This window comes from Schistocerca piceifrons, chromosome 5 (assembly GCF_021461385.2).
Source record: "Schistocerca piceifrons isolate TAMUIC-IGC-003096 chromosome 5, iqSchPice1.1, whole genome shotgun sequence".
Classification (NCBI taxonomy): Eukaryota; Metazoa; Arthropoda; class Insecta; order Orthoptera; family Acrididae; genus Schistocerca; species Schistocerca piceifrons.
In genome coordinates, this window is record NC_060142.1 from 163465355 (window position 1) to 163668524 (window position 203170).

The window sequence follows — 203170 nt, forward strand, 5'->3', positions numbered from 1 at the left end:
GGCGTATAGTAAGCAAGCGGGAGGCCGGGTGGACGTACCGCCGAATTGCTCAACACGTGGGGCGTGCGGTCTCCACAGTACATCGATGTTGTCGCCAGTGAGCGGCGGAAGGTGCACGTGCCCGTCGACCTGGGACCGGACCGCAGCGACGCACGGATGCACGCCAAGACCGTAGGATCCTACGCAGTGCCGTAGGGGACCGCACCACCACTTCCCAGCAAATTAGGGACACTGTTGTTCCTGGGATATCGGCGAGGACCATTCGCAACCGTCTCCATGAAGCTGGGCTACGGTCCCGCACACCGTTAGGCCGTCTTCCGCTCACGCCCCAACATCGTGCAGCCCGCCTCCAGTGATGTCGCGACAGGCGTGAATGGAGGGACGAATGGAGACGTGTCGTCTTCAGCGATGAGAGTCGCTTCTGCCTTGGTGCCAATGATGGTCGTATGCGTGTTTGGCGCCGTGCAGGTGAGCGCCACAATCAGGACTGCATACGACCGAGGCACACAGGGCCAACACCCGGCATCATGGTGTGGGGAGCGATCTCCTACACTGGCCGTACACCACTGGTGATCGTCGAGGGGACACTGAATAGTGCACGGTACATCCAAACCGTCATCGAACCCATCGTTCTACCATTCCTAGACCGGCAAGGGAACTTGCTGTTCCAACAGGACAATGCACGTCCGCATGTATCCCGTGTCACCCAACATGCTCTAGAAGGTGTAAGTCAACTACCCTGGCCAGCCAGATCTCCGGATCTGTCCCCCATTGAGCATGTTTGGGACTGGATGAAGCGTCGTCTCACGCGGTCTGCACGTCCAGCACGAACGCCGGTCCAACTGAGGCGCCAGGTGGAAATGGCATGGCAAGCCGTTCCACAGGACTACATCCAGCATCTCTACGATCGTCTCCATGGGAGAATAGCAGCCTGCATTGCTGCGAAAGGTGGATATACACTGTACTAGTGCCGACATTGTGCATGCTCTGTTACCTGTGTCTATGTGCCTATGGTTCTGTCAGTGTGATCATGTGATGTATCTGACCCCAGGAATGTGTCAATAAAGTTTCCCCTTCCTGGGACAATGAATTCACGGTGTTCTTATTTCAATTTCCAGGAGTGTATATATAAAAAACAAAGATGATGTGACTTACCAAATGAAAGTGCTGGCAGGTCGACAGACACACAAACAAACACAAACATACACACAAAATTCAAGCTTTCGCAACAAACTGTTGCCTCATCAGGAAAGAGGGAAGGAGAGGGAAAGACGAAAGGATGTGGGTTTTAAGGGAGAGGGTAAGGAGTCATTCCAATCCCGGGAGCGGAAAGACTTACCTTAGGGGGACAGCATTACATTACAGGCTTCCACAGAACCATAGCCTACAGTGCCCTGACAGCTGCAGACTATGTGAACCTTATTGGGGACCACCTGCATCCCTTCACACAGGATGTCTTCCCTGACAAAAATGCTATCTTCCTGCAGGATAACTATTCATATCATAAGGCCACAATCACAGTGTAGTTTGAGGAGCATTACAGAACTCACATTGAGGCCTTGGTGAGCAATTTTACCTGATCTGAACATGGAACACACATGCGACACTATAAGGCTTTCCGCTCCCGGGACTGGAATGACTCCTTACCCTCTCCCTTAAAACCCACATCCTTTCGTCTTTCCCTCTTTCCTGATGAGGCAACAGTTTGTTGCGAAAGCTTGAATTTTGTGTGTATGTTTGTGTGTCTGTCGACCTGCCAGCGCTTTCATTTGGTAAGTCACATCATCTTTGTTTTTAGATATATTTTTCCTACGTGAAATGTTTCCCTCTATTATAACCATATCATTAATTTGAACCCAACAATTACGTTTGTTATTGTCGCTGTTACATTTCGAAATCTTTCCTGTCGTCTTATTTTCTCTTTCTGTTTTTACCAGTAGTCTCACTTTGTATTCACCTTCCCCTTTTTACCGTAATACAATTTTATCCCGCCTATATATACTCAATAATACGTAACCCACTTCCAAACCATAACCAAAAAAATTGTTATTTTCCGCTTTCAACACTACCGCTGCTATAAAATCCACCGTTTCTAGTTCAATAACAGCTGCTTTCACGGATTAAACAACCATTTCGGCTAGTTCTAATAACTTTCACTTTATTTCCACTTCCGTTTTTCGCACATCACTGATCATTTTTAGCCGCTCCCCACAGGTTTTAACGTCATTATTTCTTTGTCAGACAACTGTTAGCCCCATTTTCGTAATCTTTCACCACAACACCACTCCTTTTAATACATTTACACGTTTTTTCGAAATTTTCCCGAATTTCTCCGTCCTTTAACGTGTTTTAGCGGCAACACAACCACCTAACCTTCATGCACATAGCTGTCTACCAACCCAAGTTCACCACAGGATCAACTTAACCAACACTTTTTCGCCTTTTTTCATACCAGATCTCCAGTTACTTTCTAGTTCACCCTTATCTCTCCCCATATATTTTTATCTTTCATTTTCATTTCAACTGGTCTTTAAATATGTCTGCTTGTGTCTGTATATGTGTGGATGGATATGTGTGAGCGCGCGCGAGTGTGTACCCGTCCTTTTTTCCCCCTAACGTAAGTCTTTCCGCTCCCAGGATTGGAATGATTCCTTACCCTCTCCCTTAAAACCCACATCCTTTCGTCTTTCCCTCTCCTTCCCTCTTTCCTGATGAGGCAACAGTTTGTTGCGAAAGCTTGAATTTCATGTGTATGTTTGTGTTTGTTTGTGTGTCTGTCGACCTGCCAGCACCTTCAATTGGTAAGTCACATCATCTTTGTTTTTAGATATATTTTTCCTACGTGGAATGTTTCCCTCTATTATAACCATATATATATATATATATATATATATATATATAAAAACAAAGATGATGTGACTTACCGAACGAAAGCGCTGGCAGGTCGAAAGACACACAAACAAACACACACACAAAATTCAAGCTTTTGCAACAAACTGTTGCCTCATCAGGAAAGAGGGAAGGAGAGGGAAAGACGAAAGGATGTGGGTTTTAAGGGAGAGGATAAGGAGTCATTCCAATCCCGGGAGCGGAAAGACTTACCTTAGGGGGAAAAAAGGACGGGTATACACTCGGACACACACACATATCCATCCACACATATACAGACACAAGCAGACATCTCACAAGCAGACATATTTAAAGACAAAGAGTTTGGGCAGAGATGTCAGTTGAGGCGGAAGTGAAGAGGCAAAGATGATGTTGAATGACAGGTGAGGTATGAGTGGCGGCAACTTGAAATTAGCGGAGATTGAGGCCTGGTGGGTAACGGGAAGAGAGGATATATTGAAGAGCAAGTTCCCATCTCCGGAGATCGGATAGGTTGGTGTTGGTGGGAAGTATCCAGATAACCCGGACGGTGTAACACTGTGCCAAGATGTGCTGGCCGTGCACCAAGGCATGTTTAGCCACAGGGTGATCCTCATTACCAACAAACACTGTCTGCCTGTGTCCATTCATGCGAATGGACAGTTTGTTGCTGGTCATTCCCACATAGAATGCATCACAGTGTAGGCAGGTCAGTTGGTAAATCACGTGGGTGCTTTCACATGTGGCTCTGCCTTTGATCGTGTACACCCTCCGGGTTACAGGACTGGAGTAGCTGGTGGTGGGAGGGTGCATGGGACAGGTTTTACACCGGGGGCGGTTACAAGGATAGGAGCCAGAGGGTAGGGAAGGTGGTTTGGGGATTTCATAGGGATATGTGATATGTGTGAATGGAGATGTGTGTGTGTGTGTGTGTGTGCGTGTGTGTGTGTGTGTGTGTGTGTGTGTGTGTGCGCGAGTGTATACCCATCCTTTTTTCCCCCTAAGGTAAGTCTTTCCGCTCCCGGGATTGGAATGACTCCTTACCCTCTCCCTTAAAACCCACATCCTTTCGTCTTTCCCTCTCCTTCCCTCTTTCCTGATGAGGCAACAGTTTGTTGCGAAAGCTTGAATTTTGTGTGTTTGTTTGTGTGTCTATCGACCTGCCAGCGCTTCGTTTGGTAAGTCACATCATCTTTGTTTTCAGATTTATATATATATATATAATGGAAGGAAACATTCCACGTGGGAAAAATTATATACAAAAACAAAGATGAGGTGACTTACCGAACAAAAGCGCTGGCAGGTCGATACACACACAAACAAACACAAACATACACACAAAATTCAAGCTTTCGCAACAAACTGTTGCCTCATCAGGAAAGAGGGAAGGAGAGGGGAAGACGAAAGGAAGTGGGTTTTAAGGGAGAGGGTAAGGAGTCATTCCAATCCCGGGAGCGGAAAGACTTACCTTAGGGGGAAAAAAGGACAGGTATACACTCGCACACACGCACATATCCATCCACACATACAGACACAAGCAGACATATTTAAAGGTCTTTAAATATGTCTGCTTGTGTCTGTATGTGTGCGTGTGTATACCTGTCCTTTTTTCCCCCTAAGGTAAGTCTTTCCGCTCCCGGGATTGGAATGACTCCTTACCCTCTCCCTTAAAACCCACTTCCTTTCGTCTTCCCCTCTCCTTCCCTCTTTCCTGATGAGGCAACAGTTTGTTGCGAAAGCTTGAATTTTGTGTGTATGTTTGTGTTTGTTTGTGTGTCTATCGACCTGCCAGCACTTTTGTTCGGTAAGTCACCTCATCTTTGTTTTTTTATATATATATATATATATATATATATATATATATATATACTGCATGAACAATTATAAGGATATTTGATGAGCTACTGTTTGCAGTGACACCCATAATAGTTTTGCTCTGACAGATTTACGAAACGTAGGTCGATATTACTGTCCACTCAATATTCCTCCAAATAAACAATGTTTCTGTCCTGGGAATGGAAAGTTTTGGCACTCCTCATGTGTTCCACTCACCAAGTAACAACATTTGGGCATTCAATCAAAATCTTTATCCCTCTAGCATGTATAACCCATGGCATGCAACTATCTCCTTACTGTATTGATAGAACATGGAAATTTGATTCTTTTCACGACTGCTCTGAGAAGTACCGGTGCTGTTAGAAAATCTTTTCTCGACTATCAAGGAGAACATGGCAAGTCTCATAACCCAATTTCTGAGAAACTTCCCTCAATGGAAGAGGAGTTAAAATAAACAAACATGTGTCTCGGTTTATCCATAGATAATCGACCATTTCTAAGAAAATAACCATCAAAGTTCGCAATGTAATTTAGATGCCTTTTAGTGCAGGATATGCTTAGCCCAAGTGGTGGCCTAGTGGCTAGCATAGCAGCTTCTCACTTTTATGCGCAATGTTGAAAACGTGATTATTGTTTTTATTTACACAAACTTTTCTTATCAAGTTAGGTGATTCATGGATGGTACATTAATTGTAAAATTACAACTGGGTTTCATAATAAGTGTCATACATTTATTATATAATATATGAGTGTATGTTATTTTCAGGGTTAAAAATCTTTTTAAATTCTCATGAGCTTATATTTCATTCTAATATCAAGTCGTAATTTTTATATTTTATTCATATGTTTATTCGTCACGATGATCTGGTACAGTCTCTTGGATGGTACCAGTAATAACCAAGTAATACATGAAACTGATCCAAGTGACACAAATATGGTCTCACTCATAAACTTCTGAGCAATAACAGACCTAAGCCTCTTGTGACAAGCAACAAGACAAAACAAAAACACACAGAAGGTGCTACATAAGCGATACACAGAACAACTGATGTGAGCAGTACAAACTAAAAGAGCATAGCGAGTGCAAGTCAGCATTGCTCCGCATGCGTACAGGCGTGAGTCGCCGGTAGACAGCGGGGCAGAGATCATGCCATGTACGCACTTCCTACCAATGGCTCTCTAGTGGCTGGCCCACACTGAAACAGATAGTGGTTCATTTAAGAACACATGCATAATGACACGACACTCGGTGCACTCACATGCGCCAGTAGTACGATACAGCTATAGCGACTGTAGAAACTTTTGAAAAATGGAAATTCTGAACACCACAAGCATCATGCAAAGGCAGGCACATACATTGCCATGACATTTCTTCATATAAAACTCACCAGGGAGAGAAACGTCATCAATACCGCTGAAGATTTCACATGTTGGCTATAATTTCGCAGCAAATCACCAATAATGGACCATTTTTCTGAGAACTGGCACTTGCTGTTGTTATGACTCAAGATACTCTACAGGAATATCATCCAAATCAATTTCAAATATTTTTTCCATTTGTTTATTTATTTCTTTTTAAAATTCATTCACCGGACATACAGTCAGTAGACGAATAAGGACAGTGTCATTTTAATATACATTGGAAAACATTCATCTAGTAATTTTCTATGGACATGGGTAGGTAACTGTAAATGAAAAACAAAAATAAAAATAATAACTGGGTTTCAAAAAGGGGCATTAAAGTGTGAAGCTGCGACACTAGACACTGTGCTATCATTTCAGTTGGACTGTTTGCTCACTAAAAGGCACACAAATTACCTACAAAACTTTGACTTCATTTCCTCAGAATTGGTGAAATATTTACGGGTAAGCGGAAATATGTGTTTGCTTATTTTGATTCCTCTTCAACTGAGTGAAGTTTCTTGGAAATTGGGTCGTGGCACTTGCTCTGTGCTCCTCATAAGTGTAAATGTCTTATAGTGTCTTTTACCACATCACTGTCACAATTATCATAGTGAAACTTGTATTACTCATCTTGGATGTTTTTTTATGCACAGTACAAAGACAGGATTCAGTAACAGATACACCCTATTTTCAAATGTTTATAATAGTTCTTATAGATACATCAGTATAGATGACAGCTCACAGACTATTTTTTCCATCAGGTATTAAGAATTTCCTGCCCTAGCTTCTTGATCATATGATTTTATAAAATCCATTATTATTTCCAACCATCACAATGAATCAACTGTTACTTCTTGTGCTCTGAAGGTATTGTAGAGGCAAAACAAAGACTCCTAAATTCCTTCTCATCCCATCCGGTAAGTCTCCCCTGATTCGGTGTTCTGGGTGACTTTTCTGAACTCAATCAGTTTTCCTAAACCTCACCAGTCCTTTTCCTTCGCCCTCTTCCTTCCCTATCAACCATTCTGCCCCAGGAGGTGGAATCACTGGTTCCGAAAGCTCGCATATATAATATCTTTTACATGTGTGTTCTGCTGCCGCATGGTGAGTAGACTTTTTCAATAGATTGTCATTTAAATTTACTGATTATTGCTGGCATTACAGATCTATTGCAATCCCTGCAGCCCGTCTCTGAATTCTTTCGGCATCTGTTGACACACGTGTTTGACAAGGAATCCAAGTGCTGGAGCTGTGCTCTGTAATTTGTTTGCACTAACATCTTGTATGCACATTACTTTACAAATGCACTTCAATCTCAGAACACAGGGAACAATCTTTCATTCGTTTTCACTGCTGCTTATTTCAAACGTTTGTCTCATTTCATTTTGCTTCTGAGAATTATTCCCACATATTCGACCAATGTGATGGGCTTAAGAATTTTACAACTACACTAGTAATCAGACACTGTACCTTCTGTTTCTTCCTTTCTGTTACGGTCATTATCTTACATTTATCCACATTTAATGAGAGTTTTTATCCAACACAAAACTCAAAAATATTCCAAATATTGCTGCATTTACTCACAATTATTGAACAATGATTTTCTCCCATAATCAGCAGCAGCATCAGTGAACCTGTTTCTGTGAGAGAAGTTTATTTTCCTTGAGGAACATCATAATTATAATGCTTAAAGTATGCTCTATGATCCAACAACAGATGGGTGTTACCAAAATTAGTTTGTAATTAAATGCATCCTTTTTAGCCTTTTTGTAAACGGGGGTGAGCTGCAGTGTTTTTAAAATTCAGCATACACATGATTTAATCTTACTGCCTTTCTCACTTTCAGTGAGTTTATAGCCTCGCTCATTTCTTCATTAGTAAAAGGTGTGGATAAATTAGGGTTTTCACTGAGTGTACCTTCTACTCCTTTCCATTACTCTTATCTTCTCCTGCTTGAATGAGTGAAATCTTGCTGCTCTATAGTGGTTTTCAATTGTTCTTTTATCACTATGTTAATTAACTGCAGTAATTTGTTAAAAGGGGGCTGTAAATCAGAGAACATAAAATGAAATGAGCAATGCATTAAAAAGGGCTGTTTGTATACAGATAAGCAACAGACTTTTTTTCTTTGTTTTTTAGAAAATTTTGTAACCCTTTTAAGTGACATGCAAATTCAATCAAAATTCACAACAGTGCTTGGTGATTCCAATGTACATTTCAAACTGGATGTACTGAAAGAGATCTATAGCACTGGTTGCCTTATTAATATCTTACAATTTAGCACAAAACAACACCAGACATGATCAGGAGAGTGAAGCAAGAAGTATGTAGTTATGATATTGAGGCGACAGATACTGGTTTCTTAGATTACAAGGCAACTTGCGCTTAAAAATTATTTGATAATTTCTACAAGATAAATGACAACTATGACACAAGAGATTCCTTAATACACTCAACAATAGAATTTTTAATTTCATGTTGGGAAAGTGTCCCAAGTTGATGTCCAAAAAGCATTCTGTAGTTATAAATACGGCTTTGATGTTGCAGTCCCACTTAATACAATAAACATTATGGTAAAGTTGAATACACGGATAACACAGAACATGAGGAATTAACCAACTCGCGGAAAGCTTAATAAAGCGGCTTTGAAACCAAATGTTAGAAGTACAGAAAGGGATACAGGAAAGATACAGCATCAGCCAAAACGTTAGCAAATGAATAAATTATTCAGCAAGGAAAAAATTCCAAAATTAGTCCGAAAAGTTATAAATACCAATATGGGCTGAAAGAAAGTAAGACACAATAAATTCATAATAAAAAGTGCTGGCAGAACTGTTGAAGATCTCACATATATTGTTAACACTTCAACGGCTGGCCACCCAACCTTGCTGTTCTTTAGAAAGCCAGCCATTTTTTTGGCTCTGAGGTAGCGTGTACCATGAATATCAGGAATCAGGTAAAATATCAAATTCTGACATCGGTGTGGCAAGCTCGGGAACAATGACGACTGAAGAGAATCGTTCAACATCATAGAAGTGCAACCCTTCCACAAATTGCTGCAGATTTCACTGCTGGGTCATCAACAAATGTCAGCGTCTGAACCATTCAACGAAACATTATCGACATGGGCTTTTGGAGCCGAAGGCCCATTCGTGTACCCTTGATGGCTGCAACTGGGCCCATCAACACTGACATCAGACTGTTGATGAATGGAAACACAGTGTCTGGTCGGACGAGTCTCATTTTAAATTGTATTGAGCAGATGGAAGTTGAATACACGGATAACACAGAACATGAGGAATTAACCAACTCACAGAAAGCTTAATAAAGCGGCTTTGAAACCAAATGTTAGAAGTACAGAAAGGGATACAGGAAAGATACAGCATCAGCCAAAACGTTAGCAAATGAATAAATTATTCAGCAAGGAAAAAATTCCAAAATTAGTCCGAAAAGTTATAAATACCAATATGGGCTGAAAGAAAGTAAGACACAATAAATTCATAATAAAAAGTGCTGGCAGAACTGTTGAAGATCTCACATATATTGTTAACACTTCAATGGCTGGCCACCCAACCTTGCTGTTCTTTAGAAAGCCAGCCATTTTTTTGGCTTTTCAATATTTATTCAGAAAACTAACCAACAATGATGATGATGATACCACAATTCTCACTGACAAATTGTAAGAAAATAGTATTGAATAAACTGCGAACAAAGTTTTCACTGAAATATTAAACTGCATTTCTTCAAAGAGTCTCGCACTCAAAGCATTATATACTGAAGTGCGACAGAAACTGGTATAGGCATCTCAAATATAGAGATACGTAAAGAGGCAGAATATGGCACTGTGATTGGCAACGCCTATATGTGTCTGGTACAGTTGTTTGATTGGTTACTGCTGGTACAATGGCAGGTATCAAGATTTAAATGAGTTTGAATGTGGTGTTATAGTCGGCACACGAGCGATGGGACACAGCATCTCTGAGGTAGCGTGTACCATGAATATCAGGAATCAGGTAAAATATCAAATTCTGACATCGGTGTGGCAAGCTCGGGAACAATGACGACTGAAGAGAATCGTTCAACATCATAGAAGTGCAACCCTTCCACAAATTGCTGCAGATTTCAATGCTGGGTCATCAACAAATGTCAGCGTCTGAACCATTCAACGAAACATTATCGACATGGGCTTTTGGAGCCGAAGGCCCATTCGTGTACCCTTGATGGCTGCAACTGGGCCCATCAACACTGACATCAGACTGTTGATGAATGGAAACACAGTGTCTGGTCGGACAAGTATCATTTTAAATTGTATTGAGCAGATGGATGTATATGGGTATGGAGACAACCTCATGAATCCATGGACCATGCATGTCAGGAGGGGACTGGTGGAGGCTCTGTAATGGTGTGGGGTGTGTGCAGTTGGAGTGATATAGAACTCCTGATATGTCTAGATATGACTCGGACAGGTGACAGGTACATAAGCATCCTGTCTGATCAATCTGCATCCTTTCATGTCCACTGTGCATTCTGACAGACTTTGGCAATTCCAGCGGGACAATGCGACACACCAGATGTCCAAAATTGCTACAGATTGGCCCCAGGAACACTCTTCTGAGTTTAAATGCTTCCACTGGCCAGCAGACTCCCCAGAAATGAACATTACTGAATATATCTGGGATGCCTTGCAACATGCTGTTCAGAAGAGATCTCCATCCCTTCGTGCTCTTATGGATTTATGGGCGACCCTGCAGGATTCATGGTGTCAATACCATCCAGCACTACTTCAGACATTAGTCGAGTCCATGCCACATCATGTTGTGGCACTTCTGCATGCTCATGGGGGCTCTACATGATATTATGCAGGTGTACCGGTTTCTTTGGATTTTCAGTGTATAAGGTTCCATAAACCACAAAGATACCTTGATGAAATTGACCCGAAGTGTAGGAATCAACAATACAGTCGTTTAATGAACAAAGTAAGAGCATATGGACTATCAGACCAATTGTGTGATTGGATTGATGAGTTCCTAGATAACAGAATGCAGCATGTCATTCTCAATGGAGAGAAGTCTTCCGAAGTAAGAGTGATTTCAGGTGTGCCGCAGGGGAGTGTCATAGGACCGTTGCTATTCACAATATACATAAATGACCTTGTGGATAACATCGGAAGTTCACTGAGGCTTTTTGCAGATGATACTGTGGTGTATCGAGAGATTGTAACAATGGAAAATTGTACTGAAATGCAGAAGGATCTGCAGCGAATTGACGCATGGTGCAGTGAAAGGCAATTGAACCTCAATGTAGACAAGTGTAATGTGCTGCGAATACATAGAAAGATAGATCCCTTATCATTTAGCTACAAAATAGCAGGTCAGCAACTGGAAGCAGTTAATTCCATAAATTATCTGGGAGTACGCATTAGGAGTGATTTAAAATGGAATGACCATATAAAGTTGATCGTCGGTAAAGCAGATGCCAGACTGAGGTTCATTGGAAGAATCCTAAGGAAATGCAATCCCAAAACAAAGGAAGTAGGTTACAGTACGCTTGTTCGCCCACTGCTTGAATACTGCTCAGCAGTGTGGGATCTGTACCAGATAGGGTTGATAGAAGAGATAGAGAAGATCCAACGGAGAGCAGCGCGCTTCCTTACAGGATCATTTAGTAATCGCGAAAGCGTTAAGGAGATGATAGATAAACTCCAGTGGAAAACTCTGCAGGAGAGACGCTCAGTAACTTGGTACGTACTTTTGTTAAATTTTCGAGAACATACCTTCACCGAACAGTCAAGCAGTATATTGCTCCCTCCTATGAATATCTCGCAAAGAGACTATGGGGATAAAATCAGAGAGATTAGAGCCCACACAGAGGCATACCGACAATCCTTCTTCCCACGAACAGTACGAGACTGGAATAGAAGGGAGAACCGATAGAGGTACTCAGGGTACCCTCCGCCACACACCGTCAGGTGGCTTGCGGAGTATGGATGTAGATGTAGATGTACAGAAAGCTGAGGTCACAAAATTCCTGGGTGCTTATATATACAGCAAATGTAACTGGTTAGCCCAAATTCTTCATCTTTTAAGGCTTAGCTCAACAACGATTGTTCTACGGATGAATGGATTATCGCTTCAGTGGCTGCAGTAGATACCATTAAGGCTTCCTACTTTTTCTACTTTCATTCATTAATGTCACGTGCGATTATATTATGGGGGAGCCAGCCTTGTCAGGGGGAAGGATATTGCACTTCAGAAAAAAAGCAATAATAATAATAATTCAGTATAATGTATGGTGTACACCATGCGCATTCTTGCAGATACCTGTTTTGAAGGATGGGGATCCTTACCAGCACCTCACAACACATTTTTTTTTTCCTCGCTGACTATTCTGTGTAATAACTTTTCTCTTGACAAAGACAACAGCAAATGTCACATCCACAATACAAGAACCAAAAACAGTCTCCATATTGAACTGAAAGGTCTTGATCTAGCTCAAAAAGGAGTTTATTACTCCAGCATTAAATGTTTAATGCTCTCCCATCATATATTGGCTGTCTTCATAAACAATTGCCCAAATCTAAATAAACTCTTACAGAGTAGCTAATACAGAAATCTTTTTATATGGTTGAAGAATTTTTGAGACAAAATGAACATCAGTGTGAAACTTACAAACATTTTAGAACTAGATCTGATTAATTTTGTGTCAGGATATCAAATCTAAACATGATTGTGATACAAACTACAATGTCTTTGTCATGTTTTTCCATCTTTTCAGTCACTTCTAACATTAATATAGTTTTGAAACTAGTTTTGATTAATTTTATGTCAGAAATTCTATTTTAAACACAACTGTGCTGTTGCACTCAAGAAAATTATAAAATATTTTGATAATTTTTTTCGTCTTTATTGTCTTCTTAAGTGTATGTTAAGTTTGAACTATTACCACTCTATTATTATTTTGGGCTGTATCATAGACAAGTGAAAATTTGGTTTTTGTATGGATATATTTATTTATTGTAATATTTAGCATAACTTTCCTCCTTGTAAATATTAATCATCCTTAATGTGCTAAAATGATTCTTGGACGAATAAACAAATCACAATTTTCCATTAATTCAGTATATGCTCTGTAACTGACATTTTATTTCCATTGTATTGCGATTGTCATGAATGTTATATCAGAACTCTGTACAGTTTGGCACTTTCCATATCCTGGTGATTCCACTCACTACCTGGGTCTATGGGACATGAATAAATAAATAAAAAATACAAATAAATAAATAAATGAAAGACAAATGAGCCTGTTAATATACATGATTTCATATTCAAAGGCAGGAAAAAATAACACATCAAATGACAGGATCGGCAGTCTAAATGTTAACATATTTAATGATTATACAAATGTAGCACAAAATGTAACTGAAAAATATAATGCCCAGTCAATAATGTGAAAGTTGCCCAAAATGAAAAATGTTTTTTTGCATCAACTGGCTATAACTGAAGTGAGAGTTGCAGCCAGTAAATTACAAAATAAATCATCATATTGTCCTGATGGTGACCCATACAAGGACATTAAATAAAATTCAAGCAAAATTGATACAATTAATGTATCATTTAGTGCAGGAATATTCGCACAAACTTGAAACAGTCAAAGTGAAGCCACTTCACAAAAAGGATGATATACATTACCTACAGAACTACAGAGCAGTCTCACTATTAGCAGCTTTTCAAAAATAACTGAAACAAGGTCATGCACGTTGATGCGAATCCTGAATGCTACAGACAAAGATGAATTAAGCTGAGGGCTATGTCCAGAACTACCTAAAGCATTTAAACTAATCGCTAATCACTGTGTAGGAAATTACAGAAATTTGGTATCCGCATGGTTATGTAAAAGAGATTAAAAGTGCTATCTTTTGTTGAAGGTAACAGATGGTACAAATATGTCCCGAAATAAATGTTATTTATCAGGATATGATAAAAAATTGCTTAACGCCTGTTTCAAGGCTCTGTGTTACACTCTGTGTTAGTATTGATTTTATAAATAAATAATTTAACCTATCACTTATCAGCAGCATACTAAGTGGGACTCTTCAGTTGTTCCCATGATGTAGCAGATAACAAAATTTTGTCAGCAGAGAGGGTGTTGTTTATGGATGATACTAGCCGTTTTGTCAAAGGAAAGAATGAAACTGATTTAAAGCATGTCTCCATGACAACAGAAGAGGCATAAAGATGGTTTAGAGATGTTTTCATGGTGGTAAATGAGAAAAAATAGCATGGTTGTGCTTTAGAGAAATAAGGTCAAAAGCCAGAAACTGCACTCTGTTAGGATTAGGGGGCTGAAGTGCTGAACAAATAACTTACACTAATTTTGTAGGTATTTGGTTTGATGACCATTCAAGGGAGGAAAACATGTTCAACTAGTTAATAAAAGGTTGATTTAATACAGTTATGTCTTGAAAATGCTTAAGGAGTGCTTAGCATTGAAACAGTACTGTGTGCTTAGAATTTAAAAGTTTACAGCCTGTTGTGGTATGGTGTTATTTTCTGGGAAATGCAAGTTTTACAAAAGAATCACTTAGAACTAACAAATGAACAATAAGGTTAATGAAAGTAGATATCAATGCTGAAATAAATGACATGGGGCATTGTTCAGGAATGTGTGGTTGGTTTGCTATGTCTTTCATATACAGAATAGTTCTGCTGCTGCTCGTTTTCATTGTTTCAACATAGTTGGGTACCCTGAAAGCTATTTAAGTGAGAAGGAATGCTCAGAACCTTAGGCCCCCTACAAAACCTTTCACCTGACTCCATCAACCTCCTGACCCCACCGACATCCCGCACCTCTACCTTCTACCTACTTCCTAAAATTCACAAACCCCTTCTACCTACTTCCTAAAATTCACAAACCCAATCATCCTGGCCGCTATGTAGATCAACACATTCAACCCATTACATGCAGTCTCCCATCCTTCATCAAAGACACCAACCACTTTCTCGAACGCCTGGAATCCTTACCCAATCTGTTACCCCCGGAAACCATTGATGCCACTTCCTTATACACAAATATTCCACACGTCCAGGGCCTCAATGCGATGGAGCACTTCCTTTCACACCGATCACCTGCCACCCTACAAAACCTCTTTCCTCATTACCTTAGCCAGCTTCATCCTGACTCACAACTTCTTCACTTTCGAAGGCCAGACATACCAACAATTAAAAGGAACAGCCATGGGTACCAGGATGGCCCCCTCGTACGCCAACCTATTTATGAGTCACTTAGAGGAAGCCTTCTTGGTTATCCAAGCCTGCCAACCCAAAGTTTGGTACAGATTTATTGATGACATCTTCATGATCTGAACTCACAATGAAGAAGAACTCCAGAATTTCCTCTCCAACCTCAACTCCTTTGGTTCCATCAGATTCACCTGGTCCTACTCCAAATCCCATGCCACTTTTCTTGACGTTGACCTCCATCTGTCCAATGGCCAGCTTCACACATCCGTCCACATCAAACCCACCAACAAGCAAGCAACAGTATCTCCATTATGACAGCTGCCATCCATTCCACATCAAACGGTCCCTTCCCTACAGCCTAGGCCTTCGTGGCAAACGAATCTGGTCCAGTCCAGAATCCCTGAACCATTACACCAACAACCTGAAAACAGCTTTCGCATCCCGCAACTACCCTCCCGACCTGGTACAGAAGCAAATAACCAGAGCCACTTCCTCATCCCCTCAAACCCAGAACCTCCCACAGAAGAACCACAAAAGTGCCCCACTTGTGACAGGATACTTTCCGGGACTGGATCAGACTCTGAATGTGGCTCTCCAGCAGGGATACGACTTCCTCAAATCCTGCCCTGAAATGAGATCCATCCTTCATGAATCCTCCCCACTCCACCAAGAGAGTCTTTCCGCCGTCCACCTAACCTTCGTAACCTCTTGGTTCATCCCTATGAAATCCCCAAACCACCTTCCCTACCCTCTGGCTCCTACCCTTGTAACCACCCCCGGTGTAAAGCCTGTCCCATGCACCCTCCCACCACCACCTACTCCAGTCCTGTAATCCGGAAGGTGTACACAATCAAAGACAGAGCCACATGTGAAAGCCACCCATGTGATTTACCAACTGACCTGCCTACACTGTGAAGCTTTCTATGTGGGAATGACCAGCAACAAACTGTCCATTCGCATGAATGGACACAGGCAGACAGTGTTTGTTGGTAATGAGGATCACACTGTGGCTAAACATGCCTTGGTGCACGGCCAGCACATCTTGGCACAGTGTTACACCGTCCGGGTTATCTGGATACTTCCCACTAACACCAACCTGTCAGAACTCCAGAGATGGGAACTTGCCCTTCAGTATATCCTCTCTTCCCGTTACCCACCAGGCCTCAACCTCCGCTAATTTCAAGTTGCCGCTGCTCATACCTCACCTGTCATTCAACAACATCTTTGCCTTTGTACTTCTGCCTCGACTGACATCTCTACCCAAATTCTTTGCCTTTACAAATGTCTGCTTGTGTGTGTGTGGGGGGGGGGGGGGGGGGGCGCGCGAGAGCGAGTGTATGCCTATCCTTTTTCCCCCCCTAAGGTAAGTCTTTCCACTCCCGCGATTGGAATGACTCCTTACCCTCTCCCTTAAAACCCACATCCTTTCGTCTTTCCCTCTCCTTCCCTCTTTCCTGGTGAAGCAACCGTTGGTTGCGAAAGCTTGAATTTTGTGTGTGTGTTTGTGTGTCTATCAACATGCCAACGCTTTCGTTTGGTAAGTTACATCATCTTTGTTTTTAGATATATCTAAATTATTTATATCGTATATCTCTTCAGATATGTCTTGTTTATGCCAGTGTATGGAATGATCAGAGGATGAATAGACGTTATTATTATTATTATTATTATTATTATTACTATTACTACTACTATTACCGAATTGTTTATTTTTACATTACCTTAACTCTTACACTTCCAGTATTAAGGTATAATTTCTAGTTTTTAATATAAGCATTACTCTTCATGTGCAGTTTATCACTACGGATAATTAAAATGTACTAAATTGTTGAATAAAATCATCTTGTCTTTCTACTTTATCTGGTATTCACCCAATACCCAGAATTCACTTTATACATGGCAGACTCTAAACAGGCCAAGGTGTACTGATATATTTTAAAATAAAGCAAATGGGAGTATGTACAGTAGAAACCACAAACTGTGCATCTAGATTCACTCAAGATATTGTTTCACTTCACTGTTAGTGAACGCTCACAGAAAATACTTACAGTTCTTCTATTAAGTTGATCGTAGTGGTGGTGGTGGTGGTGGTGGTGGTGGCGGCGGTTGTTGTTGTTGTAGCTGAATGTATGTATCAATATCATGAAAAGGATAGTTGTTACTCACCATACAGCAGATATGCTGAGTAGCAGATAGGCACAACAAAAAGACTGTCACAAAATACGCTTTTGGTCAACAAGGCCTTTGTCAAAAATAGACCACACACACACACACACACACACACACACACACACACAAAAAAGACATTGCTTATAAGTATGTATGTCAATAATGATGTTACCTATTTAATGAGGAGGATAGCCTGAGGACTGAGTGTTGCTTCATGCTCAGTAAATCCTAGCATATAATTAACTAACTTTACCAGATTAGTAAACATTTATAGGCGTGCATTTTGTGCTGACACGTGTGCTTACTTGGAGTTGAAAGCCCTCCAACCAAGGGTTCACAGCACATTTCTTTTGGTGCTACAGAATGGAAAAGAACACACAGTACAGCATGGGCAGTTACTAAAAAAGTAATATTTAATACCCTAGAGAAGCATATAAATCACAAATAAAAAGTAATAGGCTGCTTTCCAGTGCAAGTTACAATGCAAAACTGGGATGCAGAGTAAAATTGTTCATCCTGCTCTATGGTGGACTAGATTCAGTGACACACACTATGTGATCAAAAGTATCCGGACACCTGGCTGAAAATTACTTACAAGTTCATGGTGGCCTCCATTGGTAATGCTGCAGTTCAGTATGGTGCTGGCCTACCCTTAGCCTTGATGACAGCCTCTACTCTCGCAGGCATATGTTCAATAAGGTGTTGGAAGGTTTCTTGGGGAACGGTAGCCAATTCTTAATGGAATGCTGCACTGAGGAGACATATCGATGTCGGTCTGTGAGACCTGGCACGAAGTCAGCATTCCAAAACATCCCAAAGGTGTTCTGTAGAATTCAGGTCAGGACTCTGTGCACGCCAGTCCATTACAGGGATGTTATTGTCATGTAACCACTCCGCTACAGGCCGTGCGTTATGAACAGGTGCTTGATAATGTTGAAAGATGCAAACGCCATCCCGAATTGCTCATCAACAGTGGGAAGCAGAAAGGTGCTTAAAACATCAATGTAGGCCTGCGCTGTCATAGTACCATGCAAAACAACAAGGGGTGCAAACCCTCTCCATGAAAAACATGACCACACTATACCACCACCGCCTCAGAATTGTATTGTTGGCACTACACACGTTAGCAGATGACATCCACTGGGCATTCGCCACAACCACACCCTGCCATTGGATCGTCACATTGTGTACCATGAATCGTCACTCCACACAACATTTTTTCACTGTTCAATTGTCCAATGCTTACGCTCCTCACACCAAGTTAGGCGTTGTTGGGCATTTACTGAGATGATGTGTGGCAGCCACTCGACCATGAAATCCAAGTTTTCTCACCTCCCACTTTACTGTCATAGTACTTGCAGCGGATCCTGATGCAGTTTGGAATTACTGTGTGATGACCTGGATAGAAGTCTGCCTATTACACATTATGATCTTCTTCAATTGTCTGCGGTCTGTTTCAGTCAACAGACGAGGTCGGCCTGTACACTTTTGTGCTGTATGTGTCCCTTCACATTTCCACTTCACTATCACATCAGAAACAGTGGACCCAGGGTTGTTTAGGAGTGTGGAAACTCGTATACAGACATTATGAGACAAGTGACACCCAATCACCTGACCACGTTCAAAGTCCGTGAGTTCCAAGGAGTGCCCCATTCTGCTCTCTCACAATGTCTAATGACTACTGAGGTTGCTGATATAAAGTACCTGGCAGTAGGTGGTAGCACAATGCACCTAATATGAAAAATGTATGTTTCTGGGGGTGTCTGGATACTTTTGTTCACATAGTGTATGAAAGGTCCTGAAATCTTTTTGAACAAAACATCATTCTTATTATGGTGGTGTTACATTTTAAGATGAATATTCCTGACCTAAAAGTTTAAAAAAAAAAATGGGAACTCCAGGTCGGAATATCAACAACATTGTTGATCTAAAAATTTGTATTTGAATGCTGAATGTTTGTGTGTGTTTTCATCAAATAAGGTATAAAACTTAAGTCATGAAATTATTAAGTAAGACATTAAAATGCTGCAATGACAAACTATCATGTAAAATAACATGGTTCTCCACCAAGACATTTATTATTATAATCGTGTTGTTAATTGGTGCAAGTAGATATCCTTATCTTCTCCATTAACATTTCCTTTACAGTTCCTGCACTGATAAGAGGGGTAAAGAGCTGAAGAATAAACTTAAATTTGCAGCAGGAAACTAACGTCTGCTCCAACATCCAGTTCTTTAGGCTGCTTTGCACTGAAACAGTTCAAGAGTAAAAGAGAATTATTGGACGCAATGAACAATTGATCTGAGGTACAAAACCATGGCTACAAAGAATAAGAAAACTATAAGCACTAAGATAAAAGTCACACAAAAGCAGAAATGTAGATACATGTCTCTTTAATCAAATATTTTCCTCTGGAGTGAAGAGAGAGAAAACAGCAATAAAAATACTAGCGAAAACTGAAGAAGGGGAAAACAAACACACATATATCTGAGAGGAAATCATACTTGTTCTTCACCCCTGTGAACAGGAAGCAACAGATCGTTGTGAGGAGACCAATAGTAAGTCACTGACAAAAATATTACAGTTTGTAATACGGAAGACAATGAAAGAGGAAATCCTACTGAGGCTAGCAAAATTTTCTTTCTCCAGAGAGAGCCAAATATACCACCACTGAGGAAACAGAAAAAGATAGTAACAATGAATGACTATATGCAATGCCTGAGTATTTTCCACCCTTCTTTTTTCAAATTCCATTTTCTTCATCCATCTATGAGCATTTATCTTCTGCTGCTGTTCCTGCCATCTTAGGTTGAAGGTAAAATTAATACTCTTTTTTAAAAATGGCAATACAATCTGCATAAAAATAAAACTCTGTGGTACATAAAAACATACCTTTGAACATGCCATGAATTTGTTACTTGCATTCAATACCTTTAGATCTAGTGCACCACAAGACACACTGCACGCAAGAACAGGATGGTGACACTCACCATTCATTCATACATTCAATAAGACACTGAAGGATCCACACTTTTTAATTCGTTTCCATTAATAATGTGGAAACAGCAATTACAGGAGCAGCATCAACTACAAGCACAACAGCAAGAAAAGTAAATACAGTCTTAGTAGTGGCAGCAACAACTGAAGTACTTACTTGCTCAGAACTTGAAATATGTACACACAACTATATTGGCCATGTGACTGCCATTTCCTCAGCCCCGTGTATCCAAGGAAGACTGGGACATGTAGGCCAAACCCATTCATTTCAACTACATTTTTAAATATATTCAGTACATGCTACATTTTTGATGACACAAAAGATCTGTTTCAACTTCTCAGTCACCACGGATAGAACCTCATGTATGCAGATGGAATCATCGTCGATTAATCTAAGTTACAGGTGGCCATCAGAGCACATTCATTCACTAACTTTTAATAAGGACTTTTAATAAGTTACTGACTTGACAAGTTGTAGTCTTCGTACTGACAGGGATGTATTGGTGTCAAGTGATAATTCTATTTATTTATTTATCTATTATCATCCCAATGATCACATTTGTGATATAGGATTTGTCAGAATACATTTCAACAAACATATAGTATCTTAACAAAAAAATTTTTCTATGCTGAATTCATTCTGATCAATTTATGAAGAACAACTGTGAAACCATTTGCCTATTATTTGATAAAGCCACTAACCTGTTGAAATTTCCATCAGCCTTATAATACATGTATGCGAAATGCACTTCCTGTACCAAATGTCATGTAATTTCTAAACAAGAGTCCCCATCATGGCTTACATTAAAATCACATTGGCAATGTATGCTTGTCAGCTGTGGGTCACTGCCTGTAAATTCTGTGTTTCAGAGGGTCCAGTTGCCTCCCCAACTTCCCTTGTATCAATAATATGCCTTTCAACTCTATGGAATGCCTAGCTCTGACAAACCAGCAGTTGCAGAAAAGGTTATGTTTGTTCATGCTGGGTTCTGCAGCTGCTGTACATCGTGAAAATAATCAACACAGATATGTTAGTATGTTGTTATCTGAATATCAGATACAAACTGGGAAGTACACCTTAAATATGAAAGGAAGGAAGATTAGAATTCAACATGCTGTCTATAGTGCAGTCAGATGGAGCACAAGCTCAGATTACAAAAGGTTGGGGAATGAAATTGGGAATGTCATTTTCAAAGGAACCATACTGGCATTTGCATGGAGTGATTAAGGGAAATCATGGGAAATATAAGCCTACATGGCTGAACAGAGACTTGAACTGTTGTACTCTTGAATGCAAGGCTTACATATTGTCGATCAAGTGGTTTCCTGGACTCGTCTGCTGCTACATGCAACAGAGGCGCTTTCAAACTATTTTCAGGTCATGACATAATAATAATAATGATAATAATAATAATAAAGATTTTATTGTCTTTAGGCCATTACAGCAATTGACAACGTCAAATGAAGTTACAATTTATAATACAGTGTGATAAGGTACTGACTACTGAAATATTTTAGCTTATATTACAATAAATGTACAGTGGGTCATCTGTTGGATTACTGCATTTTACAGTTGAAGAATTCATTGATATCATAGAACAGGTGGGCAATAAACCATTCATGCAGTCTTTCTTTGAATGTATGTTCAGGAAGATCCTGTATGGCATGTGGCGGCTTATTAAATAGTTTGTGCCCTGTGACTTCATAGCTATATATTGATTTTGATAGTCTGTGGTAAGGCGTGTATATGTGTTTGATGCTTCTTGTGTTGTAACAATGTACATTTTCTCTATGTTTCACATCTTTTAGGTTCTTCTTTGAAAAGATTAAGACATTGTATATATAGAGGTTTATTACAGTCATAATTCTTTGTTTAGTAAATAAGGGTTTGCAGTGAGCCTTATGTGAAGAATTTGTAATTATCCCTAGGCTTTCTTCTGCAATAATAGGATGTCATGTATATGACTACAGTTACCCCACAAGATAATGCCATAGGATATTATACTTTGGAAAAATGCAAAATAAGATGATCTGATGTATGTTTCAGGTACACAATTTCTGAGTTGTCTTAATAAATAAATTACTCTAGATAGCCTACTACTAATATAGTTTACAGATTGGCCCCAGGATAACTTTTCGTCTAAATAAACTCCCAGGAATTTAACAGAACTAGGGTCATCAGATAGTGGCTTGTCTCTTAGAGTGAAGATTATCTGCTGAGTTTTATTTTCATTTAGCGGGAAACCATTTGCTCTGAACCAATATGCTGCATGAGTGAGTGTATTTTCAGCACAGGTTTTAAGATCATTAAGATTGTTACTGCTATGAAGAAAAGTCGTATCATCTGCATACAATACAGTGGTGGATCTAATAAACGAGGGGAGGTCATTGATCATTATCAGAAACAGGAAGGGCCCCAGTACAGATCCCTGAGGCACACCTACTTTAACATTTTCTATGTTTGACATTTCCTTACCAACACAAACTACCTGTTTACGGTTGTTGAGATAAGTTTCTAATAGTCTGAGACTGTTTCCTTTGATGCCGTAGAATTCTAGTTTCTCTAATGGTGGCGTGTGCTCAACACAGTCGAAGGCCTTGCTTAGGTCACAGAATGAGACCTGAGCGAAGCCTTTGTTCTCAAAAACTTTGAGGATGTAACTGACTACTGTGTTGATTGCATCAATGGTCGACAGATTCATCCTAAACCCGTATTGTGTAGCATTAATTATTCCTAGATTCTCAGAGTGAGATGATAATTGTTGGTACGTGATGCATTCTATTACCTTTGAGAATGCGGGTACTATTGAAATAGGCCTGTGACATCACACTATTCACACTTTTGTAATATCTGCCAATTTTACATACACCACTTAAGAATGGCCAAAGGCTAAAACATGAAAATTGTGACATAATGTGATAATGGAGGATAATTGGTTTCCATTTTTTTTTGTGCTACATTATTCTTTTATCTTTTCATTAAAAATCCCTGAGAGATTCATGCTGCAGAAGAGAACTTTCAATTCCTCTTAACAAAAACCACTGCTTCTCTACAGAAACATGAATGTTCAGGTTTTTGTTGGTGTATATTATACAGGAAAAGTTCTAAGGCTTATGGCCAGATCATCATGTCACACCCACACAATATTTCCACAACAGAATGAACTGTCATTAGGAATGCTGATGGACTGATTTCAGAAAGCTGGAATGGGTATCATTTATACCTACTGTCTCATTGGCAGGTCACCCCATTGGTCTGTCCATAGCACTTTCCAACAAAGATAGAAAATAGGTGGAAGCAAGGCCACGTCTGAATAGCTCAGTTTCGTACTTGAAAGTGTATCAAATAGAAAGACATGCACCAGACGGCCGAACAACTCCAGATGGGATCTGCCAGCCAATAATACTACATGATCATTTCATTTCAACAGTTCACTCATTTCATCAATGTATTTCTCACAGTTCACTCTAGATACTTTTCAATAGAGGACCAGGTAGGTTTGTCACCACCCTAACAAACATGGAACTACACGAGAATGCCTGAACAATCCTAGAGAAGGGCCTCAACTTTGCTTCAGAACTATGGTACACCAATACACTGTCTAGTAGATGCAGTGAAGCATGTCACTTCTAGACTTCCTACTGAAGCAGCCTAGGTGGTCAGATGGAGATGTCTCAAGAAAAGAGGGGGCACTGTTGCCTAGTTTGGGAGTTTATATGGACACTGTAATACTCTCTGAAGACAAAGGCAACACTACAATATTGCTACCAAAAGATCACTATGTGGAGAAGATGAAGCACCAGCTAAATGACCCTGCGAAGAGAAGACTATGGAAAGATATGATGACAAAGGTCCATGAGAGTGCTGAGATTTCTCCAAGAATTGGCATTCCTAAAGATGTCACTTAGAAATCACATAGGCAAGGACTGGTGCAGCCAAGGTTATATGGACATCTTAGAATTAATAAGAACGCTATACCTCTTTCCCCCATTTTCAGCAACATTGGAGGCCCAACATTCAGGACTTTGTACAATGGCTCACTCGTTTCAGTATTCATGACACTGATATTCTTACCAGCTGTCCATTATAATTATCCGGGCTGTTATGCCGTGGTCAGTTGATGAATTCTGTGGTGATTCCCAACGTTTCGTCTCCGACTGCGGGAGACATCTTCAAGAGGGTCCGTAGCTCGATGGAAGGTCCAACACACACACTGGCTCGCTACTGTGTGTGTTGGACCTTCCATCGAGCTAGGGACCCCCTTGAAGATGTCTCCCGCAGTCGGAGACGAAACGTTGGGAATCACCACAGAATTCATCAACCGACCACGGCATAACAGCCCGGATAATTATAATGGACAAGATATTTCCGGCCGTGAAAGTCTACATTTTAGTATCATTCTTACCAGCTTTGACATTGTATACTTTGCATGGGAGCTTCTAGAAGAGTCCCTGAAGCTGCTTGATAAGAAATTGGATGATGGACCTATTAGGCATGGCCTTACCTTGAATTGAATTGAATTGAATTTTTATTTGATCCTGTAAGATTACATTGTGTACAGTAAATGTACGTGTAATATAGGACATGTCAAAGTATTAACATTCTTTATCACTTATTTTTCTGCACCTTTAGCTTACATTTTTACATCACTGATAATGAATAACAATATATACAAATTTAATGGCATAAGTATTCTGCAACACTGTAAAACTCTTTTTCAATGAGATAGTCTTTAAGTTTCATTGGAAAGTCATTGTGAAGTACACTATCTTGCAGGTTTTTGGTCAGACTTCTTAGCAGTCTGATACCAGAGTACTGGGATCCTTTTTCTAGCGTTGCCAGTCGGTGGGGTATGCTCCGTACTTCATTCTTCCTTCTTGTATTGGGGGTGTGTACACTAGCATTTGTAATCCAGTCCTCACTCCCTTTTTTGATGTACATTATTGTTTTGTATATATACAACGATGAAAAAGTTAAGATACCTAAATTCTTGAAACAGTTTCTGCACGTTTCAGAGGTCTTTCTTCTTAAAATGGTCCCAATTGTTTTTTTTGTAATGTGAACACTCGTTTTGTCTCTTGTTTGTTTGAGTTTCCCCACACAGTCACTCCATACTGTAAGTATGGTTCGAAAAGTCCATGATACACTGTACACAGAAGGTTCTTGTCTGAATACTGTGATAGCTGCATCATTAAGAATATGACAGAGCTCAGTTTCTTACAGACATTATTAATATGTTTTTTCCATTTCAGTTCATTATCCACAAGAATACCTAAGAATCTAGCAGATTCTACTTCTTCCAGCCTTGTTCCATCAACCTCTCAATTCATGTCTACAGCCTTTTCCTTGTTTTTAAACACTGCATACATAGTCTTTTTTAGATTTATAACCAGTTCATTTTCCAACAGCCATTGAGCTGTGACATTTGCAGATATGTATACTCTTCTCTCAAGCTGTTCCATATTTTGGTCACTATTTAGTATTGTCATGTCATTAGCATACAATATTTTCTTTTCTTCCTCCTCAACACCTATATCATTAACAAACACATTGAATAACAATGGCCCCATTACCGAACCCTGCGGCACTCCATATTTGATGGGTTTGGTTTCTGATTTGTATGAGTTTCCTAATGATAGATACTGCTTGTGGTTGCACAAGTATGATTTTATCCATTCACCCGGTTGCCCCCGAATGCCATAGTTGCTTAATTTTTGTATCAGCATTTCATGGTCAATGGTGTCAAATGCCTTTGAAAGATCCAAAAACATTGCAGAGACAACCTTTTTCTCATCTAAGGACTGTAAAATGTATTCTGTTAGACTGGCAATTGCTGATTCTGTAGATTTACCCTTTCTGAAACCATGTTGTGAGGGTATGAGAATGTTATGTTTGTCCAAATAGTTAACTAATCTGGTATACATAAGTATTTCTAGGATTTTTGAGAAACCTAATATCAGTGAAACTGGTCTGTAGTTGTTGGGATCATCCTTATACCCTTTCTTGTACACTGGCACTACCTTCGTTATCTTCAGTTTTTCTGGAAAAATTGCATATCTGAAAGAACAGTTTGCTATGTTCAGCAGTGGTGTTGTTATCTCCTCACATACCAGCTTTATTACATGATTTGATATTTCATCATCACCAGCCGATTTCTTGGACTTCAGTTTCTGTATAGTTTTCTGCAATTCATCTTCCGTGACTGGTCTTAAGAACATAGTACTGCATGATCTTTTTGGTACCATAATACCCTTCTGTTTTTGACTATTTCTTTCCAATTTTAAGTTTTCTACTACACTGATATAGTTATTATTCAGTATGTTTGCTATTTCCATACCATCTGTGACCACTGTGTTGTCTATTTTAATTGACCTAATACCTTCTTCTTTGTTTGACCCATCTTTTTCCTTTCTTTCAGCATTGATTGCATTCCAAGCTGCCTTTGCCTTGTTTTTTGAGTTCGCTTTAGTGGTGTCAATTGCTCTTGCTTTGGCTTCTCTTATTGTTTTTCTATACTTCTTTTTTAACATTTTATAGTTTTCAGCTTCGCCCATCCGTCTCACATCCTGAAGCTTCCTTCGCTGTTCTAGTATTTTACTGGTAATCCACTGTGTTTGATCTTGATGCCTTTCTTGTCTCTTTACTTTGGGAAATGCTACATTAAAATGGTACTTAATTGTTGAAATAAATGTCCAGAAAGATGGCGCCGATAGGAAAGTGTAGTGACGCTTCTCTCTCGCTAAAAAGGCAAAAAATGAACAGTTCTTCGTGTAGAGACTACTGTGAAGAGGCCAATGGGAAGCCACTGGCAGCCCGGTTCTCGCCATTGTTGTGGAACTACATAGCTTTGAAGAAGCAGATCAAGAATTTGCAAATTGGAAGTCAACTTGCTTCTTTCCATACTTAGGTGACACATTTGTTATTTGGCCACATGAGAAAGACAAACTAGAAGATTTCCTACACCTAAATTCAATACAACCCAAAATTGCTTTCTTAATGGAAATGGAAGGGAAACTACCATTTCTGGATATGTTGGTTAGAAGGAAAGCGGATAGCACACTGTGACATAGTGTATACCACAAACCCACTCATACAGATACATAGATGGTCCAACAACATTAATGTGACTAACACCTATGTTCAACATCAACATACAATAATCACTCACAGATGGCAGGTGGAAGCACTAGCAGTGGAGGGTATATAAAGCAAGTCGATGGATATGGAAAACAGTGTGGTCATTGTATTGTGGAAATGGAGAGGTTTATTTGGTGTCCAAAGGCGTATGAGCATTGGCCTTTGGACCAAGTGTGGAAGCATTTACAAAACAGTTAAGTTTGTAAACTGTTCATGTGCCACTGTGGTTAAAGTATACCGTGCATGGCAAAATGGTGCTATAAAAAACTGGTACCGGGCAACTATAATGCACTATGGGCCACAGAAGACAGGGGTGTAGAGATGTGTACGGGCGAATAGACATGTAACTCTTGAGCAAATGACCATCCAGATGAATAAAGGAGATATCAGCAGTCTCTCCTCAATGACCGTTCGCAAACATTGCTACATATGGGGCTCGTACAGCATGTGCATGGTTCAGGGGCCCGTGCTGATTGTTGTTAATTGAAGGCAACGGACGGTTGGAATTCGCACACCAGTACTGCAACTGAACATTAAATGAGTGGTGACTGGTGGTCTTTCCAGATGAACCATATTTTATGCTCCACTGGACTGAAAGCAAACACCCTGCAATGATTGCTGGAAGGATCCGGGCCAAAGGAGGAAGTTTTATGATCCGGGGAATGTTTTCATGGCATTCTCTGGTTGATATCAACATTCTAGAAGACACAATGGACCAACAAAAGTATGAATCTATCCTCGGCGACCATTCCACCCCTCCATGCAGTCCATCTTTCCTTCTCATCCTGTGTGGTAAGTCTCCGACTCGCAGTTCTGGGTGACTTTCCTGAAATCCACCCCTTTTCCTAGACCTTTCCAGTCCATTTCCTACCCCTCTTCCTTCCCCTTCAACCCCTCTGCGTAAAGAAGGAACCACTGGCTCCGAAAGCTTGCCTAATTACAACTGCCTTTTGTGTGTATGTGTGTATTCTGCCGCCGCTTGGTTAGTAGATTTTTTATAGATCCAATTAAATTATTTTGTCAAAAATTGATTGTTTTCATTGTTATATTAACCTACATGAAGTTTGTTTTTGCTGAGCATGTCATCTACCAGCAGGACAATGCAACGTGTCACACAGCTCACAGTGTGTGTGTGTGTGTGCATGGTACGAAAAACACCAGGATCAGTTTACGATACTCCCCTAGCTGCCAAACTCCCAGTTTTAAAGCCAGTTAACAATCTGAGGGACCACCTCAATCAGACTTTTCGTATCATGGGCAACCAAGAAATCTATTGCAGCTCGCCACAGCATTGGAATCGGCATGGCTCCGTAACCCTTTCAGTACCTTCCAGAACCCCACTGGCTCTCTTCCTGCACTTCTTGCAGTGGTCTGCACTGCAAAAATGGTTATTCAGGCTTTTGACAGGTGGCCACATCAGTATAATTGGGCAGTGTATCTACATGCTGAGAGTCACTACTATCCAGCATATAGAAGCAGTGTTCTCAAGACATAGGTACATAAATCTCATACAAAGGCAGACAGTAACAATTTAGCAGCTGAAATAGAACATCTAAAAATGATTTCTGCAGTAATCATACATGAGTAACAAATTTGTGACAGCCTCTGACCTATACTCATGGACAGTGGGGATAACAGAAGCCATTAGTGACCATTTCCCTTCCACATTCTTGCACTGAGTCCAGCAGAATAGGTTGTATTACGGAAAAGCATAATACCTGTATTATAAAAAGGATAGATTGCTACTCACCGTAAAGATAAGACACTGAGTTGCAGACAGGCATAACAAAGTGCCTGTCAGCAACTCAATATGTCACCTTTAAAGCGACTATCAATCTATCCTCTTCATAATATTGTCGATACTCCAACCTCAACTTTCCATTGTTTGGAAGAGCATAAATGCTATGCATACTACACCTGCCAGCCTAGATTAAATACCTTCAAGGTAGCATAAAAGACAATTGCATTCTCTGTGAGTTGATAGTGTACCAAATTCCTTGCCAGTGTTATTCATCATACATAAGCTGAACAGTCAGAACCTTGAAAGAACACAGCACTGAACACCAATGGCACACACACTTAGGACAACTGGGCAAGTCAACAGTTGTGGGACTCCACCAATTTCAACTGGATCGTACTGACACAAATCTCCAACTTCTAGGGTCCCTTATAACAGAACTAACTGAAATTAAAATAAAGGCAAACCCTTTTAACCTTGGCTCATGGTACCACCTCAGTAAATCCTGAGATCCTGACTCCAATCTGCATAAGTAACAGTGGGAAACTACACAACAAAACAAGAATAGAAAAACAAATGGTCAAACAATGAGAGGGGCAAATTACATTGGCAATGTTGGACATAACAGCAAACAAAGCATAGCACTGAGATGCAGAGAAAGTATGAAATGCTTGACTGATGATGGAATCTATACGTATAAAGAGCACCTGCTTGAGCTACTGACATCAGTCCATCAGTACCCTTGATGGCGACAACTCATTCTGTACTTGAAATATTGTGCATGCCTGAAATAATGATCTGATCACCTCTCCGAGAACTTCTCCTTCTTACTGATACAAGAGTTGTATAATGGCCACGAAGATGACTATGTAATATTAAAGATTTTGCTAACTAATAACATATACTAATGGGCTTCCTATGCATTGCATTGGGCTCAGAAATGATCCTCTTCGAAGTTTTTTTTTTTTTTTTTTAAAGGCATTTACATATTGCATCAAATGGAAAGGCAAAAGGTGTTGTGTCTCACAAAAGATAAAATGTCCCCATGGAATGTTAGGTCACTAAACAAAATAGAACACAAATATAACACTATGAAGAAACAGAGGAAGACGCAAGACCACATGGATGGATTTAGATTAACCTCTATAAGTAAGCATACCAGGAAAAGCAGAAGAAGCTGGTAATTAAGATTGTGACACATTGCATCACAACCACCACATCACAAGGTAATTGACATATGAAGTAGATGATAGAAAATATGAAGGAGTTGAGCTTGTATCAAATAATGTGTCCCACATACAAAAGTGCATGCTTGAACTGAATGCTGGGCAATTCTATCCCTTTGTTCCAAAGGCGTGGCTGCCTCAACTGACTGTCATCTGCTGACCAGTGTACTTTGAGCTTTCTTATTGCTATCTCCATTTTAAATTGTCACCATCACAGTTAGTAACATCGTCTGCTCTGCTACAGTTTTATCCCTTTTTGGTATTATAAGACTTCCTTCAGGCAGTATATGGTCAGATATCTGTTGCTTTGGTTGATCCTATGTTTGTGCAGATATTCATTTTTTGGTACTCTAGTGAGAAAATTTTGATTTTGAAAGCTAATCTTTGTCAGTTTTTATATTTTTCTATCATAACCGGTTAGTACAATTGTTGGCAGACTCACTAGCTGTAGCTTACAAGTTATTTAAGCTTTGGCTGTATTTCCCGTACCACACACTCGCCATTCGCAATGGAGCATCCACCACTACAGCTGTCCCACCCCCCACAACACTATCTGCACAGGTACAGGTCAAATTATCTTGTGTGCATTCTAAATGCAGAGAAAATTCATTTACTCTGTAGGTACAACCAAGAGCAAGGTACAACCATGAGCCACATCGTGTGTGATATGCATTTTGGTACATAGTCTTGAATGATGCCACACACACACACACACACACACACACACACACACGTTACAATGTGCCCTAATGATAATACTTACGGACTAAATAATTTTGCTCCACATAATCCCTTAAGAACAGCTTTATTGCCTTCCACATGCAAAATACACCCCTCTCTCATTCCTAGGACAGGTGGCATTCCAGAAATTTCATGATACTGTCTGATTCGCTCCTCACGTGTCTCCTAAAGAACAGCCAACCACAATGGAAATTAGAAACATCAAAGAAAACTAGCTGTTTCATGGCTAATTTTAAGAGTAAAATACAGTACTTAAACATATGGAAATGACAATTTAACATTAACACAGTTAAAAGACAAGTGCTGAATGTAAATATATGGTCAGAAAGACATTAGTGATAGACCAACACTTTAGTTCTGCCAGCATCATTTCTAGGTATGCTTACTGAAATGCACAAGATGTGTGAAGCATATAATTACTATTATGACCTAAAGCACAAACACAAAACTTGGGGGGGGGGGGGGGGATGAAGAGCAAAAAAGGAGAGGAGTGAAGAAGGGGAAACACAGGTGTGGATGTTGGCAGAGAGTGTACACAGAGAGGGTGGGAGATGGAAATAGGTAGGACGTTGCAAGGGTTCAGTTAGTTTATAAATTACTTTGTCACTGGTATTCAGCTCCAAGAAGTCTGTGAACCCCCGAATCATTAATAAACTGTTCTTACATCTGTAGAAGAAATCTATTTATATCAAAACCAGAACTCATCAACTCTGATTTGCTTGAAGGCTTTTGTTATGCCAAACTTCCAAAGCAAAAAACAGGAGTATCCATACATCAGTATTTACATTTTTAATGTTCTAGTCATTGGTATTCCTTGACATCATGGTTTGTGCAGAAGATTCTTCACTGTCTCCAATCACTTTGCATGCCATGATGCCAATTACCACTTTAATGCTCTTGGGATGGCAATATCTATATCTCAGACAAAAATAATAAACCATTCAAAGCAAGACTTGCTCCTTACTAAGTCTTCTTACAAAATAATTAAACTTTTAACTTCTGTATGACTTTTTCCAGATAAACAAAGGTATAGATCTTCTGCTAATAAAGCTTCTTCTTTTATATTCAAAATTGGTACAAGATTTCACCTTCAATCAATGAAATGATTTATTTTCAAAAACTTTGGACATAGAACATCTGGGAAATCTCATACCCTCACAATGTGATTAGGACAGAGGGTGTGGAAAATGTTGGGTGAAAGGTGTGGGGACTGTAGGTTATCGTAGGTTGAGGTCGGAATAATTCAGTGAGTGGAAAATGTGCTGAAAGGCATCCCATCCATGCAGTTAAGAAAAGCTGGTGGTGGAGGGGAGGATCCACTTGGCTAAGGTAGTGAAGCAGCCATTAAAATCGAGCAGGTTATGTTCAGCTGCATGTTGTGCCACAGGGTGCTCACTTTGCTCTTGGCCACAGTGTGATGGTGAGATTCAAAAAGTTGGGCAATTGTTGCAGCAGAACTGGTGTATAATACAGCAGCTGTCACAAGTGGCCCAGCCTCCGATGGTGTAGGGTAAGCTTACAACAGGACTGGAATAGGAAGTGGGGGGAAGGGGAGGAGATGGATTGGACACGTCTTACACCTGGGTTTTCCACAGGAATATGATCCCTGTGGCAAGGGGTTGGAATTGGGAGTAGCATAGGGATAGACTAATATGTTGTGGGGGTTGGGTGGGCAATGGAACACCACTTGAGGATGGGTGGAAAGGATCTCGTGTAGGATGTCCCTCATTTCAGGACATGATGCTAGGTAATCAAAACCCTGACAAAGGATGAGGTGCAGCTGCGGGAGATGGTAGTCAGTCGTGTGTGTGTGTGTGTGTGTGTGTGTGTGTGTGTGTGTGTGTGTGTGTGTGTGTGTGTGAGAGAGAGAGAGAGAGAGAGAGAGAGGTGCTGCTTGCTTGTGTGAAATAAATGAGTGTGGTATTTCTTTTCTGATGAAGGCTTTGGCTGCAAGTTAATGTGTTTTTGTTGTGCCTGTCTGCAACTCAACTTGTCATCTTTGTGGTGAGTAGCAACCTATCTTTTCCTTACATTGGCGATATTCCAGCCTAAAGTTTCCATTATTTGATTTTGAAAAGTTGATTAGACAAGTGAGCCATGAGAAACCTATCAGATCTGCTGGTAACGATATGCCAGAATTCTCTGATTAAATGAACACAGAGATAAGTGAATCTAGAGATAACCTTAAGGGTAGTATTGTAAAGTATTGTGTAGCATGAACAGTCAAGAAAGGCAGGAAGATATTTCTGCTTAGCACAAGTGGTAAGGAAATTATTACAAATTAGCTGAGCAGTCAACAACCAACATTCAGAGTAGGTGAGGAGAGATGCATGATACATGATCTATGACAGATATTAACAAATGTTGTAGGCCACATGCTAGATACTTTTGTGACTGGAAGATGGTGATGGTGGGAAGGACCTGTCATGCTTCAACAGCACTATTATAAAATTACTACTATAGCAGAGAGAATGGCATAGCTGATCCTAATGACACCAAATCCTTGCTGACAAACAAAAGCATTTGGATAGTTATGCATGAAGCATTTAATAAAATTGAAAGCAAGGTCATATCTTCAGATTTAAAACAAATTCCTGTAAAGTTTTGGTACTACATAAAATCAGCCAATACATATAAAGTCACCTGTCCAGATACTAAATGATAACGGTGGCACCAAAGCAGAATCTTTTGTCTAAAATATTTTTTTGCTTTGACTGCTACCGAGCCTCTGAATGGCATGGGCAGAGTGGATCACTTCACTGGAGGCACTGTATGCGAAGCTCAGGGTGCACTTGATTTACATCACCTAAAATACCATGTGGCTACCTCAGGATTAAAAACAAGGTGACAGAATGGGCCCAGACTATAAATGAATCATAAAGTCACAGCAAAATCCAACTCACACACTGGTGGGTGGATACTTGGTAGAAGCAATTCACGAAGTTTATTCCTTCAACGTAAATTACCCAGAAAGGTTCAGAATACACCATGTTAATCCCAGTTTGGGGAGGGGGGGAGTGAATTTCTTGACAAGATGTGGCTCTTCTTACTCTTTGTATCTAAAGAGAATGCACCTCATTCACAGAGGTACCTGGACATCAGTCAAGGTGCATCTCTTATTAGCAATGCAAATAATGGGATGCCCATTAATTTTCCATATTATTTAGTATATTTATGAAGGCGCTGTACATTTGTCATCTACTACCACAACAGAGAAATGGTTCTGTTCTGTTTTGTTTCGTTTTAGGGCGCAAAAACAAATAGGGTCATACGCGACCATGTCAGAACTGTAGAACACGAAGACAAAGAGAGGAGTTAAAAATGACTACATATTAATCCCAATCGACAGAAGAGGAGACAGCTAAAAACAGGGACGTGAAGAAATGAGTATAAAATATGCTATAGAGAAATGGAGGTCCTGAACTAAAAATTAAATGGACTTTACCACACTGCTAAGATGAATAAAAGTAATACACGGCCAACAGCCCATGTGTCATTCATTAAAACGGCCGATAACTCAGACAGAAAACATAAACGAGAACGTAAATGGTTAAAAACTGGTCATTCCATCAGGAAATGGCGGACCATCAAAGGTTGAGTGCAATGAGTACAATGTGGTGAGGGAGCACCACTTAAATGGTGATGGCTAAAAAGACAGTGTCCAATACGCAAACCTAACTAAAATAATGATCTCACAGTGAGAGGACTGAGAGGAGGTTGTCCAAGCCGCTGGGAGAGGCTTAATAATCGGACTTGTTCCCATGAAGGGAGGACCAGTGGTGATGCAAAAGTGACGCCACTTGCTGACAGACAGCAACATAAAGATCATCAGGGGGAATGTTAGAACTAGTGGATTGAGGTACAAGGACTGCAGCCTTGGCAGCAGTGTTAGCGGCCTCATTTTCTCTCAGACCGACCAGGAACCCACGTAAACATCACAGTGGCTCCATCAATAGAGAAAAAGTGACAGTTTCCCTGGACCCATCGCACTGAGGGATGGATGGTGTACAGCACACAAAGGCTTTGAAGGGAACCAAGAGAATCTTAGCAGATGACGCAATTGAAAAGCCTGTGTCACCGGATGTACTGCATAGACTGACACAGGGCAAAGAACTCTGCTGTAAATACTGAGCAGTGCTACAGAAGCCCAATGACAAAGGCACACCCGACACCATGGTCAGTCCAAAAGCCATCAGTGTACACGTAGGTACCAGTGCAAAATTCCGTGCGAAGGTCATGATACTGAAGGCGATAGAGTGAGGTTGGAGTAGTGTCCTTAGGAATCGAATGGTGGCGAAGGTGATTATGAGCTGCCATATGAAGTCAAGGTGGTGAAGGGTTCACACCCACTGGGAAAGTTGCAGACAGCATGAAGTTAAGCAGCCAGAGCAAGAGCCGAATGCAAAACTCCAGGATGTAACTCTGAAGAGGGATGCGCCCCATATTGGTGTCAAAGGAGTCACTGAAGAAGGAGGCATAGGACAGGTGGCCACACACGGCAGGCAAATGGCGTGCATATCCGCTGAGAAGAAAGTCATGGCGATAGGACAGCTGTAGTCTGGCAGTGTCTGCATACAGACTCTCAGGTGTGGTGATGTAAACGGTGCCAACGGCCAAACAGGTGCCTCGATGGTGGATAGTATTGAGACAGCATAAGAGGGATGGAACTGCAGAGTACAAACGAAACATCCACAGTCTAGTTTCAAATGGACAAGGGACCGGTGCAAATGGAGGAGGGTGGTTTGATCTGTTCCCCAGGAAGTATGACTGAGGACATGTAGGACACTGAGGGACCACATACAGTGGGCTACCAGATAAGACACATGGGAGGACCACGAAAGGTTCCTAACAAGCATTAACTCCAGGAATTTCGAAGTTTCAATGAACAGAGGAGCAACAGGCCCAAGATGTAAAGATGGTGGAAGAAAGCAATTGCACCACCAGAAATTCATACAAAAGGTTTTGTCAGTGGAAAAATGAAAGCCATTGTCGATGCTCCATGAGGAAAGACAATCAAGACATCGCTGAAGTTGCCTCTCAAAGAGACAAGTCCTTGGAGAATTGCAATAGATGGCAAAATCATCAACAAAAAGGCAGTCGGAGATGCCCGGCAGGAGACAGGCCACTATAGGGTTAACAGCGATAGCAAAGAGGATGACATCCAGGACGGAACCCTGGGGCACACCGTTTTCTTGGATAAAGGTGTCAGACAAGGCAGAACCCACACGTACCTTGAAAACTCGGTCTTTTAAAAATTCCTGAAGGAAATGGGACATACAGCCACGGAAGCCCAACATGTATAGAGTATGGAGGATACCAATCCTCCTGCAGGTGTCGTAGGTTTTCTCCAAATAAAAAACACGATCACAGTCTGGGGTTTCTACAGAAAACCATTCACGACATGGGTAGACAAAGTGATGAGATGGTCAACTGCAGAACAGCGCGCTTGAAATCTACACTGTGCAGTGGTTAGTAAATTTGCTAGACTCAAGCCACCATACCAGCCAGGTGTGAATCATACTTTCCATCGTATTGCAAATACAGCTGGTGAGAGAAATTGGGCGGCAGCTAGAAGGAGGCTGTTTGTCCTTACCGGGCTTAGGTACGGGTATGACAGTGGGTTCACGGCAATGTCTGGGAATCGTGCCCTCGGCCCAGATGTGGTTGTATGTCTGAATCAGAAAGTGCTTGCCCACAACAGAAAGGTGTTGCAAGTTCTGAATGTGAACATCGTCTAGGCTTGGGGCAGAGGATCAGGATGAAGTGAGAACTTGATCTAGCTTCCTCATAGCGAAGGAGCACTGCAGCACTCATGATTCTGAGAGGAGAAGGGTATGGCCTGAGCCTCCTCTGCTTGTTTCCAATGGAGGAAGGCACGGTGATGCTGCACACACTCTCAGCTGGGCTGGTGTAAAAGCCAAAGAGATGCCTCGAGGTTGGATAGCATTGAGACGGCGTAAGAGGGATGGAACTACAGATGCATAAATAAAACATCCATGGTCTACTTTTGAATGGACAAGGGTCCAGTGCAAATGGAGGAGGGTGGTTCAATCTGCTCCCCAGGAAGTATCACTGAGGACATTGAGGGACTACATACAATGGGCTGCCAGGTAAGACATGTGGGAGGGACCAATAGTTTCCTATTGAGCATGAGCCCCATGAATTTCATAGTTTCAATGAACGGAAGAGCAACAAGCCTAAGATGTAAAGATGGTGAAAGACACCAACTGTGCCATCAGATATCATACAACTGGTTTTGTCAGTGGAGAAATGAAAGCCAGGGTTCCGAAATCTCTGCAAAATGGTGGCCCAAGGTGTCGGAGATAGCAATAGGGTCCCCTATGACATGATGTGCTACTGTCAGGCCAGAAATTGGGGAAAGAACCATTGGTCCCAAAGCTCCTGGTTCCAAAGAGCCATTGGAGGATGGCCCACATGACGGAAGGGGGAGTGGAACTGATTAAAGAATTACTGAATGAAATTCAGCTAGCTTTTCTGCTAGCCTGGAGAACACGAAAACAATGTGCACACAGCTGCTAATAATGAATGCAGTTTGCCATCATATGTGATGAGGGTTAAAAATGCAGAGAACATGTCTCCACGTGTGAATTGCTTTGCAGCATGCCTCCGTCGACTGAGGTACCGGGACATGTCATGGTAAAGAGGAAGTACGAGGAATGTAATGTTCTGCAGAGGTGAGGATAACGTTTGTAAGATATTCTACCTAGTCATCACAACTGGGGAAATGTTCACTGAAGATGGCCAGGGAGGAGTAAAGCCTCCAGTCAGCCTTAGTAAGCTCCCATTTGGGTGTGAACAGAGGTGGGGTAAAAGTCAGCATACGGATAGCACATGGGAAATGTACACTCGAGTATGTGTCGGAGAGAACAGACCACTAGAGACGATGAGCAAGTTGGGCAGTGAAGGAGGATAGGTCCAAATCGCAATAAGTGTGTGTGGAGTCGGAAAGGAATGTGCGTGCTCCCTTGTTTAGGCAGAGGAGGTTAAGTTGATTGAGAAGGTCAGCCATAAGGGCATCTCTCCGACAGGTTCTGGGAGAACCGCAAATGGGAAGGTGCACATTAAAGTCACTGAGCAGCAGAAAGGGGTGAGGTAGCTGCCCAATATGCTGGAGGAAATCTGCCCTGGTGACAGTGAATGATGGAGGGATGTAAACGTTGCAAAGGGAAATTGTCAAGTGAGAAAGGAGTAGGCAAACTGCAACAGCTTGAAGGTGGGTAGTCACGGAGATGGGTTGACTATGACTGTCATCCCGTATGAGCACCACGACTCCCCTATGAGATGGAAAGCCGTCCTTGAGGGAAAAGTCAAAACAGAGTGGGAATAAATGTGAGAGCTCAAAACGGTCATGAGGACACAATTTTGCTTCCTGTAGGCAGAGAACAAGTAGACACTGCGATTCTGAGAGTAGCCGTAAATTCTCTTTGTTTGATCGAAGGCGTTGAACGTTCCAATGAAGGAGAGTCATGACGAAGAAAGGGGAGGAGGAAAAAAAATGAAGGGGTGTCACCTCAGTTTCTGCCAAGTGCCAGCATTCAAAGATTCACTGCTACAGGGGCAATGGCTGGAGGATACTGCTCCATGAGATCTACAGAGGTGTCGGCTTTCTCTCTTTGTTGAGCTGCGGAGTCCAGGACAGAAAAATGGATGGCTGTGCACACTGGTGACATGGAGGTTGACCAGGCGACACCATTGAAGAGGATCTCCGAGTCGGCGAAGGGGAGACCGTTTGCCTTTGTTTCACTTCTTGGCGCCTTTTTGGTTGGCAGACGAAGACTCAGATGTTTGTTGGCTACAGGGACATAAGAAGTCTTTGTGGGAGTATTCCTTCCATCCTCTCTGGCCTGCCGGTGGTGTAGCAGTTGACTTCACCTTGGGAGGTGAATGGTTGGTGGCTCGTTGCATAACTGGACAAAGAGACGGTGATGCTACCATGACACTGGGCGATTGCACAACCACAGTGCTGAATTTGAGGTCACAGGTCTGCATGGCCATGTCCTTCATGCAGTGAGATGTAGCAAGAACAGTACTGTAAGTGCCAGATGGTAGAATGCAGGGTTTGCAACTAGCCAATAACTTGCGAGCAACTGGGTAAGGCACATTTTCCTTTACTCAGATCTCCTGGACAGCCCACTCATTGACATACATGGGACAATATTGAGAGGAGGTGGCATGGTCACCATTACAGTTGATACAGCGGGGAGAAGGAGGACACTTGCCCTCATGCGCACCCCTATCACAGGTTACACATTTGGCCGGGCGTTGACAAGTCGTTTGAGTGTGGGTGTAACAATGACAGCAGTGCATTGGGTTCAGAATGTACAGTCGGACTATGATAACTTCATAGCCTCCTTTGATCTTGGACAGAAGCTTCACTCAATCAAAGGTGAGAAAAAGAGTGCGTGTGGGCACTATGGATGCATCTACCTTTTTCATCACCCATCATGGTTGGCAATGACATCCTGATCAGAGAGGTACGATAAGTGAAAATGACACCACAGGAAGAATTCAAAGTTCTATGGGCCTCAACAAGAATAGGATACCCATGGAGAAGTGACATCGCAAGCAGTCATTGTGCTTGAGAATCAGCAGTAGTCTCCAAAAGCAAAGTGCCATTGCGTAAATTAGAGAAGGATTTCACAGGGCTGGCAACTGCATCAACACCTTTCTGAACGACAAACAAATTTACTGTTGCAAGAGGTTGACCGTCTTCAGCATGTGAAACCATGTGGAACTGTGGTGCAGCTGGGAGGTTCTTTGAATTGGGAGCTTCATTTGGTTTACCTCTGCTAGATGTTGACTGCAAAGATGATGATTGGCTCATTGTGAGAAAATCCCCTGTGATTACTAGCATCTCTGATGGTGCGCTCCTTCCAACTGGTGGCCCCCCATCAGACGGGGGCTCACATATCTCCCGAACACCTCACAGAGGGACCAATTGGCAATTTGGGAAGGTAGCAGCTCAGGCAATCACCCCTACACGGGCCTGGCCTGTACCAGGGGTACATGGGAACCCTACCTGTTGACCCAGGGCTGGGAATTACGCATTATCCAGTCACCTATTACACGTTGGCCCTCAGGAGCACACAGGGAGGAGGAAGGAAAAAGCCTCAAATGCCAAAGTGGAGGAAGGACAGGAGAAGATGAATGAAGAAAGGAAAAAAAGAAGTGAAAAATAGTGGTGAGACTGTTCTTATGTCAGTCACTGAAAATGTGGAACACATTCCCAAACATGCCCCAGACATGTTCCCCAAGGGAGGGGGAAAAGGAATAGCAAGAGGATAGACATGCAGCACAGAAGGGAAAAGAGACTGCAAAGGCTGGGGACCCTGGTAGCTAAGCACGAACCCGCTGAAAAGTGGTGAGCTGCCTAGGAGGCAGAAATGGTTCTGATGAACCTTGAGACATGTGTCTACACTTTTCTGTTACTTATCAAAACTCCTCACAAGCTGTTTACATGGAATTATCATGTGAATATTGAAATTTTTCTATCATACTGAATACTCAATGATGATTGAGAAATTGAGCCATTTATCATTTACTGCGACATGCAATATTCCATCTGGGCACATGACATACATCTTGAGGTGAGCCGTAAAAGACACATCAGCTACCGATGTCACACAATTTATTAGCACATGTGTGTCACAATTGTAATTGCAAGTCCAACTACACTGCCAGCAAGGAGCATCCTTGATGGTGGAAGTGCAAAACTCTGATGTTCAGTGGGTTGCCACTCACCATGGCCCTTGGCATGGTCTGTTGTCTTCACTGGGAGTAAGTCGTGGAAATAATGGGATTCCTTGCGTTATCCAGATGACAGTCAGTCTTCCATTTAATAAGGTTTCTGCCATGCATATCTCCTTAGATGCTAATGAAGGAAATCAAACTGAATTAGCAGTGTTCAAAATTGTTTTATTACAGCATTTTGTTGAACGACTGGTGGATAAACAACGTGCAGTGACGAAAGACTTGGTGAACTGCAAAAGGCAAGTGCAGCGTTAATGTTTTACACAGTGTTCTTCCATGGAGTGTGTGGTCTTATCTACATCAGCCGTGTCACACTGGCAGGGTATTTTACATACTTCAACCTTCTCCAATAATAAAGCATCTTTCAGTGATACAAGAAGGTCTGGTGTCTTAGAAGGGGAGGGAGTGGGTTCATGATCCCTATGTGAGTATATTCCAGGAACTGCCATTTACAGCCGGTTCCTGAAACTTTGTCTGTAGGCTTTCTTGGGATAGTTTATATCTATCTTCCAGAATCTGCTACTTCAGTTTCTTCAGCATCTCTGTGACACTGTCCCATGGGTCAAATAAACCTGTGACCATATGTGATGCCCTTCTCCATATATGTACAGTATCACCTGTTAGTCCTATTTGCTACGGGCCCCACACACATCAGCAATATTCCAGTTGTGTCAAACGAGTGATTTGTATGCAATCTTCTTTGTAGACTGATGGCATTTTCGCAATGTGCTATCAATAAACTGATGCCTACCATCTGCTTTATCCATGACCAAACCTATGTGATCATTCCATTTCACCTCCCTATGAAGTGTTACACCCAAGTATTTGTAGGAGTTGGCCAATACCAGCTGTGAGTCACTGACATTAGAATCATAGGATTCTACATTATTAGTTTTCTGAAGTGAATAATTTTACATTTCTGAACATTATAGCAGGTTGCCAATCTTTGCACCACTTTGAAATCTTATCAAGATCTGACCTAATATTTATGCAGTTTCTTTCAGACAGTACTTCACTATAGAAAACTGTCATCTGCAAAAACTCTGAGGTTACTGTTAATATTGTCCTCAAGGTCATTAATGTACAACACGAGCAGCAAGGTTCCCAACTTCCGTGGGCCATATCCAAAGTTATTTCTACATCTGACAATGACTCGCCATACAAGATGATATGCTGCACCCTCTCTAAGAAAAAAATTCTTAATCCAGTCAAAAATTTCATTTGACACAATCTTGTCTGATTGCAGTTTTTTTTATTCACATTCCATGAAGGCTGCTCTTCGATGAGCAAGCTCCTTATGCAAATCCTCAGAATTGGAAACTGTATGTGCCTAAGTGCAAGAGTCTTAAGTATACACTCACACTGTGACAGATAATGACAATTCCACCACGAGAGCAATCATTATTCTGTCTAAATAGAACATCCGAGAACAGAATAAAACCATACCTTCCTGTTTTCATGGTAAACTGGCTGTTATTACAAATGAAGTGGAGATATCCAAAAAATCCATTATTTTTTCCTATCCTTGGGGCCACAGTCTGAAAGAATCAAAATACCTCCAAAAACATTTGGTTTAAAGGCTGCTGATTCCAGAACTCTTTCCTCAAAATCCTCCACAAAACAATTGGCCACCTAAGAAGAGAGAGGGCTTCCAACAGAGGTCCTGTCAGTCTGTTCAAAACAATTCTTGTTAAACATAAAATAGTTCGAGATAAGAGCACACTGGAATAAAGTTGTGATGTTTTCCTAAATTTTACTACCAATCAGTGTCATGCAGTCTGCTAGTGGAATAAGTTGAATTCAATGGGAATTGTCTTGAAAAAGATATAACAAGATAAAATCAACAAAACTAAAACAAGAATTATGGAATGTAATCTAATCATATCAGGTGATGCCGAGGGAATTAGATTAGGAAATGAGAGACGAATAGTAGTCGACGAGTTTTGCTATTTGGCAGTGAAGCCAATCGACAATGGCTGAAGTAGAGAAGATATAAAATGTAGACTGGAAAAAAGAAGAAATGTGCTTCTGAAAAAGAGAAATATTTTAACTCTGAATATAAATTTAAGTGTTAGCAAGTCTTCTCCAAAAGTATTTGCCTTGAGTGTAACCTTATGTGGCAGAGAAGTATGGATGATAAACAGTAGGCCTACATACAAGAGAATAGTAGCTTTTGAAATGTTATGCTACAAGAGAATGCTGAAGATTACAAGGGTAGAATGAACAACTAATGAATGATACTGAATTGAATTGTGGAGAAAAGAGTTTTATGGCACAACTCAATCAAAAGAAAGGATTGGTTGATAGAACAAATGAGACATTAACTAGATGTTAATTTGGTGATGAAGAGTAGTGTGGGGGAGTGGGAGTAAAAATTTTATATGGAGACCAAGGCTTGACTAGAGCAAGCAGGTTCATGTGAATTTAGATTGAAATAGTTATGCATAGATGAAGAAAATTGCACAAGATGACTAGCATGGAGAAATGCAGCTTACCAGTCCTCAGGCTGAAAACAACAACAACAACAGCAGCAGCAGCAATAACAATAACTTAATGGAATACAGAAACTCATTTCAGAATATTTGAAAAGTGCAGAGAAAACAATGAGAACTATCTAATACATGATGGACTGTAGTTTATGTCTCATCGTTAAGACTTACAGATGCAATACATGTTGCTGCAAACAGTACTGCACGCAGTGCAGCATAGCGGTTGTGCCGCTGGCTGGCATTCTGCAGGTCTCTACCAATCTGTAAGAGACTATGTGAGCCACCATGAGATTTATCAGTGATGGAAGCATGTGCCGCAATAGCCACTGGGATGGTACTGATCCTACTAGCAGCAGCATCAATTCACTGAAATGGAATCCACCTCTTGGGAAGGTACCCAAAGTTGACAAACAGGAATCAATGGATAATAGTCTGCACCAACTTCCTCACCTCTGTGCTGTCTCCAGAGCTATGCCAACTGCTGAATCTCCACAAACTGCAAGGTTTCTGGTAGAAGGCATCATTTGGAAGCACAGATCACCCTGTGTAATGATCTCTGGATGTGAGAAAGTTTTCCAGTATGAACCTGTATCAAAGATAATTTCATGTTGCAATATCAAGCATCGAATGATAAGTGCCTACCATACACAAACAAATGGTCTCACAGAACATTTTAATAAGACTTTGACAGATATGCTCTCGATGAATGTTGATGTTGAACAGAGAGATTGGGGTAAAATACTGCCTGTCATGATGTTCACAAATAACAAAGGAAAGTAAGACACAATAGGCTTTGCATCATTCTTTCTGCTTAACAGTCACAAAGCTGAAATGACAAAGGATACAGACCCTTGATGCCCAGGAGAAAGACCAAAAGCACCGGATTCTTATACCTGTGCGGAAAGTGGCATTAATGGAAAAGTTACTAAAGATGTACTTTGGGCCATACTGAATCCTTTGTCAGATGTCAAATAAGAAGTTGAGGATTATGACCCTTCATCAAGAAGATGAAAGTGTAGAGGTCTTGTCCATGTTCTCCATATGAAGCCTTCCTGCAGTCCTGACACGCACTTTCACGAAGGGAAACTGAAGACTCACTCAACAACTGTGAATCTTCAATGGGTGGGGGCTACTTTCAACACTTATCATAGTGCAGGGGATATGACAATGCGATCAAAATACAAAGATCTACCAGTGCTCCCATAACAGGACCATTGACAGTATACAGATCAGGATGCTGCAGCTGATTCCAATAACAGCTTCTGAAACAGTGATGCTGTTTCTCCAAGAATGGAAACAATTGTGTGAGCTGTGCCGCATGCAGTGTGACTTGAGAACTAGCATTGCTTGCTGATGTGCTGCCATGTTGCCAATCAAACCAAACCACCTGAAATTATTGGTTATTTAGTAATTATCATTTCTGGAAAGTTCTTGAAATTTTTTATGTTTGTATATTCTGGAATACTTGATTTTGCTCGAATTGCAGCATGCTCTGCCCAGGACATCAGTTCTGGTTGCATATTCATGTTCGTAATAATCATGCTCACAATGCCAAGTGTTGGACTTCACTGATAACCCTGCTTTCAGATTTGTATTTGATTCTAATTATGCCATAATAATATCATCTATATATTGATCAAGTAGTAAAGGAAACAAAAGGAAAACTATGGAGTAGGAATTAAATCCATGGAGAAGAAATAAAAACTATGAGGTTTGCCGATGACATTGTAATTCTGTCAGAGACACCAAAGGACATGAAAGCACAGTTGAACGGAAAGGACTGTGTCTTGAAAGGAGGATATAAGATGAACATCAACTTAAGCAAAATGAGGATAATGGAGTGTAGTCGAATTGGATCAGGTGATGCTGAGAGAATTAGATTAGGAATGAGACACTTAAAGTAGTAAATGAGTTTTGCTATTTGGGGAGCAAAATAACTGATGATGGTTGAAGTAGAGATGATATAAAATGTAGACTGGCAATGGCAAGGAAAGCGTTTCTGAAGAAAAGAAGTTTGTTAACATCTTGTATAGATGTAAGTGTCAGGAAATCTTTTCTGAAAGTATTAGTATGGAGTGTAGCCATGTATGAAAGTGAAACATGGATGATAAATAGTTTAGACAAGAAGAGAATAGAAGCTTTCGAAATGTCGTGCTACAGAAGAATACTGAAGATTAAATGGGTAGATCACATAACTAATGAGGAGGTACTGAATAGAATTGGGGAGAAGAGGAATTTGTGGCACAACTTGACTAGAAGAAGGGATCGGTTGGTAGGACATGTTCGGAGGCATCATCAAGGGATCACCTATTTAGTATTGGAGGGCAGTGTGGAGGGTAAAAATCATAGAGTGAGACCAAGAGAGGAATATACTAAGCAGATTCAGAAGGATGTCGGTTGCAGTAGGTACTTGGAGATGAAGAAGCTTGCACAGGATAGAGTAGCATGGAGAGCTGCATCAAACCAGTCTCTGGACTGAAGACCACCACCACCACCACCACCACCACCACCACCACAACAACAACATCCTTCACATAGTCTTCCGTCTTCAAGTTAGGTTTAAAGAGTTTCCTCTCCTTATTCTTCCCTGGAAAATTTTCCCATCAAAGTTCTCTCTGTCTAGTACTTTAAGTTTGTTGCTAATACCTGATTGTGAAATACAGACTAAGTAAGGTGGCATATTTCCACTTCTGTTGTATTACTTTATTGGTACACAGCTAGCTTCTGCCTTTTAGGGTATTTTCAAGTGATTTTCTGCAGTAGAAAAATGTTCTAAATGCATTAAAATATCATTAGCTTCAAATTTACATGTTCTAGTCAGTTTGGTTCACACATACGCTGTCTTGTCAGTTTGACATTTGAATAAGGTGCCTTACACTGGAGTAATATTTTGTGTCAGTTGTTTTCATGATTGCCCAGAACAACTTCATTGGGTCATTAAGCTAAGAGGTACTTTTCACTAAAAGGAATACAGTCTCTATCTCCGAAATCAAAATGGCAAAGCAATAAATTATTTTTCAAAGTGATACACTTCTAAGAATTATCAAACACTTACCCCCATGTGCTTGGAAGAAGGGTCAGGGTCCAAATAATGTGGATTGATATTAAAAGGTACAAGTGAAAGTGCCTGGAAAGTTGGTGGATACACTATAGGCATATCATTTGTTGTGCAAATGCTGACAGTAGCAACATTTGTTCCAGCACTACTTCCTATGTAAGGCATCCCATCCTGGAAATTAAACAAATAAGAATAACTGCATTTCGTAGTGAGAAGTAAACTTTCAAAAGGTTTCATATTATTTAAATTGTGAGTACCTTTAACACTCTTTGTTGAATAGGTTCCACAATTTTGTTGTCATATAGGCTCTTTAGTAGCTGAAAGGTATTTCCTCCTCCTATAAACACAGCCTCTGCCTTGGCTACTGCTGATACAGGATTGTCCATTTCATGAATACCTTTAACTTTGAAGCCTATTTCAAAAAATTAAATTAAGTAACAACAGTATATGGCAAAATGAAAGCCTAACCATACACCTATAGTGAACACCAAACTCACAAATGAAATTTAAAATGTATGTGGCTGGTTAGATGCAATTGAAAACTAACATTTGAACTCCAGAGCACAGATTTATTTCTTGCAAATCAAAAATGAACAGGAAGGCAGCCACTTGGAGGGGAGCTGGAAGAAAGGAAGGACAGGAGTGGCTAGTAACCCAAACATTCTATGGTTCATGGTTTGATCACAGAAACTATTTCAATTTTGAATAAAAATCATCATCAATGGCAGCTGAAAACCTCTGTTATACAGAAATATCCTCATTCTGTCAACAGACTTGCAAAGAGGAAAAAGAGCAGATAGAGGCTTGATGTACACTTTTGCCCTTGGAGTGGAAACTGCTCCTAGCGGGGAGAAAAATGAACAACATGAAGCTGCAGAAGGCAATCCCTGCATTAAAGCCACATAATGTGTATCCGCAGGGCATATAGCCTACAACTGGAAAAAGTGTCATGATGATCTCTACAATGTCAAAAAAAAATTAGTGCCCAGCCACTCACAACTCCAGTAGGGGACTGCCATGGGGGAGATTAACACAGAGAAAAGATTGGGTAACCAACATATAGGAGTTGGAGTATGGAATTTCAGAAGTCTGAATCTGATAGGGAGGCTGGAAAATCTGAAAAGGGAAATGCAAACATTCAGTCCATATGTAGGAATAATAAGTGAAGTAAAACGCAAACAAGATGAGGATTATTTTCATCAGAATTGACAGCAAACTGATGACAGAAATGGCAATAGCTTAGGTACACACACAAACAGTAGATGAAGAGACAGAAAAATCGCACAACAATATAAGTGTACCCATTCAACAGGACAAGGGGGGCCATGTCCCCTCCCCAACCCCCTCCCCCTAACTCTTAGGGAAAGGAAAAAATATAGTATTGCCAAGCGTCTTTCTATGAAGATAATGATTTAAAAGTTGGTATTATGCTTGTTTTTAGCAAGCTCAGAATTGGAACTTTTTTGTGGCTACTTACAAGTCGCCATTTGTCTTCCAAAATATTAAAAGTAATCCATACTTTCACGTCTAAGCCCCCTCCCTCCCCTACATCCATTGCATGGGTGCCATTGTGATGATATGAAAAGCATAATTCAGTATGTGAAAGGAGGTGAAAAACTAATAATCATGGGTGTTTGGAACAGTGTGGAATGGGAATGAAGAGAGCACAGAATTACGGGGGAGAATATGAGCTCAGAGCTAAAAAAGAGAGAATAGAAAGACTGGGTTCTGCTGTCAATTTCATTTATTGATAGCAAAGACATTTCTCAAAAATCAGAAAAGGAGAATGTACACCTGGAAAAGGCCTGGAGACACTAGAAGATACCAAGCTGTGTTACATCATGGTCAGATAGAGATTTCAAATCAGATATTGGATTCCAGGCGCAGCCAGGAGCAGATATAGACTAGTCATAATTTAGTAATAATGAAGTGTAGACTGAAGTTTAAGAGAATCATCCAGAAGAATCAACCAGGAAAAAAGTGGGAAACTGAAATACTGAGTAATGAAGAGGCTTGTCTGAAATGTTCTAAGGCTACAGACACAGCAATAATGAATGCCACAATATACTATTATTCTCAATGAAGTGGAATCGGAATCTCTACAACGGGCTATCACAGAAGTTGGAAAGACAAGTACAGGTACACGGAAGGTAAATGAAAAGCTATCTTGGGTAACAGAAGATATACTTCAGTTGATTGATAAAAGAAGGGCATATAATGTTGAGCAAAACAATGGAACACAGTAATATAAGTCACTTAGGGATGAAATAAGGAAGTAGTGTAGGGAAGCTATGGCAAAATGATGCAGGAGAAATAATCTGAAAAAAGGAAGAGTTGTCTGAAGAACTGATACAATACATAGAAAAGTCAAAACAATCTTTGGTGAAATTAAAAGCAAAGATATCACTATTAAGAGTGTAACAACCATTCCACTGCTAAGAAGCAAGCAGACAGGTGGAAAGAGTACACTGAAGGCTTCTACAAGTGGGAGAAACTCTCTGATGACAAAATAGAAGAAGAAATGGGAGTTGATCTGAAAAATGTAAGTGATGCAGTATTAGTCAGATTCTGACAAAGCTTTAGACAACTTCTGATCAAATAAGGTGGAAGACATAAATAAAAATGATTTGTAAAATCACTACAGGAAGTGGCAACTGAATGACATTCGATTTGTTTTACAAGATCATTTACTCTGGAAACACTGTCAGACTCCTGGAAAAATATCATCCACACAGTCTCAAAAATAGCAAGGGCAGATAAATACAATAACTATCACACAATTAGCTTAACAATTCATGCGTCCAAGTTATTGACAAAAACAATAAATAGAAGAATGAAAAAGAAAACTGAAATTCTGTTAGATCACTACTAGTTTTGTTTTAGGAAACATAAAGGCACCAAAGAGGCATTTCTGATTAAAAAAACCTTCATAGGGTTTGTTGACCTAGAAAAACCGTATGACAGTATAAAATTGTGCAAGATGTTTGAAATTCTCAAGAGAATAGGTGTAAGCTATATGGAAAGTTGTAAAGATAAAAATGGAAGACCAAGAACAAATGACCGGATTAGAAACAGTATAAGAGAGAGATTTAATCTTTCACCCCTACTGTTCAGCTTATACATCGAAGAAGCAATGATGGAAATAAAAAGAAAGACTGAAGAGTGGTATTAAAATTCAGGGTGACACAATGTCACTGAAAATATTTGCCGGTGACATTTCTATCATTAGCAAAAGTGAGGAAGAACTGCAGGACTTGTTAAATTGATGAACTGTAATCATCACACACTGCAGATTGAGAGTAAACCAAAGAAAGATGAAAGTAATGGGTAGTAGAGAAATGAGATTAGCGACACACTTAGCATAACAACATCAACATGAAGTAGAACAACTGAAGGAATTCTGCTATCATGGAAGGAAAACAACACATTACGGGTGATGTATGGACACGAGAAGATGATTAGCACAACCAAAGAGAGCATTCCTGGGCCAAAGAAGTCTACTTGTATCAAACACAGGCATGTATGTTTGCAGTATTGTATTGGATGGAACTTAATCACAGACTGTACAACAACAGTAAACGTGCATTTGAAATGTTGAAAATGGGGTGGACTGATAATAAATGAAGCGGTTCTCTGCAGTTATCGGTGAGAGAGGAGCATGTCAAAAACATTGACAAGAAGGAGGGACTGAATTACAGGTCACGTGTTAAGACTTTAAGGAATAACTTCTGCGATATTTGAGGGAGCTGCAAATGATAAAAACCGAAACGGAAAACAGAGACTGGAGTATATCCCGCAAATAACTGATAATGATGGATGCGAGTGCTACTTTGAGATGAACAGGTTGGGACTGAAGAGGAATTTGTGGTGGGCCACATCAAACCAGTTACAAGATAGATATTTTAGAAAAAGTGACTTGGGTCAATTCATATGAGGTAGATTACTCTGTTAAATATGTGACACAGATAAAAACATTGCAAATAATGTTTATATTATTGCACACATTAGGGAAAATCGAGCAATGGAAAATCCAGGATAGGATGGAATAATGATGATTTTATGAAAAGGACAGAGTGCTATTCACGATGTAGCAGGGACACTGAGTCGTAGGCAGGCAGCACTAAAAAAGACAACAAAATATGTGAGCTTTCAGCCAAAAGGCCTTCTTCTAAAGTATACAACCTACACACATTCAAGCAAGAACAACTGACACACACACACACACACACACACACACACACACACACACACACACACACACACACACACACACACATGAAACCACTCTCTGGGCAAAGTGTCTGGCCTCTGTGGCCAGAGACAGTGGTCATGTGGGTATTAGTTCTTGCATGAACGTATGTTGCCTTCTTTAGAAGAAGGCTTTTTGGCTGAAAGCTCAGACATTTAGCAGTCTTTTTAGTGTGCCTGTCTGCAACTCAACATCTCCTCAATATAGTGAGTAGAAACACGTTCTATTCATAATATTGTCATACATTAGGGAAGGAATTTATGGTTCTTTATGCCAAGTGCTCTTGAATGACACAGTTAACTTCTCAGTACAATGTAACTGGATAGATAAAAAATCTACTCACCAAGCAGCAGCAGGAGAACACATATAAAAAAAAAGGTTTTACTTAGGCAAGCTTTCAGGGCCAGTGGCTCCTCCCAGCAGAAGGGTTGAAGTCATAGGAAGAGATGTGAAGGAACAGGTGCAGAGAGGTTTAGGAAAAGCGGTAAAGTTTGGAAAAGTCATCCAGTCACCCAGAACACGGGTCAGGGGAGAAGTCTCCCCTGACCCGTGTTCTGGGTGACTTTCCTGAACCCTACCCCTTTTGCTAAATTTCTCTAGTTATTTTCCTTCACCTGTCTTCCTACCCCTTCAAACCTTATGCTGGGAGAAGGAGCCACTGGCACCAAAAACTTGCACACCTAAAACCTTTTTTATACGTATGTTCTCCAGTCGCCGGTTGGTGAGTAGATTTTTTATCTAGTGAATTACGTTAATTGTCAAAAATTGATTATTTTTCACAGTTAACATCTCAGATTTCTGAGACAACTTTTTTTTAAAAAAAAAAAAAAGTCTTGGTTTACTTTATGGTATACTGGAATATAAAGGGCCTTTGTTTCTGTGTTGCAGATATTAGTTTTAAAAAGTATGGAGCAATACTGACATCTTATTTATTTTGCTCACCATTTCATCATTTATATCTTTTCACAAAAGAATTTTCAGCAAAACACACTTAGCAACAAGTGTTTTACATGAACCACATGAGAGACTTGTATCTACAAAGTATAATGTTGCTCTGTATCATCATTAAAACAAGCTTCTCAGCCCTATAATGGCAGCAGTTCCAAGATCTGGTATTAAGTATATGATCCAGAAACATATTGCAGCTGCCTATTTATTGTTCCCAGAAAGACAGGATTAGACTGATTAATGCGTGCAAAGAGGTGTTTAAATAGCTTTCTCCATGTGTTCCATTTGCGGATGGAATGGGAAGAAACCATAATATATAGTAGAGTGGTGTGTACCCTCTGCAATGCTCTTCAGAGTGGTTTTCATGCTACCATGCAGAGATAAGAATGGTACCAGACAATGAAAATCTTATAACAGATCATTTAGAAATTCTTGCTAGGAAGTAATACATAATGCCAAAGAAATAATTTTCAGTAATATTTCTGATGATAATATTATACTAACTGCTGGAAAACTGTCACTGGTACACACCCTTTTTTTATTTTTTTGTAAATAATACTACTATTGCAAGAGAATATATTAACCAAATAAAGTAAATAATACTCACCAAAAGTTTCTAATGCTTTCCTTGCTTTGTTAGTGTAGGCATCATAATCTTTTAATGCATAGGGAATGAATAGTATGTTTGACACATTCCACCTGAAAATATTGAATTAAGCTTTTGAGGAAACCAAAATGTGTTTAGGATAGTTTCAGTTCAAGATCTTTTCAGTGAATTCCTCTTCTGACAGGCAGCACAAAATGTTTACATTCTTGTTCACCATTATTACTATTATCGTACATTGTACAGGTAAAGTCAGTGGCACACAGCCCGCAACTGAGCTACTGGCCTGACTGTAGGTAGAGAACAGCCTCTCTTCCCAAAGTCAGTAGGAGGGGAAGGGTGATGGACTCATCGCCCCCCCTCCCCCCCCCCCCCCCAAAAGGAAAGATCCCAGGTACTGCATTCATTTATCATCAGGCTGAGTGGGCCTGAGGCTGGAGCAATGAAAAAGCCCTGCCCCTATCCGGGATTGAACCCTGGATCTCCAGGGCTCGAGTCCTGTGGTCTATCTGCTAGGCCAAGATGGCCAGCATTACTACTAAACCATTAAATGACAGTATCTACATTTGCAACTGTTTATTCTTCTCTGCCTACTGTAACATCATAAGCTTCAAATGTCTATATCCTAAGAATTTGAGAAAGTGTTCTGGCTCCAGTGTCTAACAACAACGGGGTATATGCAAGACAGGTTGCTAGTTCATATTCTCTATGTGGTTTTGATTTCTTTCACTTTCTGAAGACTTAGTGTTAGAATTTCTTAGAGAGGTGCTCATATAGGTTGTGTAGCCCTTACCCAAGGTACCTTCTCTAGAGCTTATTTCAACTATCTTCTAAGCTTCAGTACTCTAGCAGCATTGCCCCCTCCCCCCGCAATCCATCATAATTGTGAATTATGAGTTTAGTTTACTAACAGTGGTACCTACTAATTTTATTTTAGTATATTTTGCACTTTTGGTGGTATTTGTATAGGTTTAGCATGGACATGGTTCTTGAAGTTCTGTAGCTTGTGGGCTGTAATTATAGCTCAGTTGATTTTGAGAAAGTTTTTGAACAATAAGTATTAGCAAACTATACACTTTGGTCTAAAATATTTAAAATAATCAGGCTCAAACTTTCTGTCAATACGACACCTCTGTCACAGTTTCAGAATGAAACTCGTCTGGGATCTTAACAGAAGCTGTGCTGTAGTTCTCAGTGTCTTGAATAGAAGTGTTATTTATGTGCAAGGGAGCCCATTCAGATTTGTACTTGCATTTATTTGGCCCAGTAAATCTTACATTTAATGAATACTTTTTTTCCATTCTGATGCACCACTAAACCATTTTAGCTAGCAAATTTCGATTAAAGATATGAATAAAATAATATTAACACTTACAGACTTTACATGCTACAAGTAGACAGTCATATTTACACAATATTTTTTTTAACTGATAAAGAATGTGGCTCACACTCTCAATGTCTACCTGCTCACAAAATATTCAAACCTAAATTAGGTGAAATACACAAACCTATTCACCATTGCCATTCTATTGCTGCTGTCCCCTTCACCTCAAAGTGATCTTCTACAAACACATTTTCTAACTGGTAAAGAGTTATGTCACTGCTTCAGTATATGTTTTTGTATCATTATTTGCCTCTTTAATCTACCTTATTATTTGTTTCTTTTTCTCCTGCCATTGTTTTATTTGAATCTTGCTATATATTCAGCTTATCACATTTTGCATTACGTTGGGCCTTTGTCCTCAATTTTGGACCTAATTTTCTATTCTGGAAAGTAATAATGATTTTCACATAAATAAAAAATATTGAGTTTCATGGTGATTTCATTTACATGTCATAAATTGGCTGGATAAGTCTATTCATGGTCAGAGTATGAGAAATGCCTACCGCCCTCAAACAGGATGAAGTCCATTACAACAATGTTATTCAAATGAACTGTGTTCATTATTGCTCTACTTTTAATTAATATTAATCATGCACAAGAAATGTATTAAAAGAACAGCACTTTTGATTTAAAATGCATAACTTCTAACATGTACATACTTTGATAAGAAGATCTTTATATGTTCAGAAGCATACTGCAGGTATTCTGTTCCATGAACAGTTGATGTTGACAAAAGCAGTAAGTTTTTTGTACAAGCAGCCATTTCATCAGCAATTCTGAAAAACAGAAAAAAAGAAATAAAGTAAGTAAATAAATAAATAAGGCAAATTCCCTCAGAATTCTTACTTCATACAGAACATTAATTATCAACATCTTGAAATTACTGATACAGAGGACATTGATTTCTACTTATGATTGTAATCTGTTGTTTCTTTCTCAAAGTAAATGAACCTTACAATAACCAGGTCACTGCAGGAAGAAAGTAAGGATTTAATGTTCCATTGATGACAAAGTCAGCAGAGACTGAGCGCTAGCTCAGATTTGGATAAGGATAGGGCATGAAATTGGTTACATCCTTTATATGAAACCATCCCAGTATTTGCTTTAAACAATCTAGGGAAACCACAGACTTTGCACATTTTGCGATTAGGTGAGAATGTGGGTCTTCAACCATAGTGCAACTACAACAATAACTAACACAAATGCTTGGGTTTATCAAGAGCTAATGGCAGCAACATTAAAGGCAGTAGAAGATTAGGGAATATAACAGGTACTACTTCTGTGCCACACATGTTTGTATTTTTTCCAACCTTTAACAAACAAAGTGAAGAGTGGGACACGTACCACCAACAATTGCAGTAACATTTTACGGCTGGCCAGTTTCCAGCATAGGAAGACAAAAAGCCATATTCTTGTCAGGAAATCCCGAACTGCATCGCCAAATACAAAAACCTAGAGCCACCAATGAACCCAATGACACGTTAGTTGCCTATAATATTTTCTTTACTATAAGAACATTTTTTGATGAAGAAACATGTTATTGCAGCCATAATAGAAACTGACAGTGAAAGATGCCCCCCTCCCCCCCCCCCCCCCCCAAAAAACCGTCTTATGTAGAGTAGCCCACTGACCTACATGGATTAACTAGGTATTACAATTTTGACTGTATACGCAAACCTATTCTGACAATCTAATTGGGGATGTTATAGTGCATCTTACCACCAGCTGCACTGAGGAGGACTCTGATGGAAATAAAATGAATAGCTCAAACTTGTGAAACTGCCTGCACAGTCCAAAGTTTATTTACAATGGAAGATGATGTCACTGCAGTCAGCTCTCTGGTGCCAGTCAGGCAGGACTTTATGCAATTTCCAGTGGGGCTCTCGTCTCCTCCATGGACCATACTTGCAACAGCTGTGACAAGTAACATCAGCAGCAGTGCCACTGCGTGGCTGTAAACATTGCTTCCTTCACACAGCACATGCCACCATCAGAGTGAGGCATGTAAAAAGTGTGACAAAAAGGGTCATTTGAAAGTCACATTTTAGCAGCTCTGCTGCAAATGCATCCCAACCGGTGGAAGTTCGTGGATTGAGTGAAAAGCCTAAAGAAGCGCAGACTCCTTAGAATGCAGCCCAGCCATTGTACTTGATGCTCTGTAACAATATAATGAGAGGGAAAGTTGCTACTCATCATATAGTGGAGATGCTGACTCGCAGACAGGCACAACAAAAATGTAATATTGCTACATTCCATCCAGGATTTTCCAGTGCTTGGTGCTTTCATAGGCAAGTGCTAAGTGAAGTTACTCCTTGAAAATGGTGCTTCTGGGTCCTTGCTCAATCAACCCACTTGCTTAAGTTTAGGGTCGCTGCCTTACAAGCAATATAAACAAACTTTTGGGCCTATGGGCTCCATTACACCCCTTTACTAGGAAAAGTTCCAGTTTTACTCACTCACAACCCAGTCACACATCCAGCAAATTTCCTTGTGGTGGCTGACCCCAAAATGGGTACTTTTGGGTTTGTAGTTCATGAAACAATACACGCCATGGAATCTGAAGGACCTTGCACCAGTATAAAGACACTCTTCTCACTTGGGTTAGGGAAGGCAACTAATTTTGAAGTTCACACCACTCTTAAGGGGATGACTAGCACATGCTTCTTCAAATTTTGTCCGGTGGCCTCGGTTCTAAAGGATGCCATGAAAACAGAAATGGACATATTCACTTATGAATAGGTGTTGATGTCTATTCCTCATAGTCAACAGGCCTCTCCACTGATGACAGTAAGCAAATCCAATGCCACTTTGAGGCTTTGTGGTGGCTTTAAAATGATGATAAATGCAAAAGCCGAAGTGGGAACTTATCCCCTACTGACCCTGAACAGACTGTTTTCAGAATTATGCCACAGCATCTTATTCAGTAAAATCAGTTTTGCAGAGGTTTATTTTTAAATTTCCTTGGATGCAGCATCAAAAGTTTATCTAATGCTCGATACGTCATACAGCATTTACCATTAAAATCGGTTACTTTTCAAAATATCGTCGCCCCCCCTGCCATAACCAGACTGACTGGGACATGTTCCAAAGATGAGTTTAGTGTGACAATATTGACTCCAATATTGTGGATTTTGTCTGCTAATGTAGATGACCCCAAAGTGGATGCTTTGGGTTTACAGTTCATGAAACAGTACACAAGTCCAAAGAGTAATCACTAGTAAACCAAATCCTTAGCAAGAACCAAACCAACAGACCAATAAGAGTGCACTTCCACTGCATTAGCACTGTAATAGTGTTACAACTGACTCAGACCGGCCACAAGATGCCTTATATTCAGAATTCAGGTAGGTGTGGCCTTGTCAGAGAGTGAGAAGGCCTATGGTGTAGTGGCATTTCACCAGTTGACAGTAATGTTGCATCAGCTACATAGTTTCCCTAGTGAAGACACACGACCCAACTACATGCCCTCCTCCACGCTATCCCAAGCAGTAACCATCAGGAGAGAAGAAGCAGGTGTGTATAGGCTGACAGAGTCACCACTGGGCAGTGGTGAATCCTGCCTAGTCATCGAAGATGGGGTGTCTGGGAAACCTGCTTTCTTGGATCGCTAGACAACATTCAAATGAAGGCAGACTGGCTTTAGCTACCTGAGACTGTGGTCATGTGTGTGTGAGTTGTGTTTGCATGAGAGAGAGAGAGAGAGAGAGAGAGAGAGAGAGAGAGAGAGAGAGAGAGAGAGAGAGAGAGAGAGAGTGTGTGTGTGTGTGTGTGTGTGTGTGTGTGTGTGTGTGTGTGTATGTGTGTGTGGTCTATTTTCAGTCTTTTTGGTGTGCCTATCTGCGACTAAGCATCTGCGTTATATGGTGCATAGCAACTATCCTTTTCATAATATTGGATCTAATCTCTATTAGTTTTGAGTGTAGATCACCTTTCCTTGAGGCCATGAAACACATCAGTGAAATAAAAATACATACAACACATTTATGAAATAAATGATATTCTAAAGTTCAGTCCAAAGTGGTTCTCGAGGCTGTGGAAAAAGTAAAAAAGAAATATTTTTTCATTTAAAATTTCACTAAAAAGTTTACAATAAAAATTTACAAGTATACATATTAATTACAAATGAAAAGCACAAGCCATCAATTATACATGCTTAAGTGCGTATGAAAGATCTTAGTCTACTGTCACCGAACACTGTCAAAACAAAAATCGTTTTTATCTCTTTATTACACACATCACATTACTGCATTGAAGCTGTGTCACAGTCAAGTATAACATAGCATTCATGTAATATGATACATTTAATAATATTTGCATGGAACAGTTCTGGTATGACATTTTTCTAGGAAATTACTGCGGACTTACCACAACTCCTATAGTTCCTAGAAACAAAAACGACTGCGTGTTACAGTTCGTCAGTTTCCTACTCCTGTGTTAATACATGTAACAGATGATAATGATTCATCCCCGTGAACAAGGTCCGAAACATTATCGGATGGACAGAGAACATTGAAAGAAAATATTAGCTGTCCCTATCTTATGATGTATTCGGTTCCGTAAGTTTTGTTTTCACATTGTGTGTGGAGTCAATCTAGACTTATTATTAAATATAATTGTTGCATTTAGAACAAATAACTATTGTATATCACTGTTACCTATGAATAGAGAGAGTACGAAACTTACCTAAATTATTTACCACACGTGAAAATTTTGAGTTATGTAAATACACGCCCCCTACAGGTGACATTAGACATTAAATATTATCTAATCCGAACTCTCGCACTCCCATAATGCAACAGTTTGTTTGGAAGCGATCAGCTGCGGAACAACGAGACAGCTGTTAACGTTAGCGAAATCGCAAAACAAATTAGTAATGAGTATCTGACAGCGTAGAGACAGGTAGTGTAGTATCGCCTGTCGAGGAAAAGTGAGAATCTTCAAGCGGCTACGTTAATACTGAATACTGTATGCCGTCTAGCAATTAATTTTCGCAATGCTGAATGTCGTGCGCTCTTTTAAGTGAGAGTAATCAAAATTATATTACAGCCTTTTTAGTTGAAAAGTAGAGATGTCAGACACAACTGATGAAACAATTGACGCGAATGAAAGCCAAGAAAGTGATGATGAAAAGTGGAATTACATTCCAGATACAATTCTGCTTCATATCTTTCAATACCTTACAGCAAGAGAATTGCTTAATGTAGGCTTGACATGCAAGAGGTGGTTGAGTGTATCCTACGATGAACTTTTGTGGAAAAATTTGCTTTACTCTACCTTTAAAATCGATCGTTCGGTTGGGATAGCGCCAGGTATGTGCGAATTTATTATTTGATTTTCTAACAGGCTAACAGTGTACAAAGGTGCTTCTTTTCATTTAAATAAACCCTCCCAACAAATAACACTATATATTCCCATATTCTTTCTTTTTAGATTATTCTTTTCACTACTACTGCTATTACTATAACTAGTAGTTCTGAAAGCCCATTTTTGTGTGTTACTTTTTGTTGATAATAGAGTTTGCACAGAAAGTATTGTGATCCCTAATCAGTAATTACGAGATAGAAGGATTAGCATCTTATTTCTGCTTCCATCCAGATATATTTGAATTGTCATTAGCCTTAAATGTAATTTAAATAAATAACTGATAACACAAACTTTCAAATCTGGAATGAAAACTTCTCACAGAGCCTAACACAATTATTTATGTGCAGGCCCTATCCCTGAGCAGGTTAGATCTTTGAATGCAATCCATTTTTAGTTGTGTATTCTTTAATAACCCATTCATTTGCACATTGTTCCACAAGTGGAGCAGCCACTGCAAAGAAACAACCAATTTAGTAGAGCTAATCTATTCACACATATAATCTTGGGAATTAGATCTCCTACTTCTAGATACTTTATTCTATGTTGTTGCAGAAAAAGAAGTACTTTATAAAAAGAACCTACTGCTGTTCCTCTTAAATTATACAGCTCTTTGAATGCAAACTATGTATCTATGTAACTTTACACAGAACACACATCAGCTATGCATGTACTGGGAAATTTAAAGCCTGGATAATATGATCATCAGTGTTATGTAGAAATTTCATCCCTAAGTCTAAATACTCTGATGAACTACAGGAGTATCAGCGTGCAAGGCACTGTCTTCATTTGCAGTATTTGAGGCTTTCAAATTTCTTTCCTACAGTTTGATGGCAACCTATCACAGACTTTCATACCATAATATATTTCTTTGTGAATCCTAGATGGAGATGAAGAGTCTATAAGAAAATTATACTTATTTCTACTGTTGTGGTTGTGTGTTTCACAGCTCACCTCAAATTCAGTTTTATTATCAGCCATAAATACCCTTATGAAGTAAGTGTATAGGCATGTAGGTGTAAGTATCCCAAGAACCTTGGAAAAGCAAGATGTGTATTTACATAATATTGTTAATATATGCTCCTGTAGATTAAGTATTTCCTTGACCTTAGCTGCAGTGCTACAGATGATTGTGCCATAGGACAGTAGTGAGTTAAAGCATGTAAATTATGCTAGCAGGCCCATATGCAGATCAATACAGTGCAAAAGATTTCTAAGAGCAAAGTAACCAGAGCTGAGCTTTTTTGTTTTGAACTTAACCATTTGCTGGTGGCACCTGTGTTTATTGCACATCAGTTTGCTTAAAAACTCCATAATTGGCATTTCATCCAGTGTATCCCCATCGATCACTACTTCTGGTGGCTGTAAGTCATTTTTATATTCTTGGAGTTGCATAATATAAGTTTTTGCGGGAATATGACCCTGGTGTTCAACTACAATGGCAGAAGAAGAAAAACCCCTTCAAATTCTGAAAACCAGGACAGTGTGATAACTGGACCATAACATGCCAAAAACAAGGGAGACCACAATGCACCAACGGAAGAAGCTGCGTATGCAGCATTAACTGTAGTATTTGAATCATCACATTTTAAAATAAAAGAAGGAAGATCACAGTGTGTAGCAGAAGAACCAGCTGTAGCAGCATTAAATGTAACAAATGAAGCATCATACACAACACCACAAAAAGAATATGAAAGACATCAAAGTACAAAAAAGCAATAACCAGCAATGACAAAAATTGCACAAATAGAAAGGAAACCAACATGGGCTTCACAGAGAGTACGAGCAGTTCCCCGGTACTTAGCAAAATATTTTTTATTTCACAGCCAATGAAAAAGAAGAAAGAGAAGAGGGACAAGATAAATAACAATGAACACACTGTTGGTCACATGTGGGCCTCCAACCACAAGAGATTTTCAGCAACTCGGGCATCATTAAAAGGAAAATAATATTACAGTTCTGTACCAAAACCTTCAGTACCTAGGCCATAAAAAATTAGTAGTGCTCCAGAGTGAAACACAAGCAGATATATTATGCCTTAGTGAGCATGGGCTAAACAAAGTTGAAGTTTGCAGTCTAATAATAAGATTCTGTGATCTGATGTATTACTTCTGTAGATCAAAATGTAAAGATGGAAGTGTTGCTATGTACAAGAAAAAATTGGTACTCTACAAAATACTGAATACTGTAAATGTATAAACTTTCCAGCATACGTTGAAAAATGTTTTGAAGTTACTAACATAATATTGAAGAACTAAGAGTTTTCTATGTATACAGGTCTCAAAGTGGTAATATTGCAACATTTCTGACAAAAGCCTATCAGAATTATTACTGAAGTTTAAAGGGAATGACAACACAGTATGTGGAGACTACAACATAGATGCGGAAAAAGAATCAAAACAAAAACAGAAATCAAAAGAAACATTACTACAGTGCAATGTGAAAATAATAATAAACATACATACAAGAGTGACTGATAAAGAGTGCTACCTTGTTGATAACATTATCAATAATACTGAATGAATGTGGAGAAAAAGTTTTGCAAACAGCAATCTCTGATCATCATGGGTTAATGTTTTGTATCTAGAAAACTAGGAGTTCGAAAACAGAAATAAAGCAAGATGAGAGAACAGTCAGGATTAGAAATCTACGAAACATGAACTTTTTAAAATAACACTGAGGAAAGAAGATTGGACAAACAATGTAAGCACAAAGCACTAATTAGAAGTATGGTGCCTTTATCTTAGTACTGGTACAGGCTAACAATAAGAGAAGCAAAAGCCAGTTCAATAAATACTCACAGGAAATTCAAATCATAAAACAGCATGGAACATAATCTATGCTGAAAGGTGTAGTCAAAAGAGTGTGAATAACAGAAATTTGATTGCCATTGAGAGCTGATAACATTATAGTTACAGATGGCACCAAAATTGCGAATCTACTCAACAACAATTTTATCAATGCTTTGCATAATTTGAAGTGGGAAAGAAATCGTGCGGAGTCAAATGATTCTCGAACACTTGGGCAACCATCCTACTGAATGTTTTTGGAATAAACAGAACTCATAAAAATAATTTAGAAATTAAAATCCAAGAAATCTGCTGGAGATGAAATATCATATTATTTAATAAATCATATGAATGAAGAAATAATTGAACCACCCTTTGGATACAGTGAATTGCTCATTTGGAGGAGGAGTATTTCCACAAAAATTAAAAATAAGCAAAGTAGTGCCAATGTATAAGAAAAGTGATGAAGATGACTGGAATCACTACAGACCAGTATCTTTAATCTCTGGTTTCTCAAAAATACTAGAGATGCTCATGTGTGGCAGTATGACCACATTCCTAGAGAAATGTAGGGTTCTGATTCCGGCACGGCATGGCCACATTCCTAGAGAAATGTAGGGTTCTGATTCTGGCATGGCATGGTTTCCAAAAATGGAAATCTACAGTAACCACCATCTCAGCCCTGCATTACACAAGACACTTTGTATCTGCCATGTGTCTTCATTTTTCTAAGGCTTTTGGTACAATCACGAATACAACACTAAATGAAAAACTTGAAGACATGGCATATGTGGAGAAGCAGTTCATAGATAAAATCCTGTGTCAGTAACAGAAAGCTGTATGGGACAATAGAATCTGAATGCTGAATGGAGTCTGAAATCAAGGATATCAAGTACAGTGTAAACCCAGGATATGTATTTGACCCACTTCTGTTCAGCTTGTTTGTAGACAATATCCAAGTCAGTGAGAAGGATAAAAAAAATACTGTATGCAAAGGACATGGCATTAGAATGTAAAAGAAAAAGTGGAAGCACTCAAAAGAAGTGCTTTTATGTCGACCAATAATACATTACAGTGGCTCATACAGAATGACTTAGTGATAAATCTAAAAAAGATAATGTTCATGGTGTTCACAAATAGAGAAAAGGAAGATCACATGGATATATTCGTAGATGGAACAAACTAATTACAGTTGTCAATGAGCTCCAATAAAGACAACATTATGTAACAGCTTCCACATTGTGCTAACAAAAAATTCTGTGTACAGTGTACCATGATCTATTTGAACCATGTTTACAGTAATGGAATTACTGTTTGGGGAAACTCCAGCAGCAATGACACAAAAAGAACTTCCGTGTTGCAAAAAAGACCTTTAGGACCATTTTGAGTAAAAAAATTGACAGACTTGTGCAGAACTGCTTTCCATGATCTAAAAATATTGACTTTTCCATCTATGAACATATACAAAACAATAATTTCATTAAAAAAAATCAACACATTACTAGAAAAAATAAAGCAAGAAATAAATAAAAATAAATAATAAATAAATAAATAAAATAAAAATAAATAAAAATAAAACAAGAAATAAAGGCCAGCTGGGAGGTGTACCGTACAGACAGACTGAGAGCTTCTGGAAAAGGTCCTCAATACTTAGGTGTACAGTTGGTAAAATATCTTCCAAAGAGTCTACAGGACAGTATGAGTGAAAGAACATTCCAGAAACTTCTAAAGTATTATGGAAAAAGAATTTTATAATGTAGAGGAGTATAAGTGTAAAGAATGAGGAATGCTGTTATTACTTGTATGTGTGTACTGTAATCTATTGAAACTAGTGTAGTATGATGAATGTAAATAACCTGTAGTGTGTTATTTTATATTGTAATAAGTAGGATAAATATTTCAAGATATTAAGTTATGTTGACCTGTCCTATTTTACACAAGTGAGGTACTGCAATGGTAGCAGATTGGACTCTCATATGGGAGGACGATGGTTCAAACCTGTGTCCGGCAGTCCTGATTTAGGTTTTCTGTGATTTCCATAAATTGCTTCAGGCAAATTCTGGGACGGTTCCTTTGAAAGTGGATGGCAGACTTCCTTCCCCAACCCAATGAGACTGATGACCTAGTTGTTTGGTCCCCTCTCCAAATCAACTAACCAGTCCTGCACATAATGTAATCAAATGGGACCAAATAAAAATCTATAAATCAATCAATTGAGACACACTTCTGACAGCATTTGAAAAGTCCCCCAGCGTCTTTGGTAAATCACTTTTGTAGACCACGAGCAAGAGCAGGCCATGTACCTAACTGTGTGTGACTTTATATTTAATTTTTGCCCACTCTGAATTAAGTTTTATTCTTTTAATATTATTTATTAGTGTCATACTCCATTTTCTGTTGTTGAACTTGAAGAAAGAAAACTTCTCATCCAAGTTCGCATTTGTAAAATCTTTATTTACAGTGAACGGTTTTGGTAAACAGCATTACCATAATCTGATCTGTGAATAGTGTACATAAAGCATTATGAAAACTATTGTTCATGTAATTAATTTAATACACGGCGTATACTATTATTACACGTACCTCTGTACAAGTTAATAAGAGTGACCAATTTGTACTATAAATGTACTCTAATTAGCTGGACAGTTTACATTAAGATGCCTTGGCATAACATTTATCAAATATTTTGCCAAGTGCATCCTCCCATATTGTTAAGCAGGTAGAAGCTAAAATATTTTCTTAACTTCTGTTATTGAGATATGGCACTGACCATACTACCATACAAGGGAGATACTTTTAACACGTTAATTTTGATTTTCTGTGTAAAATTTTACCTGATGCCATGCATTGTCACAGAAAATGTCAACAGACAATTTTTTTTGTTTAGTTTTATTATAACTGTGTTCATGTGATCATATATTCCTTTCTCTGTAGAGAAGCTCCTCCAGGAGCCAGTCTGAGCAGTTCTCAAAGGATAATGTCAGAAGAATGATACAACATTCTGTAATGAGCTAACTTCTCAAAAAAACTGACAAGGGAACCTCCCCATCACACCCCCCTCAGATTTAGTTATAATTTGGCCCAGTGGATAGGCCTTGAAAAACTGAACACAGATCAATCGAGAAAACAGGAAGAAGTTATGTGGAACTATGAAAAAATAAGCAAAATATACAAACTGAGTAGTCCATGGGTAACATAGGCAACATCAAGGATGTTGTGTGCTCAGGAACGCCGTGGTCCCATGGTTAGCGTGATCAGCTGCGGAACAAGAGGTCCTTGGTTCAAATCTTCCCTCCTGTAAAATTTTAAATTTTTATTTTCAGACAATTATCAGAGTTCAGGCACTCACACATAATCAATTTAGCTCTCCAAAATTCCAGGACATGTTCAGATTTGTTTGGACATATGCAGGATTTGACGGTCTACACACGTAAAAATTTGAAAACGTTAAAAACATATGTTTTGACAGAGCACAGAGAAAACTGTGCGACTGTGAAACTGTTGCAATCATTTGTTGCAGTTTATGTGACACACACTTATGTTTTCATCACTTTTTTGCGAGTGATTATCACATCCACAAGAAAACCTAAATCGGGCAAGGTAGAAGAATCTTTTTACCCATTCGCCAAGTGTGCAAGTTAGGTGGGTCGACAACATATTCCTGTCATGTGACGCACATGCCGTCACCAGTGTCGTATAGAATATATCAGACGTGTTTTCCTGGATCAAATGTTTTCGGTTCCCACTGGAGAGGCACGTCCTTTCGTCTACTAATCGCACGGTTTTGCGGTGCGGTCGCAAAACACAGACACTAAACTTATTATAGTGAACAGAAACGTCAATGAACGAACGGACAGATCATAAATTTGCAAAATTAAAGAAAGTAAACTTTTCGCGCGATTGTAGACTTGAACCAAGGACCTCTCGCTCCACAGCTACTCACGCTAACCACATGACCACGGCGATCCTGTATGTATACGATCCTTGATGTTGCCTATGTTACCCATGGACTACTCAGTTTGTATATATTGCTTATTTTTTCATAGTTCCACACAACATCTTCCTGTTTTCTCGACTGATCTGTGTTCAGTTTTTCAAGGCCTATCTACTGTGCCAAATTATAACTAAATCTGAGGGGGGTGCGATGGGGAGGTTCCCTTGTGAGAAGTCTGGAAGGATATTATGGAACAATAGTTAGGTTACTTGCTTATGCATACCTCCACATTTATGAAAGGATGCTACTATCACACACTTTACTTGGTTACCTCTACTCTTATGAATCAATATTGTTACTGCAGACTTCATTTTTGTGTGAAATACAGCTTGACTCAGTGGCTGATTACAAAAATAACATGAGGGTAAGGCACTGCAAAGACATCATAAGATTTTCCATACTTTGGTTCAAATACAGTCACAACCAGAAGAGTAGCTGCTCTTCATCTACATCTGCATGTATATATATACTCTGCAAATCACCATGCGGTGGCAGGAAGTTTCATATCAGTGCACACTCCCTGCAGAGTGAAAATTTCATTCTGGGAACATACCCCAGGCTGTATCAAAGCCATGTTCTCCACAGTATCCTTTCTCCCAGGAGTGGTTGTTCTGCAAGTTTCACAGGAGAGCTTCTGTGAGGTTTAGAAGGTAGGAGATGAGTTACTGGTGGAATTACAGCTGTGGGGGCAGGTCATGTGTCATGCTTGGGTAGCTCAGTGAGTAGAGCGCTTGCCGTGAAAGCGAAGGTCCCGAGTTTGAGTCTCGGTGTGGCACACAGTTTTGATCTGCTAGGAAATTTCAAGTGATGTATTGTCAGACCATGACTGTTACTGTGAGTCCACACCTATGGGTCTATATTTGGGTGTTCTTCAACTGATAGTGCACTAGGTTTATTATGAATGAAACACACACAACACTTGGGTAATATTCTACAATATTATACCAGTGTTGTGTGTTTTTCATTCATAATGTTTAAAATATTCTACCAAACACTGACAAAACAGTCAATCACTGCACTAGGCATATGTTGTGCCTGATAGAGAAAGTGTGATGAGGTACAAGAATGAAGGATAATGAGCTGTTAAATAATCTTTTGGTCACCTATAAAGCCCTGTGCTCTTCTTAGCTTGATTTGTGTTTGTGGAAAACTGGAGTTTACAGAATACCATACGAAAAGTACATGAAAGGTGCATGCATCATGATAGCTACTCTCACCATTCACACCCTAGTATGTCGTCCATAGCCGAGCGCACAGTGCATTCCATGGATCATTCTGGTGTGAAACTGTTGACCTCAAGATCATTATTGTGAAATTTGATTATTAAGGAATGTGTAGAATAATGTTTGGTGAAGAACTTAATAACTGAAATGGTAGAATCCAAGTGTTTCTTTAACTGCTGCTCGAAGATGAATTTGTGCATCTAGTGCCACTTGTAGGGGGCACTTAATTTTATCATTTCGGGTATAAATGCTGTGCTGTTTGACAGAGGTCATGCATATAATAATACAGTTATGCATGTGCCTGCATGTCTCAAATGCAGCACAATTCCAAGATAAGGCAGCCACATAGCCAAGACCTATGCACATGCGACACCCCAACTAAAAAAAAAAAAAAGTAGCTAAGTGCATTAGTAATTGTGTCATAAAATTTACCTGATGATGGCTGCTTGATTGTCAACTTAATTAATGAGGCAAAAAGTGAATATCATCTGGCTGCAATCCAAAAATTTCGTGTGATACTATATTGGACCCATGTAGGCATTTCTGTTCAATACCTGTGTCTTCCAAATGATGATCTGTTACATGTAATACATTTGTAGAAACGATCACTTGCTTTTGTGTAGTGGTACGTGAAACTGAAGTTGGTTATTTGGCTTCTTATGTTTGATGAAGCAGTTCAAATGTGCACACATAAAAAAAAGTTTTGCATCAACTCAGCTCCGAGAGTTCCGGAACTCGTGCAGAAAACTGGAATAGAGATCAACATAAACATAATTTCCGCCCTTTTTATTGGTCATAAAAACTACACATTGCATGTTGTACCATCATACAGCAAGACCTTCAGAGGTGGTGGTCCAGATTGCTGTACACACCAGTACCTCTAATACCCAGTAGCATGTCCTCTTGGATTGATGCATGCGTGTATTCGTTGTGGCATACTATCCACAATTTCATCAAGGCACTGTTGGTCCAGATTGTCCCACTCCTAAACGGTGATTCGGCGTAGATCCCTCAGAGTGGTTGGTGGGTCACATCGTCCATAAACAGCCCTTTTCAGTCTATCTCGGGCATGTTTGATAGGGTTCACGTCTGGAGAACATGCTGACCACTCTAGTCGAGCGATGTCATTATCTTGAAGGAAGTCATTCACAAGATGCGCATGATGGGGGTGCGAATTGTCGTCCATGGAGACTATGCTGCCAATATGGTTGCACTGTCAGTCGGAGGATGGCATTCACGTATTGTGCAGCTGTTATGGCGTCTTCCTTGACCAACGGCAGTGTACGTCGGCCCCACATACAGCCACCTCAAAAAAAAAAGCAGGAAACCTCGACCTTACTGCACCTGCTGGACAGTGTGTCTAAGGCATTCAGCCTGACCGGGTTGCCACCAAGCACGTCTCCGACAATTGTCTGGTTGAAGGCATATGCGACACTCATTGGTGAAGAGAACATGATGCCAATCCTGAACAGTCCATTCGGCATGTTGTTGGGCCGATCTGTACCATGCTGCATGATGTCGTGGTTGCAAGGATGGTCCTCGCCGTGGACATCGGGAGTGAAGTTGTGCATTGCACACAGGTTGAGCCTTAACACAACGTCCTGCAGCTGCATGAGAAGCATTATTCAACATGGTGGCATTGCTGTCAGGGTTCCTCCGAGCCATAATCTGTAGGTAGCAGTCATCCACTGCAGTAGTAGCCCTTGGGCGGCATGAGTAAGGCATGTCATTGACAGTTCCTGTCTCTCTGTATCTCCTCCATGTCTGAACAACTCCTCCATGTCTGAACAACATTGCTTTGGTTCACTCCCTTGTTGAGAGTTTCTCCTGGCACAAAGTAACAATGCGGACATGATCAAACCGTAATCCATCTAATAGGCACTGCTCATGCATGGTTGTTTACATCTTTGGGCGGGTTTAGTGACATCTCTGAACAGTCAAAGGGACACTGTCGGTGATACAGTATCCACAGTCAATGTCTATTTTGAGGAGTTCTGGGAACTGGGGTGATGCAAAACTTTTTTTGATGTGTGTTTTATGGTTGGTAACCTTTATACTGCCTAGGCTGCCATTTTTTATTTCTCCATCGATCATTGCAACTGTATCCATAGTTATTTGGCAACTCTGTCTTTCGGAAATGTTTACCCTAAATAAGGCTAAGTTAAAGGGATTCAACACATAGTGTTCTATGGGTACAAATTCTTTTGTGATGTAATCTTTAGATAAAAAGCTCTCGGTAAACTTGTTGCACCAAATGTGGATGAAATCCCAAGCTTTCAATGATTACCTCCATCATCAGCATCAGAGCCTATGTCTGACTGTCATGAAACTGGTGAGGCTCCTATTTTATGCCCAAAGGACAGTGTCTGATTGGGGGAGTTGCGTCATGAAGACATTAGGGAAAGCATGGCCTCTGTGCTTATAGATCATGTTTGCACACTCCATTCGGTGTCACTTGAAGTGCTGTCACTCACATCAGACATTGAACTATGAGAAGTGGTGACTAAGCAAAGCCTGTTGAATAGATATTACCTTATGTTCAAACATACGAGAACTGTGGCCCACACTTCAAATTATTGGGACTCTGTGAGTGAGTGGAGAAGCAGTGGAAATTAGACTCTGTGATAGAAACTTCAATAGAGACACTTAGGAATGCCGGGAAGTGTGCACTTTATGAAGGAAGAGCACTTAGGAAAACTTCTCGTAGTTTACTGTCTGAGGTGAGTGATGCCACGGCAAGCGACACTGGATAAAATGCGCAAACATAAAATATGGACATAGAGGGTGCCACCTCAGTACGTGGAGTTGTCGTGTTATCATGATGTAATCCAGCCAATCAGATGTCATCTGAGAGCTTCACCAGTTTCATGACAGTCAGACATAACCCTCAATGATGATGACGAAGGTAGTCATTAGGAGCTTGGGATATTATCTGAACTTCACGGATTGTGTTGCTGAGAAATTTTTATCCAGTACTCTAGCTTGAAAGCTTCTAGTGATTTGTTGTAAAAGTACAATCTTACTGAAACATTCAGGTGTAGACGCTGACACATGGGGTGCAAACATGTGAGAGGTTAAGAATCAGTCATACTTATGTGACTGTAACATCCTGTAGAGCAAGACTGGAAACTGCATTTACACATTCAACATAATGCTTCACGTAGGGCTTGTCAGATCAGTTGACAAGTGAAATAATCTTCATATTAGAGAGAGAGAGGAACTTTTTCAGCAATGTGTTTGGTGTCATCCTCAGTTGTGAAGTTCAAGTTAAGGTACAAACTGTAATCCTCCCCCCAATAATCAATACATGATCTTCTTTGCCAAGATCTTTCCTCAGAGAGCCTCTATAGGTAACTGAGTTTCACTATCGAGGAAATTATGTACCATCTGGCTATAATTAAACTAGTGGTGTTTCGAGTACTACAGTGTAGGCTCTATGCATTGCAGGACTCTGAAACATCTTAGGGATGTTCATTAGTTGGTGTGCTTGTGGGGTCTGCAGAGCAATAATCAAAAACATGATAATGGTGAATCTGGCATGTTTATTATGATATGGTCACAAGTTACAACACGTGTTCGATATGGTCTTTCAACTCGGAAACACGCTGCACCTGCAACACAGAATAGTCGATATTTGCTCCCAGCACGTCTGATGTAATCAGAGTGATGTATCTTTTTATGCTATTCTGCATATAAGGAGTAGTCTCGATTCATCCCTGATAGATGATCTTTCAAATAGTCCCACAACCAGAATCTCATGGATTTAGTTTGGGTATCTGGAAGGCCACACATTTGAAATAGCCTAGAGGTGATGCAGTGATTATCAATGGTTTCTGGAAGCAAATCTTTCACCTGGCAAGCGACATGTGGTGTTACTCCATCTTGCAGGAAACAGTAGTGTGGACACAGTTGCGTTCTTGCAAAGCTGGCTTCACATGTTGCACAAGGAGGTTCAATAAATGTGCAGATGTCACTGTACACCTAACAGAACTGCCAGGTGTCACTCCTCAAAGAAAAATTGACCAAAAATGATGGAGCTTTTGAAAACACACATAGGTGCACAAACTGAGTACAATGGATGTTCCTGCACAACATGTGCTGGAGTAGAACACCACAGGAATATGGATATATGCCTTCAGACAGTCCATAACACTGAATATAGTGGCTCCATGCAGCGCTTGATTGTAATCTCTTAATGGTGGAACTGTGTAGTGATCAGGCATGGTTCGTGAGTTGAGTGCTCTGTAACCACCACACGGATGCCAGGCTCCTCACTTTTTGGGTACTAAATGCAGTGCAGACATGTGTGGACTGCTGGGAGATCAAATGATGCCTTCTTGCAACATTGTGTTGAATTTCACTTCAGCAATGGCATGGTATTGTGGAACTTATCATCTCATCCAGCATGACAGGGGTGGCCCATCCGCAGTTTTTATGTGATGAACTGAATCGTGCAAAACTTGCTGTGGGGCACCTGGAGGTCTAGTCAAGGTTGAGAACTCGTGCAGCAGTGAGTAGTAGTCTTAGTCCGCAACATTTATGTCCTTGATGTTGTATGTTCTGGCATCCTGATGGAACCCACTGACAGGAATATTAGATTGAGTGGGGCTACCCGTACTAAATAAGTACTCAGTCACATTCTGAGAACAGGCTTGAACACTTTTATTGACACAGAACAACAGAAAGGAAAGCATCAGTTGCTATAGGTGACTTGTCAATATACAGCAACCAAGGAATAGAGTAAACATCAAGTAAATGAGCTACAGCTCCAAGGAATAAGTAAAAAACATTAACACAGTGCTCACAGTGGTGGACACATTTTTCACTGCACAGTCACTCAGCTCACATCACAGCTGCATCTCTGGATGATGGGAGTGGAGCTAACACCACAGCAGTCAACATGTGTAGCAGTCACTACAAGTTCTTACAGAATATATGAAATATTTCAATGTAAGATATATCCAAAAATTTGTGAAGTATATGTGTCATGCACTTCATTTATGAAATACAATCACAACAAACTCTCACAACTTTGATAATGTCATAATTTAAGCAGAGGGCCAATTCCAATTGTAACTCATCGGTATTATAGTCCTAGGATGTTATGTTTTCTTCATTTTGTGGAGTGTACAATTTTAAATTTCTAAACATTTAAAGCAAGTTGCCAATCTTTGCACTGCTTTGAAATCTTATAAACATCTGACTGAATATTTATGCAGCTTCTTTCAGACAGTACTTCATCATAGATAACATCACCTGCAAAAAGTCTGTGGTTACTTTTAATATTGTCCGCAAGGTCTTTAATATACAATGTGAACAGTGAGGGTCTCAACACACTTTGCTTGAGCACACTCAAAGCTACTTCTGCACGTGTGGATGTCTCTCCATCAAAGATAACTTTCTGTGTCCTACCTACCAAAAAATCCTCAGTCCAGTCACAAATTTTGATTGATACCCCATATGATTGTACTTTTGAAAATAAGCTTAGACATGGTACCGACTCAAATGGTTTTCAGAAACGAAGATCTGCATCTATCTGACTTGTTTCAGAATGTCATGTGAGAAAAGTGCAAGTTGGGTTTCACTTTATCAGTGTTTTGGAGTCCATGCTGACTGTCATGGAGGAGGTCATTCTGTTAGAAATAACTCATTATGTTTGCACTCAGAATATATTCTAAGATTCTAAAACAAATCTGTGTCAAGGATATTCTACAGTAATTTATTCTTGTAAATGTGTGTGACCTGAGCTTTCTTCCAATTACTGGCACGGTTTTTTGTATAAGGGCTCTGGGATAAATTACAGTTAGAAGAGGGGCTAACTAAGCAGCCAATTAAGTATAGAATCTGATCGGGATTCCACCAAGTCCAGGAGTTTTGTTCAACTTTAACTATTTCAGCTGTTTTTCAGTACTTAACACCAACACTTATGTCAGTCATATTTTCAGTGATATGAGGATTAAATTGGGCTAATTCTCCTGGGTTTCCCTTTGTTTAAGGACATCTTAAAACAGAGGTAAGCATTTCAGTGTTTGTTTTCGTGCCATTAATTTCAGTTCCTGCCTCATTCAAGAGTGATTGGACAATAACTTTGGTGCCACTAAGAGCATTTACATAAGAGCAGAATTTATTTAGGTTTTGTGGAAGATCATTTGACAGCATTCTGCTATGGTAGTCATTGAATGCTTCTAGGTAGTTTTCAGAGAAGGCATTTAGTAATGTTTCACAGAATGTTGTAGCACACCCACCAAAACAACACTATAATTTTCCCACCTGGATGACTAAAGCCTCCACCGATGATTACAGTAGGATTGTGGAACTTACATACAATCAAATTGAGGTTTTCTTTAAAGTTTTTGTGTACTTCAGGAGAAGAATCTGGTGGCAAATAGAAGGATTGAATTAACATTTCATGCCAATCCCTTATACTGAGACTTGCCCAAACAATTTTGTACGCAGCTTCAATTTCTGTCTCAGTGGGTTTTAGTTTCTTGTCTGCTGTGACAAATACACCACCTCCATCTCCCAGCAGTCTATCCTTTCAAGGAACACTTATATTTTCTCCAAAAATATCACTGCTATCAGGTTCAGGTTTCAACCAGCTTTCTGTGCCAATTACATAGAAGCTTCCAATCATAAACTGATCTTGACAATTGATACTAAGTTTTGCTACACAGTCTTGGATGCAGCATCAATTTCTGTGTTGGTGGATTTGAGTTCCTTGTCTAAGGCAACAACTACACCTACACTTCCCATTAGCTTATCCTTTCAATATAAAGTTATATTGTTCCCAAACATCTCTTTGCTGTCAATTTCACATTTTATCAACCTTTCTGTATCTAGTGTTTGTGACATGACGTATCGTATATGAGTATGGGTGATTGAGTTTTGATTGAAAGTGGTATTTGATTTGCGTGCACAGTAGTGTGGACTCCGATCATGAATGCCTCTGGCTGGAGCTAGTGGATGACCTGGCACACAATGGCAGCATGGCTCAGGAGAGCAGTGATGGGGTGCTCATATGCGCTTATGTCAAAATTCAAACATGGTGGACATCAGTTCTGCCATCACTGTGCGCAGAGAGTAGATTTATTTTGTCTACATTTGCACACCTGCAGTGCAAGCTATTATAGGTACAGAGAAGCATGATATGTCATTTTAAAGGGGAATCGAAGATGATTCTGCTGATATGCGGAGATGCTCTGTAACTGATAAATTATGGAATTTACAGTGTCAACTGAAATTCAGTAAAGAATTAATAACGTTTACAAATTTTGTGCTACCAATGAGATCGATGTATCAAATTGTAGCACTAAATAATGCACATCAGCTGAACTATGCCCATGTATTGTATATTATAATTAATTAACCTGCAACACTTTTAACTGAACTTTTAATTAAATTCACCATTTCCTTTAATCCAAGAAACCTCACATGATTAGCAAGGCAATATGTTTTAGTTTGTAAGACTTATATTTTAATGTCTTTTAGTTACTTGTTAATTAATTCATTTAGTTTTGCCCATAATTCATAAACTATTATAGCTAAATCAGTTCCGATTGTGGCAGTGGAAAGAGCAGGAAAATTCCTGTGAGAAAATGGTGGAGTATTCGTGTGCATTGTAATAATTGATGACACAGAGATCATATACTTTTTCTGTACTACCACAGTGATGCTGCCACTAAAATTTGCTATTGATTAATATTAATTTTTGGGTGAACTGCTGCTCGTAGAATTAAGTAAGACATATCAGTTTCGCCGGCCGTGGTGGCCGAGCTGTTCTAGGCACTACAGTTTGGAACCGTGCAACCGCGACCACTACGGTCGCAGGTTCGAATCCTGCCTCGGGCATGGATGTGTGTGATGTGCTTAGGTTAGTTAGGTTTAAGTAGTTCTAAGTTCTAGGGGACTGATGACCTCAGAAGTTAAGTCCCATAGTGCTCAGAGCCATTTTGAACATATCAGTTTCGATTAGAATTTTAGCATGCATCTAATGGTGCATTCAGATCTTTAATAACATTTATATGTAAAGAGCTGCAATTGAGGCTACTGATGGCATGAGGTTATCAAGTGAAGTATACATGGTTGGAGGGGAGAGACAAGGGCTTAAAATGTTGCAGCTGTCTTGCTTGTTTGCACTGCTCAGGTGGGACTTGAAGAGGTTAGGACTTGCTTGTCTGGTTGGTGATCAGCTCTCACGTTATTCTGTGATACAAATTTTCATGTTCTCTGTCGCAACAGTCTGAAATAATTCATGTCAGTTCAGTGGGGACTTAGAGATTTTCTGCAGTTGTTCAGCAGGAGTTGTATTTTAGTGTGTGAAGCTGATTTGGACTTTGAATGAGTTGCACTGATTCCCTCCCTCCCCGCCCCTCACCTCTCCCTTACCCCCACTCTTCCCTCCCCTCCCCGTCCCTCTCCCCTCCCCACCCTCTTAAAAAAAATAAACCACACATACTGCAACAGCTTTCAGTGACAAAGAAAAGGCTGTAAAATATTGGTTTAACGAAGGAGGGGAAAATTGCTTGAAGCTACACAGTGTGCAAAGGCGTTTTAGTTTCGTAAAATTGGAGCATGAACTATACAAATGGAAGAATGAATTAGATGAAGTAAGAAATATGCAACATCCAGAAACCCGAAACCATCTGAATGAAAAACTGTTTGAAAGATTTATAACTGCTCATGAGAGGCTATGCACTGTTTCCAAGGGAAATCTATGAGACTGGGCCTTCAGAATTGCCAGGCTTTGTCAACCTGACTACACACATTCAAGAAATCATACAGAATAAGAAGTTGCTAAATTACCAAGTTTACGTCACAAAACGCCGATGATAGACCAGTGCTGTAGAGAAAGTCATAGCTGACGTAAAGACGAAACTTGCTGTTACCCCGCAACTGCTGTTTATGATGCTGATCAGTCAGGTTCCGTGAAAGAACTGCATGCACACCGCACTTTATCATTGTGTGGTGAAAAAAAAGATAGTTGGTTGCCCAATCAATGAATCCAATGACACATTCATGTACGATAAAGCCAGTGATAAGTATGAGTGGCTTACTGTTTCCGCAGCTGTATATCTGTCTTCAAGAACAACAGGGAAAATTAGGACCAAAAATAAAAAATGGACTGTTTTGTTGAAAAATCTTGTTATCAACATATCAAAACCTGGAAAAATGGGAAAGAATAATTTTCAACATTTCATTCAAAACACATTCCTACCAGCTACATTAACTAATTCATTGCTTTTGTTGGGTTCCTGGTCTGGACATAAAGATGCCTCTGTTTTTGTGGAGTGCGACAAAAAATCTATAGATGTAATGTGTATTCCACCTGGAACTACTAGTGCTATTCAACCTCTTGATAAAGAATTTTTTCAGCTGTGGAAAGCATTTTTCAGGACATTATCAGACAACTTAATTTCTGATACCCCTCTGTCATTTCAGGTTCATCAGCAGAACAGTATTCTTAAGCTCCAGTCATTTGTGCTTTACCAGTTTTTATCGTCATGCTTTACGAATTTGATCAAGTGTGCCTGGTAAGCAGTTCAATATGCTGAACAATGATCAGGACTGTTTCTGACTCCATCCCTATTCTATTTAAATAAAATAAGTGGGTACTGCAAAGTGCCTGACTGCATCAATTTTTCCTTTTTTCCGGTGTGCCTGGTGCAAGAAAAATGTTTGTTTATGTCATTCAATAGATGCTTTGCATTTTTGTGACAACTACAGGGCATAAACAAAGGACTGTGTCACTGATAGTCAAATGTACAACATTCAAATATTATTATAAGGGATGGCCGAAAGGAATCGCTATAAAATGTAGTACTGCAAGACACATTTCATTTCAACAAATTACAAGTCCTCATTGATGGAAGTCGTCTGTGACATCAGACACTGCCAAGATTTTATTTTCTCTGCTAGCCACTTTTATCAGAATTGCATGTGCAAGAATTGAACTGTCGAAATGAAGTTATTCAAAAAAATGTTTGTATAGTTTAAGCGAGGTTTTCACCAGAGCAAACAAGCTAACAAGCGCGAGCAGAAGAGAATTCTTTCTGATGTACCCGGTAGACCTCTTGCAGGTCTTTCAACTGGACTGCACTGCAGCTACTTGTGTGTCCCTAACCATCCTCAGTTACCTAATTGGAAATTGGAGACCTCCAGTTTAATGTGAAATCCGAACAACATGTGTTTCATGGCCACTCCATCTGTGAGAAGTGAATGCTTGGTTAAAAATCATAGTGAAAAAGTCGTGATCTGAACAGGATTTGATCCCACACTCTCTGGATCATGAAGCGCATGTTTTATCACAAGACCATTTTTGTTTTAATGGGAAAAAAGAGAAAAGGGGGGGAGGGAGGGAGGGAGGAGAGAGAGAGAGAGAGAGAGAATATGACCATTCGACTTTACACACCATAGAGGAAACACTAACTGTGTCACCTCTTGAGATGATGCGCAACGTCGGTAATTAGTGTTCTGTTTATATATTTCCCCTCATTGGTAATGAGAAGCCAGGGAAAAATGGCAGCTGACACACAAGGAAAATTTTGGACCAGTGCTAAGGAGAGATGGAGATGCAATTCTGTGTAAAGTACACAATCTCCTCCCATGTCACACTTCCATACAAATTGAGACACTTAAATTCTTCCTTTCCTGTGCCATTCTGCGTACTCCTTCAAGAACAGTGCACTCGGCATGCAAAATAATCCTCTCTGAATAGCAAAGTTTCACATTGGGGCACTAACAAGATAGAGTTTATCCTGTATGCCAAATATTACCTCCAAAAACTAAAAACTAATAAAACAGCATTCGTAGGCAATGTTTGTTACCTCATCTTCTCTTCCGTTCTATCTAGTATAAATGATTCTACCCAAGCACAAGTGAGTGGTGGTGAATTTTCTGCAAGTGCTCATTCACACACGTTTGCTTCCATTCGCTCTATTGTAAATCAAACTTTAGGTGTTTAAAATTGGTGTCTGTGAACTCCGGATAATTCTGCTATGCGATGCTGTGTGACTGAGTCACTGAGTCGCACGCTAGGCGGGCAAGGCTGTTCATATTGCTGTTATAAGCTGTTCTTCGCATGGCAAAAATGTGACTTCAGCATTTTTTACAAAATACTTGCAGTGCCTCTTAGCAGCTAAAATTTTGACAATGTCTTCTTCTTGTGTAAAAAATTTCAGGATAGGTTTCGATATGTCTTGTTAGACCATTCCCTTATAACTGTAGTGTGCTGGTGGCTGGTGCAGTATTACGTATGGGGCTATAGGAGTCTTCGGTCTGAAGCCTGGTTTGCTGAAGCTCTCATTGCTAGCCTGCCTTTTAAAAGCCTTTTTCAAGAAGAATTGTCAAAACAGTTGCACAAAATTATAGGCCTGTATCTCTGACATCAGTCCGTTGTAGAATTTTGGAATGTGTTTTCCACTCACGCATTATGACATTTCTGGAGACTATAAATTTCCATTGTAGGAATCAATGTGGGTTCTGAAAATAATGATCATGTGATACCAAGATCACTCTTTTAGTTAATGTGACCCAGAAAATAGTAGTTCAGGTGCCCAGGTAGATGCCATGTTTCTTGACTTTGAAGCCATACAATACACTTCTGCACTGCTGCCTAGTGAACAAAATATAAACATATGGAATATGAGACCAACTGTTTGATTAGATTCAAGAGTTTCTAGCAAACAGAATGCAGCATGTCATTCTCAACGGAGAGAGGTGTCGAGACATAAAAGTAACTTTGGGCATATGCCAAGGGAATGCTATAGGACCATTATTTTTAACAGTGTTTGTAAATGATGTAGCAGATGACATCAAAGTTCCATGAAGCTTTTTGCGGATAATGCTATTGTATACAGAGAAGTGGCAATGCCAGAAAATTGTAGTAACATGCAGGAAAACCTGCAGAGGATTGATGTTTATAACATGAAGTGGCAATTGACCTTCAACATAAAAATGTAACCTGTTGCAAATACATAGTTAGAAAGACCCTTTATTGTATGATTACAGAATTGCAGAACAGTCACCAGAAGCAGTTCCCATAGGATATCTAGGAGTATGCTTATGGAGCAGTTTAAAGTGGAACAACCACATAATATTAATACCACGTAAGGCAGATGCCAGATTGAGATTAATTGGAAGAATCCTCAAGAAATTTAGTCCATCAGCAAAGGAGGTAGTGTATAAAACCCTCACTTGACCAGTACCTGAATGTTGCTGGGCAGTCTGGGATACGTGCAAGATAGCCTTGATAGAGGAAATAGAGAAGATCTAAAGAAGAGCAGAACATTTCATTACAGATTCATTTTGTAAGCACTAAAGTGTCATGGACATGCTCAGCCATCTCCAGTGGCAGACACTGAAAGAGATGCATTCTGCATAACGTGTGGTTTACTGTCAAAATTTTGAAAGCATACATTCCTAGAAGAGTCAAGCAATGTATTGCTTCCTCCCATGTACATCTCGTGAAAAGGCCATGGACATTGATAGAGATATGTGAGCCCACACAGAGGCTTACCGGCAGTCGTTCTTCCCGTGAACCATTCAAGAGTGCAAAAGGAAGAGGGAAAAAGACAGTGGTACACAAAGTGCCCTCTGTCGCACACCGTAAGTTGGCTGATGATGAATATATGTAGATGTTTCCATATCTGCATAAGTAATGCATCCTACAGCCATTTGAACCTGCTCACTGTATTCAATCCTTGGGCTCTTTCAGTTATCTCCTGTCCCTTCCGCCCCCCCCACCCCCCCCCCCCCACCCGTCCCCCCACTCATACTCACTTTTCTCCATTACCAATTACATATTCCTTGATGTCTCATTATGTATCCAATCAACATATCCATATAATTTTTTTTATTTTATTTTGTCTGTCCTATTTCATCACAGCAAACTAACTCTGTTCAAGTTAGCCTTTTAGAGTTCAGTATGGATTCTTGTAAAGACCACAGTTCTCTCTCTCTCTCTCTCTCTCTCTCTCTCTCTCTCTCTCTCTCTCTCTTTTCTTGCCTTTGTCTCGTTGGAGTATAATTCTATAGAGTTGTGATGGTAAAGGGCTCTCGTAGTCTGTTTTTTTCCCTTTTTTATTTATTTAATTATTTTAAGAAAGATGTAGGCGTGTGCCCTTCACTAAGGCCTTGTGATTACTTTCCGGTTTATTTACAGGAGAATTATTATTATTATTATTATTATTATTATTAATACTATTATTACTTTATCTTCATATTGATGATTTAGGATCACACAACTACTTCAATTCCTCCGATTTCCTTGTTGTTGTTTCCTGTTTTTACAATACTCCTTCATCTTCTCCCCATGTTCCCTTTTCCTTTCTTCTGTCAATGTCGTTACTGATTTCTTATTTATTCTAACTTGAAATTCTTCTAAACTTAGTGTTTTATTCTTCCAAATTCTGTTATTTCTGATTCTGTAATGTTGTTTCTTTTAGTTCCTTTCTTATTTTTGTAATCCATGCTAGTTTTGATGTCTTTTTCCAGAAATAAAGGCATATTTATTTCATTAGCCTGTTCTTATTCAGTCAGCAGAGGTTTCCAAAGAAGATTAATTTTCACTTTATCATTACTTCTGATATTTTCTGTATATTTCCATAGATCTCCTCTTTACTTCTCATTTTCCAATTTTCTGCAGTTTGCATATTGCACCCATTATTTTTCTAATAATATGTCTTTCAAGTACCTCTATTGTGTCCACCCTTTTAGTTTATAGTTACATGTTCACCTGGATATAAACATTCTGGTATACTGCTGCTGCTACTACTACTACTACTACTACTACTACTACTACTACTTGCTTGAAGGGAGTTAGAGATAACAGGAAAAAGTCTTTCATTTGAAGAAGATGGATGCTTCTATGCCAGTCTTTGGTAAGCACAAGGTAATGTAGGATATTATTACCCCTGTTAATGGTCTTTAATTTTCTCAGGATCTGTTCCTTTATTACTCTGTCAATCTGGTGTACACACTTGGATACTGCACTTCCATTGATGGCATATACCTAAGACTGCACTTCCATTCATGGCATACGCCTAATGGTGACTGGAGATGTTGAAACAGTATTAGTGTATGAGGTAAATTTGGCATTGAAGAGTTCAAGAAAGGCTCATGAGAAATCAAAATTGTTCTCAGTGCTGATGATTTGCAGTTTATTATTCTCTCACTTTATTTTTTGTGGGGAAGATGGAGCAAATGTTAAGGCTTTCGGACTTCAGATAGTATTTGTACAAGTATGGAAACTTTTAGCATTAACATAAATTTAGTTATTATACACACAGTTCTAAAAAAATTTTAGTTTTAAAATATGGAGATCACATAATGTAGCTATCTCTTTCTGCTGGTGACTTTTTCTCAGAATTGTTAAAGTGAAAGGTTGCAGATAGTTCTGAGTAACTCCCACTATATATCTGCATTGCAGGGCATATTTGTTGATGTATGTACTTAGTGTGATACGTTACCACTTCATTAACAGTGAAATTACTTTACCTTTTGGCAATCAATGTATTTTTAATCAGGGCATACTTCAAATCATTTTAAAAAACGGTCAATCGTTCAAAGAATTACAGCCGTTTAAACTCAAAATTGGTGGTGGTGGTGGTGGTGGTGGTGGTAACTGTGAAATGGATTCAAAAGCTCATGTGTCAAGATAGTGCAGTTAACAATCACAAAGTAAGAATTAGGTTTAATAATAAGGCCAAATGTTAAATTATGTGTGGAGAGGAATTCAAAATTATTTGAAACACAGTGGCATGCTATCTTAGATATTTACCATCAACTGCAAACTTCAATTTACTAAAATTACACTGATGTATTAATCAGACTAGATATGAACATGGTAATGTATTAATTAAAACACAAATTGAAAAGAAGTCACCTTCCTGCAAAAGTGACAGATGTTTTCATTGTACGATAACTAAATTTGTTACTATATTCCCTGATTAAAGCTGCTTTATTGTAAACAGATATCATAGTGAATGAAGTGCTAGGCCAAGGATGTACAGACTCACTGAAAATCACTCGCTTTGACCATGTGTATCATTACAACAATATAGTCTCAAAAGAACTAAGTTATACAAAGGTCTGACCTCTTCTCTGCAGGAGAGAATGAAAGACGAAATAAAAAATAATATTACACAGATGAATGGTGAGGGGTGGGCTGCAAATGGATCAATGGTGAGCTGCTTCTCGTCTGCAGGCTGCAGTGTGTGCATCCCTGCAGTAGACTCTCATTTCACATTTGAAAGAAGCAGGTTTCAGATCCTCATCCAGTTATTCAGATTTAGGTGTACTGAGGTTTCTGTGAGGAAAAGAACATGGCAGACATGATTCTCTACCTTAAAGCTACCAGTGCATCTGCTGTGTTCTTAATTACCTCATCATATATAAAAAATAACAAAGATGAGGTGACTTACCGAACAAAAGCGCTGGCAGGTCGATACACACAAACAAACACAAACATACACACAAAATTCAAGCTGTGTCTGTATGTGTGGATGGATATGTGCGTGTGTGCGAGTGTATACCTGTCCTTTTTTCTCCCTAAGGTAAGTCTTTCCGCTCCCGGAAATGGAATGACTCCTTACCCTCTCCCTTAAAACCCACTTCCTTTCGTCTTCCCCTCTCCTTCCCTCTTTCCTGATGAGGCAACAGTTTGTTGCGAAAGCTTGAATTTTGTGTGTATGTTTGTGTTTGTTTGTGTGTCTATCGACCTGCCAGCACTTTTGATCGGTAAGTCACCTCATCTTTGTTTTTTTATATATAATTTTTCCCACGTGGAATGTTTCCTTCCATTATATTAATTACCTCATCATTTACATAACACTAAACTATAAAACCTTTTCAGTTGACCATCTTCTTTGGAGTACATTACCATAAGCTTAAGATTACTGTTTCAGCTAGTGCACAGGTGAATATACTCTGTATGGTGTGTTCTCCTCTGTATGGTGTGTTCTCCTCTGTTAAATGTGAATCTTAGAAGCCATTAACTGTAAAAAAGGGCTCTGAAATAGAGAAGATCAAATCTTTTCTGCCGCAAGATTGTTAACAACAATATTATGAAAAAGATAGATCACTACTCATTGCATTGAAGCGGTGTGGAGTCACAGACAAGCACAATGAACAGACTGCTGAACATTTAAGCACTTCTCTCTCTCTCTGGTGTGTGTGTGTGTGTGTGTGTGTGTGTGTGTGTGTGTGTGTGTGTGTGTGTGTGAGAGAGAGAGAGAGAGAGAGAGAGAGAGAGAGAGCGCAGCTGGGCAGGGGGGGGGGGGAGAGGGGGGGGGCTGTGCTTGTGAGTTTGTGTGTGGTTTCCTATTTCTGAAGAATCCCTTTTGGCCAAAAGCTTACATGCTCAGCAGTGTTTTCATTGTGCCCGTCCGTGGCTCAGCACCGCCTCTTGAGTAGCAATCTACCCTTGTCATAAAATTGTTGTTATTCCATCCTGGACTTTCCACAAAACTGTTACTTATTTGATTGGATTGTGTTATGCTGTAGCATATGGACTGATTCATAATGGAATTAGTGTTTGAACTTGCCATTTGTATTTAGGTTTTCTACAGTTTCTACAATACAGTACTGAAAACTGTGGGTACGTTAGTTATTTATACAGTTGTAGGAACTGTCTTCTCCATCAATTACCATATCTCTGGCTGACTCCAAAGCTGAGATTGCAAATAGACAGTAATGGATTAGCACTGGATCCTGAGGTGACCAGTTCATGAACAAAGAAAGATGGTAGCAGACAGTTCATCAAAATATTTGCAAATATTGGTGTTAATTCTCAAACCTTCACATAATCCCACAGGTTGTGAAGGCATGTGGCATGTTGTGGGTGCTCTGTGAAAAATCTTACCTTTGGGTACTAATTGAGGAAAGCCCTGGTAGATGTTACAAACAGTTTCCTTATGAGCTTGCAAAAAACTGTTTACAATAGGTCTAACTAGAAACTAACTCCTGGGAGCTGGAACTAAAATGGGAAAATCTAGTACTCAGAGAATTGTTTGCCTGTTATGAAACCTAACCTCATGGCATGATGCAGCATTCTCCGATGGCACACCTACAAGAGCTCAAGTGATGGAATGTAAGCTGTTGACTTGGCTGGTTCCCAACCGAAGGGAGCTGTTTGCTGTGGTCACTGTTGGTGCGGTTACTGGATTGGCTTAAATAGTCGCTCTCAGGAAGAGAAGTGCTGCCCCCTAGAGTCACTCATTTTTGGATTGAGGTGTTGTTTTGTGTTGTGGCCAGCAACTTCTTGCTGATGCATTGCTAGGTACCTGATGGTCCTTAGCTCTCAGTGTGCCTCTTGGTGGGTTGGGTTTATCCTTGGTGGTGGTTTTTGAAAGAAACAGATTATTCACCAGCTTGAGTACCTACCTTTGACATATTATTGAAAAGTAGCAAAACAAAAATGTAAATCAATCCGTCTTCACAATAATTATCATTTAGTCACACAGTCTTTTAAATGATGGAACTGTTGCTTAGGAAAGAGGGAAGAGATGCTTCATATAAGAATAATGGTGGGGTACAACACATCTTTCTTCCATATATTCCCACCACTCACCTCTGCCATGTTTTTTATCAGTTCTGAGTGTGATATAAGTTTGATGATGTGGCATTTGGCCTTTAGTATATGTTGTTTGTACTAGAAATTTATTTGTTCTATTAATTTCTTCATGGGATATGATAGTGCATAGTGCTCATTGATGCATTTATTTTCATTTCATTGACATGTGAAACTCTGCAATAAATGTTTGCTTTGTATGGCTTTTCAGGTATAGGGCTCCAGTTAACTGTATAAACTTCTTGGTAAACTTATATTTTTGATTCTTCAGTTTCTCCCGGTGTATTCCTTGCTCGAACTGTCCACAGGTGTACTGCTGGTCCATAGTGTCCAGCGGGCACAATATTTAGGTGATCAGACATGTCGCAATCATCAGGTGTGCTGACGAACTGAGTTCCTGAGGGCGGGTGGCCATCTTAAATCCCCTCCCCGTGTGAGGCGTTCTCTCCGCAGTCTGCGCCCGTGGCCGCCCATCAGTGGTCGCTGAGACGCTGGCATCGGCGTCTGTGGTGGTGTCGGTGTAAGTGCCTCGTCCGCCCTGGTCGTCTGTTGGTTTTCTTTGCCAAGCGACTTTTTAATTAGACTCAGTGCTGGTCCCCATGCCTTGCTGAGGTTATAGCTGCAATCTCGGTTGATGAGTCCATCCCTGGTACGAATTTCGGTAGCCTCTCTACCGACACTGTCCCAGTATTTATATGTCTGTGCCAAGACCCTAATATGTTGGTAGTCCATTTCATGATTTTTTGAACAAACAGTGCTCTGTGACCGCCAACTTGTTGGGGTACCTAAGTTGAGTATGCCTCTGATATTCTCGGCAACGATCTTCGATGGTGCGCACTATCTGTCCAATATAAGTCTTCCCACACTGATAAGGAATCTGGTATATGCCAGCCTTCCTCAAACCGAGATCATCTTTGACACTTCCAAATAATGCTTGTGTTTTATTGGGTGGACAAAAGACAGTTTCTACTCGGCCGCCCGCCCTCAGGAGCTCAGTTCGTTAGCGCGCCTGACAGTGCCAACTTGTCTGATTGCTGAAATATTGTTCCTGTTGAACACTATGGACCGGCGTTACACCCGTGGACTGTTCAAGCAAGAAATACGCAGGGAGAAACTAAAGAATCACATCATGTACCTCTACGGAGAGGAGATGTATTGCAGCATGAAGAAATTCGACAAGTTGCATCACCGAAGGAGCCGTTTGCTGAGTGCTCTTGCTTTTCTGAAGAGATGTCATGCTGATCAGGTAGTACCAAACTTTGCTAAGGTTCTGCAGCAGCTAAGAGAATTAAGAAGCACGCTAGCCTTGTCTTGGTTCGTGAGAGGGTGCACTTTACCAGCTGCTGCCTTGAGTGCAACTCCCAGGAACTACTTAAACTACATCTTCAACTATCCAATCATTTTAATTCCGGAACCTGGGGCTGGATTGATGGTGTTTCCTGGGTGACCACAGGTTCTACACATAAGAAGGCCTCAGGATGTCAGATATCTAAATTCTCTCGTCTTTCTGACAAACCATCGCTGGAGGCCCCATAGAAGATGGTCATCAATCTCACCGACATTGAGCTGACTGGGAATGCAGTTTCTGTTCTGGAGAAGGGATTTAATTTTGCCCCCACACCTAGGTTCACTTCTGTAGTGGGTGTTGTCAGTGAAGTTGAACTGGTTGCTACGCAACTACCACCTGAAGCAGCTGAAGAAGTATGCCGGGAAACCTGCTGTGGTCTGACAAGAACTAAACCAATCGAGCTGAATATTACCAGCAGGGAGAGAGCAGCTATTCGAGACCTGAGACAGAGCCCTGAGATTGTTGTCTTACTGGCTGACTAAGGCAATGCTATGGTTGTTCTTTCCCATAAGCACCACATTGAGAAGATGAAGAGCCTGCTGAATGACGAATCTTACAGGAAGATCAATGCTGATGCCACAAAGAAGGTGGAGAACAAGACTAGGGCTCTTTTCAAGAATGAGGATATACCAGACGGTGTCACCAAAAAATTGACTCCTCAAGGAATTGTACAACCATGACTTTATGGACTCCCTGAAGTCCACAAAGAAGGGGTGCCATTACGCCCAATTGTCAGCATATTAGGGCACCTACATGTTTGCTGGCCGAACACCTGGCAGAGTTACTAAGCCTTTATGTGGATAAATGCCCTCATCATGTTTGTAATTCTGTGGATTTCATGAAATGTCTCGACATCTTCAAGCTGAAAGACTCAGATATCCTGGTGAGTTTTCATGTTATTTCATTATTCACCAGGGTGCCTCTTCAAGAGTCAGTTGAACTTATTGCATAGAAATTTGATGAGAAGATGACCAACCTTGTCAGGCATGTTTTGACATCCACATATTTTCTCTTTGATGGAGAATACTATGAACAAACAGAAGGAGTCGCAATGGGGAGCAACTCTCGCCTGCGGTCGCTAATTTATATATGGAGTACTTTGAGGAGGAAGCTTTGGCGTCATCCAAATGGAAACCTACTTGTTTTCTACATTACGTGGATGACACATTTGTGATCATGGAAGGGACAAGCTCATAGACGTCCTTACACACCTGAACTCCATATGTCCAAACATCAAATTCACTATGGAGACTGAAGCAAAAGGAAGATTACCATTCCTGGACATCATGGTCAAAAGAAGAGTGGATGGCACCCTAGTCCATGGGGTGTACAGGAAGAAAATGCTCACCGAGCTGTATTTGCTTGCAGATAGCTGCTACCATCCTTTGCAGAGGAATGGGGTGCTAAAAACACTCTGATGCAAAGAGTCTGCCTCATGAGCTGGAACACATCAAAATTGTATTCCAGAAAAACGGGTACTTGGAATGGCAGATCAGACGCACTCTCCGCCCCACCTCTACAGTACAGCGTTTGGAGACAGAAGAAGTCGTGGAGGAAAAGATAGCTGTTGCCTATATACCATATACTGGCGCACTATTGGGAAAATAGGATGAATATTGAGGAAACACCAAGTGGGAACTGTCTTTCGCCCACCCAATAAAACACAAGCATTATTTGGAAGTGTCAAAGATGATCTCAGTTTGCGGAAGGCCGGCATGTACCAGATTCTGTATCAGTGTGGGAAGACTTTTATTGGACAGATAGTGTGCACCCTCGAAGATCATTGCCGAGAACATCAGAGGCACACTCGACTTAGGTACCCCAACAAGTTGGCGGTCGCAGAGCACTGTTTGTCCGAAAATCATGAAATGGACTACCAACATACCAGGGTCTTGGCACAGACATATAAATACTGGGACAGCATCGTTAGAGAGGCTATCAAAATTCGTACCAGGGATGGATTTATCAACCGAGATTGTGGCTATAACCTTAACAAGGCATGGGAACCAGCATTGAGTCTAATTAAAAAGACGCTCAGCAAAGAAAACCAACAGGCGACCAGGGCGGATGAGGCAATTACACCGACGCCACCACAGATGCCGATGCCATGCACCTGATGATTGCGACATGTCTGATCGCTGAAATATTGTGCCGGTTGGACACTGTGGCCCGGCAGTACACCCATGGACTGTTCGAGCAATATAGTTTTCTGATTGTGTCCCTGGTTGATTTTGTCTTATTTTATAAAATGTGCCATTGTTTAGTTTTCAGTCGAGTAGTTCTAGTAATATGTACCAGTACATCCAAAGGCTAACAATAGTTAACAATAAATAACCATTTAGATTTGTTTCTCTTTGTAGAGGTTAAAAAGAATTTTAACTCATTTTGTGTATGTATTTTGTGTTGTGGGTGAGACACGAGTTCACCATTCTTACCAGAAATGAAACAGCAACCAAAGAAGTGTGTGTCAACTAATGGCCATCACAAAAAAGACAAACATAATCTCATCAACTGGGAAAGCTATGACCAGTTATTTATATGGATGCAAAATGAATTCTTTTCTTTTGAAAATCTTTTTATGATTGTCGTGAAATGGGAAAAACTACAAAAGTCTTCTTGGTCAACCAGATGCAAAACTGTATGAAGAAGGCCTGTGTTGAATGCACATTCTTACAAAGCTGTTTTGAACATTAGAAATCTGAGGAATTTGAGTTACAAACTGTTGAAACATCCATTGTATTCACCAGATGTGGTGGCTTCTGACTTACACCTATTCCCATATCTAAATAATTTGTTAAGAAACTTTGGCAACATATTGGAACTTCAGTGATTTTTACTTTATATGATAACAAATAGTAACAGTTTAAGTCACAATTTCTTTCCATTATTTTGGTGATGACTGGCAGCTCCTATTTTAAAATGCAGCAGTAAATACCAATTATCAACTGTGGATATTGGTATTCTATTTAAATCACTTTTTCACTGTTCTTTAAACTGTGTATTAATTGTAATTTAAAATGTGTTCTTTCCACATCCCACTTTGATTTTTTGACACTATTGACCAATTTTACTAAACAATCAAAAATTTTATTTTGAATTATTTTGGTACATGTAAATCTTGTCTTGTTCTTCTTTGGATCAATTTGTTTCACTGTTACTAGTTCAGGATGCTGTTCAAAGGTGATATCTGCTTTGTGATGACTGTTATTGTGTGTTTTCATGATGTTTCTGTTGTTGCTGCTGCAACTATGCTTTTTGGGACATGTTTTTTTCCTTCAAAAATGAAATTTGGAGCGGAGAACATCTCTCTACTACTGATACTTTGAGAGCCTTTATGTAAAACAGAAGCGTGTAATATTTCATTCTGACTATTTTGCTTGTAATTAAAGGTTGGGTGGAGGAGGGCACGATTTGGTTATAATTCTGGCATTCAGTGCACGGTGATAAGACTATAGTTATGAGATTCTGAAAGATCAGGAGTCTGTTAGGATTCCAAATAAGAAAATTGTGATCCTGGGCACTCAGCCATCCCAGTCATGATGTTGACGAACCAGTTGTTACAATCTGCCATAACAAATGGCATGGGATGCATGGCACACAAGGAGTTGACTTATGATTAGTTTATACACAATAGCCACCTTGCTGAATTAGAAAAAAAGGTTACACCATGCAGAGTATATTATATCTTGTTTTGTGACCAACTAATAGTTACTCATTGGGAAAAGGGAAACAGGGAAACTGTTGTATTCTCTTTAGCCACTTTTATGTCATCTTGTCTCTGTAGAGGATGTTGGTTGGTGACTGGTATCCTTGTTCTATTACACAAACAGTACACAATTAATAACTGGGTTCTTTATTAATAAAGAAAGAGCTACTTAACTTAAGTTTTCATGTGTTGTGATACAAGCTCTCTTCTGTGTAGTCTACGTAGCCTCAATGCTGTTGAAGTAGAAGTCCAGTACATTCACTATAAGGTTGCTATGTGCTGCCTGTCTCTGTGCTAGAGGCAAGTTTGCGGCTCTGTCTCGGTGACATGCTGGAACTCCACAGTGTACAGACTGAAACTAACAGGCTTGAACTAACTGGCTAAACCGGCCCTCCGGTCTGCGGCAGTGATCCTAAATACTGGCAGCTTAGAGGGCATTGGTGGCATGTTTCCAGCAAGTCATGTCATTAGCCTCTATCGATACTCTCATAAACTCTGTGCCACATGGTGTGCTTGTGCCAACGTACACCAACACAGAAACATAAACAAAACTTACAAGTAACCTTTCTCGATACATGAGGACATCACAAATTCCAAGAGGAAAGTCTCAGTGATGTTGAGTAAAGGGGATAAATTTAAAAATGTTAAATTGGTGTAATAACAGATGGCATGAGCATACGCCATGACGCATTTTTGTGAGGGATGAAGGCACTTTGACGAAGCCTCCCAAGTGTTTAATTGTAGCCTCTACATAAAAATTAGTCATTACTGCAGTAACAACTTTTTACTACAAACTGGATAAATATAATTAAAAACCACCTGTTTGCTTATAAAGTCTTGTAAGTAAATGAAACAAAACAAAAGTTCACTTTGTAGCACAAACAAGATGTGTAACACTGAAAAGTAAAGTCTATGTCATACAGCAGTTGATACTGGCTGCAATACCTTAGCCTAACATGATTTAATTGGAGATGATGAATAAAAAACTAAATCTATAGTAGATAATGAATGTGGTAGGGAATGTGATATAGTAAACTGTCAAACAATGGAATGTCCAGGATGGAATAACAACAATATTAACAAGTGTCCAGTGACAGTGGTCATGTGTAAGAGAGTTGTGCTTTTGTGAAAGTGTGTGTGTGTGTGTGTGTTGAAAGCTAAAATGTATAGCCTTCTTTTCTCTATGCCTGTCTGTGTCTCAATGTCTCCTCTGTTGTTATTCAGTAAAACTGTGGTGTATAAAGAACTGACTAGTTATTCCTTCAGCACTGCTACATGGCTGCATCAATCGTTACCAGCAGCAATCATCATGCTGCGACATGCATTCATGTAGAAAGCAACGTGAATAAGAAAAAATTTTCAAGCTAACAGCAACAACCAGGCTGAACATCATCCTCTTATGAGATGCAGGTTGAACAAATTGGCTGTATCAGTAAAAATTACATCAGTCATTAACTCATAATTTTATGAAATGCTGAACTTAATGATATTGACGTATGCAATTCGATAGTAAAGCCCCTGTGTTTCACTTTAGCATGAGGCTGAGAGTGATCTGTCCACAGAAGTATGTAAGATTCTTATATATTTTATACTGTCAGGTGCTCTGATCCATCTTCACCACTGTTATAATTGACATCCTCTGTGTCATCATGTAATGTGTCAGCTGCCCTGGCAGTACCTCCCATGCTGGTACGTAATTATCTAGACAGTAATTACAATTATGAGCAACTTAAATTGGAAAGACCACATAGATAATATTGTGGGGAAGGCGAAACAAAGACTGCACTTTGTTGGCAGAATACTTAGTAGATGCGACAAACCCACTTAATAGACAGCCTACATTACACGTGTCCATCCTTTGCTGGAATTTTGCTGCATGGTACGAGATCCTTACCGGGTGGGATTGATGGAGGACATCGAAAAAGTGCAAAGAAGGGAAGCTCGTTTCATATTATGGCCCAATAGGGGTGATTGTGTCACTGATATGATCAGCGAGTTGGGTTAGCAGTCACTGAAACCATAATAAAATAAGAGAAATCGGAGCTTGAATGGAAAGATTTAGGTGTTCCATTTTCCCACACCCCATTCGAGAGTAGAATGGTAGAGAAGTAGTATGAAAATGGTTCAGTGAACCCTCTGCCAGGCACTTAAGTGTGAATTGCAAAGTAACCATGTAGATGTAGATATAGATGCAGATGCTGATTTGAATGCAGATGTGACCTTTTAGAAAGTGTGATGACTGGAAAGTAAGAATGTATACTTCGCACATTTCTGTCTAACCCTTTAGTTCATGTAAGATGTACATCAATGAAGCTATCTGAGAATTAAAATGTACCTGGTAACTAACTTAACCATGGAAGGACAGTGACTTCTTCACCTTAGGACATCATGGTAGTGTTTGAGTTGCCTCTAAATGCTACTGAGGTGGTGTAATACCATCTTTTTGTAAATAAGTTCTTGGTCCACCACCAGACAGCTTTGCCAAGTCACAGGTTGGAAAGATCACAAATACCATTAGATGGCTAAATAGTACTAACTCTTCTGGCAATGAAGGTATCTCAGTCAAAGTACTAAACTCCAGTGCTGACTTGGTAGTGCCACCATCGAGTTGCCTTTGTAACGAGTTGATGAGTAAAGATTGTAGTTCCTGGAAAACTGAAACATGCACAGTAATAGTGATATATGAAGTTGGATCTAAAAGTAATGCCGTCTGTGTCATAAAAAATTTAATATTCAACTTATACCAGAAGAATTATACAAATCATAGCCTGAACTGTCCCCTGTGCAACAGTACGATTTAACATAGTCATCATGCATTTTTACACAGTTAGGCTGTCATTGAATCCAGGCATCAAAACCAATTTGAAAAAATTCAGAGTTTTGATTCGTGACCACTGATTTTAATGCTGTTTCAATCACTTACAAGGAAAAAGTGTTTAGGGATGTTGTAATAGAGATCAGCAATGTGCAAAGAAGTTTGGAAACAGAGAAGTGGATATTGCAGATAAACTGTGCAACACCTGGCCACAACATCTGTCACAGGCATCATTCAAGGACTTCCTGATGAAGTAATGCAATGACACAGATGCATCAGAGATCACAAACAACAACAAAACAAACATAACCACACTTAGAAAACTTAAGGAGGCAATAATGCATACCCACCTATGTCATTTTTCGCAATGCAAGTGATTGGAAAAATGGGCTGGTCAGTGCTGCCTCATGCATCCTACAGCCCTGATTTGGCCCTGTTTGACTTATTTTTGTTTGAACATACGAAAGACAACCTACGTAGCTACAGATTCAATGACTTGTATGAGGTTAAAACAGCTTTAAAATCCTGGCTCATACCCTAAATATTTCCATACAGATTTCAATGCTTGGACTCAGCGATGGCTGAAATGTGTACCAATGCTTGGTGATTATGTTGAATGGTAATGTTGTGTACATAACAAATCAGACTATGATCTGCACTAATTGTGCTGTTATATTATGTTCATTATTAATTTTTTGTGACACAGGAGTCATTAGTTTTTGATCTACCCTTATACAAAAGTGCAGATAAGGAACTGACATGTAACTGTGAACCAATAATCCTCTTCCTTTTGTTAAATGGAGGTAAGCAAGTGACCCATAATTATAGACTCATTTCCCTCATCCATATTGTAAAATTATTTTGAGAAATTGGTGTGTAACAAAGTATTGCATGCCTTCCTGTCTTCCTTTTAAAAGCTTTTGTAAAGGCTTCTTTACTCAGAAAGCAATATATGATCTCAAATATTCAATTCAACAACAGATAAACAATAAAAAGTAACCGTTTTGCATTTTCTGTGATTTTTGCCAATGCCTTGGATATTGTGGTTATCAAATTGTACTAAGGAAGCAGTCTTATGACCTTAAAGGCATTCTTCCTGTGTGAGTTGCCTCTCATCTTAACAATAAAAAACTGTGGCTCAAAAAAGGAAAACTACTGTATAATTAAAACTTCATTTTCAGTTGAGAAACATTAAATACAGCACCTCAAAAGGTTCAGTAACTTGTCTGCTCCTGTTCTTGAATTACATTAATGACTTACTGTGAGCTGCTTTGCGGGAAACTTTCTTAACACATAATCTTAAAGACTCATATGACTACAGGAACTAGAATTAGATCAATAGACACACGTTAGATGAAAATCCATGTGTGAAGCTTCTAAACTGAATTTACACTAGCACATGAATAAATTAACACAAATTATCTGTTCTTCTTGCTTTGTGAATAGAAATCTCTCATTTTGTTGAATTGAAGGTGGGATTGCTAATATACGTTGCATACTTTCACTCCATGCTGTACTAAGTCATTATTTCTGTTGTAATGGAGGAAAAACCAAAAGAACTATTTAGTCTACAGAAGCATGTGACTAATAATTAAACATCTTGCAGAAGGCTGTTCAGGGACCTACCAATCCCAATACCTACACGCCAGTACATTTACTCCACAACCACATTACTAAAAATAAAATAATTTTTGTCTGTCACAGTATTAGGTTCAGAGTAGTTGTATATTGTGATGCACAAATCTGTAACAGGTTGCTAGTAGACAGATATCAAGTAGAAAATTTGAAATTATCATATGTACAAAAATAAAGTAAAATAGTGCCTTATTAGACACTTCTATAATTTATCAAAATATTTGGACTCAGAACTGTGAGTTCATTTTACACAAATGATCATGTCGAACACATGAGAGAACTGAGGCCTTCCTCTTTGTCTCTGTCTCCCATCATCCTTACAAGTAGGTTCCACTCAGTATGGTCTGTGAGCAAGCTACCTCTCCTTTACAACCTTATTGAACATATCAGTTTTCCTCCCAGGAAAGAATCTTAGTACCAAAAGCCAGATGTAAGTTTTTCCTTTAAAAATGCCTGTTGGCAGTACTACTGTACAATAATGTACTCATTGAGAGAGGGAGGGCTTCTGGCAACAAAATTAAAATAATAAAAAAAAAATTGTAAAATCATTGTTACTGACATTTAATGGAGATAACTGAAAAACAGGTTGTGAATCACTTTGATAACACACACACACACACACACACACACACACACACACACACACACACACACACACAGAAAAAGTAATATGCTATTGAGATGTTTTAATTATACCAATCTTACATTAAACAGGAAAATCATCATGGTTGTCGGAGTACAAACGTCTTACATATCATACACCTTTAATTCAGACGGAAGTTCTGACAGAACATTCAAATCAAGTTCTTCACGTAAGCTTCTCTCATGATGGGTCTTTGTTTGCAACTTGTTCAAAAGATGGATATGTTCTGGTAAGTACTTATCTTTCATTTACTTACTAGTAAAGTATGTAGTGCAGAAAACATTTCAGTTTTATCAGCGTAGTGCTTACTTTGAACACATAGAGGTTCTTATAGGATGCTTGTTTAAAGTGCTTTTTGTGGAACACATTTAAGATATTTTCTGTCTCTTTCATTGTTGTTTTTCCGTTGCCCTGTATGTAACTATTATCTGCCCCCTTAACTGAGAGGTCAGCATGGCTGACTGCCATCTGAAGGACCTGGTTCGATTCCCAGTATTGTCAGGGATTTTTCCTTGATGGGAGGACTGGCACAGTGAGCTTTCAGCCTCATGAGGCTATTTGGAGAGCTACATGACCGATTAGTTGGGGTGACAAACTCAAGAAACATGACAATGACTGGGAGAGCAGTGTCCTGACAACATCCCCTTGAAACCATATCCAGTGATGCCATTGGCAAAGGAAGACACTATGGTTGGTGGGGCCTGACTTGCCTGTTTAGGACCAGAATACAGAACTTTATGTACCTTACCCTTTTACTTAATTATTGTTTTACGTGCTATGATGAAATAAGTTAATTCAAAAACCATTTTATTTCAAATTTACTGCTTAACATTTGGAGGAATGTCCTTTTCCTTAATGCCAGGACTAGAAATCTGCAATATATTACAAAGGCTGTGGTCTAAAGACTAAGTAAGCAAAATATATGAAACAATGTTTACAATCTCCTCCTGTCGTTTTTCTATGGAATCCAAGGAGCTAAGAATGTTATTTCAGCATGAAGACGTAAAAAAAAAAATTTGTCAACCCTGTAAATGTGCTCTACTTAACACCTGCCCCCCCAGTCCCACCACTTATTTCTTTTCCACTCCTCTTCTAATTCTAGTGGAAACGATGTAGTGCATACTGTTTTAATTATGAATTTAACGCAACATTATTTGCAAGATTGAGTTGATGGAGAAATTTTGTTCTTGAATTAATAATATATGAACCACTACAGTACATATCATTTTTATTTATTGTATATTATGTAAGGGAACTGAAGTGCAGATGTATTTTGGCATCAATTCTGGATCAAATGTTTTTCACTTCGACAGCTGGCGTTGCTCCCACACCAGCACCCAATTAGCATTCTGGCAGGTGACTCAGTGTGTCTATTCATATCCACCAGCAACTATTTGTACCCAGCCAGGATTCCCCGGGTTGGCAGAGCTAATGCGCTGTCAATGAGAAGTGCCAGTGAATATTTGAAACTGCTGATTTTGAAGATAGCCACTTAAGTGACTGAATCAGTGACTATTACCACCATACAGAGGTGATCATCTCCAGCAAACCATACCATAAGTCATTAGCAAAATTACACAAGGAAGAAATCAAAACTGTATGGTGGAAAGACACTAATTCTTTTTATTTATTTATTTGTTTATTTTTTATTTCAGCTCAGTCTGTTGGGAGAACCTAGAACCGAACAGTAGGAGAAATAACAGCATTCGAACGGTCCACAAAAGATGTCAGAAGGTCTTTTTCAATAGATTACTCATGCTAATAATTAATTTGATTTTTCTGTAGCTTATTGGAATCAGCAATACAAACTTCAAAAATATGGATAAAATCGTATTTAAAGTTAGTCTATCAGTTTTCACAGAAATCTTGTATTCCTGCATAGTTTAGTTTCCTGGAGACAGTCACATACAGTCATTGTCTTTCATGCTGAACTGTTACTAAATAATGCCCCATCTTTAGCATCAACATGAAAATACTCCTAGACACTACTAACCAGTCTGAAATGGCATCAGCGGCAATTTTATTCTGCTTGCAAATCAAACTCTTGAACTGTCCAACAATAATTAAATGACAAAGCTGTGGGTATAATCCTTTAGAGTCAGTAATTATGAATTACTTTAATGAAGATGCCTCATATCTGAATCAAATTTTCTTCTTAAAATTTGGTCAGTCTTGACATAAAATATTGCCACCAGCCGGCCAAGTCACAAACTAAATCAGTTATTAACTGAAGATGGTCATAAACTTGGTTGCCCCTCAGAACAAACATACACTGTATGTTGTGGAAGTTACTTTTCTGGTGACATATTTGCTTGTCATCTAGTGTGAACACAAGTCCAGATTAAGAGCTCACTCCTTCCCTTTTTTACTTTGTTTTGGTTTTCTAATCATTTTTTGTCTGTATGTTAAAGGTTTCTATCTATTGGAAGTCTAAAGTTAATTCATTTTACTCTCTTACTGGCCAGTAATAGCAAAATCATTCCTGAAAAGCACTTTCGGTTGTCTTGTCTCATGTAGAGTTTTCCGTCAATGAGCAGAGCTGGCCACTGGCTAACTGATTGTGGTGGGTGTAAATAAAATCAAAATAATAAGTGTTATGATGGATAACGTCCCAACTAAGCTTTTGGATTACTGCTATTATTGTATCAGCAGGCTCTATCCTGCAATAGCAGCTCTTGATGCAGTCATCTCGGTGCTTTTCTTAGATTGTAACAAAAATGCATCTCAGTTACTGGCAAAAAGTGCTATCTGTGATGGACTTACTCTTGCAAACCAGTTCATACTACTCATACTCCTCTTTGTTCCACTAGATGCATAACATTATCTTCCATGAACTCAAACTCTTTTGCTTCAGAGTTGCATAAAGGCACCATATCATGGCACCAGTAACAATATTGGATAGGAATGCTGAATGAGCCAACAGACAATGTTCAAGCAAAAACAGAGATATGGCCATTCTCTGATATTTAGGTACATGGTAGCAGCTCATCACATTGCCTATTATTTTTACACTGACATGGATTATCATGGAATAAATGATTTAAATGCTCTTCATCAAAGTCCATAGTTCTTCCTGAATGTAGAGAATCATTCATGTCAAAGAGATCCATAAAACCATTTTCTGACTCAATTTCACTGTTGACACACAACCCATACACTGCAAAAAGGTTTTGAGGTGCCTTCACCCCTCCATTAAACACTAAAAAACTATATTCTGCAGATATGGTAATGAAACATTATGCTAGAATGTAAATAATTTAAGAGTAAAGCTAACATTCACGAAATAATTGAGGCATTGGCCATTGACAGGCACATAAACACAACAAATCTTTACAAATTTTCAGACAAATCATTTATTACATTGGAGCAAACATGTGCCTCCCCCCCCCCCTTACACACACACACACACACACACACACACACACACACACACACACACACACACACACACACCTCTGTATGGCTACAGCCTGAATATACTGTGTCAGGGTGCAACTCTGCATCTTGCCTCATATGGGTGACTGTGCCATGTGGAGTGAGTGAAGAGAGAAAGGAGACAGGGAGTGGGAGAGGGGATTGGGGAAGGGTGCATGGCAGCTTTGTTGTCTGGGAGAAAGAGGTAGCAGGTGCACAGGATAGGAATGAAACATGGGCACTGTCACCAGTGAGTTTAAGCAGTGCATGATGGCAATGACATAAGTATGACCTAGAGGAGTGGTTTATGGGGGGGGGGGGGGGGGGGTATCTGAACAGAAGAAGGGGACACTGCAGGGAATAGGGTGTGGATGTAAGATTAGTGAAGCTAGGATCCTGCAGCAGGATGAAGGTGGGTGTGGGGTGGAGAGATACTAGAGATGGAGTCCAGGAGGATCATATGAACAAAGGCTGTTATTGCAAGGACAACTGTCATCTATGTTGTTCAGAGAAGCTAGTATTTGGGGGAAGGCCCAGATGGCACGGGTTGTGAAGCAACTATTGAAATCAAGTAAGTCATGTTCAGTAGTGTGTCCTGCCTCCAGGTGATCAGTTTTGTTTGTGGCCACTGTATGGCAGTGGTCATTCATTCAGGTTGACAGCTGTTTGGTGGTCATGCCCACATAAAATGCTACACAGAAATTGCAGTACAGCTGCTGTGTGACATGACTAGTTTCACAAGTGGCCCTCCCTCTTATGGAATATAATAAGACTAGAGTAGGATGGGTTGGATGGCTGTATTGAACAGTTTAACAGCCGGATCTTCCTCAGAGATATAACCCATATGGCAAGGGACTGATATTAGGTGTGTGATAGGGATGGACCAAGATATTGCATATGTTGGATAGGCAGAGTAATACCAGTTTAGATGGGGTGGAAAGGATTGTGATTAGTATGATCCTCATTTCTAGAAATTATGATAGAGCTCTAGAAAAGGATATAGTTCAGTTTTTTTCAGTGTAGGATGATGTGGCATGATGAGTAGTAGTTCCTGCTTTACAGCTGGATTTAGGGATTGGTGGTTAAAGTAGGGCTGTGTGAGGATGTGTATTAGGAAATCTGTCTGTAGACTAGGCTTGGAAGATTGTACCTGTCTGAGAAGGCATTAATGAGACCTTCAACACACTGGGCAAGGGAAGTCTTGTCTCTAGAGATTCACTGTCTGTTGGTAGCCAGACTATGTGGAAGTGATTTTTTGGTGTGGAAGGGGTGGCAGCTATCAAAATGCAGTTGATGATTAGTGGGCTTAATATGGATAGGGGTATGAACTGAGCCACCGGAAAGATTGAGTTCAACATCCAGGAAGGTGGCATGTTGGGCTGAGAGGGCTCAGGTGAAGCAAATGGGTGGAAGGTGCTATAGCTGTGAAGGAATGAGGATAAGATGTCTTGACTGTGGGTCCAGAACATAAAAATATCATCAGTGAACCTGAAACGGACAACAGCTATGGTGTTTTGGAAAGCTCAAAAGGTTTACTCTAGATGATACATACGCAGGTTGGCATAGGAAGGTGCTGTATGGGTGTCCATTGCCATGCTGTGGATTTGTTTATATATCTTCCTCTCGAAGGAGTAGTAGTTCTGTGTGAGGATGTTGTTAGTTATGTGTATAAGGAATGAGGTGGTAGGTTCAGAGTCAGACGGATGTTGTGAGGAGTAGCGTTCAACAGCGACAAGGCTATGGGCAAGAGGGATGTTGGTGTATAGTGATGTACTGTCGATAGTGTTGAGTAGGGTTGCAGGTGGTTGAGAGATGGTAAAGGAAGTATTTGTATATTTGATATGGGAGTCTAGGCTACAGACAGTTGGAGATCATGATCTACATAGGTGGATGTATTTGTGATTGGAGTCTAGCATCCACCTACATTGGGGTGTCCAGGATTGGTGGGTTTATGAATTTTGGGAAGCATTTGTAAGGTGGGTGTGCAGGGAGGATTAGCAGCAAAAAAGTGTCTCCACTGTAGGTATCAAAAGCAGGTCTTTCATAAGTCAAACTTGAGTGAATGTAGGTGTGGGCCTTAGATAAGGCTGAAACTTCTGTAAGATTGAGGTCTTCGGTGAAATGGTTGACAAGAGTTTTGGGGTTTGTTTAGGTTGTATGTTTTGTGGAATATTGGGAAAGAGTTCTGGGATATGGGGTAGATGGAGGTCAGCATGTTCTGGGTGCTTTGAGGGGCTGAAGATGGAGTTCACTGGGGATGGGATAGCTGTTGATGATGGGCAGTGGTGCTCTGAGTAGATAATAGGATGTCAATAAATTCGGTAACCTATGGAGGTGGCGTTTGAGGTGATCTTCCAGTTGTTTTGGTTTGGGGGATACAGTGGAAACGGGATTTGCACATTAACAATATCTTGCAGAGGGAGCAGACGTGGATCAAGAATGCCTGTACCACGGAGATTTCTTTCTCTAGTTTCAGCTTACTTAGGACTAGGGTTTGGTGGAATCTGAAATTTTGAATGTCATTGTCATAGGAGGGGTGGCATCCAGATAGGGGAATTTTTGTGGTTAGCCAATAGGTGGGATTCCATGATTTAGGTAGAATTTAAAGAACAGGATATGGGACTGGGTCTTGGCTAGATATAGGAATACATTTCTGAACTGATACGGGTAGACTGAGCGAGTACCCATTTGGGATGGGATGTCGCTAGGGAGGAGGAGGAGAATGTAAATGTTGTCAGTGAGTGATGGGCAAATTCTCTGAAAATATTGCGTGTAAAACTGAGTGGTATTTGATGAGAAGGAAAAACGAATGAAATTAAGTAAAAATGTGAAATAGACATGGGAAATGGACAAATCAAACCATTAGATGGCTGTAAAGGGAACTAGGGAGGACAATTTGAATGGTTTGTGAGATAAAAATGGCAAAGGAAATTGTATTGTGGGCCGTTGGACGATTCTGTGAAGTAGGGATATTCGTTCGCATATAAGCGATTATTGTGTGTTGCAAAATAAATGACTGATGTGAAATGATGATGGAGTAATGTATAGAGGAGGGATGGATCAATTTTAAAAGTAAGCTGCAGTAATTTGCTGCTTCGATAATTTTTAACTCTGATATGGCAGTCGGATGCATAGGTGGATAGCATATGCTGCAGTCAAAGCAGTTGCAAGCAGTGCTACAGAGTGCCCCAAGAGTTCCACTTGACAGTGCTAGCCAGGTCTAGTAATGAGAGTGCATACATAACAAAGGTGAGAAGGAACATGTAGGGAAATGTGTGGACATACAATAAGAGAGGGAAAAAGCAGATATGAAATATGATTCAGTAATAAAGGACAGATGACATTTTAGGATAGAAGGGAGTCATGTGGCAACATAAATATAATGATGGAAAGTTCTGGTAGAATAAAATAGTTTAGGAGTTGTGGTGACAACTCAGTGAGTAGTAGAGGAATTGAGTAATAGTTCATCAGCGTATGCTGCAATTGTGTGTGTGTGTGTGTGTGTGTGTGTGTGTGTGTGTGTGTGTGTGTGTAGGCATCCATTTGTAATTCTCTTGATCCACCTGCCATTCAACTACTCTATTACTATGATAGTCTAGTAGACTGTTGTAAAGAGTTACTGGTACTTGCAGTCCCCGTAGTCTTGTGAACGCTGTGGGCATTGACTTATTTTCACAGAACCCATATTGGCCACCTGTTGCCCTGTTGTCTGTTACACAGAAGCTGCTCATGGACCTTTGATCAGGCAAATTGGCCTATATGATCTTGGATTGGCCAGGTCATTGTCTTCTAATTTTTTGATGATAACATCCAAGCTGCAAGTACTCTTACCAGTCTTAGGGTGTCACTTATTACCTCAGCTAAAAATTGGTTATCTGTGGTGCTACTGTTTTAAGGGTTTCAGAGTGAATGCCATATTGGCCAGGAGCTGCTTTATCTTTTAATTTTGCTATGGGTAGTGCCATCTCTTCCAATGTGATGGAGCAGGTGACAGTCTCCTGTGTGTATTTTGTCTGTGTTAGAACTCCTAAACTGGTGTGATATGGGTGGTCTGTACTAGATCCTGCAACTACATCTACCTGCACTGCAGATGCAACTAGTGGGTTGCCCCTGCCAGCCTTACAACATTGGACATATTATATACCAGCACAGTGGTTGATCAAAACTTGCTAGTCTCTTTATAAGTTAGCTTCCAGCATACTCCATAGGAACAAGTGGCACCCACATCACCACCATGGCAGTTGGGTCACCACAGGTGGTGCTATTTTTGTGGTTTTACTTTAAATCCCCCAATCACTTACCTGCAGCATGCCAAGCAAGTATCAGTCTGCCAAACCTATACACAAGTGGCCATCCAGCCACTGATCCAGCATTTGTAACTGCAGCATCAACCACAGAGGGTCCACAGTAGTACCACAACGAGCAATCGGCAGTCACTACTGACAGCTTCGAGGGACACTGTGCTCCAGGGACAGTGCATGCTGGTTGAACTTTGACTTTGTGCTTCTGTCAAGCAATTGTCTTCAGAGACAAAAGTCCTACTAGATTAATTCAAGCATTGTTCATCACAGTGAACAAACTAGTAACCTTAGTAACTTTACTTTTCTTGTGGCTCCATATTCTGGAAGATTGGATTGTGTGTGTGTCCACCAGAATTATATGTATCTGCATCCCGTGGCACCTTATACTGGAATCTTCTATTGCTTGTCCATCAGAAATATATGGCTCAGCATCACTATGGCTATTTTATTTTAAATTACTTTCATTACTTTTTGAGTTAGAAATAGTGTTTTGTTATTGAACTACCGGGAAATATTATTGGCTCATCTGTGGTCGCACTACAGTCAATGTTGTGGTTGTTGTTGTGAAGTAACTTTCAAAGCAAAAATTCCACTGTACTTATCCATCCTTGTGTGAAGACTCAGTCATTTCACCTAAGTGTGGCTAGCACAAATTTTGTATTACCTTCCCAGTCATCAGTTCATACATGCGCACCATAAGTTGTCGCTCAATTGTGTTTGAACACACTTGCCCCAATAGTCACTCGTTGTCTGCAGTAGCAGTTCCTTGCACTGTCACTTCACCTCTCTAAACTGTTCATCATATTTGTGCCTCTCTAGCAGTTACTGTCCTCTGGTAGTATCTGTATGTAAGTCTTGAATCCTTTTTGAGGTTGCTAAGTTCATTCAAACAGACTATTTCGCTTTTACTCGTATCTCTTGCTATTAGGATTGTTTTGTGGCTATTGTAAGATCTCCATTAATAAAATTATCTTATAGTCAATGCTGATTTCAATATGTGAAAGGATGTGCGTTGCTGCAAAGTCCTGTAATTCCTTCAAGTCTGCTTTACTAGATAAAAAGTGCTTGTTGCATTTTCTTCTCGTGTGCATGTGGCAATGATTACGACATTATGTTCACTGTTTGTAGCCCCATTGTGTACCTCCCATGATAAGATGACACCAATAGATTTTATATTCATTATTGTAATGTTAGTGTTTGATTTTGCTTATGCCCTTGCTAAATGTGTAGGGTTGGCCCTCCCTTTTCCCTTTTAACTATGTATCAGTTATTTGTGTGTATCTTGTCATTGATGTCACATCCTATGGCTGTGTTCACGATGACTGCCATAGTGTTGAATGTGCATTGGTATACCTAGTGATGATGAACTTTTTATGAAGTGGGTGTTGTGCAGTTCTATCCGTTCTACAGTTGAAGTGTGTAAAGAGAATAATGTGTAATTTTGTCAGTTTATGTGTAGTTCTCTGACAAGATCCGTCCATATGGAGAATGGGTAGACAGAACTGCACAACACTCACAACATAAAAAGTTAGTCATCGCTAGATCTATCAACACATATTCAACTGTGTGACACTCATTGTGAACAGATCCATGGGATGTGACATTAATGACGAGATAGACACGAATAACTGATACACAGTTAAAAGGGAAATGGGAGAGCCAACCCTATACATTTTAGCAACAGGGCAGAAGTAAAATCAAATACTAACGTTATAGTAGTGAATATAAAATCTATTGGTCTCATGTTATCAGGGGAGATACACAATGGGGCTACACACTGTGAACATAATGTCATAATCATAAACATTGCCACACGCATGTGACAAGAAACGTACAAGCACTTTCTTACGTGGTCAGTGCATAGTTGTGATGTCTTCACTACAGTCCACTGCCTGTTGACTAATATGATCACAGCATTTGGATTGGTGCCCCCCCCCCCCCCCCCCCTGTGTTCACTGTTGCATTGATTGTGATACCAAACAGCTGTCCGTTCTGTGTGAATGGCTCCTACAACCATATCTCATCCACACACTCTTCCTTCACGACCTTTTTCCAGATCCGCTTTCATGGAAATAAACACACAGTGTTTAGTTAGAACAGCTTCATGGATGCTTGTTGAAAACAAAGGGTTTCATACTTATCCTGGTATTGTCAAAAACTACATGGCCATGTGCCCTCTTAAGCTTTCTGTACACTTGGTCCAGGTTGTACCCTTCCAGTCTCTGTGAAAACTCTCCCTGTTAGTTCAAGCAGTATGCAGGGATCAGTGGGGAGACTTTCAACCTTTAAGATAGTTTGGTCTGATGTTTGCTAGAAGGAAAGCATGTTGTGCTTCCTTTCAGGTGCATTTTGGATGTTGTGAAATGCTGTGTGGTTTGAGAAATATCTCACTGTCCTAGTCTCTCAATGTACATGTTCTCTTCTAGGATCCCATAACCACAGAAGTAGTTTTGCTGGATGTTATGAATCTTTCCTTCTGTTTCAGCATTTCATGGTTTTTGATCAGCTTATTCTTTCTTTGTGTTTGATAGATGTTTTGTTGGATGTGTTGTGTCATTTGTGGTCACTGCATATCGCTCGATGCATCTGTTTGCGTGTTGCTGTCATTGTCAGGTCATAGCTTACCACGTGAACCTACTCCCTGTCTTTGGAAATGCAGTCACTGTTCTCTTATGGATAGTCATGTCCTGCGTATGATGATGGCATCTGTGTAACCCCCTGAAACAAAGCACACAGCCTTGGAGTATCACATACTTTTTGTCAGGTCATCTATGTTGTTGTCTTAACATCAGTCTGCCCATAGAAAAATATTTCTGTAGCCTCGCTTCTAGTAGTCTCCAACCAATGGTCCTGTATGACAGAGAGAGTGGGGGAGAAGGGGGGGGGGGGGGCTTTCAAGTTCTTTAATTCTGCTAAAAAGGCAGGTGCAGATGTGAAAGGGTTGCAATACTTTTGACACTCAATATGGTAAGACTTAATGGTGTGATTAGACTTAGTTGATCAGGATGTACAGCTCACTCAATTGATCACGTGTAGGCCTTGAATGACAGCGTTGTGTGAAGTACAATAGTCAAATTCCTGAATGATAGCAATCTGTACAGTTTGGGCATGGATAGGAATTGCATTGATGTTGGTTCCAAGCAACAGTTACAGTACATGCATACTGCTGAATGCTCGTTGGCTGTTGGAGAATGCATGATATAAGTGTGCAAACAAGCCTAAACTCGACCACCATTTTTCATGAGTCCAACTACATTAATGTTGTCTCTTGTCTCTTGCAAGCATGCAGCATTTTCTGTGACCCTCTACAGTGCTTGCTAATCATTTGATGCAGAACACGTAGTAGATGTAATTTCAGGCCTGACAACAAGATAACAAGATGGGAAACCATTGCATTATGACACCCATTCTAGACATCAAGAATAAACCCAACTCTAATAATTTATATATGTGAGGATAGTATGATGTGAAGAAAATTCATCTACCCTAGACTGTTACTTTCAAGAACTTAACTTCTTTTTGTCAGTGATAGTATTTTCCAACATTTAATGTGGCAGCAACAGGTACATAGTGAAGCTACTCTCCTAACTAGCATGACTCTAGATTCTATGTGACAATATCTGTTAACATTAAGTGATAACACTTAAGGGAATATCAGGGATGAAATGAAAGTAATAGATTTGTCTCAGTTGTGTTGTCTTCAGTTACTTTTCTTTTTTCTGTCCTCCTTCAACAATAATACATTTATAATTGATACGTAAAGAGAGAGATGAGGTTTGCAGCACCCTTGACAGAAAAATGCATATTACAACATAAACTGTATGATTCTGTACCATTATTTTTAAAAACGAACAAAAAGAATACAGTATGTAAATAACAAGGTTGTACAATCTTCGTTGTAAACGTAGCTGTCACAGAAACTAGGTCTAAGACTGCCGTGTATGACAGCAATAAGTTGGCTACCCCTCAAATTACTAGTTTTGACAACTTGTGTAACGTGTCAATGTGTAGGTTGTGGCAATTATTGGAGACCTGTTCTCATGTTGTGTTTTCTGCCAAGATGGCCGCCGATTGGGTTGTGGCTTGATATCAGCTTTGTGTTGAGCCTATGTTTTCACATGGTGAGAGTAGTAGTTAAAAGCTGGTGTTCACTCTTACAAGTGCAGGCAGTCACATTTGTTCTGGTGCGTGGTATCTTAAAGAGGTATAAGATGCGAAGGGGGCAGTTCAAGTGATCTCCCTCTAAAATTAGGAAAATAATAAACTTGCTTAGAAGCAAAAACTCGCATGGAATCGATGGCATTTCCAGCAAAATACTAAAAGCTTGTTCTCAACAGATAAGTAAGATTCTCAGCCACCTGTGTAATAGCTCTCTGGAACAGGGCATTTTCCCTGATAGACTGAAATATGCTATTGTTATACCTTTGCATAAAAAGGGGATAGAGCTGATGTCAACAATTACCGTCCAATCTCCCTTCTAACAGCTTTATCCAAAATTTTTGAGAAAGTAATGTGTTCAAGAGTAGCTTCGCGTATCTGTAAAAATGAAGTACTAACAAAATGTCAGTTTGGTTTCCAGAAAGGTTTTTCAACAGAAAATGCGATATATGCTTTCACCAATCAAATTTTGAATGATCTGGATAACCGAACACCACCCATTGGGATTTTTTGTGATCTCTCAAAGGCTTTTGATTGTGTAAATCATGAAATTATGCTAGACAAGCTCAAGTATTGTGGCGTGAGTGGGCCAGTGTACAAATGGTTTAATTCGTACCTGACTGGAAGAGTGCAGAAAGTTGAAATAAGCAGTTCTCGTAATATGCAAAGATCAGCACATTCCTCAATCTGGGGAACTATCAAGAATGGGGTTCCACAAGGGTCGGTCTTGGGTCCTTTGTTGTTCTTAATATATATTAATGACTTGCCATTTTATTTTCATGAAGAGGCAAAGTTAGTTCTCTTTGCTGATGATAGAAGTATAGTAATCACACCTGACAAACAAGAATTAACTGATGAAATTGTCAATACTGTCTTTCAGAAAATTACTAAGTGGTTCCTTGTAAACGGACTCTCACTGAATGCTGATAAGACACAGTACATACAGTTCCGTACAGTAAATGTTATGACGCCATTAATAAATATAGACCTTAATCAGAAGCATATAGCTACGGTAGAATATTCAAAAATTTTAGGTGTGTCCATTGATGAGAGATTAAACTGGAAGAAACACGTTGATGATCTGCTGAAATGTTTGAGTTCAGCTACTTATGCAATAAGGGTCATTGCAAATTTTGGTGATAAACATCTTAGTAAATTAGCTTACTACGCCTATTTTCACTCATTGCTTGCATATGGCATCATATTTTGGGGTAATTCATCACTGAGGAATAAAGTATTTATTGCACAAAAGCGTGTAATCAGAATAATAGCTGGAGTCCACCCAAGATCATCCTGCAGACATTTATTTAAGGATCTAGGGATATTCACAGTAGCTTCTCAGTATATGTACTCTCTTATGAAATTTGTTATTAACAACCAAACCCAATTCAAAAGTAATCGCAGTGTGCATAACTACAATACTAGGAGAAAGGATGATCTTCACTATTCAAGATTAAATCTAACTTTGGCACAGAAAGGGGTGAATTATACTGCCACTAAAGTCTTTGGTCACTTACCAAATAGTATCAAAAGTCTGACAGATAACCAACAAGTGTTTAAAAAGAAATTAAAAGAATTTCTGAATGACAACTCCTTCTACTCCATAGAGGAATTTTTAGATACAAATTAAGGAAAAAAAAAATAAAATAAAAAAGTTGTTATATTAACTTAATTATGTTGTTAAATTAACTTAATTATGGCATGTATTTGAAAATTTGACTCATTCCACATCATTACGAAATATCGTATTCATGATCCATGGAACTAGTATTAATCTAATCTAATCTAATCAATGTTTTGAAGTACAGTTGAATACTACTAGTCTGGAAGGATCACCGCCCTGCCATAGTGTTCAGCGTGAGCCAGTTTTCAATGCTTGAACTCCATTGTCGCAAAATGTCATGTTCCTTGATCATGACAGTTTTGAGTCCAAACAAATTTAAGCGGTCTTCTATGAGGATGAACAAGATTGTCACCACAAAAGGAGGCATCAACATGAATTCTGTGGGAGGTGATCTCAATGGTGATATAAAAATTAAGCCAGAGCCATTATCAAAGTATGAACCATTATACACCTTTGAAACGGACGGGCTTCCAGTTACTGCAGGCCAAGAATTCTATCTTGAGGATAACTTATCATGTGATGAAGACAATAATTCAAGTTACATCTACTCAACAGTCAGGTATAGATTCATCACCGTGATGCTAACTTAATTTCAAATGCAACAGTGATCAGTGTCAATGTTGCATTACATGATCCAGATCATTAAGAGTGGTTTGAGAAAATTGGTATCCTGGAACATGGCAGAAAGGCCAACAAATGAAAGGGTAATTGACTGTTGGACTGTTTGGAAGAATAACTACAGAGGTGAATGATCTTTGCTGAGGAAAAAAGCAAGAATAGTTGCAAGAGGATTCAGCCAACAGTCTGAAGTTGACTTTTTGGAAACATTCTTCTCCAATTGCAAGAACTGAATCATTTAGATTACTTATGGCTCTGTCAGTCAGATTTGACTTTCATGTCTCACAGTTGGATGTCGCCATTGCATTTCTCAGTGGTGAAATTGTTACAGAAATATTCATGGAACGATTGAACTCACTTTTCAAATTTTTACAAAAGATGAAAGACATGGAGGAAATCATATAGTCAAGAGGGCAAGTGACATGTTCCATACATCGAAATCCACTAATAAAGTATTTACATTTAGAAAAGCCATTTATGGACTGCTCCAAGTTGGTCAACAGTGATATGCCAATTTGAATGCAACCTTAACATCAACTGGATTGCCACCCACAAGTTCAGATCCATGGGTCTTTGTAGCCAGAGTAAAAAACATCCAGTCTTTCTACTCATTTATGTAAACAACATTATAATCACTTCAGCAGACACAAAAAGGGCAAAATAAATAAAGGATGAGTTATCAACCAGCTTTGATGTTAAGTAACTTGATGCGATAAGGTACTGTCTGGGCATAGAAGTAAATCAGTCTGTTGACAAAATTATATTATGTCAAAGTGGCTGTATCCAAAAAGTTTTACACCAAATGGATAACTGCAAGACATTAAGGACTCCATTGGCAACTGCTAGAAAGTTGGATGCAAGAGCTACGAATACAGAAGATGGTACTTACTATCCATTCAGAGAACTGGTTGGGGCATTGAAACACATCACTACCAATACTCGACCTTATTTATGATATGCAGTCAGTAATCTGAGCCAGTACAACAACGGCCATGATTTTATTCACTGGCAAGCATCTAAGCAAATCCTTGGATATCTTAAAAGAAATATAGACAAGAAACTGATCTACATCAAGGATAAAGGAGGAATCTTCTGTTTTGCAGAGACTGACTGGGGAAGTTCCAGTGCTGATAGGAAGTCATATACAGGCTACAGCTTCACCTTATCTGGATCAGCACTCTCAGGATGTTTATGCAAGCAGAAAATTGTTGATATTTCATAAACTGAAGCTGAACACATGAGCCTCAAGGAAGCAGCAAAGAAAATGCTTCATCTGTCAACATTCATGATAAAGCCAGGTACAGGAAAATAATCAAACATCACTTGGTTCAGTGACAGTCAGCTGCAAACTTAACACACAACCCAGTTTTTTCACTCAAAGATGAAGCATTTTCATATAAAATATCACTTCTTATGTCAAGCTCTTTAAGAGTATCTACTGAAACTGGAATATCAGCCAACTGAAGTTATGATGGCAGACGTGCTGATGAAGGCTCTTCCTGCAGAAAAGCACGAGAATTTGTTGAAGGACTTGGACTTCAGTACTAGAACCACAAACTTAAGACTCAGTTCTTAATTTATAACTGCCTGTAAAAATTGAGGGGCATGGTGAGATTCATCATGCAGTGAGTTGGAAATAAAGTTGTTTGATAATTATGTGTCATGCCTGCATTGTCAAACCACATCACAACAAACGGTAACTTCAGATATTTCTCCGATGATGCAGCTATCTGTAATGAAATACTGTCTCAGAAAAGGTGTACAGATATCCAAGTAGATTGTGATAAGATTTCGAAGTAGTGCAAGGAGTAGCAACTTGTTTTAAATGTTCAGAATGTAAAATTGTGGAATTAACAAAATACAGAAAAGTAATGTTGTATGATTACAATATCAGTGAGTCACAATTGGAATTGGTTAACTCATATAAATAATTGGGAGTAATAATTTGGAGGGCTATTAAGTGGAATGCTCATATAGGCCCAGTCGTAGGTAAACCAGGTAGCAAACTCTGTGTCATTGGGAGAACACTGGGAAAATGCAATCAGTCTGCACAGCAGATTGCTTACTAAATAATTGTGTGAGCCATCCTGGAATATTGATAAAGTGTGTGGGACACTTACAATTTAGTATTAACAGTATGTTGTGCACATCTCCCACACTTGTTTAAATGGTGTATAGTTACAGAAGCAGACTTACTTTTTCCCTGTTTTAATAGTTCTACATATTTTCTACAGATGTTTTTGCTGCAGCATTTTAAGTGTTTTGTTGCTTTTAGGTTTGGACCTCATCTTGCCCTGCCAAAATAAAGTACTACCATGACATGAAATTATTTTGTTGGAAATATACACAATATTCCCAATTTAATGCCTCTGACACACTCCTCTTGGTGTCTGGTGTTCATTTTGGTTCTCCTCATAGCACATCTGGTGAAATTGCTGTTTTCAGCCTTCAAGGTAAGAAATGTTATGTTATTCATTTTAGTGTCTTAAGTATGTAGTATGGCCACAGGAAATCTACAAACCTACCAACACATGCTACTATTATTGGCTAACGTGAATGGTGCTTATCAATTCAGCAATTGTTAAATAAGGAACTGAGTATAAAGTTGATAAATGCACTCCATTTAGTACTGTGAACTTCACTGTGAAAGAGAGCCTTGCAGAATGTGGACTGAGTCACACTACACAGTAACAGAAAAAACAGCTCTCAGAAACACTTGAGGAAGGAATATTAAATACAAGCTGAAAATAAACATCATACAGATTTTATAGGAAAAACGGTTTCACAGAAAAAGGCAGTGGCTTTCCAGTTTGATTCTGATGCAACAAAACACACACACACACACACACACACACACACACACACACACACACACACACACACACACACACAGAGAGAGAGAGAGAGAGAGAGAGAGAGAGAGAGAGAGAGAGAGAGAGCTGAACATTGGGAAAATCAAGGATGAAGACAATGTTGATCATGTTTTTCAATGTTAGTGACATCATTCACAAAGAATATGTGCCTCCAGGTAGAACAGTAAATAAAGAACAATAACAGGAATTGTTGAAATATTTGGTAGTTCACATCCAGTGAATTTGCCTAGGCCTCTGCTGTCCCCCCATGCTCTGCCTCCCCCCTCCCAATGCCACTGCACAACATCCCAGCTCATTGTCAGGGTAATGACTTGCAAGCATCAGTGTTGCATGTGTAATTTAAAACTCTACCAGCATGCAGATTGTTCCATAAAATTTCAGGTAAACTGCCAGATGCCTGCAACTTACTGCCATAATATTTTGGTGCAGAGTCTTCTGGCTATCTGTAGGTGCATATTGTTCAAAATGCACAGAGCTTATGTATCCAGTTGGCAATGCACATGCGTCGCATGAGGCATGCACTGCTTAAACAGATGCACTTTAGCTGCAAGTGTGTGCTCTGCACCACCAAACTGATTGCATTGTATGTTAAAAATACCATGATTCCAGCTGTGCAGCATACAAAATTATTCTGTGGCAGGATTGACTGCAGAATTTAACTGAAAGCCACTGCCTCAATTAATAAGGAACTCATAGTTGTATTTCCACTGACTCATTGTTGGTGAACTCCAAAAGATCGATGTATGGGACACAGTTTTTGTTTCATTGTATTTTATCAAATGACCAGTCAAAATACAAAGTTCAGCAGCAGTGGACTTATTGGCTTGGAGGAGGCAAATATGCTGCTGGTGTTTTACAATGCAATCGGGCATAGTGAGCTTCAAGTGCCGTATGTAATATTTGCCGCATTCACACTTAATTCTGTAAACAACTGCCTTGTGCAACCCTGAGTCATCTTTAACAGATCCCAATAGCTTCAAGATTTTGGAAGGAAAACGAAATATTACTTTAATTTTGTGTCCTCTTAATATTCTACCTATTTTCACTGAAACATTTGCAATATGTACGCAGTAGATACACAGCAGTTTTGAAGGCCCCATCCTCTTCCTTGTTCTGTCATTTGTATGTCTGTCTTGCTGTCTGTATTTATCAGAATGGTATGAGCTCAGTGGCTTAAGATTTTTAGAATGCCTATCATTTATGTCAGATGTTAGCGAGTAGTAGCTTGTAAGTGTCTGCGTGTATCACCAAAAGACTTTAGTTGAGGTGAGTGCTCAATCCTCAAAATCTTTAAAAAAAAATTGACCACCAGAGGAGACAAAGGACACAATGGTGACACCACCAGATTGTTGAAACACTGATTATTAAATAAAAAGTACATTGGAGGGAGGGGAGAGGGGGGGGGGGGGGTTGGGGCGTGTGAACAATGCTGTAATGTCAGTCCCAAATGTAGTGCCAATGAGATGCAGTGAGTCCACTAGAGGCACATTTGTAAAAAGCAAAACATCATCAGAGCTGACCAAGTCATTGCTTTTCAGCTTAAGTGATTGATGTCTGCTAATAAAATTGCTAGAACTGTTTGTGATGGGCACATTTGTGTACAATGGGTTTGAGTAAAGTCATTATGTCATAGGTGGCCACTCCAATATTGCTCATTAAAGGATATGAAGGCATCATGCCTTCTTTGCGGATATTGAGCTTTCCGTACAGCCTAGTTCGAACTGAACTATTTGACCTCAGGCTCTTAATGACCTTCTGTGGTAGAGAAGTGTTAGATAGAAGTTCTGCTCCCATCACTTGGTTAATAGGACCATTATTTTTCTTATGATATGGTGAGCCACTCAATAAAAACACATTGATGTTATTACTATAATCCTTCTGTGGCAAAAGCACGGTAGCGTTACCTTCATCCAACCCGAGTACGTCACCTTGTAAATCAGGAGAGGGTGACCCGCCCTTAGGCTAGATGTTGCTCTTCAGTTGTATGCTTCTCGTCAACACATGGCAAGACTTCTGACAAATTTCCTCTGCTAAAATGGAATGCCGTGTGGCTAGGGCCCGTCGGTTAGACCGTTCGCCAGGTGCAAGTCTTTCGAGTTGACGCCACTTCGGCGACTCGCATGTCGATGGGGATGAAATGATGATGGTAAGGATAACACAACACCCAGTCCCTGAGCAGAGAAAATCTCCGATCCAGCCAGGAATCGAACCTGGGCCACTAGGTATGACATTCTGTCACGCAGACCACTCAGCTACCAGGGGTGGACATTTCCTCTTGCTGCAACTTTCAAGGCAGCACACAGCCTGTCTGGTGGGACTGACAAGTCCACTAGTGTCAGTAAAACAGATGTAGGAGCAAAATTAAAACCTCTTGCCAACAAGGATGCAGTCTTGTCATCTATAGATTTCCCCATCAAGTTGATAATATGTTGTCGAACAGGAACTTCTTGTGGCATCTGTGTCCAAATTCAGCCAGTCTCTGCAGTCTGCCTTGTTATAGCCTTGTTGTGAATCCAGTTCACTTTGGCCCACATCACAGCATCCGGCCTATCCCAAGACGACAACTTCTAAATGCAGATGCCACTGTCCAGTAGAAATGATGGACATTCTAAAGATCATTATGCACTGAACCTATACAGTCTCAGATGCCGATAAAGTGCAAAAGGACCTGGTAGATCTGCAAACCGTGTTTCTGAACAATGGATATTCATCTCAGCAAGTACAGAGAATGCTACAGATGTACAAATGACAGAACAAGGAAGAGAATGATGCCTTCAGAATAATGCTTATCTACCATACATTGGAAATGTTTTAGCAAAAATAGGCAGAATATTGGGAAGACATAAAATTAAAGTATTATTCCATCATCCTTCCAAAACCTCAACACTATTGGGATCTGTTAAAGACAACTTACATTTGTGTGAGGCAGATGTTTGTAGGATTCCGTGCAAATTCAGCAGATCTTATATAAGGCAAACAGTGCACGTCATGCAGGGTTGCATTGTAGAACATCAGCGGCCTCCAAGCCAATAGGTCCACTATTGCCGAACACTGTATTTCGACTGGTCATTTTATAAAACACAATGAAACAAAAATAGTGGCCCACACATCAAACCAGTTGAGTTCCATCATCAATAAATAAGTGGAAATATGACTATTTGAGTCCTTATTAATCAAGACAACGACTTTCAGTTAAATTCTGCATACAGTCCTTTCATAGGAAACTTTGTGATTTGCATAGCTGGCCATGTTCTGCAATTGTACTGTTCAAAGTAAATTAATTTGATATTGATGAAGCAATCTTTTACTATGGAAGGCCCATGCTGCAGCCCACAGACTCGTAGCAGAAGTGCATGTGCTTCATCAACTGGATACACCATGCATGTTTTGGTGGGGGTCTTGAAATATGTCAGCTCAGTGCATTTTCATCAGTATTCATCTGAAGACAGCCTAAAGATCATGGCAGCAAGTTGCAGGTGTCTGGCAGGTCACCTGAAATGTTATGAAACATCTCATGTTGCATATTCTGATTACTCATCAGATTTGTCCCCCTTCAGACTATTTCCTCTTCCCAGAGTTAAAAATGTACCTCAAAGGCTCAAGGTTTGATCCAGTTGATTGTATCCAGAAGATTATGACCAACAAACTGAAGAAAATTCCAAAAGAAGACTTCTCAGGGTCTGTGAAGAGGCTGTAAACTTCTGCTAAGCACTGTGTCACAGAAAAAGGATCATATCTTGATCAAAGAAAACAACTGTAATGCCTTTGGTTTTGAACTTGTGGACCACAAATTGCATCTAAACCGTAGGCTCTTTCAGATGATGTAGGGTAGGAAACAGTTATGTAACTTACCTGATATGGTTATTCGTCTTAGGTGGTCTCATAATCTGTTGTCTTGAATGACACTCTTGCTATTAATTGGTTGGATCAACATTTATTAAAGATTGTATACTGTGCTGCAGTACATAGTTTTCAATTCCATTTCTTTTTTTAAAATTGCAGAATTTGATCAATTCTAGATTTAAAAATTTTTCAGGGCACAAACTACTTTTCCCAAAACCCTCTTAGTACACATCAGTTCCGTCTGCTCTTCCATCATTCAATAGTGCCTTGGAAACAGTTGTGTAGATGACTGGAAGTAAATGTATGCCTTAGTAATTGTTGATGTATGTCCTGTCTCCCTTCTTATATAGTGGATGGGGTATGGCTTGTTCCCAATCATCTGGTATTCTTCTATTCTCTCAACTATCTTTAATGAGCTCACAAACAGTTTCAGCTGCCTGCATCCCTCCCAGTTTCCTCATCTTGGCTAACATCCTGTATTGTTTTGGCACTGACGTTTTTTAGGTGGCCAATGTATTGTCCAACTTGATACAGTGTCAGTGGTTCTGAATATGTATTTTCCTTTTGGAAGTGTCTGAAAATTAATTGTTGTGTTGGTTCCTCACAATTTAAAGACACTTGAACTATTTTTGTTGTAGCTCACAATTGCTTTTGTTGTTGGTAATCAGTTTGATTGTTGATCTTTGAAGGAAAGGCTCATTGGGTTGTACCCTGTTATTTTTCTTCAAAAATTTTGTATAAGTCCCTAGTGTTCTGTCTGAAATTTGTATCTTTCTTCTAATAGTTCTTTGTCATATTTCCACTTCTCTGTTGTAATAATTTTTGATATTTGTTTTCTTCTCTCAGTGAATGTGTTCAAGTCACACTCTTGTTTGCAGGAGTTCCATTTTTTTCCATGTTGTCTACTCTGCCGCTTCATCACGTATTTTGCCCTGCTGTCTGTTTTTTCTTCTTCTTGGAGGGTGTTCTACTCTTTCACTGCTTCTATCATTGCTTCCCTGATCTCATCCCAATTTCCCATCTTGTTTGTGTGAAGGTTTTTAGCAAATTTGCTCATGTCATCTGACACAAAAGTTTTGTTAATTGTGTAAACTTTTTTAAATTTTGTGGTTTGATCTTTCAGATTGAAATTTTGCTTTTATTTCTGTTAAAAAGTGGACCTAGTCTGTGCCTAGTCCCTCTACATTCATGATTTCTCTCTGTTTTGTTTTGTCATTGCCACATGATCCAGCTGATAAGAGTCTAAATGTGTATTATGAGGAGACCAGGTCTTTCTCCTTGGTAATTTTCTGAAAACAATCACACAATGAAGGCTTCTATAACCGGATATGTTAGCTATTGGTGAGTCTTCCAGGTTGTGTGGTTGTGGTCCACAAAAATTTCCATTCTTCATCTTTTGTCCAGAGCTGCAATAGAGCTCTCAAAGGTGCTCCTGCTTATGGTGAGTTTTGCCAAATGGAAAAGATTGACAGATTTAAGTCAAATCGTCTGCAGAAGATGATGAGCCTTTCTCTTTTGTTTTTGGTGCATTTGTGTATGGTAAAATTTTCTCCTATTTCCTAGTATTTCTGTTCTCTACCATGCTGAGTGGTTGTCTCCTACATGTAGTTTTGTGTGACACTTTTAGTATTTTTTGATGTCTCATTTTCTAATGGCTCCCAAAATTGTTTGACTTTTTCTAGTTTTTTTCTGTTGTCATAGTTTGAAGCTGCATGTGCATTTACACTGAAGAGCCAAAGAAACTAGTACAGCTGCTTATATTGTGTAGGGCCCCTGCGAGCACACAGAAGTGTCACAACACGATATGGCATGGACTTGACTAATGTCTGAAGTAGTGCTGGAAAGAACTGACTCCACAAATCCTGCAGAGCTGTCCATAAATCCATAAGAGTATGAGGGGGGCAGAGATCTCTTCTGAATAGCATGTTGCAAGGCATCCCAGGTATGTTCAATAATGTTCATGTCTGGGGAGTCTGGTGGACAGCGGAAGTGTTTAAACTCAGAAGAGTGTTCCTGAGGCCACTCTATAGCAATTATGGACAAGAGTGGGTGTTGAACTGTCCTGCTGGAATTGCCCAAGTCCGTTGGAACACAATGGAGATGAATGGATGCAGGTGATCAGACAGGATGCCTACGTACATGTCACGTGTCAGAGTTGTAACTAGATGTATCATGAGTCCCATATAACTCCAACTACATTATCCCCACACCATTACAGAACCTCCACCAGCTTGAACAGTCCCCTGCTGACATGCAGGGTCCATGGGTTCATGAGGTTGTCTCCATACCCATACATGTCCATCCGCTTGGTACAATTTGAAATGAGACTCGTCCAATCAGGCAACATGTTTCCACTCAGCAGTCATCAAGAGTACATGAGGGGGCCTATGGCTCCAAAAGCCCATATCAATGATGTTTCATTGAATGGTTCATACGCTGATACTTGTTGATGATGACCAAGCATTGAAATCTGCAGCAATTTGTGGAAGGATTGCACTATTGTCTGTTGAATTATTCTCTTCAGTTGTCGTTGGTCCCCATCTTGCAGGACCTTTTTATGGCCACAGCAGTGTCGGAGATTTGAAGTTTTACCAGATTCCTGACATTCACGATACACTTGTGAAGCAGCCGTAGAGGAAAATCCCCATTTCATTGCTGCCTCAGAGATGCTGTGTCCCATCACTTGTGCACTGACTATAATAGCATGTTCAAACTCGCTTAATTGTTGATAACCTGCCATTGTAGCAGCAGTAACTGATCTAACAACTGTGCCACACACTTATCTTATATAGGCAATGCCGACTGCAGCGCCGTATTCTGCCTGTTTACATATCTCTGTATTTGAATAATCATGCCTGTTCCAGTTTCTTTGGTGCTTTCGTGTGTGATGGTTTGTGTTCAGTTCCGTTTGACTATGAAAGCTGTTCCAAGCATGACTCTCGGTTTATTCTGTATGGACATTTTCACTTTTCAAATCCTGTAGACCAATGTTTCAAATTAGTTCTCATCTCTGTATTTGGGTTGCAGAAGTACTAGTATGAATATATTGTGTATGATTAATACATTTGTCAATTGTTTCCCAGTGTTCAGTAAAGTGGTGATGTTTGGTATACCTGACAGTTTAGATTATTTTTTACGTGATGTTCTAATCCCTCCAGAATTCAATGACCTAGTTGCATCACTGTTCCCAGTGATGAAAGATTGATTAGCTCGAGGAGTACTTTTCAGTTCAATGTTTGCCTCATGCCTTGGTTAAAAGTAAATTAGGAAGAGATGTTTAACCCCTTTGTGAGATGTTATATTTGTTTTCAAATTGTCAGGTGGAGTTCAACAGGCTGCCCAGTGTGGAAACAAATTCCTATTGCAGCCAACCACTTTTGTAACAGATGTTGCTGATTTTTGCAGCTACCATCAACATGTAAATTAGGGATGGGCAACCTTTGGTGACCTGCAGGCCTGATTCACATACTCATTTAAGCTTGCAGATCGTCTTGTCACGTGGTGTGACTGCATTGCTCCTAGCACGTGAAGTCAAAACTGTAGTGCCTGCAACTTCAGTGTTTACTGGCTAATGCACTGACATGAATGGCACCCATTTCCTGACATTTGACAACAATAAATTGTCCCTCAGAATACACATTTTTGAGACTACACTCATATTATCGTCACCTCATCTTCATATGTTTACATTTATTTATGCCTTTTTGTTTATGTTTTGTAGTAACTGTCTTAAAAACTTTCCTTGCAAATTCTACAGTGCCATTAATAAAGAAATAATGTTGTCAACATGTAAATAAAGGTAAACATCTGAAAATGGGAAGCCTGGCATCTTGAGATGTCATCATGGAAAAATAAACACCTATAACGGCAAGTGGTTGTAGCGAATTAATTATAAATTATCTTCAATTTAATAGTTGCAGTGTTCTGATATGTCTGCAATGGACAAGAATTATTTACTAATGTTAATAAGAGACAGAACAGTAAAACAAAATAAAGCAGTGAGGCAGGTAATCCCAGTTGACAAGCAATTAGGAGAAACTTTGCAGTTTTTGGCTACAGGCATATCTTCAGACGCTATTAGCAAGGCCATCATTTCTTCTTTTATTTTAAAAATCTAAATCACTTGAACTTTGCATAGATCAGCTGTACAATATAGAAGCCAAACTGCAAAAAATGTGAACAACATAATGGCGAATTGTCAAATGGGTAATATTCACCCTCACATGCTCAATATGTACTGATAATACTGAGAATATTTTGGTTGGTATCAGTATTGTTCATCAGTATTATAAGTTGTTAGCACTATGAGATGATCGCAACTGCTCAAACCCATGACAGCAGAGCTCGCTAAAACATCTCCAGATTTTGTGGCCAATAAGAAAGCAGTACTCATGTAGTGAGTAGTGTCAAAAATGTGTCCCAGATCCCAGATGGAGTACAGTGCGAGCATCCCTTGCCCCCCCTCCCCCCGGTTCACATAGTATCATAGCATTCTACATTTGATTGATACATAGATACATAGATGTTAACATAATGAAAGACTACTGCTGATTCACTGATACTGGTTAATGACATAAATATGTTGCCAACTGACAGCTAATAACATAGAGATGCCTATGTTGTGAGTGAGTACTACAGACTGACTATAACACAATGTCTGCTTCACGATAATTAAATCAGGACTGCCTTACACTGGCTAACACCATAGGGATGTTGACAATTTAGCCATTAGGCATGAACTGACTGCAGTGTTGTCTTCCACAACTATTTATAAATGTGTGGAAGAATAAAACTCAGAATCTGTTATCATATATCCAGAGTATCAACAGTGACAGGCAGAAGTTGACCTGACAGCAAGTGGGAAGGTTTATACATGCATTGTGTTTCTTGACACATCACTGTTTCTTAATTTTGATTAATGGTTTAGTGGCAACCCTGATGGCAGCCATATTGGTGTTATGTTTTTTTTTTCTGTTTGTGCTGCAAACTGAAATAAACAAACATCACATACAGGTTGCTTTTATTACTCAAACAACAACAACAAAAAATCATCTTAAAAATCAAATGAAGCATTGGACATCAGTGATGGTAAATATAGCCAGAAGAGTTGTACATTTGGGTATGTACTAATGGGGTCTTTGTTATCTGCCAAAAAATAAACGTAATTAGATGTCAAGGGTTTGGAAAACAGTGTATAATATTCAAGGAGTAAGAATCTCTCAGGATCATAGAATAAGGAAATGATAACATGACAGAAATACACTAGTACATAAACAGCAGGTGAGTAGTGCAGTTTTAAAGTTCATATGATGTGTTAGAGGTAAAAATAGGAAGCCAATAAATATTTGTGTAAATAGTAACAAAGAGTTGCAAAATCACACCCAAACTTTTGTTACCTCTTTAACTTTTTGTTTACAAACTGGACGTCTCTCATCTACTTGTACAAGCTGTACTCATTTTACATGATGCGGCAGTCTGTGAACGTTTGAAAAATTTGAGTAATGAGTATTGCTGAGAAATTAGATGAATGCTGTATCTTATTGACTCCAAAGTGAAATGAAAGTTTGTGTCACAAGTTGGGTTGTAAAACTACAATGTATTCATTAAGGGACGGCAGTATTGTAAACTTCATGGTTTGATGGGCTAAAGACTATTCTGTGTTAGAAAATTAACTGATTTGCAATTTTTAAAGATATTTTCATATAGTGCTTGTTCTGTAAACTCTATTCAGTAAGTGTAAAATATTGCTCTGTACTCAGTATGCACGATTAGTATTCCAATACTTGTTGATGCAGGGTATACAAATATGAGTGTAGAGCAGTTTTTGTATAGTAAAATCACATTGCAAGATCCTACTGTGTTGTGAAAGTGTGCAGTTACTATAGGAAAGTGAAATTTACTTTTCAGATGGTTTTGCCCTGCAGTGTAGAGTGAAAAACAGACCATATGACATATTTGGGACATGGTTCAGTGATCAGTATTTATTATCAGGTGATCTTCACTGGCTTGCACACTTAGTCAGTACGTCTGTCCTGTGGTTGAATAAAGCATCCCAAGAAGCAAATTCTGAACATGTTCCAATCACAAGCAAGTTGTATGCATTCTACAACCCCAACTCCAGCTCTATCCGAGCGATAATGGTAGCCAACTGTTTGGCACCTTCACCAACACAGGTTAATAATAGTAACCAACAGTCTCCAATGGATAACATTCAAAAATCACTAAATAATGAAAAAAGAAACCCATATCCATCAACCAGTGAGATGAATGGATCACCACTGTTATACAATGGAAGTCTTGAAGATGATCCACCTGAATCACTAATTCAGGTTTCATCATGTTTACAGTATGTACTATTATACAGTTACTATTTAATACCTGAGTATATTTTCTCTGTATTCAGTGTTGATGTAATTGTTTTTAAAGGTTAGACTATTATGATTAAATAATTCTTTCAGGGCAAATTCCCTTGAAGGTGCCTTTTTAAATTGGCGTCGAAGAAGTGATATTGTTGATTATCCATGTTCCATTCAGTATAATTCAGACTACAGAAGGGTAGAAACACAATGTGGAAGATCTAGCTATGATTGCAGTAATGGTAGTAGAGAATATGGACTTTATGAAAGTGGTGAGTTTTCAGTATTTTGTTACTTACATGGATGGTCATTTCTTTGAAGAAAAGTTACATTTTTAAGAACAGAATGATAAAGAGTTAGTCCTCTGCTATCATTTATTTATATTGAAACTATTTTGTATTAGACCATAACTTATTTGCATTTTTTTTTCATATTTTCATATAAGACACATTCTGTCAGCTCTATTTAGTGAGCGTAAAACATTAGTCTGAATTTCGTATGCATGATTATTATCCCAATTCACTTGTTGATGTGAAATGTACAGATATGAGCTTAGAGCAGTTTTTGTAAATTAAAAACACAATGCAGGTCCAGAAGCTTCACTTTTCTTTTAGCCTTTCATGTTGTAGTAAACAATGAATTTATGAAGCAGAATATTACATTTATACGTTACTTGTCCTATGTGGTGGTAATATTCAAAAACAAATCTGCTTTTTTTGTAATCTAACATGAAGTTAATATTTAAAAAAAAATCTACTCTGAAGTTGCAGGTTCAATGTTGTGAAAGGAAATTAGTGATTGTATATTGGTTTACTAGTAGAACCCACAAAATAACACCACTCATAGCACTTGTTTCATATCTAGTTGTTGGCTTGACCGATAGAGACAGAATAGGGACTTCTGATAATGGAACCAAAAATTTCTGCGCACAGTGCCTTTGGATTTCCCCTCGACACAAGCAGAGATTAAAAAACTGCACGAAGTACCTATTTGCAGCTTGATCCATTATAACAATGTAGTTGATCCCAGATTCCCCCTCCCTCTCCTCTCTCTGTCTACAATATTTTTTACAACACTCATTTTATTCATAAATATCAGTCTTGATTGCACATTACTGCACAATTCACAGTGATTGATGTTTGCTTACTGCCATCATCGGATCATTAGGAGTATTCTGAAAAGAATATCAACATCGCTTAATTTGTACATGACGGTACACGAGCAATCCACACTATGAGACATGATTGCATGCTTGTTTATAGACTTTATTTGCAATTGTTACAATGTCATTTACCTCCAGGCAACCTTCAGTAACTAAAAAACCCAAGTCGTACCATTTTGGATTTCATATTATATTTTTAAACGATAAATGTTGTATGTTGTAAAAATAGATTTATTGGCCAGAGGGTAGAAAGGGTAGACCACATCCAAACTGATCATAACAAAACAACAATGTTTTGTGATTACCATTCCTTGGATTATAAAATCTTCCATTGTACGAAAGTGCAAATCATTTTGTATCACTTTTCATTCTCAACTGTAAGTTTCTTTTTGCTGTTACAGACAGGGACACAGTGGATGGAACAGATGAAAATGCTTCCGAAAATTCTGAGGCATCAATGGAAGCAGAGGAATGCATGAGCGAAAGTGATGATTTAGCACAACAACCAGAAAAATATTTAATATTTACTACTGGCTCCAAAACTTATACTCCACATTTAATAGGATTCAAACGTATTACGTCAGTTTCGTTTCCTCAGAAACTGGATCCTGGACCATCGCTGAGAGAACGAATAGCTGCGAGAGCTAGAGAAAAGGAACTCAGGAATGCTGAAGTGCCCATACCAGAACCTAACTGGCTTGACTATAATGAGGTTGCTCACAAATTTGACAAAGTAGACCATGTTATTGATCTTCATGGCCATATTATAGGAATGGGATTATCACCAGATCACAGGTGAGTATTTCATTAACAAACTATGAGTTACTACCATTGTCGCCTTCCATTCAAGTGTTGAAATGGACTGTAACTATTATTTGGAAAAAAGACAACCTTTGGATGTAAATCCAATAACCCTTAAAAGGCCAGGTTCTCATTCCTACGAACAAAAAGTAGGCAAAGGTTGCAAATTTTTTTGAGACAAGGAAAAGACATACAAAGGATCTGTTTGGGAATTATGACTGATCATACTTTTGACTTTATTGTAGAAGAAAAAAATGGCATCTATAATTATCATTTGATCAAGGGTTCTTACTACATTAAATTTATGGAAGCTTTTACATAACTACACTCCCGGAAATGGAAAAAAGAACACATTGACACCGGTGTGTCAGACCCACCATACTTGCTCCGGACACTGCGAGAGGGCTGTACAAGCAATGATCACACGCACGGCACAGCGGACACACCAGGAATCGCGGTGCTGGCCGTCGAATGGCGCTAGCTGCGCAGCATTTGTGCACCACCGCCGTCAGTGTCAGCCAGTTTGCCGTGGCATACGGAGCTCCATCGCAGTCTTTAACACTGGTAGCATGCCGCGACAGCGTGGACGTGAACCGTATGTGCAGTTGACGGACTTTGAGCGAGGGCGTTCAGTGGGCATGCGGGAGGCCGGGTGGACGTACCGCCGAATTGCTCAACACGTGGGGCTTGAGGTCTCCACAGTACATCGATGTTGTCGCCAGTGGTCGGCGGAAGGTGCACGTGCCCGTCGACCTGGGACCGGACCGCAGCAACGCACGGATGCACGCCAAGACCGTAGGATCCTACGCAGTGCCGTAGGGGACCACACCGCCACTTCCCAGCAAATTAGGGACACTGTTGCTCCTGGGGTATTGGCGAGGACCATTCGCAACCATCTCCATGAGGCTGGGCTACGGTCCCGCACAGCGTTAGGCCGTCTTCCGCTCACGCCCCAACATCGTGCAGCCCGCCTCCAGTGGTGTCACGACAGGCGTGAATGGAGGGACAAATGGAGACATGTCGTCTTCAGCGATGACAGTCGCTTCTGCCTTGGTGCCAATGATGGTCGTATGCGTGTTTGGCGTCGTGCAGGTGAGCGCCACAATCAGGACTGCATACGACCGAGGCACACAGGGCCAACACCCGGCATCATGGTGTGGGGAGCGATCTCCTACACTGGCTGTACACCACTGGTGATCGTCGAGGGGACACTGAATAGTGCACGGTACATCCAAACCGTCATCGAACCCATCGTTCTACCATTCCTAGACCGGCAAGGGAACTTGCTGTTCCAACAGGACAATGCACGTCCGCATGCATCCCGTGCCACCCAACGTGCTCTAGAAGGTGTAAGTCAACTACCCTGGCCAGCAAGATCTCCGGATCTGTCCACCATTGAGCATGTTTGGGACTGGATGAAGCGTCGTCTCACGCGGTCTGCACGTCCAGCACGAATCCTGGTCCAACTGAGGCGCCAGGTGGAAATGGCATGGCAAGCCGTTCCACAGGACTACATCCAGCATCTCTACGATCGTCTCCATGGGAGAATAGCAGCCTGCATTGCTGCGAAAGGTGGATATACACTGTACTAGTGCCGACATTGTGCATGCTCTGTTGCCTGTGTCTATGTGCCTGTGGTTCTGTCAGTGTGATAATGTGAAGTATCTGACCCCAGGAATGTGTCAATAAAGTTTCCCCTTCCTGGGACAATGAATTCACGGTGTTCTTATTTCAATTTCCAGGAGTGTACAATGAAATAACCTTAAATTTAATGATATGGTGCTAACTTAAAGTTTGAGTTTGAGTTTTTGGGAATTTTCTCTTTATGGCTTTACAAAAAATAGTTTATACTAAAAGTTTCATATGTTATAGGTATAACCTACTACGAAAAGTGGCTAGAAGTTCATAGGTTGAATAGTTTTTATTTTATGCTGCACGGAGTTTCGACAAATCATTTCTCAAGAAAAACCTGTGTAAAGTTGAGGAAAACTTTTATACGTATTTATTAGTTCAATTTGCATAAAAACTACGTGGTGTGATATATTTTTGATGTTGCTGAACATGAACCTGAATTTAGATTTTCAAAATTCAAACTGGCTAATTCAATACAGTGGACAAAAAATTATGTGTTGACCAACTTTGACCAAAATTTGACACAAAAAAAAAAAAATTACTTACTTATGTTTAGGGCTGCAATACCAGCACCATATATCAACCCTTCCTCTAATTCAACCTGTTCCAGGAGAACAATTCCCTCATTTTTCTTGTTAAGAAAAGCCGATCTGGATGAGCTGGGTATGCTGCAATCGACAGCCTGCACACGTTGTTCGTCAGATTTTTCGGCAAATGTGTTTGCATGCATACTGCGATATAAATCATTTTGTGAATGTGCGTCACAGCACAACACGTTTTCTACCTGAATCAGGTATCTCCGGCTGAGTGTGTCCCACAGCAGCCGTGACACTGCTTTGAACAATGGACTGTAGAAACTTTTGTAATGCATGGATAAAAAAACCTTTTCACTCCAACACATATACCTTTCAAAAAATTTGAATTTTTGACCGTTTTGAATGAGAACCTGGCCTTAATGATCCAAATATTAATATAAGGCTACAAAGTTTTACAGCTAAAGAAGAGCAAGAAGAGATTATGACAGGGTTTCCTTTACTCAGTAAGTCATTGAACCTACATCATCTGTCTGGGAACAGTCAAGAGGCTTACAGTGAGAGACTGAGTTGTCCCCCTAGTAAAGAATAAGTGTCTCCAAAAAGCCGATAGGTGTTAGCCACATTATGGCCGAGTACTTTGTTAACATTCCATCTACATAAACCACTAATATCCTGGCAGCACAGAGTGATTGATAGATGGTTGGGACTTAAGTTCCACCTATGCTGAATGGACACTTACATATGGGAGACCAGTTTGCTGTTGTCTGAAACTTCCAGTGCATAATCTGGTTTACAGCATGTTTTGACACCTCAAAGTGAGTTCCAAGAAAATATTCCTCAAACCTTTCTAGTTACTATGGGAGGCACAACAATTTCCCAATACAGGAAAATGATGAAACTAGTTTCTTTATCTAATATAATGGGCTTCTAGCAACTCTAGCAGTTTTTCTCAGTGTGAAAAATCTTTAGCTCACCGTGGTTTGAAATCCACATTGGAATGTATGCTCTGCTATAGCTGGCTGGGTAAGTCAGCTCAAAGGTTGGAGAAAGACAATGGCATACCACCTCCAGTAAACTGCACCTAGTAAATCACTGTTGTCAAACCAAACTTAGAGTTGATGATAGCTTTACCTGTACCTATGCGAAAGACTGTACCCACTTCAGTAGTTAGAGCAGTGGTGTTTTCACTAGGTTTGAGATTTAGCCTCAGTGAAAGATATTTTTAAGGTATCTAAAATGACAATATCTAAAATCCAAGTTCCTCCAGTTAATGATGACCTGAGCCAAGGAGTGCACTAAAAAAAACATTCAAAGAGAATTTGGACCTATTGTAAAGCACCATTACACCTACAAGTGGTGATAGTCAAAATACCATCCATGAAGTGAAGTGAAAAGCCTGCAAAAATCACAAGTAGTAGTCTCCATCCAAACAATAACAAGAAGTTCAAACATCAGGCACATGCAATGATAAGGAGCCAACTGTGTTGATACTAGATTAGTCACAACTAGTGCAAGTGTTTATGCCTCAAGTGGGTGCACCGTTTTTCATAACACAAGCAGGTACGTGGCACACTTTCTACACACGTAAAGAATAGCTGCCTGTGTTGCCTAGGTAAACACGTATGAACAAAATTACAAGCCAGTCTTTGTTTAATTAAACTACAATAAAATAAACTAACATTATATGAACTAAATCACTGTTTAATTAAAAAATAATAAAATATACCTTTCATTGTTTCACTCTGTTGCCGCACAGAAGTGTTGCCCCACAATAATGACCCACTCCAAGCATTAAACAGTGCAGTTGCATTGGATCCCTATCAGCTGCTTATTTGATTACTGATTATCTCATAGATAACTACCTCATTGCGGGATTGTGCTGCTAGCTCAGAATTTGGGTCATTTTCATGCACAAATTGTAAATTTTGTCTTACTTACCTTACTGTTTGTTTTATGTTGCTGCTGCTCACTTGGACAATGACAACACAACTTATTACTGTGTTAGCTGATGCAGTAATGGAGGAGTAGGTGTGGGCTCACTATTGTAAAACAGCAATGAAACAGTACAAAACATTGTTATTTGTGATTGATGCACTTTATACACAGGTGCGTGCCCGCTCCGTGGTTAAGTGGGTCCTGAGTCTTTTTAAGCATCATTAGACAAGAGAAACAAGCAGTAGATAAAATGGTGGATCCTTGTGGTGAATAACAATCCTTGTGTTCCTTCAAATATGCAAACCCAGACTGCTGTACTGGACATTGGCACTACCAGAGTCTAAAGTATTGGGTGTAGCAGTTGAAGAATTGTACATGAGGCTACCAGTGGAGAATGCATATCAGTCTGCAGGCTCTCTCTACTGTCATCCTACGTGTAATCAAAAATAACTCAAAAACGTCATCTGATTTGGGTCCTTGTACCTCCTTAAGCTTGCATACCTTGAATGCCTGCATCACCCTCACAACTTCACCATTGCATTTAAGGTGAAGGCTGGTGCCATCACATGATCCATGTTTTGGGTATAGAAGTCAACCAACTAACATAAAGTAAACTTCAGGCCATAGTAGTCATAAAGTGCATGAGGATTCCCTAATTGTAGGTAGTTTTATCAATGCTGCTACCAGGCTTTTGCTGTGGTGGAACACATCTGGAGATTGAAAAAGATTTTGATAGTGCAACCACTCCTGCAAACCATATTGTGTGCTGAAATTGCCCTGTGATGTTTAGCTGCAGGTGCTTCCATGGTTTGCTGATCTGACCACAGTGCACATTCGGTAGCATCCATATCTACCCAGTATATGGGGGTACCTATTTTTAAAATTTATCCTGGTAATCCCCAACTGTCTACAGCGATACGGAGCCAGGAACTGTGGGCACACTGGCAGAGAGATAACCACATAGTGCCCTGTGCTTTTAGCACCAAGAAGCATAATGCCATTAACCAGTATCAAGTGGTGCTGGAGGGCAGAAGTGTGTAACAAGTCTATGTTTGTTGAGCAGGAGTTTGATCTTGTGTGATGTAAACAACCATAACCAGGAAGTGTTATAGGTCTTATAATACTTCTGCATCAACCTAAAGACAGAGCACAGTTGAAATCTTGAGTTGGGGTACTCGGAAAGGAGAACAGTGTGTCTGTGACTGCATATTGGGAGATCGGCATAAAATGGAGTTCATAATTGTATTTGGTTAGGAACAATGTTCAGCATTGCAACCGCAGAGCTGTCTTCTCAGAGATGTTGCTTCTGGTTCCCAAAAGGATTAAACAGTGATTTATGTTCAGTAAAAATGGCGGAACTAAAAGTTTCATACTGTATATGTGGACACTAAGATCTTCTTTTCAATTTACACTGTTAGTCTGTATCGTGGTGCAAGAGTGTGAAGGGAAGCTAGTTTGACTGTACACTGTCTTTGTTGGTAAATGTTTTCAAATCAGGATGTATCTTGTTAAACCACTGTTCTTAAATGAGATTAGAGGCACTCCAGCGATGAGTGTCTTAGATTGCCAAATTTCTATCGCACTTAAGTTTCTTTTTCACTGGCCAGTGTATTGTGAAATAAGACACAGTTTCTTTAGCTGCAATGATTACACCAGTAATCAATTCATCTAGCACAGATAATCACTAGGCTTCAGTATGCTAGTCCCTCTTCTGTAATAACTCTTAGCTTATCCAACAAGAGTATAGCTCCAGCTGCAGAGCACTACTACACCACCACCACTGATCACAGTTGTGTTGTGTCGAGTTGACAGGAGGGCTTAAAACAGAGGCTCACGCATTTTTGTGATGATCTTGGATGTAGATTTCTCCATTGCTGATGTTGGGTGGAGAGTTGTGGGACTCCTCTTAATAGATCAGGCATGTACTACATACAGAAAATGGATACTGTGGTAACAAAGTACATGTGGTGCACACATGGATTTTTAATAGGTAAATCCCTCCAAAGGCCTAGTAAGTTGCATTCTGTTTTCATGGAGGTATCAATATTGGCCTCATTCATTACAGGTAGTAACAGTCTTCATGACACACTAGGGAGAGAAAGAGAGAGAGAGAGAGAGAGAGAGAGAGAGAGAGAGAGAGGGAGGGAGAGAGAGAGAGAGAGGGGGGGGGGGGGGGGAGAGAGAGAGAGAGAGAGAGAGAGAGAGAGAGAGAGAGAGAGAGAGAGAGAGAGAGAATGTTTATATAGTAGCATTTAATTCTAAGAACATCTGTGTAAGGATCCCATTTGTAAATGTTAATAATACCCACATATGGACAGAAACAAAGCTGATACCAGGTGTTACTAGCAATGAAATTCTAAGTACTTATTGGAATGTATTTTGCAAAGATAGATGGATGATGGTGCTGTAAACAATGTGATAATATCTAGTGAAGCTAGAACAGAATCAAAATGCAAAATAAATTGGATAAATGAAAGTTTTAAAGGTAGTTTAAACTTGATAATTGGATACTTCTGCAGACTCTGTGACTCAAATGAGCAATGGTGAAATATCTCAAGGAAAGCTTAGAGAAGGGCATAAATTTTCTGGTTATGCTATAGTAGTACAGGGAGATTTCAACTTACCAGCTGTGGACCAGGAGACTCAGTTGATTAGCATGTCTAGTAAGGACAGAGAAAAGTGTGAAATTGTTGTAAATGCCTGATCTGAAAGTGACCAGATAGAGAACCGAGTTGTGAAGGGTAACATCTTAGATCTCCTGGTTACAAACACCCCTAGATTTGGAGTATATGAGCGGTAGTGTGAAGCATTCATCCTCCATGGGCCTCCTTTCTTTAGTAGATGTGTGGTGGGTATGGGGTCCCTTGCCAGTGCAGTAATTCTTCCTTTCCTGTGCTGCAGTCTTATTCTCTGAGAAAATCTTTTCTCAGATTTGATCTGTAGGACAGATTCCTTGTCAATAGCTTGATTTGCCAATAGAAAATTGATAATGGTTCTTCCCAACTTTTTTTTCAAAAACATTATTTTACAACATTCGTTTCAGTTAACTTTTGTTTGAATGGAATAGAAATATCCTAGTCTTGGTCACCAACATATTTTTTATTCACATCTCTTCATCACATGTTTTGGGATATTTCCGTTGTCATAATAATCTGTCAAAAACTACATACAATCTTATGTCACCTCCTACTACAATCCAGCAGATTATCAGTGCTCAAACAGCCAGAATGTAGTAGAAGGCGACATTAAGACAGTGTATGGTTTTTGGCAGATCTGATGTTTGGGATATCTCTAAATGTGTAATGATGAGATGCCCAATACCCACCACTGCATGGGTCATCAGGCACCCACACATTGGTAGACTCCCTAATTGATCCGGCATCGCATTGTTGATGACCAAGCCTATGCATGCCAAGGAATAGTTGCCTGACCTAATGGGAGCAACATAATGGCAGTCAAGCCCAGTGGCCATTGCAGTGGCTTGGTGGTGCTTGGGAGAAGAGCCCTTGACCGGAGTTGACGACATCGTTGTGAATACCTCACAGTGAAAAGACCCGCAACCTTGAGCCTCTGGCAGTCTCTCCAGATGGACCTGAAGGTTTCGACATAGATTGTTATGACCCAAAAACTCTCTCTCCTTGGTCACACCATGGGAGGAAAGCAAAATCAAGCAAACTGCAGAAACTTATTCCCCTCATTTCCTGCTTTGTAGCTGGACTGATAGAGGGTAATTTCTATGTGCTAAGCCAGTGGTCTTTGTCAGTGACATCATAAATGTATTTTAGGAAATCTTTTCTGTCAATCTGTACTTTGGTTTGCCCAAAAGTTATCAGTAAGTGGATTCCCTTCTGTACACTAGAAACAATAGCAGTAAGAGTGAAAAAAATCCTCGTGTTTACCATTTGCAGTGTGTGCTTATTGTCAGACAGGGCACTTGTGCGGTTTCAGATGGCCATCTTAATCTGACAGCTCTCCCCCCTGCCCCTCCCAACCATCATCCCCCCCCCTACAATCCCTGTCTTCTACTTGGAAATATCAATGCACACCACTTCTGTCGGGAGTACTACGTATCTGGTAGGAGCTATCTCATTGATCTACTTTATCTGATATTGATCTCTGTCTTCTCAATGATGGTTATCCTACCCACTTTTGTGCTGCCCATGGCACCATTTTGGCTATCGATCTTACAGCCTCTTCCTCCAGTCATGGCTTCGTAAAAGTGGTCACTATAAAATGATCTTTCTGACAGCAATCACTTTTCAGTGGTCATGACACTTCTTTGTCACTGGCCAATAGAGCAGTTGCCATCTTGGGCTTTCCCAAGGGCACAGTGGCAGTTGTACACCTCTGCTGTCACCTTCATCCCTCCTCTGTCATATTACATCAGTGAGGTTGTGAGAGATGTCTCCAATGCAAATACTTGTGGCAATGGAACTGCTATCCCCATTTTAGTGTTCCCCTTCACTGTTGGTCAGTAACATGGTGGACCAGAGACATTACAACAGCTGTTGAAGACCATCGAAGGGCTCTCCTACATCTCAAGTGATATCCTTCTCGTAGCACCCTCATTGTTTTCAGTGGCTCTGTGCCAAACCTCATTACCTAATTAAATGCAGTAATAAGGAATGCTGGAATTGCTGTGTGTCACCTTTTCATCCCAGGTGTAGGTCAATCTCCATAGTCTGTTGGACTGCCAAAGATTATCAACTATTCTGAATCTCTTTTGTGGTGGTATGTCTACAGATGTGTAGGTTCTTATTGTCATCTTGTGACCCACTACGTCTCTTACCTCCCGAGTGAATAGAAGAAAAGTTGGAAACATCTCCCTATCTTTTATTCCCCCTAAATTTGAATTACGTAATGATCCTTTCACTAACTGGGTACATGATATGGTCCCAGACCCTGATTAGATTCAAAATCAAATGATCCAATGTCTGAATGAAACTTATGGACTCTGTCTACTCAGGGTCTTTAACGATATTCAGCTAGACGGTGTTTTCCCTTTGTAATGGAGGGATAAAATCATCCTAATCCTTAAATCCAGCCAAAAAAGCAATGTCTATCAACAGCTGCCATGGTTGCATCCACTCTGTACAGTGATATTTGTATTTGTAATAACACTATAAAATGATTTGCACATGTGATAGATGTTGTTTGAATAAACGGTGGCAGAGAGAGCATGCAGCTCATGACAAATTCTTGCAGAAATATTACAAAAGCAGGGCTACAATCAATTGACAGTTGAAGAAGTCACATTTATGAGAATAGACATATTTAAATATTTGGGAAACATTTTTAGTGAACAGAATAGAATGGAAAGAGAGATTAAGGAAGAACTGCAGTGGCAGATTGAGCAATTTTGGCTTACAGGTGTATTGTGCAGTAGATCAGTTTCAAGAAGTTTTAAAATTGGACTGTACTAGAGTGTAATGTCCTGGTAGCTGTGTATGGGCCTGGAATGCTTTCATTAAGGAAAATAGATGAACAAAAACTGTTGGTTTTTAAGAGAAACATATTAAGGAAAGTATTTGGCCCAAAGAGGGACACTCAGTCACAGGAATGGAAAATATTAAAAAACCAGGAACTGGCAGAACCATACTTGCTATCTGATATTGGCCAATAATGAAGAAAAGAAAATTGATTTGGGCAGGAAACCTGATCAGGATGGAAGAGGAAAGACTACTGTGAGTAGCATTTTCAGGATCCGTGAAGAGCAGAAGAGGTTGAGGAGGCCACGGACAAGATGGAAGGATATCAGCAAGAATACGGAGGCAACAGGAACGAGAAAAGGAGAATGGACCATGAAAGCCAGGAATAGAAATGACGGAAGAATGTAGAGAACACACATGGTTTCGTAGGCCAAAGAGACAATTAACAAGAAAAATAGCTCCCAATCAATAGTCATGGCTGAATGCCAGCTCCAAGGATTCACCTGAAGGGACCTCTTCATATGGCTTCCAATTTTCTCTTGTGAGAATTGTGGGTCATGCATTTTTGTCACCCTAACATGATTCACCCTGACCCAGAAATCCACTTAGGTATTTAAGGTGTCTTTCACTTGGACATTTTTGCACAGTCCGGAATGTTGGGACTCAACTTTGATAAAAATCTGACATGGCTGCCCCATATTCATTGAATAAAGACTAGATGTATGGGAAAGTTGAACGCCCTTTCCTTCCTTGTTCACGCAATTGAGGTGCAGACCGTGCTCCATATTTACAAGGCTATGATCTCCTCTTCACTAGACAATGATTTATGAGTCAGTGGCACTTTTGGCTTTGAAATTATTGAATTAAGACTGGTTACTGATGTCTCCTAAATTGCTCCCATAAACAGTTCCCTCACTGAAGCTGGGATCTTACCTCTTCAGTTCCAATTTTTTTCACTTACACAAATAGCATATGACAATTTCCTAATCCCCCTTTTTTTGTACAAAGGTTGTTGACCCCTCCCCGCCCCGCCCCCCCCCCCCCCTTCCTAGTGGTTTTCAGAGAGTTGGAGTGTGCCTCAAGAAGAATGAAAGCTAGAATGGATGCAGTTTCCTGTCACATGTGTCTGTGGTCCTCACATTGGTCTGCTGTAGGTGAACGGATGAACTGATATTAAAATTGCAATTAAAAGCCCAACAATGACACCATGATCAGTCTCCAACAAATTCTTCATTACTCTCCTGCAGATCTTCCAAAAAACTGAACCAGTTAAACCACTTCCTTAAACTGTCCCTCTTTGTGGTTCCACTTTACATGTAACATTCCAAAGTTAAAAAAAAAAAAGGTTACTGTGCCCACAGCCACCGAACATTTATTTCCATGAACTCATCTCAGTCAAAACTGTCCCTTCCTTTTCTTCCGGCGCCTTCAACTGTATGCCTCATTGTTTTTAATTACAGAGATAATTTTTAACCTACTGGGCCATAACACTCCCTTCTACACCAATATTGCATAGAATTTACATAAAACATGACAAAATATACATCACATTAAATTCTCCATTACAATCATTGCAGATAAATGAAAAGATACCATTTGAATATACAGGGGAGAAAATCTTCAACCCAATGGCAAGATGTAACACTACCTTTGGTATTTGATCTGACCACGTTAATAATTAGTTCTGATTTTTTCAATACTCTAGCCAAGCATAAAGATAGAGAGCAGCAATCAAGTATACACAACATGAACCCTGTAAAATTTACTTTTATTAAGATTAAGTGTGTAATGATTGGTCGTTTATACAAAATGAGAATATTGTTAATTGTAACTCGTCTTACTTAATATTATAACAACTTATTGTAACCAAAGAATGATATAAAGCTAACTCTGGAGTATCAACGAAAATAATCAATTGTTGAAAATATAAGTAATTGGATAGATAAGAAAACACTACTCATGAAGCAATGGGAGGAGAACACACTTATAAAAGGTATTACAGTTTGCTAGTTTTTGAAGCCAGTGGCTCCTCCTCCTGGCAGAAGGGTTAAAGGGGAAGGAAGAGTGGTGAAAGAAAATGACTGATGAGGTTCAGGAAAAGGGGTAGAGTTCAGAAAATTTGCTCAGAACCCGGAATTAGGGGAAACTTATCAGTTAGAATGAGAAGGAAAGAATGATTGTTGAGGACTGTGCCGGACAAGATTTGAAAACCTGAGAGCTTAAAGGTGGAAAATAGGGTGTATGCAACACAGAGATTACTGCTGAAACATAATGCATGAGTTAATAAGAGCAAAAAGTTAAGTGCCTTATAGGTGGGAGGGCAACAGTGAAAAATAGACAGGAGAGAAAATGAAAGATGGAGAAAGCTAAAAGGGCATGAAGAAAGGCATAGCTACTCTGAAGAAATGCTGTGAGACCACAGAAATTAATGTAAAATTAGGCCAGGTGGGTGGTGAGAACCAAGAACATGTTGTAGTACCTGTTCCCACCTGCAGAGTTATGAGAAATGGCCCCAACGTAACTGTCTGCTCAGTACATACCATCTGTGTAACACACATTGCCAACTTCCTGTGTGGTACTTGCTTTCCCTATCAGTCTACTCAGTCTCTCAGATATTATTTATACAGTGGAAAGGTTTATCTATCTGATCTGAACAAGGTACCAGTGGCAACACCACATTATCAGTTGGGTTTTTCAGAGTAAATAGTTTCATAATACAAACCACTTTACATATGTATTTGAAATGATGACAACAATGTTATTACAGAAAAGAAGGAAAAAATGAAATAAATTGCCCCAAGTTGTAACATGTGTGTAGTGTTGTATATTTGTGTTAAAATGTGAGCTGTATTGGACAGGGTATTGTTTTTTTGTGGACTTTACCAAGGAACTCTATGAAAATCTATGTAAATATACCTAAAAACAAAGATGATGTGACTTACCAAACGAAAGTGCTGGCAGGTTGATAGACACACAAACAAACACAAACATACACACAAAATTCTAGCTTTCACAACCAATGGTTGCTTCATCAGGAAAGAGGGAAGGAGAGGGAAAGACGAAAGGATGTGGGTTTTAAGGGAGAGGGTAAGGAGTCATTCCAATCCATATAATTAATTTGAACCCAACAATTACATTTTCTCTTTCTGTTTTTGCAAGTAGTTTCACTTTGACGTAACCCACTTCCAAACCATAACAAAAAAAAAATTTTTTTTTTCTTCCGCTTTCAACACTACCGCTGCTATAAAATCCACCATTTCCAGTTCACAAACAGTTCCTTTCACCTATTAAACAACCATTTTGGCTAATTCTAATAACTTTCACTTTATGTCCATTTCCGTTTTTCCCCACATCACTGATCATTTTTAGCCGCTTCCCACAGGTTTTAACGTCATTATTTCTTCGTCAGACAATTGTTAGCCTCATTTTCATAATCTGCCACCACAAAACCACTCCTTTTAATACATTTGCATGCAGTTTTTTCGAAATTTTCCCGAATTTCTCCATCCTTTAACGTGTTTTGGAGGCAACACAACCACCTAACCTTTGTGCACATCGTTGTTTACCAACCCAAGTTCACCACAGGATCAGCATAGCTCAGCTTTTACCAACCCTTTTTCGCCTTTTTTCACACCAGATCTCCAGTTGCTTTCCAGTTCACCTTTATCTCTCCCCATATATTTTTATTTTCATTTTCATTTCAGCCTCATGTCACACTTTCCACCTTCTAATACCATGTCACCCTCACAACATCCCCACAACGACCCCATTAAGTTTTATTTACATTCCCTCCGCAAACGCTTTTCCGCTCCCGGGATTGGAATGACTCCTTACCCTCTCCCTTAAAACCCACATCCTTTCGTCTTTCCCTCTCCTTCCCTCTTTCCTGATGAAGCAACCATTGGTTGCAAAAGCTAGAATTTTGTGTGTATGTTTGTGTGTGTATCAACCTGCCAGCGCTTTCATTTGGTAAGTCACATCTTCTTTGTTTTTAGATATATTTTTCCCACGTGGAATGTTTCCCTCTATTATATTCAAAATCTATGTAAAAGTAGACAAAAATATTTATTTGCAGAAGTAGTTAATTAAGGTGTAAAACGATTAATTGATGGGGCGCAACTGAGGAAAAATGCATGCACATAAGAACATGATTTTGTTGCCAATTATTGTTTGTTGATTACAGCTGTCATCAAATAATCCCTAGTGGTGCAATGTAATGGTGTTACAGTAGAATATAAAAACTTTTTCTTTAAAATAAGCATTTTACTATTATTCATTTGAATTACTTTTTTATTAAAGAATGTCCTCACAAATTAAAACATATTTAATATTAAAATATCATTTCCAGAAAATGGAGCAAGATGTTCAGCATTAAAAATAACTTCAATGCTCTGTTTCCTCTAGAGTATTGCTATAGCGTGGCCAACTAAATTTGTGTGTAGGAAGGCAATAAAACATTTCAGAATTACTTGAGGTACTGTTTGTACATAGTATCTTTGATCCTGAAGTTTCCTTACACTTTCTCCAGAGAGTATACAAACCCTACTGTTGTATTTTTTTGTTGATGTTGTACTGGGCATCGAAAAGGCATAATTTGTTTTTCTCTAGAAAGTAACACAGCACTGTATTTACTGTGTATACGCATACACGCTTTCTGTGGTTTGTGTATAACAAACTCTTTTGGGTACTATAAGCATCAGGAAACAACAGAAACTTGATGTCAGGTATGTATTCTACCTTCCACAAAAACCTACAAAATATAAGCATCACATAAGTAATGGATTATGAAAAATATTGTTATATCAAGTGATGAATCAGTGCATTGTTAAAACACAGTGGCATTTAAACATGTGTTATCTCAATTTTTGTCTTAGGTTGGTGAACTTTGTCAGAAAATGAGTAATAATGTTGGTAAATAAAAATATTGTAAATCATAATGCAGACCACAAATGATTTCATAATGTCAGTCAAGACTACTTTTAAGCTCTCACTAGTTATAAAGGAAAACTTTCTCAAATTATTTATCTATTCTGCTTGCAGGTATCTCTACGTAAACACCAGGCCATGGCCCAGAGGATACGTTATTACAAATCCATTGGATCCACCACCCATAGCTCAAGAAATTGACATTCATGTTATAGATTTAGTTACCCTGAAAGAAGTGGGAACAATGTTACGATCTCACAAAGCATATACACCAAATAATGAATGTTTCTTCATCTTCCTTGATGTATCTGATGAATATGTAGCCAGGTAATACAAATGTTTGTTTTCCTTGCGCATAAATTAGAATGTTATATTAAAGAGCATGCTTTATATAACAAGGACAATTTTTTTGCTTTTATTGTACTCAGAATCTGATCATGCTGATCATTTGAGGAAATCATTATATTAATCTTGCAATAACTTGGAAACCAATTATGAAACAGAATTGTTGGCCAGCAGGCCCACTTACCTTCAGGAGACAATATGTGCAGTACTGTCGATAGACAAATGCAAAAGTAAATGGGACACACTACCTAGCTTTCAGAACTAGTATTTCCTTCATCAAGGAGGAGAGAGAGGTAGCTTGGGAAAGGTTAAAAAGGAATGGCTGTTCACTCAGAACCCAGGATAAAAAGACCCACCTGTAGGAGGATGAAGGTAAACAAAGGTGAAGAAGGAGGTATCAGAGTCAGTCAGTCTGAGATGGCTCTAACTTGACCTTGATGTGGTCTGCATGCTTGCAGTATAAATGTCCCATATACAGCTGTTATAGAAAATGAGGATCCTCTTTCTATACTTCTCACTTTAATTAACTTTACAAAGACATTACTATTGGCACACTAAAAAAGTAGCAAACAGGAATTAGGAAAAACTGCTAAGCAGATGAGTGATATTCCCCATAAAGTGCTCTCTCTCTCTCTCTCTCTCTCTCTCTCTCTCTCTCTCTCTCTCTCTCTCTCTCTCTCTCTCTCTTTTCCCTCTCCCTACCACCCACCACCCCCCTGCCCGCCCCCTTCCACTGGTAACAGACTTTTCCTTGTTCCTGCCTGCCATTACCACCACCATTCTTTGTTTGGTGAATAGTGACCTATCCCCGTAATAGAAATTTATTTTCTGTCCTGGAATCACCCTTATTCCAATTAATTTCTTTTTTAAAATCCTTATACAATGAAAAATAAGATTTTTATTCTAAATTTCAGTGGTGCAGAAGATAGACATGGCTATTTGTGGGATCGTCATTATGGTATATGTCTAGCTAAATTTCCACATTCGGATGTTGTGAGCTGTGTTGCATTCAACCCAGCAGATCCTGAAATGTTAGTAACAGCCTCTGATGATTACACAGTGAAAGTCTGGAGATCAAGAAATAAAGTGAAGAGCTTGAGTCTTGACAGAAGTTGCCTGCAACAAGGAATCGAAACATGTGATAGAAAAAGAACCAATCTTAAGACTAGAAAACTGTTATGACTGTGGTCTATTTAATACATGTCAGATATTTATGTACATGGTAACTGTAATATTTTATTACTTCATAGATCTGTCTTGTTTATATAGATATCCAGATGCTGGAAAATACTTAAAATGCACTATGTGCAGATCACATAATTATGCTTCATGTTTATCATTCACTACTAGTTATAACTTAGATTTTCATTATACATGTAAAGAAAAAGTAAATATCACAATGCGAACTTATAAGACACAAAAGTATTCTTTTGTCTAAGACATTTTATTGAAAAGGTGAAAAAGTTAGGAAGTATGACAGAATTTTGATGTGTGCTTTATTATATACTTTTAAAAATGGCATCCTCTGTTCACAAAGTTTAGTATCTAAGAATTGTACTAATGAACCATCACTCTTCATTCACATTAGATTTAAATTTTGTTAAATTTGATGTGATGATTTATGAGCAACTTGACTGAGCTTGTTATCACACTTTTATTATATTTTCATATCTCCTCATGTACAAACTGATATTTCACTGCATGTAATATTACTTGCTGCTTTTTTATGAACCTGTGATGATTTTCTTGAATTTTATGCTGAAGTCTGAAGAATATACGGAACTGTTGCCTAAAAAAAAAAGGCAATGATAATTCAAAAATGTCTGAAATTACAAATGGCACTATGTAATGATAAATAAAAATGCAATACTTACTGCAAAAGTGATTGATTGGCTATTGATATGTTTTTCTGTCCCTGTAAATAAGTCAATTTTCTTGAACACTACTACAGGAAAAAAAGCGCGCGTGCACACACACACACACACACACACACACACACACACACACACCTGCAGGGAAAGTTGAAGGCTCAAGGTAACACCCACAAAATGAGCTAAAGCAAACATTGAGAATACTACTACTGCCATCCCCTAGACAAAGCTGCTAAGCAAGTCTCACATTTTGATAAATGATGCACAGTGCAGCATGAACATCAACAGATTCAACCAGAGATGATAGAAGAACAGTGATAAATAAAGGTGAGTTACGAGGAAGAGAAATAAGTGAAATGAATCATCCAATCAAAATCTAGGAGGAAAGTAGAAAAGGACGAGAAAGAAGTGATTATAAAAAGTTGAAAGTAATAGCTGAGTTGGGGATGCACCAAGTTCGAAATTCAGTAAACAAAGCTACCACTTCCGGCAGCAACAGCAGCTCTAACTCGGTTGAGCACCAAGTCAAACTGAGCTTGGATCACATATTGGGTACACTGATCTGTGCTGATCCAACTCTATACCAGAGTTTCCTGATAATACTGGCTTATAAGTGGTGGTGAGTCAGTCTCTCAGCTACCCATGATCTCATTTCCTGTGGGTGAGAAATCTGGCGAACATCCTGGGCAGAGCAGAAGTTGAACACCCTTTGTATGAAGGTAGTGAGGACAGCTTAGGCAACATGTGTTGTTGCTTTATGTTGTTAAAACATGTCAGAGACCTCAATGTTAGGCCCCAGCCACCAGCCATAAATCTTATGGTAGCTGTCCAAATTACCAGCTACATGAACCAGTGGTGATTACGTTGTGTGCCCAGCGGCATCCCATACCATCATTCTAGATGCTGGGCTCGTATGGCAGTGGCAAATATAATCTGGCAACATCTTATCTGGAACTCTCCACACAAAAGTATTTTCACTGTTATACTATGCACACACATCTTCTATAAAGACAACGCGGTGACACTCCTGTCTGGTGTTGTCATTGGACGTACCCCTGTCGGCCACAACAATGGTTCTACATCTACATAGATAATCTGCAAGCCACTGTACAATGCATTGCGGAAGGTACCCTGTACCACTACTAGTCGTTTCCTATCCTGTTCTATTCGCAAATAGAGTGAGGGAAAAATGACCGTCTCTAGGCCTTCATCTTATCTTTGTGGTCCTTACGCACAGTGGTTGGCATGCTGACAGTCTGTTCACCAGGTGTTATCATGCTGTCCTTGTGGATACTTATCTTGCAGCAAATGAGCCTGTTCTTGGACTCAAGTTATGTGACATGGCTGTAAAGTCGGGGGAACTTGGAGGAGGGTGGCGAGGGGGGGGGGGGGGGGGGGAAGGAACCCTGGAAAAATCTCATTTTTGTCTCAGTAAATGGAAATGGTCTGTTTGTCTGTTTACTGAGATGTCATGCATTGTCACTGGATAGGCACAGCTGAGAACATGCATTGCTTCCCTACTCCCTCATTCTTACTGCTTTTCCCCTTTCTACCACTCCCTTCAGCTTGCAGTCAGTGCTGCCGCCACTTCTTTTCGGTAGCCTAGCAGCTGTCAACAAGAGGCAGGGAGGTGTGAGGAGTGGTTTGTTCGAATCTGATTCTCAGAGATTGTTCATGCAGCAGCCAGAGGTGGCGGTCATGTGTGCACGAGTTGTGCCTGAGTGAATATGCATGTGCTCTCATTTTCTGACAAAGGCTATGGCCAAAAATTTAGTTGTGATTGTCTTTTCTGCGTGCCTGTCTGTGGCTCGCTGATCATCTTCAGGGTGTGTTGCTGCCTATCCGCATTAGTACTGATTCTCAGAGTATTTGCACAAGTTATCTGTTGCATAGATTGATCACCGCAGTCTCATTTCATCAATATGGCTTCTACGACACATGAATAGCTGGCCACGCGAATGGATTTTTACAACTGGCCGAACCACAGGCCACAACTGTGGGTATCTTTAACGGATCCGGCCTGCCAATCTGAAGCCCATCATTTACCACTATGTCCAGGCCCTGCCCATCGGATCTAGTCTCAACGATCTGCTCGCAGGTCAAGTCTGTTTGTGTGTGGCATAATACAGTGGATTTTTGTGGTTTATCCATGGACCCAGGACTGAGGTGCTCCTTGGCAAGCCAGAGACAATGGGTGATGGATTTCAGGAACTGTGACTATCCCATTGCAAGTACATTGTACAGTGCGGGATTTTATAGACATTTTATTTATAGTACAACATTTTGGCACTTTGAAAGTAGTTGATATATTAAAAAGTATCGATGATGATGAGAACAAAAAATAGTGGCAATCGTTAACTGTTTGTACGCTACTTACTCATATATTTCTCAAAAGAAAAATCATACAATACCTATAAAATAATTTAACTGGACAGATAAAAAATCTACTCACTGAGCGGTAGCAGATCACACACGTAAGACTGTTGTAATTGGCAAGCTTTCAGAGCTAGTGGCTCCTCCTTCAGGTAGAAGGGTTAAAGGGGAAGGAAGAAGGATGAAGGAAAAGGACTAGAGACATAGAGGAAAAGGGGTAGATTTTGGGAAAGTCACCCAGCACCACGGTTCAGTGGAGACTTACCGTACGGGATGAGGAGGGAAGACTGATTGTTGGGGACCGCATCAGACAAGATTTGAAAACCTGAGAGCTTAAGGGTGGAAGACAGGGTAATATGCAAGACAGAGATTACTACTAAACATAGTGCACGAGTTAATAAGAGTGAAAAGCTACGTGCATTGTACATAACAGACGTGGGAGGGGGGGTGTGAAAAATAGACAGGAAAGACATGTTGCTGTAAAGAGTCTGCATCCAAACAAATATTTTTGCCCTGGATGCCAAGGCTGTATGGGAGGGAGCATTTTATCTGGAAGGGATGGCAATTGTCAAAATATAAGTACTGTTGTTTGTTTGTAGGTTTAATGTGTATGGAAATGTGTAGCTGGCCTTAAGTGATGATGAGATCGACATCAAAGAAAGTGGCATGGGTTGATCTAACACTGTAGTACTTGACTGAAAGGAGTATGTTAGTGAAGGTTTATGCCAGCTATCTGACACCTCTACATACAGCATCTGCCATCAAAATCCCATCCCTGTGATTCAAACTGATCTGCAGTCCCTCCTTAAAACCTCAGGCCCCTCACAAGGACAAACACCTCAATCCACAGAATTTCTCACCCCACCTAAACCACACACTTCCACCTTTTACCTTCTTCCTAAGATCCACAAACCCAATCATCCTGGCCGTCCTATAGTTGCTGGCTTCAGAGCACCCACAGACCATATATGTGCCTTAGGTGATCAATGCCTGCGACCCATGGAACAAAGACTCGCCTCCTACATCAAAGACACCACCCGTTTCCTATGATCGTCTGAAATCCGTGCCCGTCCCACTCCCACCACACACCTTGCTTGTCACCATCTCAGTCTCTACCAGCGTCCCCCATGCACATGGTCCGTCTGCTGCTGGACATTTCCTCAGTCAGCATCACCTGATTCCAAACCTATGAGATCCTTCCTACACACTTTAATCAACTTTATCCTTAGCAACAACTACTTCACCTTTGAGGGAAAAACATACAAATAGACCAGGGGTACAGCCATGGGAACCAGGATGGCTCCTTCCTTTGGCAACATTTGACAAAAAGCAAACCTTGGCAGCTGATGAATGCTTAGTTCTTGCTGACTTTTTGGAAAATTATTCCTTTGTTGTTCAAGATGAAATACAAGGGCACCACTGGGTAAAAAATACAGGCCACATTTCATCCATTTGTATTCTATTATAAAGATGAAGATAAACTAATGAGACACAGCTTTTCTGTCAACACTACAGCAGTGCACATTTTTCAACTAAAATTAACAAGCTACATTAAACATCACCACCCTTCCATAAAAAAAAAAAATAAAAATAAAAAAAAAAACTGATTTACTTTTCGGATGGGGCTGCAAGTCAATATAAAAATAATTTTTTTATTATTAAAATCTCCTTTCATAAAGAAGATTTTGGGTTTGATGTAGAATGGCACTTTTTCACTTCATGACACGGGAAGAATGCTTCTGATGGTGTCGGGGGTACAACAAAGCAAGCTGTCTCAAAAGCAGGTCTGCAGCGAACCGATGACAATCATAACACCTCAAGGAATGTTTGAATTCTGTAAAAAACATATCAAAGGAATTACCTATGTTTTTGTACAATATGAGGAAATACAAGAAGTCTATGACAGTTTCTTGTCTTGAAGGAAAGGTACAACACTTGTCATAAGATTAAAGGCACTCGATCTTTTCATTGTTTTGTACCCAATTCACACAACTTACTGAATTGTAAGATCACATCAACTTCGCCAGATAGTGAACTTCATCAGTGTGGAAAACTTGTACAACTGGTTCTTCAAAATGAAGACATAGTGGCTTGTGTTTACGATGAAAAGTGGTGGATTGGCGAAGTTGATAATATTGACTGTCAAAACCAAGATGTATATGTTGTATTTTATCACCCTCCAGGACCAAGGACATCTTTTAAAAAAACTAAGAAGGATCAAGTTTGGGTGCCACTTAAAAATGTACTAAGGAAGCCGTTTCCCATGGAATTTACAACTGTGACTGGGTGAACTTATGGTCTAACACCCAAACTGAGTCAACAAATTTCTCAAATGTTCGATGCGCAATGTACTAAAAACAGACAACAAGAGAACAATATAATGTAATTAGTAGGCTGCTTTTCAATAAAAAAAAGTAAGTTATCATATATATGATTAAATTATGTACTGTAACTGATATATTTTATTCCATAAGCCTAGATATCGCAGATGTTAAAAAACGTATTTTTGACTCATGTTTGTAATTTTTTTCCATAACTTCCAATTGAATCTCAGAGTTGAAATTTATACTGAAGTTTCATATCACATAGGTCTATTAACTGTGAAATTTCCAGATTTTTACCTGGTCCCCCAACAAAGATATTACAGGTGACAAAATGGAAAAATTAAAAAAAATCCATTTTTTAAAATAGTGTACTCTTTTAAGCATAAGCCGCTCACCATTGATACTCTATAAAAAGTAGCAGTGTAATAGCAGAAAAAATATTAAAGCTGAGAAATTAATCTATCTTTGGAAAACTACTGTTCAAAAATTGAGTTTTTTTTTAATTTGTGGCTGATAACTTTGAACAATTAAAAATATATTAAGGAATAAATTCAGCTAAGTGATAATGATGTTAATTTGTAGCCCAGAGTGTGTTGAACTAAATGCATTTTATCTGAGAGGCTTAGGACAATCCACTATTGAATAATTGTAGAAAATGTAGATGTTTGCAAATACGAAAAAATGCATGTGGTCTGGAACAAATATGGGTACCATTTCAAAACAATAAACAATAATTTTTTTAAAAAAATATTTTTGTGACTACTATTCATTCTGAGATGGTCAAGCAACCAATTATTATTTTCTTGGACCACTTCGTATGGATTGACCCACATGATGTAAGAAGAAGACATATATACCAGCATGCATTGGAATTTGACAACTGCAGGATTGTGATCTATCAAGGCTACAGTTTATCGTTTCAAGATATTGCTGCTCGTATTGGTGAGGGTTTGACTACTATCATGTGAATGCCTTTCAGGATCTCATGACTAGGCAGTCCAGTGAGGACAGACATAGGAGTGATCAGAAAGTAATGGGAATTTAATTTCGTGGGCTCTATACATCTGATTTTCAAATTATTTTTATCTTGTTGGTACACATGTTCCTGATGTGTGTTTGCATTTTCAGCTGTTTTGAATTCTTAGTTTATTGTTGACCCTTGAAAAGGTTATACTTATTTGTGAGTGGTCAGCAAACTTTTACTTTAAAAAAAGATGGATCAAAAATTTGCATTAAATTTTTCTTGAAAAATGTATAAAGTGCTACACCTCATTCAAAATGTTGACAGGCACTTTTGGCATATTTACTATGAGTAACACAAGAGTTTACAAGTGGTATCATCATTTCAGTAAGAATTGAACACAACCGCCTGGATGCCCTAGCATACCAATTACCGATAACAATGTGCAAAAAGTAAAAAAATGGTCCTGGAAAATTGCTGAATCACTATCAGGGAGGTTGTTGATGATGTCAGCATGTTTTCTGGCAGATGTCAAGCAATTTTTTGTATGTTTTGGGCATGAAGCATGTAGCAGCAAAGTTTGTTTCAAAATTATTTAATGTCGACTGAAAATGACATTACATAGGTATCTCTTAGGGATTGCTGAATGAATTCTACAATGATCCAGAACTTCTAAGAAGGCTATAACAGGTGACAATACATTCGTATATTGGTATGATATCAAAACCAAGGCCCAATTGTCCCAATGGAAACTGCCCGAAGAGCCTATACTGAAAAAAATTCAACAAGTTTGATCACACTTGAATGTTCTTCTTTCTGTTTTTCTCGACTACAATGGGATAGTGCACCATAAATTTCTACCTTATGGTCATATGGTCAAAAAAGGAAACCTATCTGAAAGTTGTGTGTCATTTGCATGAAGCATTCCAGAGAAAACTACCAGAATTGTGGCAAAATGACTCATGGAAATTGCATCATGGTAATGCTCCCTCTCACACCTCCAGGGTTGCCACAAGTTTCCCAAAGTGAAATTCCCTGATATTTCCATGACCTCCAGAGAAGAATTTTTCCCTCACAAATTTTGAGATCCCAAGGGTCATTAAAGACATAAGTTAACAAGAAACTGTAACTACTTCCATATTTCTCCCCCATGTGAGCAAAAATTGTAAGTAATAACATTAACATCTTTTGTAATGGACTGTTAGATTGATAAAGCAAGCCAAATGGCATATGTGTTTTATTAAGACCACAATTGTTATTTTATTTCAATAAAACAAAGACATCTGGTGACACAATTACACATTTCCTTAGAGTCACAAAACAGTTTTAAAATGCCTTCACTGATTTCAGAAATAACCTCAGAAAACTTTAGGGCTCTTGAAAGAAGTGTATAAGGCAGGGAAGAGCTGTGTACACCAACACTATAGGACACCACCAATAAAATGTTGGTTCTACTATGTTCTTATGTTCTTTATTGTCAGTTATTACCCACTGTGTTATGTCCATTATTTTATAGGTATTACAATGAAATAAATCAATTATTGACAAAATAATTTAATTGGACAGATAAAAAAAAATCTACTCACCAAGCCGCGGCAGAACACACACATAAAAGACTGTTGTAATTTGAAGGCTTTCAGAGCCAGTGGCTCCTTCTTCAGGCAGAATGGTTGAAGTGGAAGGAAGAAGGGTGAAGGAAAAGGACTAGAGACATAGAGGAAAAGTGGCAGAATTCAGGAAAGTCACCCAGAACCATAGATCAGGGGAGACTTACCGTATGGGATGAGGAGGGAAGACTGATTGTTGGGGATCGCATCAGACGAGATTTGAAAACCTGAAAGCTTAAGGGTGGAAGGCAGGGTAATATGCAAGACAGAGATTACTACTAAACATAGTGCACAAGTTAATAAGAGTGAAAACCTATGTGCATTGTACATAACAGACATGGGAGAGGGGCCGTGAAAAATAGACAGGAAAGACAATGAAAGATGTAAAAAACTAAAACAGGGTAGAGCAAAGAGTAGTTACAGTGAACAAATGCTGAGGCGGAATACATTAACGTGTATTAAGGCCAGGTGGGTGGCAAGAACCAAGGACATGTTGCAGTGCTAGTTCCCACCAACGAAGTTCTGAGAAATTGGTTTCTGGGGGAAGAATCCAGATGGCGCATGTGGTGAAACAGGTCCCAAGGTCACGAATGTCATGTTGTAGATCATGCTCTGCAAAAGGATATTGTGAGTTGCCAGCAAACACCGTCTGCCTAAGCTGATTCATCTTAATTGATTTGGTGGTAATCATGACGATGTACAAGGCCAAACAGTGTTTCTATAATAGCTGGTATATGACAGGTGTTGTTTCGCAGGAGGCTCTCCCTTTTATAGTATATGTTTTGCCAGTTACAGGACTAGTATAGGTGGTGGTAGGAAGGTGCATAGGGCAAGTCTTGCAGCGGGAATGGTCACAAGGGTAGGAACCATAGGGTAGGGAGATGGGTGCAGGGGGAGCATAGGGCCTGATAAGAATATTGTGGAGATTGGGAGGGCGATGGAGAGCTATTCCAGGTGTGGCGGGCAAAATGTCAGACAGAATGGATCTCATTTGAGGGCATGATTTTAGGAAGTCCTGGCCCTGTCAAAGTAGCTGATTAACACATTCCAGACCACACTGAGTCACCAATTGTGTGCTCTGAAGCTGTTTTGTGGAGGGATCAGCAGCACCAGAATTGGATTTGATGGTCCGGGAATCTGCTTTTTAACTAGACTGATGGGGTAATTATGAGCAGTGAAGGCTGAAGTGAGAATGGTAGTGTATTGCTGGAAAGATTCTGCATCCAAACAAATATGTTTGCCTCGGGTGCCAAAGCTGTATGGGAGGGAACGTTTGACATGGAAAGGGTAGAACTGTCCAAATGTAAGTACAGTAAACTCTCGTTTATCCGAATCATGTTTATCCAAAATCCACTTTATGCAAACAATTTTTTCCGATTTTCCCAACTCAAATTGGCGCTGTCTGTCGCGTAGTGCAGCTACACTTTTGGCTAGCTAAACTGACACTTGACATTGACTATGCCTGGAGCCATGCATTCGCTGGTGTTTTTTGGCAGTCTACTGCTAATCAGTGCACTGGCGCATGTCAAAAGTCTAAGTGTCATCAATTTGTGCGTGTGTTGGTTGAAGTTTTACGAGGTTTCTTGTTCATATTGTGTGGTTTCATGCCATTGCCATCTATTGGACCTTCTTGGAAGTACAGTATGTACAAGACTGCTCTATGCAGTGCGACATAGCCCTGTCGAAACCGACAATGAGAGTACGTTACCAAATACTTTCTGCCTGTTGTTGGTACATCAGATGAAACCATGTGTTTAACAATTTAACAGTGAATGTCCAACGCACTGTTGTGTTGCTGCGTGGGCTTGGTTAGCAAGGGGGAGAGAGGTTAGGCGATGGCTGCGACAGCCTGGTTTCAAAAGTCAAAAGCTTTGCCTAATGCGTCTCGAGTGTTGTCAAGTCTGTGTGTATACAATTTAACATTTTGTGCTCACACTACATGCTTCAAAATGTCCAGAGATAAAAGTGGCCAAAAACCAAAAAAGAATCAGTCGAGTATATGTAAAAAAAAATGCTGAACGTGACTATGGGTACGAAATGAAAAAAGAATGTGATCTCGTTGGAACAAAAGCTTCGTGCTTTGCAGAGAACTGATGCTCATGAGCCACTCATGAAAGTTCCTGTGGATTTGATCATCGGTAGGAGTCCTATTACTGATTGGAAAACAAATCAATCAGAAATTGAAAAATTTTGTTCCATCCAAGTGTCAGGCAGCACATTGAAATCTCGAAAAACGATGAGGAAAGGTGCACATCCTCAGTTAGATGAGGCCTTATTTTTGTGGCATGAACAAATAAGAGCCAAAGTTCTGCCAGTTTCAGGTCCTCTCTGTTATAACCTTTAATCACTAATAAATTGCATGGATATACAAAAGTAGAAACACTAGCGGGTTACATGCTACTAACTCCGTATCTGTCATTCAACTCCCGTGCCGTGATGTGCAGCCGGCGCCGTTCATAGCCAGGTGGCGCTCCCGCGCTCGGCCGAGCTGTGGAGCGCCTCTATCGCCGTGTTCGCGTACTAATGTAGCGGCACTTTTGAATGTCGTGGCACTGTCACAACACTTTTCCCCCCTTGAAAAAAAAAACACTCACTTCCTTCGAGACACGGACAGTGCGGAGACATCCATGGCCTCTTGGGAGGCCCCGAGAAGATCCCGCGGAGAAACACGAGAGTATGGTCGAAAATGTCCAGGACGGAAGCTTGCGCGTGGAACGTGCCTCCTGGACGAGATGATGGGTGAAAACTCCGGAGCAGCATCCATAGGTGTTGTGGACCTGGGGGTGTGCTCCAGCGAGATGGGTCCCGGAGAAGGCGGCGTCGCGACTGGGGCTGGCTCCGGCGTACTCGGAAGCGGTAGCAACGGCGGCGGCAGCAACACGCCCGGAAGATCGGCAGCAGCGACAGGACTGGCTTCTCGGGCTGGTGGAGACGAAAGAAGGGGCGGTGGTACCGGCGTGGCCACCACTCGTGGGCGCATCTGGTCGTAATGGCGAACAACCATGCCATCGTCCGTACGTATTTCACAAAGCCGGCGGCCGCGAAGAGCCTGGACCACCCCTGGAATCCATTTAGGGCGAGATCCATACCCCCGTGCCCACACGTCGGCGCCCACCGGGTATTTTCCCGCACTAGGGGACACAGTACAAGGCCTGGCAGGGTGAAGCAGGTGCAGTAGAGTGCGCGGTTGGCGGCCATGCAAGAGTTCAGCAGGGCTGCGATCACCCAGAGGCGTGAAGCGATAAGAACTCAGAAATTGCAACAGAGCCTCATCTGTGGAAAAATCACTAAGGAATTTTTTCATTTGGCTTTTGAAAGTGCGGACAAGGTGCTCGACCTCCCCATTCGATTGTGGATGGAAGGGCGGTGCTGTAACACGATGAATCCCTTGTCCAGTACAAAAATCACGGAAGGCCTGCGAAGAGAACTGAGGGCCATTGTCCGTGACAATCGTGGATGGAAGACCTTCTAGCGCAAAGATTTTGGACAAAGCCAGCATCGTCGCCACAGTGGTGGGCGACGGACATCGAACAACAAATGGAAACTTCGAGAAGGCGTCAACCAACAGTAGCCAATAAGTGCCAAGGAAGGGGCCGGCAAAGTCAGCGTGCACCCGTTCCCACGGCTGTGCCGGATCAGGCCACGGAGAGGGCAGAGTACGAGGTGCAGCCAGTTGTTGAACACACTGATCACACGCAGCGACCATGTGGGCGATGTCCGAATCAATACTGGGCCAATAAACGTGCCTGCGAGCCAGGGACTTAGTCCGAGAAATCCCCCAATGGCCCTCATGCAATAGTTTGAGAACATCTTTGCGAAGAGAGGCGGGTACCACAACCCGTGGAGATGCGCCATCCGTGGCCAGAAGAACAACACCCTCATGAACAGACAGACGAAGGCGCAAGGCATGGTAGTTGCGAAGGGGATCTGATGCCCGGCCCTTGGTCCTGTCCGACCAACCCCGCTGAACAAAACCGATCACCTGACGCAGGACTGGGTCCCATGCAGTAGCCGACGTGACCTGCGAACCTGTAAGTGGAAAACCCTCGACCGCACGACGTTCTTCCTCATCAATGTGGAAACAGAGTAGTTCATCGCGATCGAAAACTGGGTCGGGGCCCATCGGCAAACGCGACAACGCGTCAGCGTTGGCGTGCTGGGCCGTGGGGCGATAGTGAATCTCATCGTGAAAACGAGACAAGAATAAGGCCCAACGTTGCAGGCGGTGAGCTGCCTTATCCGGAAGCGACGCCGAGGGGCTGAACAGAGAGACCAGCGGCTTGTGGTCGGTGATGAGGTGAAACTTAGAACCATACAAAAAAACGCTGACCTTTTTTAGAGCATAAATGATAGCGAGCGCCTCCTTTTCTATTTGAGAGTAACGCCGTTGGGCATCGTTGAGGGTCTTGGAAGCGTAGGCGATGGGTCGTTCCGACCCATCCTCATACCGATGGGTGAGAACAGCCCCTAGGCCATACTGTGACACGTCAGTTGCCAGAACCAAGTGCTGACCCGGACGGAATGTGGCAAGACAAGGCGCCGACTGCAAATGAGCCTTTAGGCGGACAAAAGCCTGCTCACACTCGGCGGACCAACAGAAAGGAACGTTTTTGCGTAACAGCTGATGCAGAGGATGAGCCACCGCCGCCATTGAGGGAATGAATTTGTGATAATAAGCAACCTTGCCTAGAAACACCTGAAGTTCTTTGACCGTAGACGGCCGGGATAGAGCGGTAATGGCCGCAACGTGCTGTCGTAGAGGACGTATACCCTCACGGGACAAGTGGAAACCAACATACACAATGGAGGGTTGGAAGAACTGTGACTTGTCCAGATTGCACTTCAACCCAGCTGAATGCAGAACCCGAAACAGTGAACGCAAATTGCGAAGGTGCTCCTCAGTGGAGGCCCCCGTGACAACAATGTCATCCAGGTAGTTGATGCAGCCGGGAACGGAAGCCGTGAGCTGTTCCAAAAACCGCTGAAAAATGGCCGACACGCTAGCGACGCCAAATGGTAACCGCTGGTACTGATACAACCCACAAGGAGTGTTTATGACGAGAAATTCCTTGGAAGATGCATCCAGCGGCAACTGATGGTACACCTCCGATAAGTCAAGTTTGGAAAAGAACTGGCCCCCAGCGAGCTTGGTAAATAACTCCTCAGGATGGGGAAGAGGATAAGTGTCAATGAGGCTTTGAGCGTTGACAGTGGCTTTAAAATCACCACACAATCGCAGACTCCCGTTTGGTTTAGAAACCACCACGATGGGCGATGCCCATTCGCTGGAGGTAACAGGAAGGAGAATCCCCGAAGCTGTTAACCTGTCTATCTCAGCTTTGACAGGTGCACGCAACACCATCGGAATGGGGCGTGCCCGGAAAAACTTAGGGCGACCTTTAGGTTTAAGAGTAATGTGGGCTTCAAAATCCTTGGCACGACCCAGACCAGCAGAGAACACGGACGAGAATTCAGAACACAAGCCATCCAGCTGTAGATACGGAATGTCCTCAGATATGAGGTGCACATCATCATCAATGGAGAACTCGAACAACCGGAAAGCATCATAACCGAACAGGTTTTCAGTGCCCGCATGATCCACCACATAAAACGTGAGGGGCCTAACAACAGACTTGTAGGCAGTGGAAGCATCAAACTGGCCAACGATAGGAATTTTCTGCTTATTATAAGTTCGTAGATTTCGCGTAACTGGAGACAAGGGAGGGGAGCCCAACTCCAAATACGTGCGAGAATTAATGAGAGTTACTGCAGAGCCAGTGTCCACTTGCATGCGAATGTCTTTATCCAGAACACGAACAGTAACAAACAACTTATTCGTTTGAGAAAGCACACAGTTAACATCCATGTCCGATGCCTCGTCCTCGTCGACAGGAACTTTAGGGGACTGACACACAGAAGCAATGTGGCCTTTTTTCCTACATGAATTACATGTGGCCCAACGTTTTGGACACACGGCCCTGTCATGCTGTATGAAACAACATGGACAAGAAGGAAGTGCGGAACGAACATGCTTCTGTGGTTGCTGTTTTTGCTGCGAGCGTGGTGGCCCAACGCGACGTTGTTAACGCGAGTGCACCACCGCCACATTGTCGTTTCCCTGTGAAACTGGCAAATTGTCCGCGTCGAAAGTGGTTTGTACAGCGCCTACATCACACCACGCGTCTATTTGCGCACCAGCAGCGTGAGACACTTCAAACGATTGAGCGATGCTGAGAATTTCCGACAACGACGGGGTTGGCAATTGTAAGGCACGTTGCCGAACTTCTTTATCAGGAGTAAGCCGTAAAACAGCGTCCCTAACCATTGAATCAGCGTAAGACTCATGATGAGTGTCCGTGACAAACTGACATTTCCGACTCAGACCGTGTAGTTCTGCCGCCCAAGCCCGGTAAGATTGATGGGGCTGTTTACGACACCGGTAGAACGCCACGCGGGCGGCAACGACATGGGTGTGTTTTCGGTAGTAGTTATACAATAAGTCACACATTTCTTGGAAGGACAGAGAGGCAGGTTCCCGCAGAGGGGCTAACTGAGATAGCAGCTGATAGATCCGTGGGGAAATCCAAGATAGAATAACGACTTACACATAGGAGCGTCGACAACGCCGAAAGCCAAGAAGTGTTGCCGCAAACGCTTCTCATAATCCTCCCAGTCTTCAGCGGCCTCGTCGTAAGGAGGGAACGGAGGCGGAGAAGAGGAAGACAGACGATGAGTAAGCGACGTCGACAACGCCTGAATAGCAGCCGTCAGCTGCGTTCGTTGTTCAATAAGCACTTGCATAAGCTGTTCCATGTCTGCCCCGACACGAACACACAATTCCACAATGCAGGAAAAAAAATATCCGACCTCGTCGCCAAAAAGTGTTATAACCTTTAATCACTAATAAATTGCGTGGATATACAAAAGTAGAAACACTAGTGGGTTACATGCTACTAACTCCGTATCTGTCATTCGACTCCCGTGCCGTGACGTGCGGCCGGCGCCGTTCATAGCCAGGTGGCGCTCCCGCACTCGGCCGAGCTGCGGAGCGCCTCTATCGCCGTGTTCGGGTACTAACGTAGCGGCACTTTTGAATGTCGTGGCACTGTCACAACACTCTCCCTCGTCAAAAAGCGATGAATTTTTATGAACTGATTGAAGGAAAGGAGCAAGAATTCCTTGGAAGTAATGGCTGGCTGGATCGATTCAAGAAGTGGCATGTCATTCATGAAATTTCCATCAGTCGCGAACCATTATCTGGGGATGAAGCTGCTACTGCTGATTTTAAGAAGAAAATGCACACAATCATCGACAAAGGAAGTTATACAACTGTTATGAAACCAGATTGAATTACAAAATGTTTCCAACAAAAACCCTTGCCTCTAAACAAGAAAAAAGCACATCCGGATATAAAAAAGCAAAGAAAGAGCTACTGTCCTCGCATGCAGTAATGCCACTGGCAATCATAAATTGCGCCTTACTTTAATTGGCAAATCCAAAAAACCAAGAGCATTTAGACGGCAACCAGCTGATAAACCTATGCCATTCTGGTACACGAATCAGTCTAAGGCGTAGATGAATGGTGCCATTTTCAAAGAGTGGTTCGAGGCAAAGTTTGATCCAGCTGTAGAAAAATACATGGACGAAATTGGACTTCCTTGAAAAGTGCTGCTTCTTGTTGACAACACTCCTTCTCACCCAGATGATCTACAGCATGGGGATATTAATGTCATGTTTCTCCCACCAAACGTCATGTGTCTATGTCAATTGATGGACCAACGTATTCTTGAGCCTATGAGAAAACATTACAGATGCAAGCTGCTGGAATACTTAATTGGTGTGATTGATGCTGAAGAAGATTTTGTGCAAGCTCTTAAAAAAATCAATGTTCTAAGCATCATTCATTGGATTGCTGAAGCTTGGGATCTAATTCCTCCAATTTCTTTCGTTAGGTCTTGGGAAAAACTCTTAAATCATAAGGCAACTCATCAGTGGTGGGAAGAAGGAGGCAACACCGAAACTCAAGCTGATGTGCCACAAACAGATGAAAATGACGTAATTTTGGTGAATTTACTGGATATGCTACTGGGTTGTGAAGAAGTGAACTTCACAGACATTGAAGAGTGGACGGAAAATGACTTCTTTGATTTGACTGAGGAAAAAATCGTCCAAATTGTGATCGATCACAAAGCATCAGAAGAATATGTCTCTGATGGCAAAGCAGAGAAAAAGATTCCGTACACAGTGGGTTACGACGTGATCCAAACTGCCCTAAAGTACTCAGCCAGCAGGAGGAGGTGACTTATCCCAAAATCGTTTGTTTCCAACATTGGAGATATATTTCCACAACAAAAGTTTCTCAAGTCAAAAAACCATTAGAGACTTTTTTACCAAAAAGTAAATTATAATGAAGCATCCTATAACTTAAACTCCATAAGTTAAAAACTTTATGTTTTTTTTTTAACTTTAAAGTTCCTCTAGAAAAACTTTTCATTACTTTGAGTAATCTCTAGATTTGTCTCATAATTTTGTGCAGTAGTTTATTTTTTATTCATAAGAGTAGATAATAAAATTAAAATTCCCACTTTTTCCTGCTGCCAAATAAAGCAGATTTTTTTCTGTAAGAACGCAAAATAAATGAGCTTTGTTATTCAGCATTTAAAAACGTTGAGTTTTCAATCATACCTTGGCACCTTTTTAACATGTCAACACAATTTTTTTCAGTCAAAAACATGCAGGCTTATTCACAACCATATCAATGGCATGCTACTTACCTTACGCATGTTTTATGATCATATTTCATGGTACTGAAGCTTTGGGGTGTTTCATGCATGAAAAGAGGGGGGCTTCGGCTTATCAGAAATTTTCATTATCCAAACCTGCTGCTGTCCTGATAATTTCAAAAAATGGCTCTAAGCACCATGGGACTTAACATCTGAGGTCATCAGTCCCCTAGAACTTAGAACTACTTAAACCTAACTAACCTAAAGACATCACACACATCCATGCCCGAGGCAGGATTCGAACCTGCGACCGTAGCAGCAGTGCGGTTCCGGACTGAAGCACCTAGAACCGCTCGAACACAACGGCCGGCTGATCATTTCAGATAAACGGTAATTTACTGTACCATGATGATGAGGACGAGATCAAGGAAAGTGGCATGGGATTCGGAATAGGACCATATGAAATTTAATTGGAGAAGGTATTCAGAGTCCAGGAATTTTAGCAGGTCAGCCTCACCATGAGTCCATATGGTAAAGATGTCATCAATGTATCTAAATGAAACCAGAGGCTGAAGACTTATGGATCCCAGGAAAGCCCCCTTCAAGTGACCCAAGCCTTCAAACCCCACTTTCTGTGAAGAGTTGTGGACGTCCGACCATAAGTGCCTAGTGGCAGTTCCACTGTCCTTCTACATCTTTCTGTATATGCTCACGAGAGCAGCATGTGAACATTCAACCATCTTCACTGTTTTCAAGATACTCATTCACAGGCACTGTGTAATAATAGTCTGCCCTTTGTGAAAGTCTCTTATCTCAACGGATTTCCCCATTGCCAGGGTGATCCCCCTTCTATGTCTGCACCGCTTACATTCTTTTGTTACCGCGTCATGTGCCTGCAACACCACCAGGTGGCATCCAACACCATGGTGGGCAGTGGTCATAATGTTTTGGCTTATCAGTGTAGATACACAGAATTAGATGGTCTTCCTCCTACCTGCTTTGTACATTTGTGCTAAAAAGCTAATGATTTGGATACCCCATTATGTAGTACATATCATGTCAATTTGATGTTTTATGCTATCTTCATGGTATTGCAATTCCGAATGCCAACAGTGTATTTATGGTCAGTCCTGGAAGTTATTTATAGAATACTGGAATTTGCTAGAGCATTCCATGTGTATATAACTTGGAGCTCTCTCTGCTGAGGCAGGTAGTTCAGCCAGTTACAGTTTTATGAGTTGTGGTGATTGTCTTCAACACGTGGCAAAACCAATGTGAAATATGTCCAGATGATGTGCGGTTGGACGGCCACCCCTCATTACAGATGTCAGACATCATAAGCTTGGCAGACTGGTAAAACAGGAAAAGTGGCAAACTGTGGCAGAAACAACATCAGACTTATGCTGGGTAGAGAAGAAGTGTGTATGAACACGCAGTGCACTGAACACTCCTAACGATGGGCCTCTGCAGCCAATGACCCAAGCATGTGCCAATGTTAACACCACGACATCAAAAACTACGAATGAAATGGGCACGTGGCTATCGCCAATGGATGTTGGTGCAGTGGGAGAGCATTTTACGGTCTGATGAATTCTGATACCAATAGGAGGACACAGATCCGTCATCTTCCCTATGAACAGTTCCTTGACACCTATACTGTGGGACAGACACAAGCTGCAGCAGCTCCGTTATGCTCTGTGGAACATTGACTTGGGCATACATGGGTCCAGTGAAGCTCCTGCAAGGCACCCCAGAGTGGTGGTTCACCAGCCTGTGCACACAGACTCTGAACTGGGCTGGTCCAAAAGGCTCCAGTCAATACCGAATGCCCTCATGGTGGACAGCATCTAACATCTTGAGGTAGGAAGTATGGGCTGATAGTAGACTACGCTGTCATAATCTAAATGTGATTGAACAAATGCCCTATAAAACTGCAGGAGGTGGGACCTGTCAGCTCCCCATGTTTCTCCGCTAAGGCACTTCAAAATATTCAATGATTGGAAGCCTTTTGTTCATAGGTCTTTCAGGTGTGGGAGCCAAGTTAATTTTGAGTCACATAATAAATCCGAAAAGTGTACAGTTTCTTGAAAATATAAATATTGTCTCCCATTGTGAGCACTGGTTGGTTAAGACATCGACGAGCACGGTTAAAATTGACACTTGTAGTTTTCTCTGGTGAGAACCGAAAACCAGTTGTCCTAGCCCAGGTTTCCAGCCTCCTAATGGTCAGCTGCAGGTGCCTCATTGGCATTGTGAGATCAAAGGAAGAGTAGAAGATTGCAAAGTTAACCACAAACAAAGAGCATTTCACAGGGCTCCTGACTGCGGAGGTAATGCCATTGATAGCGATGGCAAACAATGTGACACTGAGGACACTGCGTGGGGGGACCCCATTCTCTTGAACATAGCAGACAAGGCATCATCAAAGTGATTTCAAAAATGTCGGTCTTCAAGAAAGGATTGGATAAGAAGTGGCAGGTGTCCACTTAGTTCCCGTTCATGAAGTTGGCGAACAATGTTATACCTCTAAGTAGTGTCATATGCTTTTTTGAGATAAAAATAACACACAAACGAAATAGTTTTAGCATAAGGATTCCTGCATTACTGTCTCCAGGGGAGTTAAGTTGTCAAGGATGGCACGGCAGTGCCTGAAACCACACTTGGAGCGCCTTAGGTGACCTCGGGATTCAAGCAGCCAGATGAGGCGGCGGTTGACCTGGTGTTCAAGAGTCTTACCCATACAACTAGTAAGGGCTATACTACTGTAACTGTTAGGGGTGCTGCGGTCCTTGCCTGGTTTCCAGAATGGAATTAATATTGCCTCCTTCCAACTAGTGGGGTACTGCCCATCAAACCATATCTGATTGAAACAAGGGAGGAGCTGCCCTTTTGCTCCATGGTACAGATGATGAAGCATGACATATTCGATCTCATTAGGTCCTGGAGCAGCGACTCTGGTCACAGACAAACCTGATTCCAGTTCCCACATGGAGAACAGAAGGTTGTAGACTTCCTCATTATACGAGAAGAAAATGAGCTTCCTCATCTCCACACTCCTAAGAAATGGCTGAAAAGCAGGAGCTTGTCTGGATAATGAAGTACAGTAAAAAGTGTTCAGCTAAAACCTGAGCCATGTTTTCTGGTGTGTCCACCAAGACTGTGTTACTTGCCAAAGCTGTAAGGGGATGGGATGTGTACTGCCCTTGCCTGAAATCTGCCTTATTGAGCCCCAAACTTGCGCAGTGGAAGTGGACCGATAAATGAAAGTCATGAATTCCTTCCAGGAAGCCCTCTTCCATTCTTTTATCACTTGCCTTGCACTTGCTCTCATAGATCTGAAGGCATGAAGGTTTTCTGTAGTTGGACAGTGTTTGAAGTTCTGCAGAGCTGTTCATCTGGTCCTGATTTCCAATTGACAGTTGTCATTCCACCAAGGTACAGGCCATCGCCTGAGGTGGTTACTAGACCAAGGGATGGACTTTTTGGCAGCCTGTTGCATCTCACATTTGGTATGAGCCACTGTCTCCTGTGCACAACCCTTTTGTTAAAAAATAACCTGTTGACTGTACTGCAACCAATTTGCCCTTTATATCATCCATCATTGTGGTCTACTGACAGCCACTGTCCTAGATGGCAGACAGATCCACACTGGGAAGTGGTCAATAGAATGTCTGTGGCCACTTCCCACTGAACTGAGTCTGCAGTAGCTGGGGAACAACAGCTGAGGAACAAAAACAAAGGTCAATGGCTGAAAAAACCGTGTAGCTGTGGAAAATGCGTCATCTGATCTGCATTCAGAAGGCAGATATTCTCAGAATGGAAGAGTCGCCTGATCATCCGACCCCTGGAGCAAGTAGTACCCAAGCTCCACAGCACATTATGTGCACTGAAGTCCCCAACAAGGAGGGATGGGCAAGGGAGCGCCTGGAAGGGTTCTGTCAGTGCATCTGCATTCAAAGTGTCATTAGGTGGAAGAGACAAAGAACACACTGTGACGTTAAAGAGATTAGATTAGATTAGATTAGATTAGTTTTTCGTTCCATAGGTCGATGCTGAGGAGATCCTCATGGATGTGGAACATGTCAACTTTTTTTAGCTGAAATAACAATACTAATAGCATGAATATATACAATACATCATTTGTTTCTATTAAAAAATTCGTCAATGGAGTAGAAGGAGTTGGCCACTAGTAAGTCTTTCAGGCTCCTTTTAAATTGATCTTTATTTGTAACTAAATTTTTTATGTTTGCTGGCAAATTATTGAAGATGAGCATTCCTGAGTAGTGGACCCCTTTTTGGACTAAAGTAAGTGCTTTTAAGTATTTGTGCAGATCATTTTTGTTCCTGGTATCGTATGTATGAACTGAGCTGTTTGTGGGAAAAAGAGATATATTATTTAGGACAAATATCATTAAGGAGTAAATATACTGAGAGGCAGTGGTTAGTATACCCAGTTCTTTGAAGAGGTTTCTACATGACGTCCATGAATTTACTCCACAAATAATACGTATTACACGCTTTTGGACTCTGAAAACTTTTGTTTGGCTTGAAGAGTTACCCCAAAATATTATACCATATGACATTATGGAATGAAAGTAGGCAAAGTATGCAAGCTTTTTCATTTTTATGTCACCTATGTCTGCTAACACTTGAATTGCAAATACAGATTTGTTAAGGTGTTTCTGCAGTTCCGTGGTGTGCTCCTCCCAACTGAATTTATTATCAAGTTGTAATCCCAGAAATTTAAGACTGTCAACCTCTTCTATCTGCTCTTCTTCATACTTTATGCATATGCTGGGTGGAAACCTCTTACAGGTTCTGAATTGCATGTAGTGAGTCTTTTTTCAAAGTTTAATGTCAGTGAGTTGGCTTTAAACCATTTATTAATATCCATGAAAATATCATTAGCAGATCTTTCTAGAACTACACTTGACATACTATTTATTGCAATACTTGTGTCACCTGCAAACAAAATGAACTCTGCTTCTGGCAGTGTAACTGATGAGAGATCATTAATGCACACAAGAAAAAGCAATGGCCCTAAGATGGATCCTTGTGGGACACCACATGTAATTTCTTTCCATTCTGATGATGACTGATGACTTAATTCACTAGTCCCTTGTACTGACACCCTTTGTTTCCTGTTAGCTAGGTATGACTTGAACCATTTTGCAGCACTGCCCGTGACACCATAGAATTCTAATTTATTTAAAAGGATGTTGTGGTTCACACAATCAAATGCCTTTGACAAATCACCTGGTGCTTGTAATTTGTTATTTAATGAATTAAGTACATTTTCACTGTAGGTGTAAATAGCCTTCTTGATACCAGAACCCTTCAGTAATCCAAACTGTGTTCTTGATAATACACTCCTGGAAATGGAATAAAGAACACATTGACACCGGTGTGTCAGACCCACCATACTTGCTCCGGACACTGCGAGAGGGCTGTACAAGCAATGATCACACGCACGGCACAGCGGACACACCAGGAACCGCGGTGTTGGCCGTCGAATGGCGCTAGCTGCGCAGCATTTGTGCACCGCCGCCGTCAGTGTCAGCCAGTTTGCCGTGGCATACGGAGCTCCATCGCAGTCTTTAACACTGGTAGCATGCCGCGACAGCGTGGACGTGAACCGTATGTGCAGTTGACGGACTTTGAGCGAGGGCGCATAGTGGGCATGCGGGAGGCCGGGTGGACGTACCGCCGAATTGCTCAACACGTGGGGCGTGAGGTCTCCACAGTACATCGATGTTGTCGCCAGTAGTCGGCGGAACGTGCACGTGCCCGTCGACCTGGGACCAGACCGCAGCGACGCACGGATGCACGCCAAGACCGTAGGATCCTACGCAGTGCCGTAGGGGACCACACCGCCACTTCCCAGCAAATTAGGGACACCGTTGCTCCTGGGGTATCGACGAGGACCATTCGCAACCGTCTCCATGAGGCTGGGCTACGGTCCCGCACACCGTTAGGCCGTCTTCCGCTCACGCCCCAACATCGTGCAGCCCGCCTCCAGTGGTGTCGCGACAGGCGTGAATGGAGGGACGAATGGAGACGTGTCGTCTTCAGCGATGAGAGTCGCTTCTGCCTTGGTGCCAATGATGGTCGTATGCGTGTTTGGCGTCGTGCAGGTGAGCGCCACAATCAGGACTGCATACGACCAAGGCACACAGGGCCAACACCCGGCATCATGGTGTGGGGAGCGATCTCCTACACTGGCCGTACACCACTGGTGATCGTCGAGGGGACACTGAATAGTGCACGGTACATCCAAATCGTCATCGAACCCATCGTTCTACCATTCCTAGACCGGCAAGGGAACTTGCTGTTCCAACAGGACAATGCACGTCCGCATGTATCCCGTGCCACCCAACGTGCTCTAGAAGGTGTAAGTCAACTACCCTGGCCAGCAAAATCTCCGGATCTGTCCCCCATTGAGCATGTTTGGGACTGGAAGAAGCGTCGTCTCACGCGGTCTGCACGTCCAGCACGAACGCTGGTCCAACTGAGGCGCCAGGTGGAAATGGCATGGCAAGCCGTTCCACAGGACTACATCCAGCATCTCTACGATCGTCTCCATGGGAGAATAGCAGCCTGCATTGCTGCGAAAGGTGGATATACACTGTACTAGTGCCGACATTGTGCATGCTCTGTTGCCTGTGTCTATGTGCCTGTGGTTCTGTCAGTGTGATCATGTGATGTATCTGACCCCAGGAATGTGTCAATAAAGTTTCCCCTTCCTGGGACAATGAATTCACGGTGTTCTTATTTCAATTTCCAGGAGTGTATGTTATTTGTGGTCAGATGGTTGAGAAGCTGCCTGTACATTACTTTTTCTAAAATTTTTGGGAATGCTGGCAAAAGTGAAATCGGTCTGTAGTTTGATGGTATCTCTTTATCCCCTTTCTTGAATAGAGGCTTAACATCTGCAAATTTTAGCCAGTCAGGAAATGTCCCAGTTATAATTGACTGGTTTACGCAAGTAACTTAGAATTGTACTAAACTCACAAGAACAAGCCTTAATTAACTTTGTTGTAGTCATGGTAAGAGAGACAGGAGCGGAGTGGCATCTGCCATCAATGAAAACAACCACTCTGCCTTTAGCCCTGTCTCCAGTAATATCATCCTTCCTGGAGGGATGGTAACTCCGTAATGCAGGTGTGTCGGTGACTTTAAGATGAGTTTCTTGTCAGAGATGCAGAACGGTTTCTCCTGGATCATTAGCTGTAATTTTTCTGAATGTGAGCAATATCCATTTAAATTAACTGTAACACAACAGTCCCTGTGGGAGCCATTGTTTGCCGATGGCTGGTCTTTCTCTCTTGGTGGTGGTGATTTACCAAGGAGGCCAGGGGGAATGTTAGCCTGTTCCTGGCTCTCCAATTCCTCCTATTGGAAGTTCATATCCTTAAGGGCATAGTCCCCATCAGAGGGGGAGAGAACTCGCTGATTCAAAGATTTAACTACAACTTTCTTCAACTTGGAACTACTTTTCGAAGGATGCTTTTCTTTACTTATGGGAGGAGTTGGCTGTTTTGTCTGAGGAGACAGCTTAGTAGGCTTTTGATGGTGGGCAGTGGTATGTGGCTTAGGTGGAAAGCCCATCGCTGATGGCTTCCAAATGACTTTTGTTTCAGGTGTAGTGGTTCCCACACAGGTACACCAACAGGTGGGTGTGCTCGTACTTGAATCTGCAGTCCAAGTTTGTGTGGATACATTCGCACTTGACAACTGGCATCTTAAGGGCTGATGCAAAAGAAGTAGCAAAAACCAGAGGTTGCATAGCTTTGGAAGCTTTTCTAACTTCACCATAGTGTATGTATCTCTTGACTTTCAAGTCCTGAATTTTTCTTTCCTTGTTGTAAACCTCACACTTTGTGCTCCGCACTGGCTGATCCTCGGAGCAGTTTACACATTTAAGAGGAAGTGTACAAGAATTGCCTGATTTGTGAGCTAAGCCTCCACAATTGCCACACGTAGCCCTCCCATTACATCCCATTGTGCTACGGACAAATCTTTGACATTTGAAGCATGGCATTTGGTTAGGAACAAATGGGTGAACCTTAGGAGGACATGTTCAGGTAATTCTGGAGAACTAAACATCAGAATAAATGTTGCAGATTTTTTCCAGTTAGCCATTGACTTTCCTCATATAATTCTGCACTTCCATGATGCCCATATCTTTCCATTCTTCATGTAACTCCGCAGGGTCCATCTCCATTAGAACAGGTAACCACACCCTCACTAAAATTAAGGGTGTTATGCATCTCAGCCTTGACTAGGTAGTCACCTAAGGCCTTACATCCCAGAAGCTTAGATACTTGGTTTGAATTAGCAGTTTCAGCTAGAAGTGTTCCATAATGAAGTTGTGTGACACTTTTTAGGGACCCAGCAATACTTTCCAGTGCCTTGTGAATATAGAAATGAGAGACCTTCTCAAAGGTTTCCTCTGTCTCGATTACAATGAAAGTGTTATGGCACACTAATGCCCTGTTACTATGGTTCTGAGACTCTTTCTTGGGAGAACTGACCCACTGAGCTCTCTTTGATGAGTGGGTGTAGGTACCACCTGATGGTACACCCATCCTGTCAGGAGTAGTAATTTGATAAGACCATTCCATAGGGAGCCCACGAGATGCTAGGGAAACAACTTTTGACCCAGGGAGAGCTCTGCATACCTGAGCAAGCCTTATACAACTGGGGGGCAGCAGGTGCCTGAGAGGTTTCTCACTAGAGACTGTTTTACCTCAAAACCGATTAACCTCATCAGCACGTAGAACACCTTGAGGTTGAGGGGCTTTTTATAGAGGTGTGTATCTTCTTCAAAGTCCACAAAGTCCAGGCTGTGAAGCCAAGGTCCCAGTTCTCCAAAACACACAATATCCTATTGCTGTGCTGCATAGTGGTCACTGAAGCATGCCTGGAGCTTGCAGTAACAGAGGACTCATGACGCTTACCAGGCCCCCAGCTCAGGAACCCGGGGCCACCAAGCCTATACCCAGCAACCAAGTGCTGAGCCCCTGGTGGGGGTGGAGGTTGAACTTAGCTTCGATTTTCTGGGCAGTGCGGAATAAGCAGCAGGTGCAAAACAGCAAAATAGGAAATGCTACAAAATTACCAAACATTAAGTGCTTACACACCACTATATGGTGAACTCACAGTTAGTAGAAGACACAGAATCATCACCACATAATGAAGAAACACATGACTGAAATATATCAAACTCACAAGATGAACTCCATTCAGTCACAGGGTTCAGAAATGTTTGGAGAGCTTTAACTACAAAAATATCAGCTTTCACAATGTGTCACTTGCAGCATGTATAGTAGACACCTTATTTCAGTTTTTAACAAAAAGTGAAGTCAGATTCACAAACTGACCAGGAGAAATTGGAAATTGAATATGAAATAAAATGTGGGCCACACTCTCGGTCCCTAACGTAATTCAGTAAATATCGGCAACTGCAATGTGCCACTTGCATTGTCTATATTAGACTCCCTTAGATTTGTAACAAAAAATGAAACAAGATTCGTAAGCTGATAATGAGAAACTGACAATTCAAATTCAAAGAAAATACATTCTGCAGGGCCTCAGCTCCTAATTTGAGAGGTCCATAAATTAATAAATATCAGACTGCCCCCGGTAATGAGGATCACCCTGTGGCTAAACATGCCTTGGTGCACGGCCAGCACATCTTGGCACAGTGTTACACCATCCGGGTTATCTGGATACTTCCCACCAACACCAACCTATCCGAACTCCGGAGATGGGAACTTGCTCTTCAATATATCCTCTCTTCCCGTTACCCACCAGGCCTCAATCTCCGCTAATTTCAAGTTGCCACCACTCATACCTGTCATTCAACAACATCTTTGCCTCTGCTCTTTCACCTCGACTGATATCTCTGCCCAAACTCTTTGTCTTTAAATATGTCTGCTTGTGTCTGTATATGTGTGGATGGATATGTGTGTGTGTGTGTGCAAGTGTATACCCGTCCTTTTTTCCCCCTAAGGTAAGTCTTTCCGCTCCCGGGATTGGAATGATTCCTTACCCTCTCCCTTAAAAACCACATCCTTTCATCTTTCCCTCTCCTTCCCTCTTTCCTGATGAGGCAACAGTTTGTTGCGAAAGCTTGAATTTTGTGTGTATGTTTGTGTTTGTTTGTGTGTCTGTCGACCTGCCAGCACTTTCATTTGGTAAGTCACATCATCTTTGTTTTTAGATATATTTTTCCTACATGGAATGTTTCCCTCTATTATAAATATCAGATGATGATTTCTCAACATTTTGGCAACTATGTCCATGGAGGATTTTCATCTACAGTGGTCTAACCTCCATTGGTGGTGCCTCATTAAGTTTCCTTATTTCAACAACTGGGTGAGTAACTGGAGCATCTGTATAGAGGTGGTGAATGACCGCAAAATTTTGGAGAGCAACCTGAACCAGAATACAGCAGTGGGGATCATATCATTGTTGCAATACCTGCAGTTCCCTGACATGCATAGAATTGCCCTGTTATTTGACATCTTGCAGCATTATAGCCATTTACACTCTTTTAGCATCTTTACAGTGGCGTCTGACTTATCTATGGAGTTGACAATGGAAGTATATCAGCATGTTGTCATCTAGTCTTCAGATGTCCATTTTTCTGTACACCAATTTGATAAGTGAGGGACCTGATTCACTCTGTGTCATTGAGAACCTTGGATGTTGTCTTACTTTATGTAATAAGTTCTGCATTTTAGATACTATTCCTCAATGTTGGCCTGCATCGCAGAGTTCGGTGTCAATCACTGACAGATCTCTGCTTGAACCTGCAATGCTACCTTCTCCTCCTAGACTGAACATTAACAGTGTCATAACCCTTCATATCTTCTGTCTTACTATTTGCTATAGCAACGATCTGAGATATTGATGGTTTTCCACAACCAATACTGATTCAACAATTCCAATGTCTATCAAATATCTTTCAGTGTACTCTTTTTCTGGTGCACTGTTTCAGTGTGCTGGTACACTTGATGAAGTCATCAGTTATGGTCGCATCATTCAGTAGGTGGGATCTTTTTAATAGGAGCACTTGCTAGATGTCAATTGCAACATCTTTCATTATGTGTGAAACTTTGTCAGCATCCATCATATTTGTGTTCACTGTGTGACAGTGTCAGAGCACACTTTATATCATCCTGCTCAATACCTCATGTGCGTCTGCATCGTACTGCTTTTGCATGCCATGGTAACTGGACAATGTAGACCATAGAGGAAATGTACTGTCTGTACTCCGCTTCCTGGACATCAACCATGATGATGTTGATGTCCAAAACGCCCATCACCTCAACCAAACTACACTAATCAACCAGAACATTTGGCATGGGTAACAGCAGTGATGCATCATGGCACAGAAGCCTCGATAGGTCACTGGAAAGAGTTGACACCACATCTGCACACACAAGTTACCTAATTCTGGAGAGGGGGGGCAATGAGCTCTGACACTACGTTCAATCACATCCCAGATGTGTTCGATGGGATTCAGGTCTGGTGAGTTGGAGGGCCAGAACATCAACTGGAGCTTGCCACTGTATTCCTTGAACCAGTCCATCACACTCCTGGCCTTGTGACATAATGCATTATCTTCTTGAAAAATACCACTGCCATCAGGAAACATGACTGTCATGAAGTGGTGAACATGGTCTACAACCAGTGTATGACACTCTTTGGCCATCGTGGTGGGTGATGATGATGATGATTTGAGGTGAGGAGTGCCCAACATCATGGTTATCAGCTCCCTTATGAAAAGTCAGCATGCCAATCTCATGGCTGGGGATGAAGGTTGGCCCCACATATGGAGCAGTTTATAATGTATTAAAGTCTTCCTCCCTTCCCCACCAATTTAGGTATGAGGCCTGACAATTCACAAAATATCACCATTCTTGTAACACTGGAATCAGTATTGGTGAGGGTGGTGGGCAGATCTCCATCGAGACTGAGAGCTGCCCTGATATCAGTATATAGAACACATGTTGCCAAAATATGCTGAACTGAAAGTTGCACACCACAAACTTCACAGAGTGGTGGATCCTCCTGCCAAAGGAGGAAGCCATGTGTTAAAGGGCTACATCTGATGTGTAGTCAGCCTCACCTTCCAGTGGTGAGGCTGACATGAAATCTGCCATGCCTCTGTGGTCAATTTGAGCAACCGCAGTTTGTTTTCTGTCACCTGCAACCAATCAGTCTCCCACTGATGCATGATGTATCTGTCAGAAAGTGAGACTACAGTGTGCAATGGGACAGCACCATACTGACTTGCTCCTTTGGCGGCTTTGTCAGCCACGTCATTTACCTCTATCCCGATGTGACTAGGTACCCAGCAAAAGGTCACCTCCTTGCCACAGTGTTGGAGCCACTGTAAGGATCCATGGATAGTTTGAATCAGCTGGTCTACTGGATACATTTGGTGAAGTGCTTGTAGTGCACTAAGTGAGTCGGAACAGACAAGAAACCTTCTACAGTGATGTCTAAAATCCTCTCCAGTGCCAGCAGAATGTCATATAATGCGGCATCATAATTTGTAAATTGTTCCAGAAGAGACACTTTAATGACCCTATCAGCAGAACAACCAAGGACATTCTCTTGCTGGTATCCATCGGTATATACAAGGATAAAACTGTATTACGTACTTAAAATGGACAAAAAAGTTGTAAAAACATAATCTGGAGTATAAGCTATCTGTACTGTGTCAGGCTTAAAATCACTTTGGGCCTCTGAAGACATGAAGGCAGCAACACATTCCATCCCTGGCTGTGTATTTGGAAGTCTGATAGATCCAGATCCTTGAGACAGTCTGTAACATGTATCCCAAATGGCTTGGTCCCACGAGGCCAATTTCTGAACAGTCATTCGAAGGTAGGTTGGACCACTGCACTAAATGCCAATGACTGAAGTGACACTGAAATTTTCAGTGCTTGTCAAGCCAAAAGGATACATATCTTTACACACTTTCACATCACCTGAATCTGTAAGAATAAAATAATTTCTAGATAAATGTCTTTTGAAGTTTTCAGAACTAACCCTTCTGTCTGTCACTGGCATTGATTTCATACATAATCCAAGTACTGTACTTTGTGTTTTGAAAGATCCCTCTTTGTAATACAGATCGAAAAAACGTCTTTGATCTTCCACAGAAACTTTTTCAAAACATTTATTTTTGCAACAGCAAGAGTATTCTTTAAAAAAAATTCCACATATATTTCTTCCTGTTGTTGAAACATATGATTTCCCACTGTTTCTTTGTATTTTCCTTTCATTCTTCTTCAGTTTTGCAGGGTTACCTTTCTTCTTGAATTTTCTTTTTCTGGATTTACTTACATCTCTTGAAATAAAAAAATTGAAAATTAAACTAATTTTTGTTAATGTTATTCCAGCACTTATAGTTTGTGACAGGTCACTGATGAACACAGCTCAAGTCACATATAAGCGAGTTAATAATGCACAACTCTGTGTTATTAGTTAATACTTAATGTTTCATTCTCGCTATCACAGAAGATAATTAATAAGATTTCTCATATGTCAGACTGAGCCAACTCCATTAGTGCATCTGTCTAAATACGCTAGGTTTCACTGGACATAACATAATGCCCTCTATTGAGCATAGTTCATAGATTAGTACTTAGTTGTATGCTTAAGACATAGATGGCAGCACCTCAACAATTCGAGTAGTTGGTTCATTCTGGCATATGACAATATGTGAAAGTTACAATTATAGGTTAGAATCCATATTTCATTATTTAGTAACAAAATCTCAAGAAATTCTATGAATTTACATATCATCACTACTTGAAATATCTGATGAGGGCAAATAATCATCACTTGAACCATTTACTACATCCAAATAACTGTTATTGAGCACATCTGCCATGAAGACAACATTCTGGGCCACCATTTTGACAACTGACTTGGTTCACTTTGCTGAATGAAGTGTTTGTCAATTTTACAGGCTCAAGTAGTGCCAACATAGTATACTGTGGGCTGCAATGCCTGGAACATTACATCACCCTGGCATGTGAAATATAGAGTACTGATTATATAAAATACGTTAAAAACAGAATTTCACCAAATTTGTAGTGGCCAAGATAGACACAAAGCCCACGCCTACTACAGTAGTACAAGTTTATATGCCAACTAGCTCTGCAGATGATGAAGAAATTGATGAAATGTATGATGAGATAAAAGAAATTATTCAGATTGTGAAGGGAGACGAAAATTTAATAGTCATGGGTGACTGGAATTCGAGAGCAGGAAAAGGGAGAGAAGGAAACGTAGTAGGTGAATATGGATTGGGGCTGGTAGAATTTTGTGCAGAGCATACCTTAATCATAGCCAACACTTGGTTCAAGAATACTGAAATAAGGTTGTATACATGGAAGAACCCTGGAGATACTAAAAGGTATCAGATAGATTATTTAATGGTTAAGACAGAGATTTTGGAACCAGGTTTTAAATTGTAAGACATTTCCAGGGGCAGATGTGGACTCTGACCACAATCTATTGGTTATGAACTGTACATTAAAACTGAAGAATCTGCAAAAAGGTGGGAATTTAAGGAGATGGGACCTGGATAAACTGAAAGAACCAGAGGTTATACAGAGTTTCAAGGAGATCATAAGGGAACAATTCACAGGAATGGGGGAAAGAAATACAGTAGAAGAAGAATGGGTAGCTTTGAGGGATGAAATAGTAAAGGCAGCAGAGGATCAAATTGGTAAAAAGACGAGGGCTAGTAGAAATCCTTGGGTAACACAAGAAATATTGAATTTAATTGATGAAAGGAGAGAATATAAAAATGCAGTAAATGAAGCAGGCAAAAAGGAATACAAACGTCTCAAAAATGAGATCAACAGGAATTGCAAAATGGCTAAGCAGGGATGGCTAGAGGACAAATGTAAGGATATAGAGGCTTATCTCGCTAGGGGTAAGATAGATACTGCCTACAGGAAAATTAAAGAGACCTTTGGAGAAAAGAGAACCACTTGTACAGGGTGTTTCAAAAATGACCGGTATATTTGAAACGGCAATAAAAACTAAACGAGCAGCGATAGAAATACACCGTTTGTTGCAATATGCTTGGGACAACAGTACATTTTCAGGCGGACAAACTTTCGAAATTACAGTAGTTACAATTTTCAACAACAGATGGCGCTGCAAGTGATGTGAAAGATATAGAAGACAATGCAATCTGTGGGTGCGCCATTCTGTACATCGTCTTTCTGCTGTAAGCGTGTGCTGTTCACAACGTGCAAGTGTGCTGTAGACAACATGGTTTATTCCTTAGAACAGAGGACTTTTCTGGTGTTGGAATTCCACCGCCTAGAACACAGTGTTGTTGCAACAAGACGAAGTTTTCAACGGAGGTTTAATGTAACCAAAGGACCGAAAAGCGATACAATAAAGGATCTGTTTGAAAAATTTCAACGGACTGGGAACGTGATGGATGAACGTGCTGGAAAGGTAGGGCAACCGCGTACGGCAACCACAGAGGGCAACGCGCAGCTAGTGCAGCAGGTGATCCAACAGCGGCCTCGGGTTTCCATTCGCCATGTTGCAGCTGCAGTCCAAATGACACCAACGTCCACGTATCGTCTCATGCTGCTGAGTTTACACCTCTATCCATACAAAATTCAAACGCGGCAACCCCTCAGCGCTGCTACCATTGCTGCATGAGAGACATTCGCTAACGATATAGTGCACAGGATTGATGACGGCGATATGCATGTGGGCAGCATTTGGTTTACTGACGAAGCTTATTTTTACCTGGACGGCTTCGTCAATAAACAGAACTGGCGCATATGGGAAACCGAAAAGCCCCATGTTGCAGTCCCATCGTCCCTGCATCCTCAGAAAGTACTGGTCTGGGCCGCCATTTCTTCCAAAGGAATCATTGGCCCATTTTTCAGATCCGAAACGATTACTGCATCACGCTATCTGGACATTCTTCGTGAATTTGTGGTGGTACAAACTGCCTTAGACGACACTGCGAACACCTCATGGTTTATGCAAGATGGTGCCCGGCCACATCGCACGGGCGACGTCTTTAATTTCCTGAATGAATATTTCGATGATCGTGTGATTGCTTTGGGCTATCCGAAACATACAGGAGGCGGCGTGGATTGGCCTCCCTATTCGCCAGACATGAACCCCTGTGACTTCTTTCTGTGGGGACACTTGAAAGACCAGGTGTACCGCCAGAATCCAGAAACAATTGAACAGCTGAAGCAGTACATCTCATCTGCATGTGAAGCCATTCCGCCAGACACGTTGTCAAAGGTTTCGGGTAATTTCATTCAGAGACTACGCCATATTATTGCTACGCATGGTGGATATGTGGAAAATATCGTACTATAGAGTTTCCCAGACCGCAGCACCATCTGTTGTTGAAAATTGTAACTACTGTAATTTCGAAAGTTTGTCTGCCTGAAAATGTACTGTTGTCCCAAGCATATTGCAACAAACGGTGTATTTCTATCGCTGCTCGTTTAGTTTTTATTGCCGTTTCAAATATACCGGTCATTTTTGAAACACCCTGTATGAATATCCAGAGCTCAGATGGAAACCCAGTTCTAAGCAAAGAAGGGAAAGCAGAAAGGTGGAAGGAGTATATAGAGGGTCAATACAAGGGTGATGTACTTGAGGACAATATTATGGAAATGGAAGAGGATGTAGATGAAGATGAAATGGGAGATATGAGACTGTGTGAAGAGTTTGACAGAGCATTGAAAGACCGGAGTCGAAACAAGGCCCCCGGAGTAGACAACATTCCATTAGAACTACTGACAGCCTTGGGAGAGCCAGTCCTGACAAAACTCTACTGTCTGGTGAGCAGGATGTATGAGACAGGCAAAATACCCTCAGACTTCAAGAAGAATATAATAATTCCAATCCCAAAGAAAGCAGCTGTTGACAGATGTGAAAATTACCGAACTATCAGTTTAATAAGTCACAGCTGCAAAATACTAACGCGTATTCTTTACAGATGAATGGAAAAACTGGTAGAAGCCGACCTCGGGGAAGATCAGTTTGGATTCCATAGAAATGTTGGAACACGTGAGGCAATACTGACCCTATGACCTATCTTAGAAGAAAGATTAAGGAAAGGCAAACCTACGTTTTTAGCATTTGTAGACTTAGAAAAAGCTTTTGACAATGTTGATTGGAATAATCTCTTTCAAATTCTGAAGGTGGCTGGGGTAAAATACAGGGAGCGAAAGGCTATTTACAATTTGTACAGAAACCAGATGGCAGTTATAAGAGTCGAGGGGTATGAAAGGGAAGCAGTCATTAGGAAGGGAGTGAGACAGGGTTGTAGCCTATCCCCAACGTTATTCAATCTGTATATTGAGCAAGCAATAAAGGAAACAAAAGAAAAGTTCAGAGTAGGTATTAAAATCCATGGAGAAGAAATAAAAACTTTCAGGTTCGCCGATGACATTGTAATTCTGTCAGAGACAGCAAGGGACTTGGAAGAGCAGTTGAACGGAATGGACAGTGTCTTGAAAGGGGGGTATAAGATGAACATCAACAAAAGCAAAATGAGGATAATGGAATGTAGTCAAATTAAATCCGGTGATGCTGAGGGAATGAGATTAGGAAATGAGACACTTAAAGTAGTAAAGGAGTTTTGCTATTTGGGGAGCAAAATAACTGATGATGGTCGAAGTAGAGAGGATATAAAATGTAGACTGGCAATGGCAAGGAGAGCATTTCTGAAGAAGAAAAATGTGTTAACATCGAGTATAGATTGAAATGTCAGGAAGTCGTTTCTTAAAGTATGTGTATGGAGTGTAGCCACATATGGAAGTGAAACGTTGACGATAAATAGTCTAGACAAGAAGAGAGTAGAAGCTTTCAAAATGTGGTGCTACAGAAGAATGCTGAAGATTAGATGGGTAGATCACATAACTAATGAGGAGGTATTGAATAGAATTGGGGAGAAGAGGAGCTTGTGGCACAGCTTGACTAGAAGAAGTGATCGGTTGGTAGGACATGTTCTGAGACATCGAGCGATCATCAATTTAGTATTGGAGGGCAGCGTGGAGGGTAAAAATCGTAGAGGGAGACCAAGAGATGAATACACTAAGCAAGTTCAGAAGGATGTAGACTGCAGTAGGTACTGGGAGATGAAGAAGCTTGCCCAGGATAGAGTAGCATGGAGAGCTGCATCAAACCAGTCTCAGGACTGAAGACCACAACAACAACAACAACAACATACATCAGACAACAGATTAGTCATTGCACGTATCTCTATGTGAGGCTGACCTCCAGTTCAGAGATCAGTACACAATCAGCTGAATAATACGCTATTTCAAAAATATTCAACATATACTGAAATTATTGCAATATATCATGTTCAAGTCACTGATATTCCTTAGAGATGTGTATGGTGCAGAAGTCTTTTTGCGCAAAAGTCTCTTTGCTGTACTTGCGATGATGTAAAGAACAGCCCTACAGCTCTCATTGCTGCAAAAAAGCCTGTAAGGAAAATCTCTGACAAACAAATAGAACAACCACAAAGAACATGCTCCATAATAAATCTTGTAAAAATAATATGGTTCTAACCACTGGAATGACCTTCACACTCAACTTTACTTGAACACACAACTAAGTATGCCTGTTCATTTATAGTTCAATCTAGCACAGGATTTTCCTATTAATCAAACGGTCTTTTCTTGAAATTCTTACCAATGAAACAGCAAATAATCTCATACTCTCTCAACTGCCGCCCCCTATAAATGAACGAGTATAACTTTATGATCAATATAAGTTTGTGGACACACACACACACACACACACACACACACACACACACACACACACACTCTCTCTGTTACACATATTGTAATGGATTTTCCAACAATGGAAAATCCAGGATGGAATGTAACAATACCAGAGAAGGAAAGTTGCTACTCACCATATAGTGGAGATGCCGAGTCGCAACAGGCACAACACAAAGAGATTCACACAATTATAGCTTTCAGTCATTAAGGCCTTTGTCAGCAGCAGACACACACACACACACACACACACACACACACACAAATGCACACACAAGCAAATGCAACTTGCACACGTGTCATAGCCTCAGAGAACTGAAACTACACTGCGAGCAGCAGCACCAGTGCATGATGGGAGTGGCGACTGGGTGGGGGTAAGGAGCAGGCTGGGGTGGGGAGGGAAGGGATAGTATGGTGGGAGTGGCGGACAGTGAAGTGTTGCAGTTTAGATGAACGGCGGGAGAGAAGGTGCAGAGGGAGGGGAGGGGGTAAGTAGCGGAAAGGAGAGAAATAAAAAGAAATTAAAAGAAGACTGGGTGCGGCGGTGAAATGATGGCTGTTTAGTGCTGGAATGGGAGCAGGGAGGGGCCTGAATGGGTGAGGACAATGACTAACAAAGGTTGAGGCCAGGAGGGTTATGGGAACGTAGGATGTATTGCAGGGAAAGTTCCTACCTGCACAATTCCGAAAAGCTGGTGTTGGTGGGAAGGATCCATATGGCACAGGCTGTGAAGCAGTCATTGAGATGAGGGATAACATGTTTGGCAGCGTGTTCAGCAACAGTGTGGTCCGCTTGGTTTTTAGCCATAGTTTGTTGGTGGTCGTTCATGCGGACAGAGAGCTTGTTAGTTGTCATGCCTACATAGAATGCAGCACAGTGGTTGCAGCTTAGCTTGTAAATCACATGACTAGTTTTACAGATAGCCCTGCCTTTGATGAGATATGTGATGTTAGTGACCAGACTGGAGTAGGTGGTGGTAGGAGGATGTATGGGACAGGTCTTGCATCTAGGTCTATTACAGGGATATGAGCCATGAGGTAAGGGATTGGGAGCAGGGGTTGTGTAAGGATGGACGAGTATATTGTGTAGGTTCAGTGGACAGCGGAGTACCACGGTAGGAGGGGTGGGAAGGACAGTGGGCCAGACATTTCTCATTTCAGGGCACGATTAGAGGTAATGGAAACCCTGGCAGACAATGTAGTTCAGTTGCTACAGTCCTGGATGGTACTGAGTTATGAGGGGAATGCTCCCCTGTGGCCGGACTGTGGGACTTTGGGAGGTGGTGGGAGACTGGAAAGAGAAGGCACGGGAGATTTGTTTTTGTACAAGGATGGGAGGATAATTAAGTCAGTGAAGGCTTCAGCGAGACCCTCGGTATATTTTGAGAGGGACTGTTCGTCACTGCAGATGCGAGGACCACGGGTGGCTAGGCTGTACGGAAGGGACTTCTTGGTATGGAATGAGTGGCAGCTGTCGAAGTGAAGGTATTGCTGGTGGTTAGTAGGTTTGATACGGACAGAGGTACTGATGTAGCCATCTCTGAGGTGAAGATCAACATTTAGAAAGGTGGCTTGTTGTGTTGAGTAGGACCAGGTGAAGCAAATGGGGGAGAAGTTGTTGAGTTTCTGGAGGAACGTGAATAAGGTGTCCTCACCTTCAATCTAGATAGCAAGGATGTCATCAATGAATCTGAACCAGGTAAGGGGTTTAGGATTCTGGGTTTTTAGGAAGGATTCCTCTAGATGGCCCATGAATAGGTTAGCATAGGATGGTGCCATGCGGGTGCTCATAGCCGTACTGCACATTTGTTTGTAGGTAATGCCTTCAAAGGAGAAGTAATTGTGGGTGAGGATATAGTTGGTGATGGAGACTAGGAAGGAGGCTGTTGGTATGGAATCCATAGGGCATCGGGAAAGGTAGTGTTCGATAGCAGTAAGGCCATGGGCATTAGGAGTGTTAGTATACAGGGAGGTGGCATCAATAGTGACGAGCAGGGCACCGTGTGGTAAAGGAACAGGAACTGTGAAGAGTCGGTCGAGGAAATGGTTGGTATCTTTTATATAGGAGGACAGGTTCCGCATAATAGGTTGAATGTTTGGGTCTACGAGAGCAGAGATTCTCTCAGTGGGGGCACAGTAACCGGCCACAATGGGGTGTCCTGGGTGGTTGGGTTTATGGACTTAGGAAGCATGTAGAAGGTGGGAGTGTGGGGAGTGGTAGGGGTAAGTAGTGAGATGGATTCTGGGGAGAGATTCTGAGATGGGCCTAAGGATTTGAGTAGTGATCGGAGATCCTGCTGGATTACTGGAATGGGATCACTGTGGCCTGGTTTGTAGGTGGAAGAATCTGACAGCTGACGGAGTCCTTCTGCCACAAAATCCTTGCGATTCAAAACAACGGTGGTGAAGCCTTTGTCAGCAGGTAGGATTATAAGGTCGGGATCAGTTTTTAGATGGTGGACTGCAGTTCTTTCTGCGGTTGTAAGGTTAGTTTGCATGTTGTGGGATTTGGGGAATGATGCTGAGGCAATGTTCCAGGTTAAGAAATTCTGGAAAGTTAACAGGGGGTGGTTTGGAGGCAGTGGGTGTGGATCACGTTTGGATGGAGGAGTGAACTGAGTTAGGCAAGATTCAATATTGGTCTTAGGTTGAGTCTGATTGGTCGGGTTGGTGGCAAAAATGTGTTTCCACTGTAGGGACTGGTAGATCAGTCCTTTCCAAAGGCCTCACCTTTTGCCACCCTTCCAAATTCAACCATGAAGGACTAGTCAAAGATCTTCTCTCCTTCTCCCGGTCCCTATAGTGGAAACTGTTGCTCCACTTGTGACCCACAGAAATAAATGTTATTACGCCTAACGCTGCACGTGAACTTATTCATTCATAAAATTTATGTAATCATATGAAAAGTAGATGGGTTTAATTAACTTACCTCAGTAGACATCAGTTGTCAGCTAGTTTGGATAGTTTCCAGGCAGTCTTGGAAGTTTTTGAAGACTTCAACTCCTTCCAAATTTGTTTAATGCAAGTGAAAAACCGACATTTCATATAATGAAGAATCAGCTTGGGAATGATGCCCATCACATGATCTTCGCAGCATCCAATGTTAGATATTTCAACACTTATGTGGTCCAAACTATTGAGGCAATCATAAAAAAATGTTGCCCCATAAACTGTCCTCGGAGAGTTTTATTGTGACTATATTTTCCACCTGCATAAGAACATTGAAGACACCTTTCAATGGATATGTGAGCAATGTCTTTTCTGTAGAAGAGCCGTAATCTCTAATAGATGTAAGTAAAGAGAATGGGATGAAGACGAATTTCCACTTAGAAGGGACAAACACTTATGGCATTTTACGGCTTTTCTTACTTGATACACCACGTAACCTGCCAGATGATAAACTAAACATTCCTTTCCTGTGGTGCTTTCAAAACTCTCTGGAATATGTTGTGGATTGGAATGAGCCTCTGTGAATTTATGTGGAACACACAGTGTTTTTTAATTACGTCTTCCATTTCCAGAACTCTGTCTCTGTTCTTTTGCTGCAAATGTCTGGCTAAGGTCCGCATTTGGCATACGTATGACGTCAATGAAAATTCACATTTATGTTCGCAGTTTCTGCTGGAAGATAGGGCTAGTTTTACAACAATGTAAAGGACTGTTAATGTGTGCAAGCTTAAGAAGTCTATTACTGATGGGTGAACATTGCAACTCAGAAACCTTACGATACCGAAATGATGTTCAAGTGGGTCCTGATTAAATTTTGCAGTCAAGACATAGCTGAAACCTTTTTTCCCACAAATATTCAGATATCTCCAATGTACTTTCAATGGTTACTCTTAGAGACTGGAGAGTTCTTTCGGAAGCAAAGTTGTTATTGTTATCGGCGAGAATGCTTTTCCATTTCATTAATGTTTTGTGAGCCTCTGAGTTTTTGTACAATGCATCCTCAGGAAACGTAGAATTAAGTGTGCTCACTACATTGTTCATACATCTAGTGAATGATTCCATTGATTCACTGCCTTCAAATCCTGTTGCTTTAATTTCCCTGAAGAATTTTATGCCATTGGCTACTGAGTTACTGAATAACTGCAGGGTTAATCTTACATCCATTCATTGAAATGTCATCGGGTTCAAGTGGGCGGAAGTTAACCTGTGGCAAACTTTTAATCCGGAAAATCCTGGGAAATTATCTTCTTGATAGACTCTGCAATAAAAATTATAGTTGACGATCTTGTTGTTAAAAAGTACTTCAGTTTTAACACAGAAATTATTTCTTACACACTTTATTGCATGAACAGTGTCTGAAAATGTCCAAACTCTTCTGGTTTCGTCAACAGGATTTGATATAGAGCAAGTTACTTTATTTTTTTGCCCCTAATTCCAAGACATTGCCAGACCTTTTTATTCAGTTGACTGCCATCACAAGTAAATGCAATAATTCATGTTCCGGCTTGGTCCAGCTGCATAATCACTTTAATTAATATCTGCAAGACAATGTCGCCTGGAGTTGCATTGAGACTTGCATGCACAGCAACAGTTTGGATACAGTTATGCAACAGAGGAATAAACATGAACATGAGAGGCAAGTTTATTCTTACAGTCATCTGGTGTATACTCTCCTAAATTGACGAATCCATCAACTTTCAGGGAATTGTTATTAAATTGCAGTTCTTCTTGGAGCTTAATTTCATCACAAATCAGCAAACCTAAGCATTTGTTTTCATCTTGTTCTTCCCAAAAATAATTCTTAATGACCTCCACAGTGTGTGTATTGATTCCATATGAGAAATTGAGAGCCTTTACTAAATTTCGAAGATGTATTTCAGAAGGGAGTGGCAACAAAACATGCTTCAAACAATGTCTGTATCCTTTGGGCGACTTAATTTTTAAGAGCACGCTGTCCAGAAGAAACTCGTTATCATACCGCATTCCCTTAGTGCTTTTTAATTGGCATTTCTTTATCATAGTGTCTACTATCATTTTCTGTTTCTTACTCAGTTCGGAATGATCTAGGACAGGGATTCCCAACCTTTTCAGCTGCTGGACCCCTCCTTCAGTCGAAAATCCATGGCAGACCCCTAGTCAGTCAAGAGCACAGTAATTTCAAATTTCAGAGCGAAACCCATGGGAACTGAAAGCTTCTTAATGCAAGTTCCATGTTCTCATGACTCCCCCCCACACCCGAAGTATCAAGTCTTTGGCTTAGAGATGAATGAAAACAACTTGAAGGTCAAAAATCGACTTATGAAATAGGTAGTGCACTGACAAAGCAAGTTTAACATTTAATGATGCCTGGGGCCGCATACGTGCCAGTAAGCACTGTGATTGGTCGACATACCTTGCTCCGCGCATGCGTAAAAGGTTTCAGTACATCTACTGCCGTGAGCCGGTGCACAAACGACCCCCATATTGTTGGGAAACAGTCGATCAGAGTAGCCGCATTATCTGGCACTAAACTTTGTATGCATTCTCACTTAGGAACCGCAAAGGCTGCTTGGGAATACGACCTGAAGTAAAAGTACACATGTTTTTCACACAAAAAAAATAGTCATGAATTTTATTTTCACATTTTCATTGAATAATTTTACTCATTATTTTACACGATTTGGTGACGGGTGGCTGCAGACCCCCTAGAAAGAGCTGGGGGACCCTTAAGGGGTCCGCGGACCACACGTTGGGAAGCCCTGATCTAGGAGATTTGATTGAGCTGTATTAGGCTTTTCGTCTGAGAGCTGCTTTCGCAGTAGATGGATTTTTGCATTCGCTGTTCTTAGTTTATTATGTAACTGCACAACTTCAAGCTTCTTACACTTGAATGTTCACTTTAGTGAAATGAGCTCTGCACCCGGTACCTTCTGTACATTTTCCTTGACAGATGAAACACTGGGAAACACTGGAACTTCTTGTTGAACATTTTCTTTACAGCAGCTACTCTTTTGTGAGTGTTTTACTGGCAGTGGTTTTCTTTCGTGTAATATTTTCGATAGATATTTTGGTACATTTTAAAATAGATGAGGAACTGCCCCTGATTTTAGAGACCACTTTTGTCTTTGAATTTTAACTTATTTACTCTCAATGATAAATACGCCAGCTGTTATAATAAGTTCCTCACAGAAATGTGAATCACACACGAAACAATTGTGAGTTAGAATTCTGTCTTTCTGAGGAATTGCTCTGACCCATTTTGCAAATTCTACTTTGTCTTTTGGAGGCCTAAAAAAATTTTTACCTTTACTTTCTTGGAAGCCAGATCTGCATGCTAGAACGAAACAAGTCGGCATTTTTTATCCTTCTTCAAATATCAGTAACTATATCCCTAAATACCACTTATTCACCACAGACTTCAACTCTTCAACTTTTTTTTTTCCTTTATTGAGTTTTGATTCCCCCTCCCCGAAAGGGGCGGGTTGGCAGCAGCTTAGTATGCTGCTCTTCAGCCTACAGAATTTGTTTTTAAAAAATGAAGATAATAAATAATAAAAGCAGGCAATAAAATCAGTGGCGTAAATGGTAAAACAGTGGAAAATTGTGGAACTTAAAACATAAAACAAAAGGTTGGTGATGCTAATAAAATACACAGAAGCAGACAGGTAAAATAAGAGACAGACAATTAAAAAAACACGGTGACAGTCTGGTTTCTGTTTGCAAAAGATATAAAAATCACACCCAGGGACAGCATGATTCCTGTTCCAACACTTTGGAAAGACGCACAACACTGAACACTCTCTTGAACACTGCACTAAAAAGTTGGCACAAATATGACACACCACAGCCGAGGGCAGACGGAGGGAACCTGGACGGATGATGGGAAAGAAAAGGGGGGAAGGAGAGGAAAAACGAAGTGGGGGGGGCTCTTCAATGTTCACTCACACCACCATAAATACACTCACAAAATAAGCACAGACAATCGCGAAACACACCTTTGGATAAAGCAAAACAGCGCGAACTTGAGTCTCAAGCGACAGTGCTGCTCGTAGTTCGCAGGCATGCCACCCGTCCTATGCTGCCTGTGTTAAAGGGAGGGGAGTCAGCACACTTTCTCTTCTACTCGCTATGCCTGTACTATTAAAAAAGACATTTCTCGTGGTAAACTGGAAGTTAGAAATTCCTCATGCAAGGATAACAGGTACAAAACCTTCAAAATTACAAACATTCTGCCTTTTCCTATAGATGTTACTTCAATTCACTCTTAAAACATAACCTACTCACTATTTGGGTAAAAATTAAAAAACGAAAGAAAAAAAGATTGGTTCATTGTGCAACCTAATATTGCATGTTAGTATTTCATATGAATCTCAACATTAGTATACACAATACAATAAGCATATATTAAATACTACCCCTTTCCAAGGGCATGTACTAATAAAATATGAGGGTATCCTAAAAAGTAATGCCTTCAAATTTTTATGCGAAAACCTTAAATCCTTTTAACAGAAACAAACTTTATTAACAGTCTGCATCTTTATTCTTCATGTCTACATATTTATTTCTCAACATAGTCTCCCTGGTGATAAACGCATTTCTTTCAACGAGACACCAGTTTGTTGATACCATAACTGTAGAATGTTTGACTTTGTTGATGGAGCCACAACTTCACCTCTACTTACTAGGCTTCATGACTATCAAAGTGAATTCCTTGAAAGTGTTTATTAAGTTTTGCAAACAGATGAATATCAGGTGGCACTAAGTTGATACTGTCTGAAGGGTGACTAGTAACAGTGAACCCAAGGAGTCAGATTGTTGCAGATGTCACAGCACACAAGTGTAGTCTAGCGTTGTTATGCTGAAGGAGTAGGTGCTCCATATGTGGACACTCTTTAAATTTGTGCTTTCAGTTTACTGAAGGTTCCTCACACACTGGTCTAGATAGTTACACACTGCTATGTTATATGCTACACTTCAGAATCCTCTAGTGGCAGAGTTGTCACGTGCATTAGGAAAGCAGATAATTTGAATGAGTAATATGCATGACATGTAATACCTCAACTACTATTGAGAACAGAATAAAAAAATCCAGAGGCCCTACCTTTCAGCATGCCCTTGTACTTACTTACTACTGTACTACAGTGGTAGCAACTTTATAAACTATCCCTGCACTATGATGAATTATTCCTTTGTACTCTGATGCAGAATGATATTTAAATAATTATAACCTTTTTTTGATTGGTTAAACTGCAACCCTTTCACCAAGAGCCCAATAAGTTGTCCGAAGAATATACCAAGAATTTGGAAGAATGTAATTTCTGTTGCTATCATTTCCTCATTCAGTTAAGAATGGTCTTAAATCTTCAATGTCACACATGCCTTTATGTTTTTCCATCTCTAGGTTATTTATAATACTGCTTTTGGGTGTGGTAGTTTAGTTACCAAAAGTGGTATCTAAAACTAAATATCCTGTCTTGTATTGACAAACACAACTCACACACACAACTGCAATCTCAGGCAACTGAAACCACACTGCGAGTAGCAGCACCAGTGCATGATGGGAGTGGTGACTGGGTGTTACATTTCAGCCTGGATTTCCTATTGTTTAATTCACGACTGCACTCAAAAATAAGTGCACTAACACAGGATTGTCAAATATTCACAATGATGTTGCCATTTCTTAGTTGTGCTAGGGGCAGCTATGTAATGTAATGCTTGTCGTGCTCATCTTATATGGGCTCTCAGAGGGTAGGCGCAATTGTGTTTGGTTTTTATGTAGCGTTATCTCCTGAAATCTTCTAATCTTGTCTTTCAGGCTACCTACATATAAGGCACTCAATTACATATAATCACGAATTCCTCATTTTTTGAAGCTTTCCAGAGTAGAAAGGGGCTGTTAACACTGTTGTTATGTAATTTCAGTGTGGGGATAGCAAAGCTAGAGTTATTTTCTGCTCATCAGCTTACGGTATGTGAAATCTTGAGGTATATAGTTTTCCATCATGATTACAATTTCCCAAAATCCAAAGGATAGAACACTTAATATGATAGTTTGCTATGAAAGCTTGTTTCAGTCAGCCTTGCCCCACAAGTCATGAAATAGTAAGATATCAAACACTTGGCACCTAGAAGTCAACTGTATTTACATGCAGTCTTATGCTGCATACACTGACAAACAGAATTTCACAACTGTCAAGAGAATGAGAAAGTACGTTGGTGGGGATGGAAGCAAGAAGAAATGCAGTAAAATAATTATTCAGTACCATGCAGTAATCAATTCACTTGAGGATTCAGAAGAGATAACACTGAAAATTACATTCATTAACACTATGGAACAAAACTAAACAGTAGATGTAGGCAGTGTGAAATTCTGTGCCTACCCACATTTTTCATCTTGAGATCTGTACATTTGATGCATACCAACTAGCCTGTCCATTATTTTTATACTGTTTCCCCTCTTGTTTGGTCCCTAAATAATGAAAAGAATCTATATCCATGTCGCTGTTGGCTCCCTCGAATCTTTCCAATGACTTTGTTTGTCTGTTATTCCCTGATATTCATTAAGCAGATCACTATGCCTGCTCCTGTGAGGTACTGGATAGGTTGCATGAAGCTTACAAATTGTATTCAAAATCAAATGTTGCATGAGAAATATGCATTTGATTACTCGGATTCCATGGGAAGAAAAACAAGAAGAAACTCTAATTTATCCATTTGCATAAATCATTCAAACAGCAGCAGAACAAAATAATAAAACTTAGTCTTCTATTTACAGTTGTAACATTATAACCAACAGCTGCACCAATCGTAAACACAGGGCCATACGGTGGCATGGCGAGATTGGCTCCTACCGATCGTTCAGGAACAGAGGGGGAACGAAAACTGGCTGATGAAGAAAAAATAATCTTAAAAGAGTTAACATAAAAAATTTACTATTTAACAGGCAATGTATGCTAACAATGTACTTGGTTCACACAGTTGCTGCTTACACAGCTAGCTCATGTTTGACAATCAAACAATAGAAACTCCAGGTTTGGAAACCCAATAATATAAGGAAAAGGATAGATTGCTACTCACTGTAAAATGACATTGTGAGTTGCAGACAGGCACAATGAAAAGATTGATAATACTTAGCGTTTGGCTACCAGATGCAGTGATGAGAGGCTGTGGGTCTGTGAGGTGGTGGTGGTTGTGGGGGAGGGGGGGGGGGGAGGGGGGGATAGGGAGCAGGAAAGGAGAGGAATAGGGAAGGGATAGGATGGATGGATGCATTGGCAGAGAGTGGTACATAATGGGGGTGAGGATACGTGGATACAGAGGAGGTTACAGGACAGAGAGGGTGGAAACTGTTGGATAGAGTGTGCAAGGACAGTAGGTTACTGCAGGTTGAGGCCAGGATAAATTCAGGAGCAGAGAATGTGTTATACGGATAACTCCCAACTGTGCAGTTCAGAAACGCTGGTGGTGGAGGGGAGGTTCCAGTACCCCAGGTTGTGAAGTAGCGATTGAAATCAAGCACATTAGGTTCAGCTGCCTGTTGGGCTACAGAGTGGTCTGTGGTCTACTTTGCTCTTGGCCACAGTTTACTGGTGGCTGTTCATCCATGTGGACAACTGGTTGGTACTCATACCAATATAACAAACTGTGCAACGATTGCAGCAGCACTAGTATATGACATGGCTGCTTTATAAAGAGGCTTGACATCAGATGGAATAGGATAAGCCTGTGACATGAGTGGAACAGGAAGTGCTGGGTGGGTGGATTGGGCAGGTCTTACTCCTGTGTCTTTCACAGGGCTATAACCCACTGGCAATGGACTGGGATTGCGAGTGCCACAGGGAGGGACTATGGTGTTGTGGAGGTTGGGTGGACAACAGAATACCACTTTAGCAGGGGTGAGAAGGGTCTTGGGTAGGTTGTCCCCCATTTCAGGGCATGATAATAGGTATTCAAAGTCCTGATGAAGGATGTGGTTCAACTGTTCGAGTCCAAAGTAGTATTGGGTGATGAAGGGAGCACTCCTTAGTAGCTAGTTCCTGGGTTTGTTAGGAAGACTGAGGTGTGTGTGGGGATATATCAAGGGAAATCTGTATGCAGACTAGGTCTGAGGGACAGTGCCTGTCTGTGAAAGCCTTTCAAATGGTTCAAATGGCTCTGAGCACTATGGGACTTAACATCTGTGGTCATCAGTCCCCTAGAACTTAGAACTACTTAAACCTAACTAACCTAAGGATATCACACACATCCATGCCCGAGGCAGGATTCGAACTTGCGACCGTAGCGGTCACGCGGGTGAAAGTCTTTGTGAGACTTTCAACATACTGGGTGAGGGAGTTCTCATCACTGCAGATACGTCATTCACGAGTGGCCAGACTGTATGGGAGAGATTCCTGTGGCACACCAATGTGCCAGACCTGCCCAATCCACTCATCTAGCACCTTCCATTCCACTCCTGTCACAGGCTTATCCTACACCACCACAGGCCAGGCCACTTGTGAAAGTAGCCATGTCATACATAAACTCTGCTGCATACACTACACAGCCTTTTATGTTGATATGACTGCCATTCAGCATCATTAGCACTTCTCAAATCATCTTCTGTCATAAATTATATAATGTAAGACGCCATTCAGATATCAGAATATGTGTTTTACTCAGTTATAGTCCCCTCTTGAGTAACTTTATTCACTGCAAAAGCAATTTGCTGTTGAAAGATAAATTAGATATCTAATTGCATTGTGACTGAAGACAGAGCATGAAATAACTTATTTTTGTCCCCTAAACGTCCAAAGAAAATCGTGATCATTTTGGATTTTGTCATTCGAAATCTTCCCAATGTTCGTGATAATCACTCCATCTTCGTATTGCTTAGGGTACTTGGTACAAAAAGGATAGATTGCTACTCACCATATAGAGGAGACCTCGAGTCACAGACAGGCAGAACAATAAAGACTGCTATACATTTGAGCTTTAGGCCAAAAGGCCTTCTAAGGCAGACTCAGTGGCCAGACAAAGGGACTATCTGCGCGTGAGTTGAGCTCTTGTGAATATGTGTGCATTTGCTACTTTCGAAAGCTTTATGGCTAAAGGCCCAAATGTATATCAGTCTTTTTGTTGTGCCTGTCTGTGACTTGTCTCCTGTATATGGTGAGTAACAGTCTATCCTTTTCATAATATTATCATTATTCCATCTTGGATTTTCCATTGTTGAAGGGTACTTTATGATGATGATGATGATTTATGGGTGAAGGCACTAAACAGCAAAGTCATTAGTGCCCTTGCATGAATGATACATCTGTATATGTGTGGATGGATATGTGTGTGTGTGTGTGTGTGTGTGTGTGCGCGCGAGTGTATACCCGTCCTTTTTTCCCCCTAAGGTAAGTCTTTCCGCTCCCGGGATTGGAATGACTCCTTACCCTCTCCCTTAAAACCCACTTCCTTTCGTCTTTCCCTCTCCTTCCCTCTTTCCTGATGAGGCAACAGTTTGTTGCGAAAGCTTGAATTTTGTGTGTATGTATGTGTCTGTTTGTGTTTCTATCGACCTGCCAGCGCTTTCGTATGGTAAGTCACATCATCTTTGTTTTTAAATATATTTTTCCCGCGTGGAATGTTTCCCTCTATTATATTGAAAACATAATAATAAATAGAAAAGACAGTCTGGATAAAACGAGCATTAGAAAATCACTTATTAAAAGTCACAGTAGAAAAATGTGGTAAAGTCAGCGATAAAATTTTGTTAAAAACAGGCACAGGTGACAGTGGCTGGTTGACTACTTGGAAATAATGAGTGACCGAGCCACTCTGCAGCACATTAAAATCTCACACCCAATATTTTGGGAAGAATGCCAGACATCACACAACATTTTAAAACACCAACCACATTCGCCTCTTATCAGTTAAAATAGAGGGCTGGTCCTGTGGGAGACCCAGCAGGGGTAAAATACAGGGAGCGAAAGGCTATTTACAATTTGTACAAAAACCAGATGGCAGTCATAAGAGTCGAGGGGCATGAAAGGGAAGCAGTGGTTGGGACGGGAGTGAGACAGAGTTGTAGCCTATCCCCGATGTTATTCAATCTGTATACTGAGCAGGCAGTAAAGCAAACAAAAGAAAAATTCGAAGTAGATATTAAAACCCATGGAGAAGAAATAAAAACTTTCAGGTTCGCTGATGACATTGTAATTCTGTCACAGACAGAAAAGGACTTGGAAGAGCAGTTGAATGGAACGGACAGTGTCTTGAAAGGAGGATATAAGATGAATATCAACAAAAGCAAAACGAGGATAATGGAATGCAGTCGAATTACGTTGGCTGATGCTGAGGGAATTAGATTAGGAAATGAGTTACTTAAAGTAGTTGTTGTTGTGATCTTCAGTGCTGAGACTGGTTTGATGCAGCTCTCCATGCTACTCTATCCTGTGCAAGTTTCTTCATCTCCCAGTACCTACTGCAACCTACATCCTTCTGAATCTGCTTAGTGTATTCATCTCTTGGTCTCCCTCTACGATTTTTACCATCTACGCTGCCCTCCAATACTAAATTGGTGATCCCTTGATGCCTCAGAACATGTCCTACCAACCAATCCCTTCTTCTGGTCAAGTTGTGCCACAAAATCCTCTTCTCCCCAATCCTATTCAATACTTCCTCATTAGTTATGTGATCTACCCATCTAAGCTTCAGCATTCTTCTGTAGCACCACATTTCAAAAGCTTCTATTCTCTTCCTGTCCAAACTATTTATCATCCATGTTTCACTTCCATACATGGCTACACTCCATACAAATACTTTCAGAAATGACTTCCTGACACTTAAATCTATACTCGATGTAAACAAATTTCTCTTCTTCAGAAACGCTTTCCTTGCCATTGCCAGTCTACATTTTATATCCTCTCTACTTCAACCATCATCAGTTATTTTGCTCCCCAAATAGCAAAACTCCCTTACTACTTCAAGTGTCTCATTTCCTAATCTAATTCCCTCAGCATCACCCGACTTAATTCGACTACATTCCATTATCCTCGTTTTGCTTTTGTTGATGTTCATCTTATATCCTCCTTTCAAGACACTGTCCATTCCATTCAACTGCTCTTCCAAGTCCTTTGCTGTCTCTGGCAGAATTACATTGTCATTGGCGAACCTCATAGTTTTTATTTCTTCTCTATGGATTTTAATACCTACTCCGAATTTTTCTATTGTTTCCTTTCTTGCTCAATATACAGATTGAATAACATCGGGGAGAGGCTACAACCCTGTATTACTCCCTTCCCAACCACTGCTTCCCTTTCATGTCCCTCGACTCTTATAACTGCCATCTGGTTTCTGTACAAATTGTAAATAGCCTTTCGCTCCCTGTATTTTACCCCTGCCACCTTCAGAATTTAAAAGAGAGTATTCGAGTCATCATTGTCAAAAGCTTTCTCTAAGTCTACAATTGCTGGAAACATAGGTTTGCCTTTCCTTAATCTTTCGTCTAAGATAAGTCGTAGGGTCAGTATTGCCTCACGTGTTCCAACATTTCTATGGAATCCAAACCGATCTTCCCCGAGGTCGGCTTCTACCAGTTTTTCCATTCGTCTACAAAGAATTCGCATTAGAATTTTGTAGCTGTGACTTATTGAACTGATAGTTCGGTAATTTTCACATCTGTCAACACCTGCTTTCTTTGGGATTGGAATTATTATATTCTTCTTGAAGTCTGAGGGAATTTCGCCTGCCTCATACATCTTGCTCACCAGATGGTAGAGTTTTGTCAGGACTGGCTCTCCCAAGGCTGTCAGTAGTTCTAATGGAATGTTGTCTACTCCCGGGGCCTTGTTTCAACTTAGGTCTTTCAGTGCTCTGTCAAACTCTTCACGCAGTATCATATCTCCCATTTCATCTTCATCTACCTCCTCTTCCATTTCCATAATATTGTCCTCAATAATATCGCCCCTGTATAGACCCTCTATATAGCCCTTCCACCTTTCTGCTTTCCCTTCTTTGCTTAGAACTGGGCTTCCATCTGAACTCTAGATATTCATGAAAGTGGTTCTTTTTTCTCCAAAGGTCTCTTTAATTTTCCCGTAGGCAGTATCTATCTTACCTCTAGTGAGATAAGCCACTACATCCTTACATTTGTCCTCTAGCCATCCCTGCTTAGCCATTTTGCACTTCCTGTCGATCTCATTTTTGAGATGTATGTATTCCTTTTTGCCTGCTTCACTTGCTGCATTTTTGTATTTTCTCCTTTCATTAATTAAATTCAGTATCTCTTCTGTTACCCAAGGATTTCTACTAGCCCTCGTCTTTTTACCTACTTGATCCTCTGCTGCCTTTGCTATTTCATTCCTCAAAGCTACCCATTCTTCTTCTACTGTATTTCTTTTCCCCATTCCCTGTCAATTGTTCCCTTATGCTCTCCCTGAAACTCTGTACAACCTCTGGTTCTTTCAGTTTATCCAGGCCCCATCTCCTTAAATTCCCACCTTTTTGCAGTTTCTTCAGTTTTAATGTACAGTTCATAACCAATAGATTGTGGTCAGAGTCCACATCTGCCCCAGGAAATGTCTTACAATTTAAAATCTGGTTCCTAAATCTCTGTCTTACCATTATATAATCTATCTGAAACCTTTTAGTGTCTCCAGCGTTCTTCAATGTATACAACCTTCTTTCATGATTCTTGAACCAAGTGTTGGCTATGATTAATTTATGCTCTGTGCAAAATTCTACCAGACGGCTTCATCTTTCATTTCTTAGCCCCAATCCATATTCACCTACTACATTTCCCTCTCTTCCTTTTCCTACTGTCGAATTCCAGTCAATTAAATTTTTGTCTCCCTTCACTACCTGAATAATTTCTTTTATCTCATCATACATTTCATCAATTTCTTCATCATCTGCAGAGCTAGTTGGCATATAAACTTGCACTACTGTACTAGTAATGGGCTTCGTGTCTATCTTGGCCACAATAATGCGTTCACTATGCTGTTTGTAGTAGCTTACCCACACTTCTATTTTTTTTATTCATTATTGAACCTACTCCTGCATTACCCCTATTTGATTTTGTATTTATAACCCTGTATTCACCTGACCTAAAGTCTTGTTCCTCCTGCCACCGAATTTCACTAATTCCCACTATATCTAACTTTAAACTATCCATTTCCCTTTTTAAATTTTCTAACCTACCTGCCCGATTAAGGGATCTGACATTCCATGCTCCGATCTGTAGAACGCATTTTCTTTCTCTTGATAACGACGTCCTCTTGAGTAGTCCCCGCCCGGAGATCCGAATAGGGGTCTATTTTACCTCCAGAATATTTTACCCAAGAGGACACCATCATCATTTAATCATACAGTAAAGCTGCATGCCCTCGGGAAAAATTACGGCTGTAGTTTCCCCTTGCTTTCAGCTGTTCGCAGTACCACAACAGCAAGGCCGTTTTGGTTAGTGTTACAGGGCCAGATCAGTCAATCATCCCGACTGTTGCCCCTGCAACTACTGAAAAGGCTGCTGCCCCTCTTCAGGAACCACACATTTGCCTGGTCTCTCAACAGATACCCCTCCATTGTGGTTACACCTACGGTACGGCTATCTGTATCATTGAGGCATGCAAGCCTCCCCACCAACGGCAAGGTCCATGGTTCAAGAGGGGGAGTCTTGAGTTGTGATTATTCCCATGGGAGATCAAATTCAACATAATGACATTGTATGAAATTTTTAGTCTTGAGTTGTGATGTAAAATTTCATACAATGTGATTACGTTGAATTTGATCTCCCTTGGGAATAATCCAAAGATCTTGTAATCATAGACACAACAATAAGAAAAGTATTGTATGAAATATTGAGAGCAAAGAAAGTAGGGTGAGGAGGGACCATGGTTACAATGCGAGGAAAGAATACATACAATGGATGACTAAGAATACTAGTGGTTTTTTTTTTTTTTTTTTATTATGGAGAATTGAGCTTAATCTTTAATTACAAGTGAACCAATAGGCCTATCACAAAATGAGTTATACCAATATTTTTCTTTTTTGTTCTGTATTAAGCTGAAATATATACATTCTATTTTAGATTGTAATAAGGAATGTCTTACTTTCAGCATTTCACTACTAGCTGCTCACTTCGAAACTTTATAGCTTGCAATGTATTTGTCTGATGTTAATGAAATGTTAATATGTCATAGGCACATATGTTGATAGCAGAAATTTCAAGTTAGAGAATTTTCAGTCAGCAAAAAAAAGTCTAATGATTTTCCTAAAGAAACTTTTTCTCAGAACAGGATAAAGACATAAGAGAAAGCATGGGTTTCTTTTGAAGATCTCTCTTCTGGTTGCAAGAAGCTACAACCACAGTGACCATACAGAGTGATACGGATTTTATAAAGTGATATGTAATACTGGTGCTGTACGTGCTGGACTTTGCGATTAACAGTGAGAATGCTGTGAAAATTAATGCATTGTTGCTGCAAACCCTCCCGGCTGTTGGACAACAGTTTGCTTGTCATTGGCAATGTAACATCTGATTCTGCCACTGTGCCTTTTGTTATTCCCACAGTCCAGCATTCATAGAACATCTTAAATATCAGTCTTTATAAAATATGTTTCATATTGTATGGGCACAGTGGTTCTTGCTTCTTACAACTACAAAGAGACCTCCAAAAGAAACCCATGTTATATATCTGTCTTGGGCTGAGAAAAAGTTACTTTAGAAAAACCATAGGAACTTTTTTTGGGTGACTGAAAAATTCTCTAACTTGAGATTTCCACTACCAACCCATTTAAATTTCATGAACATTGGACAAATACATTTCTAGCTACATAGTTTCGAAATGAGCAGTTCATATGGAACATGCCAGACATTCCATATTACAGTCTAAAATAAAAGATATATATTGAACTTTAAAATCAAATTGCTCCATACAGCCCAACACAGAATAAAACAAGAAAAATATTGGTATAGCTCATTTGGTGATAGGGCTATTGGTTTGCTTGTCATTAAAGCTTAAACTCAAGGTTCCATAATAAAAAATCCAATAGCGGTATTCACAATGCTCTATAGTATAGGTACTGCTCAACTTAGTAAAAGGCAGGAATATTTTCACACTCATTGTGTGTGAGCATCTTGTAATGTAGAGCAAATGGGTCTTATTGTCTTCACCAAAACACTGGTTGCTGCAACTTTTCAACATTGCCAGGCAAAATATTCTTGATTCAGTCAGAAAAGTACAAAACATGGCCAGTTATTTTCATGACTGTTGACATATGTAGCTAAAATCGCATTGTGCTCCGTAGTGTTTCACAAACCCAAGTCACATTACCAGTCTCAGGTAGTTTTATCTTAGTAATACAACCAAGTTTCTTTATAAAATGATAATTATTCTGCTGACAAAGTAGCACAGTGAATATTAATATCAATTACTTATTGTAACATCTCCTAGCAAAACACATTATATGTAGTAAAAAAGGAGAAAAGAATAATTGAACTGGATGATTGTAATTGCGTGGACAACGATTGTGTGAACTTTTTGTAATAAAGAGAAACTATTATGTGCCTTGTTTTATACTTGTATAGAATTATGTACCAATTTTTTTTTAAAGATAATATCAGTGTCGGCGAGTACTGAAACCGCCACAGACGATACTTATTAAATATCAAACAAAGATGAGAATATGTCACAACGAGTATACATAGTAGTGAAGGAGCATTCATTTCTCTGTTGTCTTCTTGGAGTTACGTGAGTAGGAAGAGACGGTGACGCTATATTGTATGCTTGTGTAGCATTCTTTTGTCAAGGTTGAGGGGACGACGCCACTAGGTACTGATTTGTAAAGGTATGTATTAATTTAATCTGTCTAAATGTTTTGAATAGAGTTACTTAGTGAAAACTTGCATTATGATTTGTAATAAGCTTGCCTGGTATTTTATCCCATCCTTTTAAGACATTTTCAACTATTTAAATATTATTTGTGGTGCAGAGCTGCGCTACGAACAAATGAGCCGCTGCCGCGGCGCATTCAAACTGCATTAAATGAAACCAATCATAGCACAAAGAAGCGGACAGGTAATAGCACGTTGGGAATCACCACGGAATTCATCAACCGACCACGGCATAACAGCCCGGATAATTATAATGGACAGGACAGGTAATAGTGAACAAAAATTACTTCTTTCAGCTTTCAGATTTGCAGGGCAGAGCAGCAGATTTCATGATGTGTTTTACAGGTGGACGCGGGCTGCGGATGATATATTATTAACAGTGAAAAAAGATAATTTACCTTCATAACGTAAAAGAAATCTTGTTGTGCATAGTTTTGGTCTGGCAAACATTATAGTAAAAACATCTTTTTCTCTGATAATAGTCTCATGTTCTCGTGTTAGTTGTGATACTTATTGGTGTTTTATTGTTAACAGAAATCCACTGCAAAATTTTGATGTTGAACAAACATTGCGTACTGTAACATCAGTATTGATAATGAAATAATTTTCAGCAACCTTTTAAATAACTGTAAAGTAAGGAAGATATGTTGAACTTTATAGTGAGTTACAGTAATGAAACAATGTTCCTTTAGTAGAAAGCCAGATCCAGAATAATAAGAACATAATATAGTTTGTTTTGTTGAAAATTAATGATCCAAAGAAAGCCACAGCACAGCATCCCTAAAAAGAATTTCAGGGCTCTTTTCATAGCAACATATTTTATCTCATATATAAGTTGTTACACGAGCAATAACAAAGCAAAGAGAGCCAGTGAAATTTCCTTCCCAATGAAGTGGGCTAAGCTGCAAGCAAGTCCTTGTAACCATTCAAGTTATGTGCAGTTGCATAACAGTCACAATTCTGCAGCTGGACACTGTAATATCACAGGTGCAACCTGTCAGCAAGCTACCAAAAATGCCGCATTCTGTCACAAGTAGCTTGCCATATTGGTACACGGTGTAGCATGCGGCATTTCCACAGTCGAGTAAGTGACAGGGGGTCAGCCTCCTGCGACAATGTACCTGTTCCGAGGGAACGTATAAACTCTCAGTTCAGCTGGCAAAAATCATTCTGCATATTCTATTCAAGTGGTGGAGTCTCCTGGCCAGTAATTGGTTGAAGGTAAGGCTGGATAACACCAGCCCTAACTGAGAAGCAGTATCTACGAGTTACAGTCGCTGAGGGTGGAATATGACAGCCACTTGACCTTGGTGCTACTTCTCAACAGGACATTGCTCACCCATACGACATGTGTTCTATGAACTGTCTGTGTGATGTTAAGGTATTGTAGTGGCCAGCAAAATCCTCATATATGTCCAGATATAACATGCATTGGACCAGTTCAGACGTCAAATCTATGCCTGTGCCAGTATCCAGAATATCAAGGACCAGTTACAACAGCTGTGCTCCAGTTTCCCTTAGCAGAGAATATGATAGCTGTATAATACCCTTCCCAATGGAATCAGTGCTTGCATCCAGGCTATATGCAACAACATACTGATAAGTGAGCTCATAAACATACTGATAAGTGAACTCGTACTGCCTAGTTCTTTGTAAATCTGACTCATATTTTTAACACTGAAATAACATCAAATACCACCTCAACCTGTGAAGATTCATCTCATTTTCTCCACCCCTCCTGGGTGCTTGACTTTTTTAGTCAGGCAGTGAGTAAATATATAAAGAACAGACTACATGTATGCAGCACTGGTATTATTTCCAAAATTAATTGAATGTCCAAAGCTTTTAGAAAACATTTTGCAATTTTCATATATCAGGCTGTATGTGTATAGTAAATCACATATTAGATCACACATCCCATACTTTGTTTATTAGTGTTCACAGCCCTACTGTTCATCCAGTGGGATTTATTGTTCGTATTTTGGATAACAATGGTTCCATTTATTGTCTGGTCATTCAGATTTAAGTATTCCATGATTCCCATAAATTCCAGAATGAATTTTCACTCTGCAGCAGAGTGTGCACTGTTCTGAAACTTCCTGGCAGATTGAAACTGTATGCTAGACCAGGAATTGAAACTGGGACCTTTGCCTTTTGTGAACATGTGCTCTACTGTCTGAGCTATCCAAGCGTAACTCACAACCCACCCTCACAGCTTCACTTCCGTCGGTCCTCCTGCAAGGCACAGAGAGTAACTTTGGTGAAGATTGGGAGGTAGCAGAAGTACTGCCAGAAGCAAAGCTTTGAGGGATGGTTGTGGGCCATGCTTGGATAGCTCAGCCAGTAGAGCATCTACCTGCTGAAGGTAAAGGCCGAGGCTTGAGTCTTGATCCAGAACACAATTTTAATCTGCTAGGAAGTTTCATTTCTTTAAACAGGTTAAAGTTATTTCCCAGGCAATAAAAAGATGGCCAATTCCTTTCCAGCCTTCTCCAATCTAAGCTTTTGTTTTGTCTCTTTTACAAACTGTAGTCACTGAAGCACATTTAGAGCTTACAGTAATAGACCACTCATCACTGATCAAAACCTCATATAAATTGTTTGGTTTGTTGAAGCTGAACAGTCATGACTGACTCAGCACACCAATTCGCAAAGCATTTAGCTCTACACAGAGGCACACGAGTTCTATACATACTACAAATATTATCTCCCATGAAGGTAACAGGCGACTGTGAACTCAAGTGATTGTTAATGTGTAATGCAGTCAGTAACAAAGTATTTTTTCTGTTTCAAAAAAATTCTCCCAGTTTTGTGACCACTTCGTGATGTAAATCAATGCTGCAGGTGACCATCAAAAAATGTTACACAAGGTGTGATCAAAAAGTAATATGAATGTTTGTTTTTCTTACAGATTCTTTATTTATTCATCAATATCAACTTTGAACCCTTTCAAAGTAATTCCCCTCATATAAAATACACTTGTGCTAGCCCTTTTTCCATCTTGGAAGCACTTCTAGAACTCACTTTTCGTTATGGTGTTAGTTCCTTCAGCAACTCTGTTTTTTTATCTCATCAATAGTAGTAAAACAATGCCTTTTCATGGTTCTCTTCAGCTTCAGGAATAGAAAGAAGTACAGGGGGCTACGTCCAGTGAATACGAAGGCACAAGTGACTAAACAGTTTTTGTCTTTTGTCAAAAAATCACAAACAAGCATTGGAAATGTGAGGAGGAGCATTTTTTGTGATGCCATTTCCATGAATAGTTTTGTCACAATTGTGGCCATTTAATACTCAGACTGCTTCACACAAACTGCACATAGCATCCAGGTAGTATTCCTTCTTGACTGTATGATTATGATGCACTATCCCATTGTAATTGAAGAAAAAAGTGAGAAGAACCTTTATATGGGATCAAACTTGTCAAATTTTTTTTGGTTTTTGCTTTTCAGGTAGTTTGGGGACAATCTGGCCTTGGTTTCAACATCATACCAGTACACCATGTTTTTGTCACCTGTTGTAGCCTTCTTTAGAAGTTCTGGTTCACTGTTGACTTTATTAGCAACCTCTCTGATGGTGATTCAACAATTTTCCAGAACCATTTGCTTTACTTCTTTCATTCTGTCACCAGTAATTTATGTGCTAGGGTGGCCATTGTCTTCAATGTCTTCTCAACCCCCTTGGAAATGTTTGTAGCACGTGTAAACTCTTGTCTTACTCATAGGAGATTCACCAAAAGGCACAGTCAGTATTTCATACGCAGTATTGCACTTTATTCCATTTTTCAAACAAAGTTTAATGCAAAGTCTTTGACCTATTGGTTTTGAAAGTAAAAATTTGCTATGCAGGCAAAACCACATACCTCTTCGACTGCCAACAATAAACTAAATAGTCAAAACAGCTGAGCATGCAAATGTACATCAGAAACGTGTACCAACAAGATTAAAAACAATTTTTGGAAATCAGATGTATAAAGCCTGCAAAATTAAAAAAAAATCCCATTACTTTCTGAACACATTTCATATGTTGAAAAATGGCTGAAACATTGGTTTACATAACAAATTATGACATGACACTGTAACAAATTCAGAAGAATTTTATTGAAACTAACATTGACAGCAGCAGTCTACATATATGTGAACATGTTCTGCAACAAAAGCTACACTAAAACTATTCTAACAAGAAATATACCACCCTTTTCTGTTGTCATATGTGCTGTCTTATATTCTCTCCATGCAATCTGAGATACTATCATCATCATCATAAATATTTTATTTTACAACTGACAGACACATGATAAACTATTTGTATAGTTATGTATTTTGTAATTTTTCACGTAATGGCCAACCAATCCACAATTCTTGAAAGGAATTCATAACAATTTACTTTAAATCTATCACAGTTAATTACAGTTGGCACACAATTGTTACTTCTCAAGAAACTAATAGATATAAACACAAAGTAGAAATATTCATGTTTAAAGACAACATTATTAAACAACCTTAACACAAAATTAAAAAAAAGAAAACACACACACACACACACACACACACACACACACACACAAATGTGATTTGTGACACTTCGAGCATAACATACATCATCATTATTTCTTGTTATTTACATAATAGACTGAGGTGATAAGCACTGTCACTAATCACGTCCACCATTAAAGTGGAAATGACAATGAATTATACTAACACAAACTATTGTTTCATTCCAATTTATAAACAATAGCTTATTAGTTAATAATATTCTGAATATTCTCATATCCAGGAACAAAATCTTGTATAAAATCATTGAACATGCCACATAATAAAACCATGCATAATATGAATGAGTGAACACTGTCTAAACACAGATTAAATATGAATTTTCGAGGTCCAAGGTGCACTTTGCTTTGTACGTGGGAGACCAGCAAGTATGTCAACAAAAATGAAAATATTATACAGTTTTACAAATAAATATTTCAACTGGATATAACCATACAGAAATTAATACTTTGGTGTTACACAGTCTCTTGTTATATATGAATTATAACACCAGCAGATAGCAGAATACAGCTGATCCACAAATAGTTGATTGACTGTAATGAAGAGACTTGTGGTGTCTCTAAGTCACATCTATGCTTCACACCAACTAGATCCAAATTTAACGTCAAAAACTATTGATGAGAATTAGATGTGGATGGCTCTGCAACATACAAAAAAAGTGAGAAATTATACACATGTGCACACATGAGTGTGTGTGTGTGTGTGTGTGTGTGTGTGTGAGAGAGAGAGAGAGAGAGAGAGAGAGCGAGAGAGAGAGAGAGAGAGAGAGAGAGGGAGGGGGGGAGGGAGAGAAGGGGAGGGAGAGAGAGAGGGGAGGGAAGGAGAGAGGGGGGAGGGGGAGGGAGAGAGAGAGGGGGGGAGGGAGAGAGAGAGGGGGGGAGGGAGAGAGAGAGAGGGGGGAGGGAGAAGAGGGGGGAGGGAGAAGAGGGGGAGGGAGAAGAGGGGGGAGGGAGAAGAGGGGGGAGGGAGAAGAGGGGGGAGGGAGAAGAGGGGGGAGGGAGAAGAGGGGGGAGGGAGAAGAGGGGGGAGGGAGAAGAGGGGGGAGGGAGAAGAGGGGGGAGGGAGAAGAGGGGGGAGGGAGAAGAGGGGGGAGGGAGAAGAGGGGGGGGGAGAAGAGGGGGGAAGAAGAGGGGGGAGAAGAGGGGGAGGGAGAAGAGGGGGGAGGGAGAAGAGGGGGGAGGGAGAAGAGGGGGGGAGGGAGAAGAGGGGGAGGAGAAGAGGGGGGGAGGGAGAAGAGGGGGGAGGGAGAAGAGGGGGAGGGAGAAGAGGGGGGGAGGGAGGGGGAGATACTGGGAGGGGGAGAGAGGGGGGAGGGAGGGGAGTACTGGAGAGAGAGGGAGCCTGGGGGGAGAGAGAGGGGGGAGGGAGAGAGAGGGGGGAGGGAGAGAGAGGGGGGAGGGAGAGAGAGGGGGGGAGGGGGAGAGAGGGGGAGGGAGAGAGAGGGGGGAGGGAGAGAGAGGGGGAGGGAGAGAGGTGGGGAGGGAGAGAGAGGGGGAGGGAGAGAGAGGGGGAGGGAGAGAGAGGGGGAGGGAGAGATGGTTGGTTGGTTTGGGGGATTAAAGGGACCAGACTGCTATGGTCATCGGTCCCTTTTTCCAAGACAAAGAACACCCACAGAGAATAAAAACGAGGAACAGATCACAGACGATACAGAACAAGAGAAACTGAGACAAAGGCAAGACAAAACGAACTAAAACCACACAGAGTGTGGTAGAGCCGCAACAGGGTAGAGCGGTCGGCGCCCCAGCGGGTGTGGCTCAAGCATCTCAGAGCGTTTAGATGCCGCCAACATGTCTGTTTCAGCTGCCAGATATGAGGCAGCCAAGTCAACCGGGCATCAAAAACCACCCCCAGAAACCTGTGGGTTTCCACCACAGCAAGGAGTTCGTCGGCAAGATAAAGCCGCGGCTCAGGATGGACTGTTCGGCCGCCGGCAGAAATGCATAACGCAGGTCTCGGCTGCCGAAAACTGAAACCCATGCGCTACAGCCCAAGACTGCGCCTTACGGATAGCGCCCTGTAGCTGACGTTCAACAGCTGCAATGCCAGTAGAGCTGTAGTAAAGGCAGAAGTCGTCAGCATACAGGGAAGCGGAGACAGAATTTCCCACGCCGCAGCAAGCCGTTAATGGCTATTAAAAACAGACAGACACTTAAAACAGAGCCCTGTGGCACACCGTTCTCCTGACGTAGGAGGAACTATACGAGGCCGCGACTTGCACGCAGAAGGTACGACACGACAGAAAAATGCGGATAAAAATCGGCAGAGGACCCCGAAGACCCCATCCATGAAGTGTAGAAAGAATGTGATGACGCCATGTCGTATCGTACACCTTCCGCATGTCGAAAAAGACAGCGACCAGGTGCTGACGGCGGGCAAAAGCAGTACGGATGACCGACTCCAGGCTCACCAGATTGTCGGTGGCGGAGCGGCCTTTACGGAACCCACCCTGAGACGGAGCCAGAAGGCCCCGAGACTCCAGTAGCCAATGCAAGCGCCGGCTCACCATCCGTTCAAGCAACTTAGAAAGAACGTTGGTGAGGCTAATGGGACGGTAGCTGTCCACCTCCAGAGGGGTCTGTCCAGGTTTCAAAACGGGGATGACAATGCCTTCCCGCCATTGCGACGGAAACTCCCCCTCGACCCAAAGACGGTTGTAAAGATAGAGAAGGCGCCGCTGGCAGTCCACTGAAAGGTGTTTCAGCATCAGACAGTGGATGCCATCTGGCCCGGGAGCGGTATCAGGGCAAGCAGCTAGGGCACTGCGAAATTCCCACTCACTGAATGGAGCATTGTAAGATTCCGGGTGGTTGGTGCGAAACGAAAGGCTCCAACGTTCCAGCCGCTCTTTAATGGAGTGGAAGGCCTGGGGGTAATTCGCAGAAGCGGAACTCATAGCAAAATGCTCTGCTAAAGCGATTTGCAATGACGTCGGAGTCAGTACAAACGGCTCATTCAGTGAGAGCGCAGGGACGCTGGCAGGGGGTCCGATAGCTGTAGACGCGTCGAATCTTGGCCCAGACCTGCGGGGGAGTGACATGGAGGCCAATGGTGGACACATACCACTCCCAGCACTCCTTCTTGCCTTGGCGGATAAGGAGGCGGGCCCGCGCACGCAGCCGTTTGAAGGCGATAAGGTGGGCTAAGGAGGGATGTTTGCTTGTGACGCTGGAGCGCCCGCCGGCGATCTTTAATCGCTTCAGCGATCTCAGGCGACCACCAAGGCACAGCCTTCCGCCGAGGGGACCCAGAAGAACGGGGAAGGGCAGATTCGGCGGCAGTAACGATTCCGGTGGTGACCGATTGAACCACCGCATCAATGTCATCAGTAGAGAGAGGCTCAAAAGAGGCAGTGGAGGAGAACAAATCCCAGTCAGCCTTATTCATAGCCCATCTGCTAGGGCTATGAGAAGAGTGACGCTGTGGTAGTGACAAAAAGAGCGGAAAGTGGTCACTACCACACAGGTCGTCATGCACACTCCATTGGACAGGTGGTAAGAGGCTATGGCTACAGATGGAAAGGTCAATGGCGGAGTAGGTGCCATGCGCCACACTGAAGTGTGTGAAGGCACCATCATTTAACAGCGAGAGATCGAGCTGCGACAAGAAATGCTCAACGATGGCGCCCCGACCTGTGGCCACTGACCCACCCACAGAGGGTTATGGGCGTTGAAGTCGCCCAATAGCAAGAAAGGTGGCGGCAATTGGGCGACCAGTGCAGCCAGGACAGGCTGCGAGACATCACCATCCAGTGGAATGTAAAGACTGCAGACGGTAACAGCCTGTGGCGTCCACACGCGTACAGCGACAGCCTCTAAAGGCGTCTGGAGAGGGACAGACTCGCTGTGCAGAGTGTGAAGGGACATATATGCAGACGCCACCAGAACACCCTTTCATAAGCTGCTCGGTTCTTATAATAACCCCGATAGCCACGGAGGGCGGGGGTTCGCATCGCTGGAAACCAAGTTTCCTGGAGAGCAATGCAGAAGAAAGGGCGAAGGCTGAGAAGTTGACGGAGCTCAGCTAAATGGTGGAAGAAACCGCTGCTGCAGTTCCACTGGAGGATGGCAGTGTCCATGGCGGACAAAGGCGTGACGGGACTGGGAAGGCAGATTACGCCCCTGGGTCACCTGCTGCCTCCGATTGAGCACCCGTGCTAGCGCTATCCATGGCGTCTGAGGGACCGGCGAGATCGAGGTCCTCAGCGGACGCCAGGATCTCCACCTCGTCCTCAGACGCAGATCTGGAAGGTGGCGG

At 40.6% G+C, this 203170-nt stretch overlaps 3 protein-coding genes across 5 annotated transcripts in view; 1 reads left to right on the forward strand and 2 right to left on the reverse strand.

The window, feature by feature from the left end:
- Window positions 1–19562: 19562 nt before the first annotated feature.
- On the reverse strand, window positions 19563–58699 carry LOC124797950 (alpha-aspartyl dipeptidase). 2 transcript variants are annotated; one of them, XM_047261096.1, is made up of 7 exons: window positions 58544–58699; window positions 54520–54636; window positions 52480–52571; window positions 46933–47087; window positions 46673–46846; window positions 31380–31522; window positions 19563–19766 (listed from the first exon to the last, which is right to left on the reverse strand). In XM_047261096.1, exons 2-7 carry the CDS (start codon window positions 54621–54623, stop codon window positions 19706–19708), a joined length of 729 nt encoding a protein of 242 aa, XP_047117052.1. In that variant the 5' UTR covers window positions 54624–54636; window positions 58544–58699; the 3' UTR covers window positions 19563–19705. The 2 variants fall into 2 exon arrangements, with proteins under 2 accessions (XP_047117052.1, XP_047117053.1); XM_047261097.1 differs by lacking the exon at window positions 58544–58699 and adding an exon at window positions 58226–58414.
- LOC124797949 (F-box/WD repeat-containing protein 5) lies at window positions 58648–140760 on the forward strand. Of its 2 annotated transcripts, none has more exons than XM_047261094.1 (9): window positions 58648–58825; window positions 58907–59169; window positions 95012–95169; window positions 111331–111508; window positions 121679–122117; window positions 122230–122399; window positions 123691–124084; window positions 138663–138875; window positions 139808–140760. In XM_047261094.1, exons 2-9 carry the CDS (start codon window positions 58929–58931, stop codon window positions 140073–140075), a joined length of 2061 nt encoding a protein of 686 aa, XP_047117050.1. In that variant the 5' UTR covers window positions 58648–58825; window positions 58907–58928; the 3' UTR covers window positions 140076–140760. The 2 variants fall into 2 exon arrangements, with proteins under 2 accessions (XP_047117050.1, XP_047117051.1); XM_047261095.1 differs by having other exon boundaries at window positions 58651–58787.
- A 57680-nt stretch (window positions 140761–198440) lies between these two features.
- The window catches only part of LOC124798049 (E3 ubiquitin-protein ligase PPP1R11), a 79797-nt gene continuing 75067 nt past the window's right edge, over window positions 198441–203170 (reverse strand). Inside the window, exon 4 of the mRNA XM_047261274.1 lies at window positions 198441–199553. Coding sequence (XP_047117230.1) covers window positions 199525–199553 — 29 coding nt within the window. The 3' untranslated portion in view covers window positions 198441–199524. The remainder of the gene's footprint in view (window positions 199554–203170) is intronic.

Bases quoted from the DNA above. Each gene is read 5' to 3' on its own strand.
- LOC124797950 (XM_047261096.1), bottom strand. From the start codon at position 54,623: ATGGCTGCTTGTACAAAAAACTTACTGCTTTTGTCAACATCAACTGTT. The intron at 47,088-52,479 runs GTGAGTATTATT...TTTTTGAAATAG, and splicing joins GAAAGCATTAGAAACTTTTG to GCTTCAAAGTTAAAGGTATT. The intron at 46,847-46,932 runs GTACTCACAATT...TTTAATTTCCAG, and splicing joins TTCAACAAAGAGTGTTAAAG to GATGGGATGCCTTACATAGG.
- LOC124797949 (XM_047261094.1), top strand. From the start codon at position 58,929: ATGTCAGACACAACTGATGAAACAATTGACGCGAATGAAAGCCAAGAA. The intron at 59,170-95,011 runs GTATGTGCGAAT...TACATTAAACAG, and splicing joins TTCGGTTGGGATAGCGCCAG to GAAAATCATCATGGTTGTCG. The intron at 124,085-138,662 runs GTGAGTATTTCA...TTCTGCTTGCAG, and splicing joins GGATTATCACCAGATCACAG to GTATCTCTACGTAAACACCA.